A 266,415-nucleotide genomic window follows, 5' to 3' on the forward strand; every position below is an offset into this window, starting at 1 on the left:
AGAAAACACTTGCTTTGAATATTAGAGAATTTTATTCTAATGATAACATGCATTTCACTTACTAAAGATCATAAATATCACCAAAATGTGGCTTCCTCTCCCCTCCTACTGCTTCTAAACTTATATCTTCCAATTCGTCTCTCAGGCCAGTGGTTTTCATATAATTACACAGAATTAGCACCCAGGAGAAACTCCATACGAAGGAAGCCCATCCCTGCCCTGCTTACCCCTTCCTAGGCAGACTAAAAAGTCAAAGTCAACATGCAGGGCTCTCATCTCCTCATTTTATAAAGCACACACAAAAAAAATTTAAATCTTTGATGTCAGCCAAGTTGAGGGTAGAATTGTGGCTGCCTGAAGTTGGGGAGAAGAGTGGGGAACTGGGAAAAGGAGTGGGGAGCTGGGGAGAGGAGTGGGAGCTGGAGAGAGGAGTGGGGAACTGGGAAGAGGTTGGTGGCCAGAACTAGCAGTCTTGCAGCCAGAGAGGAGAGGAGAAGGAGGGCTTGTTTTCTGCTGCACAGAAGGGCAGTAGGGTTAGGTCAAGAAAGGAGGACAGTCTGATGTGACAGATGGGCCAATTGCGCAATATGTGCATGAATGGAAACATCACATTATATCTCTCTCTCTCAAGATATAGATATAAAATTTCCATTATAAAATTTACAATTATGAAGCAAAAGCAGAGGTATATAATTATAATATGCTTCCTTGAGTTAAGCAAGGAAAGAAAACAGAATTTGTGTTCATTGTATTTGCATAGGGAGTAGAAAAAAAATTGCACATAGTAGGCAAAGGTTTATATTAGTGAAGCACTAATGCAGCAACAATGTATCTTTTTATATGATTTTTCTTCTTCTGAGACAAAGTCTCACTATGTAGTCCCAGTTGGCATGGAACTTGCTGTGTAGACCAGGCTGGTCTCAGTCTCATAGAGATCTGTCTGTCTCTGCCTCCCTAGTTCAGGCCACCACACCCAGCTCTGAGCTTCCATTTTTAATGTTTAAATATTTAAACTCCCTTCAAATTAAAAAAAGGAAAGGGCATTGCTTTTGTTTCTGTGGTTTGGTGGTCCTGATGACAGTCCAGGCACTGAGGAAAACACACTGAAGCATGTTAACCCCTAGCTCTCAGCCATACCCTACCACCCAAACTCCCTGGAGACATCCAATGGCACCTGGATCCAATAGGACCCATTCAGTATGAGCCCACCCCACTCTGCCCACACCCCACAAGGCAGCTCCTCCATTTCTGACAGCCCCTTCCTTCCTACCCATTTCCCATCACCTCCTCACAATGCAACAACTTGAAATGCGTAGTCTGTCGGCCCCCCTATACCTTTCTATCATCCAAGATTTCCCCAAAATAAACAAGATTTGTCTCCCTGTGCTACACCAAACAAAAATTTTTTTTGTAGTTTTCTGCCTTCCCAGAAATTTCTGAGTGGAAGGAGGACACTCTGAAAACTGGATGTTGCTGAGTGACTGAAAAAACGCTTTTCGGTGCTAAACTACCTCTAAAACAACAAGAGGAACACAGGAGAAGGCTCGTTAGATTACTTAAATCTGTATATTAAAAAAAGATGTGTGTGTATGCTTTAGTAAGCAAACATATCAAAATTACAGTTGGGATAATGGGCTAAATGTGTTCATAGCAGATAAGAATCATTTGTTCCTGGCATGTACTGTGGATGCCAACAATGCCACAGGCTGCTTGCTCAGACCCTGGACAAACTCAGCCCTCACTCTTAAGTAAACATGCCTCCTGTTTATGCAACAGATTCAGCTAACGAGCTCTGCTCGACAATGACAGCTTTTAGCCGATCTCTGCGCCTAAATTACCAGTGAGTCCAAATATAGGTCACACAGTCTCTATAGATGCGGCAGAACTCCATCCCGTGGAGGTAGGCGACCTTCTTGGCTGGAAAAGAGAACAGCTTATTGCTGTCTCCCCATAAAATGGGTAGAATTCCATCAGTCAAGGTTTTCTGTCCTCTTTAAAACAAAGATAAATAAATAAATAAATAAATAAATAAATAAATAAATAAATACCAAAGTCCTTCCATGGGTGAGTGAGTGGTCTCTAAAGGGACGTTCAGCTTGTGTTTTAGAGAGAAGCCTGTGATTGTGAAGTGTGACTGTGTCCCCAAACTTTTCTATCGGTGCTCAAAGTGTTACCGATACACAGAGCTTTGGAAACTAACTTCTCTTCCAGAAGAGACCAGTAAAATAGTTAGTCTGATAACAGATCAAAAACCAAATAAACCCAGAACAGAATGACTTAATTATTTCATTCCCAAAAGACCATCCATTAGTTTAATCAGCTTTTAGCCAGTAAGAGCCATGCTTAGGAGATCAACCATTGGTTTGTTAATCCTCAAGTCCTGGGTCATCAATAGTCATCCACAAAAGGTTTTTTTCCCCTTTAATGTCATCAATTGGCTTAATTGGCTGCCAGGTATGAAATGTGGTTCTAATGAGAGAATTAATTTTTTGCAAGTTACAAATCCTTTGAAATTGGAATCCAGAAAATTATAGGTAGGAGTGGCTTCTTCCTTTCCTGATTACGCAGGCAGCATTGTCTTCTTTCTCCGGCTGGTTTCTCAGAAACTGAAGCCGTCCTTTCTGTATAATATAATTTCATTTTATGGGCTGTAAGTTCTCCTGGGCCACCCGCCTGAGCCCCTTGGATGTCAAGTGCACGGCCTTGCCTTTCCCCATTGAAACGTGAAACCAGCCATCCCTAAGACTCCATACTTAACTATTAACCATTAACAGCTACAACCACCGGGAATAAAAGTACTTGGCATAATGACCGTTTTCACAAAACTAATTCCCTCGGATAGGTGTGTCCTCATGGACCAATAAAACCTGCCTTGTCCTGTCTGCACGCAGCGTCACCTGCACAGAGCCGGCTGTTAATTGGGGATCCCGGTTGGGCGAAAGTGGGAGGCAGGAGGTTGCACATAATCACACTTTATCCCGAGTTTCCTCAGGCCTTTCATCTGAAGCTCTCAGAGCCCTTAACAAACACTAATTAATACTCACGACACCCCGGGAGGGAGGCACGTATCATTATCCCCATTTCACAGATGAGGAAATGCGAGGTTACGTTGGGTAAGCTGTGCCTATGCCAGCCTTGCAAGGGGCTGCCCTGGAAAGATAAAAGCAGTCCTCTCCTCCTTTTCAACCTCTACCCCCTTGCCCGGTGAAGACATCAATTAGAAACGAGAATACAATTAAACCATTTGATTGTAACAACAGGAATGTGGTCTTGTAATCTTCCACTTTCTTATAAAAATAACATGAATCAACCTCGTTTCTTAAACTCTAAAGTAAAAAAGAAGGTTTTGACCATGGAGGGGAAATTCACATTGAGTCTTTTGATGATGCAGTCAAAAACCATTTCATTTCATTCTTTTTTTAGGATGGTGACAGTGGTTCTTGCTAGAACCCTAAACTCTGCAGGCAGAGACCTACTATTTCCTAATGTGGTGCTGTGGATTTGGGGGCACATTGCTCGAGAAAGGTTAAACCAATGAGACCTACTAAGGTCAGAGTACACAACTGGCTTGCGAAAATGAATATGACAGGAACCACAACCACAGTAAGACTGTGTGTACCTGTGTGCACATGCGTGTGTGTGTGCGTGTGTATGAATGTATTACTAAGTGCTACTGACTTACTAGCATTGCCCCCCCCCCTTTAAAGTGTGTTCTGAGGATCCAACTGAGATCTTCAAGCTTGTAAAACATGCATTTTACCAACTGATCGGTCTCCCCAATCATGCTCCAATCAGAGGCCCATTCTCCAATCAGAGATCCATCTCCCAGCCATGCTCCAATCAGAGGTCCATCCCCCAGCCATGCTCCAAATAAGAGATCCATCCCCTCAGTCATGGTCCAATCAGAGATCCATCCCCAGCCATGCTCCAATCAGAGGTTAAGATTTAAGGAGAGTCGCAAACACAAGAAAATAAGTACTTGATGACACACAAATTCTTGCTGCAAACTGGAGCCTTAAGGTATCCATGAGTTCCTGATAGAAGCTGCATTCTCACTTACAGACAGAAGGACAGCTTTCTTCCATGAAAGCCAGGTGACTTCTAACAACCTGTGTGTTTAAACTCTGCTCAGAATGCTCAGGGTTGGAGAAAATATTGTTCAGTTTATGGAAGAGGTGGAAATCACTTTGTGAGGACCCGGATGTTGTTTTTGGGTTGCAGCTACGGCCGTGAGGCATGAACCACAGAGCTCAACAAACCCACGTAGGGATTTATTAGGAAAGGATGGAGGTAAAGGGAGGAAGGGAAGTGGGAGGAAATATGGTCCACCAATGGGAAGTGGGGAAAAGGACAAACAGGTGGACAGAGCTTACGCGTGGTTACAGAGCCATATGCAGCCACACAGCACATGACAGAGCAATGTACGGTGGCAGGGCCTCGGTGAGTATAATGCTGGAATCCTAACACAGGGCGCTAGGCACGCTAGCCTTACTACACAGGACACCAGCTTCACTTACCATCTGTGATAGATAAGGACAAAAAAAATGTTGAAACCACAAAACTAAGCATCCCCTATTCTGGGAAATATGAATGGTGGCTTCTTATTTGCCAGTTAGAGCTTTAATCTTGAATCGCTGTTTCTACTTTCTGCACAATCAATCCACTCGTGGACCAGTCCCTGCTTCCGGACAGAATCCTTGAACTCACCCTAAAATCTCTAAAGCCCCAATCCAAGGAGACTCTCCAGTCATGTTCTCACGGAGATATCCATGGATCCTCTCTGTCTCCTCTGTGGAGGTGTGACTGAGATATCCCCATAAGCCTCAGGCATTTGAATACTCGGTGTGCAGTCAGTGTCCCTGCTTAGTTAGATGTGGGAAGTATAGCCTTGCTGGAGAAGACATGTTACTGGGGCGGGGGGGGGGGGGGGGCGGGGGGGCGGGGCGGGGGCGGGGGTCTTTGAGGTTTCAAGAGCCATGAGCTGTTTCCAGTGTCCTCTCTGCTTCCTGTTTGGAGACGTGAGTTCTAAGTTGCTGCTCCAGATGGGACGATCTCTGCTTCACCAGCGTGGACTCATCCCTCTGGGACTGTAATCCAAATAAATCCCTTCTTCCGTAAACTGCCTTGGCCGTGCTGTGGTGTGGGAGGTCCTTCTGTCTATGTGTTTCTTTAATTGGTTAATGAATAAAGGACTGCTTTGGGCCTATAGCAGAGCAGGGCAGAGCAGAGCTAGGCAGGGAGGATTAGATTGCATGCTGGGAGAAAGAAGGGTGGAGTCAGGGAGACGCCATGGAACCACCACTGGAGACAGATGTGCTGAAACTTTGCTGGTAGGCCACAACCTCATGGTGATGCACAGATTAATGGAGATGGGTTAAATTAAGATGTAAGAGTTAGCCAGTAAGAAGTTAGAGCTAATGGGCCAAGCAGTGATTTAAATAATACGATTTCTGTGTGATTATTTCAGGTCTAAGCTAGCTGGGCATCTGGGACAAACAAGTGGGCCCTTCTCCTATAGTGGTGTTTCTCACAGCAGCAGAAAAGTAACTGAAGGATCTTCCTTCTTTCCATGCCATCTGCCAAGTTCATTTCCACCATGTCTTATTTCAATCATGGCATAACCTTGCATAATTAAAAAAAAAAAAAAAGCTTTACCAAACTTAGCACAAACTCTTTGGGTTGAAGGTGGCTACCCCATCCCCAGGATTAAGGAAACAGAAAGGGTTATAATCAGAACCAGGAACCACAAGGAAAAATTTCAGGCTCTAAATCTTTCATGCTTCACCATGAGGAGACCGTAGCTTCCTTGCTCAGCTCTATCTGAATATATTCATATGTATCTTCTGCACAAGTGGGCACATACACTCTGTAGGGCAGCCAGGTCCCATGTGTGCTCACCAGGAAAGCCTGTAACCAAAGAGGGCTGATTCTATTGCTAGGATAAAGACCATGACCAAAGGCAACCTAGGGAGGACAGGGTTTATTTAGCTTATAACTCTCAGGCCACACACTGAGGGAAATCAGCACAAGAACTCAAGGCAGGAACTGAAGAAGAGGCCATGAAGAGACAGCCAATGAGTCTCTGTCCCAGCTGCAGGATGACTTCAAGGAAGTAGATGATGGCTGGGTGATGCCAAGGAAAGCCTATAAACAGACAGGCAAGAACCTCTGAGTGTGGATGTTGTGCTGAGTGCATAGGCTGCCTTCTGCTCGGGAAGGAGACCTGGGGCAGAACCAAGGCATGTGGAACCTCGAGATCACGTACTTGGCCTGGATGAATGGAAAGGTCTGTGACATAATGGAGTAGGCTGGGTGCCAGCATGTGGGAATCTCCCGAGTTACCCAGAGCTCCCTATCACACCTCACTGGGTTCACAGACACTAGGCAATCGCAGTAGCAGAGAGGCTCGCCAGATACCTCTCTGACCTTCAGAATCTCTCCAGCTGGGGCTTTCAAGTAGCCCCAGGCCAGGTGTCTGATGGGAATAGCTTTGCTGCTCCTCAGCATGGCCCTGGGACTGCCCCAGGCTCCACGCCTGACAGCACAGCACCCGAGAGAGGCCAGACTGGGGATAAGTAGGAGGTCCTCCCAGAGCTGACACAGAACTGTGCTTTCTCCTCTGTCCTTAAAAGCAAAGTCAGAAAGCCCAAAGGATGAACAGGACAGGATAAGGCTTGACTAATTTACTTCTAGATGTCTTTAAAAACTAATGTTTTAAGCTTAAAAGTTTGTTCACTTAGTACTGAGACAAAGTCCCTAAGCCAATCACTCTCCCTTCTCCTCAAGCATCCAAGAACTGAGCCCTTGTCTTACAAAGGGTACAAGAGGAATATAAGTGCAATATATATGCTATTTTACATTTTGAAAAATATGTAACTTCTTAAATATATGAGAGAAACCACACACACACACACACACAAAAAGAGGAATATAAGTTGCTTAGAGGAACGCTCTTAGGGCCCAGGTCTCTGCTACATCATCTATCCCTTTGGGGTATGGGATATGGAGTTTCCCTCGGATCTGAAACCTTTGATTACTTGTGTGTGTGTGTGTGTGTGTGTGTGTGCATTCTTGTAGGCATGTTCACGTTTGTGGGTACACGTGGAGCTCTGAGGTTGGCATTGGGTGTCTCCCTTGGTTGATCTCAGCTTTACATACTGAGGTCTCGTACTTGAACTCTCTGCCTCAGCTGCTTTAGCCAGCCTGCTCGCTCCAGGGACTCACCTGACTCCATTTCTGTGTGCTATGGTGGCAGATAGGCTTCCATGCCCACCAGGTTTCTATTCCATGTGGACCGGGAGTCTGAACTCTGGTCCTCATGCTTGCGTATAAAGCACTGGAGCTGTTGAGCCAACTCCTCGGCCCGGATCATCATCTTTTAGAGCAAAAATACACCCTTTAAACTGCTTCATATTTCCTGATCTATCTCAGGAGAGAAGCCCTCCTTTGGGGGAGCTCCGCTATGCTACTTAAAACACAAAGCAAAAGGTCAGGGGACCTGATCTGAAGATATGGGGTTCAAGGAGCTGAAGCCAGATTTTTCCTGTGAGTTTCTTTTTGTGAACAAGTCATTCAACTTCAGTTTCGTGGCTGAGAACCAAAGTTAACCATTTTTACGTAGCAGAACCGTGTTCTCTGCCGTTGGGTGAAGGAGAAAGCAAAGGGTTCCGAGCCTCCTTGTGATCCAGTTCTTTCTGATTTTAAGTGTATTCATCTTTGTGTGTGCATAGCTGTTAAAAGCCACGGCATTGTCTTTCTATTGATGTCTAATTGACAAGGACAATCACGCAATCGTAAACGGTGAAAAGTCCCTGCCCTGTGAGGGCTGCAGATCGACAACACCCGTGGGATGTCTCTCCCTGTCCTTCCTCACTGTCAGGTATTGCTGTGACCCCAGCGTCTAGGAAAGTCCAGGTTTGAGGTAGATGGTTGAATAGTGAAGAATATGATTTGAGATGTATTTGATACTGGAAACAAAGGCTGACGTCAGAAGACATCACTCCAGAGAAAAAAAGTTGCTGGAGACCCAAGGCAAAAGAGCCTTGAGCAGAGGAACTGGTTGTTCTTGATTCTACCCTTTGAGAGCTCAAGAGGTGGAATGGTAACTTTCCTAATTTTGTTTCTGTTGCTATGATAAAAATATCTTGACAAAAAGTAACTCAAGGGAGAAGGGTTCATTTGAATTCCCAATTCTAGGCTACCATCCGCCACTGACGGAGGAAGTTGAGGCAGGAACTTGGAGCATCACGTTCACTGTTGAAAGTAGAGAAAGGATAAACACAGGGACCCTTGCTGGCCTACAGCCAGGTTTCTTGTCTCATACTATTCAAGAGCCCTGCCTAGAGAATGGCACTGCCCACAATGGGCTGGGTCTTCCGACATAAATTGATGTGTAATCAAAACAGTCCTCCCTAGACATGCTCAAGATCAGCCCGATCTAGGTAACTCCTCACTGAGACGTTCTTCCCAGGTGATTCTAAGTTAGGTCGGGTTGACCATTACAGCTCATTCACACAGCATCCCCTGCAGGAGGCTGGATGGGTGCCTAGCACAAGGAGCGTGAGCCTGGGGTTAATAGCAGGCAGCCAGAATATTGAGGAATTTAACAACAAATGAACCTGGTAAGACTGATGAACAATTCTGTGCAGGTTCTTGTACCTGCCACCGGTGTTACTGCTTACCTTTTAGACACTGGTATGATCTCGTGTGTGTGTGTATGTGTGTGACCGAATTACGATGTGTCTGTTAAATATGATCAGTTCATGTTTAACACCAGCATAACTCCTTCATACAGAAAATCTGTTTCCAAGTTCCTTTGATTGACCATTTACTTTCTCAACATTCCTGTGTCTCCCTCTATTTCCTTGTATTTTCTTCAGCTGTCCCCAATACCACCCCTCCTCCACTTTCATTCCCTCAATTAATAAATACTCTTTTCTCCCATTCCCTTTATCCAATGCTGAGGAGGTCGTTTTGCCTTTGTTGGCTCTTTCAGCCACAAAACATATGGCTTTGCTATGGTTGATTATAACTGACTAGCAATATTTATATAACATTTCATCTCCAGGGCTTTTTCAATTCTTTAAGACCTCTTTTGTGGGCATCTTTTTTCTCTTTTGCACGCATCATATTCAAGCCTCCATTTTTCACTTCAAGAATCTCTCCTATCATCTTTGCTTCCTCCTCGGCACTTTTTATTAGTTTTTCTTGATTTCCTGCCCTTCGCCTTTCCATGGTGTTCCAGCAACGGCTTTATCAGTTTCTCACGGGAGCGCACCCAGGATGACTCAGGTTTCCCATGCCCTGCTTGATCAGAAATCAACTTTAGGGATTCTATTGAACAGCTGAGCCAGGAACAGCAAGAGTGGGAATCTTCTCAGCCTGACACATCTAGACCTGAGCACAACTCAAGGTTCATTTAACGGCTTTGCTTGAGCCATTTGTGTTTTCCTCCAAATCTGATATTTTTAGGGATGTAAGTTGAAAATGAAAATTGGGTCAAACTTTTAAACAGAAAGCCCTGGAGTAAGTGCATCTATTATTGATCTGAGCATGCATCTAATGTCACAAAAATTTTGCAGTTTTACCCGTTTATGAAAAATAACAAAATGTGCAAACAAATGTTTTCATGACTCAAACTTTAAAACAAAGATATCATTACGCACTGCTATGAAGAGAATCAAAGTAGAGGTGGTGAGATGGCTCAGCAGGTAGAGGTGCCTGCTGCCGAGCTGGGGGTCTGAGTGTCAGCCTTATGATGGAGAGAGAGAGCTGACCCCAGCAAGTATGCTCTGCTCTCCCCACATGCACCATGGCACACGCGTGCACACACATACAATAACTAAAACTTAACCAAAAGGCATCTGAAGAGTAATAAAACTCCCTTCCACAGAGAGCAAATCCATGGAAACAAAACATAGAACCCACAGTTACTTTTCACTGTGCAAAAGCATTTGTGAGTCTTAGAGTGTGTCTGTGCTTAGCAAATAAACGCCGAAGGGATACTTCCTAACTTACCATTCTATTTGATTTGTAGTTGGGAGAATTTTTTTTGAAATATAAAAACATTCAGACACACAAAGCACTTTTTCAAAACCCTGATTTCTGTCTCCCTGTGTCGGAGAACAAGCTGAACACATGTATTTCTCTTAGGAAGCCAAGCCCCAAAGTGCTAGGATCAAAGCAATTGAATGAATGGTTTGAGAAGCAGACTAAGCATGTTCCATAGAGTTCATAGGTAATTGTATCATTTCAAAAGGTGAAGAAGCCGTGCAGAAAGCTGTCTGTGCAACTCTGAAGAATGTGCTCTTCTAGAATCTATGATTGAGTTTAAATTATAATGTAGCTGCTAAAAGGTGTGACTACCCATCGGTCAAGGCCCTTCTCAGGAGAGACAGATGGATTTGAATTTTGAACCTGGAAGGTATTTGCTAAATGGGCTCTTGGGGCAGGAGGGAATTTTAATGGCCAAGGACATTTGTGATTTCTTAGGAATGCCATTGTTATCTTGGTGAGACCCTCTTAAGGGAAGAAACTCTCATATTCTCCAAGCACAGCATAGAAGGCCTGGTTGCCAGAAGTGTCCGATGGCATCTTTTTTCCCAGGAGAAACCCAGGATCATGTTTCCTGTCTTAACAATATGTAAAATGGCTGTGGGAGAAGGATGAGCTGGGAAACATTCACCACAGGAAAGAGCCCTGGGGAAATAAATTGCTGTGAACTCACTCTTGGGGTTGTAGAGAGTAGATGGGAATTGATTGGCAAGGTATGGACCAGCTCCCTCACGACCTATGAGGGAGCCCGTGACGTTCTATGACTTCTGCACACAACTCTACTGAGCCATAAGAATGGCTCTAATTTACGTGTTGGTGGCGCATCAGGCCCAGATTAAGCATACTTGCTCTCACAACCACAGTGTAGCTATTTGTGTCAGATATTGCTTGAAAAGGGAAGTTGGCTGGGTTGTATTAACAGAATACACATATGTGTGTATTTGTGCACATAAACACGGGAATAGGTGATATGTGCTCCAGTGTTGGTATAACTCTATGCCTACTCAAGGCCTTAGACCCAGACCTACAAATAGTCAACATTTGCATAATTTTAGGGATGACAGAAACTGAACCCAAAATTTGTTCCATATTTTTCCTCATAAGGAGAGTTATAGAATAATTATTAAATTTTAATGCCCACAAACATATATATATATATGAAGTAGAAATGTGACTGATAAATGATATAATATATTCAGAATATTCAGTAAGAATAAGCACTATATAAGTGCTAAGTAGAAAATCTGGTATTTTAAATTAGTTTATAACCATATCAGGTATCTTATATTCCACACATAATGATGAGACAGAGAACTTGCACCAAAATGTCAAGCCAAACAGTTATTGTCTTTTATGCTTGGTAAAGCGGTGCCAATCTTTAAGATGCTGTGCTTCTCTAAGTCACAGTGTATCCACGAAGAAGAGGCCTGTTCCTGTTAGTGGCTACTCTTTGACTAGCTATTGCAAACCTTGATGTATTGAATCAGTGTTTGTTATCTCTCGGGTCTCTGTGTATTGCCTAACCTTAGACAGGCCAGTCCTCCGATGGCACTAGAGCCCTGGTCACTGCCTAACCTTAGACAGGTCAGTCCTCCGATGGCACTAGAGCCCTAGTCATTTGGAGACGCAACTGGACTTGAATATCCACAATACTTTGCTGGTGTGAATGGTAGTTGGCGGTATGGGTTGATTGGTTGCTCGTGGAGGATTCAACTCTGCTCACTTTCTTATTACCGGGCTTGGGCTTCTCAGACCAAAGTGGCTGGGAACATTCCGTGAAGACAAGTCTTGTAAAAGCATTTTACTGAACTCTGCTGGTAGTGTTTGCTTGTGTCCCATGAGTGAAAGTCAGTCCGAAGCACAAGCGGAGGGTCACGGGGGGGGGGGGGGGGGGGAATCAACACAAGCCCTGACTGCTGAAGCTGTGGTTAGGTGGGAGGTAACATCGGAATAATTCGCCCAGAGTCATAAGCCTTGTTCATATTCTGGTGTACCCAAGAGACCAGAAACTGAGGGAGCTTTGCCACCAATGCCATCATGTTTGTACTCGCAATGAAAGGGGCAGGCTTCAAACAATGGATAGCCACCACAGTGAGGATTTATATGGTACAGTGAAAAAGGGAATGGGGAAATAAGGACCCACGTAGAAGACAGACCATCACGCATCAAGCCCTCTGTCACCTACCTCTGTTACCTAAGAGTAAATTCAGCTACAAGTGACTTTAAAAGTGGATATTAATTTTCCTCCTGTAATAAGAGTATGAAGAGCGAATGATTTCTCGAATTGGTTTAGCAATGTGTTTGACAGTTAGCGTTTCCTACCTGCTCTTTAGAACGCTACCTTTGCTCCAGGACATATATCACATATGTGTTGACCAGTTTTATGTCAACTTGACACAAGGTATCTGAGAGGAGAGAGCCTCAGATGAGAAAAATCCATGCATAAGTTCAGGCTGTAGGCAAGCCTTTAGGGCATTTTCTTGATTAGATTGATGGGGGAGGGTCCAGCCCATTGTGGGTGGTGCTGTCCCTGGGCTGGTGATCCTGGGTTCTATAAGAAGGGAGACTGAGTGAGCCATGGGGAGCAGCATCCTCCATGGCCTCTGCATCAGCTCTGGCCTCAGGTTCCTGCCCTGTTTGAGTTCCTGCCCTGACTTACTCAGTGATGAACTGTGATATAGAAGGGTAAAACAAATAAACCTGTTCCTCCCTGAGTTGCTTTGGCTTCATCTTGGGTTTCATCACAGCAATGATAACCCTAAGACAATATATCTATAATTGATCATCGGAAGCATGAGGAGGAGCTAGCATCAGGCCATGAGAAAGTGAAGTTTTCCTGGAGATTTCCAGAGATCACTCATGTGTGTCACTCACATGTGCCTCGGGCCAGTCCTTGTTACATCAGCCACAAGGGGATCTAGAATGAACCCATCTAGAAAATAATTTGTTTTTAACATAATTTGAAGATCCTACAGATAAGAAAATTGGAGGATTTCCCCCCTTTTTCTAATATCAAATGGCTAGTCCTGAAAACATACATACACGTAACATACAGGCTGAGTTGTTTAATGTTTATATTCTGTAAAAGATGCTAAATGCAGGTAGGACTCAAGGTTTTAATGCAAGAAATAGTATATGCTTGTTCATTACACTCAAAAGTATATATCATGAAGAGAAGGTGGACAATATTAAAAACTAGGAAGGTCATATGTAGTCCTGGTTGACCTTGAACTTGCTAGGTAAACCACACTCGTGGAGATCCGCCTGCCTCTGCTTCCTCGGTGACGAGATTGAAAGCACATGTCATCTCGCCTGGCCCAAAGCAGCTCGCAAGTGAGTGAAGCAAAGGTTCTTGTCAGATGTGTGTCTCAAGAGTTTAGAGGTAACCACAGGAAATGAAAAGGGTGTGCACGCACGCGCGCGAGCGCACACACACACACACACACACACGCTACAAAAATTAACAGAAAAAGAGGACATAAATTGGGGAAAAAACAAGAGATAGGAGGCTTTGAGTGGAGGAAAGGGAAGGCAGAAATGCAATCTCAAAAATCAAAGTAATTTTCCATGAAGCACGCAGAGTGGTTTCTGTCACCCCGGAACTTTGTAAGAGTCCAGAAGATGGACACCCCCAAAGTACTGAGGACAACGCTTCTATAGTTTTGCTACAATGGGATCTAGAAATTTAGTAAGTTATTTTAAAGAAAAACCAAGTTCCAGCCAGCTGCTGTCATCAGATAAAAATCTCAGAAAGGGTTAGTCCCTGGCACCCAGCAATGCTAGCAAATGCTACCTGCTTCAGTAAAGATGACGTAAGAGTAGAGATGAATGTGTTATTATTGCTATAAAAGGCACGAGGCAAGTTCAGATGTGCCCACCCCCAACAGGCATTTAGAGAGCACTTCCTACATGGTAGACTCTTCTCTGCTCTAACCTAAGAAGCAAAGGGTCTACTGGATGATTCATAGAACCAGGAGAAATGTAGATGTTTATTTTGGATATGATGTTCAGAGAAAAAGATAAGCACCTTTGGAAGACATTCCTGATGAGTCAGAATCCAATTCACTGGCCTCCAGAACAAAACCGAGGCTCTGGAAACTCAGGGGCCAGGCTGCAAAGAGTCTCCACTGAAGTAAAAGAAATACATCACATGAATGTGGCCACTGAATCCATGTCTGAGGCTCAGTGCAGCAATAAAAGCATAGCTTTGTGACAGTAAGGGGCAGAAAACACTTGACCTGGGTGAAGAAATAGAGACAGAAGAGCATTGAAACAAGAAGGAACAGCCCTGGGGATGCCTGCCAGGGTCTGGATGTTTTATGGTTTTATTTGATTTAGTTTGACTTTTAGAGTCAGCAAGAGATTAAAGTTGACACAGAAAACCACACACACACACACACAAATTCCTCTGCCAGTGTGTCTCCTTGAGGAGGAGTGTCAACTTCTACATTAATAAAGGACACAGGTCACAGCTCAGCTCAGGCAGACTTACTAGATGGCTCAAGAGGCCTACGGAGAAAATCCTTAAGGAAAACCCCAATAAGAAACACTCCCCTCCCGAGAAAAGGGCACAATGAGGAAAAGAGGGGAAGATAGTGGTGTTGGTAGGGAGCGGGGTGGCAGACAGAATTAGTAAGATGTACTTTGTGCAGGGACAAAGGAGAACATGAAACACAAATGACAGTTTGGCATGACCAAAAAATAACAGTGAAAATAATAAATACAACATACACTTTCTGCAAAGGAGAATGTTATCTACGCATCGTTCATTGTAGAAAAGCTGTGGGGAGGACTGAATGAATGAATGAATGAATGAATCAGTGAAGACCTGATGCATGGGCACTGTCCAAAAATGAATGAGTGTCCCACCAATGTTAGCAGGGCAAGACTGGGAGAGCCTTCAATGTGCCCAGCATGCCATTGGCATTTCTGCAAATGGGTTAAGGGAAAACTTTCTCAATGGATTCATATACACACTGAACACATTAACTGAGAGCTGAAATAGTAACTTCCTGAAATCTGTGAAGGGAATGATGAGAAAGGGCTATGGATGAAGCCCAGTTAATAGGGTTTGCGTTAGAGTTCACCCCCAGCACCTCATAGACTTGACTCAGTGGTGCATGCTCATAGTCACAGCACTGGGAAGAAGGAAGCGGGGTTAGAACCACATGGTCATTCACTGCGTAACGAGTTAGAGGTCAAACTGGGGTGTATGAGACCCACATATATTGATGGGGGAGAGGAATGAATGAGAGGGCAAGACAGGGGAGGAAAGAGAAGGAGTAGGGAAGGGAGGGGAAGGGAGGAAAAGAGAAGGGAGGAAAGGGTATGAGAAGAAAGAGGAGTGGAGAGTTCACCCCCTGAATCAGCTGAAGCTCCAGTCTGCTCCATCCAGAAGATACAACCGTCACTGAAATGAGTCTCATTCCTGGAGTCCATTTCCTGTGAATTCTTGGCATTATCAATATAAAAATAAAAGGAAAGACAAAAATAGATCTGGATTGCTAAATAAAAGGAAGGATAAGAAAGTTTAATAGCTTTTTGAAATCATAAGATATAGTTTTAAAAAGGAGAGGCTTCAATATGAGTCATAGTTTAATGTAGATAGCACATTTTAAAAAAGCTAAAATCAGACAGCACCCCAGCTTTACTACAAGAAATAACTGCACTGTGCTGTTCACTGTACTTAAATGTATACATCATGAAGAGAAGGGAGACATTATTAAAACCTAGGATGGAAGAGAAGCAGACTTCAGATTCATAAATATTTTAGTGTATTTTTGAGACTGTATATATGCGGCCCTGGCTGGGTGGGAGCTCACAATATACACCAACTGACCTCAGACTCACGGAGATCAACCTGCCTCTGCCTCCTCACTGCTGGGATTAAAGGCGTACGCCACCTTACCTGGCTCAAATCAACCAGCAAGTGAGTAAATTAAAGGTTGCCTAGTCAGATATATATCTCAAGAGTCTAGAGGTAAGGACAGAAAAAGAAAGGGGGCAGGCAGAATCAGTAACATCTGCTGACAAAAATATATTTGAAAATATGGGTGTGTAAGATACTGCCTTTCAAATCCCATACCATTCATTTACTCTGTGTGTATGATCCTACATGTACAGATTTGTGCGTTTACACAAGTGTGAAGGTCAGAGAACAATCTTAGGTGATTGTCCTTAGAAAGCCATACACACGGCTTTGTGTGTGCGTGTGTGTGTCTGTGTGTGCGTGTGCGTGCGCGCATGTTGGAGGGTTGTGAGTGTTACAGTGTTGCCTCTGACTCTGATATGTGACATGTGCCCCTGAGTAGAGGCCCAAAGTGGATGTTGTGTGCCTTTCCTCGATTGCTTGCCACCTGCATGGTTGGAGACAAGGTCTCCCATTAAATCTGAAGCATGTCAGTTTGGCTGGCTGGTCAACAAGAGTCAGGGGTCTACATGTCTGCTTGAGTCGGTGCTGGAGTCATGGGAACATACCATCACATCTAATTTTTTCACGAGTTTAGGTCTCCAAATGTAGGTTCTCAGGAATCTAGGTAACCTCTTGGCCCACTTTACTTTGTGGGATAGGGTTTCCCATTGGCACTGTGGGCTTGCCGGTTGGGCCTGGCTGGCCAGTGAACCCCAGGATCCACCTGCACCACCTCTCAGCTCTGGAATCACAAGCCAACGCCGTCGCACCTAGGTTTTATATAAACTCGGGGATCAAACTCAGGTCCTCAGGCTCCTGTGACGAACTCTACTGAGGAACCATCTCCACAGCTGAGACATTTTATTCTTCCAGTTAATTATCCAATAATCGTACGCTTTTCTAAGAACGGCTGTACCAAGCCTATGCTAGGTATTAGAGTTTAAAAGGCAGAACATGGCTAATAATCTTGGACAATACGGACATGGCCTTGGGGGAGAAACAGAAACCCCCTTCCATACAAGAGTAGGGGGGAGCTCACATATGGAAGGTAACTTGTGTATGACATGAAGCTTGCAGCACGCTAAATACCTACATGATTGTTTCATGATAACAGCTGAAGCCAATCTCTAATGAGCTGGAAAATTGGCCGGAGACCCAGAAAATTATTCATTCCCACTATAATAGGTGTACAAAATTTTAATTTACGATCTAAGACTTATCAAAGAACTTCTAGTGATAAGAAAATGGAAGCAGTCAAGTCCTAAACAGCACACACGACCGGCCCAAGCCTGTAAAGAATGCTCAACTTTGCCAACAAAGGTGCTATTGTTGCTTATGAACGCAGCTGAAAATGTTAACAATTACAATAGCGTTATTTCCAAAGAAATAGAAAAGTGACCATTCCCAATGAAAGCTGTCCACGTGTAAATAAATCAGCATCATGCTTTGAAGGTAATTTAGCAATATGTAAAAATATCCCTATGAAAAATGCTGCCTTGTTTTAGCAATTCTCTCAATGATGTCTTCCAGTAATTCGCTTCTACATACTTTTAAAGATTATCTAACAGCTCTTTCAAAATATTTTTGATATGACATAAATTTTAATAGAGTATGGACAACAAAAGCCACAATTCACATACAGATATTTTATTTTACCCTTTTCCTTCTTTTTTTTTTTACCCTTTTCCTTCTTGATTAGCATTTATTAACTCTACAAACTGGCAGGTATGTGACATTCCATACATATATAATCTGAGTATACAATTCACTCATATCTTCTTCAGTCTCCCCCTATTATATTTGGCTTCCTCCCAAGCCATTCTTCTACTTTCATTCATTCTCTGTATTGTTTTCTTTAATTATAATTGAACATGTGTGCATACATATAAATATATAAATGCAACCAACTGATTCCATACAGTGTGTGTGTGTGTGTGTGTGTGTGTGTATATATATATATATATATATACACACATATATATATATTTACTGACTAGGTAGTCACTGGATAACCACTGCTCATATGGACATATGTGTCTGTGGACTGACTAAGTGGTTACTGGATAACCACTGCTCATATGGACATATGTGTCTGTGGACTAAGTAACTAGTAGATAACCACTTAGCTCATCCCTAGGGAAGATTGGCTCTCCAACTCTCAGCAGTCATGAATTTCCTGTAGTTCTTCATTTAGGTGCATGGCCTTGTGGGAGCTCCCCATCCACACTGGCCTGTCAACTGCTTTGTCGTGGTCAAGATCTTGCTTAGTCTACCAAATTATTGAAATTTTATGGGTGCAGCTTTCCAGTTGTAAATAGAAGACTTAATCTCCTGGCAGAGGTCCTGATCTTCTGGCTCTTAAATCCACTTCCTCTTCTGTGATGCTCCGTGAGCCTTAGATGCAGGAGTTGTGTTATAGATATTATCCACTGGGGCTGGGTAGCCCATTCTCAATTATTCTCTGCAGTTAGATCAGGTGTAGCTTCTGTGATGGTCTCCATTTGCTGCAAAAATAAGCCACTGAGAAACGAAAATGAAATCTACCTATGGGTAGAATGATAAGTGTTTTATTTGTGTATGTCTGTGTATGCCTGCACTCAGAGGACAACTCGTGGGAGCTGGTTCTCTCATCCACCGTGTTGATCCCAGGGGTCAGAGTTGGCAGCAAGAGATATCACCTGCTGAACATCTCCCCAGCTCAAGGACGGGATTCCATCAAAGAGCTCTGCATCCACCCTCCTGTGTCCAAACTGCTTATCTCCCATGAGGCAAACCGTCAACTTCTCCGGAGCACCTTCTCCAGAATGGCTAGGTCTGCCCATCAAATGTGAATATTAAATGTTTCCACATCTTAATAAGTGTATTTACATAAATCAATGACATCTCTGCATCAATATCGATTACCGATATTTGAGTGTACACATTCCCATCTTCCTGGAGAAGGAAGCATCAAGGCAGACTCCTAATTAAAACCCTCAGCAAAGCAAACACGGAAGTGCTGTGCAGCGTCGTAAATGTGTTCAGTCACAACTGCGTGGGTGGCGAAAGAAAGACAACTCCTATCCAGGTGTTTTGCATTCAAGCAGCAGTGAGGACATTATAATCCATACTTCACTAAAGACTTATGAATAGTAATGAGTTCACCACAGTGTGAGGCAGTTGTTGAACCTTGTCCAAAAAACATACCGTTTTCCTTCTTTCTTGATTTTTATTTCTTCTGCATGCCAGTGGCAGAGTAAGCAAGGTGGGGGCAGGAATAAATTATTTAAAAAAAATGAAAATTGTGTAGCAATTTTGTCACCTCCCGTGCTTAGTAAAGCTTTTAGCCTGTACTGTTCCCTGTGTGGAGCAAGCAAGTCAAATATTCCTGCAAACCGTGAGTGAAGCTTCAACGCAAAGCTTACAGCCATGAAAGACAAAACAAGGTCGCACAGATATGACTTTTTAAATGAAATGAACTATACTGAGAATAAACTTATGCAAAGGACTTAGATATATAAAATCCGTGAGACCCCAGTAGTTGTCGGTGGGTCCTGTTCAACTCAGATGTTCCCAAAATGTGCATAAGTCTGAGTGCGTTGCCTACATTGAGAGTGACATATTTAGTAAAAACAAAGCCCCGAGAAAAGTTTCTCTCATGGTACCTGAAGGCTGAGGAATGAAACCCCCAACCCAGATGCGTCTATAAGGTCTTGGTGTAGATGCTGGAGGAAGTCTGCAAACAGCGCTCCATGTTCTGCAGGAGCCAGCACTGGAGGACATCCTTCCGGACTTCTTATTACTTGTCATTGATGAGGCCTGGAGACAGAGTTCTTGACCTCCATCCCTCTGTGGCTGCAGCTGATAAGTGGACCGACATCAGCAGGTGTTTTACTCGCGCTGCTCAACACGGGCTTGCCTGTCATTCCTCACTGTGCTTCTACAGTGAGCGGTTCCCCTCGTCTGGAGACAGCTCTTGGTAGCAACACTACCGTGTGAAGGGTCTTTCCCTGCCAAGGCCACTATTTCCTTAGCATAAGGAGAGACGTTTATCTTGCTGATAATGGATAACTAATTATTTTTTAAAATGTATATTGTTACACAATTTTTTTTAAGAAAAGTGAGATGGACAATGGTCCTAAATGTCCCTTCTTCCCATTGACTCCTATTGGGCTCTTCCAATGTCATCACTGACACGGGTAACTTTTCTTCCGTGAATTGTTCTCTTGAATGGTTTCTATGTGTCATGTTATCTGAGGCTCTCTCTGGTCCCCTGGTGGATTTAGCCAGCCATCAGCTGCATAATTGTTAATTTTAACACTATAAAAGGTTCTGATGCAGAAGAGATATGGCATTGGTGGGAGAATTAATTGAAATGTATCTCTCAATCACACCACTCTCCTCTTGCTGGCTTCCCACATGCAAGAATTAGACCTGTCATTTAAGGTTTAAATAAATTTACATCTTTGCCACTCGTGAAGCTTTGAGTCTGATGATAAATGGGAAGGCTGATTGTTCCGAGTACCCATGTAGGTTTTTCAGGCTGAGAACAATACCACGGGCTCTACCGGTCATGGTCGGGGGAACATTCTCATAAGTAGAGGAACTGCATTCGGAGCTGACAAGAGATAGGGTAGGAAGGGGGGTTATGGGAAAGGAAAGAAGTGAGAGACAAAACACCAGAAAAACTGTGCTGAAATAAAATAAATGAATTGTTTATTACTAAAGTATCTTCAATCCTCCTCCTTCTCAGCCTTAATTGGGATTTTTTTTCCCAGATTTTGCAGCTGGAGAAATCAACATAAGATGCTGCAGGCTAGATGCTAAGAATATGAGCTCTCCTGAAGTGTGGACTCAAAGGCCTCTGGAACAATTATATTTTGCTACCTGAAATGAAAAGTGTGTTAGGTTTATATTTTAGGTCACTTCCAGTCTACAAATCTAAATGTTTTTGGTGACATCTAAAGACTTCAAGACTCTCTTCTCGGTCATAGGCCACCATCCCCGAGTACTTATGAGCAGTAAGGGTCAGTGAAAGCTTGGCTCATCAAGTTCATAGACAGAACTAAATGGATACTTCTAGCAGGGCCTGATGCACAAGCCTGGAATCCCAGTTCTCCAAGTTTCCTGGGTGGCTGAGGCAGAAGAATGTCAAGTTCAAGGCCTGCCTAAGCTACGGAGTGATTTCAAAGCCAGTCTGAATAACCTAGTGAGACTCTACCTCAAGATTGATATTATTTTTTTAGTCTGAAGCTTTAACTCGGTGGTAGAGCATTTCCTAACCATGCACAAAACCTTGGGTTCTGTCCCCAGCACTTCAGCTCAGTACAGAAAAATATTTCAAGTCACACTATCATCCCGGGTCACTCAATGCTCTCCACACCAGCAGCTGCTGAGCTATGAGATCCTTGTCCCCGACAAAGTCGAGAAGAGACATCATCACAAGAGTAAAACGCCCAGCAGAGGAGAAGCAGAAACCACCTTTTGTACTTTAACTCTGGTATGGGAGAATTGTCTGTATTCTGTCAATCATGTTATAAATAAATGCTGATTTGCCAGGCAGGAAATATAGGTGGGAAAACCAGACAGGAAGTAGAAATGATGTAATGAGAACAGGAGAATTCTGGGAAGGAGGAAGTTGATTCCTCCCACTCCTGCCCAGACTACCTGAGCAGCAGGATGTGATCTGCCCCCACTGAAAAAAGGTACTGAGCCACATGGCTAACATAGATCAGAAAAATGGGTTAATCAAGATGTGAGAGTTAGCCAGTGAGAGGATAGAGCTAATGGGCCAATCAGCTTATAATTTATGGAGACCTATGTGTGATTTGTGTGATTTTCTTTGGGACTAAATAGTTGTGGGGTACCGGGAGGGATAGAAAAACCACAAACAAGCAGCCAGCCCTCATGTTACATCACTCTCTGCTTTCGAGCAAGAAATGGCCAGAGACTTTCAAAGGCAGTGACTTCTGGGCACCTTTCCTGTAGCTAAGCATTCACACCTGCCCGCTTCCTCCCAGCTTAGTTCTCACTGGCGTACAAACCCATCCCATCGGACCGCAGTCTGGGCCTCCTAACTGCACGGAGAAACTTTCCCAGCACCCTCCCTTCCAGCTGGATCTACCCAGTTCATCCGGAAGTGGGTAGACTCTCGGAAGTGGGTAAGACTATTATTGTTCCTAGAATGACATTTTATCACTGAGCAACAGAACTAAATACTTCTCAGCAAACAAAAAGGGCATGCTCGATTTTTTTGTTTGTTTGTTTGTTCTTTTGGGTTTATTTTGTCTTGTTTTGCTTTGTTTGTTTATTTTATTTATTTATTTATTTTTTTTGCCACACAGCACATTCAAGGATTATGTACCCATAATTTCAGGGGACACAACAGGTCAGCTTTGTGAAGCCAATAGAAGTGATCTTTGCATAATCTTCTGTCACGGCTTGTGTTAAGACGTGGGGGTGTTGTCCATGTTGTCCTATAGGAAACTCAAAGATGGCCTGTCTTGGGTCAGGAGTGGGCAAGGTTGACTTATTTTTATTGGAAGAATATAATTCCTTGATCGTAGCAATCTGCCTTTAATTGCGCTTTCTTTTTAAAGTTGGGTGTAGGTAGGTGGCTCCACAGACAGAATTACAAGGCAACAATTGAATTTAGGTATTCAATTTTTCTTTTAAAATCCATACTGTGATGGTGTCTTATAAGTACAATAGGGAAGGAGTTATGTCCTAATCACTTTATAAGATGGGATCGGGAAAATGCATAAAAGACCAACCAGCAGTGTAAATACAACAATACAAAGAAAATCGACTGCAAAGCTCTAACTTAATCCTTCCACAACACAGGGGCATTGGAAACTGGCTCATGAATAGCTCCAGCACATAAAGATGGTCTTTATAAAAATGCCTTGCTTCGATTCAAACTGTGTGATTGCTATTTATAGTTCACACAAATTATTTAACTTCATATAAAGAAGAAATTGCAGATTATAAGTTTAAAAGAGACAATTTATAAATAATGATCTAGACATTTTAAAGCAGTGGAAGATCAAGTTCTTTGTGTCTATAAGAGTAAAAATTATTTGCATGAAAGTGCATGTGTGTGCGTGTGTCTGTCTGTCTGTCTGTCTCACAAAGAATAAAGGCACTTGAATATAATGTAGAATGCTAAAAAGGAGTCGCTTTTTGTCATTTTGCTCTGCTATTTGATGTGAATGGCAACAGTAAAGCACAGTCAAGGTTACATCTGTAAAGTGTGACCTAGGAAACGAAAGGACCTTGTCACTAATGGAGACACTATTTGAATTTCTTTATTTGGTTAACGCTGAGCTAATGAACGTAATGGGACTTGAAAACGGGAGACAGAGAGAAAAGGGAAAGCCTGCTGCGGCTTTAGGGGGGAAAGAAGCATTTTAATGAGACCCAGCATTTGAGAGTTATGAGCTTTTGTTGATGGTCTCCCGAGTCACTCTTGCTGACATGCACTGACCCTGTGATGGCCATTTTGTCCCCAACATCATCAGTCTTCGGTGACTTTCTCATTGTTTGCTCACCGGCTTCTCATTCTCCCTCTTTGCTTTCTCTTCAGCCCCACGTTCATCCATTTTCCATTGTTGTAACAGAATGCCCGAGACCAGGTCATCAATGAGGAAGGTTGTTTATTTTGACTCATAATCCTACAAGCTAAGATGTCCACACACAGGGCTCCTGCAAGGACCTCCTGCTGTCTCCACTCATGGTGGAAAGCCAAGGAGCAAGAGACTGTGTGAGGAAAAGTCACAACACAAGGGCAGCCGAACTTTATAACAACAACCTTGCACCCCACCCATGTGATCTTGCCAGGGTGAAAGACGGCCTTCCTGCCAGAAGGGCCTTCTCTCTCTGCCCCAATCCATCTTCCAATACACCTCATTGATGATCAGATTTCAGCATGAGCTTTGCCCCGACAAACCACACTCAAATCCTAGCAACCCCTGTTCTCTGGCTTCCCCTGTAACTGAATGACACAGAAAATGTTCTGATCCGTGAAAAACACTTCTCAAAAGTTACAAAAACCTGAGAAGAGCCATTTTGAGAAATCTGGATAATAGCTATTTGACAAAAGAAGGTATTTTTGAAACCAGCACTTGGGAGCCTGAGACAGGTGGATCAAGATTTCAGGGCCATCCTTGGCTGCAGAGCAAGTTTGAGTTCTGCCTAGCCTAGACTACATGAGGCCCTATCTCAAAAAGCCAAAATGAAGCAAGATTATTTGGGGTAGGGGGAACTCATCTTTGGGAGGACTGTCCAAATACTTTTCTTTTTAATAATTACCCTCTCTTCTCATTCTTGATCTGAGTCCATTGTGTCTTCCTGGACTGTATTACAGATGATAATCTCTTCAGTGTGTTCCCACCAGGCAGAGAATGATCAAATCCCATTCTCTTCCTACAAGAGTACCATTCGCCACAGGAGCACCAACCTCACGACCTCACCTAAATATGATGTCCCAGGGGCCGCCACCTCCAAACGCGGTCAGTTATGGCTTCAACATATGGATGTGAGGGACACAAAATACATTTCCTGACAGGTAGGGGTTATTATATCACTGCCATAGATGTTTCTGAGACCCAGTCAGAGCATGGAATGAATGGCTTTAACACGGCTATGCCTAAGGACGGGCTTCATCCTGGAACTCTTGTTGAGGGTAAAGGACGGGAAAGAGATGAGGCCAAAAGACCCTGACAGCTGCTGAGACAAACAAATATTTCTTTATTTTTATTTTCAAGTCAAGACACATACGGGTTATTTGCCTAAACTTTGAGGCATTTAACATTCAGAGAAGTGAAAACCATCTAGAAAATACAAGAAAGGTAATTGGTTCAGATGTCACAATTATCATAACAAAACGTATTACATATGGCAACAGGATTTTTTCATAATACTTTGCAGAGAAGCCAAAAGCTTTCGAACCACTCCCATGAGCAGCCAGATGTGCTGTGACATTCTGTAATCAAGCACAAATCCAGCTCTTCCCAGGAGGAGAGAGTGCAAAGTCCTCTGGGTCAGACACCGGCATCCCCAGGGCCATCTCATAGCATCCCTTCCAGCCCTCCAGCTCAGGGCTTTCCCGTGAGCCCTGTAAGAGTAAACTCCCCATACCCAAACCTCCCCATGTTGCATACTGACGGTTGGCACTGCACCCCCTTTCCTGGTGTTCTGTAGGTTGTACTACACATGCAGTTTCGGGGCGCTTCAGGCTGTTGCTGTCTACTTAAACTCAACCCCAGTCAGATAAGCGGAGCTGGAATAACATGGGAGGGTCCCTGCTCACCGTTCTTGGCTCAGTACTGAGCTGCTGCCTGGACCAACTCTGTGGTCTATCCCTAATACCTCTCTCTCTCTCTCTCTTTCTCTCTCTCTCTTTCTCTCTCTCTCTCTCTCTCTCTATATATATATATATATATATATATATATATATATATATATATATATATTCCATTATTCTAAATTCAGATTGGTAGTTACATAGTTTTTTTTTAATTGTTTTTATTGAGCTCTACATTTTTCTCCATTCCCCTCCCTTCTTCTCCCCTCCACATCTATCCTCTCCCATGGTCCCCATGCTCCCAACTTACTCAGGAGATCTTGTTTTTATCTACTTCCCATGTAGATTAGATCCATCTATGTCTCTCTTGGGGTCTTCTTTGTTGTCTAGGTTCTCTGGGATTGTGAATTGTAGGCTGATTTTTCTTGCTCTATCTCTAAAAGCCACTTATGAGTAAACACATATGATATTTGTCTTTCAGGGTCTGGGTTACCTCACTCAATATGATGTTTTCTAGATCCACCCATTTGCCGGCAAATTTCAAGATGTCATTATTTTTTTCTGATGTCTAGTACTCCATTGTGTATATGTACCACATTTTCCTTATCCATTCTTCAGTATAGGGGCTTTTAGGTTGTTTCCAGGTTCTGACTATGACAAATAGTGTTGCTATGAACATAGTTGAGCACATGTCCTTGTGGTATGATTTAGCACCCTTTGAATATATAGCCAAAAGTGGTATTGCTGGGTCTTGATGTATTGTTTTCTAATTTTCTGAGAAATCACCATACTGATATCCAAAGGGACTGGACTAGTTTGCACTCCACCAGCAATGGAGGAGAGTTCCCTTTACCCCACATCATCTCCAGCATAAGTTGTCTTCAGTGTTTTTGATCTTGGCCATTCCTACAGGTATAAGATGGAATTTCATAGTTGTTTTGATTTTCATTTCTCTGATGGCTAAGGATACTGAGCATTTCCTTAAGTGTCTTTTAGGAACTTCTGGAGGCATCACAATCCCTGAATTCAAACTCTGCTACAGAGCTACAGTACTGAAAACAACCTGTTATTGGCATAAAAACAGACAGGAGGACCAGTGGAATCAAATCGAAGACCCAGATATCAATCCACACACCTAGGAACACCTTACCCTCCAAACTCATTTCCCCATGTGAGGACCCTCCTCTCGAGTTCAGGCTCCTGCCATGTTTTCACCCCTTTTGACCCCATATTGTCTGCATTAGTGGCTTTCGTATGGCTAGCACCAAATGCCTGCTATAAATAACTTGGAGGAGGGAAGATTATTTTGTCTCATGGTTTCAGTGGGATTTCAGCAGATTGTGGTGGGGAAGACAGGGTAGATTAACCATGACCACAGCGGGAGCTGAGGGTCACTAGCAGCCCACACAAAGCAGGTCAGCACCAGGATTAGGTGTAACATTGAGAGGTCCACCTAGTGACCAGCTCCTCTCAGCCCTGCCCAGCCTCCTATACCACTACAGCTCTTCAACTGTAGTTGAAACTGCATTTGTTTCATGAGCACATGGGGAATTGTTCAGACTCAAATCGTAACATTTCCTATATTGGCTTGGGTCTGAGTCCCAGGGCATCCAGCTTGGACACATTCTATTCTGTCACTTCAAGCTAAGCTGTCAATCTTCTCGCAGATCACTTGGTGGTGATCCCTGCTACGCTGTTGGTTACAATAACCAATGCTCCTGTTCCTGTGGGGCTTGAGACACCCGTTGGCACAGCACAGCTCACTTCCAACACCACACTCTTTGCTCCGCAGGGTTCATGGGACACTATGCCAGATTCTGCCTTCTTCTCTGACTCAGCTCCTGCTGCAGAGTTCAGAAAGCACTGTTACTAATGCCATAGAGTTTGCCCAGTACCTTCAGGGATGGTGGCTTCTGAAGGCTGCCAGCGGTTTTTAGATTATTTTCCCTCAAAGGGATATTGCACGTTTATAGCATCCCAAGTTACCTTCTCTTAACGTTTTCCTGTAAGTGTCCAGAAAAAGGACATAGGTTCTCATCACATAATTCACTGAGTTGTAAACTAATAGTCACATTTATTTAATCAACATAGAACTAAAGGAGTGAAATTTTATCTGCTCCAGCTTCCTGGACACCCTCATGGAATCCTGCCAGTCAGTATCTGTTTTCTCCCCTCTTTTGACTTCTAACACCAGATGTTAGCATTGCAAATTTCTTACATACAAAATTAAATTGAAATGTTGTGGTTCTGAATCCGTGCCTGGCTCAATATTCTTGCTCAAGAATTCTGTAACATTCATCCAGACTTCTGCACATTCAGTGTAAATATTCAAAGTTTTTCGTTGCTATGTAGGATTCCAATTTTTTTAATATACCACAGCATATTTTTTTTTGCTCCATGATCATGGATACTTGAATAGTCTCTGTTTTAAGTTATTATAAAGGAAGCTGCTAAGAACACATGCAACTATTTCTATTAGTTTTGTGTGTGTGTGTGTGTCCCTTTTGGATTTCCTCCTTCATCACTGAAAGTGTTCTGTCCCCTAACTCACCATGCTCTGGACACTGCCTGGTTGGGGAATCTTTGTTCAGCATCTCTGGAGTCTTCTGAGCAGTACTCTTAGGATGCCCACAGCCAATTTACACAGAAACAGAAGGGTTTGTTTTTATTTTTCTTTTATCACAGTGAAAACAATATTGCAATTTTCTCAGAAGACTGAACACTATTTAAAAGAATTGCTTGAATTTGTGATTCAAGCAAACATCTAAAATGGATTCCACATCCCCAGAGGTCAGAAACACATCAAGAAACTTAGAATGATTTCAAGCAGAACCCAGATCTGTGTTCTGCGCTCTTCCAGAGGTCAGAAAAACATTAAGAAACTTAGAATGATTTCAAGCAGAACCCAGATCTGTGTTCTGCACTCTTCCAGGTTGTGGTCAGTGAATTTCTGTCCCTGTGTTAGCATCCAAAGCTCTGCTTTGTGCCAATTCTGCAATACAGGCTTAGGGATCATTCGCGTTTCTTCTGTACTTACCTGTGTTTTCTACTTCGTAAGCATCAAACACTCAAAGGATCCCTTGGCTTGGCCTATAGATTCCAGGACTTCATGCATGCTAGATGCAGCTACACCTCTGCCCTCGTTCTTACAAATCTTAAAGTAGCCAGTGCTATTCAGCATAGACTTGTGTTCACACGAAGTACATGTCAAGACGTAACACACACTTGTATTCACATGAAGTACATACATGTCAAGACATAACATACACTCATTCATCTCTTTGATTTTCCTTTCACTCATTTGTCTAATAAAAACAAAATCTCATTTTCATGAATCTTGAGTGAGCCAGTTACTAAAAGCATGGTACTGCACAGCCCCAGCCAGAGGATGAAGTCCAGTTGGAATGACAAAGTGTCTTAGTCGGTGTTCTATTGCTGAGAAGAGACACCATGACCACAGCAACTCTTATATAGGAAAGCATTTAACTGGGGCTTGCTTACTGATTCAGAGGTGTGGTCCACTATCACCATGGCTGGAAGCATGGCAGACACGGTGCTGGAGAAGGAGCTGAGAGTCCTACATGTGCATCAGCAGACTGCAGGAAGAGAGAGAGACACTGGGCTGAGCACATCCCTGAGGAGCCTCACTCAACCTAACAACTCAGTATTGCCACTGTGGCCAGTTAGAGGCTCTGTTAAGCTGTAGAAGGCAACCTCTTGGCTATTCTTTTTTCTCATGTTTGTATAAGAAGGACAGAATGCAACTATAGTCTCTTCTCTTTCTTAGAAACCTGTCCTCAAGAAAATGAAGCTGGTTTTTGAGTTTTATTGTTGTTGCTTGTTTGTTGTTGATTACTGATTTTAATATACATCAGAATTTATTAAAGGAAGTACATAATTGGAGGAGAATTTGAAAGACATTAAAAACCAAGGGCAGACAGCTCTGTCCTTACCTGTGAGGGCAGAAATCAGCCAAGAGATACTCAGTGCTTCTAGGCCTGGGTGGGCGTGCTGAGGACAGTCTTGGTCTGTGACCCTGATGCAGCTATGGGGGTCTGTGTTGCAGTCCATGGTTGACATGTGTGGACTCCCAGAATCCAAGCCACCACCTGTGACCATGTTGTTCAAGGGAGATATCCCCACAGGGGCCATGCCAATCTAAGAGTCCTCTGCTGCCACCAAGAACCATGGGGCCATGATGACCTAGGAAGTCTATGCTGCCACCCAGGGCCATGGTGACACTGGGGTCTAGACTGCTGCTGGGGGTCATGTCTGGGTCTATGTCCCTGCCACAGCCTCAGTCAGTGTTGATGCTCATGACTCCTGTTACCGCTGAAAGCAGTGAGGATAGGGCTACACAGAGTTGGTCCTATCCCTCACCAACGGCATCATTCTAGAGAGCAGGCCCTACCCTTGCCTGGGCAGCCCAGTAGAGCTGTTCCTGTCGGTGGGGCCTGTGAGGGAGAGATACACCCCTGGCCCCTCACCCCTTGCCACCTGCAACAGGTAAGAGATCTGGCCCTGTCCTCATGAATTGCAGCCATCGGGAAAGCTGGCTCTGTTTTCCCCTGTGCAGAACAGTAGAGCTGGACCAGGTGACGTGAGGGCAGGCGAGCCAGACCTGAGCAGGAGAACCAGCCCTGCTTCTGCTGCCTGCTGCATTGGATGAGCTAGCCAGGGCAGCACCGGAGAGCACGCCTGGGTGGTGGCAGTGAGGGAGAGCTGGTGGTTGATCAACTCAGCTATCACCCAGGCCCAGAACAGGGTTATGAGTTAACCCACCCCAACATCTACCTCATCTATAAACTGCTGAAGCCTTTGAAGGGGATGGATTGGCAGACCCAAAGCTGCAGGATCTCCACGGCACAAGGCAACAGCAGGGTCCCCAAGAGGAGTCCTGGTGAGGGCCCAGCATTGACTACGTAGCAGAAGCCAAAAGTTTTGAACCAGACCAATGATTCATTGCAACGAACACTTAGAAATAATCATGTATGGACTAATGGGTATACTATATGACTCACTGAGACACACACATACACAATACACACATACACACATGCATTTACACACACATACACACACAACCAAGGGAAGAGCTGCAGGGAGCAAAGGGTCCTGTGAAGTCTAAGGTAGCAAGAAAGGCCAAAGGAACATGGGTTCCAAACGCATTTCAGCTCCAGACCACTCTCCTGCATTCTTCCTATGATGCTAGGCCTGGGCCTCACTTCCCAGAGTCCTATGTTGTCTGGGATCCTTGTTATTCTCTGTCATCAGGAGCTTTCTGTTCCTCAGAGACTTTCTCCATATGGGTGGTGTCCTTCCTCCAGAGACGGTAGTAATAAGATGCCCTTTGAAAGCAAAGGTTAAGCCCATCCCAGTTCCAGAACTACAGAAATAATAATAATAATAATAATAATAATAATAATAATAATAATAATAATAATGTTTGCATTGTTTATGTTACACAGAATTTTTTGTTTTCTTATGACTGGAAGAAGGAACTAATGCAAGCATCAACTTTATTTCTTCAGAAACACTTCTCTGAAATGCTTGCCACCCCTCCAGACGTGGCGAGGAAACCCTGCTTCTCCTCTCATTTCATGACACTGCTACTGTCATAAAAACACAGACTATGTCTACTACCACCTGCTGTTCCTAACACAGCACTTCACACCTAGATAACCATGAGTAGATACTGAAGTATTGAAAGAATGCTTGTGTCAACTGGGTCATGTGGGACAGCAAGACTTCAGAGCTCAAAAGAGCTTCCTCGGAGATGACCAAATTCCTTCTTTCTATCTTACCAATAAAGAAGTTACTTTGTTCAAACCAAAAACCACAACACCTGCAATACTGATGTGTTTTCAACACAGCGGATAAAGAGAGGGAATGAGGAAATAGTAGCAGAGGTAGATATAAAACCTAGCTCTAATTTTGAAATATTAATCTTTATGAGTCGATGTAATTACACCGGCACTGATAAATTACACCAGCTCCAAGAAAATAATTACATCAACTAATAATTTGAGTTCCAATAGAATTTATAAATTATATGTCATCTTTTCATAGACAAATGTTCCTTCTTCAGTCAATTGTCAATGCACACAGTTGTGTTGATCTTAATATTTGAGCAATATTCTCTTACATGTAAAATGGACTATGTGTCCTCTGTGTGTTTTTCCTTGCATAGGAATTGTCTCCCCTGTTGTTATTTACTTAATCTTCTCCCCACTGGTGAGAACAGACTAATATTTCCTCCTTGGTGGTGAAGGATTTACATATACACACCATAGCTCTTTCTTAGACACAACCTCATAGTGGCTGAACGGTAACTACAACCTACTGCATAGGACTGGGGAGGCGGAGCCCAGAGCCTTGGTTTTTCTTACATTGATTTGGACCAATGGAGCTAATAAGACCACAATGGGAAGACAGTATGAGGGGCTTCTGGGTAAGGAGCTTCAGTGCCTGTGGATATGAAGAAAATCAAAGGATTCATTCATCCCATCTTCCAGTCAAGGGCTGCAGTGTTTCTCCAAGAGATACTGGCATGGCGTGTCCCCCTACCCTAGCTTCTTATATGAGACTAATCTCTGAGTAACTGCCACAAGGGATTGGGGACTCCTTCGCCATCAGCAGGACACACAGGATGGAGGTTCCACCCCAGGCCTAGAAAACTCAGAATACCAACGCCATGATTACCATTGGCCCAATTCCAGATTCCATACAGAGAGACATAGATGAGAACATCAGTAGCTACCGCAGATGCCTGGTACCCTGAAGAGGGAGAGCCCTGAGAAGTGGACCAGCCCCACCTACCGCTGCTGAGGCCTGGCCAAGGTGTGCTGCTCAGGGCAAAAGCAGGCCATAACAACAGAGGTCTCTGGACTGTTCCCTATGCTGACTTGATTTAGAACAGTGCTTGAGAAAGTCCAGGCCTGAGGGTGTCTCAGAACAATAGAGATGTTAGAGGTTAGCAATTAGGAGGAACAAGGAAGTTCCCAGAAAGCGAAGTCTAAATTGAAGAGTACTCAAAAATAACGATAACAGGAAGAAGGGGCAGCTAAGAAGAGCTCTGTTCAAACAAATCCACAAGACTGGCTTTAGACACTATCTCTGCAAAGGACAAACATCTATTTTATGATACCGTAGAACAATTTATGCCCCACGGTGTTGTTTAAACAGTGAAGCTATGTCTCTACAAACAGAAGAGCCTAGCAGTGTGTAAGTCAGTAGCAGCAGAGGTAGGCAGATTAACAGAGACATCAGGAAGACAGTCGGAGGACTCTATGAAAACCAGTGTTTTTCTAGAGTAGGTACACAATAACCCATGGAAGGGGACAGCAGAGATTTCATATTTCAAGAAAAAATGTACTTTATTAATATAATTAGCACACCATAATCATTTTAACTTCATATTTTAAACTGTTTTGCCATTTTCTCTCCTATGCTTGTTTTTGGTGGAGAGCTGGACCTCTGTTGATTGGAGTTGTATTTCTGTGTCCTGGGCTTGATGTGGTTCTTGCTACAGTAGACGACGTTCTCTCCTCTCAGTGACTCTGCAGGCTGAGCCCTCAAGTGTGTTCTGTTCACTAAGACCCACGAATAAAGCTGGAAGACATGCCCATCCTATTATGGATACAAATTATGGCACAAAAAAAAAATAAGAAACATGGAAACATGGACTATGACTCCTCAGACGATCACAACGCCCCGGTAAATCAAGTACAAAGCCATTCAGATGGCTGCTGTGCCAGACTTTAAACACCTAAGCCCAGCTACAGCGAGGACCCCTGAATTCCAGGGGTGCAGCAAGGGCTCCAGCTCAGAGTCCTGATGAGAAGCGCTGTGAATGGGATACACGATAAAAAAAACTGAGGTTTTTTTTTTTTTAAAAAAAAATGAGTGGAAAATAAAATTAATAAATCAAAATTTAAAAATAGAAAACATCAAAAATAGACTGGCTTAAGAAAAAGCTACATTTAAGCTTCAATAAAAAAATAAACAAGTGTGAGTATACAAGCGCTTTTCTGCGCACAAGTGCCGATGCTGTCAGATCAAATGCTTTTCAAGTAGCCCAGTATTTGCAAATATGAACATGTGGGAAATGGGACAGGTGAGACAATGCACCATTCCAATAGTCACCATAGGGGAAAGGGAGCAGATCTATCCGTAACAGACCAACAAGCCTTAAACCAAAGCCACTAGAAACATGGGTGTTACACTATTAATATTGCATCTACCAGGAAGACGTAACAATTAAAGTTACATGTGTAACTAGTCACAGAATCCAAAATAAATTATATAATAAGCAAATGTTGACAGAATTGAAGGAAAGAGAGAAAACTCAAAATTACTTGGAAAATTTAACATCCCACCTTAGTGAGTGTGTGTGTGTGAGTGTTGAGTGTGTGTGTAGCATGAAGTTATTATCTCATACATACTTGACAAGTACTCTGACACTGAGCTACGTTCCCAGCCATCCCCGCCCCCTTGAAATGACATGATTTTAAGATAGGGTCTTTCTCACTGTGTCGCACAGACTGGCCTTGTATTTGCAGCCCTCCTCGGTAGCTGGGATTATAAACCTGAACCACCACCTAGCTAACACCCCACCTTCAATGATGCTTAGAACTAGACCAACCACAGAATACAGCACATGAGCAGCACTGTAAACAGATAGAGCTAACAGACTCCTTCTTTGCCTGCAGAGAATTCCTCTTACAATATCAGAATTCACATTATCACAAGGGTCCACTCTGTAGGACAGTCCATGCGTTAGCTCACGAAACAAGGCACAATAAACATAAAAGGATACAAACTGTGCCAAGTGTGTTCTCAGACCATGACAAAGTGAAATTAGAAATCAATAACTAAAGCTATTGAAAACCTACAAAGAATTGTGCGCAGTTTGGTCAATACACTTCTGAATAAGAACTTGTGAATGAATTCGTGATAGTCTGAATGAGAATTATCTCCTGTGGTTTGATCCCCAGTGCTGCTACCATTTGAATAGGATTAGGCCGTGTGGCCTTGCTGGAAGAAGTATGTCACTGGGCCAGGCTCAAGGTATCAAAGCCTCCCACGATTCCCAGTTCAAGAACTCTGCTTCCTGTTCACAGTTTGAAACAGGAGCCTCCAGCTACCGCCCCTGCCACCTGAACCTCCGCCATCAGGGCTGGAACCCTCTGGAACCATAAACCCAAATAGACATCTTAGATGAGGACTAGTGTGAGTATTTTCCAGCTGTCCATCAGCTCATGGATTGGATAAACTGAGTGTCTACACAATGAGACAGCACTCATGGATTGGATAAACTGAGTGTCTACACGATGAGACAGTACTCATGGATTGGATAAACTGAGTGTCTACACAATGAGACAGCACTCATGGATTGGATAAACTGAGTGTCTACACAATGAGACAGCACTCATGATTGGATAAACTGAGTGTCTACACAATGAGACAGCAGTCATGGATTGGATAAACTGAGTGTCTACACAATGAGACAGCACTCATGGATTGGATAAACTGAGTGTCTACACAATGAGACAGCACTCATGATTGGACAAACTAAATTGAGTGTCTACACAATGAAACGGCACTCACCAATAAAACTGAATGAACCATTGATGCATGCTGCAACTCGGATGAACCTAGAAGCACTGTGCTCCACAAAGGAAGCCTCTCATCACACACCACCTATCGTAAGATCTGGTTCAGACGAAATGCCCAGAGCAGGCCAATCTACAGAGGCAGTAAGAGAATTGCTGGTTGTCTTGACTGAGTGGAGGGAGGACAACCTGGAAGCAATGGACGTAACCGTGAACAAGGACGGCGTTCCTTTGTGGAGTGGTCGGAATGTTCTGGTGGTGGCCACACGGTTGCGAGACTACAGCAGAAAAAAAACAAACCATTGAGTTATGCACCTTAGATGAGCGGATTGCATTGTGTATGTAAATTATCCTTTTCAAATATTGATTTTTATTTTTTTATAATATACCTGCACATGTACGAGAGTAGGTGTCCCTTAAAGCCAGGAGTATCAGACACTCATGGAGCAGAGTCATGGGCAGCTGTGAGGGGCCTGACAAGAGCACTAGGAACCAAATTCAGGTCCTCTGCAAGAGTAATGTGTGCTCTTAATCACCGAGCCCTCTCCCCAGATCGTGGAAATTATATACTGCTATAAGGAAGTTGTAAAAGCTAATCCTCCTCGTATAATGTGGCAGTTGACTTTGCTAGTTAGCTGAGCTCTGCAGCTAGGAGAAGAGAAGGGTGCTGAGTCCCTGAGTCAGTGTGGAAAGCAGAGTGAGCACACCTCGCATGTATCTTAAAACAAAAGCAGAAGTTCCAATTGCAGCCATCTGGATGGAAGGCAGCTTCTCCTTCCTACGCAGAAGCTCTGCCACCCATGCCCACTGCCCACATGAACCAGACACACCTGTCTCCACTCATGGTTTAGGAAGTTCATAGATGCTTTATCGGAAGTGGAAATTTCCATCATTCCCTTGCATTGCCTCCTTACAGCCTCACACCTTAGCGTAGGGCTATATCGGTACTGTCATCTTAACAAGAAGAGACCAAAATACCCAAGGCTGAATTGGCGGCTAGTATATAGAGAACACAGCACACTGGGTCTTCTGTGGGGTGCTCCGTCTATGGGGCTGCTCCAACCTGCCTTCTTAACACATACTGCTTATTCTCTCAGGCAGCATCCTCCTCAGTGTTTACAATTAAAAACATTAATTGCAATATGTGTTTTAATTGATGGGCTCTGTTGATTTCAGAAACCACAAAACCACTGATTCATCAGATTGAGTAGGAGTCCAGTCAGTAATGGAATGTATTAATCCGTCTCTGCAGACATTACTAATATTTTCCTTAAGTAACGTATGCTCAAAGGGGGATGAAAGCAGAAGCCCATGGCTATGGTGAAGGGAAGGGAACACCACCAAGCCAACTTCATCCAAGTGTATTGTATGGTAATCTGGAGGCGAAGCTCTGGATCCTGTAGCCGTGTCTGTTTCTGTTCCTTTTAAAAACACTATCATTATTAGATGTATAATTGGGCCCTGTGTAAGCACAGATCATTTTCTCAGTCCAAATGAATATAATTTATTCATGTACACTTCGAAATTAAGGGATTAAAAAGAATGGGAGGTGGAATCCTTAACTTCACCTCTATAATGAGGACTCCAGAATCTTCCCAGTTGCAGAGAAATATTATCTAGGAGGAAATGTATTTGATTCTGTGTGTTCATCTTTTTAATTAATGTTTGACCTATACAGGGATTTAAATTTTTAATTTTAATTTTACACATATAGTCTGCTTGTATTCCTGTGAACCACTGGTGTGCCTGGTGTCCTCCAAAGAGGGCCTAAGATCTCCTGGAACCAGAGTTACAGACAACTGTGAGCTGCCCTTTGGGTGCTGGGAACCACACCCAAGCTACTGCTCCTAACCACTGAGCCATCTTTCTAGTCCCTTATGTATGGATTAAAAAAAATACATGGTAAAACAATTTCCTTCAATCTGTAATCACTCAGCTGAAAGGTAACTTTATTGATCATAGAAGTGGTCTCGCCATTAGGAAACAACCATCCTTAAGACCCAGTAATACCACTTTTGGGTATATATCCAAAGAATGCTCAATCATGCCACAAGAACATGTGCTCAACTATGTTCATAGGAGCATTGTTTGTCATAGCCAGAAACTGGAAATAATGTAAATGCCCTTTGACCGAAGAATGGATAAGGAAAATGTGGTACATTTACACAATGGAGTACTACACAGCAGAAAAAAATAATGACATCTTGAATTTTGCAGGAAAATGGATGGAACTAGAAAATAATATTTTGAGTGAGGTAACCCAGACACAGAAAGACAATTATCACATATACTCACTCATAGGTGGTTTTTAAACATAAAGCAAAGAAAACCAGCCTGCAATTCACAATCCCAGAGAACCTAAACAACAATGAGGACACTAAGAGAGACTTACATAGATATAATCTACATAGGAAATAGAAAAAGACAAGATCTCCTGAGTAAATTGGGAGCATGGGGACCTTGGGTGAGGGTTGAAGGGGAGGGGAGAAGTAGGGAGGAAAGCAAAGAAAAATGTAGAGCCCAATAAAAATAAAAAAATAAATAAAAATAAATTTTAAAAGCAAATAAAAAAGAAAAGAAATGGTCTCATTCCAGTGGAAAATGAGTTTTCTACTTTTCAAAAATCTAGGAAAGGGAACTTGTCCCTGCATAGCTGGTGACTAAATCAAGGCTTAAGTACTTTAGAATTGGAAAGGAAAGGTAATTAACATGAAACAAAAAATAAATACTGCTAGAATGGTCCCCGCTCTCCCTCCACTACCCTGCAAACTGCCCGAGATTTCATAATGGGGAAGGGGTGGAGGTGAGCACTACAGGGGTTTCACAGTTCTTGGGTTATTATTATTATTGTTGTTAATATTGGATCGGAAGTCTTCTCTTATAGATTCTACAGTCTGTGCTTTATATCAGTAACTATAGTGACGATACTAATTGTTAAGATTAAATCTGGCTCTCCAGGGATAAACAGAATTAGGGAGTCTTTACCAAAACTCCACTTGTAAGCTGGTAGATTAGTTTGTTTAACTGATGCTAACCCTGGCTTCCTAGACAAAGGCTGAGCTAGCTGTCTGTTGCTGCCTCAGAAACCATCCCAAACACAGTGACTTGATAAAAACAAGCGGCTTCCTATGCCATGATTTTATCAACTGGGCTTAGCTGAACAGTTCTCCCATCTCAACGAATGACAAAAAAGTCATTTGGTGGAATCCTCTGATTTATGAACTGCTTTGAAGGCTCCAGGGCAGGATCAGTTTTAGGTCTGCCATGCCAAGTGGGATGGCCCAGTGGTCTGAACCAGCCAGCACTGCATGCTAGCATGTCTTATATACGCAGTCTCGAAGCCATTGCAAATTTCACACGGCAGCCTGGGGCTTCCAGAGAGCAGGGACTGCAAGCAGTAGGAGCTTCGTACGGCTACACTTAGAGACCCCAGAACAACACTGCCATGCCGTATTGGCCAAGCAAGTCATCAAGACCAACTCAGATTCTGAGGGTGAGCTAATTACTGGACTTCACTCTCATGAAGGGCTAACAAAGGACTTATTTCCACCTTCAGTCTCCCCCCAAAGCCCGTAGTCATTGAGGACACGTGCACACCTGGCAGAATATAAACAGTGACATTTCCTCTGTAGCATAAAATCAAAGGTGAGTCGGCTTGAGCGCTCGCCTGTCATTCCAACCTCGCGGAGCCAGAGACTAACTCTTTAAAGAAACTGTGGTGTGAAGGTTCCTAGGAGATGTCTGTGGTTCCCTTCCCCTCACAGAAAATCTGCCTGTCAGATTAGCACCCTGTGCCTAGAAGAGCTCACCCAAGTAGAGATCTGCCTCAGGGTTCCACACAGAGTCTCAGACACCCAGCCAACACCCCATATGTCTCCTTGGCTAAAAAGCAAGAATTATTTTTTAAAAAAGTTTGGGGCCATGTATGGTGGCACCATGCCATCTGTAATCCCAGTTCTTGGGAAGAAGAAGCATGGAACACATAATGAGATCCTGTCTCAGAAAGAAAACAACCAAAAAAGGCCCAGAGATGTACCTCTTGGTAGGGTGTTTGTGCAAAATCCCCAGCACTGTGTAAACAAGGTGGAGAAGCTGCGCACTTTCAGTCCTGACCCTTGGGAGTGGGGGGATAGAGGCGGGAAGAACTGAAGGGGGCAGATCATCCTCACCTACCTCAGTGTGAGAGCAACCCGGACTATGTGAGAGAAAAAAAAAAAGACTAAAAGAAAATCATTTCTCACAACTATGCTACTCACTTATATATAAATAAATCAGTACAATCTGAAGAGATGAAGAAAATACCTTCTTCAGAATGAAGGTGACCTAACAGGATTTGCAGGGAGGCTTGTCTTGATACCCCGGGAGATCTGAATTGTCACTGCCTCAGGTCCAAAGAATTTTAAAGGCAAAATTGCATCATTTACAATTAAAATATTCCAAGAATGATTTTTAAAGAACAGATCCAACAAGAGTATAGAATCCATTTTATAAAAATGCAAAAGCATGATTTAATCACATAGTTTTTCCTTTATAGCCAAGGAAACATTAAAAAGCACAGCCAAGCAACATTTAAATTTAAACTTAATAAATGTTGTTTTGTAACCTGTCTGCTCTCAGTAACAACTTAAAGTTACAGACTTAAGTGCCAAGAAGATGGTAAGGACACTTGTCTCTAAGCCTTGAGGGCCAAGTTCTCTCCTTGGCATTCGTATAGCGGTAAGAGAGAATCCATTCTCGCAAGTTGTCTTCTGACCTCCACCCACATGCTATGGCCTGCCTGCCAACACACACACACACATAAAAGAAATATAAAGAACTGTAAAAACAACCAAAAAAATCCTTTTAGTTAAGAAGCTGGATAACCACAAATTGATCATGGAGAGAGGACAGAGCAAACCATATTTGATACATCTTCATTTTTATTAATTAGAAGTGAAATAACCACAAGTTGATCACAGAGAAAGAGAAGGGTAAACCACATCTTATATGTCTTTCTGTATTCTTATTTTATGTTTACTTATCCGTGTATATGTGTGCCATCATGTGTGGGCATGTGCCCAGGGAGGCCAGAAGAGGGCACCAGATACCCCGGGACTGCCATTACAGGCTGTTGTGAGCTGCCATGTGGGTACTGAGAACCAAACTCAGGTCTTCCGCAACAGCAACAAATGCTCTTAACGTCACAGCCATTTCTCAGCCCCCTGATTGATATGTCTTGATAACAGAGGCTAGGCTATAGGATTTTTACACGGGGGGGTACATTAAGTCTTGTCTTTTCTAATTTTAGTCCAGACATCATGGGCATTAATTAATTAAGATTATCTTAGTAATACTGTATGTGAATCATGGTGTTAAGTCCTCATCCTGTTTTCTCTTCTTGCTGTGCATACATGGATATAGAGCATGTGGCTGATTCACTCACTGGCAACCATTTATTAAGCACTTATTTGATGCCAGGGGCCTTGCTTGGTGTTGAGGTTTAAAGATCAAAAAGATACAGTCCTTGTCTTTGGGGCATTTAAAGTTGAATGAGGAAACGCTGGGGGTTAACAGTTGTAACCAAGAGTGACTGGCACTCGTTTATAGTAGCTGAGCTAGGACATGAAGCAGTAAGCTTGGAGTCCTTAACTGAGCCTGTGTGAACCATGAAAAAAAAGGGGAGTTTCTTTAAAAAGCTACCTGAAGCTATTACTAGTGAATGCATCTGATAAAATTCTCTTGTCTAGGTGCTCCTAGCCTCCCAAGTCATTCCCATGTGCCCTTGTAGCCAAGAGGGGATTTCATTGATAAAACAACTGATACAACACATTATGAAAAAAGAAGTGTGACATAATGAGAGCCCCTTTTGTCTTCAATGAATAAACAAAGATGGATGTTAGCACGAACAGGGCTTTGTCTGGCAGCAATAGATGGATTAACTCTCAGACATGCACGCACAAACATCTGGCATGGCTTCCCGAGAGCACGGAAACCAGCACTACATGGCAGCCACTCCTGACAGCAGACCGGACCATGAGACTGGAGGCTGACAGTTATCAAGAGGACAGGTCAACTAGGAAGTTAGTGTGTGGAAATGTCTAACGCACAAACAGAGCATCCAAAGGGAGTGTAGCTCTCCAAATGCCTGGAGGCGAGAAGTCCACTGAGGTCATTAGTCAACTTTTCAGGCAGCTGGATTGACAATGTCAGGTCAAGCACTGTTTTTTTAATAATCAGAATTCCTGCTTGAGGTCCTCTCATGTTCATGTAGGAAAAATTAGAAGGAATTATGACTTTGCTTTTCCTGACTTTGTATTGCTTTTTTTTTTTTTTTTTTGATTTTTTGAGACAGGGTTTCTCCGTAGCTTTTGATTCCTTGATTCCTGTCCTGGAACTAGCTCATGTAGACCAGGCTGGCCTCGAACTCACAGAGATCCGCCTGTCTCTGCCTCCCGAGTGCTGGGATTAAAGGCGTGCGCCACCACCACCCGGCTGTATTGCTTTTTTAAAAAAAGGTTTTGCTTGGTTTTCAAGACAGAATTTCTCAGTGTATCACTGGATCTCCTGAAACTCACCCTGTAGACCAGGCTGCCTCCTGACTACAAAGAAAAGAAACAAATACTAAGCAAATTAGAAAAAAAAAAAAAACCAACTAAGTCAACAAGCATCCTTATGTAGGTACAGAGCATGAGGAGCAGTTGAAGGCTCTGACCTGTCCTCCAAACATGGAGGGCTGCAGTGAGGCAGGGTTCTTACTCTAGAGATAGAATCAGGTGTTGGTTGTCCAGCTGTCTAAACTGAGAAAAAGATAACTAAGAAAGATTGTGGGGACCTCTGTGTGTGCCTGTGGGTTTGGTGGCATGAGGCCAGAATATCTGAATTGTTCAAAGTACTAAGTTCTGAAAAAAATTAAGCAAAAAATCAAAACCTTGTGACTTCCTCCTGGAAGCTGCTCACAGGTCAGCACAGAGACAAAGATCTCTCCTCTGCTCAGGAATGAAGGGTGGACAGTACAGTGAGACACAAAAGGGAAATAAAGTCCACAGGGCCAGGAAGGAGGATGAAACTCTCAAGATTACAGATGTTTTTAATGTAGAGACACTACTTAAAGTGCTTTCAAACTGGATGGTGGCACATGCTAAGATAGAATGACCTCTGGTTCAAAGCCATCAGTTCAAAGCAAAACAGTAAGACCCTATCGCAAAACTAAGTAGGTAAATGAATATATGTTTAATTGCTGTCATAATTGCCATCTAAAAATCAACATAAAAATCAAATGATTTCTAACCATTGACAATAAGGAGAAAATTAAACCCCAAAAAGACATTATTTTTGAAGGCAGCATCTTAAAAAAATGCTCTTTATCTTAGCAAATAAATGTTTTAAAAATATTTAAAATATTTTAAAATATATGTAAATGCAGTAATAAAAACATTATTTTGTAAGCTAGTTTAAAAAATAAAATGGAGTTAAAAACTCTAAAAACCTACAAGTAATAGAGATGTAAGAATTTTACTCAAATACACACACAGATCTCACTGAAAGAAATACATTTTATTTCATTTCAGCAAAATTAATGAAGCGATACTAGGTTCATGGATTATAAGGTCAATATTATAAACATTCAATTCTCAATACACAGGTTTATAGCAACCTTAATTTTAAAGGCTATCAAAAATAGTTGGGGTTTTAAAAAATATCTGTAACCAGACATTCTGTTCTCAAATTTATGTATAAACACAAAGGCTGAGAGTATTCAAAATATTTTTGAATAACAATGACAGGATTTGCTATACCAGATAATGCAAAAACAGACAGCAGAACTAAATTATGAAGCAAAACAGAAAGCACAGATATCAGTGCTCATGGTCTTCAGGTGGGGCAAGGCAGCTCTAATGAAGAGCGTACAGGGCAGCTTTCTCTGTTGTTAGTTCTAAAGCCTGAGAATCAATGCAGAATAAGTGAACCTCACGGTATCTACAAATAACAATTTCAGAGGGATGCTGGTCATGAGAGAATAATTCCTACAAGACCAAACATCTGAATGAAACTGATTCATATCTATAATATACATATATACATATCAAACATATGTGTATGTATTATCACCCACATATAATGAACAAAGGATGGCAGTCATAGTTGTAAATAATATCCATTTGTATTTACACACACATATAAACACATGCATGTATGAACTAAACCAGTAAAAGACCCACTTAGAAATAAGCATGAAGTGAATTTCCCACTTCACAGATTTCACACTGGTACAAGTAGCAGGGAACACTATCGGGAATGCCTATACATGCCATCAACCAGAGAGTTGGCAGAAGTAGACAGCAGCATGTTTGCATGAGCATTACACGGCAGCCAAGATGAAGGAACAGGGAGTACTAATGTCCCCAAACCACACAGTTAGATGGAAGAAGTCAGAAGTTTCCTGGAGAAACCTTTCACAAGTTAAAAAGCTAAAACAATCGTTTTTAAGGATAATTTAGATTTTTTTAAATTTATTTATTATGTATACAATATTCTTTCTGCGTGTATGCCTGCAAGCCAGAAGAGGGCACCAGGCCTCATTATAGATGGTTGTGAGCCATCATGTGGTTGCTGGGAATTGAACTCAGGACCTTTGGAAGAGCAGGCAATGCTCTTAACCGCTGAGCCATCTCTCCAGCCCCCTAGATATTTTTTTAAAACTATACAAACATCAAACGTTTAGGCTGGGTTTGGGGGCTGGTGGGAAGTTTACTGCACACATTGTCTAGTTAGATTTAAGTTTATGGACAGGTTTATTTTGGGTAGTGGATTCATGCATATATATATATATATATATATACATATGTACATATGTACATATGTAGATATAGATGAACTAAATAATAAAAGCAGGCTGCTGATAGGTTGATTAATTATGAGAATGTGTCATAAATTGAGAACTGTTATTAAGCCCAATATGGTTCACAAAAGGAAACTGGAATGGTTGGTAGAGGGAGAGGGGCCTAAGATTAGATCCTTGGCTCTCAGAGGAAGGTGCTCAGTCACCCGGGTTACTCGGGGCTGGCAGTGGCTCCGTGTTTGCCTTGGGAGGTCCAGAGACTTAGAGCAGAGGACTACAGCTGACACACATGGGTGAGGAAAACTGGCCGTAGACCAGGGACTGTGGGGAGGATCCTCAGGGGAGCTGGGGGCCCTTGGAACACTTTACAAGAGAATTACCTGCATCCCCTCAGAGGGCCCTAACTGAGTCACAAAAAGGCTAAGAAACTAGGAAGACAGGAGAGACTGCCCACCTGCCCACTGGGACTCCCAGGCAGTGGAGGTTGATGTAACCAGAATAATGCAAATCCAGTCATTTGTCATTGGGCTACATCAGAGGACTTGCCTGCTCTCCAGCTCCATTTTCCAACCTGTAAATTAGAGATGTAACTCTTACTTTAGAGAGCTTTCCTAAAAACACAGAAAGATGATCCACACGAAAGGCCTGGCCCCTTAAGAACTCGGTCCTGGTAGCCAGGAAACTAGGCACAGCAGGGGCATCTGGGAGAACTTTTCCCAGGTTTGTTCTTTCTCTAATCAACGAAGGTGCTGATGATTCCTGCATGATCAACCCAGCCCCCCTCCCAAATTCAGTCTCCATTTGAGAACTCCAGAAAGTTGGGAGGATTCTTTATCACCACAGGGCAAATGAGAGGCTGTGGTGCATTTCTGGATTTGCTCAAGCATAACAACCACCACCACTACCACTCCTCACCCCCCCCCCAAAAAATGGCTTTAAAGCATTTATCTACAGAGAATTAAAGCTCTCTGCTACTTTTGCAGGGTCCTTGAGGCCTAAACTTGGGATTTTGTGCAATTGTCTTAAATTAGGTTAGAAGGGTTCTTTTTGTAGGGAAGGGCAAGAGGTTGAAGAGGCAGGAGGGACAGCTTTGGTGTTCCTTGCTTGGTCATTCAGGAAAGGTCTTTGGGCCATTGTCAGCTCTTGAACACTGTCAAGAAGAGAAAGGTGTTCCCAAACCTGATCAGCACAAGTAAGGTGAAAATCAAGGGGCCAGAACCTCAAGCAGACAAGCACTTCACAGCCACAGGAAGCAGCCACATTTGTAGCTGTTGATTTAGCCTGCTCTTTTAATTCGCTAGGGTCCCAACTGGACTCCATCACTACCCCCTTACGAGCTAAGTAGGAAAGCAGAGCTGGAAGAAAAGTCTACAAAATGCTGGCAGCCCTCATCATTTGACCACTTCCTTCCTAACAGGTCCGGCAGGCTGCTTGGTGCTTCCATTAAAGTAAGATTCCTTCACAGCAGCGTGTGCTGAAGAGTTGACCCTCAGAGCTCCATCACCACAGTTGCCGGCTCTCCGTGTCCAGGTGGGTCCCACCGAGAGGGGCGTGGTCTCTGTGCAGTGAGAATATCACCTTTGCTTCCCGAACCATGCAGTTAAAATACCATACCGAGGGGAGTAGAGAAAGAGGAAGAAGGATGGAGGGAGGGGAAAGGGAAGAGAGGAGGGAGAGGATGGTTGAAAAGATGGAAGAAAGTGTCTTGGTTCATATTGGAACGGAGGACTCCACTCATTTAGGAAGAAGGTAATGGAGCCGGCTGGTTTTCTGCTGCCAGGTACTTTTCTACTCCAATCAACCTCATTGCTGCCTCCTAGTGAAGGTTGTGGGGTTGGAAAGGAGACCAATTACAGAGGAGGCTATAGGGGAAAGAAGGAAGCTGAGTATCTGGGCTCCCACAAACTTCCCTGCAAGTGTGTCTCTGTCTCCTATCTGACACTGTAGCTCCAGGTGCTACTGCGTCCCTCAGGGAAACAGACCCTTTCCAGAGGCTGCATAGCAGGCACCCTAGACTCTGGATTCAAGGCCATCACACTCATGGGTCTCTGCAGCGTCTTTTTCCTTTGTAAGTTCCTCACACCGGCCACTCAGAGAGAACTGTACACACCACTCCACTGACAGGAACTCAGCATAGGAGCATATTAAAAGTGAGTGTAGATTTGGGTGTGTCTACATAACAGGGGTTAGCCAGCTTCAGGCCAGAGGTCTAAAGGCTGACAGATAACAGGGACCCACTTCATCTCACAATCACTGGGGTGCCCTTTTCTTGGATGTGAAGGTCTCAGGCCAAGAATACTGATCCTCAAAAAGTTTAGAGCAGATAAATCAAACTCCTCCCATTCTGCGATGTGCAAAGTTGTGTCTAGTGAACACACATTGTGCAACACACATAGTCGTGTTCTGTCTGTGCCTTCGCTTTCTAAAGAACTGTCTAACTTGGTTCATTCTCTTTAAAGGTATGATTGCAGTTTACACCAGGGCTACCTGAGGAAGTCTGATGTATTTGATATTGACAAAATATAGCATATATAAGCATAGCTTTTGGTCATATATACAATACAAACATTTCAATGCAATCATAATTTATTGAAATTTCAAAAACAAACATGACACACATAAAATCATTTAAAATACCAACATAAATTAATTTCTTCAACCTTCAATCATTTTATGTCAAAATAATTTTCACTATTAGATTCAACTTTATTCAGAATGATTAGTGAATAACTTTTCATACATTGTGTCTCCATACATATGCACTTTGTGTGTCAGTGTGTAATATTTTTGTCTCAAACCTATTATACAAGTTGGTAGGCTGAAAGCTCAGAGATGGTAATTTTGTAGTTTATCATCATGAAACAGTATATTTAATATCCTAGTCTATGTAATTACACCTGCTAGTGTCTTAACATTGCACCACCCAGAGTCTGTGAATGACAGTGTCTTCTAGAGTGTGTTAAAGAAGTATGATTCTAAAGTAATCAGTTCAATTGTTTTAGCAACAGAAGGGCAAAAACAATACGAAACAAGCATTTACAAACATGACAGCTAAGGAAAACAGAAACCACTTAGCCACTGCTGACTGGCATGTGTGTCATCCCAACCAACATTTTCAAAAGCAATCGCTATTCTTCAATTTAAATGAGCAACAAAGCAAGCCTAATTCTTAAATAAATAGACGCACAAAACCGTTCACTGCAACGCCGCAATTTCAATCAGTGCTTTAAGGGTCCGGTGTGTGAACAAATTGAACATACATTGCAAAAAGACATTTAAAATTTTTAACTGTTTATACAAATTTGTTACTTGCAAACAGCCAAAGTAAGAAGGCGAGCAAACAGCCTGAAGCATAAACTACCTGGGGGGGGGGGGAATCCCAGGGAGATGGGAGGGGGCGCAAACAAAACTATGCCTTTTGATTTTTCTTCAGAGCGTCAATTATAATTGCTCTAATTACCAAGCAAGAAAATGTGCGCCAACAGCATAAACGTAGTCCAGTGTGGAACATGGGTTTTTATTTGTTTAGACAAATGATTTATACTTCTGATTTGAGGCACCTTTCCCCCCTACGATGCGGTGGAGAAACTGTGATATTAAAGAGATGACCAGATTTAAAAAAAAAAAAAAATCCAAACAAGGCAGAAGACAATTGTGAAAGAGTTGGGTATTCGGACGAGGATTCAGACTCAGCCTAGGCTCGCTCCTTTGAAAGCTTGCCCAAAAACGCCCTGTCCATCCTAAGCTATTTTTCGCTCCACTACCTCGGACTGAGTGAATCACCAGGCAAGAAAATGCGGGAACCATCCGGCCCTCCAAGGAAAATGAGCACTTTCTTGCCTTTCGGAACAGTCTCAAGTATTTTCGAAGACGACTCCCCCCCCCCCTCGACCCCACCACACCTCAGGCTTAACCCTCTTCCACCGCAGTTCTCGCAGCTCCTCTCTTCGGGTGTACCACCTTTATCCTCCCGGAAAGAGGCTTTCCGGAGCCGCCAGCAGAGCCGCTGTAGCGCCGGGTCGAACAGGGGCAGCCGCCAGTGACACTAAGGGTTGCCAAGCGCCAAACAGTGCGCAGACTCCACGGCGCGCGGCGGACTCTCCACTCGCCTAAACCTGCCCTCAAAGTGAAAAAGAGTAGGAGGAGGAGTGTTGGGAGGGGGCGAAAGGCGGGAGGTGGGGGCGGAGGGGGGGGGGGATCTGTTAATTTCAGGTCGGGGAGGGGGAGAGCGGGAGGAGGCTCCGCTGGTCCCTCCTCCCTCCTGGAGTCCCCGGCTCCTCCTCCTCCGCACACCCAGGATATACACACTCACACACACTCACACACTGTCGCGGCTGGACATGCACACCCAGCGCCCGCTGCCAGAGCCTACACTCGCAGGTGGCGACACTCACCTGAGCTGCTACAGAGGGCTCCAGCCACCTTGGGAGCGGCGGAGCGACGGCCTGGGCCCAGAAGGGGCCCCGAGTCGGGGAAGCAGGAGCAGTCCCAGCGCAGACCTGCGACCCGAGGTGATGGCGCGTTTTCTTTAATCCCCCTCTTCCAGTACCTTGAGTCCCTGCACCCATCCAACCCACCACCCCGGGAGAAGCCGGGAGAGAGGGACTCCGGGTCACGGCACACACACGCAGGCGGGCGCACGCTTCGCGGCGCGCTCACCTAGAGGGGCGCGGCTGAGCCGGGCCGGAAACTTGCAAGAAGTTAGTTGCTAGTGTCTGCCTACGACAACCGGAGGCCGGAGGAGAAGCAGCCCGGGCCCGGCCCGCCGCGCTGCACGGCGCCGCCCTCCACGCCTGGAGTGCTCCTGGAGCCCGAGTCGGCGTGCGAGCCTGGAAGGGCTGGGAACCAGCGGAGCAAGCATGGCCCGGGGGACAGCCCGGCGGAGCGATTCGGAAAGCCCGGACGGTTTCTACTGAGACCCGGCGACTCAGGCTTGCTCAAAACCTCATCTCACCTCTTTCCTCACCTCTCCTGAGCGAAGCCGCGGAGAGAGACTCTCCAGAATCAGATGCCAGGGGACAGTGGCCACCCTCAGCAAAGCTATCAGATCAGGGGTTCCATCAGGGCGCCCTGACTCCACCGGACCGGCCGGTGGTGTGGTGGTGTGTTTGTGTTTCTACCCATCGCGGTGCTCTGTGTGCCCAGACCCTCCCCCTCCTCTTCCTCTTCGCGGGCCACCCCTCCCCCATTCCCATCTGCTTCTGTCAAATGAGAAAGTCACCGCGGAAAACCCAAACACTCCAGCGGCCGAGAGCCCCCTTTGGCACTTGGCAGCACGCGGCGGCGGGCTCCTCGGCTCAACTTGGTGGATCTTCCCTCACTCAACTTTAGGGGCTGCTTGGTATTTGAGACATTGGAGACATTGGAGAGGGCAGAGCCGTTCCAGGCAGTGGCCACCTGCAGGGAGTTGGCGAGCAAAGGCAACCGGACAGAAGGACAAAAAGGAAGCAGAGAGCAAAGTGCCACCGCGGAGTGGGGACACTGTCGAGAAGTTCCAGGGTCCCGGAAAGGATTTTTCCTAGAGTTCGGCCAGAGAGACCCCAGCGTCCCTGGACGCAGCTCCCCGGCCCTGGGCTGGTCCTCTAGCTCCCCTCTTCCCGAGCGGGAACGACACCCGGACGCACGGACGCCGGCTGAGCGGGTGCCCGCTTGCAATCAACATTGATTTCCTCCGGGCAGAGGCCGAGGGCCTGGGTGGCGGAGGCGGCGGGCTGCAGCCGCGGCACGGCGACAGCATGTCCAAGCCGGTGGACCACGTCAAGCGCCCCATGAACGCCTTCATGGTGTGGTCGCGGGCTCAGCGGCGTAAGATGGCCCAGGAGAACCCTAAGATGCACAACTCCGAGATCAGCAAGCGCCTGGGAGCAGAGTGGAAGCTGCTCACCGAGTCGGAGAAGAGGCCGTTCATCGACGAGGCGAAGCGCCTGCGAGCCATGCACATGAAAGAGCATCCCGACTACAAGTACCGGCCCCGGCGCAAGCCCAAGACGCTGCTCAAGAAGGACAAGTTCGCCTTCCCGGTGCCTTACGGCTTGGGCGGCGTGGCGGACGCCGAGCACCCGGCGCTCAAGGCGGGAGCCGGGCTGCACGCAGGCGCGGGCGGAGGCCTGGTCCCCGAGTCTCTGCTCGCCAACCCGGAGAAGGCGGCTGCCGCAGCCGCCGCCGCCGCCGCGCGCGTCTTCTTCCCGCAGTCGGCGGCCGCCGCCGCCGCCGCCGCTGCAGCCGCCGCCGCGGGCAGCCCCTACTCGCTGCTCGACCTGGGCTCCAAGATGGCAGAGATCTCCTCGTCGTCGTCCGGCCTGCCGTACGCATCGTCGCTCGGGTACCCGACCGCGGGCGCGGGCGCCTTCCACGGGGCGGCGGCGGCGGCTGCAGCGGCCGCGGCGGCCGCCGGGGGGCACACGCACTCGCACCCCAGCCCGGGCAACCCGGGCTATATGATCCCGTGCAACTGCAGCGCGTGGCCCAGCCCCGGGCTGCAGCCGCCGCTAGCCTACATCCTGCTGCCAGGCATGGGCAAGCCTCAGCTGGACCCCTACCCCGCGGCCTACGCCGCCGCGCTATGACCCCGCGGGGCCCACCCGCGAGGACCTGAGTGCGCACGTGTACATATGTATAGGTACGAGACTGGCGGCCTTCCGGTGCGCCCTCGGACGACCGGGGGCCCGGTTTGTATGTACATAGATGTATAGGTGTCGGGCAGAGGCGGAGATGCCAGCCAGCCGTGGCTTGAGTGGCCGAGCGCTCGAGGGCGCGCGAGAGAGTGTGCGTGTAGATTCTAGGATCCTTTCCCACCCGCACTTCTGCAGCCAGCTTTAAGAGCGCGGTTATGTGCGTCCGCCAGCTCGGTGTTTGCTTTGCACTTCGGAACCTGTTGCGTTTACCCGTAGAGGTGGGTGGGAGGAGAAACTTTAACGCAACGGTGGGCTTTCCCGTTTTGTTGTTTGGATTTTTTGCTTTTGTGCGTGTGTCTCATCGATCCTCCCTCCCGGTCCTCCTCGGTCTGTGTTGCATGCACCCGGTTCTGACGTTAGGTTTGAAAAATGTGGCAAAGGAGAGAGTTGATGACCTTTCCTTAGGTTCTTAGAGAAGGGTGGCTCCAGACAGACGTCCTCTGCCCGTCCTGTTTGAACCCTGCAGAACTCTGCAGACCCCACACCGGATCTGCTCCTGACCAGTGACCGGCTCGAATCTGGCCTTTGTATGGGAGATGATCACCGTTTCTTTTGTTTCATCCCGTATGCAAATAAAAGCGGGAGCCCTTTTTTCTTTTCTTTTTCTTTCTTCCCCAAGAAAAAGAAATGCGAAAAAAAAATCTGTGCGGGTGGAAGTTGTCAGTTGGATATTCTGCCCCTGGAAAATGTACTAGAAGTCTCCCTGAGTCCACTGGCTTGGACTTGTGACGCGGTTTACGAAAGTATGGAAAGCTCGCATGCTGGTTTCCCCTCATGGCTGAGTTCACCTCAAGACTGTAAATGTGTGTATGTCAGTGAAAACATTGAGTCTTGGAAAGTGTGTTATTCTCGTTGCCCTAAATTTGAGTCGGTTTTAGACTCAAAAACAGAAAGAAAAAAAACATGTTGAGCAAATGTCAAAGTTAACTTTTAAGAATTGCGGAACTATTTCAGAATCGCAATTTTATCTAAGATTAAATCAGACGTTTTTGTCTGGGTCGTAACTATATATTTATTATTTAGCAAAACTGGAAAAGAAAAACAGAAAGAAAGCACAGAATTGTTTTTAAAAATGCCTCATTGTCATCTAGCATTCCTCTGGCACGCGCTGTTTAATGTGTTTTTCGGAGTTCCCTTTCCGAATAGCTTATTTTCTAGACCGCCTGCAATTCACTTGCAAATTCTGATGAAATACATTTTAGAAAAAAAATCTCAAATTATAGCGTTTTCCTTTTGAAATGTATATATTTTGACTAATGTTTGTGAATGGAGTTGCTAACATGTATTTAGTTTCATTTTGGCTTTATGTAAGATAAAGTTTTAAAAGTTTAATTATTGGTTTTAACTTTTATGTGTAAATGGATTTCTTGTGCGATCTTCTAATTTAATATTAGATGTGTCTAAGCTATATCTGTAAATTAGAATCTTACTATCACTCTGTTCATTTTTTTTGAACAAAGAGTTTAAATAAAGCCTGAACCAGGGAAAAGAGAAAATCCTCTATTTCTTGTTGAGTTCCTAACAAGATTTTTATCTGAATTGCCCTGACGGTGCCCGGCCCAGGTGAAATGTAAGGTATCCTCCAAAGGCCGCCTTTGTTTCACTTTTGAATAGATTTACTAGGAAATCTAAATCAAGTCATTGTTATTCAGAGCCAAAAACCTGATTTATCACATTTTTAATCGTGAATAGGAAAGATTTTAAAAAGAAAAAACCCAAGTAGTTGCATTATCTTTCGGTGGTGGGGGCAGGCATTCATGAAACAGCAGAAGGGAGCCCTTTGAGAACGGCTAGACTGCTCCAGGTTTCCAGCCACGATTTCAGAGGGGAAAGTTGCCCGACCACTTTATCTTGTTTGCAGAGCAGCCCCGCCACTTAAATCAGTGTAATTTGTTCACATATCTTTAGGGTATTCCTTATTTGCACTTTAAGGATTTACTTGGAAGGGTAATCACTGCCAACAGAAATGTACAACTTTTGGCCTCCTTAGGGCTTTAGTCTGTCGTGCTAATAGCTTTCAAATAGAAGCGCGGTGTGGCAGATTCTAACCAGAGGGCTGGCTTTCCAGTGACAGGCAAGTCTCCACTCGAGACGAGTTTAAGTCCATACAGCGTTTTAGTTTTAGAAAGAAAATGAGAGGGCACTGGCAGATATTTCGAGGGCGGGCGGGCGGGCGGGTGGGGTGTCTGAAACTCAGGAAAATCGAAGTCCTGAGTTGGGAAGCCGCAGGATTCTGTATGTAGAAGTCTTAAACCTGTTTCCCCATTGACAGAAGTCAGCCCAAGCCGCACATCTTCATAAGTGCCCGAGTCTTTAAAGTCATTGTTTTCTCCCAACGGAATAATATTTTAAAAACCATGAAAAGTTTTGGAAATGTGAGAAATAGGCTCTGCTGGTTTGACCCTGATTCCGTAATTAAAACGATCCCTCTCCTGTTATTCCTCGGGCTCTTTGCAATATTATAAGTTAATTCATATGGTTCTGAGCGATTATGCAAAACTAATTTGGACTGTCCAGGGGTAATTATCCCTGACACGGTTAATTAAATCCTTTCAAAGCTTCGCCTTTCTCTTTTGTAGCAGCCCATCACTTCTCAACACGGAACTTCCTGCGGCTTGCTGGAAATCACCCCAGCCCTAAATCTTAGTTACCTCTCAGCCTAGCCTACCAGCTCGGGCCCCAGCCACAGAAGATACCCCGCCCCCTCGCGCCCCCTCCTCCCACCCTTTCCCAAAGTTCTGTATTTTCTGGGAGAAAGGCTTTCGAGCATAGATGAATGAGAGAAGTCTAGGAAGATGGGAAAGGGGAGGAAAGGCGGCACCGGGAAAAGGGCGGGTGGAGGGAGGAGAACCAGGGACGCATCCTCAGCCATCCCGCGGCAGTTGGCACTCTGTCGGCAGACTCCCGGGTCTCTTTATCAGGCATCTCCAGTGATCTTAACTAACAAGTTGGCGGGTTCTACATCCAGAGAGGGCCTATGGCCAAGTAGACTGCAGTATCCGGGGTGGGATGTCCTAAGGGTGGGCATGGAGTAGCAGGAGCAGCGCTCAGGCAGGAAGGTGTGGAGACTGTGCAGGCGCTGGGTACCAGAAAGTGAGCCACAGAAACCGCGCCGTGGCCAAGGGAAGAGAGCCGGTTTCTTTGCCTCTCCATCTCTACTTCTGTGCATTCTCGACTCTGCCCTTCCGCCACCTCGCTCTCTTCTCCTATCCCCACCTCGGTTCCGCCCTTCTGATTTTCAGTTTGTTTATTTGAAACACGACGTTTCTTTGGAGTCGCGGGTGCCTCAAAGCTTTACACAAACCTGGTCTGAGAAGGACCGAGCTTGTTGCTTTGGGCTTTGAGCAAACAGGTGGAAGTGATGTGTGTAAGCGAAAAGGCCTTGTGCTGGAGAGCTCTGCCGCCAGGGGGGTGACTCGGGGAAGCCGACAAGGAGGCTTCGGAGGTTTCTTCCTTGGACAGTCTCATCCCTCCCCAACCAGGACTAACCAGTGTCCATCTCCCTCTCTTGCTCAGGCTGCCCGGTGTCTTTGCAAGGGCGCCAAAGAAGCACAGACTTGGGGTGGAGAGGGACTTGCTCGCCAGCCAATCAGAGCGCAGCTAGTTTGGCGCTGCGGGCCGGGTCCTCCCTGTGTCGCGCCCGCCCGAAGTGGCAGCGGCTTTCTGGCCGCCGAGAGAGAGAGAGAGAGAGAGAGAGAGAGAGAGAGAGAGAGAGAGAGAGAGAGAGAGAGAGAGAGAGAGAGAGAGAGAGAATCCAAACTTTATTAATCTCTCCCCTGTTCTTTCTCCCTCAGTCCAGTGCATCTCAAAGGTCAACCTTCTTCTTTTAAAAGACTGATATTATTAATTCACTGACAATCCCCCCCCCTTTTTTCTTTTTTTCTCTCTTGCAGGGGGAAAAAGAAAATAGTGAAAAGAGCTCTTTTTTTTCTTTTCTTCTCCCCCCCCCCTTTTTTTTGTCCTTCAGTGGGAGCGTTTAGACAGTCGAGGAGGTTTTGTCCGGGAACAAAACGCGGGGTTGGGAGGTTTTGTGACAGTGTTGTTTGTTGAAGTGGAGCTAAGAAAAAGCGACGGCTTTCTCCTCATTGTGAAGAAACCAATCGCTGGTATTTGGAAAACTGTTAGCATTGTGCACTTCTTCTGTGTCCATTGTGAGGCGATTCTTTTCACAAGGTTTTTTTTTCAGCCGATCCAGCTGGCCGGAATGAATAGCGGCGCGATGTGTACCGGCTTTGTCCCTCCGGCCTTCAAGTAGCCCCCATTGAATAGACTAAGTTGACACTGCGTGACAGTGGAACAACATAATAAAAAATACATGAGCCCCTGAATAGGAGCAGGCGCATAAATAAATAAAATGGGTGACCAAAACTGGATAAACTGAATAACAAAACGGTGAAAGGGGAACAAAAAGATATTTAACACGCTAGATTAGCATTAGAATGCGATCTACAAGGCAGAACAATTGATGAATAGGTTTACCCGCCAAGAAAGAAATGGACTAAATGCCCTTTGAATGGATATGCTTTTTGCAAGGGCTTTGAATAGATATGCTTTTTGCTAGGGCTGAATGGGAAAAGGTAAGGATGAAGCTATGTAAATGAGTGGGGGAACTTTTTATATATATTCTTTAAACACACACACACACTGCGGGGGGGAAGAGTGCTGCCTCGGGGTGTTTACAGAAGCAATAATTGCCATGATTAGCATTGTCTGCAGCAGATAGAAATGGAACAGGTTGGAATAATATAGGGTAGCCGTAATTATTCTTCTAATTAATGGTCCTTTGCTAGTCGAAGAAAGGAAAAGGGAAAGGAGAAGTAAAAGTTATGTTTCCTCGGGTCTACCGGCTGGGCTGTGTGCCGCAGTGCGCCAGGCAAGCATTCCAGGGGGCCAATCCTGCGGCTCCACGGGGAGGGCCGCATTTCCCTTCTTTCTGTGTTCTGGAGTCAGCGTCTGGCACATGATAGGTGAGCTCCATGAATAGATAGTGTGAAATGAGTGAGTGAATGAACGAACGAGTATAATAAATTTGCCAGGTGTGGGGGGCGCAGCCCCCTCGTGGGATGGGAAGATCGCAGGTCAGCTTTCAGTTTTCCAGCTCTTACCCGTGAAGGTGCAGCCACCTTGATGAAGATTTTGCCCCCAGCTTACTAGGGCCACTGACAAAGACGACGGAGATAAATGCTAAAAGAAGGTGGAGGTGATGGAAGAAGAAGAAGAAAGTATTAAAAATACAGGAGCCGTCACACATCCCTGTTCTTATTTTTTCCCAGTCCTCACTGGATGGAGTTGGGAGAGCGGGGCTGGCTTGCTCTTCTAAGAAACCCTGCTCACACCTTTACAGACAAGCATTTAAAAAAAAAAAAAGGCCTTATTTGTGTATCCCCCCCCCACACACACACACACTTCTGGCTTTCTGGCTTCTAGCCACCTAGAGTGAACCGGAAGGAAGGACAGGACTCATCTTCGCTGAATTGCCAGTCAAGGCTGCACACCACCCTGCCATGGTATGGGCGCTCTTGGGTTTCCTGTCCTGGGAGCATCCACATGGGCCTTGCTACTAACTTAGGGTTTCTTTCCTGTGTTTCATTCCCAGGCTTGGCGGCTGCTGGGCTACCCTGCAGTCCAACTTTGCAGCCACTGCCTAGGCTGTCCTTGAGTTAATGAAACAAAGCAGACTATGGAGCAGCCAGCCGACGTGTCCTAGCAAAGGTCTCTGAATTGGACAGCTCATGGTCTCTGAACTGGGCAGCCAACTCCAGGCCTCCCTGACAACTGGCAGTGAAATTCACAATTAAGGCAAAAATGAGTGCCTCCTGTTCTAAAAAAAAAAAAAAAAGCACATCCCTCCCCAGCCATTTGGCCTAAGTGCCAGTGTGGTGGGAAGGCCTTGCTCATTTTTTTTTGTTTTTGTTTTTTTTTTTTGTTTTTTTTTTCGAGACAGGGTTTCTCTGTGGTTTTGGAGCCTGTCCTGGAACTAGCTCTTGTAGACCAGGCTGGTCTCGAACTCACAGAGATCCGCCTGCCTCTGCCTCCCAAGTGCTGGGATTAAAGGCGTGCGTGGAGCCTTCTAGCTTTTGACTCTCCTCAAAACATACAAATTCCTAGAAATGGGCAAATCTGAAAATCTTGGGGTGATCTATGCAAAAATACCTGTAGCTAAGAGAGTCTCTCCGACTAACTACTTCATAGGATTAGGGTAGTGGGTGCAGGGGAGGCAGGGAGCTGTCCGGCTGGGTTTTCCGGTTACCGTGGCTGCTGGGCCTTCAGGGGTATCCTGGAAAAGCAGGAAAGTGGCACCCAGTAGACAAGGGTCGGGTTACCGTGCTCTGGTAGGCTCCCTCCACGTTCGCCTTGCCTCCCCGCCCCCAACCCACTTCTGCTGTCCAGCCTTCCAGAGGACTCGAGAGAAAACTAAAATCCAAAAACGTCTGCGGCTGATTTCTATCCCCTCTGAGGTCCTGGTTTCACGCAGGGAGGGGTTATTTAGTGACTTTTTGACAAGCAAGTTTAGGTGCAAATTGCAAAGGCCTCGTTGCTCTTCTTGGACGTGTTTATCATCGTGTTAGCCAAAGGCTTGGAGACACACGGCCTAATACTCATTTCGAGCCTCTAGGTGAAGAACTCTAGTGAGAGCGACTAGTAACACCAGATTTTCTAAGCGAAATTGCAAGGTATTCTTCGGGCATGCCACCGGAAGAGATTCCTGAATGGTTAATTCCTCTTGCACTCACACTTCCTGAAGCAACTGCCTCCCCCCACCCCATTAGATTTCAGGGTCGCCCTAAGGTAATTAGCCATTTGCAGAAAGCCGAGATCCCGGAAGGAAAAAGCACTGTCTGCTGTAACAGAGACCAAGTGAAGCTTCCCATATCGATTGTCTCTGCCGGGGCCAACCTTTCATCAAGAGGGGAGCAGTGCCAAAAGTCTTAGAAAAAACGGCCCTCAAGACCTCCATCAGGGAGGAGCAAGCTTCCCACAGAGTCAACTCTCCCTGGGAGTATTTCACGGAATTCAGGGCCCCCCAGGGAGTCCAACTTGTCTTCCCCAAAATCCTCCTCAGGCAACCTGGAGAGTTCTGGGAGCCTTTATAGTCTTTTCTTTTTCCTTAGTGGGTAGCCCATCTCCAAAAGCTCGTTTATTCGGTCAACGCACACGAGCGCACCTACACACACACACACACAGAGAGAGAGAGAGAGACAGAGACAGAGACAGAGAGACAGAGAGACAGACTGAGATTTGGATTGGGTCCCAGCTTTTTTATTTTCTAGCTTGCAGGAGAGTGAACCCAACACGTGCAAGTCCACACCGAGTTTTCACCATGCTAGAGATCCACGCGGGCTACCCCAGAAGCCAAAGTTTTTGGGTGGGGCTGATACTACGCGCATAATACCCGAGAGTTGTGTGCCGAAATATTTCCTAGCTCTCTCAAGTTCAAATGAAGTTCTGTTGAGGCTTTTTTTTTTTAAAAAAAACCATCGACTTGGTGGTCTTACTTTGCTCCAAGTCGACGGACGCTAAAGGAGCTGTGTAGTAAGGAGTCCTGCAGAGTCTGGAAGTTTCTTCAGGACAGCATGGGCAAAAGAGAGGTATAGGGCGACACCAAAGAAACGAGGGACAGTCAGTCTAGAAAAGTCAAGGGACAGACAGACTGAGGACCAAAGGGGCGGAAGTGACACTAATTTGGGGTCAACCAAGGCGGGGTTGAGACCTTCCCTGACGGCCTCAGCAGGGCACTGACCTCCCTGCCAGGCTCCTTCTGCACAGCCGGAAAAGTTGAAACCCTGCTGGGGAGGGAGGTAGCTGGAAAGGAGTTGAGCTCGCTCCAGCGGGACCAGCAGCAGAAGAAAGGGTTCCCGAAGAGAAGAACGTCCTGAAGGCCCCACCCCAGGGATGGAATTACGTTAAAGTGAGGATTTGTGACCCGGACCGCCCTCTCTCATCCACTGAAGATTCGCATTCAAAACATTTGTTGTTGTTGTTTAGCAACCTGAAAGTTGTCTGATGGGTGCGGGGAGTGGGGGGCGGCTATTAAAACAAAGAGACAGAATTCTCTCATAGGACTACGGAAAGGACCTCGTCTTCAAGGAAAAGGTGAACTACCTCGGGTTAGACCCTTAGGACAATCCGGGAGCGCAGTCACAGCTCCCGCGACGAGCCCCCTCATGAGCCACCCCAACGTCAGAATGGGTGGTGAGACCTTTTCAGAAGCTGATTTTTTTTCCTGCGGTTTAAATAATAGGCAACCAGTCAGACCGACAGAAAGATCTTAGACTTGAGTGAGTAGTTCGAGCGGTTGATGAATGTACGAGAACCCGGCTGTTTAAGGGGCGTGAATAAACATGAGCGGCTGTACCCTCTTGCCTAACGTTGTCGGGGAGGAGGGACCGTGCCCAGTCGGGATTCCCGCGGTCCTGAGCCTCCACCGGAGCCTGAGCGAGTCTCTGTGCGCCCCACACGTGGCTCACACTCCTGTGCATTCTGAGTGGCACGGATCAGTTAAGTTCACATTGACTCCAGGATCTTTGGATACAGTTTTTTATTTTTCTCCGTTCCCAAAGTTTTGAGCTGATGTTACAAAGAAGAGCAGTTGCTGAGGAGTTCAATACATTGGTTTCTGGTGACTAGAGGGTCCCGAGCCACCCACCTGCCAAATGAGGTAAAGGAGCAGGCTGCGCTCCGGTAAGGCATTTGTTTCCCGATGTTTGTGGACCCACGGGTGACCGCGGAGGACAACCGTCCATCATTACACTTCCCAAATCTTGGTCTTCTCTCGTTGTGAATGGCCCTTGATGTATGTCCCCCTGGAATCACAGCACCTTGGCCTTTGGAACCTGTGAAAAGAGATAGAATAGGCCTTGACAGCTTCGCTAGTCTCTCTGCCCCCAACTTCAACATCTCTGGGTCTCTCCTGAACACACTTTTGATGACAGCCGGGATCGCACCCAGCACCTGCTCAGATCCGAGAATCAGAGAGGAAGCTACTGTGTAGCCTTGGACCAGGCCCTGCAGACCAAACAAGATCCCTACCTCAGCAGGTCTTTAGGACTTCAAACCTTTGCTTCAAGCTCCGGCAGCCCGAGTCTTCAGGACCTCAGGGTCAGGCAGTGCCCTGCAGTTGACAGAGCTTCCTGAGGAGCCTTGGGAAGCAGTTTGCACAAGGACCTCCTCAGCTCTAGCTGGGCCGGATGTGCATCCGAGCAGGGTACAAATACCCTCCAACCAGAGTTTGTCTGCGAAACACAAATCTAGAGCTAACATAACTCAACCCACTAGGTTTGTGCTCCTGCTGAAATTTGACATAACTGAGGTGGATAAATCTGGGGGCCTCCTTAGTCAAGGGGGAAATGTTTGTGTCTTCATTTGTTATTGTTTATTTTTTTTCTGCTTTAAACGATTAAAACTGCATCCCTTTTAGTCCAGGTGTTCAAAGTCATGGTTTCTGGCTTAATGTGAAGCCCCAGATGGTGTGAGGAGCTCAGAGCCTGCCTCTGCTCTTCCTCACTCCTTGTGAATTTCTGGCTTCCCTCTCTCAACATCCTTTCTTTCCTCTCCTCCATTCCTCTGCAATTCTTTCTTCAGTGCTGGAGACTGAGCCCAAGGCCTTGAGCATACCACGCAAGAACCCTACAACTGACCCACATACCCATCGTCTCTGACATTAGTTTTCATCCAGGCAAAAGAAACTGCTAATAACCCCTACAGAAGGCCTTGAATGGTTCAAGACGAAAGACTTGAGAGGGTAGAGACCTGTGCCCTACTGGATTTGGATCTTTCTGGACTGTACTGAAGGTTACAACAGAGGAACCAAGGAATACATGCCACAGCTCCCAAAACTACCCTCTAATATCCCAAAGGGAGCAAATAGCGCCAGCCACACAGCTACCCGCCTGCGAACCTTCCTGTACTCACACAATGCTGCCTTTCTCCTTAATAAGGATGAGACAGTTCCTACTGGAAGAAAAGGTCCCACTCCCTCCCTGGAGTGCAGCCTCTGGTTTCTCTTTCTACTGACCACACCTTTATATGAACCCCTTCCTTGTAACACAGAACCTTTCAGATTAAGTTATTCAAATAGTGGCCCTCCTCCTACTCCCCAGGTCCTTGTCCCTGGCTCTTGCTCCAAAGAAAGGCAGCTGCCATTTTGTGGGTGTTTCTGTGGAGAAACTCTGAGGGCAAGGGGCTTAAGTAGCTAGGCAAAGGCTAGTTCACAGACTAATTGGGAAGCAGTCTGCTCCCTGCCGAGAGTCCTGAGGTCACAGCAACCAGGCCTGACATCTTGATTGTGGAAAGACCCTGACTCACAGACACTCCACTACAAGGTAAGCCTGAAGAATCAGGAGATAGTCAATGGTTGTTTTAATATACTGAGCTTTAAAATGTATTACTATTATAATACAGAGGTATGCAAGACCATTTTCATGTAATGTACTTTGAATATATATTCTCTCCAACCCACTGCTCCCCAATAATTCCCATTGCTACACTTTCATACTTTCATATCACCAAGTCTCTCTGTGAAGTGTTGATGTGGGGTTCTTATTGAGCTTCTGTCTCACCCAGTCAGGATGGAAGTCATCAAGGAACAGATAGCTAGTGCTGATGGAGATGAGGACAAAGGAGATGCTTATACACTGTTGAAAATGGAAGCTAGTCAGGTTACAATCGAGTTTCTCAAATATTTAAAGATTGGGGCTGAAGAGAGAACTACGCAGTCAAGTCTGCTTAGTACCTTTAATACTCATGGCAAAAGAACTAATTTCAGTTTCTAGCACCCACACTGGCTGGATTTCAGTTTCAAATCTGATGTCCTCTTGGCATCCATAGTCATCCACACTCATGTGCACACAATCTCCTCTCTCTTTCCTTCTCTCTCTCTCTCTCTCTCTCTCTCTCTCTCCCTCCCTCCCTCCCTCCTATAACTATAATACCACTGAGATTAGATTAAGAGTTTTGTTTTGAAAAGAAAAAATGGGGAAATGTTGTGGGATAATGCTCTTGTACACTGTAAAAATTTGTCACTTGTATTAGTTTAATAAATTAGTAGCCAGGCAGGAAGTGTAAGTGGAGCATCCAGACTAAGAGAATTTGAGAGAGTCAGTCACCAGCAAGACACAGAGGAAGCAAGATGAGAATGCTTTCCTGAGAAAAGGTACCAAATCTCATGGCTAAACATAGACAAGAATTATGGGTTAATTTAAATTGCAAGAGCTAGTTAGCAATAGCCTGAGTAATAGGCTAAAAGGTTTATAATTAATATAAGCCTCTGTGTATTTCTTTGGAACTGAATGGCTGCAGGACTGGGCTGGACAGAAACTTCTATCTACAACAGCTGTTATCCAGGAGGTGATGCTTATAGACCCTATGATAAACTCAAGGACATGGCTCCAGGCAACTCTCCCTGCAGCAATTAAATATGTGTGTGTGTGTGTGTGTGTATTCCCTTAAAAACACACATGCACACACACACAACAAAGCAAATGAAACCTGTTGACAGAGGTTTCTGTCCCACCAGGTTCCATAGCCATTTAGTCCCAAATAAACACACAGAGGTCTACATTAATCATAAACCGATCAGCCTAGTAGATCAGGCTTTTCTTATTAATTAATTCTTACATTTAAACTAGCCCATTATTCTTGTCTATGTTAGCCATGTGGCTTGGTACCTTTTTTGACAAGGCAGTCACATCTTGCTTCCTCTGCAACTGGGTCATAACTGCAGACTGTGTCCTCTTCTCAGAATCCTCCTGCTCTCATTGCTCTACTTCCTGCCTGGCTACTGGCCAATCAACATTTTATTAAAAATAATACAAGTGATAGGATGAAAGACCATTGTCCTACAGCAAAAACCCAAGTACCTCACTCACTTCCTTCTCCAGCTTACCATTTCACTTCTAGGCTCTCCCTATAATAAATGTCTTCTCTACTATGAGATGTCTATATTGGCATCTGTAATTCTATGTTACCTCAGGTGTTTGTTAGAGCACCAAAAGTTCACCAACGCAGGAGACCTATGTTAACTTCTAACATTCCTCACCAGGGTTAGAGAAATGACTCAATGATTAACGACACTGCTCTTGTAAAGGACTCCTGGTTGGTTTCCAGCACCCACATAGTGACTTCCAACTGTCATTAATTCCAATTTTCAGGAAACCGGCCCATTCTTCTGGCCTAACAGGTACCAGGCATTCATGCAGTGCACTCACATCTATGCAGGCTTATAAGGAGTGGCTCTATGAGGAGGTGTGGCCTTGTCGAATTACGTCTGACCTTGTTGGAGTGAGTGTGTCACCATGGGGACTTTGAGGACTCCTATGCTCAAGCTATGACTAACGGAACCACAGGAAGTTCAATCCACTTCCTGCTGGCCTGAGGGTCAAGCTGTATTAACTCTCAGCTCCTTCTCCAGCACCAAGTCTGCCTGCATGCAGCCATGTCATACTGTGATAATAATGGACTGAACCTCTGAAACTGTAATCCAGGTCCAATTAAATGTTTCCTTTATACGAACTTCCCTGGCCACGGAGTCTCTTCACAGCAGTAGAAACCCTCAGACAGAAGTTGGGACCAGGACTGCAGTATTGCTGTGACAGACCTGACCATGCTTTTGTTTGGAGGAATGTGGACTTTGGGAGACTGGGTTAGGAAAGCAGTGGTGCTGTAAGCACTGATTAATGGGCCAGACCATTAGGAGCATGGAAGATGGTGGTGCTAAGAGTAATTAGAACTGTGGGGAGCTGGTTCAAGAGGTTTCAGAGTAGAATAATTTTAGTGTTGCCTAGGGATGGATCTGGAGATATTTTGGTGAAGAAAGAGGCTACTTTTTGCCCTTGTCTGAGAGTCTGCCTAAGACTAAAATGAAGAGTTTTGGATTAATTTTCTTGGCAGAGGAAATCTCAAAACAGCCTAGTATAGTCTTTGTCATGTGGTTATCAGTCTTGACTCTAATGAAGATTTATAATGAAAAGGAGCAAGCTGAGCAAGGAAAAATACAAAATGCAACCTTGAGGAGAAAAGAAGTACCAGGAAATGAAATGGAGCTACCTTCTGTGTTCAAGGAGATAAACAGATTAAGAAATGGAATAAAGGGAGCAGTGACCTCAAGGTAGGATCCCACCCATCTAAGTTTCCAATTTGTGCAAAGGAGCTAAAGAAAATATTAGAGTTGGCTGTGGTGGTGCAAGGCTCTCATCCCAGCACTCGGAAGGCAGAGGCTGATCTCTGTGTTTACAGCCAACCTGGTGTACAGAGCAAGTTCAAGGACAGCCAAGCTCAGGCAGTGAAAGGAACCATGGAAAACAGAAAGCTGGTGAAGATGAAACTGAACAAGAGGCTGTGATCCAGCACCATCAAGCAGCAGAACTTGGCAGCTTCGGCACATGGTTCTGGCTTTGGAGTCAAGCAGTAACCAAGGAGAGCTACCGAAGCCAAGCATGCGGCAGGGGTGTCCCTGAATGGAGAAGCCCAGAGAAGCCATTGTGTGAAACTTCGATTGCCTTGGAGACCCCAAGATGTTAGAGATCCAGAGTCATGGGACACCTGCCAGAGAAAACTGCTGCCAGGGGTGGATCCACTCCAAGAGAAAGATCCAAGTGTTACAGTCAATAAAGCTGAGAGAAGTTGGAGATCTGAAGAGTGCTTTGACATCAGATGTGGAGATGCAGACTTTGGAGTGGGCCCAGTTGGTTTGGGTCTTACATTGGTTCAATATTTCCTCATTATGCTCCTTTTCCTACATTTTGGAATAGTAATGTACATCCTGTGCCATAATATGTTATATGTGATCTGAATTTTTGATTTTGTTTTTATGGAGGATTACAGTTAAGAGATTGCATGAATCTCGGAAGAGACTTTGAACTTTGGACTTTTAGACATTGTTGAGACTATGGTAGACTATGGGGACTTTTGAAGCTGGGATAAATGTATTCGCATTTTGATATTGTTACAAGGTTCTGTGGGCCAGGGAGTGGAATGTGGCAGTTTGAATGTAATTGCCCCCATAAGCTCATAGGTAGTGGCACTATTAGGCGGTGTGACTTTTTTGGAGTATATATGTCCTTGTTGGAATGTGTGTCACTGTGGGGGCAGACTTTGAGGTCGCATATGTGCTCAAGCCATGCCCAGTGTGTCAGACGGCTTTCAATTGTCTATGGGTCAAAATGTACAATGCTCACCTCCTTCTCCAGCACCATTTCTGACTGCACACCACCATATCCCACCATGATGATAATGGACCAAACCTCTGAAACTGCAAGCCACCCAATTACATGTCTTCCCTTATAAAAGTTTCTCTTGGTGTCTATTCACAGCAATAAAAACCCCACCTAAGACATCATCCCAATAGATCTTAAAAGTACATTCCCAGTACTGTTCCTTTGTGTCCACATGTTACAGAAGGAAATGTAACTGAACATCCTGAATTAGCAGCATGTGTTTCGTGTCCCGTAATTGAAAAGACTCTTCATGGTTCAGCAGTTACACCTGAACCTGGGAAGGATCCGTGTGCTTGCTGCTCTATCTTTTCATCTCAGGGTTTTGGCTTTAAAAACTTCCCTTCCACTGTTGATGGAATGTTCTTTCTCGTCATATCCATGACTGCCACAAGACACCACACTGTATTTCGGAAGGATCTTACAGTTCCTAGCTATCTAAATGCATAACAAGAAATAGGAAGAAAAAGAGACAACCAATGAGAGACAGACCTAGCTTTCCATCTTTCCAGCCCTGTGTCTGCCCATTGCACAGGCATACGTACAGTCCTTGCCAGTCATCCTCACATATGTAAATTATTCTTCCAGGGAGTTCATCTGTGATTCTTCTATGTTTGTTTCCTCTATCCTGATGTCATATCTGCCTTCCAAAGATTTACTCAAGAGACTCTTTCTCCATACACTCACCACCCCAGATCTCCCATTCTGTGGACTTCGACGATATTTAGAATGTTTTCTTCCCCCTTCAAGCTCAGTCTGAAGTTGTCACCCAGATGCAGAGGAAGCAAGATGAGAATGCCTCACTGATAAAAGGTACCAAGCCACATGGCTGACACAGACAAGAATAATAGGTTAATGTATGATGTGAGAGTTAGTTAATAAGAAGCCTGAGCTAATAGAACAACCAGTTTATAATTAATGTAGGCCTCTGTGTATTTCTTTGGGACAAATGTCTACAGGACCAAGCAGTACAGAAACCTCTGTCAACAGACAAACCAAATTATCCAATTAAAAATGGGGTACAGATCTAAACAGAGAATTCTTGACAAAAGGACCTGAAATGACTGAGAAACACTTAAGGAGATATTCAACATCTTTATCCATCAAGAAAATGCAAGTGTAAACAATTCTGAGAGTTTACACTTCTCAGAATGGCTAAGACCAAAACCACAAGTGGTAGCTCATGCTAGAGAGGATGTAGAACAAGGAGAACACTCCTGCATTTGTTGGTGGGAGTGCAAGCTGGTATAGCCCCTTTGGATATTAGCATGGCGATTTCTCAGAAAATTAGGAAACAACCTACCAAGACAGACCTGGAAGAAGCTGAAACTAGCTGAGCTGCATGGAAGAGGTTTAGATCAGAGTCATCTGCAAAGTACACCCTCCAACCCGAGGAGCTGCCTGCAGGTTGTGCAGTGTGCTCCTGGTTCCCAGCTTTTGTGAGCTGTCACTCATGTTGGGGTGGGCTTTAGTGATGCAGCTGTCTGTTCTGCTCCTGTAAGTAACCACTCACCCATATTCCTCTAAGTAACCACAATAAATCTCATTGGTTTACCAAATTGGGCTTTGGTGGTATCCATACTATAGTCTGTCATGGGCTTCTTATCTAGGGCAAGTAGATGTGTGTGCAGGGTCTCTCCAGGAAAAGGGTTGCTACGCAATGGGTATCCATGGAGCCACATGCAGTATTGCAATGGGAAAGTGCTTTGTCAGCATTAGACAAACTGGAAAACAACTTGAGGTGGCCAGTCTACCTTCACCTGTCTATCACGCAAGGGCCCGCCTCTAACCCCTAACACATGTGCATGTTTTGGAAAGCACTGGTGTTGGAAAGTCCATGGTTCAGTGGTAGGAGTGGAGAGCCAGCCTCTGGGTGTCACTATGACACTGAGTATCCGTGTAACCTTGTGAGCAGTTAAACAACTTTCCCAAGTGTTGTAATAGGAGCGGAGGGCTAACTAAGTTCCTGGCACCCGGCCGCTCGCAGGGCTAGCTTTATACCCGAAATAATTACACGGAAACTGTATTCTTTTAAACACTGCCTGGCCCATTAGTTCCAGCCTTTTATTGGCTAGCTCTTACATATTTATCTAATCCATTTCTAATATTCTGTGTAGCACCACGAGCTGGCTTACCAGGAAAGATCTTAACCTGCGTCTGTCTGGAGTGTGAGAATCTTGGCGACTCACTGACTCGGCTTCTTTCTCCCAACATTCTGTTCTGTCTATTCCGTCCACCTAAGGGTTGGCCTATCAAATGGGCCAAGGCAGTTTCTTTATTAATTAACCAATGAAAGCCACAGATTAGAAAGATATCACTCCCACATCACCCAAGTTTCCATTTCCTGTGCTTTAAAACTAGGGCTAATGGTTGCAGCTCATGAGGATTGCATGGGATAAGATCACTGTGGACACTGGCAGGCTCTGCTCTGCATGGGTACATAATGCCTTTGGTTTCCTTCCTTCCTTTGCATGGGAGCCCAAATCCACCTCCTTGTGCTGGTGGCCCCATAATGCAAGCTCCGCTCCGCTCTGGGGAGCAGAGGAGAATGAAACGGCTCTCCCTTCCAAACAGCTTTCGGGAGGCAGTTATCTTGTTCTCCTTCAATCTGTTCTTTCTAAAGGTGAAAATGCTCCGTTCACTCAACCATCCCCTATGAAAACTGGATTCGGTTTCTAAATGTGCTCTGCTTTGACGGCGGAGCTTTCCAGCGGTGCTGTCGAGGAAGGACTGGGGGCAGAGCTCAAGTACAGGTCCTGATGTGCGCCTGCTGGTGTATGGTATGCCCACACAAAAGAGATTCATTTCAGTGATGAACACACAGAGCTGTGTATGCCCCTCTGCTCTGGGGTTCATATCTGATTTAACACCAGTGAGCCTTCTCAGGCCCCTGTGAGTTCTTAGGAAGCTGGACATCTACTTCAAAAATTTTGTTACTTTTGTTTGTCTAATTTTTATATCTATCTGTTTTACTTTTTTAGATATAACTCCTGCTTAAATTAACAATGTTGGCATGCAAATGAAAATTGATTGCTTTCACTTCCCCAGGTTCCCCTCTGTTGGGGGCTTTTAAACCCACCCCGTCTTCTGAGTTCTGTAGAAGGGCTGGGTTCAGGGAGGGGGAAGAACTCCGTGAGAACTGGATTGTGAGGAGGCTGGAGAGGTGCCTAAGGTCTTCATCTCTTCATCCTTCCTGTAGGATAAAACTGAAGCCAACAGGTGCTCAGAGATCATCACAAAGAGTGGACCGTGAAGTCACAGCAGAGAAAGAATGGACCCAGGACAACACATGCTTAGTGTAAACATGGTGGCTTTCAAACAACACTGCCTCTCGGGGTTGTTTGTAGATATCTGGAGACATATTTTGGTTATCTAGTGTTGTAGAATGACCAGGACAGCAAAGTTGCTTAGCATATGATAATACATGAGATGGTTCCCCATCTAAGGGAAGGAAGCAAAGAACAAAACCCCTGCTTGGTCCCCAAAGCCAATAGTGCGAGCCAGAAACCCCCCAGGTTAACAGGCTGCCAACGAAGACTTCCCCAGCTTTGGTTTTTGGCATATTTCACAATTGGCTACACCTAGTCAGTTAGATCTGCCCTTGAGGCTTTTGAGTAGGAAAACTTCAGATTCCCTGCTTCTCCTAAAAGGTTGTGCTGACTTCCCACCCGTGATCACAGGGAACTCCAGCCATATATAAAATATACATAAAATACATATTAAAAACATACATGAAGATATTTAGTATAAATGTACATACATCAGCAGAGACAGAGGAGACTTGTATGGAGTTGGTTCATGCTTTGTAGGGTGGTTAAGGTGGCACAGCCTGGCAGGTTGGAGGCTTGAGCAGCAACTGATGCCACAAGGTTGCTAAGGAACTGTATGCTTCTAAAGTGTGCAGATGACCAGAGGAGGCCCATCCATGACAAGGGTCTCTACTACATCTCTACCACTTAAGGTCAAATAAATGACAATGCCCACCACAACTACAAAACATCTTGGAATATCATTTGATTTATGTTTAGTCAAATAAGTGAGTATTATAGCCCAGTCAAGGTTTTTTGTTGGTTTCAGTTTGATGTTTCATTTTTATGTTTGTTTGTGTTTTTTAGACAGGGTCTCATGCATCCCAAGATGGCCTCAAACTCACTGTGTAGCTAAGGATGAACTTGACTCTGATCCTCCTGCCCTCATCTCCAGCTCCTGATGGAGTTAGTTACGGGCACATACATGGTGTGCCCACTTTCATTCCATGCTGAAGATTGAAGTCAGCATTTATGCATACCAGCAAGTCCTCAGGCAATGGAGTCACAGCCTCAATTCAGTCCAGTTTGTTGACACAATAAAGTAGCTATGACACTAACTCAAATACAGTCTATTCTCTAGTGTAAGCTCTTGAATGCCAAGAGCCCCCCAGTTTTTATTGTATTGAATATCCCCAAAGTGAATTGTCCATGTCGACAATGTCTACCTTAGGAAACAGCAGGTGAAGGAACAAGAATTGGCTCAGGACCCCAAGACCAAGTTCTCAGCACAAAGATGATTTATTTGCCCCAGGGGGACAGAGGGCAGGGATAAGGACAAAGATGGGGGAAGAGGAAGAAGGAGAAGGGAGCAAAGGAAAGGGGACAAAAGTATTTGTCCCAAAAAGACAAAGGACTGTCCCTGGATAAAGAGGAGACAGACATGGCCCATAGGAAAATGGCAGTTTATAAAGGCACAAGGGGACACCCTGGGTTAAGATGAGGTGTTTAATAGGGCATGTTAATTAGATTAAAGGGGGCTTTTGATTGCTGGACTTCAATACTTTGATAGCTGGACCTTGGTAGTCAGCTCAGGAAGAGGAAGTGGTCAAATAATGGACCAGACCTTGATGACTAGCTTTAGGAATATAATCTCATGATTTTTAGCAAGGCAGAGGGAATGGGAGAGAAGGGCAGGGCCAGCCAGAGCCATGCTTGCCCAGCCCAAGCTGGCCAGAGTCCCTTCAGCAAGCACCCAACTCCCACATGCTTCTGGGACAACTCAAAATCCTATTTATTTGACTCAGTACCGTGGACCCTTGCCCACCTCTCTCTTGTTACATGTCTGGATGTATTTAAATACTCTTTTGTGTCTCACATGTCCTCCTACAGGCTTGGTAATCAACTAGCTCACATACACGTGGCCTCAACATTCTCTCAGGAATAGATTGGTGCTGCCAGAAGCAATCGTGTCTCACATCAACAGAACCCTAAATTACTTAAATGCCATATTCTACAGTTCTTTGAAGTGGTTGAAGATTACCTATCTATAAGGAATACAATCTCTATGAATCTGAAGAACCCGATTAGTCTAACTATAAGTATGACAAGCATGAATGACTTATAATACTTAGTTTTTAAGTTATATAGGTATTAAGACTTCATATTAAAATATAAAACAGTCTTTAAACAACTGTGCAGCAAATGAGGACAATGACCTCAAAATGTAAACAATGTATAAAGTATCTTGATCAGGGGTAGAAATGTATAATATAATGATAAATATATCCTAAAATTGTATCAATATACAAAATGTTTTAAACAGAGGTAGAAACATGTATGCTTACAATATGACAAAATAACTTTGCATAGGTACACAAATATTGTAAACAAAAATAGGAGCATATTCAATATAACAAATATAATTTAAATTTGTATCAATATATATGAATCTATACCAATGTAAATTGTCTATAAATAATAGCTCAAAGTATTCACTCTATTACTCACTATTATTATTATTAGTGTGAGTAAACTCATAATAATCTACCTATTGTCCCATTCAATTTTCTTTTTCTTTTTAGCGAGATTCCTGAGCCTACAAAATCGCCACCCCAACCCCTAACCCTATGCCAGTTATTATCAACCCCTCATTGATGTCCCTAACCCTGAGGACAAGCTTTGTTGGAAGAGGGGCCTTGCTGGGCACCATTCTTAACTTCCATATTGTCTCCTTACCACATTGTCTTAGTAATAGGGTTTTATTGCTGTGAAGAGCCACCATGACCATTACAAGTTTTATGAAGGAAAGCATGTAATTGGGGTGGCTTACAGTTTCAGAGGTTTAGTCCATTATCATCATAGCAGGACATGGTGGCATGCAGTCTAACATGGTGCTGGCGAAGGAGCTGAGAGTCCTACATCTTGGTCCACAAGCAACAGAACTGAAACCACACTAGGCCTAGCTTGAGCATAGGCGACCTCAAAGCCCATCCCCCACAGTGACAGCCTTCTTCTAACAAGGCCACACTTCCTAATAGTGCCACTGCTTATGGGCCACACATTCAAACACATGAGTCTATGGGACCCATTCCTATTCAAACCACCATACACATCAACCAATTTTAATTCTTTTTCCTGCATTTATTATTGCCACATATATCTCAAGCTGTCTGTTGCTACTTAAACCACAGAGCTCTACAGGGCTAGAAATGTCTGATTCTCCTCTGTGTTTGGGGCACCCAGTAACTTTCTGCAAATATGGATGAACCCATCTCTGTTTCCAGGCTGGGGGAGTTGTGGCATTAGGGAGTGAACTTCCTGGTGGCAACCACACAACCCCAGGTATTAGCTGGGGTTTGACACTGGGAACGTAGCCTTCACAGTCTGTGATTTTAACCACTGTGATGTTCTTTCCCTGTCTACCTGCCAGGCACATACCAGCTTATAACTAAAGACCACAGGGCAAAAGAGTACAGGGCGTGGGAGACTCTTCAGTCTCAGCCCACAGGGAGAAAGTGTGAGCTGGTGAGGTCTTTTAACTACTACATGGTGGGATTCAGGTAGATTCCCAGGCTTGTTGGAAATCTGTGAACATCCTACCAGAACTTCAAGTTGAGTATAACCAGATCCTAAGCCTTACTGACACTCTTACTATGGACCCTGAAGTCACTATGGGCTTTGCTATGTCAGAGACAAAGCAAAAGAAAGTATGTCTCGTAGTGGCGGTGTAAAGCGGCTTCTAGATGCTGATAGGGTGGTCTTAGAGGCCACTAATTGGGCGTTTGTAGTTCCCTTTTCTGAGCCACCTACTCCGCGATTCAACCTTGTCCACCACAATTCTCTGAATAAGAACTGGTTTCCTGGTTCCTGAATCTGAAGCAGTTTTTTCAGGTGTAGCTGATGAAATTTGACAGCCAACTGTTCTGAGACTTTTACCCTTTCTTGATGTTAAACTGGCAGAGTGATGAGCTCACGGTTAATGTTCGGAGCCTCCACTGGGGACGTCCTCACCATTGTGCTCTCTTCAGCATCTGACTGGTGTTCCTCTCCTCCTTCCCTGAAACCTAATCAAGTAAATGTTCCATCAATTTTTAAATAAATCTTTATACATACAGATGTTTTATCTGCACGTACGTTTGTGTACCAAGAGTATGCCTGGTATCCACAGATGCAGGAAAAGGTTGTGGTGATATTTTGTTTGTAATCTAATGAATAAAGCTTGCCTGAAGATCAGGGTGCAGAGCTAAGTCACTCGTTAGCCATAGAGGTCAGGCAGTGATGACATACACCTTTAATTCCAGCACTCGGGAGACAGAAGCAGACAGATCTCTGTGAGTTCAAGGCTACTCTGAGCTACACGAGAAACACACACAGGTGATCCCAGCACTTGGGATTCCACGCAATTAATCCCAGCACTAGGAAAGTGGAGACAGGAGTGATATGGTTGGGTGGAGAGAGGAATATAAGGCAGGAGGAGACAGGAGCTCAGTGTAGTCTGAGGATTCAGTGTGAGAGGCAGTATCGCCCTTTGGTCTGAACATTGGTCGAGGTAAGAACTCTAGGGCTGACTGCTTTGCTCCTCTGATCTCACTTCCGCCCTCTAACATCTGACTTCAGGTTTTTATTTTTAAGAACAATTAGAATTTATGCTACAAAAGGTTGTTCAATTCCCTGGAACCTGAATGTGAGCCACCAAGTGGGTGCTGGGAATCGAACCCAAGTCCTTTGGAAGAACAGCAGGTGCTCTTAACCACTGAGCCATCCCTTCTGCCCCTGCTTCATGGATCCTAGACCCTGTGTTTCCTGTTCCGTGTGTGATAATAGCAGCAGAAACTTGAACGGTTTGGAGATCTTTGGTCCTGAAATTTTCCAAGCTTGTTGCTAGGCGAATCACTAATCACGCTGGTGACTAGTGATGGATTGGGAACCCTGCGGTTTGAAGGCATATTCTTCCCTTTCAGACATACTTGGTGAAATGATGCTCGTTCAACAGGGAGAAGAGAGTGTGTAAAGCCATATATCATGGCCACAGTCCAGCCCGCAATGTTTCCACTTCTGACACATAATAAAGGGCAACAGATTCATAACAGACAAATCCAGAATTTACTTCCACCCAAGAACAACTAGGAAAAGGTTAGTTTCGACCTTTGTTATTTTTTTTTCCCCTGAAGGAAACAAAGACCGAACTTCCGACTCAGGTTGCTGGGGATGGGCTGAGGCTGGATTCTTCACTGGGTGTTTTGTTTGTTTGTTTGTTTTTTTCTCTGTTATTTCAGTGCTTGTTCTGTGGCTGTGAGAGGACACATGTTGTGGCACACCTGTCAAAGGACAGCTTGTGGAAGTGGCTTTCTCCTGACACGGCAGCATCCTCAGGACAGAACCCAGATCGCTGGTTTTGGTGGCAGGCGCCTTTCCTCTCTGAGCTGCCTTCCAGCCCATGTTTTCTCCTACAGTACCCAGGAACAATGAGCTGTAACATGTGCAGGGAGATGTACCTTAATACCGAAACTGAACTTACCTTAATGCAGAGTAACTAAAACTTTAGGTACACCAGAAAAAGTTTTAACCAACTCAGTAAAAACGAAAATACATATTCCTGTGTATTTCCACCTATTTCTGAGACCAGAACACCTGTCAGTTATTTGCTCCTAAGGGCTTAAAATCAACGTTTGGGGTCATTGTGAAGAAGTCTGAGGGGATTTTTAGTTGGGTGGCAGATCCACAGAACAGTGCTCAGGATACATAGATATTATCAAAGATGTGACTTCAGGCTTGCCAGGACCTTCAGTGAAAAAGGAAGGGGCTCTCTGCTAATGTGATCCAGTCTGCCTGTGTTGTTGAAACTTCTTGATTATGTAATAAAAATTCTCCATCTTCTATAAAGCATAGTTTATGCCGGGATACTTGGTTAATGATAGCAATTTAGGGTACAGAACTGGGGAATAAGAATATCTGCTAAGCCGGCATGTGTGAGGAGAGGTTGTAGTGGGGGAAGAGATGCATAAGACCTCATCATACTCTTCCAGGTCCCTGCCCGTAGTGGGTTCAGCTGGAAGGAAGCCTGTTCCGCTACCTCGTCCGTCTACCAGAGATGGCTTGAGCGGCTGATGGTGTATCCTAAGTCAGTCTGTGCACTGTGAGGGCAGGTGAAGACTGGACCAGTGAGGTGAACATTAAGTGCCCACATCCTGATGACAGGCAGTCAAGGCGATTCTAACTTTTCTAAGTACAGATCTGCTCTTGACACCCTCACATTAAAAATACCACGGGACCTACTTAAATCACAGCTGAAACCCATACTTAAAATACCTATAAGGGGGCTGAAGAGATGGCTCAGAGGTAGAGGGAGGCTACTACTCTTGCAGAGGACCTGGGTTCGGTTCCTGGCACCCACATGATGGCTTACAGTAGTGTTAACTTCAGTTTCAGGATGTCTGATCATTTCCTCTGAGTTTGGCAGGCTCCTGTACAGACGGCTCACATTCACACATACACAAAAAATAAATTAACTAATTTTAGAAATTAAATATCTAGAAATTCCAAGCAGCTGTGAGTCTCATAGAAAGCCAAGTACTGTTCGGAGGCACGTGTGGGTGCTTTCTCCTCTTGATTTGGAGGTGAACTCTTTCCCAGTATTTCTTTCTCAAGGTTTAAGTGAAATTTCTCCTCTCTCTGATCTTTTTTTGGGCAATAGTTCACTTACCTGACTTGTTTGGGACCCTTGAATTCATAGCAAAAAACTCAACAGTGTTCACTGAGTCACATGAGAAAAGTCTCCAGTTGCTGAATGTCACACCCGAGGGTGAAGTCCACAGCTACTTTATTGGCACCCTGGTCACATTTTGATGCACAGTGTGCTACCTTTTAAAGCAAAGTGCCAGGAGGCATCTGTGTTGGTGGAATTCCAAGTGGCCACATGCCATCAGTCACGGGCATGCACGGAAAGACGTGGTGCTTCTTCAAGTTGGTCCCTTTTGCTAGAAGAATGCACTTCCCTGATAAATACAATCTGGAAGGCTCTCTTCTGGCTAATTTGCATGAGAGAATTAGGTAAAAGGCCTTTGAGGAGGAGGATTATGGGGGCTCTTGTACATTTCACCCTGAGTCGTGAGGCAGTTGCAGAGTCCCAGCAAGACCGCAGAGCCTCCGCCACATTCAACATGGAAATGACTCTGTAATTGAACAGTTCTGGGTGCCGTAAAGCTGAGCCTCCCAGAAGAAGGAAATTTAAACATTTGGGAATATTACTTGGGAAATTTGCCTTTAAAAATATCCATTTGAAATAGTTGGGTGACTTATCAAAAAGTCATTTTCTGGAAGTTTAAAATATTCAACAAATGACCTGGATTCCGTCTTCCTTGCTGTTGATATGTAGTAACACAACCCCAAATACACACACTCCGTGGTAACTGCTTAGTCACTGGGTGGCAGGTTTTTCTGAGGAAAGAAGTTGGGCTGACTGAGGTCGCTCCAAGCACCCATGTAGCTATGCTGGTTGCCCTGCAAGGCTCACAGGTCACCATGAAGCCACTGAGGTTCAGCTATGCCAACTCCCTATTCACCCTTTGCCCCCCTACGACCATCTCTCCTGGTTCCCCGCCCTCACTACTGCCCTGGCTTTCTTTTGTCAAGCACATCCCTGAGTCGCCATGACTGTCCTGGCATTCCCTCCCGCTATCTCTCTCTCTCCACCCTTCCTTTCTATTCCCACTGCCCCTAGACCCCTGCTGCTTCAAGCCTGGATAATTATAATAGCATCCTAGCTAATCTCTTACTTGTTTCCCCCTCCAATTCACTGCTGCCACAGTAATCTCCCTAAAACACCACTTAATCATGCCAAACCCTTAATTAAAAATCTTCATTATCTCTTCATTACCACTAGGATGAGGTCCAAGCGCCTTAGTTTCCTTCCACGCTCTGGCCTCAATCCACATTTCCAGCTCACAGCCCACTCTTTTCCGGTTTCCACAGACTACACCAAGGCCCATCCAGTCACACCCTTCATCCACCTGGAGCGGTTCCTCCGGGTCTGCTGAGATTTCTGTTTGGCCTTTGAGATTGCTGTCAAGTCCTTTTGCCTTTTGTATGACTTCCTTCCTGGATGACTGCGTCCTCAGAGATCCTTTACCATGTCATGAGTTATAGATTCGTTGTTGAAGTCTTTGTGTTTTCTGCCTTCACGGACCACATCATCAGAAGTCAGGAACCTGTTCTAGATCCCTCTTACACATCCCCCTACAAGAGACACGCCATGCTATCTTGCCATTCCCAATAAATAATAATTAGGATGTGATTTGGGCAAAAGGTACTTGGAGTTTGATGGCCAAAGGAAATGGTGGCCACAGCATCTCCACTATGGCCATTTTTATTTGAGATGATTACATGGGTGATTGAAGCAACATATTATATGCAAAGGAAATTGATTGAGTGTGGGTAGACGATCACTTAAACTTGGCCAGTTTCAAAGAGATGGAATTGAAGAAGATATGCTGTATTGCATGAGTTCTAATTGGTCTTAAAAAAAAAACAAACCCAGAGCCAGATATGGGGGCAAATGCTGAAAGATCTAAGAGGGGAAGGAGCAAGCCACAGCAACTCTTGCCTTGCTGACTCCTCAACCAAAAAGGGCCAACCTCCTGTCTCCTCCCACCTTATATTCCTCTCTCTGCCCAGCCATATCACTTTCTGCCTGTCTGTACAGACCTCTATTATTGACTAGTGGCTAGCTCTGCCCTTCATCTTCAGGCAAGGTTTATTTGTTAGAGCACAAACCAGACGTGGCCACAGTGCTGGGAAGGGTGGTCATTTGTAGGGTGGGCTGTTCCGCTTTCCTCCTCTAGGCACCGTGGAACACTGTGAGAAGATTTGAGGTGACAACACTCCTGTGTACGGCTGGGGATTGGCAGAAGGCTGGGGGACAGCAGGGACAGTGGGTTATGCCCCTGGGACCCTTTGAGTCTTCACAGGCTGGAAACTTTGCTGCCTTTGCACTTTGCGGACCACACCAGAGCAAAGGTCAGGACACCAGGCATAGGGAAATGTCAGGTGACTGGCTCCCAGACCCTATGTAGAACACAGGTACCATGAAACTTCGGTTGCTTAAAAACAACCGGCGTGTCTCCCTCATCTCTTCTAGCCAGCTATGCATTTCTTCTCAAAGGCCTTTCCGTTGTATCTCACCAACGTCCACCCTGCATCTCCAGGACCCCGCAGAAGCTTGCTTGTGTCCTCATGCCCAAGAAGCCCTGAGATAGAGGACTTCTGTCACACACCATGATGACCAGAGCTGTTTGAATGCAGAACACATAGTTTCTGTCTTTACCCACTTTCTGAGGGAAGAATCAAGAAAAAGAAGATTGTAAGAAAACATGAGGTGATTGAGAATGTTGGGTTTCCCCGAAACTTTTGTTCTAAGAACTTCTGGGGAACAGGAATCTGGACTGTGCCCTTTCTTGTGGTCTCTGGAAGCCAGAGGTGAAAGCCCTTCGCCGAATCGTCACCGCGATCCTGGATACCCACTGGAGGGTTCCCCATGTGATCCCTTTCCCTACTGGGCCCCATTCCCCAAAGAATCAGTGGACACCCTCCAATTTGCTTGTCCTATCTTTCCCAGAGAGTTTTCTGCAACAAACTTTTCGCTGTGTTTAACCACGGAAGAGGCATTTCAGTAAATGAGACCTGAGACCACATTGTTTGTACAAGAGGTCAACAGATTCTGCTTTTCAGAGGTCAGACTAATTTCCAGCAGATGAACTCACATCCCACATGAGTTGAGGTAGTCCCCAACTTATAGTGGTACAAACACTTACAAGTCATGAATTGTGAGCATAACACAATATTTTATTGTGGGACGTTGTCTGAATTAGTAAATATTCTGGAAGTGGGGCCTGTGGCATGCACTTTGACACGGATAACAGAAAACAAAGGGTGATGTATATAAAGTCACCCAGGCTGACTGGAGTGGTTCCTGTAAGGCAGAAGGAGTTAATGAAAGATCATTTCCCATTAGGCGTGAACACGGATTTTGTTTAAGCCATCATGGCATCCATGGCAACCAGAACACAAGGGGGTAATAGCGGGTGAACTAATATGCAAAAACCTGTGTTTGATATAAAATGTAGCTAATAAAAGTTATCCCATGTATATCTCCTTTATCTTGGTTGGATTTTCCCCCTTCTCGTTGCCTGTTGGAGTGCCTGACTTTTTGTTCTGGTTAAATGTCAAGAGAGAAAAGCTTAGGTTATCCTGCAGTCACTACATGGGGTGGGAGGAGTCGGATGGCCAAATCACTTTGGCCCCTTTACAAGGTGGTGGTCATTTCTATACCCAGAAGGGTAATAGAATCTTTCTAGGATGTTTAAAGCCTGTTTTGTTATGAAATGAACTTCAGGGTCTTCAGAGAAAAGTAAGAACACCTTCCAAATTATTCACGGGTGATGTGTAACGCGATTAATAAAAACCCAGAGACACTGGGGTTCAATCTGAGGGTCAGAAAAGCAAATCAGCCAGTCACTGGCTCTTACTTCTACCTCAGTCTGAAATGGCAATCCTGCCTCCAGGAATCTCAGAATGAGATGGAGAGCTGTCTCATCCCATCTCATATTCCTCTCTAGGGTTGGAATTAAAGGCTGCATCTTACCGCCCAGTTTCTATAGCAAACTAGTGTGGCTACTGGGATTAAATGTGTGTATCATCACTGCCTAGTCTGTAAGGCTGACCAGTGGGCTTGCTTTACTCCATGAACTTTAGTGTTGCAAATTAGGTTGGTAAGATAAATAACCAGGCCAGCTCAAGAATAACAATTATATGGGAGCCCTGCCGAGAGAGAAAGAGAGAGAGAGAGAGAGAGAGAGAGAGAGAGAGAGAGAGAGAGAGAGAGAGAGAGAGAGCGCACCTGGGTCCTTCCTTCCAGTTTTCTACCTGGGCTCCAGGTAGCCACACCTTAGTTAGATGTGATTGGTTGACAGAGCTTCCCCATCATTTTAGAGAGCTTTATTTATTAAAATACAAGTGAAGTATCATTACAATGAGGGATACTTTCCAATTTTCTCAGGCTTTGTCCTGCAAGTCAAAGCAGTCAGTGGTCCACGGGTCCCTTCTCCCGGGCACAAACCTTACATAATTCACCCCGCAGAGAAATACGAATGAAGCAAGGTTTTCTCTTTATTCACCAAGTTACATACAGCGAAGAGCAAAACCATGGCTAGAAGAGTCGTTCTTCAGAGAGAGGGAAATACTGAAGTTCTGCTCTCTGTGTGCTATTGGGGGTCTCCATGGTAACCACCCAAGGCTTGTTGATCTGCAGATGCCAGGCCTGGCTACTCACTGTGAGACCTCTAGGCACGTGAGCGCCACCTAGCGAGAGAAAAAAATCATCTTCAGAATTTTGCAAGAACCCAGCTTGGTTCACTTCCTATGGAAAAATAATTAACTTTCCACAGACATGTCTATAATCTTAACTATTTTAGCATAGAATCCTAATTTTGAAATCAAAACGCCAGAGCGAGTGAGAAGGTCCAACCACTGGGAAACTCAAAGATCTGACCAAGGCTTTGTGTTAGCTACAATTTGATTTAGATTCTTTTCACCCGTGCGTGTTTCCGAAAGTGCTGACGCTTGTGTTTAAATATAAAGAAAATCCTGAAAACTTTGAAAGAAAATAAAAGAGGCATGGAAGAAGGATTGGGAATGGAGTGGAAAGAGAGGGGGGAAAAAGCTTTTGTTATATGCCAGGCAGGGTTTGTTTTGAACTATGTGAATGCATTGCTAATAAAAATAAATTAAATTTAAAAAAAACAGATGTCAGCACATATTCATGTTGCAAGCAGCCATTGAATTTAACAAAAATAATAGCACAGTCACATTAAATTTATTTGCTAATCTGCAAAGAAAAACAATGCTTCCTCTCCATAAAATTAAAGATTTTTCTCCAAATTTTTCTTCCTTCCCTCCCTCCCTTCCTGTCACCCTCTCCCCCTTCCCCATATTTTTTATGTATTTCTTATATTTTACCTAGGTATACATCTCAGGTACTGATTTAAAAAAAAAAAAAAACACTTAAATCAACGGTGGTGAACTTCCTTGGACGGGCCATAGCAAGGAGTTTACCTAATTTGATCCTTTGGCATGCTCACTGGCACAGCAAACGTCTGTCACAAACTCCAAAGCATGCATTTTCCCGGTTTCCAGATGCCTCAGTGCCTAATGCCTCCCACTTCTGCAGCTCTGATTAGGAATTTGTGGGATCCGGGGTGGAAGAGTGGCTGCCAGGAGGACGACGGACAGTGTGAACCCAGAGTTGCCCAGCTGTGTGACATTTCCACCTATGACACAAAGCTGGTCCGGGACTGGCAGAAAACTGCAATGCCTTCCAGTACACCATAGAAGTTATAATAATTTGCTATGTGGTTATATTTTCATATATTTTCAGACTAGAAAACTATTACATAATCTTAAGGGTTTGGTTTTGCTTTGTATGTATTTTTGGCTACATTTTATTTCCATGCTTAACTAAGCAAGTGGATGCAGTTCTCAAACCGCTTTGGGACTGTGAACCAAATCTGCAGTAGCCGGCAGCCACACCACTTCCAGATTTGCAGGGCTCTGCGTCTGTGTGAGGCTGGAGACATGCTGAACTTGTGACTAATTTGAAACATACCATTAGGCTACAGACCTGTGGGTTTGAGAAGCTGGATCTTCCATGGCCTGTGGCCTGGACCTCACCAGCATGAGCTGGCGAAGTTAATGACAAGCAAAAAGACTTCTGTGCATATATATCAGCATACACACACAAGAAAAACTATAGAGGATGGCGGGAAATAGCTTCAGCAGCTGCAAGACAATTTTTTTTTTTTTTGAGACAGGGTCTCTTTACCCCTGGCTGTCCTGGTACTTACTACATAGATTAGGCTGGCCTTAAACTCACAGGGATCCACCTGCCTTTGCCTCTTATCCCTTTAAAGTGTTACACTGAATAAAAATTGACAGCTGAAAAGAGAGTGGAAATGAAGATTGTTAGAAGTCGTGAATGTGTATGAGTGTATCAGTGTGTTTGTGTGTGAGAGTGTGTCAGTGTGTTTGTGTGTGTGTCAGTGTGTTTGTGTGTGTATGAGTGTGTCAGTATGTTTGTGTGTGTGTGAGTGTGTCAGTGTTTGTATGGGTGTGTGAGCATGTATGAGTGTATGTGTGTGTGAGTGTGTGAATGTGTGTATGTGAGTGTGTTTGTGAGTGTGTGTATGAGTATATATGTGTGTGTGAGTGTGTGTGTATGAGTGCTCATTCTCCAATTAATAAACAGTGGTGTGGCTTGGTTTAATTGGAACATTTTAAACAAATGAATCAAAGAAGACATCTATTCAGAATTCTGCTGTAGAATAGAATCAGCGATCTGAAGGGCAGATTCGCTGTTAGAGGAGGCTACGGTTAAACCGGAATTCTTTGAACACCTTTATAGATAGAGCTATGTGCTGCCTGATCTAAAGAGACACAATGCAACTCCCAACAGATTCTGTGAAAATTCCATTAACTCCTCGATGGGTCTTTCCCTGTGAATCTATGGATTCATTATATGTCTAACCAAATACATTAGGTGGGAATAAAACATGGCATTTTCATAAGGCTTTGCCTGGTTCATTCATTCATCCATACGTCCAGTCAATGGTCAAACACATGCTGAATAGCTAATAAATGTCACGGGTTCCGTAGCATAATAGCAAACAAAAGCACGATGAGGCTTGGCTTCCTGGGGAAGGCCGGCTTGGATCAAATAAATACAGACACAAAAACACACTTCCAAATCCATCAATGTGATTGAGAAGACAGCAAACAATGGTATCGTCTGAAGACCAGTAGAATAACTTACCTTAGAGTGGGTCTTCGGAGTGCTTCCTTTGAGAAAGTGACATTTAAGCCACAGAGGTGCTCTGGTGTATATAAATAAAGTGGAGGATTCATTAACAACAAACGCCTTTTAGTAGAAGCTTACTAAATCTGGTCTATATTTCTACTAAGGCTTTGTAGCTTTAAAATCTCTTGAAACTTTTGTTTAACTAGGTATCCTGTGTTTTATCGTGTAATCCTAGGTGAGCATCTGAACCCCAAGTATCTGAGCTGACCATGGCCCAGTCACTTTGCAGGGGGTGGGATGCAGGGAGTGGATGGGATGGAGGGACGGCCGAGTGGGGTGGGAGGCCTAAGATTGGAGGGCTGGGAACCCAAGTCTCTGCAAGGCTTGGGATTAAATGTGTGCGCCACCACTCCCTGGCCTCTAGGGGCTTAGCTCTGCATTCTGATCTTCAGACAAGCTTTATTTATCAAAACACAAAATATCACTATCTGTGTAGGTACCCATAGCACTGTGTGTTTGGTCCAGTCATGTCAGCATGACAGCATTTCATAGCACTGCTCCCTATCTCCTGGCTCTTCTAAAAATTTCTTAAATTAATTTTACCTGCTATGAAACCTGCTGGCCTGTGTAGGTATGCCTCTTCTGTAATTTATCCGCTATTTATAAAGTTCCTGGTATGTCTCATATAAATCAGTTTCTTATACTTTCAAAATAAGGCCAGATAGAAATTTATTCCATGAACTAAAACCTCATTCATCGAGAGGATACTTAGTTAAAAATCAAACACAATAATAAGTTCTAGGGACTTTTTAAAAAAGATTTATTTTATTTTTAGTTATGTGATTAGATGTAGGAGCCGGCTCCTATAAAGTCACTAAGGGTTTGGATAGGAGATCCTCGAGGTCAAAGGAAATTCAGATAAAAGAAACAGAAGACAGGATAGAATCAGGAGGTCTGTCTGGTCATGCCAAATCAGCCAATCAGCCCAGAGTTTTAATACTGACCTTCCGTCCTCCCATTTATCTGTGTTTCTCTCTTAATCTAACATCTCCTCAGCTTCAGCGCCCCTTCCCAGAAAACCCCCAACTGAGTTCTGTCTGAGCAGGCTCGGACAGACAGATGCGTATCTGTGTGGGGTATAAGCAGATGATGCCCTTCCAAGGGCAGAAGAGGAATTTGGATTCCCTGGAGCTGAGGTTACAAGTGATTGTGAATACTTGGGACGGATGCTGAGAATCAAACTCAGGTTCTCTGGAAGAGCAGTATTTGATCTTAATCATTGAGCCACTCTCCAGGCCCCAGAGGGATAGCTATTAAGTAATAATTAAAGGGAAATTTAAATGATACTGGAAACTTAAAGAACCCCTAAGGAATGAGGCGGTGTCTCAGTGGCTAGGAGAGCTCACTGCTTTCCCAGAGGACTTGTGCTTGGCTCCCATCACCCGCCTTAGGTGGCTTAAACAACCCGTAGCTGCAGCTCCAGGGGAGCCAATGCCGTCCTCTGGTTTTCAAGGGCACTACACTCAAGTGCACCCTCCAACTTGCTCCACATGCACATAATTAAAAATGAAGGTAAAATCCTTTTTAAGAGAATAAAGAACCCCTGAAAAGCAGAGCTGGATTCATTAGAACAGGATTCCACAAATGTGGTTCTTTCTCACGTCATCAAGGCTGTGGTGCTCACATCCCATCACTTAGACAAAACTCCTGAATGGGAAAACTTAAAGGGGCAAAGTTTCTTCTTGGCCCTTAGTTTCAGGGGGTTGAGGGGCGTTATCCTATCACCATCGTGGTGAGGATCCCATGGCAGAGCACGAGTGCTCATAATGGTCGGCTGGGAAGTAAAACAGGAGAAGTGAGCAGGTGGGGTGGGAAGGACCATCTACCTCCTGAGGCACACCCTGACTAGACCTTACCTCCTAAAGTGTCTCCTAATTGCCCATTAAGCTGTAAATTGATAAATTAGTTTTTCATGGGATCAGCACAAGCTCCAGTTACCTTCCGGAGACGCATCTCTGAATATTGCTACATTAGAGACCAAGGCTAATGCACACACGAGTGTTTGTGAGAGTGGCCAGACATGAACCTCAACTAGCGACTAGGTCTAGAGGAGGCCTCTGACGTCAGAGCTGCCCTCAACCAGGAACAGCAACAACACGCAGGGAACTTACAGAAGGTAATCTGCATTCTCTCTTCCTTTGAAAGCATCGCTTCTCTTCTGTACAGAGGACTACAGATGAAGTAGCTTGAACCACAGGCACTGACCGTTTCTGGAGGCTGGAACTCTGAAAGGATGGTAGTTCCGTCAGAGGGCTGTGAGGAGGAATTCACTCCATGCACCTCACTCAGCCTCTGATGGACTTGAGGCACGCATTGCTGCTCCTTGGTGTTCAGACTCAGCTCCCCAATCCCGCTCCAAGGCATTCTCCTATGCTGCTCTACAGAGTTCCACAGCTTTTCTTTCCAAAACTTACATTATTTGTTTATTTTATTTTGTTTGGGGAACAAATGTGTCACAGCACGTGTGCTGAGACCAGAGGTCCACTTGTGGCAACCAGTCCTCCTTCACCATGCGGATCTCAGAGGTCGAACACGGGCTGTCAGGCCTGGTTGCAGGCGTCTCTACCCGCTGTGTCATTTTGCCAGTCTAGAACTTTGCTTCTTTATAAGGACACACTTCTATGGGATTAGGGTTAAACCCAGGGATTTCATCTTTAGTTGATCTACTGTAAGAACCCTCCTTTCAACCCAGGTCACGTGTACAAGTGAGTAAGAATCAAGATTTCCACATCCTCTGGGGAAGTAGTGTGGTAACACAACAGAACAAGGGTAGCCAAAGAATAAATTACCTCTGGGTTTTAAAAAAGGAGTTAACACTAAACTGGTGCGTCCTTCAAGCTTTATTTTGATTAGAAAAGAGTCTGTGTCTGACCCCAAAGCATCTTGATTTAGACAGTTCTTGGAAGACAAGTGTCACACTATGTATAAGTTGTGACACTAGATGCTACTCTTCAGGGACAGCCAGGTATTACGTCACTTTCCCAGATCTCTGGAAAAACCAATGACCAAACACCTGGAAAAGGTCAACTGTAAAGACTAAAAAAGTGTAGGGAAGGGAGCCCAGTGAGGAAATACTGGACCAAAGCAAGACCAAAGACCAGCTAGGCGAACTCCAGACTCTGCATCTCCATGTCAAATGTTAAATGCTCTTCAGAGCTCCACTCCTATCAGCTTCTTTCTCTTGGGCTGGTTCCACTTCCTGTTATCAGTTCTCCTTGGCACATATCCCATGACTGTCCAACATCTTGGGGTCTCCAAGGCAATCCAGGCTTCATCTTTACAACTTCACACAATGGCCTCTCTGAACCTCCATTCAGGGACACCCCCTGACACATGCCTCGTCTCAGCTGCTTTCCTTTGTCTCTGGAGCGAATTCCACAGCCCCTTTCTTCTGCCCTTAAAGCCACAACCACGTGGCCAAAGCTGCTGCATTCTACTGCTTCCTGGGACTGGAACATGACTCTCCCATTCAGTTACATCTTTGCCAGCTTTCTGCTATTGATGGTTACCTTTACTGCCTGGTTTGGCTGTCCTTGAACTTGCTCTGTGGAACAAATTGACCTTAAACTCAGAGATCTGCAGCCTCTGCCTTCCCAATGCTGGGATTAAAGCCTTGCACCCCCATATCCGACTCTAATTTTTTTCTTTAACTCCTTTCCACAAGTTGGAAACTTAGCAGTGTGGGATCTTGCCTTGAAGTCACCACTCCCTTTATCCCATTTCTTAATCTGTTTATCGCCTTAAACAGAGGACTTAGCTCATTCCATTTTCAGTGCTCTGTTTCTCCCCTGTACAAATCTTGCTCCTTTTTCATTATAAATCTATATAAGGGTCACTAGTAATAACCATATTACAGAGTAAAACCACTAGGCTCTTTTGAGATTTCCTCTACCAACAAAATTAATCAAAACTCTTCCCTTTAGTCTCAGGAAGACTCTTTGGACAAGAGCAAAAAACAGCCACTTTCTTCACCAAGATATCTCCAGATCATTCTATGGGCAACATACTAAAATTCTTCTCCTCTGAAACCTCTTGAGCCAGCCCCCCACAATTCACATCACCCTCAGCACCACTGTCTTCCATGCTCCTACTGGTATAACTCATCAAGCAGTGCTTAGAGCATTCCACTGCTTTCCTAACCCAGACCCCCAAAGTCCACATTCTTCCGAACAAAAGCATGGTCAGGCCTATCACAGCAATACTGCAGTCCCTGGCACCAACTTCTGTCTTAGGGCTTCTATTGCTGTGAAGAGACTCCACGGCCACCATAACTCTTAGAAATGAAAAGATTTAATTGAGATGACTTACTTTTTCAGAGGTGGTGCCCATTAACATCATGGTGGGATATGGCGGTGTGCCGGCAAATATAATGCTGGAGAAGCAGCCAAGTGTCCTGCATCTTGGCTTGCAGGCAACAGGAAGTTTAGACAAAAAGGGGAAATGTAGTGATATTTCTTTTGTATTTTAATGAATAAAGCTTGCCTGAAGATCAGAGAGTAAAACAGCCCCACTGGTCAGCTTACAGACCAGGTAAGCTGCGGCACCAAATCACACCCCAGCACAGGTGACAGCTTACAAAGCTGGGGACCTGAAACACCTGCACAGACTGCTGGCTCTCCACAGGTTATAGAGTGTCCTTCCAAGTGACTCCGGTCTAAGCCCTTCCAGGCAGCTTGGCTGGTCTCTGCGTTTTCTCGGACTCTTCACGGCTTTTCTCTTTTGAGATTCTTCTTTGCAGCTTGACTCTATTTTTCTGAGAGAGACCCTCAGCTTTTATTACGTCCTGTGGCCGGGAAGGAGCCTAGAGAATCTGGTCAGCTGCAGACGTTCCCTGCAGGAGTCAGTAGCAGTCATGACGCTCCCAGCATTCCCCTGGAGAAGCTGATTCTTCTTCCTTTGCTCTTAGCCAAAAGACTGATTTGGTTCTTTGGATAATTCTCTGTGATTAGATCCCCACTGAGCTGGAAGGTTGGGGTGAACAGTCTCCTGTCACTCAGGTGGACAAGAGCAGCTCCCCAGCTCTGAGAGTGCATTCTCACTGTTGTCTGGGCCTTTCCAGCGCACTGCCCGCTACAGGGCCTGGAGTGTGGAGTGTGCGGGTGCTCCTCCCTAGAGACGCACTATAAGGATGGGAAGGCATGCCGTGTGGGAGGAAGGGATTCGCTGCAGCTTCTTCGTTGTGTAGGTTTGTGATCAAATGCTGAGCATCGCTGTTACTGGGCACTGCTTCAGTTTGCAATGGGCCTTCGGGGTTCATAGAAAAAGAAGAAAAGAAGAGAGAAAGAACCACATGAGTATATAGAGGAGTTCATTGTGAATCCCTGCGAATGTCCGTCTCTAACACCATGTTCAGGATAAGGCAGGATGTGGTGTCTCCACTGTCACAAACGAGTGTCAGCTGTGAGTGTCTGCTTGTGCCTTAGCTTCTGCCATCACTCAGATCTCCACAGTGGTGAGGGTTATTGATTACAGACACACTACCGGGGTGTCTGGGCATCTGAATAACTGCACATAAAACATGTCTGGAGAAAGAATGTAGGACCCTCAACAGCAAGGATATAAGGAGCATGTTAACTCCTTACACAGGGCTCATGTAACTCCTTAGTGGAAGAGGAGGTTGTCGTTTTGTGTGTGTGTGTGTGTGTTTGGCACACATACACACAGGTGTGCTCTTACATACCAGCCCACGTGGTGGCCAGGAGTTGACATCTGTATATCTGTCTCCCTTAGTCACTTCTCTGTCTTATGTTTCAAAACAGGCTCTCCCACTGAACCTGGAGCTTGCTCTTTCAGCTAGGGTGTTTGACCAGTGGCCAGTGTGTGCTTGCACGGCAAACACCATGCACTGAGCCAGTCCCTTATAGCCAGCAGGTCTCTCCTGACAAAGACAAAGGGGGTACTTTGGCATGGAAAGTTAAAAGGGTTGTCACCTTGGCTGTGGCCCTGCTCTTATACACCTCATTTACCTCTCCTGGTACTGTTAGTAACCCAAAGACTCCCCTCCACAATAGAGACTTCAGATAGGGAGGGAGGAGAATGAGGAACTTATCAGACATCTGGTGATAGGCGACGTAGGCTTGGACTTAGACGGTGTAGGATCTCCGTTTTTACAACATCAAATGTTCATTTTGTGCCGTTTGATATGTGGCTTTCAAAGATGACCCTAATCTCAGGGGACGGGAGGTTCTGTCTGACACATGTGAATTTCACTAGACAGCCCGATTTTGCTTTTCCGTGAGGAATTAGAGCAGATATGCTAAAAGGTTGTACCTTTTTCAAAGCTGGTCCTTGCTGTAAGAAAGTGCGAAGCCGCAGCCAGCGATGGAAAGGGATGATAAGGCGTCTAGCCGGTGCCACTGCCTCCGTGGGTGGCTGCTCTTTTGACATATCTGAATTCAGACTGGGGAGTTGTTTGTAACAGTATTCTATACAAAATGTACCTGGTCAGAGGCGTGTAATACAACAAACGCCCTTATCAACGCTAGGATCTTTACAACGGCTTGGATGGCTTCTTAATTGTGGCTTAATATCGTTAATTATGGCGACTCTTCCCTATTTTTCAGGATGATGAATTAATAGTACAGATCATTAACATTGCTAAATTGGCATAATGATACAGCAGCTTTAACGTCCCAGGTATGTTAAGACCTGCTTTTGTAATTTGGCCATTTGGTTACTTGCCTGCCGCAGGAAACACAGGCATGGTGCTTGCCTCTTATGGCAGGGTGCATGTAACTACTGAACCATTTTCCTTAATCAACGATTGATACAGAAAATCCCAAATGGAAGACTTCTTCATCTTCAGACTCTATATGAAGCCAACATTTCCTCTCTAATATCCACTTCATCAGTAATACACGTTAGGAAGCCCCGGTTCTCGAGCCAGGTTTTATAATTAGAAAAGACTGTATTTTACATCTGCAAAATGCGCGTGCTTAGTGGGGAACAAATGAGAAATGCGATGTGTTCCATTTTGTTGCAATGGTTATACCATTTTAATCTCTTAAGTTCAATAGATATCCTCTAGCAGGCTGTACTTCTAGGATTTCATTTCTCCATCCTTAAGGCTGCAAATATCTGTCAAGCCGACATAATGAATTTAAAGTGCTAATGCCCAGAAGACCAGAGAAACATTGAAATATATCCTTGCTTGATTAAATTACCACCTCCAGCTACTTTACAACCTTATGTCCAAATAGATTTTCTTTCTACTTACCAAGGGCTGGGTCTGGAAGATGGGGAAGATCTAATTTTATGGTAAACACATGTGCATGTCTTTAGAGAAGAGGGTGTTATTTAAGCATCTTTTAAAAGCCCTTCTGCGGCAGGGGTTGCAATGTGATTATGGTCCTTTCAATTACGTGTAACCTGCAGGTTAACCTTAGGACTGAACAAGTAACTTTCAAGTGTATTCTTGGAATGAGATTTATGTTAAAAATCTAGAGGGCTGAGCGTCAAGGGTTCATGATAACAATGCTGGAAACGCGTTAACTTGCCTCATGAAAATAAAAAGACGACGATGTGCCCTAATCTTCATGTTAGAAGTTGTCTCTTTAGGAAATGCTCAGATTGACAGACCAACTCTAGGCAGCAAAGGAGCCTCGGAGATGTTCCTCATTCCTAATGGAGCTGACTGGTAGTCCAGCTAGTCTGCCTCAAAAGGGGAATCTTATTTCTACCTGTAAAAATACGGCAGCCAAGATAAACCCTAGAAATAAAAATGCTATGGATGCTAATGAAGAAAAATATTGGATTTTCCAGTCAACTCTTGCTTCTGGGATGTAAGTTCAAACCATGCTGGAAGATAATCTTTCTGTGTGCCTGTCCATGTAGACTTCCATGGCTTTAAGTCCGCAGCTGACCACAGTTATCGTGTTGCCTGGATCATATACCCCCCCACACACACACACACATTCAAGTGCATCATGACAAACTCCAGCACAGATTCCAGTAGTCACTGACATGATGTCCGACAGGAAGAGGGGCGTCACACGCAGTAGCTGCATGTTGGTAAACACTGAATGCAGCTCACCCTGCCCTGTCCAGGAAAACACGGTTCTGACCCTTGGGGTGGTTTCCTGAACCAGTCTGAACCCAGCTAGGAGTGAGAGAAAGGCTCTCTGGTTTTAAGGAGAAGGTTTGAGAGCTTTGAGGCCTCGGCATACAAGGCAAAGACAGTGAAGATCAGTGGTTAGACATCAGGGTGCTTCAGTGTCCAGGTGTGAAACTAAAGGCTACGATGGGTGTGCACTGAAATGACAAGTGTCAGCAGAGCTGGGAGCAGGGACAGGGGTAAGAGAGCAGATTTGTAGTGCTTTGAAATGAAACGTTCTAATCCCTCCAACAATCCTGTTGACTGTGAGCTATAGCAGTGACAGCCCCACACAGAAAAAAGATACATTGTGGGATAAACAGCTTCTCATAAGGCAAAACTGAATGGCCCGAGTAGATGAATAAGGACGCACAATGGAGAGAGAAAGAAAATGAGTCCGTGGTAGTGAAAGGAAAGGGAAAACTGAACAGAGGACAGAGAGGCAGGAGTGGGGGGAGATGTAAATGAGGGAGACAAAAAAGCCAAAAGACGAGAAAAGAAAGAGAGAACAAGAGGGGAAAGAAGTAATATTCTCCTTGATAAAAATGCACAAAAGCGAAGATGAACTTTGTTCTCTTTCTCTTTCTGCTCTCCTCTCTTTTTCTGCTTTTTGCCTCGCAGCACGCCAGCCTAAGCTGAGAGCTGTAATGTCATTAAATTGCAAATGCTTTTTCATTTCCGACACACACTGTTTACTTATCTGGCAAAAACATATGTTGGAAGGAATCCGTTAAATTCTGCCCATTGCCTTGGGTAAAAGTGCAATGGAAACGGACCCACCGAGCGTCCTTTCTTCTTCTTCAGCACTCTCCTTATCTACAAGACGGCGCCGCAGAAAACTGGCTAGTTCAATGAAAAATGAAGATACAGCGGGAGATTAGGGAAGAACACTGAGCACAAAATTCCTGGAGAGAGGGTCACTCCATTGCAAATGATTTCACTCCTCTAGATCTACATAAATTACTATTTTTAAGGCATCTCCAAAGTCTGTATATTTTTCTCACTCTGTCAAACATTTAATTTCACGCCCCGCGTTCTGAATATGCTAAAATGCATATCTCCGATGCACCTTTAAGCCAGAAAAACGAATGCAAAATTGAAGATAAAATGATGTGATTTGCACTACAAGCCTATTACTTGAGGTATTTACATATAGTTTACCTCTGCAGTTCTGAGGATGATTTATTAAAAAAAAATCTGGATTAAGCTCATATAAATATGTATAAATCTTTGTTTAGAAAATAGATTTTTGCAGCTGTTGTGTTTAAAAAAAAGTTCTTTAAGATTCTGTGAAGAATTTTCCTTTTAGCATGCTTTAAGAGGGGAAAAAGGGGGACAGAATTTGACATTCTGCTTGGTGGGGAGGGGGAAAGCCTATTCCACTATCCGTAGTTACAAAGATCCTCTTTATTGCCCTTCTTTCCCAGAACCACTGGCCCCGCCTTATTCTTCTATTATACTTATTTAATTTTCTTTTTTCTTTCTTTTCCCATCCTTTTTATTTATTTATTTATTTGCTTGGACCCAAATAAGAGTGTCCTGGGTTATGAAGCACAAATTAAATATAGATGTCTAATGGCTGAAACAATTGTGAGGCTCTTGGATGTCCACCCAGTTCCTTCTCTTCTCTGTTCCAGATACATTACCTCCCCCCCCCCCCCGCATCCTCCAAGGAGCCTCTCTAAAGCTACCAGGTCCAGGATTTGAAACTGATTATGAACACAGCCCAAGCAAGATCGCTTATCTGTTGGAGAAACCGCTCTAAAAACTACTGGCATTTTGTCTAAGCAACCCTCTCACACACACACACACACTTCATAGCCACCCCGTTTTAAATCTAATTTGCCTCTTTGTCAACAACAACAGAAAAGGTTCTTCCTTTCTGTCTCCTAAATCCCATGTGATCTCCATCCCTTTGTGATCATCGGGGCAGAGCCACCCTTGGCTGATTTCTTGTTGGGTTTTGAGTCGGTCGAGGAGAATTTAAATAGCTACGCGGGCAAACTCAAGATGGAATAACCAGTGTATTCTGTAAATACGCCATGAGCTACACAGTCAGGGCAGGGCCTGGCTTCTGGGTTGCACCTGCTTGGAAGCTGCTAGAAGCAGGTAGTGGAAGCTGCCTTTACTTCAAAGTGCCCATTAATCCTTTTGCAATTAAAACAAGAAAGGGGTGTTTACAGGCATTTGGTGGCTTTGGGTGAGACAGGAGTTAGCATGAAAAAGGCTGAATTCTCAGTCCAGGTGTCCTTAAAGTTGACTAATGACTATTTTAAAATTGTCAAACTGCAGTCATTTTTAAAAGTCAACAGTCACTCTTCCAGCCCAGCACGGTGTAACCATCCCCCTAGTGGTCTGACTCCCTGTCGCCCTGGCTTGTGGGTGTTCCTTTCTGAAACTGCAAGGTTAGCTGACAGATTCTTTGCAGCAGATAAAATCAAAATCCAACCATTCAGCACTGAGCTGGGTTTTCAGGGGATCCCCCTTCCCCACTCCGGGGGCAGGAGCCATTGCTGAGGAGGGACGGACTGGAGCCTGCCTGCCAGACAGCTTTGCATCTGCGGGTGTTTCTCAAGACTGACAAAAAACTGGGGTTTCCAGCAGGCCTTGGAAGTCACAAACAGAGGTGCGGTGGGGAGGGGAGGGGGTGCCCCATCTTTTCAGTATTTCTGGTAGTGGATTTGGGTTTCTAAAGGGAAAAGTCCATTGTTGTAATGGTCTCGCCTTTCAGGAAGGTCTGGCCCAAACTGGATTATTTCGGTCTTCTCAGATAGAATTACCTTTAAATGATTGAAAAACTCTCTGTGTTTCTCAAGTGTGACCACTAAGAAAATGTCTGCTCATCGGTGCCATTCCAGTGTGTAATCCTTTCTTTGTCACACAGAGTGAGAAGTGCCATTTTTGCTTGGGACTTAGAGGTGAGCAGAACTAGCCAACAGGCTTGCATCCTTCCAGGCTCAGGCCTCACTCTGGGTAGGTGCTGTCCTTCCAGGCTCAGGCCTCACTCTGGGTAGGTGCTAAGGGACGAGTGGCCTCCCACAGTTCTCTTCCGGAATACTAAGACATGGAGCTTAGTGCCACCATGGAGATGCTGCCCACTGTTGCCTTTTGATAGCCCAGATGGGAACAGTATCAAGATTCTTGTATTAGTAGGCTGTGCACCAAATGTGTGTGTGCAAAGAAAGAAAACAGCCGCGTGAAACAGCACTAAAGCCCTAAACTGTGATCCAAGGAGAAGTTACGTCAGGACGCAAAAGTGAAATAAGGAATACACAAAATGCATCCGTGGACAGTATTTGGCACTTCAGCCTAGAAATCATGCGGATTTTTCCAGTCTATTTTTACTCCCCAATATCTATACTCTAATGTCAATTGGACGTGGCTGCATTTTCTTCCTTTTGTATTCTCCAGGATCCATCCAGGTCTACAAAAATCAATTAATTTTGCTAGGAATATCTTTTGGATCCCTTGTGCCTCCATCCACTGATTTATTAGTTTATCTTAAATTGAGTGTCAGGAATCGTTACCTAGCCACACGATAGTTCCTCTCAGCAGCCTTCCCTATGCCCCTGAGGCTTTAACCTGAAAGCTAACTTAGCTTGTAGGTCCCGTGCAAGGACTGGTCTATCCCCAGGAACCACATAGTGAGGCGGTCATTTGCCTCCTCTGGATGAGCTTTCCTTTCTCACCATGGCGAATGAGGCACACCTGCTCCTTTTGAAGGAAGCTTACGTGGGGCATGCACAGGGACCTCCTGGAGCAGCGGGGATGCCTTGGTGTTCATGGGTCTTCAGCCTCCAGACCTGTGGACAAAGGCCCATTCTTAGCTCCTCGCTCCTAACCTGGTATTTTTCAAGGGGGGGTATTCCTACACACACACACGCGCACACACACACACACACACACATATGGTTTTGATCCTGAAAACTGGGACGTATTCCAGCCTTCCCTTTTGGTTATTTCACTTGTATGTGGACATCTTAGTTCAGAATTTTCCTAGGACACCATACACACACACACACAAACTCTCTATGAACTGTACATGGCACTAGAATGTGTGATTCATTTTAGGACCTTGAGGGGTTTTCCCAACTGTGACTGTGTTATCTTTTCAGTAGATAATACAACAAACCAGTCAAATTAGGGACCACTTCTTAATGATGTTCTTTAACAACGACAAGTACCAGAGTTGAGAGTGTGGGCTTAATATTCGTAACATGCCGAATGAAAACACTATTTTCTTCTGAGGAAGTTTTCAAAGTTCTTGCTTATTTCTCTGTCATATAGTAAAGATAATCAGAGGCTAACACTGAAACTTTCTATGTATCATTGGGATAATTCATATACAGATTGAAGCAAGCATTCATGGGACACGCGTTCTTTTCTTCATCTTGGCATGGGTGAATAGCAGAAACTTCTTAAGTTAGTCAGAAATGGAAGTTGGGACAGCGAGTTTCACTAGCTTATGTGGGTGAAAAGCCGTGGAGATTTAGCTGCACCTGACACAGCTGAGTCCAGAAACAGGTCCCTTCCTCCTCTTGGTGTCCTTCCTTTTGTGTTGTGTCTCATGTGGGTTAACTTGGGTCCATGCAGCTGCCATGCAGTTCCCACAGAACCCCCAAGCTATCTCAGTGTGAGGCTCTGGCATAGCCTTCGCCACACCCGACCAACTGGTACCCAGATAGAACCAGGGCAGAGACGCCACACAATGTGGGGGCAGGGAGCAGGCAGCTGCATGGATTGAAGAAGCGATACAAGGTATGTTCAAGAGAGGCCAAGATGATGTTGCCAGAAGCGAGGCACTGGGTAGGCCCCAACAACCACACTTACCTCCCTGTCCTCACCATGTTTAATCTACTGGGGGAGGAAGACGCCCACACACACACACACACACACACACACACATGTACCAGCAAGCTAGGTGGACAGCATCACAGGACAAGCATCACCCGCTGACATGTGTGAGCAGAAGTGACAGCCCCACAGGGCACTGAGAACAAGGGAGAAGATGCAACAGTCTCTGCTGCGAGGCCTTTGTCCTTTCTCTATGGAAAGATATGAAGTGTCATTTCAAAGGAACAAAAGTCTCTCTGAACTACCAGTTACGGTGTGATTCAGTAGAACCACTGTAGGAAAAAATTGGAATCACTTGGCTCAAGCGGAGTACACACATTGTCTGGGACCAGCAGCACCCCCCACCTCCAATGTACACCTTTGAAAACTGCTTTTAGGTGTCCATGAGAAAGTCCAGCATTCATTGACCAAAGACCCATTAAACAACTCCTAGTCTACTGACACAGTGGCAAAAAAATAAATCCCACAGACATAGGGCTGTCCAGAATTACATCAGGAGCTGTGCGTGGAACTCATTCTGGATTTGTAAAAGGCCAGCGGGTCATTCCATGAAGGTAAACAACTTGACTTAGAGATGCATGAACTAGACATAAACTTGGATGCTCTGTGGCTGTCCTTCATCGTGCTTGTGCATTATGCACATGCCTACCGAGTGAACTGCGGAAGCACAGATACACAGGCACACACACGTGCAGTAAAGGTAAAGGATGAAGCCGTGTAGAGAGTCTGTGGTACTCCCAGACACAGACAAGAACCGAACAGCTTCTCCACACCCACTCTGTGTGCTTACCCTCGTTGTCTTTGAAGTGCACATCTGCCTCAGACCATATATGTCAGAGTCAAACGTACGTTCCGTCATGAGCCTTGTTCAACTCTCAGCTGTGTTCAGAGAATATTAGTCAAATGTCATGTGGGAAAAAAATGAGCCATTCAAGTCAAGTTCAGGAATCCCTTCCTGAGACAGGGCGGGCAACTCAACCCCAACTGTACCCTTCTCGCAGTTCTCACCTCTGTTGTGCGCACTTTTAGACGGGCAGACCGGTTCCCGCCATACATTGTACCACACACACAGTAACTACAAAGACCGGCTTGTCACACGCTGGCAGGGGAAAATGGTGCAGATAAAAGCACGCACTTCCACACACAGCGCAAACGTGGACGCCAGTGGGCGGGTACAGAGGAAAGCGAAGTGAGACGTATCTGGGAAGCAGCTGCTGTACCTTTGAGCTAATCACACCTCAAAGCGCAACATTGTTGTTTTTTAAATAACAGAGGCAATAAAATCCTATTATGGATTAATCTCCTGCCAAATTTTGTTTTTTAATCAAATCTATTCTGAGCCAAAGAAAATACGAAAATGCAAATGAAGGGCCTGATCCTCAAGATCTTGAGAACATGTAAGGGCTGATAGACTTCAAAGACTGCTTTCCCTCACAACTGAAGCTCATCCAGCAACACAGCAGAACACACTTGTTTGTAAACCTTTGAATTTTACATCCCATGTAAAGTTTGGGCCTTTAAGAAGGAAGGATTTTTAAATCCTTAAAGTTGATGTTTAATAAGTAAATACTGATCTAATTTAATAACCCGTGTGTATTATATTCTGAGATTGGGAGAGAGAGCTCAGTTGTTTTTCCATAGCAAAGTGAGGGGAACTAACTGCCAACAGCAAAACGGTGCTGGGGTACATATCCCAGGCCTCTTCAGATGCATATCCCCCCTGAACACAAGGGCAGACGGTTCAGAAAAGGGTTGTTTGTGCTGTACCCCCCTCGCCACCCCCCACCCCATGTGTTCTGCAGCTGGTCTGCGGTAGTCACAGGTAGACCCAAACGAGCTCTGGAGAGTATTTTTATCTCTCCAGGTGTGAAACTGCTCTTCAGACAGGCTGCTAATGAAGCCATCCACCACATTGTTCAGTGTTGTTCTTGCAGCTGAAGGAAACTCCGGGAGGCCGCAGGCAGTGCCTACACTCAGCTAGCAACTGTTTTCAACTTTGTGGAGCAACTCCGCAGCCGGAACACAGGCTCTCTCTGTAAAAAACGCCAACCCACAGGCTGTCAAAGCAAGTTGCGATACTGCCCATGGACGTCAACTGTGTTGTAGCAGACATCACACCGACCTCCATTTACTGTATGAGGTCATGGTCTGGAGAGTTACATAATAATGTGTCATTATGAAGGTACTTCTCAGAGCCCAAAACCCAAGAAAGGATGTGTTAGTTTCCTGAATCCAGGGAGCCCAGAAAGTAAAATAAAGACATATGACTGATAAAAGCAAGCAAAAATAAAAGTGGTATTAACACACTTTCCCCAGGGAACTTATCTTACCAAAGAGAAGCAAATATATAATGGGAACTGGTTAATATTATTTCAAAGCGTTTTTGTTTACACATAACACAAGAACGCACATAAGAGTAAACACAACATGGGAATCTGTGTTGGGCCTGCAGCTAGGAGGAATTTCTGCTTTAGGATCCGGCTTATATTCAAACGGGCAGGCTTGGTAAACAGAGAGACGCGCCTCTGTTTCTTGCAGACTTGGGACTGGACCCGGGCCTCGCACATGCTAGGCAAGAACCCTGCGTTAGGTCCTCAGCCAAGGAAAATGATTCTTCAGTATCTGTAATGACGTGGGATGTGTCCCAAGGCTCACACGTGCTCGGGAGAAAGTCACCAAACACAGTGCCCTTCTCGGGTGACACAGTGCCCCACATGGCCCTCGGGTTGATGATGCTATGCTATGTGGCAAAGATGGGTTTTGCACAGGTAGAGTCCTTGAGTTGACCTTGGTTGACCTTGAGTTAATCAAAAGGGTGAGGAACCTGAGTAGGCCTAATAGAAATAGGTGAAGTGTTTAAAGAAGACCCAAAGATCACAGATGCCCCTGCAGGCTCTGAAGTATTGCACTGTGTTCTGCGAGAGCCTTTGGGAGGGTCCCATGGCAAGGTCTGAAGACAGAGCAGCCTGTGGCTGATGGCCAGAGACTCAGCAAGAACTTAGTGTCCTTAGTCTTAGGACTGCGAGGAACTCAGTGCCACCAGCAACTGAGCATACCAGGGGACGTCTCCGTTGAGAACCAGCTCCACTGAGAACTGCAGTGTGGATTTGGACTCTGAACCCACGTACCCTGCAACAGAGACGTTCTAGTTCTTTTAGCCACTGCCATTTGAAACAACAACAGAAAGAAATAAGCTTCCAGCTTGTCGCTCCTAACTAAACCAAAATCTTGGGAGTTCTTTGTCATCTTTGCCCACTCCTGGTCCGTTACACCGCCAGGGTGCACTGGCATACCTTCTGAGCTGCTTCTGGCATGGACTTAACCTCAGCAACTAAAAGCTGAATCTGAGGCTGGCCATTTCAGTACAAAGCTTTCCCATCCCCTTCCTCCCAAAGCATTTGTGGGTAAAACCGTTCCTTAATCTGACGTTCAACACGCTATGGTCGTCCGCTCTTCGGCTTGCCAGCCAGTGTTTGGAGCCGCCAACTCCAGCCCTTCTCTGGCCTTGCGGAAGATTTGCCCCACCCCAGCCTACCCAGACCTGTGCGGTGCTCAGGCCACGCCCACGTGCTTTTCCAGAATGTCAGTCCTTCCAGGGTGGGCCTCGTCCACTTCCCCGCCTACTCGTCATCATTTTGATAGTTTTACTTCCCTATAAGCCCCGCCTGCGTACCTGAAGCCTGCCGTCACTCTGCCGCCTTCCCGGCAGCTTTGGGCAGAGCTCCTTTGACATTTATCTAAACGTTATTTGACTCCATGCTTCTCTTTCACCGTTTCCTTTCTCTCTGCTTCTAATCTCCACCTCTGCAGTGGAGGAGGACAGAGCAGAAACTCACCGCGACAACTGGATGTTGTCTGAAGCTCTGCGAGCCTAGCGTTGCGCCATGTGCTATGTCAACTTTAAAAGGTACAGTAAGATCAAGCATCACTGTCAAGAGCCCTTTCTGGTGCTTCAGCGGGCACAAGGCTATTGTGACTAACCTTCAGCAGACAAGAGCATGTCCAGTCACTAAACTCTTTCTAAAAGTCTAGCATAAATCATTCTTCTTATTGTTCTACACAGTTCTGCCACTGGTGCAACATGGGATGCCCCCCCCCCCCGTGCCTGTCCCCTTTCACATTTCTGCTTTTAAGAAATAGACTTGGGCTTTTTCCCTTAATCCCTGTGCCCTGCCTTTTAAATTTAGAATGCAATCAACTTTCGACTTCATGTTGTTTCAGTTTATTTTCTTCTGCCTGCCTCACTCTATCCTTAGTCCTTTCAAACCATCGCCACTCAGTGGGACCTCGGACTTCTACAGTGGTTGAGCCCCCGCTATCCTAGCAGCCGGGAGAGCACCTTCCAGCTTCTCTCTGCCTTGTGAAATCCACACAGCCGCATTCCACTGCAGTCTGATGTTTCTGTTCTGCAGCTCCCTTGCTTACATCGGACAACTTCATTTGCTAGCTGCTTTCAAATCTGCAGCTACAACAGCCTTTCAATAGTCTCCACTATCGTCTTAGCAGAGTGCATAGGTTATAAATATACAATTCAATGGATTTTGATACGTGTATAGATCCGCGTGACCACAGTGTTGGTTTCTATTACCCAATAAATGCTGTTTCTAGCACACCAGAGAGCTCCCATGTGTTTCTGTCTAATCCGATCTCACTGCCCACGTTCCTTTTGTTATGGCTTAGCTTTACTGGTTCTAAAGCTTCACGTGACCACAGAATGTTCCTTCACTTGAGAATAGAAGCTTCCTGCGCCACACGATCTTGTGACATGACTGCGTTGCTGCTCACCCACTCCTCTTTAATGTTGGTATTATTTTTATGTCACTACAATTTGCTTATTCCTTCTCCTCTGTGTGGACACTTGGTTTGTTCCCAGGTTTTGACTATTGGGAATAAATCAACTATGAACATTTGCTCCAGCAAATGTTTCTGTGGATGTCTGTTTTCTTCCCATAGCAGTTCTATAAGGACATAGGAGTAGAATTGCTAGGTCTAAGAGCAGTGCATACTCAATTCTTTTATAAGAAAGTGCCAATAACTTTCCTAAACTGTCTGACTTTCTACGTTCCAAACAGCAACCTATGGGATTTTTGGTTAATTTATACTTTTGCCATTTGAAAACTCCCATCTCTCGGTTTCTTTAATAAAAAGTTTAAAATAATTTTTATTTATTTGAAAATTTCATAATGTATACAAATATTTTCATCCTCCTGTGTCCGATTTCCCTCTCCAGCTCCCCCCTTCCTCAGCTTCGTGTCCTTCCAGTGTCTCGTTTTCTTGTTTTCCGTGAAGTGCCCGTTCAAGATTTTTGACCTCTTCTGCAAATTGCGCTGTGAGTTTTTTCCTAATTTATGTGTCCAACTTATTTATCCAGCCCAGTTAAGATTCTTCCGTGCATGCAATGTCCGCTGCCCGCGTGAGGCTTCCTGTGTGTCTCTGTCGTAACTTTTTCTCTGAGGAGCTTTGCAGCCTTAACACTTGTGTCCCATGCCTATTACTCCTCTCCTATGAACTTTGTGACTGTGGGGTGAGCTCGGGGTCACAGTTTGTTACTTTCCCCTTTGCCCCGTCATCCAATGAATGGCGTTTGCTGCAGGAAACTTTCCCCCATTTAATCCTCTTCGCAGTTTTGCTGTAAAGCAACTGATGACGTGAGCAGCAGTCAGTCTTAGCTCTGCGCTCTGCCCCATTTGTCTCGCACAGAACAATGGAATCTTCATTACTATATTTTAAGTTTAACTATAATTTAGTCTTTCATGGTTTTGAAAATGCAAAGAAAACTTTTGAGTTTTACAATTTCATTTAAAACTTTTTTTTTGTGTGTGTGTGGAGAGAACTGTATAGCAAGAGAGTGCCATACCAAAGCTATGTACAGTGTCTGGGGGAGCATTTTCTACCTCTCACTAATATCATGCCTTGTTGAACCCAACGTCAACAACCTTTGAGGGACATGAGGTTCATGTTTGCAGAGGGATAAGCAATGCAGGCTAATGAGACTTGCTTAGTGTCTTAGAGTTTCTGTTGCCGCAACAAAACACCGTGACCGAAAAGCAATTTGAAGAAGAAATGCAGTTTATTTGGCTTACACTTCAGCATTGCTGTTCATCACCAAAGGAAGTCAAGACAGGAACTCAAACAGGGCAGGAACCCAGAAGCAGGAGCTGATGCAGAGGCCATGGAGGGTGCTGCTAGAACCCAGGACCACCAGCTCAGCTCGACCAGGGAAGGTCCAGGCCATGGTAGGTAGTGTCCTCCCCTATTGGTCACTAATTGAGAAAATGCTTTACAGCTGGATCTCATGGAGGCATTTCCTCTGAGGCTCCTTCCTCTCTGATGACTCTAGCTTGTGTCAAATTGATTAATTCTTAATCAGCTAGATTAAGAATAAAATGGAGCAGGGTTGTGGTGGTGCATGCCTTTAATCCCAGCACTCGGGAGACAGAGGCAAGCAGTTCTCTGTGAGATCGAGGCCAGCTTGGTCTACAAAATGAATTCTAGGACAAGCCAGTTCAAGATTTTTGACAGAGAAACCCTGTCTTGAAAATAAAAACAAAACAAAACAAACAAAAATCACAAGTATAAGACGGATAGGTATACAACTTAAATATATAGCAAAGTGTAAAGTGAGAATTTCCCTCTGAATACTCTGAGGAAAGCCTATTTAAATGGATGAATGACACTTTAGTTGCTGATAAAGAGGATGTATGCCAAACTCAGCAATACAGAGACAAGAAATACACCTGCCTGTCCTTCCTTCTCCACACCAGTGAAGCCTAGCGGTACCAGGCAGGATTCCCGCCAAGCCGCGGCTGCCCTCCTGCTCCAAAGGCCCACTAGTGTTCTAGGAAACTGTCGTGTCTGAGACTAGCTGTCTTCCAGGCAGCACCCATGTTTCACCTGAAGTTTGTTCCACTGGAGATAAGGGGATGGAATGAAGCAACGAATAAGGTTCACAACGAGGCGTGAGATGCCCTCCCGAGTCCACCACTTAGCCATGCGGCAGCCGGTAAACTGCTTCGAGTATTTGAATTGATTTCCTTTTGAAGATGAGAGAATTATGTTAGATGACGTGTTTAACCACTTCCCTGAATTCTGTAAATGAGGAGGATGTCGCTGCTCTTTCTTTTTTAATTTCCCCACAATAAACATAAAACAAATATGTACAAATAAGCACACAGTTAAATTTAGTACACTTATTACAATGACGTCATCCTCAGCACCTCTGACCCTGAATGACAGGAATATAAACAAGTAGAGAGGTATTTTAGACAGACTGGGTTGCCAGCAAACTATTTACCTCTGGCACCTTGAGACCTTATCAGCAGAAGGCAACTGTTTCAGATAATCTTTAAGACTCTGTTTCCAACCTGAGATCCGACTAAGTTAGATTGCTTGTCTGCTCCGATACAGACACAAACGTTAACACGAAATGTCCCCTTCCCCTCCCTGCATGCTCTGGGGAGGTTCCAGGCCTAAGTCACCCATGTAGTCGAAGCCTTTGGCAGAGGAACTGTCACCTGTTGCAAGACGTTGCGCTGGCTTTGGCGGGAGCACACCACTGCACAGATTCCCAGGGTCCCTTGCCTCCAGGACTTCTCAAGCTGGTTCAGTAGAACAGCCTCAGTCCCATGGACCAAATAAGTCTCTGAGCAAATTAGCACACCTAGTCCTTCCCTCTAATCTGTTCTAACATTCAGAACTTCATTCTTGGCATGATGTAGAGCAAGCTAGTGTTCAAATTTTCATCCCTGGATATACCGGAAAAGCCGTAGTCTGTGTTCATAAGAAAAGGACCCAGGGTTCACTGATTCCGAGATGCATCTATCTTTCCAAAGTTTAAAATCTCTGTAATTGGATGCCTGTATTGCCCAGGGTGTTTGGGAAGTCAACGGTGAGTTTATACCCATCCCCCATGCATGCTATCGCTACTGTTTTCACGTTGGTATGTTTGCAAGGTGAACCGGACCAATTTGAGGAAAGGTTAGACTCTTCCGGACTCTTCCTGACTCCACAGAGCGGTCCTTCCCTCTGGTTTTACAACCACCTGTAAAATTCTAAGAACTACAGAGGTCATAAACTACCCCAGAGATTCTCAATTATTCTAGACACGATTTTGTTCTTCGTGTAACCCTAACCCATTTGGATAAGAACTACTGTTTCATGTCAGAATAAATTACAATTAGACTGAGAATTGATTGAAAAAGAAATAAAATAAAACCCGAAATCAAGAAACTCGTGAGAGAAAACACACATAGAGCTACATCCTGGGGGACTGAAGAACATGGAAGCCATGTTTACATGTGACAGTACGAGACCCGTGTGTGTCACACCGCTTGTGTCTCTGCTTCATGTCCAAAACTGAGCAGCCAATTACAAAGTAGGGCATATGCTTCCCATATGTGTCATAGGCGAAAATTCATTTAAAAATTATACAGGAAGAGCTAATAGAAAAGGCCAACTACAGGGAAATCACCCAGGATGGAAATTTAAAGCATTTCCTTTCAAATCTTTAAATGACGTGGCATCATACTCCCTATGGGCTCACTGCCACCAGGAACTCAGGGGTATCCAGCACTGTTTACACCTGCGCCCTGACTCGAACCAGATATATGAAAACTAAAACCCAAATTCTCGAAGAGGAGAGTCACAGTGACACGTGGTGGTCCCTAAGATCAGAGGCAAAAGAATGCGGTACCACCTCGTTATCACCAAGCCTGGCTCCACCAGGTTTTACCTGCAATAAAGGAAGGCTTTTCCAACTGCTCCCAGGCTTCACCCTGATTGGAATGCACTCATTATTTCTTGATTACTCCCCTACATAAAGCAAACCATTTCTCACTTTGGTTTGCACAACCCTTGTTCAATATTCATATTTTATCTCTACAGATTGTAATAAATCACTTCAAACACTATAACCTACTTAGGAATGGATTTTGTAGGCAAAAAGGCACACCTTTAGTGGTGTGATTGCAGGCAACAGATTCGGTGATTCTTCTGAAGCGCTCAAAGGAGGTGGCCAGCAGGAGAGGCCGTCAGCGGCTGAGTGACTCAACCCCATTCAGCGTGAGCTTCCTGGTGGCAGGGCGTATCCATAGGAACCCTGTGAAATGTTTTGTTTTCATCATTTGGCTCCTTTCTCATTCTTCCTAGAGCCAATGCTTTCAAGACAATGCAGTTTAGACACGTCGCAGCTGTTGGAACTCAGGGAAAGCTTGAGCCGCTGGTGGAGCCCTGGGAGGGAAGGGGGGGCTCACTGGAAAATGGAGGGATCTGAGAGTTGGCTTCAGAAGGCTGAAGCGCGGGTAGAGGAAGGTCGCCTTGGTGAAGAGAATTCACATTTAGAAAGTAACAAAATCCAGACGGAGGTCATGAGCTGCAATATTTGCTGTACACTTAAACCTTGAATTCTTTTGCCCTGGAACGCTGTGCATCGCAATTTTCAGGTTAATTTCACGATTCCATTGTATAATCCACACTTCTGAGCAACAGTCAAAGACAGAATTTGCACCTGCAGGAAGGGATTGTAAACTTGAAAAGAGTAAATTTTCACAACCATTGAATGTCACATATTTTATCATAGCCACGAAACCTGGAGCCTTTTCAGAATAAAGTTGATCACAGTGCAGAGACTCGATTGAGAATGTGAACGACAGCAATGTGTGCTGTACCCACAAAGAAGATATTTTCCAGGTTTAGAAGACTAAAAGCTTTATTCCCCCTGCCTGCCCCTGAGGGGGACATTTTACAAACACTGGCTTCTGAGTAAGTCTTAAAAGCTAATCTTTTAAAAGATCTACGGAGCTCTCAGGCTAGGCTAGAGATGTAAAAGCTTGTTTTGTGTGGGCGTTAGTTGGAATTCAGTCGTGTGTGAGTTAGACAGAATCTTGAACACCGTCCAGTCACACCTACCTTTTGTCTTAATCACATATGTATGATCATTTAAAACAAACATTTCATCTCGGGCCATTTAAATATCATCTCCATGAATGGTAGATTAGTAATAACTTTGGGTTCACCAAGAATTCCGCACACCCTTTAGGCCTATACATAGGAGCACGGAGCCAGATAGTCACAACTCTGTCCACACTTGCCACGACGGTCCTGGGAGTTAGTGACATTAGGACCCACCTCTTGGATCTGACGGTACTTCTCTCTGTTCCGTGAGACCCTTCCTCAGTGGTGGAGAGATTACCAAGGAAAGTCGAGGAAAAACTAGCAGAACTGGGTTTTGAAACCAGGTCTGCCTGCAACGAAGTCCATGCTCCTTCTAGTGTATCTTAACATCTTAATTATGGAGGATTTCAGCTTCTTTTATTCCTAAACAGCCATATGCTGAGGTATTTAGTGTCAATAAATACAAAATATTAAGCGATACAGGAGGCAAAAACTTAACTTTAAACATTTTATTCCTGTGTGTCTGTGTGAACAACTGGCCCAGCTGATGGCCCTGTTTGGGGAGGTGTGGGCAGTGCGGCCTTCCTGGGGAATTAGGGCACTGCTGGAAAGGCTGGAGCTGAAAGCCTTGCCTACTTGCAGTGTGCTTTCTGCTTGGCGGCTATGGCTGAGGCATGACTTGGCTTCCTGATCCTGCCCCCATGCCTGCTGTTCAGTGTTGTGCCACCCCGTCACGACAGACTCCTCCTGCTGGAACTATAACCCAAATAAAATCCTCTCCATCGCCTTGGAAAGGTTTATCAGGGCAACAGAAAAGAAACAAAAACAGTCACACACATAGAACAAAAGATATAAGTCTATCACTATATTCTTGGCTGTTGGGAGATGACAGCATTCAACATTCCTTTATCTCAAAATTAAATTTTAAGATAAATTTTGTAGTAGAAAACTACTACATAAGTACATACTGGCTACAATGGGAATACAGAGCCCACCTGTCAGCACCAGAAGTACATCGCTGTTATTTCTTTCCAGTCACGGTTAACCCACTTCTCTGTGCTGGCAGCCACCACCTTCCCTTCACCCTATGGCTGTGTTGGAGAGAATGTCACTTACATGGGACCCCACAGCACAGAGTTTGACCCCTCCACCCTACAGCTGTGTTGGTGAGAATGCCTCTTACACGGAACCCCACAGCATGGAGTTTGACCCCTCCACCCTATGGCTGTGTTAGTGGGAATGCTACTTACATGGGACCCCACAACACAGAGTTTGACAATCACTTTCTTGAAAGCAGCAGAGGCCTTTGAGACCTGTTGATGTTTCTTGAGGAGTAGTATTCCTTGGCCTAGATATAGTAGGCTTTATCAGTCTTGTTCTAGAATGTTGAGCATGGGCAGACTGTTTTAAGTACTATGCACTGTTTTTGGTGTGAATGGAACTTTCCTTTGTCCGAGTTGGTGCCCAGTAATCATACTGCTCAGTCACGTGGTCATTTGACTTTGCAAGAAACTCCAACACTGTTCTCCAAAGGATTGCACCATCTTCCACTGCTGTCCGAGCTTGGGAGAATCCCGGTTGCTCCATACCCTTTCCAGGTCCTGGTAATCTCAGTGTTCTCATCTAGGTCACTCTAAGAAGTGCAGGGGTATTTCACCACGGTTTGAATTTGCATTTCCCTAACAGCTAATTACGCGAACATCTTTGCATGTGCTGATTTGCCGTCTTCTATTTTCTTTGGTGAAATGCTTGCTCAAGCTTTTGGCTCATTTTTAAACTGGGCTGACTTTTCGCTCTAGGGTTTAGGAGTCCTTTATGAAACTCTCCTTGCAGAGTCTTTGTATGGTTTACAATGCTGACTCCTGGATTACGGCTTTTAATCATTCTATCAGTGCTGTCTTCTGCACATCATAAGTTTTTATTTTTACAAAGCTAATCATCAGTTTTTTTTTTTTTTTTTAGATTGTGCATTTGGTGTCTGAGGACAAGCCATAAAGATCTCATTTATATGCTCTGAAAGTCTCGTGTTCTACATTTAGGTGCCGACTCTTTGTCTTTTGGTCTAAGGTGAGACTGGGCTGAGGCGCGCTTCCATGTGGCCCGTGTATCCAATGACTCTGACCAGGTACATTGAAAGAACATTTCTCTCTGCACCTTATCTGTCTCTTCTATTTTTCTGGAATATTGCAATGGTTTGACTAGGAATGGCACCCAAAGACTCATGAGTTTGAATGTTTGGCTCATAGAGAGTTGCACTATTAGGCAATGTAGCCTTGTTTGTGGTGGGCTTTGAGGTCTGATATGCTCAAGCTATGCCCAGTGTGGCACGCAGTCTCTTTCTGCTGGCTGTGGATCAGAAATGTAGAACTCTCAGTTCCTTCTCCAGCACCACGCCTGCCTGCACACTGTCATGCGCACTACTATAACAGTAATGACTAAACATCTGAAACTGTAAACCAGCCTCCATTAAGTTTTCCTTTGTAAGAGTTGCCTTGGTCCTGCCTGCTAATACTCCTTAAAGTCTGCAAAATAACTTCAACCACACCTCCTCCCCTGCCTTCACACTCTGGTCCACAAATCCACTGCTTTACCAGAGCCAGGCTGGTTCTGGGGACCCAAGGTAAGACTCCGCCTGCCACCTGTTAACACTCCTCAACGCCCTCCCAACAGCCCCTGACTGCACCTGCCCCCCCCCCCAAACCTAACCCCCACTCCATACTGCAGTCCACAACTTTGACAGATGACTTCTGCTTTCCCTGAGGCGGATCGGTTCTGGGGACCTAAGGTAAGAAGCTGCCCACTGACAGCTCACAGTCCCTAAAGCTAGCCTAGCAGCCTCCGATTTTACACCCTCCCCAGCCCACAACTCTGGCAGAAAACTTCTGCTTTACTCGAGGCCCGGCCTTACTAGAAACCCCAGAGACCAAGCAAGCACTCAGACCCCGAGAGGTCACACAGGTACTTGTGGTGATATTTTGTTTATGACCTAACAAATAAAGCTTGCTTGACCATCAGAAGATAAGAGTGCAAAGCTAGCCACACCTGTCAGCCACACAGGAGCTAGAAAACATTATTTTGGGTGAGGTAACTCAGACACAGAAAGACAATTATCACATGTCTTAGAGGTTGTGACACACATAATGAAGACAGAGGTCTTTTTATGAGGCTTTGAGATATTCTTAAAAACATCTGCCTCTGTATTTATTCAGGGACAAGATAATCAAATCAAAGTACACTTAGCAAGGTCAGTAAGAGTTAGTGGGCTAGAGGAGCTGGCCATAGATCAGACTTCAAGTCATTTCCCACTATACACTCAGGCAATTATGTGGCATAGACAGCAACAAAGCTATATTAGCTGAAGTTACCTCTGCCCTACACAGGAACTGATATTGATGAACAAAGAATGGCATGGAAAGATGATAAAAAATGAGGTGTGAGGACCTCCCTTTTTTAGAAAAGCTAGTTCATGCAAAGCCAATGTGGTGTCTTACGACCAAGGAACAAAAGAATGCCAGGATTAGACATATGAATAAATTCTATAAAGATGTAAAATGTGAACATTGTGTTGTGCCAGAATTTGAACAATAACTGCAGCAGCATTGCCATGAGGATTTTTTTGGGCACTGTGACCATTAGGAGTTAATAATACACTGCTCAGGACGTGGCATTTTGCCCAGGATGGCTTGGAGATTTTCTTTCTGTTTAGCATCCTTGAAGCCACAAGAGCTACAGCCTGAGAACAGGCTGTCATATGCCTCTAGATTCTTAAAAACTGGGCTATGGGTTTGATAAGTAAAAATAATTATAAAAGATAACTCTGTTTATCGATCATGACTAAAGTCAAGAGAAATGGCTGTAAAGATAACTGGGCTCTGTCACGTTTATCAGGACGACTACGCTCATGATCCCAGATGTGCAAGAGAAAAGGCTAAACACATGTCTGGAAACAAGACTGTGTGATCTATACCTTGGAACAATAAGACTCTATCCCTGCGGAGTGAACTCTGCACGAATAAAGGAGAACTCCCACTGCTTGCTTCCTGTCACCACTGTGGCCTGACTCACTTCTCCCCTTGCCCACTCCCTACCTCCTCACTGGAACCTTCATCTGGCAGGGTTGGCCCCTGGCAGACAACAAAGAAATAAATCAAGAAATTAAAGACTTCCTAGAATTCAGTGAAAATGTATGTACAACTCACCCAAACTTATGGGACACAATGAAAGCAGTGCTAAAAGGAAAGTTCAAAGCATTGTCTTCATAAAGAAATTATAGAGGTCTCATGCTAGCGACCTAACAGCACACCTAAAAGCTCTAGAACAAAAAGACATACCTAAACGGAGTAGAAGGCAGGGACTAACCAAACTGAGGGCTGAAACCAATAAAATAGAAGCAAAGAGAATACAAGGAATCAATGAAACAAAGAGTAGGTTCTTTGAGGAAATCAACAAGATAGACAAATCCCTATCCAAACTAACTAAAAGGCAGAGAGAGAATATCCAAATTAACAAAATCAGAAATGAAAAGGGGGATATAACAACAAGCACCAAGAAAATCCAAATAATTACTGGTCATACTTCAAAAACCTGTATTCCACAAAACTGGAAAATGTACAAGAAGTGAACAATTTTCTCGATAAATACCACTTACCAAAGTTGAATCAAGATCAAATAAACAATTTCAATAGACCTATAACCCTTAAGGAAAGAGAAGCAGTTATTAAAAGTCTCTAAAAAAAAAAAAAAAACAAAAAAAACAAAAACAAAACCTCAGTGCCATAAGGTTTTAGCATGGAATTCAACCAGACCTTCAAAGAAGAGCTAATACCAATCTTTCTCAAATTATTTCTCAAAATAGAAACAGTAGGAATAATATTGCCAAATTCATTTTATGAGGCCACAGTTACCCTGATACCCAAACCACACAAAGACTCAACAAAAAAAAAGAGAATTACAGACCAATTTCCTTCATGAACATAGATGCAAAATAATAAAATATTTGCAAACTGTATCTAACAACAGATCAGAAAAATCATCCACCATGACCAATTTGGCTTCATCCCAGAGATGCAGGGATGGTTCAACATATAAAAATCTGTCAATGTAATCCACTGTAAAAACAACCTGAAAGAAAAAGACCCACATGATCATATGTCATTAGGTGCTGAAAGAAGCTTTGACAAAATCCAACACCCCTACATGATAAAAGTCGTGGAGAGATTAAGATACAAGGAACATACCTAAACATAACAACGGCAATATATAGCAAGCCAATACCCAATATCAAATTAAATGGAGAGAATCTTAAAGCAATTCTATGAAAATCAGGTACATAACACTGTATCACTCTCTCTCTCTATCTCTCCCTATCTACTGTCCACTCTCTCCCTATCTACTCAATATAATATTTAAAGATTTAGTGAGAGCAATAAGGCAACTAAAGAAGATAAGGGTATACAAATTGGAAAGGAAGAAGTCAAAGCATCCTTATTTGCAGTTGATATGAGAGTATACAGAAGCAACCCTAAAATTCTACAGCTGATAAACTATCTTTCAGCAAAGTAACTGGTACAAAATTAACTTAAAAAATCTGTACCCCTTCTATATACAAACAATAAATGGGCTGAGAAAGAAATTAGGGAAATTAGAGATATAAAATCCTTCACAATATCCACAAACAATATAAAATATCTTGGTGTTACTCTAACCAAGAAAGTATAGCGAGAACTTCAAGGCGAAGGAAGGAAGGAAGGAAGGAAGGAAGGAAGGAAGGAAGGAAGGAAGGAAGGAAGGAAGGAAGGAAAAAGTTTCAGTGGCCATGGTGTTTCTTTACAGCAATGAGGCTCAAACTAAGACAGAAGTTGGTACCAGGAGTGTGGTATTGCTATGATCAGCCTGAACATGCTTTTGTTTGGAGGAATGTGGACTTTGGGACTTTAGGTTAGGAAGCATTGCTTAATGGGCCATACTAGTAGGTACATGGAAGACAGTAGTGCTAAGGGTGATTTGAAGTGTGGGGGATTGGCTTAAGAAGTTTCAGAGGAGAGTCATGACCCAGCTGCAGAGGAAGCAGATGTGACTGCCTTGCTGAAAAAGGTACCAAGCCACATGGCTAACATAAACAAGAATTATGGGCTAATATAAGTTATAAGAGCTAATAAGAAGCCTGAGCTACTAGGCCAATTAGTTTATATTTAATGTAAAAACAAAGAAGTTTCAGAGGAAAAAAAAATTAGTATGTTCCCTAAAGATTGTTCTTGTGATAGTTTGGTGAAGAATGTGGATACTTTTTGCCTTTTCTTGTAGAGCCTGCCCTAGGCTAAAATGAATTGGATTAATTCTGTTGACAGATGAATTCCCAAAGTAGCCTAGTATAGACACTGCCATGTGATTATTAGTATTCACTCTTACACAGTTTTAAAATGAAAGGGAGCAAGCTGAGCAAGAAAAAAATACAAGATGTAGAACAATTTGAGAAGAAAAGGGGCACCAGGAAGTGGGATGGAACTAAGTTCTGTGTTCAAGGAGATAAACAGATTAAGAAATGGAATAAAGGGAGCGGTAACCTCAGGGCAAGATCCCATTCAGCTAAGCTTCCAACTTAGGAAAAGGAATGAAAGAACAATTTCGAGCCAGGTGTGGTGGCGCACACCTTTAATCCTAGCACTCTGGAGACAGAGGCAAGTGGATCTCTAAATTTAAGGCCAGCCTGGTCTACAGAGCAAGTTCCAAGACAGCCAAGCCTAAGTAGTGAAGGAAGCCACTGAAAACAGAAAGCTGGTGAAGATGTAATTGAACGAGGGAGCCATGGTCCAGCCCCAATATGCAGCAGAACTTGGCAGCTTCAGCACATTGTTCTGGCTTTTAGGACAGAAGAAAGGGGTTATGGAATCTCCCTTGTGACTAAGGAAAGCAAGTGAAACCAGGTAGGTATGTGTCAAGGGTGTCCCTGAATGTCCCTATAGAGGTCGTTGCTTGAAGCTGTCAACGTGAAACCTGGATTGCCTTGGCAAACCCAAGATGTTGGAGATGCCAGAGCCATAGGATACTTGCTGAGGAGAGCTGCTAACAGGGAGTGGAACCACCCAAGTGAAAGAAGTGTGTTGCAATTAGCAAACCTGAAAGGTGTTGGAGATCTGAAGAGCACTTTGACATCAGACATGGAAATGAAGAGTTTGGAGTTTTCCCAGCTGGTTTTGGTCTTGCTTTGGTCTAGTATTTCCTCTTTTGGAATGATGATGTATATCCTGTGCCATTATATGTTGGAAGTAATGATCTGTTTTTAAAAAATATTTATTTATTTATTATGTATACAATACATACATACATCTGTGTGTATGCCTGCAGGTCAGAAGAGGGCACCAGACCTCATTACAGATGGTTGTGAGCCACCATGTGGTTGCTGGGAATTGAACTCAGGCCCTCTGGAAGAGCAGCCAGAGCTCTTAACCTCTGAGCCATCTCTTCAGCCCCCATCATGGTTTTTTTTTATTTTTTAAATTGATTTCATAGGGGATTACAGTTAAGACACTGCACAAATATCAGAAGAGATTTTGAACTTTTAAACAAGTTTGAGACTGTTACAGATTATGGGTACTTTTGAGCTTAGACTGAATTCATTTTCTGCATTATGTTATGGTTACAAGCTATGGGACTCGGTGGTTTGAATAGGAATGGTCCCCATTGACTCATGTGTTTGAATGCTTGGTTCATAGGGAGTGGCACTATTAGGAGGTGTGGCCTTGTTGGAAGAAGTGTGCCACTGTGGTGGTGGGACTTAAGGTCTGATATGCTCAAGCTATGCCCCATGTGGCACACAGTCTCTCCTGCTTGGTAGACCAAGATGTAGAATTCTCAGTTCCTTCTCCAGCATCATGTTTGCCTCCACATTGCCATGCTTCCTACCATGACAATAATGACCTAACCCTTTGAAACTGTCAGCCAGCTCCAATTAAATGTTTTCTTTTATAAGAGTTGTCGTGGTCATGGTGTCTACACACAGCAGAAAAACTGAAACATAGATAAACATATTACTTAGAATTGCTATTTCTTCTTAGATACTTGATATAATTTATAGTAAAATCATTTAGGCCAGATTCCTATTTCATTAGTATTTTAATCAGGATTCATTTTCTTAACTAGTTATAGAACTTCTTGAGGTATTTATTCACTCTTCAGTGCGTCTTGGTCATGTGCAATGTTAGAAGAGGCAATTCATCATGAACCTGGTAAGTCCTCACTAATGCAAACCTACTTGGTATTAGTGTTTACATTCATAGATAGAGACTTTGTCCTTTTCTATTATAAAAGAATACTCTAACTTGTAAAATTTATGAGGAAAAAAGTTTACCTTGTGGTTCTAGAGTCTAGAAAGACAAGTGCATGGTGATGACACCTAGCAGGGGTCTTTGTGTTGCATAAAAGCATGGCAGGGTTTGGGAGGACAATGATCAAAACAAAAAACAAAACAAAAAACCAGAATGGATGGATTAACTTTTATCATCAACCAATCTATAGAGATCATATAAATGGATTGATGTCCATTTAGGTAGCTTCTGCTAATCATCTCATTAGGCCTCACTCAACACTACTGCACTGGAGATCAAACATCTAGCAAATTTGTAGGACTTGAAGTCACAGCAACCTTTCCATTGATAAAACAGGCAAGCCCTCAAGCCCTTCGTATTCCCTTTTTGAATTAATTACTGCTGCGTCAGTGTGGCCACACCTGTGGAGGTGAACAGAGAGCTGTTCTCTCCTTCCACATTGTTGAGACAGGGTCTCCCTTGTTCCTGCTGATGGAAGGTGTACTCTAGGCTGGCTGGGACTGAACTCCTGGGCAATTGTGCCTGCCTCCCATTTGCTTTAGGAGTCCTGGAATTACAGATGTGAATCACTACATCCAACTTTTCGAGAGCTCTGAAGACCGAACTCAGGTTGGCAGCCCTGCATGACAAGCACTTTGGACCAATATTGCTCGACATATATGATGCAGGACAATTATGTATTCTGTCAATTATGTTTTAAGTAAACACTGATTGACCAGTAGCCAGGCAGGAAGTATAGGTGGGACAACCAGACAGGAAGTAGAGGTGGGGCAATGAGAACAGTATTCTGGAAAGAGGAAGCTCTTTTCCCAGTCCTGTCCAGACACCAAAGAAGGAAGATGTGATTGCCCAGCTCAAAAAGGTACCAAGCCATGTGGCTAACATAGACAAGAATTATGGGCTAATATAAGTTATAAGAGTTAATAAGAAGCCTGAGCTAATGGGCCAATCGGTTTATAATTTATGGAGACCTCTTGTGATTCTCTTTTGGGATTTACCAGCTGTGAGAACTGGGCAGGACAGAAACCCCAACAAGCAGGCCCACATGTTACGCATATAGTTTATAGCACACCAGCTGTTTCACCTTAATTGTCATGATTTATCTCAGTTATACATTTCCTTTGCTCTTCAGTTTTTCTCTCTTCTGCAGTGTGGTAGTTTTTGTTCTTATTACTGGTGTTTTGTATTTTCCCTTTTATTTCCCCTCTGACAATCTTGATATAGGTTTGTAAAGTTTATCACTCATTTTAAAGAACCAGGTTTTGGACTCAGTAGTGAACTATAACTATCTCCAGTTTTACCCATTTTCTAGTATGTGACATAACTTCACTCTGTTTATGGACGAGGATTATTTTGTATATATGACCTGTTTACCCATTCCTGTTATTCAGCATGTAGTTCAGCTCTGTAACTTAGCTGTTGGGAGCATCACTACTCAAGTTAAATGGATGTTCAACTATGTCTGTGATGTGCTCATTTGAAGTCACTCAGGTGCACACAAATCACATGGTAGGTCTACTTATAGCTTTTTGATGGGCCTACATGTAGATTCACATGGTGGTAGAATAATTTACATTCCCATATTGGGGCATAGGAGTTGTCTTTGGTCTACATCCTCACCAGTACTTTTCTTATTTTAAGATTTAAAATGATGTGTATGTGTGTGAGTATGTACAGGGGCCCAAGGAGGTGAGAAGCATTGAGTTTTCCTGGGGATGAAGTTACAGGCAGCTGCGAGCCATCTCTGTAGCCTGCTGTTTCCTTAGTGACCACATTCTGAGAAAGGGAAGATGAAATCTCAAAATATTTTAACGGTTTTATTTCTGGTGACTAAGAGTATTGAACACTTTAAAAAATATTTATTGGCAATTTATATTTCTTCTTTTGAGAACTCTACAGCTCTTTACTCTGTGTTATGATTTTTTGTTTAATATGAGTTCTTTATATATATTGGATTTTAATCAACCACATGTAGGGTGCCTCTTCACTCAACTAACAATTTCCTTCTGCTGTGCAGCAGCTTAGTGTTCATGAAGTATGTGTCTTAGACACGCTTTCTATTGCTGTGAAGAGACACCATGAACATGCCAATTCTTATAAAGGAAAAAATTTAATTGGGGTGGCTTACAGTTCCAGGATTTTAACCAATACCATCATGGAGGGAAACATGGTGGCAGACAAGCAGACATGGTGTTGGAGCTGAATCCTACACCCTAACAGGCAGGCAGCAGGAAGTGAACTGAATCCCTGAGCGTGGCTTGGGTATATGTGAGATCCCAAAGCTGGCCTCCACAGTGACACTTCCTCCAGCAAAGCCACACTTCCTAGTAATGCCATTTCCTTTGGGTATCTGGAGGTTGTTACACCCAAACACCCACAGCATCATCTGTCAGTTATCGGCGTTGTCTCCCGAGTGACTGGAATCTTACTGAGAAGTGTTCTTCCTTCCTTCGCTCCAGTAGCTTCAGCTTAGGTTACCAGGAAGGGCTTCAATCCTGTCGTGATGGTTTTGGTTTTTGTTTGGTTTTTGGTACAGGGTGTGAAACAGGGATCCAGTTATATCACTTCATGTGTGGATATCTAGTTTTCCACCACCACTTGTTGAAGACAATATCTTTTCTTTAATGTGTATTTTTTTTTTTTTGCATCTCATGAAAAGTGTGGCTGTGTGAGCTTATATTTAGGCTAATACCTCTGCTCTGTTAGTAGCATGCTGTTCTTGCTACTATGACTTGGCAGTATAACGTAAAACTGGGCTTGGTGATCCTTCCAGTATTACTCTTTGCTCAGGGTTTCTGCAGTTATCGGGGTCTTTTAAACTTCCATGAGATTTTTAGATAAAAAAAAATGCACAAAGAAAGGCATTGGAATTCTGATAAGAATTGAACTGAATATGCTGATTTTATGCTTTTATCAGAATGTTGTTCTGGGAATATTTGTCCTCACATTATTAATTCTTCTAAGCCATGGGTCTCTGGGAGGTCTATCTCCTAACGTCTTTGTTTCCTTTCCCGAGTTTTAAGTTTCATTATAAAGGTCTTTGAATTCATTGGTTAAGTTTATTTCAAGTTATCTTTATCTTGCTTTGTTGCTGAAACTATAGAGCAAGGGCTCTCTCTCTCTCTCTCTCTCTCTCTCTCTCTCTCTCTCTGTGAGCACACATGCGTGTGTGTGTGTGTGATCTTTAAGGTCTCTTGTGTTTTAGATATCATCTGCCAAAAAGAATAATTTGATTTTTTCCTTTCATATTTGTATCCTTTTCTAGCTCCTTCTCATTCCTTATTGCACTGGTCAAAATGTCAGTATACTGACACAGCTGTGAAGACGATGACCAGATGTGGAAGGAGGAGGGCACTTAGAGATGGCCGCAGGGTGCAAACTGTGGGTATCCACACTGGTTTGCCAACTTCACAGCAAAGCCCGTCAGGTTGGTCTTGGTCCACGAATCCAAGCTGGGTTTAAAGGTGGTAAACCTCTTTTCATAAAGTCCGCAGCTGCTTGGCTGTTTGTAACAATCCTATCATCTCAAATCGAAACCTAAATCCTCTGAGATTTGCGATCAGAGCTAGGTGTGAGCATGTGTCACAAACAGCTGCATTCTTCCAAGGGAAACATGGCAAAGGGATCATGTTCTGCTCACACACAGGGTCGGTCTCACCAGTATTGACCTTGGACTTGTGTATATTTTCGTCAGATATAGCTTCCTTCATTCGAGATCAAGCCCCGGACGAGCTCCCCCATCTGCTGTAAACTGGTTCAGGCATGAAAGTGGTCTATATGTTCATAGCTACTGAGGTTCATTTCCGATTTGAGCACAATCGCAGGCCAACTGTGAAAACACCAGCCACGCCTAACGACAAATGTTCATTCAGCCTAATGAAAAACTGCACACTGGGGGCTGGAAAGATGGCTCAGCAGCTACAAGGGCTTGCTGCTCTCAGGGGACTGGGATCCTGACACCCACAGCTCGAGGCCCTCCAATGCCTGTAACTCCAACTCAGGGGATGAGGCTCCCTCTTCCGGCCTCCATAGGTACCCACACACACATGCACAAACAGATTCAAATTAAAAACATAAAACCTAATAAACATGCTCAATAAATCATGAAAGTAAAATAAAAAAGTAAATAAATAAAAAGGTCTGGTGGGCTCCAAAGAAACATTTATTTATTCCTACTTAGTTAAATGGGTCCTGGTTTACTCATACTGAAGTTAAAACATCTGATGACAGTCAGCGTTTACATTATTATACATGTCAATAAATCCAACATTTCCTATTTTCTCAAAGAAAGAAAACAGTGTTTCTCAACAGGATGGGGTCCAAGGCTACTTTCAAAGGAAAAAACCCATAACTTATAAGGCATTATCTGTCTGACAGGAGAAAACAAGGTAGGGCAGGGATGGTTCATCCTGCTATGATTTAGAGTGGTTAAGAAAACAAAGCCAGCCGGGAGGTGGTGGCACAGGCAGCATTGGGAGACAGAGGCAGAGGCAGGCAGAGCTCTGAGTTTGAGGTCAGCCTGGTCTACAGAGTGAGTTCCAGGACAGCCGGGGCTACACAGAGAAACCCAATCTCAAAAAACAAAACAACAACAAGAAAACAAAAAAACAAGAAAGAAAGGAAAGAAGAAAGGAAGAAACAAAGAAAGGAGTGAAAGAAAGAAGGAAGAAAGGAAAAAAAAACAGGCACCATTATGACATAAGAAACTTTTGTCTTTGCGTCTGTTAGGCAATCGATAGTTCCACACATTCATTAACAACTATTTTTCTTGACTTAGTAACAGCTCTTAACAGTAAAATATAAATTATCAGCAACTGGATATATTAAAAACAAACAAAAACCCTATTAAAAGCTTTGCAAATGCAGGCACGTTGGTCCATGTCCTGTGTGCGGTCAACCTGCTGGCCCAGCTCTGAGAACCTTACACTTCTGTATTACCCTGCAGCTCATGTGCTGCAGGAGGCCAGAGTGCTGCTAGAAAGGCTCGCTAGTCACGGGCTGGACTCTACTACTTTGCAGATTTGCTAGCTGCAAATATATTTTACCATTCAAATGAAGCAAAATATTTTCATTTTCAAAGACACCATATGCAAGGGAAAAATAAAGACAAAAAACACAGATACTTTTAAATTATGCTACGTTACCTGGAGTCTTTCATTAAAATCTCAATTACCACACTATTGCACCATTTCCTGCTTAAAAACATGGTAAGCAGATAAAATATTTAAAGATAGCCAGAGGTAAACAAAAGGTCAATTAACTTGACAAATACTAACCGAGCAACTGTCAATCAGTAACTACTAATCAGGATTCTTATTTTAGAGAGAGGACTGACAACCACAGCAGAGGACAGACAGACAACCACAGCAGAGGACTGACAACCGCAGCAGAGGACTGACAACCACAGCAGAGGACTGACAACCGCAGCAGAGGACTGACAACCACAGCAGAGGACTGACAACCACAGCAGAGGTCAGACAACCACAGCAGAGGACTGACAACCACAGCAGAGGACAGACAACCACAGCAGAGGACTGACAACCACAGCAGAGGACAGACAACCACAGCAGAGGTCAGACAACCACAGCAGAGGACTGACAACCACAGCAGAGGACAGACAACCACAGCAGAGGACTGACAACCGCAGCAGAGGACTGACAACCACAGCAGAGGACTGACAACCACAGCAGAGGACTGACAACCACAGCAGAGGACTGACAACCGCAGCAGAGGACTGACAACCACAGCAGAGGACAGACAGACAACCACAGCAGAGGACTGACAACCACAGCAGAGGACTGACAACCACAGCAGAGGACAGACAGACAACCACAGCAGAGGACTGACAACCACAGCAGAGGACTGACAACCGCAGCAGAGGACTGACAACCACAGCAGAGGACTGACAACCACAGCAGAGGACTGACAACCACACAGCAGAGGACTGACAACCACACAGCAGAGGACTGACAACCACACAGCAGAGGACTGACAACCACAGCAGAGGACAGACAACCACAGCAGAGGTCAGACAGACAACCACAGCAGAGGACTGACAACCACAGCAGTTCTTTAACTGGGCACTTTTTAGAAAACTACAGACAATCTGGGGACAACACACACACACACACACACAGCTTTGTTACAAAGGATTCAAGATGGCACTGCTTACAACCCACTGCCAACATGGATTATAACAAATCCAGTGAGCATTTTGTTTTTCAATTATTCACCGAAAATATAATCCTGATTAAGTATCCTTGGGCAGGAATTCATGGGTAGTTGATTACTGAAACCAATATTTTTGTGAAATACCTCTGTTAATTTAATCTGTGTATACAGCTTAATTATAATTGAGGATTTAATATAAGAGAAATGAATTACCTCAGGATTAAAATTTTAGAGCTATATAATATACTACTTTTTCCTTCTTTCTTTTTAAACACAAAAAACTGCTTGTTCCTTTACCCAAGTGCTCAGATTTAAAACCTCTGTTCGTACAGCCAATGTAATGTACCTAAGATTTTCCAAAATCCTTTCCTACCAAGAAAAAGCCTGAACTAGGACCAACAACACAAGCAAAAATTGCAGAATAGCTCTACCCATGAATAAACAGAAGCTGATTCACTTAACTGTTAACACACTTTCTATTTATTTTCTGGAGTATTCACTTCCAATTCCTTTACATTGAAATACGAAATGCATGTTCTTTAAAGCATAAAAAGTAGTTTTAAAACCAGCGTCTCACTCTGACGTCATACCTGGAGTAGTTGGCTGTGCACAAGCGTGATCGTGTGAGTGAACACTGTTTGAGACCATCAGACCTGAGTGTGAGCACCCGACCACACGCCATTCAAGTCCTCTCTTTCACGCTGATCTCCTGGGCAAAAGGGCTGCAGTTGCCTCGGAACAAGATCCTCTCTCCAGAGTTTATTGTCTGAGTACAGAACATGTGTTACCTCTGAGTTTGGCACTGCTGGAATGCAGCTGTGTAAGTAACATGCTCTGCTATCTCCGTTCTGTCTCTCATGGCAAAGGCATGAAGGGACATCACCGCATCTGGAGCCTTATTGCACTTGTCCACGTCACTTCTTGTTCTCACAAGAATCAAGTATCAGAAATGAGGGCGACTTTTGTGTCCAGATGAAATGGTCAGTGGTAATGTTACTGAGGAGAGTGAGGAAACCTCCCAGTACAGACTGTGCGACAGGAAGAGTCTATAGAGAGTAACCATGGAGACAGACTGGCAAAGGATAACACCTATTGTAACAACCTGAAAAAAGAAAAGGAACAGGAATGTTTCACTATGTGCAGGAAGAGAAAAGTTACATTTAACTTACCATGCGTCCTCCTCTGCATTCTCTACCCAGTCCAGCATCCTTCACCTTCACCACAGGTGCATCTCATGAAGCACCTCCCACAGAAAGCAGGCCACCTTCAGGCCTGGGACTGCTCAAGGGTAAAGTTCTCTGACCTTTAGTTTACTACAGTAGATGGAGAAGTCCCTTGTCTCCCCAGGGTGCACATGCTACAAAACTCAGGACTCGGCCATTTTAGTAACAGCGGCATGGCATCCTCCTGCCTCAGCGACAGCTCTGCTGCCCTAGGGCGCGCTACTCACATCTGTAAACACCAGGCAGGGCTCCTGCTGCAATGCTGACGAGGGCAGGCAGGCCCTCTGCTCTGTAGTCTGTCACAGCAATGACATTTTCTGTCTATATTGGCTGTTGGCAGTACACAGTGAACAATCTTAATCATCTCTTTTTTAAAAAAGATGCATTACATGTCCTCCTAATGTAATTTATAAAACACGATTCTGAAATAGGCTAACACCCATGACAGCTACTTCTATCTAGGCTGGGTGTGGTAGCTTGTGCTTTTAATCCCAACACCCAGAAAGCAGAAACAGCAGGATCAATTCCAGCCTGAGGCCCAGGGCTATATATTCTGATCCTGTTTCAAAAGCAAACAAGACCAACAAAAACACGATTTCTACCATTTTGCTTATGAACTAACTTTTAAGTTATTTTTTAATGTTTATTAACTTCTCACTTATGTACTCACCAGTTTTAATATTTTCTTTTGAGTTTAAAGAACTCAAGAAACTTCTGAATGGCACACTAGGCACCTCCTGCTTTAACACGTTCTAAAGAAAGATCTGAAAACATTTTCATGGTGACTGGTACTTACCTTATCTCTTTGGTAGTCATTAAAAATGACAGCAATGCAGGCAAGCACTGGCTGGCATAAGAACCACAGGATACAGCCCTAGAAGAAATCGACAAACCAGTAAGATCTGTTGTCTTTACTTGAAATGCATCAGATTAAAAACAAAACCAACACACATGTCATGGTAGAATACATGCAGTCTTCTCAGGGTTAGGGAACCCCACAGCAGGAGCACTGCAGCTGGAGGGTAGCCTGGACTACAGACTGAGATCAGGAATCAAAAATCAAAAAACAGTTATTAATATTTAGAACCTAGAGTGGAGAGATGGCTCAGCAAATGCTTAACTGTTCAGTTAAGAGCACTTGCTGTTCTTGCAGAGGACCCAGGGTTAGTCCCCAGCACCCACACAGCAGCTCACAACTGTCTGTAACTCTAGTTCCGGGGATCTGATATCTGATGTGATATATATACACATACACTCACACACACACACACACAAACAAGGGCAAAACACACATATTCAAAAAATAAAAATAAAATCTTAACACTCTCTCGCACGTAGGTCCTGACTGGCCTCAATTGAACTTCAGAGTAAACTTGAGATAAAATGTAGAAATAAATGCATTTTGCTATAACAGTAATACTCCTTTCTCTGACCAAATTGGTAACTTTTAGAGTACTTACAACATTACATTTATAATGTTACATACATATAATATACACTACCAATGCTGTGCTATAGGCAGCAATGTCACTGAAAAAGTGAGGCACAAATGTATAATATTTCTGCAAAAAGCCATGAAGCCATGAAGTCATATTCACATGTCCACATTCAAATGAATTCCATAACAATACCCATGACGATTCCCAGCGATTGCTCTGATTGACAGAATGGTACCACAGAGGAGAGTCAACAGGGTGAGTGAAAACAGGAAATTCTACATTATGTTTTCCAAATATTGTTCTCTAGTTTCTCATGAACTGTCACAATGTATCTCTTTTTCAAAATTAAATCTGAAACAAGTTCATAATGCTCGAGGCACTTTGAAGATTGAGGCACAAGAAAGACAGTGCTTAGTACATTACTTCTCTTAGGAAAGAGAGGGAAAGACATGTAAATTCTCTGGCAGGGAAATGATGTGGGAGGTCCTTCTGTCTGTGTGTTGTTTTTATTGGTTAATGAATAAAGAAACTGCTTTGGACCTATAGCAAGGCAGAATTTAGGTAGGCGGGGAAAGCTAGGGTGAATGCTGGGAGAAAGGGGTGGAGTCAGAGAGACAGATGCTGGTCAGAAATTTAGCTGGTAAGCCACAGCCACGTGGCAATACACAAATTAATAGAAATAGGTTAAATTAATATGTAAGAGTTAGTCAATAAGAACTAGAGCTAATACGCCAAACAGTGATTTATTCAATAGTTTCTGTGTGATTATTTCGGTTCTGAGCAGCTGAACAAACAGGCAGCCTCCTCCAACAAAGAAACGTAGGGCCAGTGGTATGGCTTCTAGGAGAAAGCGATGAGACCTAAGAAGAGACAGCTCACTCTGTGCTACTCGAAAGCATCTTGATTAGATGGGCACAGAACGAATCCAGTCTGCTCTCTGGTTCTCAGGCACACAGATGCAGAGTATGGACACAGGAGGATGGGATGGGATGGGACAGCCACACAGTAAGCGCGGCAGCCTCCGGGCTGCATCCTCCTGTACGGAAGGACAGCTCCTCACAGCTTGTTACAGAACACTGGAGCTCCAAGAGGGGTGCCTCAGACAGGGAACAGCTGCTAGAAACATGTTTTTCAGTTCCCACAGATGAGAAGAAAACTCACTATTGAAAAGGAAAAACCAAGATGTAGGCCAATGGGTCGTTCAAAGATTACATGGAAAATACTGTTCCGGGTTCTGTAAAACAGGATCGTATCCAGGTCATGCATGCGTGAAGATTAGTTGAGCAACAGAAGGCTTAGAGCAGTGCTCTGGACAGAGACAGCAGAGGGACTGGACACTCGGAAGCCCTGCCTGCCCCGTGCATACTTTGGCGAATGTGATGTAGAACTCTCTCTTGAGCGTGCTCCTCTCCATGGTGATGATCTGGTAGAGTCCACAGCCCAGTGACAGTGCCAGGCAAACCCTTAAGATGATGAGCAGGACCCCCGCCAAGCTGTGGTGGGAATGTGAGCTATGGTGACCAGTGTCTTCAAACTGCTCCCAAAGTAGCAAAACACTCTGTGGATAACAACAACAGTTAAAGAAATATATACATACACCTATCCACAACAAAACATGTTCTCAAGTCTTGTGAGCATCCTATATATGTGAGAAAAACCTTCCTGGGGGATGCAAGGTTTGTCGGTCACAAAGGCTGTCAACTACTAGTGCAGTCCTTTCCTGCTCTCAGGATCCTTGGGGTTTCCAGCGAGTGACACGTCAGCTACTATCGCCATCACGAGTCAAACCCATCATCTCTAAACAGAGATGGACAAGGGAAAGAATGGGAACTTCCTTCTAAACCCACCTCCTTCTACCCCAGTTCTCCTATCTCAAGGCTAACTTGCCTGTTTTTTTCAGAATCTTGATGTGTATCGCTGGCTGTTCCAAAACTCATGATGAAGACCAAGCTGGTCTCAAACTTCCAGCAATCTCATGTCTCTGCTTCCTGAGATTTGGCAATATGGGCATGCCTCGCCATGTTTAAGACCACTTTCAGATAGCTCACAACCTTTCTAACAGAACATGCCAAGTCCAAATTGTCAAACGCCACTCTTTCTGGCAACTTCCCTACGTAAAGGAAGATATTTTTGTTTATTTACTAGATTTTATTTTACCATTATTATATATGTGAAGGTGCGTGCCTGTACCACACCATGTGTGTGGGTTGTTCTATTGCTGTGCGGGTACTGGGGACTGGGCGCAGGTTGTTGCTGTCAGCCTGCACGCACGTCTGTTCCATCTGGTGCTAGCCCGGGCACTGTCACACACCCCACTCTCCTGCTGACCTTCCCTGTCATCTTGTTACTGGGACACAGCTTTCTTTCTGCTGTTCCGTTTATTGCTACCCATGCTCCTCTGTCCCAACTAAACACCAAGCACTTAAATTACTGTAATCTTTTTTACCATCAAATACTTTTTGGGCTTCCTATGGAAGTTCAGCTTTCAAAATGAGACATTAGTCACTTCCAAACACCTTTGGTAAAATAAAGTCAGTATTAAATCCAATTCTTGGGCAGGGCATGATGGCTCATTCAGTCAATCCCAGCACTAGGGAGGTGCAGGCGATCCCTGTGAATTTTAGACCAGCCTGGTCTACATAAGGAGGCCCAGCTCTAAACACAGATCCAGTTCCCTGGCCGTAAGGGCTCGTGGGCAGCCTCCTCTCCCATCTGTGCACAGCTGCTCCAGTTTAACTTACTCCAGTGTAACTTATTTTGTTCTAGCAACAGCATGTTTAACTATGACCGAAGCCTGCCATTTTCAATTGGTACGTTATTTTCCTTGTATCATATTAATGCAGTCTTTTGTCTTACTCCTACTTTTTGAGGTCAGGGTATTTTAAACAGTTGGAAATTAAACATGGGCGAATTTTCAATACTCACGGAAATTCCCTCCTGATACTATCCTATATATTTCTCCGTTTTACTATTTTCATTCGTGTCTTCGTATTCTTTACTATATTTCTAAATTGCACATGCAGACGTGTGTGAGCACACGCACATGCACACACACACAGACACACATTCATGTACCCTCCCACATGCTTATGTACCTCCCACACTTCCCCCACGAACATGCATGCATGTGCAGACACATGTGCATGCACACACGCATACAGATACACACATACAGATACACGCATACTTTTATTCTTCTTCTTCCCTTACCCTATTCTCTCTTTACACCAAACTATATCGATCTATTTTCTTAAACTACACTTCTAAACTTGACTTTTACAACAAAGAAGTATGATTATAAAACCACCATTTCCTGTCAGTTCGTTTTCCATATTTGAATTCTGTGTTTACATATTCAAGTGCTAACATGTCTTCAGTCTATTAATAACACACATATGCGCTTATGTACTGATAGATTGCTAGATATGCACTTTTGTACTGATAGACTGCTGTTCACACACGTATGCACTTCTGTACTGATAGACTGCTGGTCACACACGTATGCACTTCTGTACTGGTAGACTGCTGGTGTCACTGGCACTGTTGGCTGTTGCTGCAGACCACAGTCATGTCTAAAACAGGCTCCAGTTCTTTCAGTGTCCCAGTCCAGGGCAATGGCAACCTTAATTATCAGTCAGCTACTTGTCTGTGACAATGGATTGAAATTACAAAGACATGATGATTTAAAACCTGGCTTTTAAGAGAGTTGTGATTTGAGAAATGAGAATGTACATGATTTTTTACAAGTTTGTTTATTTGTATTTCATTTTTTTTGTTTGTTTGTTTGTTTGCCTGCAGAGGTCAGAAAAAGGTGTCTGAGCCTCTGAAAGCGGCTGTGAACCACCATGTGGATGCTGGAAATTGTCCCTGGGTCCTCTGGAAGAGCAGCCACCCTACTCTTAACTGCTGAGCTACCTCTCCAGCACCAAGAAATGTGAGAAGATTTTTTTTAATATTTAAGAAAACAGACAAAGTAAGAAACGTATTTTTAGTAAGCCAGTCCCTGCTGTGCATGCACACTAGCACCCAGGAGATCTGTGAGGGCATTTCATCATTTTGTGAGCATTTCTTAAATTCCCTGTTTCTGTCCTGCAGCAAGACATCCATGGTCAGGTGTGGTTTCTGCAGGCCAGTTCTCACCTGGGTTATGACAATGAACACGGCGATGCCTGTGGACGCAGGGGTAGAGTCCCACTGGAGCGGCCTGCTTTGAGACTTCTTCATCCTGACTATGGTCCACCCCATGCACAGGCTCAGAAGCAGGTACAGCATCTGGATTTGGGAGGCAATGTCAAAAACTGGAGAAAAATGAAAACCAAAATCAATGAAGTTTCAAATTCACAGAATCTGGCACATTTTATATTGAGATGAGAATTCCCCTTTTCAAACCACAAAAACTAGAAAATTCAGTAAGAGATATTAATGTATAATAGTTCTAACACACTCAATATTTGGCATAAAATTTGTAATTAGTTATAAAAGCAGGGAAGTACTACCATTTTTTTAAAAAAAGTATATACATGGCTATATTTTGCCTATATTCGTCTAACCTTAAAGCTAGTCTTTTCTTCTCTTTAAAGCTTTTATTGCTATGTACAATTCTGACAAAAGAGACAAAATTGAAATGTAATTTCTACAATGTAGATGATATTAGCATCCTTTCTGAGGTGCTAACGGCGTTTGATGGATAAACTATAAGATGGGAGTATTTTGAAAACTGTAAAGAACAGAATACGATTCCATAGCTGCAGCATCCCTCACGTCAGAGTCCTATAGACAGATGCAGAGCTTCACGAACTAGTGCCGTGTGCCCCCAGGTGGCCAGCTCTTGTACTGCAGGGGAAGCGCCTGCTTTAAAAGGAATTCAACAAATCGCCTGCACATAGATGCACACCACACAGAAACAAACAAAATCTATAAATGCTTCCGGTTCTACACACACTTATCTTATAAATTAATAGCTGCTTGCTTACAATGAAAACTATGACTTTTTATCACCGTGTATCTGAATGGCTTGTGATCACAATGGAGCATACCGCCCACCCCTACACAGCCAACACAACCGCCATGCTCTGGGAAAGAGACTTCCTGTAGAGACACAGAAGCAGCTGGGGTATAATGTTTATGTTTTTGAGCTACACATCAAAAGTTTATCAACAATACACATTCGATGCATCTTGACAGCTTTCCTCCTGCTCTGCCATCCACACTGAAACAATCGTTTTACAGGCACTGCTGTGACACACTGTCTTCTGGACATGGCACAGTCTTTCTTGTCTTCCTGAGCTCCTGGCAGCTCTGGTTACTTACAGGAGACCGGCACAAGACTGGGCCCGCTAACCTGAGGGTGATAAGAGGCCCAGAGCGCCCCCATATTCCTGGTGAAGCACAGTTAACGGCTGTTATGAGTCGGGGGTTCCTCAGGGTACAGCTGCTTGCAAGCTGTGCATGCTACCACAGCTTACCCGAACCAGTTCACTGGCTTGCCAACCCAGACTTGGGTGTAATTGTTTGGGTCTGTTCTTGGTGTTCTCTGCAGAGAACAGATGTTTGTGTCCCCAGGAAAGGTTTACGTAAGTATGCGCATACATGTATGGTAGTGAACGCTACTAATGAGTTGTCGCTACACTTGAAGGACACACCCTGGTCAGGTCAATCACATCACAAATGTTTAAGTGTGACGTCAGTGGATTTCATTAACCATTTCACAAGCACAGTCAGTTAACCAGACAAAGTTGACTGAAGGAATTCTTATATAAGCTCCAAAGTAGCAAAAACAAACACCTGGACAATCCTTTTCACTTTCCAGCTTATGTCATACACCAGGTTACAAAGATCAATAAAATACCATAACTGGATAGAAAAACCTATGCTCATAGTTGCTGAAAATAACTACCTGTTTTATATACAAATAGATGTATTTATAAAGCATTTATAAGTATATACTTGTACAATGTAAATGTATACATATTTATATCTTTATCACACAAGAGCTCTGCTCTCCTGAATTGAACCAGGGAACTAGCCAACTCTTTTGCTGGAAGAATTGCCAACACCTAGCCACATCAATTCAATACTACTCCGACAAGCACTGCACAGAGCATGCTGACGCACACTGAATCCTAGGATGTGGAAGACAGGGCCAGGACTCTGAGTCTGAGGGCAGGTAGGCTACTTTGTAAGCTCAAAGACATTCACAAAGTGAACCCCACTGTCAAATACCTAGGGACAGAGTTTAGCGATAGAATGCTTGCTTCACAGGCAAAAAGTCTTAGAATTACCAGAACTGAAGGGGAAAGGAAAAGTTGGGTACCCAGTGATTTCACATCCAGAAGACTTGGACTAATATTCACTGAGCCTCAGTTTCGGCAAGAGGCTTCTGCTAAGGTCTGTGTTGTGCGCTTTGTCTTTTCAGGTGTCAGTTTCCTCGACTGCCTAAATTATCTCTACAGTTTTGTCCTGCCATAGGACCATGACTCCATTAAATATCCAAATACGCTCAAAAGAACAGCAAGGGAGAGGCCAAGGTGTAAACAGTGTTCAGAAAGGACAACACCTCGTGTTCCTGTTGAAGGGGAACTGTACCCATGATTTCACAAGGTAGCAAAGCTCCTGAAGTTTCTAAATCAAAATAGGTGATGAGATCAGAAGAAAAGGAAGAGTCAATTCTAACATGCTTCCATATTCAAAACCTGTTGCTTAGCAAAGCATTAATTTCTCAGTATAAATGACGGTGCATGACTTGATTTCTCTTAGAAGTACTCTTTAAAATGTCATGAATAAAAAACCTTTACAATTTCCTAAAATTGTTAAGCTTCTCTTATAAATAAAAGGAGAAAGATGTGAAGCCAGCTCAATTATAGGTGTGTACCATGACCTTGCATCAGGAACAGTAAGTTTGTCAAGGAGAAAACAGAATCACCTATGGGATTGGAAAACTTGGGTCTGAAACTGGGCTCTTCAGCTCGCTAGTGGAGTGACCTCCACGTGCTCATTGTGCATCTAAGCAATGCACATCTACTTTTCACCGAGGATAAACTGAGGAAGTATTTGCGAATAACAGACGTGAAGAGTTAAGCTAGACACATGACTTACTAGTAAGATCAAAGATCTGAGAGCTAAATCTACAGTCCTGTTCTAGTTCAGCTGAGTTCTGACTAACCGCAAGTAGAAAAAATACACACAGCAAAAATAATTATTCCACCACCACCACCACCACCACCACCACCACCACCACCTTACAGTGCTGGAGATCAGACCCAGGGCCTCCTTCAATGCTGGACAAGTACTCTACTACTTAGCTACCCCACTAGCTGAAAGTAAAGCTTTTTTGTTCTCTCTCTCTAGAAGAAAAGAAGATGGCAAGTTTATCTTCGAAAATGTACTCAGGATTCTCACCTTCTGCCAAACTTCCCATTAGAGGCAGCCCGATTCCATCTTTGGAGTACCTGAGGAATTGAAGAGGAGAGCGTTGAGAGCATTAATATAAATTACAGATGTGAAAAAATGTTCATAATCAAAGCAAGCATAATGCCTGGACTAATTGGGATTGATTAGCTGCAATGATGAAGACAGCAGTTACCTGGAGAAGTGGATGTAATTAGCTAAGGCTGAAGCCGCCTGTAACAGCAGTGCGGTTGTCAGGACCTTGAGGATCACGTGCATGGGCCCTCCTTTCTTAATAGCCTGCCACAGTGACTGAGCATAAACGCAAGCCGTCACGAAGTATGCCAGGACGAGGAGGAAAAAGAACTCATGCAACCCTGTGAAGAGAAGAGAGGGAGCTGCTTCAGGAACACAGGGCAGCACTAGACAGCTTTTACATCCTGTCAAGTGACCTCTAGTGCTTGTCTTGAAACCGTAGTCAAAGCACTCACTTCTGTAAGGAAGAAAGACGGAAAGACCAAGCTTTAACTATAAGAAGACAACGTAAAACAAGCTGATTAAAGTCAATCTGTGGAACAGCAGTCGCTCACGATGACGACTCACTGAAAACCCGAACTCTGTTTCATCTGACAATGCCAGTGTTACTTCAGTGCTCACCCAGATACAGTTTATAAGCTCAAAGTGTGTGTCTTTTCTGAGAACTTCAAAACATTTGCTGTCTCCAGTAGCTTAACACACCTTGACTATGCTTTTCCAAGTGTGGTCCCTAATCCATCAAAATCAACACAGAACTTGTGTTGCAAATTCTTGGGTCCCAATTCTGATCTACCACCCGAAACTGAGGATGAAGCCAGGCAGCCTGGTTTGCAAAACCCTACAGTGACTCTGATAATAACCATGTGAAGCACAGTCACTTGGGAATGTTCGGTTATTACCTTCAATTTTCATTGGGGCAAAGCTTTAAGACATCTATGTCCAGAGCCCTCTTCTCTGGCACTTCCTGTAGCTACTGCCGAGGAGGAAACCCCACAATCAGATCCTGAAGCAGAGCTACAACAACAAACAAATGGCCACCATTCATGTGAGACCCTCACCCTTATTCTCAAAGGGACGAGAATTTCCTAGCAAAATGTTTTAAAATTAGAAACACAGACTAGCAGCACTTTCCTTCCCCTCCTCCAGCCGGGGAGATCCCTAGCACAAGGTCACTTAGCCCAGCCAGCCAGCCACCTGGTGAGAAAGAAAACAAGGAGAAAGCTGACTTAGCAGGATGGGGGGGGGGCAAAAGTCCTTGCACCTGTGCCAAACAGCTTCAAAAAGCCTCTTTGTAGTTACACCTTTAAAAGCTTACCCCACAGAGGAGATACAATTCCTCTCTCTACCTCACTGCAACGAGGTGTTGGAGACAGGGGTTCCGAACTAGTTCATATTATGCTAATTAAACATTGCTTATTACAATCTGGGCCTCTCTGGTGGTCTCTCTCTGGGGGTTGTAATCTGGGCACAACAATTCCAAGTGGGAAATTAGAAGACTGGGAATTTTGTGGTTTTAAATTTAAGGGATTCATTTACAGTCTTCTTTTTCAATCCAAGGGGGACTGGTCCCTAGAATTCCTCAGACATTAAAACCCATGGATCCTCAAGTCCCTTAAATAAAATGCATGGTATTTATGTATAAAAACCAATGCATACCCTGCTATACTTTAAATCACCTCTGGATTATCGTGTGACGTAAGCACTAGATGAAGAGGCATCATGTCACGTTGTTCAGGGGACACTGGAGAGAAGAAAGCTGGCGTGTTTTCAGAACAGACCAATTCTCACATGATACTGCTTATCTGTGGCTGACTGCACGCGTGGACATGGAATCTGCTGACACGGAGGGCAGCTGCGCTGAGTTAAACTACAGTGCTCCCTAACAGCACGGCTTTCCCATTCCACCGAATCGAGTGTGCAATACTGGCAGCACACAGAGAGTTGTTCTCTGCTGAGTCTGTTCCCATTCCAATAAGAAGCCTGAGATTGCACTAGATTCCCACTTAGGTTAAAAACCAAATAATGAGGGGAAAAAAAGTACTTTTATTATTTTTTTAAAAAAAATTTAGAAAGCAAACCAGGAGACACATCCCAGTAAAACCAGCAAACAAACAGCTTAAACTCCATCACTGTGGGGCCGTCAGCAGGGAACCAGAGGAGCAAGAAGTTCTTCTGCCACTGGGTGTCTCTCCTGCTCTACACGGATGATAGTCGCTCGGTGCTGAGAAGACTGCAGAAGAATCATCAACTGCTAGACGTGGGACAGTTTTAAAAACTATTTGAACGCTCCGTTCATAGAAAGAGATTGCACTTTAGAACAATGGTTCCGTAATCCTTAGATTACTAGAGCACTGGAAAAAGGCAGAAAATACAGTCACACCAACACAATAAAAGCTGTGGGCCAATAAAATTCCTTACACTAGCCCAGGTATTGATCTTAGTTTTTAGTTTTTCCTTCTTTGCGTTAAAGAATTGCACAAAGTGTACAAAGCACCCACTGAGTTTTCTTCAGCTGTAGCCCTTTGTGAAGCGCCATCCCAGGCTCAGGAGCCGCTGCCCTCGGCAGCAGATCCAGCATGACAAGAAAACCGGGACCATTTACTGAGAAATCAAAATAAGGACAAAGGCACTTTATTCCATGGTAAATATAGCTCCCAGAAAAGGATAAGCTTATAAAGAACAAAGAAAAACATCCGATTGGATGAATATATTAAACTAACTAAACTAAGACACTGACTCTTGTTAACTAAATCTTCACTAAGTGAGTCTCACCTTGTCGCCCACACACCCTTTAAGGACTACTCCAGGCCAGCAGATCAGCTCTAAGACTGTCTTCTCTGCAGCTACCAATTTACTTCTGTTTTGCCTCTAGCAGTCACAAGAAAGCAATTTGTGTTGTTCACCCTGGAATTAAAATCTAATTTTAAAACAGGTGGGTAACTAAGTCTTAAAAGTCAGTACACACTAAAGAAAACTCACACGAGCACACAGCAGATGGTGAACACTTAGAAGGAAACGTGCAGATTATAAAGCAAGTCGTAAAGAAGCCTTCAAGAGAGTGAGCAGGGAGACCGGATAGATGGCATCCAGCAGACTTAGCTTCATGTGAGCAACTGGAGAGCAAAAGAGGTAAGAGAAGGAGCAGTAGGGACTCCATCCTGCCCAGCCTGCTTCCTGCCTCCGAGCCCAGCAATTCCACCAAGCGTCTCAAAACCAACCAAGATTCCAAAACTATCTGACGATTTCCAACATGCAAACTGTTGGTGCCGACACAGGGAAGATGTGTGAACCTGGTCAGACCAAAGACTTACAAAGGCGCGCTCTCTCTCTCTTTTCCTTCCTTCCCTCCATTTTTTTTTTTTTTTTTTTAAGGTTTTTTGAGACAGGGTTTCTTCTGTATCCATGGCTGCCCTGGAACTAGCTCGGTAGACCAGGCTGGTCTTAAACTCAGAGATCCGCCTGTCTCTGCCTTCTGAGTCCTGGGATTAAAGATGTGCACCACCACCTGACCTTTTTCTTAAAATACCTAGTATCTTTACTAGCTAGCTACATCACATTTTACTAGAGTTAAGTGGTGGTCCACTTATCTTTAGAACATGTAGGGGAAAAGGGAAAACAGAAAGGCATAAATATGTCTGCTGAAATCTAGAAAATATTGCAAAGACTATGTTATTTCAATTAAAAACTACCTGTCTGCTTTAGGCAACATGCTCTCAAGAGTCTAGGTACTTCAAACAAGAGCAGAAAATATAGTTTATTATCTTTTAACTTTTTATATTTGTTTAGAGAATTCCATGAATAATATGTTTATATCATTTCCGCTCCCTTCCTCCTCTAACTCCTCCCACCTGCCCCTCTCAAACTGATGATTAACCTTTTAAAGAAGTGATTTCAGTATTTCTACCTGAAAAGTCTTATATTCCTACTTACTAGTTTATTAAGTGACATCAGATCTGCCTCCATTGGTTTTGTAAAATTAGATTTACTGCAAATCAGGGATTAATCAAAGTCTAGAATGCATTAGCTGGACCGAAAGAAAAGAAGCAGGCTATAAAATTAAGAGAGAATACCACACAGTATTAATTCTGTGTCGTTTATAGTAGGTTCCTTACCTTCAACCTTTCAGCTAGTAGGGTCAATTCTCAAGAAAAAACAGAAAATCAAATTTTCTTCCACAGAGGATATAATTAGACAAATGAACAGGTTTCTCAAAGAACTGGAGACTGTTCCCTGGAAACAAATTCTATCCCAAGTCTACACAAGAGGAAGGACCCTCGGGAGCTCTGCCGTGAAGCTGACACACCTTCCACAGGATGTGGGACACAGCTCTCTGCAACAGTGGTTCGCACATGAGAAACAACTTCAGAGCTCTGATTCAACGCCTGGCCCACCACCCAAAACAAGTCTGAGTCATGGGAGAAGTGAATTTATTTTTTATTTTATTTTTTTGGTTTGTTAGAAACTGGGTCTTACTATATAGCTCTGGTTGCCCAGGAACTCACTCTGTAGGCCAGGTGTGCCTTGAACTTACAGAGATCTGCCTGCCTTTGCCTCTCAATATTTTACTGTTTGAACACGTAAACTAACAACAAACAGGCTTCTCTAGGTGTATACATCTTCTCCAGATGTATAGCGATGGGTTAAGAAGCACCAGCTTTAACTTCAATATAGATCTCCTCACAAGAGCTTTTATGCATTTTAGTCAATAAAATAATAAACCGTTCAGAAAATAAGCCAACCACAGACTGGTTTTCAATAATTTAAGTTGTCAAAAGAATCCAAGGCACCTCTGGGCTCTTCCGACTGTTAAATAAACAGTCCTTGCTGGCTGGCTCTGCACAGATCTCATAACTGATCACATACTGTTAGGGCATGACCTGGGTAACTTTCCCATTTTAGAATAAGCTTTTGGATACTCAATCAGTCACGAAGCCAGACAAAGGGGGCCAGCAAACCTAGGACTGGCAAATGGATTAGAGTTATTTGTGTAAATTCTAAAGAAAAGCTAGCAGTAACCCTGGGTGCCAGAAAACCACCAAAGGTGTGGGCAAGTTCAGGGAAAGTTGGGGCAAGAATGACTCACTGGCATTTAGAGGCCCAGCACAGCAAATAAGATTACTTTTATGCTGTGGGGTTGAAGTTCAGATGCCAAATTAGGGACAAGAAAAGAAAAGAAAAACCACAACTGAACTAGAAGCCAGGACGAGGAAAACAAGGTCTATCAGGTTTCAGAGAGCTGCAGGTCTGGTATCAGCAGATAGGCAGCAGGGAGAGGGGCCTGTGGCCTCGCAGGGTGTTACTTCCTCATAAGCCCTGAGCAGTCCTAAAATAACTGTCAGGGAAATAACGGAGGCTTGGTTCCCCAAACCACATGAGGGCCATTAGTCCAGACACCTGCCCAATGCTATCCATGGACTTGGGTGTCACTGATGCCATCTTACAGTACTGAGAACAGCCACTGGCATTGGGGCAAGGATTAGACACGACAGTCTGACTTCCAGTCACGTCTATAGCCTACGGTGTCATCAGCCAAAAGGCCTGAGGTAATCTGTACTCAAACTTTCTGAATGGCTGTTATTCCTTTACGGAGTGGGGTTTTCAGTTAGCGCCCCACTGTCACTCTAACACTTGACTGTTCTTCCTCTCACACTCCATGTGACCCCCATCACACACTGTTTTCCTGATATTGGCAAAGTTATACTCAATCATGTCTAATGTGGCCTTACTCTTGTTCAACTGCTTTACAGCAAACAAGGTCCAACAGCAGTTTCTTTATTGACTCGTGAAGGAGTGAACCCTAAACCTTTTCCTTCATGGACGGATTACATAGATGCTCACTCCAGCATGTGAACTGACAAATCTGTCATGTAAGAGCACATTTATCATGTTCACGCTAAGAGCACATTTACCATGTTCATGCCAATCATCTCTATGTGGCCAGAATCTCACTTCAGTAGGATAAGGCACAGTGATCTAAACTCTTAATGAAGACTTGTGGTATTGAATAAATCTGATTCCAGAAAACACCACAGACTTGACCATTATAATGTAAGAACCCAGAGAAGCAAGGTCTGAGCCTGTTCAAACCTAATGGAAGGGAGATTTCTACAAAGTAGTTTAGTTTATACCTCAGTGTGGATTGTTGAGTTCATTAACATTTCTTATAAAAACAATGCCAAACCTAAAAATGAAATTTAAAATGTATAAAGGAAACTAGAAATGATGCAATTCTATTATCTGTATATACAACTACCTGTTAATATTTTATAACATGTTTTCTTTTTTTTTTTTTTTTTTTTTGGTTTTTTCGAGACAGGGTTTCTCTGTGGCTTTGGAGCCTGTCCTGGAACTAGCTCTTGTAGACCAGGCTGGTCTCGAACTCACAGAGATCCGCCTGCCTCTGCCTCCCAAGTGCTGGGATTAAAGGCGTGAGCCACCACCGCCTGGCCACTTGTTTTATTTTCTGTCTTTAAAATACTAAAGTCAAGCTATATAAAATTCAGCACTCTGCTTTTTAAACTTCGGCTGCTTTTCGTTTTTAATACTCCACGACAGTAAAATGAAGACACGCGTGCACAAACCTCTCGTGTATTTAGGGTATATTTATAAAATGAAGACACACGTGCACAACCTCTCGTGTATTTTGGGTATATTTGTAAAATGAAGATATGCGTGCACAACCTCTCGTGTATTTAGGGTATATTTGTAAAATGAAGACACGCGTGCACAAACCTCTCGTGTATTTAGGGTATATTTGTAAAATGAAGACACGCGTGCACAAACCTCTAGTGTATTTAGGGTATATTTGTAAAATGAAGACACACGTGAACAACCTCTCGTGTATTTAGGGTATATTTGTAAAATGAAGATACGCGTGCACAAACCTCTCGTGTATTTTGGGTATATTTGTAAAATGAAGATATGCGTGCACAACCTCTCGTGTATTTAGGGTATATTTGTAAAATGAAGACACGCGTGCACAAACCTCTCGTGTATTTAGGGTATATTTGTAAAATGAAGATACGCGTGCACAACCTCTCGTGTATTTAGGATATATTTGTAAAATGAAGATACGCGTGCACAACCTCTCGTGTATTTAGGATATATTTGTAAAATGAAGACACACGTGCACAACCTCTTGTGTATTTAGGATGGATTTGTAAAATGAAGACACGCGTGCACAAACCTCTTCGTGTATTTAGGATATTCAAACACACATCTTACCAGATTCTCTAGCGCTGAAATGATCAAATGGATTTCCTTCGGCATCCGGGTTTAGTAACACCATTTCAAACGGGATATCCTCCACCTGGGGACTCTCCACGTCATCTCTGCAGGTATACTTGTCTGCATAAAACACATGCCACGTCTGGGGAGCCGGAAGCTGGGACACCGTCAGGTTATGTTCTGTCTGGTTCATGGTCACTTAGAGAGAAAGAAAATAGTACCTTTCAAAGCAATGCTTTCAATGTTTTAGTAATAGAATTAATTTGAGTTTAAAATCTGTTTTTTGCCTCAAAAATTCAAGCCCTGGTGTAATATTAGAATAAAGTATACGGACTATAAAGCAGACTAAAATGATCAATTTAAGCAATGAAATCACTATGAAATTATCAATAACATACCACAAAAGAGAAATAGTTTCACTGAAACTGAATTTTTAATAAATACTTACAAAGTTGTCAGTGGGTTAGTAACATTTAAGAGTCATATTATCCGGTGAAATACAAACCAAACAATCCTTTTAACCACGTCGTCACAGCAGCCGCAGCCGCAGCCACAGCTGTGGAAGCAACTCCCTTAGTTTAAATGTAAAATGGAAGCTTTACCTAGGGAAAAGCCTCATGTCCAAAAAACGATCCTGCTAACAAGGTTTCTTCTAGTTGGTCTTTCTCTTCACAAGGTGTTAGTAGTGAAAGAGACACAGAAACACTGGGCCAGAGGTGCGCACCGGAGTCAGACACAGCAGGACAAACCCGCGAACGCTGGGCACAGAGGTCTGCACCAGAACCTGGCCTCGGTGTTGAGCAGGACAGTTCTATGCCAACTTCATACAGACTAGTTATCTCAAAGGAGGGAACCTCAGTTGAGAAAATACCTCCGTAAGATCTGTAAGAAAGTTTCCTAATTAGTGATTGGTGGGGGAGGGCCCAGCCTCTGGTGTGTGGTGCAATCCTTGGGTTGGTGGTCCAGAGTTCCGTAAGAAAGCAGGCTGAGGAAGCCATGAGGAGCAGTCCAGGAAGCTGCACTCCTCCATGGTCTCTGCATCAGCTCCACACTCCAGGCTCCAGCCCTGTCTGAGCTCCTGACCTGACTTTCCTCAGAGATGAACTGTGATGTGGAAACATCAGCACTAAGACAAACTGAGACAAGTACGCCACCTGAATTCTTGTGTGTACAAAATAAAGGTAAGACCCACAGTAAATAACGGATGCGAAGACCAACTTCTGTGAACCTTCTAGAACGGTATTTGTCACGTATGTAGGACTAACTACATGCCAACCCTGCCAGGCCCACTCCAGCTTTGGTGAGACCTGTCTCCTCAGCTAAGAGGAAATTGACAGCTGGGAACCTGAATCCTTCTCAGCTACACACACACACACACACACACACACACACACACACATTAATTCCAGTGTTTGGGAGGCAGAGATAGGTGGAGCTCTAAGCTCGAGGCCAGCCTAGTCTACAGAGTGAGTTGCAGGAAACCCTGTCTTGAGAGAATCTTGAAAAATCGTGGCTAAGAGTTTGGTCTGTGTTAACTACTCAAAGGCGCTTAGTAAGACTTTATCATGACATCAACACATGGCTCAAATGAGGTTGCTCAAATATGGGCTTGTCTTTACAAAACAGGGGTTGCCATCTTAGCATCTAGACTGTATCACGATGACATGACACAGAACTGTGACGCTGTAGTCCCACTGTGAGACGGCTTCTTTTTTAAATTGTACAGACTCACATAAATGGAGACACTGCACTGCTTCCAAAAGGGACACTGGGTTTGGTTTCTGTCTCACTGTCTTCTGGTAGCAAGTCTCTTGGCAATGCTGTTATTGTGTCTGAGACAAAAGACTACCACATAGCAGGCGTGTTCCATGAGAGTGTAATTAGTATCTCACATATTAACAAATGTGAATCACTGAAGAAGTGTTGAACGGCTGGCTAACTGTCCAATCACTATAAAAAAAAAAAAAAAAAAACGAATACCGCTAACCAGAATGCATAGTGAAACACCAATACCTAAAATGGTTTCTACAGAATACCAAACACACAAAAGGGATCATGTGTGTGAGCTATATAAGACAGCAAGTTATTCTCTATGTAATATTATATTATTCTGACAACAAACTATTTGGCATATGTTAGTTTTTAAGAGAAACTAAATTATACTAATTTTTAGTGTCTTTAAATGTCTTGTGTGCTTGCTTTTAAATAAAATGGACAGTAGTTTCTAGTATATAAAAATGCCTGGACTGGGGCTGGAGAGATGGCTCAGAGGTTAAGAGAACTGACCGCTGTTCCGGAGGTCCTGAGTTCAATTCCCTGCAACCACATGATGGCTCACACCCATCTATAATGAGATCTGGTGCCCAGAACCCTATATACATAATAAATAAATTAAAAAAAAATGCCTGGACTGGAGGCATAGCTTAGTGGCAGTTCACTTAACCTTGCACCAATACCCAATAGCTATACAACACACACACACACACACACACACGAGGAAAGTCTTTTACGCTGGGGATGGAGCGATACCTCAGTGGTTAAGAACACTGCTGCTCCTGCAGAGGCCCGGGGCTCAGTTCCCAGCATCCACCACACAGTGCTCACAGCCACCCTGAGCTCAGTTCCAATACCTGGAACTATTAGCAGCACTCAGCACAGAGAGTTCAGATGGATCTCATTTTCAGTGTGGACCAGAAGTAAGGCTTTACATAAGGGCAGGGCAAAAATAACAAGCTTATTACGGTTGTTATTCTGTAAAAATCACATTACTGCTCTGCAAATGTACTCGTTCCATGGATTATTACGTACGTGGCCCTATCACAGTGTCATGAAATAATGGATGTGCTTTTCTCACTAAGGCTCCTCAGAGCAATACATTGTAAATATGACCATTAGTAATTTAAAAGATTAAACAGATTTTAAGACTAGGATTTTGTTGAAAAGAAAAATGATGAAATTACTAAAACATACACACACACATACACCAGCTGGTTTGTCAACTCAACACAAGTCAGAATCATCTTGAAAAAGGGAGCAAGTCTAGGTTCAGAAATTACCTCCAACAGATAGGCCTGTGTGCAAGTCTGTGGGTACTTTCTTAAGTGATGGCTGAGGGGAGAGGGCCCAGCCCCCGTGGGTGGTGCGCTCCATGAGCAGGTGGTGGGTAGCATCACATAAGAAAGCAAACTGACACTGGGGGAGGGGGTGGCACAGGCCTTTAATCCCAGCACTGGGGAGGCAGAGACAGGAGGATTCTGTGACTTCAAGGCCAGCCTGGTCTACAAGAGCTAGTTCCAGGACAGCTAGGACTGTTACACAGAGAAACCCTGTCCCGAAAAATAATATATATAAATAAAGAAAAAAAGAAAGAGAGAAAGCAAGCAAACTGAGGAAACCACGGGGAGCCAGCCAGCAAGCAGCACTCCTCCAGGGTCTAGCTTCAGCTGCTGCCCTGCTTCAAGTCTGCCATGCCTTCTCCTGAAGATTGACTGTTATCTGTAAGCTGAAGTAAACCCTTTCCTCCCCAAGGAATGGCTGGTCACAGAGCTAATTACAACAGAGAAGCAAATTAGGACACAACATTTTATACAAAATACATAGGTTAAAAAAATACATAAAACTATGTAATACATATGAGCATATATTCTTTAGTACTTTATTTTAGGCCTCCAAACTTAACAGAACCATATCCATTTCCTCTAAAACTGCTATTTTCTGTTATCTTTCTTTTAACTGGTGTGTGTATGGAATGTGTTTGGTGAACTCACATGCCAGAAGATTCCCTGACACGAAACTTGCGGGGTGACATGGGCTCCCAGATGTGGGTGCTGGGACTGAGCTCAGGCCCTCTGCAAAAACAGCAAGTGCTCTTAACCACTGAGCCGTCTCTCCAGCCCCTCCTGCTAGCTTTCATTTCATAATCCCCAAAATATTCCTGTCTTAGAGAACAGGGAGGGAAATTAGGTGCACGACGACAGCAAAGAGAGCAGATTCCACAGGACTCCAGTGCTGCATCCACCTCCACGCTACAAGAATTCCAAGCCAGGAGGTGGGGGTGCACGCCTTTAATTCCAGCAGAAGCAGGTAGATCTCTGAGTTTGAGGCCAGCCTGCTCTACAGAGTGAGTTCAAGGACAGCTAGGGCTGCACAGAGAAACCCTGATCAAAGACTCCCCAAAAGGTAGTAATTGCAGCTGTAGCACTTCAGAGTGGGCAGGTGATGTGGGACGTCCATCTGTACATGTGTTGCTTTTATTGGTGGATGAATAAAGCTATTTCAGCTAATGGGTTAGCAGAGTAAAGCTAGGTGGGAAATCCAAACAGAGATATATAGAGAGTAGGCAGAGCTGGAGAGATGCCATGCAGCTGTCCAAGAAGCAAGATGTGAGGTAACAGGCCAGAAGCCTCATGGTAAATATAAACTATATGATGGAGGAAGATCATTGGTTAAAAAATAAAGAAACTGCTTGGCCCTTCATAGGTTAGAACATAGGTGGGTGGAGTAAACAGAACAGAATGCTGGGAGGAAGAGGAAGTGAGCTCAGATGCCATGCCGCTGCTCCCCAGGGCAGATGCCATGCCGCTGCTCTCCAGGGCAGATGCGATGAAGCAAGCCGCCAGGTCAGACATGCTGAATCTTTCCTGGTAAGACTGGTGCTACACAGATTATTAGAGATGGGTTGATCAGGATATGAGAATTAGTCAGTAAGGGCTAGAGCTAATGGGCCAAGCAGTGTTTAAAAGAATACAGTTTGTGTGTTGTTATTTTGGGGCATGAGCTAGCCAGGCGACCAGGAGCTAGGGCGGCAGGAACACAGCCCGCAGCTCCCACAACAACTATAGAAAGGGGTTGATTTGTAGTTGGAGCTAGCCAGTAAAAGGTCTAAGATGTTGGCCAAACAATTGTAATTGGTACTGAGTGGCTGTGACCCTGTGGGTGGAGAGAAGCCAGTCCAGAGACCAGACAGAGGAAGTCTCCATTTACAGGAGGGCCTAAGCACAGTCCACTCTGCTTGCTTTATGCACAGGTTTCCCCAGGTCACTCGTAGTGATTTCCAGTTGTGGGTTTGCACTCTGGCGATGTAGGAAATGGTGCTTCCGTAAATGGATGTAAGACATGGCACAGTATGGACCATGTGGTGTAAGAAAACCAAGTGACAGTTCTAAAACCCAAGGCTTTAAACAACTGACAAGTTTACAGTGAAACAAGGACAAGTTTCTGTAGCGCCAGATGAAACACCAACTGGCAAACTACCCCTCTTGGTAGTCAAGCATGAGGTGCTGGGCCTGCTCCTCTCCCACCAGCCAAACTCAAGGCTCTGAACCTGCTCCTCTCCCGCTAGACAAGCTCGAGGCTCTGAATCTGCTCCTCTCCCACCAGCCAAGCTCGAGGCTCTGAACCTGCTCCTCTCCCGCTAGCCAGGCTCAAGGCTCTGAACCTGTTCCTCTCCTGCTAGCCAAGCTCGAGGCTCTGAACCTGCTCCTCTCCCGCTAGCCAAACTCAAGGCTCTGAATCTGCTCCTCTCCCACCAGCCAAGCTCGAAGCTCTGAACCTGCTCCTCTCCCGCTAGCCAGGCACGAGGCTGTGGGGCTGCTCCTCTCCAGGCACTTCTAACACACACATTTCACTAAGCACCAGGTCTCACAAGCTGTCATTGTAAACAATAGTCACGGCACTTACTGTAACTGAAATCTCATGGGATGCTGTTTTAGGTTTATTAATTTTAATTACGTATGTGTGGGTTTCTGGAAATGAGAGCGCTGTCTGTGGAGATCAGGAGAGTGAAGTGGAGGAGGAGACAGACATGGCTGCTTCCAGAAACAAGGAGCACTGAAGAGTAGAATGGGAAGTTGGGTGGGGAGCTCGGTTTGAACGTCAGAGGGAATAGAGCAAAGGAGGAGGGCTTCTAGACACATGAAATGCAGAGATGAGCATATGCGGCAGAAAGGAAGGCTGACAGGGATTAACACAGATCTCCAGGTAATCAGAATCTCAGGGCTGACGTAAATGACTGTCAGATCTCCTCAGCACACCTCTGATGTCAGCTAACGACCTAGGAAACAATCATCCCCAGTGGACAACAGTGACCAGGGAACCATTGTCTTCCCTGCTCTCGCTGCTCAGGTGTCCAGACAGCTGAGAGGATATTTAGAACAGGACCATTCTACCTGCCTAGCCAGAAGAAACCCGCACAGCTCAGCGAGAGGAGGATGCTTATAGATACAGGAGACAAAGGGGACAGGATGGCTGCTCTTTTGCTCATGGACGCCACAGTGGTTTGGATAAGAACGGCCCTCCGAGACTCATACACTTGAACACTTGGTCCCCAGCTGAAGGAATTGTTTGGGAAGGATTAGGAGTCTTTGAGGTCTTAGAAGATTTGTGCCATTCCAGTACGTTCTGCCTGCAGCTTGTGGATCAAGAGGTGAGTGCTGGCTGCTACTACTGCTCCCTGCTGCCTGCCTGCCTGCCATCAGGGTTCCTAACCCTCTCAAGCCATAAACCATAAACTCTTTCATATGTTACGCTGGTCAGAGTGTCTCATCACAGCAATGGAAAAGAAACTAAAACAGATTCTTTAACCATGCCTTCCACAACCAGCTAATTTCAGGGCTATACTGGGTAGAATAGCACATGTACTTCACTCCTAAACTACAAAAGCCCCCCTCTGTCTCCCAACAGCCAGCATCCTAATCATGAGACACTGTGGACTCCGGCAGAAACGGCTGAGAGGGATGAGAGAGCAGCCCCCGGGCAAACCCTACGGTTCCTAGTGATGTGGTACAATACACACCGCTGGTCCACCGTACAACTTCGTCTCTCTCGCACGCTGTCAAACACGGACTAAGCTGTATAAAATGGCACACTCGGTGTTCAGTGCAGCGCTGGCAGGTGACAGCTGTTCAATGTCATCTGCTGCATACTACAACCAGGTAAAAATGTGTCTGAATATTAGCATCAACTACATAAACCGCAGAGCATAAGTGAAAACTCCTTCATAAATTATTTGGACATTTAAAAACTTTCTGAATGCTAAAAGGAGAAAAAAAGCATTCTATCCTTTCAACAAAGACATGGTTAACTTTTGAAAAACACAGCTGAAAACATAATAACCAAAATATCATCAGTTATTTGTATGTCGTTACAAATTTATAGACATCTTAGTAAAGACAGACATGCACTACCTGTACTACACGACCACAGGAAAGGGGAGAAAATACATCTAAAGGCCAAAGACAAAGGCCCAGTACTCACCTGTCACCTGGGCCCGGGTGAGCCTCTCACTACAGCTGTACCCAGGGCTGCTCTCCTGCAGCTTGAGCCACTCCTGGCCTTGGAACAGGTAGAGTTTAGCTTCTTTCCCAACGGCCGCCGCTATGTTGTTGATTCTGACACACAGAAGAGCATGGTCACCTTGGCATGAAAACAAAAATTATCAACTACTTCAGTATTTTTGCATCCATGTTCGTGAGTGAGAGTGCTCTGTGATTCTCTTTCCTGGTTGAGTCTCTGTGTGGTTTCGGTATCAGGGTAACTGTAGCCTTATAAAAAGATTTTGGCAATGTTCCTTCTGTTTCTATTATGTGTAACACTTTGAGGAGTATAGGTATTAGCTCTTCTTGAAATATCGAAAGTAGTTGCCTGTAGGGGGATGGGAGGTTGGTAAAGAGGTGAAGCCGTGGACGTCTCAACATTGTACAGTTTCCTATTCTTAAGTTCTTTGGTCACAACTCAATAACTCAATTGGTTAAACCTTTTCAGTACGTTAAAACGTGTACATGAATTAAAGGCGTGCGCCACCACCGCTCGGGAGGCAGAGACAGGCGGATCTCTGTGAGTTCGAGACCAGCCTGGTCTACAAGAGCTAGTTCCAGGACAGACTCCAAAACCACAGAGAAACCCTGTCTCAAAAAACCAAAAAAAAAAAAAAAAAAAAAAAAAAACGTGTACATGAAGAATAAGCCTCTTCCGTGAATGAGTACACGGCATCAAGTTTTACCAAGTGACTCGTGAGTTCCCCTAGCACTTTAAATGGTAGTAGTTCTGTCTCGGCATAAGCTACAGTTCTGTCTCAGCACAGCTTTACCCAGTTACACTGCAACCGACCAAAACGTGGCAAGAACTATGCATAAGAGAATCATATATGTATAATATGTAGGAGAGACCAGCCGTGCACAGGTTATCCCTTCCCCCATCTCTCAGGAGACCCCTGCAACAGCATGTTACACTATCCTGGGAACCCTTCCCCAATGACACCCGGGGTGCTGGATAACCTAGGTTTCATGTTTCCCTCCATGTTCACAAGGTAATGACGATCAGGGTTATGGGTATCTCTGTGGGGCATGAGCTCCCACAGTTCCTTGATGACCAGCACTGGCAGTTCTCAGAGGACTGCCACCAGCAGGTAAGGGACTTAGACTATGACAGAAACACAGCAAAGCTGCTTATTCAGGGGTCTCTTCTTCCTTCATCCAGGAAGGAAAATCAGATTGTGCAAAACTGGTATTTTTTTTAAGTCAGATATTATAAAATCTTCAATTTTTGTGTTTTTAAAGCATCCTTTTACACCATTAGTTCTGCACATTTCCAGGACTTGACAATCCTTCCCAAGCCAATGTAGCTTCTCCTTTCTATCCCATTATCTTTTTCTGAGACTCCCTAAGCTGGTACACTGACAGCCACAGCTGCAACTCGATCAAATAAGCCGAAGAGCCGACCTTCATAAAGGAAATTACTCACTTCAAATGCAGTAGTGTCAAATTCAAAGTGCCAAGAGACACTAAAACTAAGAGAGCAAATAAATTGGAGCAAAACTAATAGGACGAATCGCAAATTCATCAAATAAAAGCGTTATTGCTTTTCCTGGGGGATATCAGGAAGTAAGAATAAAATGCAGCCCTTTCAGACAGGCCAGAGTGTATCAATCACGAAACTTTCTCGACACTTAAACGCATTTCCACCAACTGAACTCTAGGCACATGGTAAATCTATTGCACGGTAGCACGGTAACCAAACAGATCCCAAATCCGTTCCAAGTACGTTTCCTGCAACCGGTGTTACAAACAACCGGAAAGCTCAGGTCCTGGGCTGACATTCACTCGCCACCACAGGGCCCAAATGTACACAGTGAGGCCAAGTGCGGAGCAGGGGGGCCAGCTCTGGGAAGATGCATCGGGACGGTCCCGTTTGCACCGGGGAGCGTCGGGGAAATAGAAACCGCTCTCAGGTGCATTGGGCTTGCGGCCTGGTGAAGGCGCCTGGCCGCGGCGATCCAGGGGAGGCCGGGACGACGTGGCGGGAGGGAGGCGCCGCGGCCGCCGCCTACCGACCCCGGGCCTGCGGGAGACCGCGCGCCTCCAGCCCACGGCCCGCCCCGGACCTACCGTGGAACTCGAAATGGCCGATGCTCTGGCCCTGGGCGTCCCGGGCCGCGGCGCTGCTGAAGCTGCCCCGCAGGGTCTTGGCCTGGCCGCCCTGCAGCCACCAGCAGCTGCACGTAAGGGCTAGCGCCAGCAGCCGCAAGCCGCCCATGCCCGCAGCCCGCTCGCTCGCGCGCCTGGCAACCGCCTGGGGCCTGCAACCCACGTCGGCGGCGGAGAGCGGGGCGGGGCGAGGGGGCGGGAGTCCGAGAGTGACAGCCAATGAGGCACGGGATCGCCGCCACGAGCCGGAGACGATAGCCAATCGTCGGCCGTGGTGGGCGGGACGTGCTGGTCGACCGGTCCCTGCGCTCCCCGGCCGTGCCGCTACTTCGCGCCCGTTTTAAGTGGAGTGCTCTGGGATGCTGTTTGGGGGACACTGCAAACGAGCACCCTAGCAGCTCTTGCGCGCCAGGCCACTGCGCATTTGAGCGCTTGTCATCGACGTCTGAGGCTTTCCCAGGAAAGAACGCACTGTTGCTGCCGGGAAAACGCGCTCGAAGTTAGAAATGTTCTTTTGCTTTTCCTCTCCCGCGCCTAAACCCACTTTAATGCTGCAAGCACACGTCACAGGTCCAAACTGAAAAGACTAATTTCTCTTGCCACTAAGCCGATTTTTCCTTCCATGATTTCTGGGTTCCATCCTGATGGAACTATACCATCACCCACCAGGCCGGACAGCTGAGAATTAAAGATCACGTTCATTGCCGGGCGGTGGTGGCGCACGCCTTTAATCCCAGCACTCGGGAGGCAGAGGCAGGCGGATCTCTGTGAGTTCGAGACCAGCCTGGTCTACAAGAGCTAGTTCCAGGACAGGCTCCAAAACCACAGAGAAACCCTGTCTCGAAAAACCAAAAAAAAAAAAAAAAAAAAAAAAAAAAAAAAAAAAAAAAAAAAAAAAAAAAGATCACATTCATTACATGCCTTTCTTCAGGGGATGGTATGAAGCCGCAGCCACTATACTATCCAGCCGGCAGTTAATTGGCTTGTGGCAACTGACCTCATTCCCATGTTAATTCTTAGCCACACTCCACCTCTGACTTTAAAGTTATAGAATGCTAGAAGCAGAACAAAACCAAACCACCCTTCCCAGCAGCATCGCTTTTAGTCCACAACCTTCGCTCTTTAGAATATGGGTTCAAATGCTTCAAATGTCCCTCTCTCAGTTAAGGCCCATCCTTACCGCCATCCGGTCCACAAACACTCTGAGCCTCTGTGTTGATGAGGTTTGCAAATTCCTTTGGCTGTTACTTCTTAGTTGACAGCTCCTCCTTAGCTTCGCTTTGTTTCTTTATCCCCAACATACCTGAAGAAGACTTTCTCACAACGAGTCTGAGTTGGGTTTCTTGGAAACAGAATAACTCACTCCCAGGCGGGCAGTGGTGGTGCACACCCTTAATCCCAGCATTCCGAGGCAGAGGCAGGCGGATTTCTGTGAGTTCAAGGCCAGTTTGGTCTACAAGAGCTAGTTCCAGGACAGGGTCCAAAGCTACAGAGAAACCCTCTCTCGAACCCTCCCCCCCCCCCAAAAAAAAAGAATACCTCACTCCCCTGTCAGGTCACTTACTACACTAAATGACTTCTGGGTCTTCTGAATTTCTCACTCTATTGTAAAGTTGCAGAAGGTCAGTGAGTATCTTAATGAAAGCAAAAGTAGGGACCAAAAATTATTTTATGAATAAGTGTGTGCAAATTATTTTCATTCAACAAGATATTTTTATAGCATGCTCACAACATACCTCACCATTTAGATAACTCTCTTATCAGCATTTCCAGCACTCCTGGCTTCCCCTGGGGAATAAGGATATTAATATTTTGAGACTTTTTTTTTTTTTTTTTTTTTTGGTTTTTCGAGACAGGGTTTCTCTGTAGCTTTGGTGCCTGTCCCGGAACTAGCTCTTGTAGACCAGGCTGGCCTCGAACTCCCAGAGATCCGCCTGCCTCTGCCTCCTGAGTGCTGGGATTAAAGGCATGCGCCACCACCGCCCAGATATCCTAGTTCTTTTAAATATGAGTAATTTTCATACACCTTAGAAAAACGTCCATAGTCAAGGGTACAGAGCAACATTTTAAGTTCTGACTTCATAATTCCTTGCCAATACCCAACTCCAAAAGGTAGCCTTTGTTAATATTCTCAGGTGGATCTTTTCAGATAAGCCTCTACAAATACACGTGCTATTAAAGTAAATTTGCCTAAAGACTGGTCCCCAGTATTTTGAATTCCTGCCAAGGAACTGCAACTTAGCTTAGTAACTTCAGCTAGTCAACAGGCTCCCAACTGATCAATTATGGCTGTACATAGAAGATGAACTGTTATCAGGTTTCCCTTTGAGAAGGTGCAATTAGATCTATAACCTGTTAAGTCTTTCCTAAATATTACTTTTTTTAAAAAAAGAGAGATTTATTTTCTTGTGTATGGGAATTTTGCTTGCATGATGTTTATGTACCGTAAGGGTACAGTGCCCATGGAGGCCAAAACAGGGCTTCTAATACCCTGGAGCCAGGAATACAACCTAGCTCCTCTGGAAGGTCAGTGCTTGCTCTCAGCCCCTGAACCACAACCCCCACCCTTTTCTATACATATTGACTGCCGACATTGATGGTGGTGCTTTCTGAAACTTTCTTCCTGAATGTTGCTTTGGTTTTTTTTCATAGATTTCTAAAATAAAACTCTAGTAAATTTAGCTTGTCTAAACTTGTAATGGAATTATAATATGCCAAGAATGGGGGGGGTTGGTCCTTAAAGAAAAGCAGAACACCAACTTTGACCACTGTCAGATGTTTCCTTTCATCTCACGTTTTCATTCTTGATCAGTAATACTGCTCTTACACCAAAGACACACTTTTGATGCCTGCATTCATTTGAAAAAATACAGCTGCCAGCCATTCCCAATTGGGAGAGCCTCCAAATTCATGAAGAGCAAGCTGACTATATTAGAACAGTTCTAATATACCAGGGGCAATGAACAATTAAATCATGAACCTACTTGCTGATGAATGTTTGTTCTGATAGACCTGGTCCCAGAGAAGTGAAAACCCTTATCTCCACAGAGCAGAGACAGTGAGCAATTACAACATCACGGGTGTATGTTTATGAACGCCAAGAAAGAATGCTAAAATTAAGTGGTTCCGCGCGGTTAGGATATCTGTTGCTGTTTAAATTGAGTCAAGGAAAGACTCCAACAGGTTGGCCCTCAAACTGAGAACTGAAGGAGTAGGTAAACACTAGCAGACATTCGACGAAGGGCATCTAGGCCAGGGCAGAAGCAGCGTGGTGATAGAGTGGAGCGAGGAAGACCAGGATGGGGCAGAGTCGGCAAACGAGAGAAGACAGTAAGCTCCAATAGGGGTATCTACGAAACATCTCCATCGTGATTGCAAAAGCCTTTACAGTGCGTGATCATATTAACAACAGTAAAACGTAATTTTGCAGAGCAACTTCCCATTTCCAGACTGCGCCCATTCCCGAGGTGTCGCTGCTCGGCTGGGGGATGGTCTACGGACACAGCTGAAGAATGAAGTCACCCATCCTTAATAACGTCTAAGTATCTACAGAAGTAACCCACACTCGGTACAGTTGCCTAGGACAAGTTCAGGACCATAGCTCCCCAGTGACCTCACTTGGATTAGGTTAGCCAAGGCAGAGAGTCTGCGCCTGAGCAGTCGCTGCCGGCCCCGCCCCTCGGGCAGCGGTCTGGGAGAACCCGGAAGCGGCTGAGGATTTCCCTTCAACGTGTCCGGCGGGGGCGGGGCTGTGTCGCGAAAACGTCGTGACGGACGGCGCTTCCCTCTGGTCTCCGGCTTCCGCGCTTTACGGCGCTGGTGCTGCTGAGCGGAAAGATGTCGGCTCCTGGCCGGGAGGAGCCGTCTGGTCCTCCCGGCAGCTACGCAAAGCGGGTCCTGGTGACCGGCGGCGCTGGTTTCATGTAGGTAACGGTGCTGGCGGCTCAATTTCTCCCCAGCCGAGGCGGGGAGGCTCCTCATACACGGTCAGGACCGTCCTCCCAGTTTCCCTCACTTTGGGGTCGACGAGAACGAGGTTGCTTTGAAACTGCGACTGTGTCGGGGGTGCTGTGGTGGTGTGCCTCCTCCTACCTGCCCGAGGCGTTTGCTACTGTCACTTTTTGAGGTGCACGCGTTGAGTTTTTTGCATTTCCTTCAGTCTCTCTCTGCCAAGCCTCCCAGCAGCGCGTCTCGACACCATGCGGCGATCGTGATGGGACTCGGTCTTTTTTCCTTTCAGAACACGTTTGCAAAACCTCTGCGCAGCTTGTGCGAGGCTCACTCATACCCACATTCCATGAGCGCGCCCGTTTTCTTGGTGTCAAAGGTTGCCCATAACTTGACTTCTCACCACGTTAGGCCTGATCTAGCAGTCTTTTGCTTAGAACACAGCTACCGTGCCTCCCCTGGTTGAGCCCCCCCCCCGCGTTTCCTTTAGATGCATTACAAGCGTTGCTTAAAGTCGTTGCTTTTAAAGCCGTGAGATGCCGCTGCCTTATAGTTTTATCGTTGTGGTTTCTGTGCGGCTTGTGATAAAGTCCGAAATCTCTATCAGTTCTAGAAGACTCGAGTGCTCAAGCCCCGCTTACCAACCGAATCTCTTGCTTTGCTGTGTTTGTCACAAGCCTCTCAGGGCTCTTGGAGCACAGTAGGCTAGTGCCCCTTCCTGCCTTGAGACATGTACACGTCTTTCTTTGCTTAGGCTGTTTGCACTATCCAGTTCAGGTGTTAATTTACCCACATAGCAACTTAGGAGCCCTTACGGGACCACCCTAGGTAACTGACCCACTTAACATGGCCTGAAATTTCGTTATTTATGTTTACTTGTTTATGGCCTGTCCCCATTCTAGACTATAAACTCTATGAGAGCAGGCTGGTGTTCATGAAGTGCCTGCAGAAAGGCCCTGTCCATGTTGTGAGGGTCTTCGGTAGTAATTGAGTAGATGGGTAATAAACAGGAACCTGTTCTCCCCTCATGGAACACAGTGTCCCCTGTGTGAGGATACAGAGATTCCTGTTTACTGCATTGACAAGCTGTGGCCCTTTCAAATTCAGCAGTCCCTTTGCTGAGGGTACCGGGAAGTCACGGTTCACTTAATGAGTATGGGTGTGGGAAAGTGCTGGTACTTGCCTGGAAGGACTGGTCCACAAGAATGTCCTAGAAAGCAAGAGACAAGGCCACCAAGTATCAGCATCATCTACACAGATAGTTAGTGCTTGCAATTACACCAAGAACCCGGAGTATAAGTGTGATGTCATCTCTTGGTATTTTCCTGCTGCTCCACAGCTCAGGGAAACTTGAGGAATCGTGGGGGATTAGTGTTTGTCACTCACAAAGTCCTTCTGTCCTTGTAGTGCGTCCCACGTGATTGTCTCCTTAGTAGAAGATTACCCCAACTATCTCATCATAAATCTAGACAAGGTAAGTTTATAAAAAGTGAGCTTCATGTACAAGATTTGACCTCCTTTCTAGAAAACTAGAGAGTACTAGCATTAGAACATAGTAAAACGAGTTGCAGTGACAGCTGCCTGTCATCCGAGTACTAGGGACGTAAGCGCAGCAGCATTAGAACGTCAGGGTCCTCCTTGAACTGTATAGCAGGTTCAAAGCCAGCCCAAGAACACGCGAGATCCTGACTACAAACAGTGACATTAGTTTAGTCTTGGACAGTCTTGTGGTCATAGTTGAAGTCTCACTGAAGAGTATGGTTTTTTTAGTTTAATCAAAAGATACAGATGGTTGTAATTTCATAAAATGCAATAGTAAAATGTACAGGCAAAGAACAGTTGTTAACTGTTGGCATATTTTTTTCTGTCTTAAAGTCATAAACAGGTGAACAGAATTCTCTTTCGTATTGTTTATTTATTTGGAAGCAAGGGCATGTTTGAGCTGCAGCTTGTGCATAGAGAGACAGAAAGACCACTTGTGGGCGTCATTTCTTTCCTTCGCTCTGTAGCTCCCAGGATCAGGATGGTGGCAAGTGCCTTTACCCACTGAGCCATCTGTCCTGCTCTAAGGGTAGAGCTCAGGTTGCCCTCAAACCTCGATTCTCCCACATCTGCCTCTTTAACAAATCCTCCTGGTGTCCAATGCCACAACCAGCAGAAGCAGGCGGATCTCTGTGGGCTCAAGGCCAGCCTTCTCTACATAAGGAACTCCAGGACAGCCAAGGGTACATAGTAAGACCTTGCCTCAAAATACCTAAATAAAAGTTAAAAAAGAGATAAATTATGGGTATGTTTACGCAAGTGCAGCTGCCCTCAAAGGCCAGAGGTGTTGGATCTGGACCTCTAGAACTGGAGTTACAGACAGCTGTGAATCACCAGATGTGGGTGGTGGGAACCAATCTCAGCTCTTAACCTTGGAGCTGTCTCCTGAGCCCCAACGAGTTCTTAAATAGATAAGCACTGATTTGTCATGCTAGAAGAAGAGGTGTAATGAATTAAATATATATAAAGCAGGTTTTTCTTTTTTTAATCTTCAGTTGCTCGTTTCCTGTGAAGAACTAAACGTTTTTAGTGTTTAGCCATCGGTGCTGAAGAGGAACTTGATCAGGAACACTGTCTTTCTTTTTTTTTTTTTTTATTTTTTTTAAAATTTATTTATTATATATACACTTTCCAGGATACAGTGCCAGATCTCATTACAGATGGTTGTGAGCCACCATGTGGTTGCTGGGAATTGAACTCAGGACCTCTGGAAGAGCAGCTGGTGCTCTTAACCTCTGAGCCATCTCTCCAGCCCAGGAACACTGTCTTAAAGAGATTCGTAACAGCGTTTCTCTTGGAGTTGTTCTTTTGAAAATAGCAATGGCCTAGGTTTACCTTTAGGATGTGGGAAACTGTGTAGACCAGGGAAGCGTTGTTGGAAGGTGATTCTTGTATCAGTGTTAGCATTAGTTAGTGTGATCTTCAAACTGTATTGACTTGTCATCGAAAGAGCTGACCTTGCTTTGTGTGTCTCCCCTATATTCTCCCATTGAAGCTGGATTACTGTGCAAGCTTGAAGAATCTTGAACCTGTTTCTAACAAGCAAAACTACAAATTTATACAGGTATGGAAGCTCTGATGACGTTGCCTCTTGAGTCATGCAGAAATCATAATCTTTGTATGTTAAAGATCAGAGAGTTCCCAGAACAGTACATGGTGTAGAGAGTTCTACTTGTAGATTGAGGTCACATAAAAAGCTGCATTTGAGTTTTAGTACCTTGGCAAATCTATGAATAGTTCACAAAATACATGAATTAAAAATATATACCAGTTGCCAGATAGTGGTGGCCCACACCTTTAATCCCAGCACGCAGGCGGCAGAGGCAGGTGGATCTCCGTGAGTTCAAGTCCAGCCTGGTCTACAGAGCGAGTTCCAAGACAGCCAGGACTGTCACACAGAGAAATCTTGTCTTAAAAAAATATACATACAAGCATCAGAGCACTATAATCTTAGTTAGTGGTGATTAAACACACTGCCTGTATTATTCCAGTAGTTAGACCTGTTTTAAATTGTTTTAAATATATGTTTGTATAGCTCTCAGAAAGGCTTATTTTTCTTAATGCTAAAAAAATTTTCTTGCAATCTTAGCTTTACAAGTATGTGATAAAAGTCAGCACAGTATTTAACAAGTTGGTATTCAGCAAAATTATTGCTTGAACATATTTGCAAAAATATTTTGAATTAAGTGCATGTGTTGTAAGATGCTGAAGAACTGCACGGTAGAGTACTTGCCTGGCTGTTTGAGTGACGTTTTCTGTTGGACTCAGGCTGGTTGCTGTGAATGCGGGTGCTCGGGGACCCTCACCCGTCCGTGTTTGTCTTTCCTGCAGGGTGACATTTGCGACTCACACTTTGTGAAGCTGCTGTTCGAGGTGGAGAAGATAGACATAGTGCTACATTTCGCTGCACAGACACATGTAGGTAAGCACTGTTCTATGCTATGGCTTTGACCGGCCTCTTCTCCCTAGTCAGTAAATCCCAAGTCCAGTAAAGGGATGAGTATGCAGGGACGTAGCAAAGTCTTTGAAAAAGGATAGACTCACTGGGCCGAAGCAGCCCCTTGTCCCTGGGGGAGTCAGGACTTAGTTCCTGAGAATCCATTCAGCTCCCCCTGCCTGTTTAGTGGCACTCACGTTATTGGTTGAGTTACATCCTCAGACCTGACAATTGGGGCTTTAGAGAAAGCCCCTAGAGAGGTGACGTTTTAAATCGTGTGTGCTGAAGTAGAATATGAAAACTGGCTTTAAAAACTTTTGAGCTGAACCAAACTCAGACTAACGGTTATTTCCAGAAGGAAGAAGAAGATGAGCGTCGGTGTTGTTTTATGTCCTTGAGTGGTGGAGCTCCAGTTAGTGTTATCCACACCATCTCATGCATCTGCGATGCTGTTTAATAATTCAGCAAACCTTTCCCCTGGGACATACGGCAAGAATTGAAAGTACAATTAAATAAGTAATAGTACGTGACCTCTCGTGTGGTTCTCACGGTGCCTGGAAGCAACATTGCCGCTGGCAGTAGCTGCTGCTGCTCCTGCTTCCTGCAGCCACAAACCTGTGCTTCCCTCTGCCCTTCTCTATGGTTTTGATGACTAATATTTAGCCCTAGATGTTATATTTTTGTTTGGGCCACTTTTAAATCTTCTACTATGTGTGTCCTTGTGCACATACTCACACATGTGTACACAAACATAGATTTGTAAAACATTTTTGTCAGTTTCTTTCCACATGTGAAATACTAGGGAACGGGTATGGTACAGTGTGTTACTGTGCTGCCTCAGTTTCCAGCGTAAGAAAGGCCGGTGGCTCCGCTTTGGCTCTAGGGAGTGGGTGTGGGTACAGTGTGTTCACTGTCTATGCTGTCTCTAGGGAGCGGTGTGGGTACAGTGTGTTACTGTGCTGCCTCAGTTTCCAGCTAAGAAAGGCCGGCGGCTCCGCTTTGACTCCTGCTTGACATTGGCTCACTTTCATTCTGCGCAGTTTTAAGCAGAAGTGCTGTGAACTTGGCCATGTACCATGTCTTGTAAGGATCCCTCCTGTCTGATGTCTGTAAGGTCATGAGATTGGCTTTCTTCAGCAGCGAGGCTGTGGCAAGCAGTTTTGCCAAGAAGTCATGCTGATTTGCAATTTTCAGATTCAGCGCTGTGTGGTGGACAGACTCATTTATGTGGAGGTCTAAGTTTATTTTTCCAAGTTTCAGTGAGATCAGATGGTTTTTTTAAATGCTTTTTGATAATTTAAAATCACTGTTGAAATCACTTGCCCATTTTAAAAAAAGAGTCTATTACATTTTTCATATTGAAATACCTTAATGAGAGACTCTTTGATAAGAAAAATGAGAAGTAGTGATCTCTTCTGTGTTCCTGGCTAGCTGAACCTTTATCTGAGACGGAGCCTCTTATTGAAGCCAGAAGCCCACTGTCGAGGCTCGGCTGGGAAGCCAGCGAGCTCCGGGGATTTCCGGTGTCCACTCCACAGTTCGGGATCACACACATGCACAGCCTGGGGGCTGAGGTCTGAACTCAGGTCCTCTTGCTTGAGCAGCAGCAGCCATACCTGCTGAGCCATCACCCCAGTTCTGAAGTCATCTTTCTTCCCTGGTGAAGTCGAGATCCTTTTAGCTGGCTTGGAACGTCTTTCCTATAGTTCATTTCCAGCACTTCTTGGCTGCCATGACTTAGCTTGTGCATGCTGGGTAAGCACTTAATCATTGAGCTTATTATCCTCAACTTAGATTTTACTTCTTCTGAAAAGTCTGTCTGGTCGTCCCTGGTATCTGCCCACTTGCTCTCTTTTAAAGACTCAGCTGCAGAGTTGTTTTTGTTTTCTTTTCCCACTGCTAGTTTGGAAAGGACATAGTCCGTCTGTAGTCACCTGATGTAATGAAATAAGCTTTCAGAGTGCAGAGTCCAGAGACCTTTGTCCTCTTCCCAGATCATGCATGCTAGCTTTGTTCTTAGCTAAGCTTTAGGTCTATTGTGTTTCATTTTTTTCAGTTCTGGTAAACATCAGTCTTACTGTTTTCTGTAGCACAATTTTGGGTGGTCAACATTTGTGTATATTTGAGTTTTAGCAATGATGATTTTCTCACTGTCTTTCTTCCATTCATTTGTTAAATCAAAATTTAAGAGTGGCTTCTCCATGTCAGCTCTTAGGACACCTTGGGGTTCAGCTGATGGTGGCAGTCAGTGTAGCTGCTTTATTTTTTCTGCCTGTGCACTGACGTGGTTCTTCTGTTTCTGTAAGGAGTCGTTAAGGAGTCATTACGAATTCATGGATTTAACACGGCTTTTCTTCCTTGCTGGTTTTGGTCAGTTGTGGTGTTGTGGTGTAGTGCTCACGCCTACTGTCAGCTACTGGAAGCAGCCCGGGGTTGCTTCTCCAGTCCTCTTTGGTATAACCTCATTGCCCTTGACATTGTCTTCAAGGTTTCCCAGCATGCTCTGCTTCTCCATGGCCTCCATGGCTTTTCCTCTGTGCTCATGCCCTTGCGTCAGTTTTGGGTCCAGATTTTATTCTTGTAAGGACACACATCTGGATTTTATTCTTGTAAGGGCACACATCTGGATGCGTGTTCACCTACAGGGTTCATTTTGACTGAGTCACTCTGGAAACCTGCCTCCAGACATCACGTTCTGAGGCCCTTTGGGAGGAGGAGTTGCAGCTCATAGGTGTGGGTCAAGGGCTAAACACAAGCCAGTCTAGCTGCCCATCCCCTGGTTCCTTCCGCTGGGTTTGAATAGCCTGTGGGTTGTGAACTCTTCAGGAGTGAAACACCCCTTTCCCAGTGGTCACATAGCTGATATCCTGCATATCAGGTACTTTATGATTCATAACATTAGCAGAATTTCAGTAGCAATGGAGATGATTTTATGGCGGGGGTCAGCACAACATGAGGACCTGCAGTAAAGGGCCGCATGGTAGCAGGGCCGAGAACAGAGTTGGAGGCTCATTCCTACTGGGCAGAAGTGTGATCCTGTGATCCTCCATCTGCTTAGGCTCAGCTACAAAATACCTTTTCTTATTTTTTAAATATTTTATTGTAAGTGTGTGCTCCCAAGTGTAAACATGTGTACCAGGGCCTCCCTTTTCCTCATGGTCTCTTGGCAAGGACAGACAGAGGTGCATGCAGGGCTTTGTGCGGCCTTGAGTATGACAGAAATAGCCTTCTGGAAGTTGAGTTCAGTGAGACAGATCGCAGGGTGAGGGTAATGTGTAGGATGGGGATCGCAGCTGGGCATCACCTAATTTGCAGTCACTTAAGATGAGTGAGGCACTCAGGCTCAGGGACAGCTTCCAAATAAGGTCGTGCATCCGAGCCTAGAGACACTTCAGACAGGGTAGGGAGGCAATCCTGTGCAGAGGGAGTCCTCCATATCCGCTGAGCTCAGAGAGCTACCTGTGAATTACAACCTCAAGCAGCAGGGTCTTCCAGCACTGTGCCACATGTGTGCAGGAGCCTGTGGAGGTCAGAGCAGGCATCCGGTCCCCTAGATCTGCTGTCTTGATGGTTTTCAGCCATCATGTGGGTGCTGGGAATCACACCTGAGTTCTCTGCAGGAGCAAGTGCTCTTTACCACTGGGCCCTCTTGTCAATTTCTTTAATTTTATTTTTTACTAGTCTGATAAAGTTTTAAATTTGAGTTTTCTTCATTATAAGTGAAGTTGAGCCGCATAAGCTTAAGGGCCATTTATTTGTTTAAACCTTGTGTGTCTTTTATGTATTTTACTGTAAGGCTATTCTTGTTTTTATAAATTATTTGTAGATTGTTGATATGGACTGTTTATCTCCAGCAAGTTCAAGTATTTCTTCCCACCTTGTCCTGTGTTTTTTGTTTGTTTGTTTCTAGTTTAAGGTGTTTGGTTTTGTTTTCAGCTTCTTCCCCACTCCCATACTGGTCGCACTGGGGACTAGCATCACACTTACTAGGCAAGCGCTCTTCCACCAGTGTATAAGCCCAGCGGCCCATGTGCCCTGTGTTAGTGCTCCACAGTGGACGTGTAATAAGGGTGTTCGAGGGTCCCAGGTTATGACTCTGTGTTGATAGAGTGTAGGGAAGGAGCTGGTTACTGAGGGGCATAATTCTGGTGGTTGTCTATCTTGATTAGGTAGGTAAGGTCAGATAATCATTTCTCCTAATTTGCATGGCCCTTCCCATCATGCATCTGATTTTAATCATAGGTGTGCCCAATTAAGCATGTGTGTCTTAGGGTTTCTATTGCTGTGAAGAGACACCGTGACCATGGCAACTCTTATCAATGAAAAACATTTAATTGGAGTGGCTTGTTTATAGTTTCAGGGGTTCAGTCCATTATCATCACGATGGGGAGCATCATGGGAATGGTGTGAAGGCAGATATGATGTTGGAGGAGGAGCTGAGAGTCCTACATCTTGCAGGCAACAGGAAGTCAACTGAGACACGGGGCAGCATCCTGAGCATAGGAAACCTCAAAGTCTGCCCCACAGTGACACACTTCTCTAACAAGGCATGCCCACTCCAACAAAGCCACACTTCCTAATAGTGCCACTCCCTATGAGATTATGGGGGCTAATTACCAAACTACCACAGTGGGTATAGGATAGTAAGTAGGTAGTACCCTAGCAGTTCTCTGTACATGGGCCCCAAACCAGGGATGTCTCTGAGTAGAAACTCTCTGTACTTGGTTATTCTTAGGGGTAGAGAAGCTTGTATTGTGGTTCAGAGAGGCGTGTACACGTAATCAGAAGCCGTGTAGCCCAGGGCAGGTAGAGTTTGAGGTTGCCAGGTGCCAAGTGCTGTCTGTGTTAAAGGATGAGTGGGGCACATGGACCAAAATTAAATAAGGTCCTAGGCAGCTTATCTGTTCTTTATGTTTACCTGTCTTTCCAGCACTTGAGAGGGAGAGACAGGAAGATTAGAAGTTGAAGATTAGGTCACTGAGATGGCTCAATGTATTAAAGGCTCTTCCCGTTGAAGCCTGATACCCGGAATTTGATACCAGATCCCACATGGTGGAAGGAGAGAATGGCTCCACACCCAGGGTGTGGCACACACGTGCTCACCCCCATATACACCCACTCACACATAGAAATTAATTAAAATAAAAGTTCAGTGTCGTGCTCAGCTACATACTAAGTTTGAGGTCATTGTGAACTACATGAAACCGAATATGGCCGGGCGGTGGTGGCGCACGCCTTTAATCCCAGCACTCGGGAGGCAGAGGCAGGCAGATCTCTGTGAGTTCGAGACCATCCTGGTCTACAGAGCAAGTTCCAGGACAGGCTCCAAAACCACAGAGAAACCCTGTCTCGAAAAACTAAAAAAAAAAAAAGAAACCGAATATGGATCAACCTGTGTTGTGTTCTTTCTTAAGCCTACTTCACATGCGCTGAGTAATGGGAAGTGAGCACTCAAAACCTGAGTCAGTTGTTTTGGTGAACGGAATCATTGTAGCTTTTCTCTCTTCCTTTTTAGATCTTTCGTTTGTCCGTGCCTTCGAGTTTACATATGTCAATGTTTATGGCACTCATGTCTTGGTAAGTGCTGCTTATGAAGCCAGAGTGGAGAAATTTATTTACGTCAGCACAGATGAAGTATATGGAGGCAGTCTCGATCAGGTAAGCTTAGAAAGTAGATTCTACTTACACACACACACACACACACACACACACACACACGCTCTACTGTACCCAGTATAGAAGGCTGTCTTGTTAAAGTTCACTGGTCTTTTCCTGCGCTCTAATTACATGCTTTGTGTCACCCTCCAAAGTGATACTTGCTTCTCCTTTGTTCCTATCAAGGGGAACACGTCACGTGAGGGACGGTTAGCATTGGTACATGTTTACTCAGGGTTGGAGTGTTGTGCAGCCCAGCAGCAGGTCTCATGTGTAGTCTGGGCAGAAAACATGTTAGAATGTCAATGACAAGTGCAGCCAAATTGTTGTTGAAACTGGAATCTGTTCCTTTGTTGTTGTTGTTTTTCTTTTTTTTTTTTTTTTTTTTTTTTTTTTTTTTTTTTTTTTGGACTTTTTCGAGACAGGGTTTCTCCGTAGCTTTTGGTTCCTGTGCTGGAACTAGCTCTTGTAGACCAGGCTGGCCTCGAACTCCCAGAGATCCGCCTGCCTCTGCCTCCCGAGTGCTGGGATTAAAGGCGTGCGCCACCACCACCCGGCCTGTTGTTGATGTTTTGAAGACAGGGTCTCACTGTGTAGCTCAGGCTGGCCTGTAGTTGCATGTTGCTCAGTTTGATCTTAGCCTCACGGTCTTCCTGCCTCTGTCTCCTGAATGCTGGAATTACAGAGATATGCCACCACACCTGGCTGTGTTCATACGAAATCATTCCTAATTCTTGTACTTTTTAAACAAAAAGATAGGACCATTCTTCAGTCCATAGTTTCTTTCCCCCAGTCCTTCTTTTAAATACATGCTCTGTTGGGGCCCAGTAACAGGCCACGGTCAGTCTCAGTGTGGATGGGAAGTGAGTAACAGGCCATGGTCAGTCTCAGAGTTGATGGGCAGTGAGTAACAGGCCACGGTCAATCTCGGTGTGGATGGGCAGTGAGTAACAGTGAGACAAGATTTCAATTCCTGTTTTCATTCCTCCACCTCCCAAGTGCTGGGATTACAGATGTATACCACCAGAACAAAAACAAAAATGTTTCTTAGATGTAGTGATTGATGTTTCATATTAGTAGTGTGATTGGTTTTCAATTGTGTTTTGTTGTGTGCGCATGTATATTAATGTGCACTCAGGGTGTGTGCTGCGATTGAATCCAGGTCCTCTGGATTCAACACAGACTGCTATTAAGCCACACACTTAGATCTTGTAATACGTTTTCTATTTAGAGAGAGTGTGTAATTCAAAAGTGTCCTTTTCAAACTAGGAGTTTGATGAGTCATCGCCCAAACAACCTACAAACCCTTACGCTTCATCTAAAGCCGCAGCTGAGTGCTTTGTGCAGTCTTACTGGGAACGATACAAGGTAAAAACTGATTTCTGAAGCCGTTTAATATTTATGTATTGTATGTGTGAGTGAATGTATGTTGTGTGTTCTTTCTGTAATATGTGCGTCGTGGCCGGAGGGCAGCTGTGGAAGCACTTTCTTCCTTTCTCTGTGTGGATTCATTGAGCTGGGTCATCAGACTTGATAGGAAATACTTACCATCTCACCAGGCCTGAGTTCTGAAGCTCTTCTAAGTCAGCTTTGGCATAGAAGACCTAGCTTAAAACCTTAGGTGGTAAGGGCTAATAAGTATTGAACTCTTACAACAAAGGCTCGACCTCTCGCTCACCTGAACCGTCGCAGGTCTAGCGAGATGCTCCAGGAAGTCCTACAAGGTGGAGGCTGACAGAGTCCTTTTTCAGCAGTTGCTTATCTCTGTGTGATCAGCAGTCTTGGTCCTGCATGAGGTAGACCTAGGGGCCTAATGTGGTGGCTCTAACAGTGTCATTCTGGATTTGAATCAGAGCAAGTGTTAGCAGCTCCAGTGTCTGACAGCGTCATTCTGGGGTTCAGTCAGAACAAGTGTTAGCAGCTACAGTGTCTGACAGCGTCATTCTGGAGTTGAATCAGAACAAATGTTATCAGCTCCAGTGTCTGACAGTGTCGTTCTGGAGTTGAATCAGAACAAATGTTATCAGCTCCAGTGTCTGACAGCGTCATTCTGGAGTTCAATCAGAACAAGTGTTATCAGCTCCAGTACCATCTATTTGGCTTCTCACTGGCTGTTACTGGTTATTAGGGGCTAAGTCAGAAAGGCAAGCCAAGAAATTCTTTGGTGTTCTCTTGCTTTTTGTGGTGGTCCTTTTTACTTGTACGGGTTGATTCAGTGGAGAGAGTCTACCATCTTACCACCGAATTAAATGGAGACTGCTGGAAGTCGTCTTGGCAATTAGCATGTGGGAGGCCTCAGTGTTTAGCCTGACTCTGTGCTTCCTCTGTACCCCTCTTCCCATTGTCTCCACAAGAGAAGGAGCCTGCTCTTCCTACTGGTCCTCTGCTTTTGACTGACCCCACACTCTCCTGTCTTTTTTTAAAATATGATTTTACTATGTGGCCCTGGGTGGCCTGGAATTTACCATGTAGACCATGCTGGTCTCAAACTCAAAAGGATCCACCTGCCTCTTCCTCTTGACTTCTGGTATTAAAGCATGCATCACAAGGCCTGGGTTTAAAAAAAAAAAAAAAAGACACAGAAAACCCAGGGGCTCACTAAATAGCTCAGCTGGTCTTGAACTAGAAATCCTCCTGTGTTAGCCTAATGAATGTCAGGATGACAGGCTCTTCACTGAGTGCAGACCGTGTGTCCGATAGGCACCAGTGTTCCTACGCTGTTTATCTTTAAGCTGACCCTGGTGGTTGGAATCTTCCCTTACATCAGTTCCGGTTGTTCACTCTAGTTTCCGGTTGTCATCACCAGAAGCAGTAACGTCTATGGACCACATCAGTATCCAGAGAAGGTGGGCTTTATCTTCATGTTCTTAGTGGCCCTTAGTGATTGCAATGTTACTTAAAACAATCTCCAGCAGTTATTTGTCTGAAGTAATTCATGTTGTAATTGTGCGTAATTTCGTGCTCTCTGGATGTCGCGGGAGAGCTCGTCAGACTCAGGGTTCGGCTTTCACTCTATCAACCTGACACATTCCAGCTGGCAAGCCTGTGGGCCTCGAACCCTGGTCTTCTGGTGGGGGATGTAAAGGAAATACAGCGTTTTTAGAGTGTGCGTGGACAGTATTGCCCCTTCAGTTCTGCAGCACCGTACAGCGCTCCCAGCACTGCCCAAGGGGGCTGCAGTTGTGTCAGGGTGTACAACAGTCAAAGGAAATTAGGCAAAGATAGAGAAAGCTTAAACTCACATGTAAGCATAAGTGATGCATGGCACCTGCCCTTATATAAGAAATCTCCAAAGAGGCAGCGTGTGCTGCCTGCAAACTGTCCACAGCAGCTTCCTCTGAATGCCCACTACGCCTGTGTGTTCATCCTCAGGCTCTTAGGAGATCACAAACTACCTTAGAGTGCTCTTAGTTGCCAAATGCCATGAATTTAGATTAAAAGAATTAGAATGTATTCATCCATCCACATGTATCTTAGTAATCATTTTTAATATATGAGTTTAAATTCATATTAATGTCATTTTCAAAGTCTGAAATGGCATTTAAATATTCTTCTAGGTTATTCCAAAATTTATATCTTTGCTGCAACACGACAGGAAATGGTACGTTGCTTTTCACTTTTGCATTCCTGTGCTCTCTGCCATGCTGGTAGTATTCAGTAACAATCTCTGAAAGCCATAAAATCTTACGAAGGCCATGGACTGTAACATTCGGCCAACTAAGGAACACTTTCTCCATTTAATGTGATAGTTTTTTAATAACTAAACTGCATCTCCATAATTTACTAAGGTAAATTCTGAAATTACCTGCCATGGATCTTGGAGTTGCAAAATAAAATTTTGACATCTATATATAATTTTATATTTCCAAATGGTTAATGCAGAAATGGAGATCTTGCTTTTCCTTTTTCCATTATTTTTCCATTCTGGGGCTGGAAGTAGGCCTTGCCCGCCCGTTCCAGGCACACACTCTGATGGCAGGCTGTAGCCCCAGTTCCTCTCCAGCCTGTGATTTCAGGATTGTTGCTTCTTTAACTTTTTGAAACTGCTCAGGCTGGCCTTGAACTTGGAATCCTCTAGTCTCAGTTTCCCAAGTGACCAGAGTTATAGTCCTGTATAGTCCTACCCAACTTAGGAATTTCTTCAAAATGAATTTATGGTCTAAAATTAACAAATGTTTCTTAGGGAGCCATATTTTCCATTTTTTAATTAAGAATCCTCAAAAAGGTTTTATGAAATGAGGAGGAAAATCCAAGGGAACTAATATTTTCAGTCCTCTGGGGCCTCTGGAAATTGTCTTCAGGAGTCACTGTCACCGCTTGCGCCTGGTTTGGGAGCTTCTTTCTGCACCGCGTAATTCTGACATTTGATCCACTTAGCTGTATTCATGGATCGGGGCTTCAGAGAAGAAACTTCCTTTACGCTGCAGACGTCGTGGAAGCCTTTCTCACTGTCCTCAGGAAGGGAGAGCCGGGTGAAATCTACAACATTGGGACCAACTTTGAGATGTCCGTTGTCCAGCTTGCGAAAGAGCTGATACAGCTGGTATGTATGTGCGTGTCCTCTCTAAGGGGATCTGTGAAGTTGTCACCAAACTAAGGACAGTAATGAAGCATGGGTTACTTTCCTGCTGCTGCGATGAGACACCATGACCACAAGCAAGTTAGGGAAAAGAGTTAATTTTGGCTTAGTGTTCCTGAGGGCTAGTGTCCATAACGGTGCTGGTGGGGGCAAGCGACAAGGCCTGGAGGCCAGAGCAGGAGCTGGTTAGATCCTTTCCATCCGTCCACACAGAGGAAGTGGGGTGGGTTGTGAAACCTCACCATCCACTCCCAGTGATACACAGTGGAGGCTCCACCTCCTGAAGTTTCTGTAACATCCCCAAGCAGTGGCACCCGTGGGAAGCAAGGATTGAAATACACAAGCCAACAGAGAAAATTTCTCACGTAGACTACCGCTCAGTCAATAGTTTGCCATTTCCTTAACTTAAAAGTGAAGAGCTGACAAGATAAACTCCTGCTAGCATACACCCTCTACCTGTTTGACCGCAGGCTTGAGGGCGTTTCCTTCCGTGCTCTGGATGGTGTGTAGGTTGTGAGGACAGAAAGTGCGCACATTGTCCCTCCTCCTCCCTTCCCGCTGTGAGGTGGCTGTCTTCCTTGCCAGCTTCTATCAGCTATCAGATACAATTTGTTGTTCTGTGGTCTCATTCCATAACATGGCTCAGGAACTTGCTTCGTTTTGACAGATCAAAGAGACCAGTTCGGAGTCAGAAACGGAAAGCTGGGTGGACTATGTTCATGACAGGTGAGTGACAAGTTGGAGAGACAGGACGCTTCAGGTGCTTAGAAAACTACAAGCTGTGTGAGCTCACCGGGATTGAAGAGGCTGCTTGTTGATCCCCCACCCCGTAGCTTAAACCCGAAGTAACCACACAGAAACTGTATTAATTAAACCACTGCGTGAACCATTAGTTCTAGCTTCTTATGGGCTAGCTCTTATATTAATTTAACCCATTTCTATTAATCTGTGTATCGCCACATGGCTGTGGCTTACCGGGTAAAGTTCCCAGCATCTGTCTCCAGTGGCTCCGTGGCTTCTCTCTAACTTCGCCTTCCTCCCCCCATGCTATAGACAAGCCAGTTTCTTTATTCCTTAACCAATTAAAGCAACACATAGACAGAAGGACCCCCCACATCAGTTCAACTCGTGGATTTTCTGACAAACTTTTCTTCCTGGTTATAAGTGTTAGAAAGATAAAGGATAGCACTGTTGTTAGCCACAGGCTTAAAGAAAGCTGTTGGCTCTTTGCCAGTATATGGTTTTTCTCATTGTGAAGTTGGGACAGTATTTTCTTTAAAAAGTGTTAATTATATTGTAGACAATGCATCTTGTCCCAGGGTTGGCACTCAAGAGCCCTCACTTGTACCTGTGTGAGTTGATGATTATTTAGTCATTTATCAAACATTTGTAAATTTTCTTCTATATGTCAGGTATTTCATTTGTACCTGAAGTTGTGGCAGAAATAAATAAGTTATTGAAAGGCTAGGCTATAGAGAATGTGAGGCATTGGTAATTGTGGGTTTTGTATATTTTATAAAATTTTTCCACAATAAACTTGTCCCTGGCGTGATTTTGTTCTAATGTGAATTATAATAAATATGTGTGAGTGTGCATTCTGTGTCTTAGCCAGATGTGCAGATGTGTGGGTGTGCATTCTGTGTCTTAGCCAGATGTGCAGATGTGTGGGTGTGCATTCTGTGTCTTAGCCAGATGTGCAGATGTGTGGGTGTGCATTCTGTGTCTTAGCCAGATGTGCAGATGTGTGGGTGTGCATTCTGTGTCTTAGCCAGATGTGCAGATGTGTGTTCACAATAAGGATGTGTGGGTGTGCATTCTCTGTCTTAGCCAGATGTGTGGGTGTACATTCTGTGTCTTAGCCAGATGTGCAGATGTGTGTTCACAATAAGGATGTGGATGTGCATTCTGTGTCTTAGATGTGCAAACGTGTGTTCACAATAAAGATGTGTGGGTGTGCATTCTGTGTCTTAGATGTGCAAATGTGTGTTCACAATGTCATCTTAAATCTTTGCTTTCCAAGACCGCACAATGACATGCGATATCCAATGAAGTCTGAAAAAATCCACAGCTTAGGATGGAAGCCCAAAGTGCCCTGGGAAGAAGGAATAAAGAAAACAGGTGCGTAATCGGTTGACCATCTGGGGGGCAGTGCAGACCAGCGGAAGGAAAGGCCGTTCATCTCAGAACACTAGGGTTGGCAGAGCTCAGTGAGAGACCGACTGCGCCCCAGCTCTTCAATCAGTTTCTAACGGGTTCTTAGCTGTTTCTCGAGTCTCTGGAGTTGAATGGACTTAGCTGCTCATTGCTCTCCTGGATCCTGGGTGCTCAGTTCTCGTTTCCTCTGTTCTGTCCACACTCACCTGCTAGTGTAGATTTCCTCTTCTGGCCTGCAGACTGGTCCACGTGGAGATCAGTGGGGTCTTGGAAGAAAATTTCTGTAAATTCACATGTACAGAAAAACATTAAAATCAGAAACACTGTGTGTGTCTGTGTGTGTGTGTCAGTCACATGCCTTTAATCTTAACATTCAGGAGGTGGAGGCAGGAGGATCTCTTAGTTTGAAGCCAGCCTGTTTACATAACAAGTTTTAAACTAGCTACATAGTGAAACCCTGTCTCAAAAGACAGAACAAAACAACAACAAAAAACTACTTGGAGGGGCTGGAGAGGTGGCTCAGTGGTTAAGAGCACTGACTGCTCTTCCAGAGGTCCTGAGGTCAATTCCCAGCAACCACATGGTGGCTCACAGCCGTCTATAGTGAGACCTGACACCCCCTTCTGGCTTGCGGGCACACATGGAAGGAATGCTGTACACATAATAAATAAATAAATATTTAGAAAAAAAAACTACTTGGAATTATATTCATAGGAAAGGATATACTCAAATGCACAAAAAGAGGTCTTGATTCAAAACGTTAAATGCAAAATACTTTGTTCAAATATTAAAAACCCAAAACAAAGATAGCTTCCATTTTTTTTTAACTAGACTTAGGCTTCTTAATGCAAAGCCTTGAGCAAGTAGTGCGCACTGTAAACCCACCTCCCCTGGTGTCCATACCATAAACCGACCTCCCCAGTAGTGCACACCGTAAACCGACTTTCCCTGTTCATAGGAAGACCCATCATCTCATTTTTCCTGATCCTGGCTCTCCGTGTTTAGATAAGTGTTCATTTTCCTGTAGCGTAGCTTTAAAGGCAGTATAGTGACTGCTCACCTGAGACGGCTGAAGTCCAGATGTTGCCAGCATCCTGCACTGTTAGTGCTGCAGGAACTGCCTTTGCCGTGGACAGAAGGCAACAGCCAGTTTCCTGTTTTCAGGGGGCGAGGCCCGCTGGCTGGCTTGAAGGTGAGGCTCTGCTGACATAGCAGGGACTTGGGAAACACTTGTTAGTGCCTATTGTTTATTTTCTCATTGTCTTGATTTTCCTGCCAGTTGAGTGGTACCGAGAGAATTTCCACAACTGGAAGGACGCAGAAAAGGCCTTGGAGCCCTTTCCAGTTCAGCCGCCATTCATGTAACAGCCAGTCGGAGAAAAGGACATTTCCTACCTCACCAGTGACATGACATCATGTGCCCAATGATGTGCCACCTCTCCTTCCCGGATGGGATTCTGTGCCGAGTCCTCACAAGTCCAGTACTGGTCCAGGATTCCGTGTGGAGATTTCCTCGGCACAGACGCAGTGGACTTGGGCAGGACGAGGCCCCTGGTTCTGAGAAGAGGCAGGTGCTGGCACAGCCCCCCCCCCCCCCCCCCCCCGGCTTCCCCAGCACCTGAGTCTCGGGTCTTACGTCCTGACTAATCTTTCAGGCCTGATAGTGTAAAATTGGAACAAAAATGAAGCATATTGAGCACTTTTTAACTTTGGATAATTTTGTAAAATTCAGTTAGATGTTTTTTAAAAAGGTAAGGTAAAATTTCTCACCTTTTTTAAATCAGTTGTTGATTTATATATGACCTGTACCAGAAATTTTATCATGTATCTACTGTTTACAGTGGTTTTATTTATAAAATATCAATATATTTTAATATATTAAATGCAGATTGTGGCTTTCTTAGTATGTATTTTGTTGTAATGTTTTTTAAATAATCATGCAATTAGGAAGTATTAATACATGTTGGAGGTACCCTCCCCCTGTGCCAGGAGATAGCTGTGCATGCCCTTTCCCTATCCGCAGAGAAAGAGGAGCTTGGGTCCCAAGGGAGCAGTTCAGTGCAGATGAGGGACTTAGCGGTGGACAGACGGTGGTGCTGGCTGAGGCTCTGGAGGCAGGAAGGCAGCCTCACGGTCAGAGCATCCACCGTCTCATCGGGGCCAGCTCGGTACCAAGCAACAGGTCTGCTTGAATAGTGCCATGCTGGGAGCCCAGCGTTTGTGGCTGGTGCCTAGAGACTGGCTGTGCACCGTAGGTTAACTACACGGGCCGTGAGGATCTGTGTTGTGGGTCCCAGGGTCTAATTTATGCCTGTGACATAATAAATACCCAGGGTGCTCATACTGGGATCACTGGTGACCAAGGCTGGGCAAAGTTCAAAGCAAGTCATTTTGTCTCCTGGGCTCAGCTTCTCCCACAGTGCTTGCTTCCTCTTGAACATTCACAGTGCTGTACAGGTCCCTCCCCTCCCATGAAGCCACGGCAGCTTTCTGCCCATAACCTGGGTGTGTCATTCCAAGGCAGGACACTAGTAGATGTAAATGCCAACCAAAGCACACTGTTTAAGTCACTGTCCTTTGATTAACTGATTAACCTTCGTATGTGTTTAATGACATTTTATTAATTTGGTGAGGGCTTGTATGCCATGGTGCATGTGTGGAGGTCCGAGGACAGCTGGGAATCGACTCTTTCTTGTCATGTGGGTCCTGGGACTGAACTCAGGACAGATTGGAGACAAGTGCCTGAGCCATCTCATCCTCCCCTCCCCTGCTTTGTAGGCTTGGTTTTTGTTGTTGCTGTTTTCTCTGTGGGATGGCCCTCGCTGTCCTTGAACTCTGCTCTGTAGACCAGGCTGGTTTATCTTTTTCATATCAAGGAATTCATATGTTTATGGGTTTGCTCTTCTGCTAGGCCTGTAGCCCCTGGAAACACAATCATCTCTGAATTCCTGGATTTGTATGTCTTATCTTTTTCTAAAAAATAACTCCTGCCTTCAAAGAGACAACTTTTGCCAGCCCTTAAATCCAGTTAATAATACACACGGATTGTCTAAAACTGTTGAGTTTGCTGTCAATCTGCTGTGCACGCAGCCTGTTTAACCTGCCCCTACGAGAACAGTGTGACCAGAGGTTCTGTCCTTGTTCTTCCATGGGATCGGCTTTTAGATCTAAGCTAAGTTCATAGCTTTACCCCTGACCCATGTATCCTTCCATGTCTCTGACCCAGCAGAGTGTTCGTATGTGTGTTGTGGTAATCGTTTGCTGAAAGTGGCCTACAGGTTGAAAACAACCTGGAAAAACAAATATCCCATGGAAACAACATGTGGATAAGGTTAATCACATCTGCGTGTTTTTCTGAGTGCTCTCCTGGGTTCAGTAAAATGACCTCTTCCTTTGTGAAACTCAAAGATATCTGTAGGAAATTTCCTCATTCCTTCCCCCTGGCACATGTCCTCTGCTGCTCAGTAAACACAAGGGAAAGCCCTTTGTTACAGACAGGCAACAGAGGCAGACAGATGAGACACAGACAGGCCACAGACCACAAACTAGACAGAAGACACAGGGAGAGATGTGGAGAATTCAAACTGGGCTGCACCAGCATCTTCAGCGTTTCTGTCTGGAGGGCCTTAAAGGGGCACGTTCTTTGTCTTTGGCAGTCTGTCTGTTTCTCTGGCCTCTCTTCCTTCTCAGGAGCACATGACCCTCTAAACCTCATTCCAGGAGGAGCCCCCTGCTGTGTGTCCCCCCCCCCCCACCAGCTCCTCTTCCTTGAATGTCACACTTTGTAACTTTCTTTGATGACTGGAGGTGGGGGGGTGGGTGTTGTTGGTTGGAAAGACTCCTTTGGAGCTTCCGTCAGGAGACCCCCTACTTTCCTACCTGTGAGTAGCTTTTCCTTCATCCTTCTTGGTGTTCATCATCAGTAATTCCGTATTGCTTTCGGTACTGCTAATCATGTACATTAGTACTTTTTTCACAGCTACATAAGTACCTGACAGAAGCAACTTCCAGAAGAATGTGGTGGCTTGAATGAGCTGTGTCCCCCAGAGGTTCATGAACTTGAACGCTTGCTTTTATTTGGTGGCTCTGTTTAGCCCAGGCTAACACAGACCTCGTTTCTCCTCCACTGCATCCTAGCCCATGCTAACACAGACCCCCCTTCTCCTCCACTGCATCCTAGCCCAGGCTAACACAGACCTCCTTTCTTCTCCACTGCATCCTGACCCAGGCTAACACAGACACCCCCTTCTCCTCCACTGCATCCTAGCCCAGGCTAACACAGACCTCCTTTCTCCACTGCATCCTAGCCCAGGTTAACACAGACCCCCCCTTCTTCTCCACTGTATCGTAGCCCATGCTAACACAGACCCCCTCTTCTCCTCCACTGCATCCTAGCCCACGCTAACACAGACCCCCCTTCTCCTCCACTGCATCCTAGCCCAGGCTAACACAGACCTCTCTTCTCCACTGCATCCTAGCCCACGTTAACACAGACCCCCCTTCTCCTCCACTGCATCCTAGCCCAGGCTAACACAGACCTCTCTTCTCCACTGCATCCTAGCCCATACTAACACAGACCTCCTCCCTCCTCTCTTAGCATTACACCCACGAGGTCATTTTTTCTGCGTCAGTCAGAAAGCAGCCACTTTAGCTTTTCTTTCCTGCTTAATAAAGGGTGTCTGAAAACAGATGTCTGGGTGTGGTTTGTGCCTGATCCGGGTCAAGGCAGGAGCCCCTGCTGAGCTGCGGGGGAGGGGGCAGCATTGGTGCAGTCAGGAAGATGGAGGCTGGCACAGAGCTCCCTTTCCCTTTCTGTCCATACTCCGGCCTGTGCAACGGTATCACCCACTATAGGGTGGCTCTTCCTGGATCCATTAAACCTTGCTTGAGACATCTTCACACACACAATTTCTTTATTGAATCTGGAAATTTCACATTACCCCAATTCTGCTCACCTCCCAGTCCCTCCATGCCCTTCCCTACCCCTCTAGGGCCCCCCATGAATATTTTTAAAAAAATCAAAATGAGACAAGCAAACAACATACTAATTTTAAATCTTACCAAATTTACAGTTGAGATTACAACTTCCTTATTCTAATTGACACACTTAACGGTTTACAGTGGGGCGAATACTGTTTTATCAGCGTGACATCTCATTTCTAAGTTCAGAAATGCTAGTCTAGTTCTGAATGCTGGGACACCCTCCCTACTCAATATCTGCTAACATTATGTGCTTTCCCTGACTCCCATTTGCTGGCTGTTGACATGGAGGGCAAACATTACTGTCTTCCTGTCCAGAGTTATGAAAATTAACCCCTGAAGTTGGGGACAAGGGCTAATACAACTTTAGGCTGAAAGAGATGTGGAATATCCAGCAAATTAGGTTGAATAAACCTTCAAGAAGTATCTGTTTCCAGAAAAATAACATTGCATGTTAATTAATGGCCCTGGGAATAATTTTGCCTTTCACAGACACACACACACACACACAGAGAGAGAGAACTGAATAACCATAGTTCAAAATACGAAGCAAATTTACCTTGTCAAAAATAAAATCTTCCAGAAGAAAATGCCCATTTTGACTATTTGCATACTACCTACCAAAGGTAGGATCTAAGCTTTTAATGCTTATAAAATGTGCATTTCCTTAAATTAATCTGTTTCAGGTGTTCCTGTTGTCTGCATCACATTCCAAATATGCATTCAACCTCTGATTTGCTCTGCAAATATTTCATATAGCTGAAATTAAATCAGGTTCGAATTCTCAGGAGTTGTGATTGTGGTTGCTGAAGCCAAGGCACTAATCAAATGCCCTCAGCTGCTACAATAGTCTAATCACCACACTCCGACTTTCCTTCATAATTGTGAAGGTCAAAACAGAAAGCTTGATTCAGAAAGGAAATTGAAAGTTAAGAATAAAAGGGAATGAAGATATTTTTATCCCCATGCTGTGTCATGATAGATCATTGAGTTGACCTTGTAAAGTTAAAGATTTTGCTGGGTGTTACACTGGAGTTGACTATAAGATCTGGAAATTCTGTGTTTGTTTCTAATTTTTGAAGGAGCATAATTTCATTTAATTGTGTTATTTTTTAGTAAAGATGATGTTATGGAATATCCTTTTACACTATGTAAAGATATGCCACTGTGATTGGTCTAATAAAAAGCTAAATGGCCAATAGTCAGGCAGGATTTTCAGGGCAGAAAGAACCCTGGGAAGAAGAATTGCCAGCCAGTCACAGAGGAAACATGACATGTAAGGGATGAGGTCACAAGCCATGAGTCACATGGTAGCAGATGAATAATAGAAATGTGTTCTTTTATGTTATAAGAGCTGCTTTAAAAACAAGCCTAAGCCAGTCAAATGTTCATGAGTAATAAGAAGTCTCTGTGTCTTTTGTTTGGGAGCTATCTGGAGAGACAGAGAAAGACTCGCTACAAATGACGCCCAGCATGGGGGCTCGGATATTCACATAAGGCCTGAGAAGTCAAAAAAAAAAAGGCAGCTCCGTACTCCTGCAATCTCTGTGCTGGCTATGGCAGAGAGGTGTGTCTCCAGACCACCGCCTCTCAGCTGCCTGTCAGTTTAAGATTTTGCTCATGCAGATAGAAAGAGTTACAGATATGCAGTAAAGCAGGTTCCGATGGAAAAGGCCTCTAAACAGGTTACAGTGTGTTTAACAATGTTGGGGGGGGGGACAAGAAAAAAAAGGGTATAGACAGTCATTAAAAATTAGTTTTAAAATGATAAAGTCTTTAAAAAGTGTAGTAGGAGGCTGTTTGTTTGTTTCCCATCTGCCCGGACTCCCGAAATAACCACACAGAAACTATAATAATTAAATCACTGCTTTGCCCATTAGCTCGAGCTTCTTATTGGCTAACTCGTGCATATTAATTCAATCCATCTCCATTAGTCTGTGCATCACCACGAGGTCATGGCCCACCAACAAAGTTTCAGCGTGTCTGTCTCCAGTGGCAGCTCCATGGCTTCTCCCTGCATTCAGTTTAAATGTCCCCGCCTACCCAGGATCTGCCCTGCTATAGGTCCAAAGCTATTTCTTTATTCATCAATGGTAATCACAGCATACAGAGGGAAATCCCACATCAGAAGAGTATTAATGAAACAAAAAAGAAGAATCCACGAAGAGATGGGGGCACACCCAGGGAAGTGCTGGGTGTTATATTGGCTTTAACTTTTTTTTTTTTTTTTTTTTTTTTTTTTTTTTTGGTTTTTCGAGACAGGGTTTCTCTGTGGTTTTGGAGCCTGTCCTGGAACTAGCTCTTGTAGACCAGGCTGGTCTCGAACTCACAGAGATCCGCCTGCCTCTGCCTCCCAAGTGCTGGGATTAAAGGAGTGCGCCACCACCGCCCGGCATGGCTTTAACTTTTTTGATTGTTAATGAGCAAATAACGACTGCTGAGAGACACGGATTATAAAAACTACTAAATTAAACCAACCTATATATATATATATATATATATATATATATATATATATATATATATATATATTTAAAATGTCTTAACTTCAAAATGTAAGTAAAAAATACATTGGGGAAAAAGTTATGCTTTTGTTTTCCACAGAAAATAAAAGACTATGTATTCATTCAAGATTGATAGTGACCAGATTTGATTCAGGGAGAACCCCTAAAAATCCTAGCTATAGACATAAAGAAATGAAACTAGAAAAACTATAAGAAAGGTGACATATATTTCACCTACCCAAACAAACAAAAAATCATCTTTGGCTGGCTTGTGTGCAGCGCACAGCCCATAGCTGTGTTAATGCAGATATGTATGTTACCTTTAAAAGTTCATGTGTTTTCAGATCAAAGGAACCAGATATCAATGAAAATGGGGTGGTCCAGGTGATCCAGCCTCTCAGAGTGCCTCTGTTGCCGTTTCCTCAGAGCTCTGCATCCAGAACAGCTTCAGTTCTGCTGGCTGAGATGGTCCAGCCTCACAGACCATTCTAGGCAGGACTTGACCATTATCCTAATTTTCTTAGAGTTCCCCAAAGATGCCAGTACCCCCAGACAACAGGAAGCAATCTAGGGAACACAACACCCACATTCTCAAGAGACAGGAGAATTTTTTAATTATTTAATAGATTATGGGATGTTTTCCATTGTTTGGGGGCTGTTGGTTACAAATTGTTATTGGTCATGGTCAGAAGAAAACTGAGCAAAGGAGATTAAATTCAGGGATCTCTTTCTGAAGAGGAAAATTGGGGGTACAGCATAAAATGGAATAAAAGGGTGGATTGTTGAGTCTACTTTTTAACAACCACTAGTCTCAAATATTTTACATTAGTATAGATTTTGGTAGATTGATACAAATTTAAAGCAGTTGCTCTGTATATGTGTTTCTACTCCTGTTTAAGATATTTTTGTATATCGACACAAATTTAAAGTTATTTTTGTTATATTGTATAAATGTTTCTATTCTTGTTTAAGGTATTTTTCTATATTTATACAAATTTAAGGTTATTTTTGTTAGAACATACTGTACATATGTTTCTACTTTTGTTTAAGCTATTGTACCTATATAACTTATTTAATAATGTAATGTAGGCCGAGCAGAGGTGGCACACACCTCTAATCCCAGCACTCAGGAGGCAGACCTCTGAGTTCAGGCCAGTCTGTTCTATATAAAGAGGTCCTGTGCCAGCCAACATGGGCTACACAGAGAGATTTTATCTCAGAGAGAGAGAGAGTCAAAAAATGACATTTTCACTGTCAGTCACATGGCTAAGGGTAGATAAAAAATATGGGTTAATTTAAAATGTAAGAGTTAGCTAGTTACAAGCCTGAGCTATAGACTAAGCATTTACAATTAATATTAAGTTTCTGAGTGGTTATTTGGGAGCGATTTCTGGCACAGTAAAACTCTGCCTGTATTTTAACACAGGGACCCTTAGGCAGCACTCCAGACTCAAGCTATGCCACTGGGCGGCCCTGTACATGTCATTTTACCATGTCAGGAGGCCCATCAAGTCATATCATCAGACTTCCAGTCAGATCAAAGTATGATTCCTAGTAGGCTATTTTCTAAGCCCGTATTTTTAAATCTTTTTAAAATTTTTGTATACTAAGTATGCATAATGATGGGTTTCATTATGGCGTTATAGTATTTCAATTATAGTCACAAATGTACTCACCTTGTTACCCTTTCTTGTTCTCCTCTAACTTCTGCTAATACCTCTCCCCTTCCAAACTTCTTCCCCCTACTTCCAGAGAGAGAGAGAGAGAGAGAGAGAGAGAGAGAGAGAGAGAGAGAGAGAGGCCGAGATCCAGAAAGACCTTTCGAGCTTCGTTATAGCAGTGTGGGTGAGCCAAGACTTGTTTACAGGCTCTGTATCACAAAAGAAATGTCTCTCCTGCTTGTTCATTTCCGGGCCACCCAGACCCGAAAGAACCACACAGGAACTGTATTAATTAAATCTCTGTTTGGCCAATAGCTTAAGCGTCTTTCTAGCTAGCTCTTATATCTTAAAATTAATTCATTTCTGTTCATCTGTGCATCACCACGAGGCTTGTGGTTAACCAGTAAAGTTCCCTGGTGTCTATCTCTTTCGACAGTGGCTACATGGCATCTCTCTGACTCCACCTACTCTCTCTATTTATATCTCTTTCAGTCTGGCTATATTTTATTAAGCCATTGGCCCAAAGCAGTTCCTTTATTAATCAATGGCAATAAAACCTATTCATAGCACACAGAGGGGAATCCCACATCATCCTTGTCTCATTGGTCATTAGTCCCACCTGAAGATTTAGGGAACAGTGGGGGCCATGACAGAACGAGATATTTTTACAAAAAAAAAATTATGTATGTGGATGTTTTTTTGTGTGTGTGTGTCTCTGTGTGTGTGTCCATCCCACTAAACCCTATTGAGTTTAATTGGGTTGCTTGCATGAGCATAGATACAGGATCATTTACTGAAGCTTGGGCAATTGCATTTCCCCGGTGGCTACATTCCTGGGCTGTGTATCTTAAGGTAAAGAACACTGTAGTCCTTTTGAGGCAAACAAGCAAGTATCAATCATTCTCAAAGCAAGATGCTGCTTTTCTGGTCACTTCCATAGATAGTCCTTGCAATAAGGGCAAATAAGGGCAAATGTGCGTTCTGATTCAGTCTGATTCACAGAAGAAAGCCACAAGCAGTTAGGATAAGATGTACTTTAGAGTGCCCAAGCTTAGAACGGTCAAGTTCTGGAACCTAAGTTTTCTGGCCTTTAGGGCATTCTGTAAAACCTGCAAAGGGGAGTTTTGTCTTGTGGGCTGGGTGGGGGGGATTGGATTAGAACACACAAGCAGCTTGGTAGGTTGTTCTTGAGTATAACTTGCTTCACTGTTTCCAGCCTGGTAAGTATACCCAGAGGGTTTATATTGATGTGAGTAATTGAACAAAAACAAAAGACAATAAGGTCTTCATCGACCCGTGGTTTAATGGCTTTAAATAAATTAACTTCTTTTGGATCAATTCAACACACTGTTGATATTTGCAATCTATTAACTTTCTAACATTCCTCCCCTCAGCTATAGCTTTAACATATAACTTTGGAGAAATCATTTTGCATTCACCAAGTGAAGGTATTACTCTCGACACATAGAAGACTTCAAAACCCATAGACAGACAAGAAAATATCTAAAAACAAGCTTGTGGCCTAGTCCTGAATTCTGGCTTTCAAATTATACTCTTTCAACAACTTTTAATTAAAATAAGGTTGTTAAAAGAAAGTGAAAGTGGCTGGATGTGGTGGCGTGTGTGTGTGTGTGTGTGTGTGTGTGTGTCCTCAACATGTGAGAAGTTGTGGCTTGGGGGTGGTGTAATGACAACCTGAGCTGCCTCCAAGTTCAAGGCCAGCTTGAGCTAACTTCTCAAGGTCTGCTAAGAAAGACATTCATTAACAGAAACCCAGTGAACTTAGATTCCCAGTCCCAACCTGGGATAAAATTAATTTCTCTTTTGTAAGCCACACAATCTCTGTTTTGTTGTGGCTGTTCAAGCAGACAGACACAACTAATACAGCAAAGTTCATATGTACCGTGTTTCTTCTGGGCCTTAGCTTTTGGACATAAAAAATTGATGTGGGATTCCCTTCTGTATGCTGTCAATACCACTGGTTAATAAAGAAGCTGCTTTGGGCCTATTGCAGCATAGGGTAGGACAAGGCGTGAGTTCCAAGCAGATAGAGAAGGAGAGAGTAGGCAAAGTCAAAGAGATGCTATGTCGCCACCACGGGAGACAGATGCCAGAAGGGACCTTACCAGTAGGCCACAATCAACATGGAGATACATGAATTAATAGAAATGGGTTGATTTAAGATGTAAGATCTCAACTTCTTTATCACCTGACCCTCCACGTTTGCTATGGTGGCTCTTCTGGTCTTTCTGATGAACCAATGTTTTCTCTCAAACTCAGCAACAATTCATCCCTGTGAAAATCTCCCTGTTTTCACAGCTTCTTTCTCCAGGGCTTGATATGAGGAAGATAGCAGAGCTCAGTCCTTGACACAAGATTCAGAATCCGGAATGTGACTTTTTAAAATATTTTTTTTAATTTATTTTAATTAATTTATTTCTTTGTAAAAACTATCTTTTCTCATTTTACATGCCAAATCCAGTTCCCACTCCCTCCCCCTCCTCCAGCCCCCCCCCACTGTTCCCCCACCTCCCCACTGTCCCCCCACCCCCCCACTGCTCAGAGATGCTAAGGTTTCTTATGCGGAGTCAACAAAGTCTAGCACTTTGCTTTGAGGCCGACCATATCTAGGCGGAACAAGGAATTCCTCCAGAGACTTTTTACGAGGGGAGGCTGGCCACCCAGAGTGCCCGGGAGAAACTCTAAGGGTCCTGAGTGACGTACTTCCTCCAAGTAACGCTGCACCTTCTAACCCTCCCTAAACGGTAACTGGGAACTAAGTGTTCAAATGTTCTAGACTATAGGGGACATTTCTCATTCAAACTACCACCGCATCTCCCCAAGTCTTGGGGACCACCATGGAGTAAGGGGTGGAAAGCCATAGACTGAGTTGCTACACAATTTAGTCGGGGCACACAGGAGTCACTGGAAACAACAGAGGCAGCTTGCGAAGAGTCTGCTGGAGTGTTTTAAGGAGAACAGGGAAGGTAGCTGGACCTGTCTTTTCTCCCCCCTCCGCCCCTTACATTCTAAGCAGCCCGATCTCATCTCCAGATCCTTTCTTTTCCGTTTCTCCCCTCCTTATCCACCGACCTCTTAATTCTGGAACTTTCTAGATTTGGTTGCTCTCTGTTTATTGTTTTTACAGTCAGGGGGCTCAGAGACTCGTTTGTAGAATGCAGACTTCGGGGACGCAATGAAGGCTACAAACACTTCCTTACTTATCTTTTTTTCTTTCACATTTTAATCCATCCGTCAATCCAAACTGATTGCGCTGCTCCTGGGTAAATGAAAAGGCCTCGTAAGTGGGCGGTCAGCGAAAGTCAATTGCCTTGAGATCAGTACTATGTAATTGGAGAGAAAAAGAAAGCAGACGGAATTTCAGTAAGATTCCTGGCACGGCCGAACGCACGTAGTGGGAGCTTCCGAAGCCTGCGTGACTCTCGCAGGAACATCGACCCATCTTTCACGAACTGCCCAGGCGTTTGCTAAGCAGATTCCACAAGAGTTTGGAACCGAGGTGTAGCAGGACGCGGGTCGCAGGGACTCTGCAAGCGCCGTACCTGGGGCTGGCCAAAGTCTGACCTCCGGGGACCCCACTCTGAGAGCCCGCAGATCTGAAACACTGCCGCACGGTGCAAACGTGAAACGCGTTTGCTCAGGGCACCCCCCCTCACACACACACACCCAATCCTGGATGGCGGGAATCCGCATCCCCGCTTGTCCCTGTGCTCGGGCTGAGCACCGAGCTGGTGTCTGGGAGGGTTCTGCTTCTCTTCTTGGCTGGGAAAAGCGAGACCGGAGAATCGTTACTGGGACAGACCAAAGAAAAAAAAAATGCGGAATTGGAGTTAATTATTGACGGAACACGGGCGGGTCGACTAGACGTGAAGTACTCAGAGATAGCATACCCGAGGAGGAGCAGACGTGGCGCCGAAATAGCTCAGTTGGGAGAGCGTTAGACTGAAGATCTAAAGGTCCCTGGTTCGATCCCGGGTTTCGGCAGGCGGTATTTAATTTTAGCCTGACGAGGGTCACATATTCCTAATATCCCTCCACCCAAGGACTTTTCACAAACCCGTCTCAAACTCGCAGATGTGTGGTCGACCACCCGCGGGGTAGAATCCCAGCAGGCCACTTTTATCGGAGGCGCTGTTGCGCATGCGCGACGCGCCCGTGTTGAGGTGGGGGCGCCTCTGCTGCTCTGAACTGAGAAGGTGGTCCAGGGCCGCGTAAATCTCATGCCTGCCCAGGGCCTGCGAAAGACGTGTCCAAACATTCATTTGAGGTCAGAACTATGATTTAAAAAAAAAAAAAGCTATCATAGTCTTTAACACACAGTAAAACGAGATGAGCATTGAATATTTAATTGGGGCCATTCGTGAATGAGTATGTACATGTTTCATGCCCTTTTTATTAGCCTAGGATCATACTTTCACCTTTTCTATGGATCATGCTACAATATTATCATATCTCAACTTGTTTGATGTTTAAAACTTGACCAGAAATACAACTGCTTGGATTTGTCTCGTCGATATGCATCTCCCACCGTCACCCTTCATACATGTTGAGATAGTGGATTGCCCTGCTGATGAGTGCCTCGCTAGGGGGTCTCTAAGGAGTGATGCAGACAACTGGGGGTCGCCATGTGGAACAAGGGGTGACATCAGACTGCCAAATGAGAGGTAGGGTCCTGGCAAATTGTACCATGCATTCCAGTGTTATCGTGACTAGCCTAAAGCATGGTTGGTAGGCCCAGATATATTATCCACAGCACAGTGAGCAAAACCATCCCTGACAGACAACAGGTTCAAAGCACCGAGAATAACGGAAGTCACCAGTTATAGGGTCCTCTCTGGTTTCCAGGCATGCAGCTAGACATTGCTTTTACATAATGCCCTTTGGCGTGTCAGCAGTCCTTCAGAGTTGAAAATAAGGTGACTATAAATGAATAAACGATGTTATTACATGTTACATTGCAATTAACGTTATTATTATTATTAACATCGTTATTGCATGTTACAGATGCCAGTCTTGCTCTTGAGACAAGCCAGCGTGAGGCACCAGCCTGAGGCAACACATAAAGCAGTGCTTCCACTACACCCACCACGGATCTATGTAGAGAATATTATTAATTTAAATTCCTTCTTGAGAATTTCATACATAAATGCCGTATTTACATAGTTTTCACTTTCCCTCTCTCCCCTCCATAGAGAATTTTTAAAAATATTGTTTTATTATTGAGGCATTTGGTATAGGCATACAATACATTTATCCCCTGTGGTGGTTTCAATGAGAATGAAGACCATAGGCTCATATATTTGAATGCTTAGTCATCAGGGAGTGGATTGAGAAGGATTAGATTGGCTAGCAGGTATGGTCTAGTTGAAGTAAGTGCGGCCATGTTGGAGGAAGTGTGCAACTGGGGTGGGTTATTTCTCTCTCTTTCTCTCTCTCTCTCTTTCTCTCTCTCTCTCTGTCTCTCTCTGTCTCTCTCTCCTTCTCTCTCCTGCTGTGGGTTATCTCTGTCTCTCTCTCTCTCTCTCTCTCTATCTCTCTCTCTCTCTCTCTCTCTCTCTCTCTGTCTGTGGATCCAGGCGTAGCTCTCTCCTGTTTCAGGGCCATGCTTGCTGCCTTGCTTCCTGCCATGTGCCATGAGGATAATGAACTGACTCTCGGAAACTGTGAGCAATACAACATTGTTGTTTTATTTAGTCCAACCTGTGCTGTCGATATATGTGTGATGAGGCCATCCCCTGGAGCTGGGTTCACCTACCAGAGACCACACTCATAGAGACAATAGCCTCTCCTGTCCCTAGCATCCAGAGACTGCTGATAGCTCCTCAGCTAGGGATGGCAGCTCATAAACCCATCCCCTCCTCCATTCAGGTATGTTGGATGACTTGATCATGAGCCGGGCAGCTACAGGTGCTGGGGCATTGTGAGTTCATTGGTCCAATCACCTTCAGAACAGCTCCCCAACTTCTGGTTCTTGCAATCTTCCCACACCTTCTTCCACAATGTTTCCGGAGTCTTGTGAGAATGGGGTGTTTTGCTTGGCTGTGATGAATCCTATGAGCTATAAGAAAGACCACTCTGGGAAGACATACGTGGGTACAATAGTGCTGGGGTAACCAACTGTTTTCTGATTGAATCTATGACTGCATCAGAGGGGGAACCACATGCCTAGTGATAGAGAATTGTGATGGAACGCCCATGGAGGGGAGCCTCGCAGGCCTCTGGAGAGAACCTACTGCTATTACTTTGCTAAATGAATATAGTGTCCAACTACCTTCTAAATCACATCTCTGTAACTGTAGATTGGTGTAGCTCTCAGTCCCCAGCAGGGAAGCTTCTTTGCTTCTTTGGGTACCGGATGGAGGTTAATGTAGAAACACATGTATGGTCAGAGCACAGAGAATAAAGTATCTGTGGCATGTTCACCCAAAAATGGGCATCCTTATGACATAGAAGATTTTATTCAAGTTTGACCAACTCAGCTCTCTTAGCTAGGGTTCTATCTCTGTGAAGAGACACCATGACTATAAGCATCCCTTATAAAAGGAAACATTTAATTGGGGCTGGCTTACAGTTTCAGAGGTTCAGTCCATTGTCATCATGACGGGAAACATGGCAATACACAGGCAGACAGACATCATGCTGGAGAAGGAGCTGAGAGTTCTACATCCAGATCCACAGGCAATGGGAAGTGAACGCTCGGCCATACTGGGTGTAGTCTGAGCATATGAGACCTCAAAGCCTGCTCCCACAGTGACACATTTCTTCCAACAAAGTCACACCTAACTCGGCAAGGCCATACCTCCTAATAGTGCCACTCCTTCTGGGCGAGGCATTCAAACACGTGAGACTGTAGGGGTCATAGTTATTCAAATCACCACACCAGCCTAAAGAGGTTATTCAGGTCAAAGAAGAGGAGATTCATTTTAAAGTGTCACAGTGAATGGGTACAAAGTAGATGACCTATTTTTGATAGAAAATGTGTCTAAAATTGGATAGAAAATTATGATTGAGTAGATTTGATTATATTGAACAGGATTGCTATCTCTTAGCACTTTTTAAACATTTAAGTGTGATCTCTTTGTGGTTTCTCGTGCTGATGGTTCTGGAAGGGCAGGGCTGGGGTAGCAGGATGTGTGAGACTGAGAGGGTGGAGATAATGTTGGCTTGCTGGAATGACACTTGTCATGCACTGGGTCTTAATGCTAAGTGCCACCATGTACTGCTGTACTGATCTGATAAAACACTGACCAAATATAATGTGGAGAGGAATGTGCTTATTTGACTCACAAGTTACAGTCCATCACCAAGGGAAACCAATGCATGAAGTTAAGGCAAGAATCTAGAGGTAGGAATTGAAGCAAAGACCATGAAGAAACACTGGCTACCTGTTTGTTGACCTGCCAAGGAATGGCACTGCCCACAGTGGGTTGGGCCTTCCCACATTAATCAGCAATGAAGACAAAGCCCCTGTGGACATATCTGTAGACCAGGGTGATAAAGACAATCCCTCAGCAGAGATTCCCTCTTCCCCGGCGACTCTAGTTTGTGTCAAGATAATAAAAATTAACCAATAGCCACCCAGCATTGCAGCTAGAGGTGACCAGAGGTGACTAGGCCTGCACTGGTGCTCCTGTAAGATTCCATGGCTTAGGGACATTGCAGAAAACTTTGTGTCCTCTCAGGTGTTTGCACAATGAAGAAATCATCCTCCATTTCTCAGAATCTGTCTCTGACATTAAGTCACACATAACAGAACATCTAGAAGCAAAGCCAACATCTTTTACTGCCAGCTGCCATTAAGATGAGTTAGTGTGCAGTGTGGGCATCACAATTATACTCCAGTAGTGCACAAAAACCAAACACATGTACACACACACACACACACACACACCATGACCCACCTTTTTGGGGGTGACTACTGCCGGGCTCCTTGCTGCAGTGCGTTCAAACGTTCCAGGGGAGGGAGGGAGGGACATAGATTAGAGGATTAGAAAAGTTAGGTGGAAGGAACAGAGATGAGAAAGAATCACGAAACATAGACATAGTACCGAGAGGGCAACTCAGTCTCTCCTGCATCTGAGTTCTGAGTACTTTGTTTGCCTTTTTAAATTTTCCTTACACTTTCATACCCCTGTACCAAAGGTGGGGAAGAAGGCAAAAGACTGTTTTAACATGATACAAAGGACAACTAGAACACTTACTTGCTTCAATACTTTGAGACATCAAGCCATTAATTCTTGAGAAAAGCATTCTGTTGTTTAGGCAGTGAACCCACCCTAGGCCAAGTATCCTGAAGGCAGCCTCTCCCTAGGTCAAACCTGCTCATTCAAAAGAAGGAGCAGAAGTATGCTAGAATTCTCTGACCTTTGGTCAGGGTGGAGTGGATCTACCTGTCTGGGCCATCTTAGTGTTTAAAACACCAAGTACCCACACCCTAGGTCAGGGTGTGGAGCCACAGTTGTCAACAACTTTGAGCCAGCCTGACTAAAGGGTACCAAGGCAGGAGAAATTAGGCTGCTTCCACATAGCCAGGAGCAGGGACACTGCTCAAGGGATAAAGCTAACAGTGTACCTGTGTGGCCTCCCTCTCATCCTGCACAGTTAGAATCAGTGACCACAGCCAGCTCCCCGACACTGCTTCTGGGCTTTGGATGTATAACCTTACTGGAAGGTGCTACAGACCGCCCCGATTCCCCATGCCACGTTAACCACAGTGTCTCTTGAGAATTCTTTGCTGTGGTTGTCACTTATATCACTTTCTTTCTTGTTGATGAACGCATGACCCATAAAAGCCACTTAAGGGAGGGCGTATTTACGTGACTCACGGTTTGAGGGTACAGTCCATCACGGAGGGCAGGTGTTTGCAGTAGGTGCTTGAGGAAGCTGACCATATAACGTCTATAGGCAGGAAGCAGGGTGACAGGTACTGGCTGTCATCTTTGTATTTAGTCCAGGGTCCCAGCCAATAGAGTGGTACCACCCACCCTTGCTGGGGACCTTCTCAGCCTCAACTAGGGCCATTTAATAAGTCACGCCCAGAAACTAACCTAATCTAGAAATTCCCTGAGGTGTGTACAGACCTGCATCCCTAGGTGACTGTAAGTCCTGAAAAGTGGGCATTTAATACAATCCATTACACTGACTGTGCCCTGGCTGGCTTCTGGTTTGCAATTGAAACTCTTTCTTGGAAGGAACAATCTAGAAGTAAATAACACTATTTGTGTGTTTTATTGGGGGAGATAATTATTATCTCATTTTATTGAATTTAAATCCTCAGATCAATTCCAGAACTCTTTTTACCTTTCCTCTTCCTCTCTTAAGGTATTACCCAGGTTTTGTCTACAGATCTGCAGACTCTGGGGTTAGGTAGGAAGACTAGTAAGGTATTAGTTATTTTTTCCTCATCATTGTGGCAAAATTCCTGGATAAAGCAACCTAAGGAAGGAAGCATTTGCTTTGGCTCCTGGTTTGCCATGGGGGAAGGCACGGAGGCAGGAGCACGAAAGATCAGCCCCTTTAAGCACTCCAGTGGGTCATAGAAGAAATAGATATTGGGGTGGGCCTATTCACAGTCCGTAGTCATGCATAGCATGTCCTAGTCAGGAAGGACAGATGAATGACTCCAGCCTGCGGAGTGCTGCCACCTGCTGCCATGGTGGGTCTTTTCACCTGGTTAAACCTCCCTGGAAACACTGTCCCAGATACTCCAGAGCTGTGTTTCCCAGATGATTCTAAATATAGTCAGGATGACAGTAAAGATTAGGCATAGCAATTCTTGAGAAATTACTTTGATGTGGGCCTGGGAGATAATATAAAATGATAAGAGGGTGATGCACTCAATATGCCTTCTGCAGCTGTGATAATGTACAAGGTTTCTTTTTAAGAAATAATGCAGAGTAGATAAACCTATAGAGATGGAAGTAGTGACAGATGCTATTGGACCTTTTTCTTTTGGCAATATGGAACAGATTGTGTTGACGGTTGCAATGCTTTGAATATACTAAAACAATTGACTTGCAGTTTGAATGGCTGGTGTGTGTGTCTATGTGTGCGCACGCGCGAGCGTGTGCAAGCATCATATCTCAAAAGAGCCATTGCAGCTCTTTAGCCTGCCCTTCCATACCAGCAATTGGAATTCCTAAATGATTTTCAACACGAAATAGCTTTTCTCTTGAACCTGTTAAGGAATGTGCATTCTTATGTTGACAAAATAGCAGGTATCTTAGTCCATGGTGCTACTCTACCTGAATACTTATGACAATTGATAATGAGCACTTATTGGCTCACAGTTCTGAATGCTGGGGTTCAAGGTCAATGAGCCAGTGGCTGGTGAGGAAGAGCCAGACAGCAAAAGCCTGACCATGTGCCCTTGAGCCCTTCATTCAATAGTAATCCATATATGAGGGAGGAGCCTCATGACCTAAACACTTGCTTAGGTCCCACCTCCCAGTATTGCTGTACTGGGGATTGATCCCAGCACGTGCTTAGGAGGTGAAACCTTAAATCATAGTATCAGCTGATCTTATCAGGCGCTCATGATGTACCAGATGCTGAGCCTACTCCTGCTTCGTCTTCTCAACACAGGATCTTACAAAGGCTTTATACAGAAGAAACTCCAGGAGGCTCAGTATCTTCCCCTTTTTCACAGCCAGCGAATTGCCCCTCCTTGGGTGAGGGTGAAACCAGACAGACAGACTTCATCCTGATATCATCTCAGAAGGACTGACAGCCTGTCCTGAAAAGCCTTCGCCTTCTAAGGGATGGCCTTGATTCTGCCCTGTGAGTCTTCAGCTAAGTTTAAGTGGACATGGCTAATTCTCGTTAAATATTTATCATGTAATTTTCTCTGAAGAATTAAAAAAAAAAATAGGATCTGTCTTTCTGGGAGAATGATTACGGGAGAAAGGCAGAACGTTCCTGCCACCAACTCCGTCTGGCTCTGCAGCCAGCGTCAGTTTTGCTTTGGAGAGTATACTGGGAAGATGTGGCTTTCTTACCCTTCTCTTTCTCCCCCACATTTCCAGAAAAGGAACACTTTCATGCAGTCCAAAGCCTAACGTGCCTGCTTCAGAAAGAAAAGAAAGCCGAGCTAGGTGATTTATTCTACAGACTCATTAAGCCTTTTTATTAGATGCCAGGGGCCCAATGTTTGCGATATACCTTGTCAGGGCACAAAAAGCAGAAGAAATGTGTGGTTCGCGACACACTAGCCATGGCTGACCCCTTTGATGCAGGAGCTGATGCTGTTTCCCGCCCTATGGCGGGCCTTGCCACCAGAATAGATTAATTTTGTCATTACCCTTTCTCAATTTCTGCCTTTGACCAGAAAAAAGAGGTTAATTGTGTGCCATTTCTCAGGAGGATGAGGTATCAGCCTTTTAATTCTTGATAGTTTATGAATTGTGGGCAGCTAATTAAAACTTATAGATTAGAGGAGCTGTTTTGGCCAAGAGGCCATTTGCAGGCCTGTGAAATGAACAGAACAAAGGGTCGTCTGCTCTTTTCATTCCCCCAGTTTAAATGGAACTTCGCGCTGAAAGAGCCCTGAGTTGCTTTGCATAGAGAGTATTCATTGTATTGATTCTAATTATAATCTTGCAGCAAATGGCGCAATATCTGAAGGCTGTTGAGGGGTTAACATGGAGATTATTGGGAATGTTAAATAGGAAGATTTGTGTGCTAAGGCTCCTCTGGACCCTTTCTGACCTCTGTGAGACATCATAAAGTCAGATAGGGACTGCTTACAGATTCTGTTAGACGTCCTTCATTGTGTCTCAGAGCTCGCTATGTGTTTAGATTTTTTTCTCTCAGTGCTAACTGTTCATCTTTTGTCAGTGGGGTTTTTCTAGGTTCTTCTACAATGTGGTTGTCTTTCAGGCAATTGCATTTCCCTGGGCATATAAAGCAAGGTGACCATTAGACCCAGCCATGCCTTTGCAAAATCTAGGAAAGAGACATCTTTCAGCCCATGCTGTGCTCATAGATTTGAAGATAGTAAAGTTGAGCAGAGTTAGACTTCAGCTCCTAGCTAACCCCAGGCAATGCAAAGCCCACATAACAGTGGCCATGACTCACAGAACAATTTCCATTTTAAGTTGCTTAGATATTCATCTCACTATATTGTGTGTTGATGCGGAATGTCCTTCTATATATGTGTTGCTTTTATTGGCAAATGAATAAAATTGCTTTGGCCTATGGAAGTGCAGAATATGGCCACACTGGAAGAGATATATATAGAGAGAGTAGGCAGAGTCAGAGAGACGCCATGTAGTTACCGAAAGAGAAAGAACACCAGAACATCAGAACCTTACCAGTAGGTCACATCCTTGTGGTAATATATAGATTAATAGAAATGAGTTAATTTAAGATAAAAGAGCTAGTTAGAAAGATGCCTAAGTCTCTGGTCAAACAGTGTTATAATTAATATAATTTCTGTGTGATTATTTGGGTCTGGGTGTCTGGGAACTGAACAAGCAGTCTCCGCTACTCTCTCTATCTCTATCTCTATCTCTATCTCTATCTCTATCTCTATCTCTATCTCTATCTCTCTGTGTGTGTGTGTGTGTGAATGTGGGCATGCCCATGCCATGGCAGGCATGTGGAGATAGTTCTCTCCTTCTACCATATGTACTCTGGGAATTATCCTCAGGTTATCAGACGTAGTGGCAAGCACATTTTGTAACTGGACATTCCTCTCCCACTTGCCAGTTTCTAAATAACCATTCAGAGGTTTATACTAATTATAAACACTCGACCAATAGCTCAGACTTATTACTAGCTAACTCTTAGAATTTAAGTTAACCCATATTTCCATTTATGCTTTGTCACATGGCTAATGGCTTCTTACTTCATTTATTTTTTATTTTTTTTCTTATTTCATTTTTATATGACCTTCTTGCTGGCAGCTGACTGGCATCTCCTGACTTCACCCTTCTCTTTCCCATCATTGTTAGTTTGGTTGCCTGCCTATACTTCCTGCCTGGCTATTGGCCAATCAGCACTTTATTAAATTAATTCTAGTGACAATTCTTGATAGGGTACAAGAGCATGATCCCACAACACACTGTTGCTCACCAATCCATCTCATCAGCTCTACTTTATTTTGTTTTAAAAGTGATTTTAATTTTACGTGTCTGTGTTTTGCCTATATGTATGTATGTGTGCCTTGTGAGTATAGTAAGAATGGAGACCAGAAAAAGGCACTGAATCCTCTGGAACTGGAGCTACAGACAATTGTGAGCTATTATGTGAGTGCTAAAAACCAAACCTGTGTCCTCTCCAAGAGCACTGAGGGCTTGTAACCAATGGGCCTTCTCTCCAGTCCCTCCACTTTACTTTTCTAGGCAAGGTCTATTGCTGCTGAGCCTGGACTTCACTGACTCAGTAAGGCTGACTGGCCAGTGAGCTCTGTATCTACCTATATCTACTTCCCTGACATGGAGATTACAGTGAGGGCGCGTGCCCTTGTGCTTTGGGCACTCCTAAACTTGGGTCCTCATGACTGGGAGGCAAGTACTGGATTAAGCAAGCCGTCTCACCATCTCTACATCAAACTCTTGATGTCTTCTGAGATGACATGAGGTTGAATGAGATAAGTCTAATGCTCAAAGACAAACTTCTTGGGGGTAAAACCAGGACTTGCAAGGTCCTACTTTTTATCTTCTATCTCCAATGAACTGAGAGCCTATCAAGCTCGGGCACTGTCCGAGATGCAGAAGCTGTTACTAGGACCAAGGTAGACAGGTAGGCTGCATACTCTAGTGGAATTATACAATCCGGGTCTGCTGAGGTGGCTCAACAGCAAAAGACACTGGCTGCCAAACCTGGTAATCCAAGTTCACCCACAAGGTGGGATGCGAGAACTCTTACAAGTGTCCTCTGACCTTGCCGTGACCCACAAACCACCCATCCCCAAAGTGACATAAATGTAAAACAGTGAAAAAACCATCACAGTGTAGTGGGATGAAATATATTAAGCCAATAGCTGCAAAGAGTAATTAATCATTGCACCTAGGTACAGGTGACAAAGGTAAATTATTATGGAATCTAGGAGAATATAATGACTGGATATGTCTAGACAAGGAGATCATGAACGATTTCCTGAGATGACCCTGGTGAAGAAGAAATGACCAAGAGAGAAAGAATGTTTCATTTCAGGGGAGTAGCATGGACAGAGACTTCCCGGTGAGAAACCTCTGTGTATTCTAAGAACTGGAATAAAACCACAGCGTAGAAAGAAGCCTGTGGGGACTGAGGGGGGCGTGGATTCAGATGAGGCTGCAGAGAGGGCAAGAGGCCAAATCACTTTGGCCTGGAGTCCACACTCGGGATTTGAGACTTTATTTCTCTGGTAACTGAACCTATTCAGATATTTAGTTTTACGTAGACATTTAAAGCAAACCTGTATTTTAAATATTAAATCTGCCTGTGGAAAATGAACTGACTGAAGGAAATGGAGAATGGATTTAAAACCAGTGAAGAGGCCATGGCCCCATTCAGGTGACTAAGGACAGAAGATTGAACCTGGGATTTTAAGATGACAAAGTCACCAGAGATTGGTGATGAATTTTCTAAAGGAAAGAGTAGAAAAGTGTCACAAACCAATATGGACAGCAGGATATAGAATTTGTACCATATCCTGAACTCTGGTACAAAGAGGGTTGTCTTGAGGGAGAGATCATGGAATTCTTTTGTTTTGTTTTGTTTGTTTTTGGAGACTGGGTCTTTCTTTGTAAACCTGGGTGTCCTGGAACTCGCTCTGTAGACCAGGCTCACCTTCCCTTGGGCTTTGTTTTTGTTTTGTTTTTTTGAGATGGGGTTTCTCTTTAACTTTTTGAAGCCTGTCCTGGAACTCACTCTGTAGACCAAGGTGGCCTCGAACTCACAGAGATCTGCCTGTCTGTGCTTCCTGAGTGCCGGGATTAAAGGCGTGCGCCTCCACCACCTGGATATTCATTTCCAAATTGAGCTGGCAGTTAGATACATACTATTGGCGCGTGGCTCAGGGCAGTGGGAAAGATCCATTTGAAGTTCCCTGTAACCAATATTTTACATAATCATGGCATAACCACCAAAACCTGGAGTTAAGATTGACACAATGATACAGCTCATGCAGGCATCTTGTTTGTGTTCCACCAGCTTTTCTTTTAGTATCTCCAGATTGCACTGAGTTGCTAGAGCTCTGGATTTCCTCTTGTCTTTTATTGTTTCCTATGACTCTGCTACCATCGAAGGAGACCCACCATTTCAGTCCTCTACTATACAGGTAAACGATGCTCCAGGAGCACTTGACAGGACAATTGTAGTAAAATCCACAATGTGTCTGTCTGGTACTTTTTCACAAATGAATGGATATTGAATATTTTGGTCCAAAGACATAATGTGGCATTGTGTTCTCAGTGAATGGTATCATGTCATATGTGATGATGCGACATTAAATTCTTTTATTGGTTATATTAAATTTAATCACCTGTTTAAGGTGGTGTTTGATAGCCCACGCCCACTTTTAAAAGCTAACTTTCCCCTCTCAATGGGCGAGAGTCTTCTAGGAAGATAATTTTGACACTGAGCAGTTCTAACTTCCATTGTCGTGCAATGGTGATCACTGCGGAATTCGTTCAGTTGTTTCTGTGTTTATTAATTAAGTTCTGCAGCCCCTTCTTCCATGCTTATCTATAATTTCTTAATGTCAGTTCAGGCTGCTGAGTATTTATCTTATTGCCTTGTTTCTAACCCATTACTATCACTATTTTATTGTTCATATTGTTTCAGAGTTGGCCATGAGGGTTCCCTTCCGGTCGTTCCTGCGTCCCTTTCAGTTGTCTCGTGAATTTCTTTCCTTATAGTCTGAAACCACACTATTTCTATCCGGCTCCCCCTAATTTCAAGACAATCAATCTTGAAACCAACTATTTCTTCAACTACTGTGATTTGTTTTAACAGGATGCAGGCAATTCCATCTGTGTTGTGTGACATTTTTTTTTGTGCTCTAACAAACAAAGCTTGTTTGGAGTCAGAGGGTGGAGCCAGCTGCTAGTTAACCATAGAGGTCTGGAGGACTGTACAGAGAGACAGGAAGTGATGAGGCCGGGGCAGAGAGCGGATCTGGGTCCGTTTTGTGCAGCACTTGTTTTTATCAGTGTAGAGCCTCCTGCAAGTGCAGAATGCATGCACACTGGGTTTATTGCAAAATGGGTCAAATGGGAAGTTATGTCTCCTTCCCACAGATCGGTATTTTGAAGCAAAAGTAATTCAGTTGCTCATCCAAATCTCTCATTAAGTTGTAGACGTGCATGTAACTCATGGACCAAGTGAAGCATCAGGCTATAACGACAAAATCAGCCCTCGAGGCCCAGGAGGGTGTACCGAAGACTGAGGTAGGGACGTGAGTGGTACAGAATTAGAAGGAGTTGGTCTTTAGCAGAGCCTCAAAATTACAACAAAATTACATGGGAAAAACTACTTACCAGAAGCCACACAGCCCATTCCTAACCATTAATTCCTCTGGAAACAAAACAGAAACAAAACACCTCACCCCACCAGGAAAGAAAAGGGCTTAGACAGAGACAGCAAAACCATGTGAGGACAGATGCCCACCATTTAGTAAACAATTTGGATACAGGAGGCAAAAGAATCTAATCTCAGGCCTCCATGATGCAGCAGTAGAGAACAGATTAAAAGACATCAGACAGAGGAGTCCAGCAGGGGGCTAAAACATGGGGAGGATTTTCCCGTTCGGAGGCCTTTGAGAAAGGAGCAGGCAGCTTGCTGACAGCCAGAAGAAAGACACGCGTTTTCTCTGCGTCAATCTTAGCAACAACTCTAACCCGTTGATTGTCAGTGGCTTGCCCAGAGTCAAGCTATCGTTTCCTTTTCAGAAGTGAAGCCAGGCACTGCCATCCTGCCAAAGAGTTTACACCCTGACCCTGAACCATCAGGGTTCAAAGATCCTCATGTCCAGGTCCCTTCCTCGGACATGTATTCAGTCCTTGGGCGATGTGGTGCTAAGAGCTGTCAACAAAAGGAATGCCCACAGAAGGTCTTTTTAAATTCACTCCTGCCTCATCCGTGAAGAGAAGGTGCAAAAACAGCTCTCTAGAAGAGAACTCTTCTTTGAGATCACTTAGCTCTGTGATACACATGGCTTCTCTTCACAGAGATTCTTATTTTGTTCCTTAAACATTTTTAAAATTTGGAGATATCAGAACTTGCCAAACTAAGCTTCCAGAAGAAAATATAACCAAGAGCCCAAGGAAATCCATGTTTGAACGTTGGTAAGTTTCACTGGGGTTTAGACATCCATTACAGGAATCTTAATTTTTTATTGTTCTTATTGACAAGAGCTAGTTTCAGTCTTCCCTGTGTGGTGTCCTCCTGGATTCTGCTGCTCAGTGCCCCGCAGATGTCCCTTTTGTAATGTCTTGGAGTTGCAATCATACCTGTGCTTCGAGAGTCCTTTGTCTTCTTTCTGCAGTGTGAGGTCACCTCCATCCATCTCTCAGCGATCAATCCTTTTGAATTCTTTCCTAAGTCCTGTCTCTGCTATGTGTTTATCACATTTAGATGTGTACAGAAATCTTTGTGTGTGTGTTTGTATAGCTTTTCTTTCTGTTTCATTTCCCAAAGAGCCTGAAACTGCTTATACAACATACAAATTCACAAAATGATAAAATAAGAATCTCAGACTAGGTTTTGCCTGAGTCCGTTGGGCATTGTGAAGGCTAAGGGTTTAGAACGGTCATCTCTGGCCAAGGCAAAGGAAGAAACGCCATGAGGAGATTCACAAGGCTGTAAGGTTCAGGACAAGCTGGTACCTATAAGGAAGCACAGCTTTTCTGGGTACAAGGCTGGCAGAGAAATGAGAAGTGTTTTAGATGATCTTATAAATATCAATGTCACGTGATACTTCATCATAACAGACTTTTGTGGAGGCTGACATTGGAACACCAAGGGTGATTTAGTTTGTGCTGAGCTGGAGCGACTGATCTCTTATTCTCAGGCTCGATCCTCCTGCTTCTGCCTCCTTGTACCGGAGCTTGGAGCAATGCCAAGTCTCTAAACCCTGGTTCCCACTGTCTGTCCATACTGTATTCATCCTGATGCAGGCCAGGAACACGGGTTGTGCTCCGCTGACTGCTCTATGAGTAGGGTGTGGAGAGATGTTTGATCTCACCAGAAGTGCGTTAGGAAGCATTGACAGGGAAGGAGGAAAGAGAGGAATCGAAGATTCCAGGACCGTGGTGGGATCTGATCCTGGTTCCTGAGGAGAGCAGATGCGATGGGACAGCATAATTTTGCTTTGATGGCGTCTAAATCTTGGGCAGTACTGGTGTGGGTGAAAGTTGGGTCTGAGGTTCACAGTTCTGACCAGGGCCAGGGAAGTGATTCTGGGCTGACAGATTACAGGGGCTGCAATGAAAAGGAGACGGGACAGTCTGAGACAGAAAATGATGAAGATTCTGCCATCTACAGAGCATCACCACTGCACAGAACTCAAACTAAAGTCCCCAGGCTTCCAGTGCTGGCCTGGAGTAGACATTCGTGGACAGAAAGATGGCATAATAGGGTCCAGAAAGTCTTTAGGCCTTTCCAACTCTTAGGCATGATGAATCTAGTATACTCAAGTTTCTTTCTGTATAAGTGGTGTCCTGGGTTGACTTATCACCCTCCAAAAGACGCGAATCTCAGACCCTGCAAATGTGATCCAGTTTGAAAAAGACTTTTTGTGGGTATAATCATCTCAAGCTGGGAGCATCCTGGACTATCCCAGTTGGCTCGTTATCCCGCGACTGGTGTCCTTGGAAGTGATAGACTCAGGGCAGGTGCAGAAATGAAGAAGGAAAATGCTTGCTGACCATGTCAGGAGTTGCAGGACAGTACACTCAAATCAGAGGCAAACACAAGGACTGTCAGCAGCTACCAGCAGCTGGAAGGGGCAGGGTAACCACAGGATTGCAGATTGCCGACACGTGCTATCCTTGCCTGGGTTTCAGACCCTGGGTCCCCAGAACTGCGAGAGAACAAATGTCTCTTGTGGACGCTCCCTAGTTTGTGGAAATCGACTCCAATGGCGTAAAAAAGGTATATATACATACACACCTGGTCTCCGCTGACGCCACTGCAAGCCTCCACCTGGGGTTCGAGTTTATTCTCTCATTCTCTTGCCAACGCTGGCTGTGCAGCAGAACCAGGAGGAGTCTCGGCAATGCCGACGTGAGCCTGGGAAGATGATCAGTCAGGAGCGTGCCTGCTGTGTTAGCCTGGTGACGCGAGTTCAGATCCCCGGCATCCACAGAAGAAAGCAGGAATGGCGGCGCAGCCCTGCAGTCCCAGTGCTGGGGGCACAAAGAGGCAGATCCCTGAAACCTCCTCATCAGCTGCTCTACCAAATTGTTTACTGGGGACTCCGTCTCAAACAGCAAGTGGGAAGACGCTTTGTGTTCATCTTTGGTCTCCGCTTGTACGTACAAACATGTACACATGCATGCCTGCCAAAGCATGTGTACTGTGAGAGCACACACCTGCATGCAGACATGTGTACACACACACACGCATATGCACACACGCACACAGACACCCCTGATGCCCCATGATAGTATCAAGAGTCTGACTCAAGGTCAAGAACCCAGAGGTACAAACTGCCGTTGAGTTAGTCACAGCTTAGTACCACAGGGTAGAACAGAATGCATGCAGAGAGAAACCTGTGTTTCTTTTCTTCTCCTTCTCCTCCTTCTGACAGTGTCTCTCTACATAGCTATGGCCGTCCTTACACTCACAGGCAGACAAGGGTGGCCTTGAACTCACACAGACCCACCTGCCTCTACATTCTGAATGCTGGGCTTAAACTCATGGGCCACTATGCAGGCAATTCTTAATTCCTTAGAAATTTAATACTAGGTGCTTCGTGTCCTTGTAGAAGACATTCTTAGACTTCAGTGGGAGCCATTTCAAGTCAGCAGTTTGTTTAAATCTCCCAGCACCAAGACAGTCCTGTTTCCACCATGACGGAGCAAACACTCTGACAAATGGCCACCATGGCCCATCTGCATGCTCACAGGCTCCCCCCAGAAGAAGCATGCAGGATCATTGCTTCCTAGACTTAAGCCTGATTATGCCAAACTTTAATGCAATCAAAAGATTTCCTTGCAAACCTCACTCCGACTTGTCCCATTGCCGTCCCTATAGCAAGATGGCCATTGTGAATCGGGTTCCGTGCTCTCCCATGCAAATCAAAACCAGCCTGCTGCATGAGAAGAGAAGGCAAGAGAAGAGGAGGTTATTATCTGGAGGCAAGAGGATTCCTAATTGCACAACAAAGCAGTTCCTTGTACACTGCCTTAGATAAACGCTTCTTTATTCCAGGGACTGCATGATCTCCTGTGGGCCTCTCTCCCACGTCACTAGGCAGTCATGAGGGGAGCCGCACTCAGTCGTTGTGCAGGTCCGTAAGGGGCCTTTGACGGAATGCTCACTGCATCTATTGACACACTGGCATTCTGAGGTCACAAGCTTGGCTGGGGCACATGAGCCCAATAAAGAGGCTGGCTTTGCCCTCCTGACACAAAGCCAGACACTTTATCAGCTTCATTGTGTACCTAGGGTCATGTGCTAACAAAGAGGATTTCTCTAGTTATAATCCTCCTAATGATGGCTTCTCCCAGCCTCTCCCCCAACCCCACTGGGCCCCGTGGCTTGGCGAGGCAGAGAGAATAAAGGCAGCACGGTGCTTGGCTTTTGAACTGAGTTCAAGGCAATTAAAGTCAAGGGCTGAGGGGAGAAAAAGGGGGCTTAGGAACAGCAGCATAATAATCAGTATGGCTGGAGCACTCTGTAAATTAACTCAATTAGACAGGGCCTGATTTAACGGGGAAGGCTGGCGAGAAGCGCTCCCCTCATTAAATCTGATGGTGGAGGAGCTTCTGCTGAAATTAAATTTGCGTTAGCTGTCTGAGTCACACAAATGTGCACAGGCGTGTACCCATGTGCACACGTGCAGGTTCTGTGATTTAGGTGGGAATTTTGAGAGGGAGAGGAAAGGGCTGGAACTGAAAAACAAACAGGAAAAGAGAAAAGGAAAGGGAAGGAAATTTGAGTGAGCGAACGTAAGAGGAAAAGTCAGGCAGAACAGAGGCGGGAAGCCTGCTCAGGTCTCCCAATTACGAAGGCATGGGCCTTGTGCAATGGGGGCTTCTGCTGGCTTGCCTGGGGTGTGGAATTCCGCTCAGAGTTCAGGCTCAGTTTCCCCGGGTCTGCATGACCTTGGAAGGGGTGCTGAGCAAAGAGTGCTGCCCACCCCTGGGCCCCGAGCTGGCCAACATCTGTGGATCTCTGGAAGGCCGTGGACAGTGCACAGAGGTGCAGACAGACACCAGGCCCTGGAGTGGCCCTTACATCCTCCGGAACCAGGATGACCGTGAACAATGGCCGAGAAAATTCTTCAACCGGACATGCAAGTGTGCAGGTGAGGCCCTTGGGTAGATGCTGCTTCCCTCGGAATCTGACCTCGGTGGAGAATCCTCACGGAAAGTGAGCCCTCCTGAGGCAGAGATGAGACTGGTGTTTCGGGGGCAAGTCTATTCAATAAGGCTGATGGACTGGGCGCATCTTCCACTCTGTGTACATGTACTTAGGAAAACTAAATCGACACTCTGTGGGCCAAACCTGGATTTCTGAACACGTGCCAACATACCTTTGGCTTGTCTGTTGAGAGGGGAGGCTGTAGAGATGGGGAGCCTGCTTTTGAAACAAGAACAAGTCCTTTCAAGATGGTTCGGGGCCTCTCCTGCAATGGGTTCACACTTGCTGGGGCGTTGGGTGCGGCTTGGCAGCCAGCGGTAGGAGGAGGCAGGTGCTGCCGAGTCCTGGCCTCAGCGTTTCTCATGATTTGAAGAGACCACTAACTGTCTGCCTGTCCTGTTCAAGCCAGGACTGGACTGTAACTTGGCCAAAGTTGGGGAGATGGGCAAAGCATTTTCCTCAGTGAGTGAAGTGTTGTGAGGGTTCAGCAGCTTCCGACCGTTGTCTGAGCTCCACCCGAGCTGCTATCAGACCTGCTCACTGTCCTTCCCGTGCAATCCTGTCTCCCCCAATACCTGCTTGTTTGAAATCTGCATTTTCTCTGCCTTTCCGGGCTTCTTTACTCTTCCTCTATCCCACTCCTTCTGGTTTCCAGAAACCATTGTGATGAGCATTCATTGTCTGGGAGGGCGACCAGCCCCTCCATCACAGCCCCCGGACATTGTCCCTCAGTGGCCAACTGCATGCCGCCCTCCCTTCTGGTGTGTTTCTGCCTTCTCATGTGCTGCTGAAACACAGGGTCCAGCTGTGTCAGGGTCTGAAATGCTATCAGAGAGGGAAGGTGCGAGACCTCAGAAAGTTCTGCCCTGATAATTTCATCATGATGCATTTGCCATCATGTTAGAAGCCCCGAGAGACTGGACCTAGGACCGTGCTTATGCCAGGCAAGGGCTCTAACAGTAACTGTGTCCCCAGTCCTTGGAATTGTTTTACACTACATGAGTCAAAGGGTTTTTCAGGTCCTGGTTTTGCTCTGCATATCAATGGTGACTAAAGTAGTGGTTGCATATTGAATATGTGTTATCTGTTTTTGAGCCATTAAAGCATTTGTTTTCATAGACATTGCTTTGTAGGTTTTCAGTCCCGTGGGAGGAGGGACCCTGGATTCCACACTGGTGGTATTTGAAACCACACTAACACGGGTAACCTTGGCTCCAAACCTTCAGAGCCTCTATGGCAATGATTTCAATGTCAATAGATGGCAAAGTTCTCTGCGGTAGAGGGGCAGAATGCTCTAGTTGGTCAGATAAAACAGTTAGCTCATCCTATCCCACCCGCGTGGCTTCCACTCAGATAGCACAAGCACACTTGCTTTTAGGAAGTGGAAGTGAAAATGGCCGGGCATAGCAGAATAGAAGGCAGGCTTGTTGCATCCTTTGTTGAGGAAGTGTTTGATTATTGATCGGGAAGAGTCAGAGGGACACCCTTCACATGGAAAGACATCCCATTTCCAGAGGCCAATTCCTAGAAGCAGGGCTTCCTCACGGCGCTGAGTCTCCAAGTCCCCACACTGGTCAGCCATGACCACCCTCGAGGGCCCTTCCTCTGCCTGTGTTCGCCTCCTTCCCATGGCTTATTTGCCCGCAGCTCACTCAGGACCACAGCTCCTTCTTTGCTGCATGCACACATATGTTAAGACGGCTTAAGAGCTGCTGCTCATAATGTTTAGTTTGGTAAATTATTCCCTTTATCCAGCTTTAGGAAGTGTAGTTGCTGGGGGCAGAAGAGATGGCCCAGTGGTTAAGAGCACGGGATGCTCCACTAGAGGTCCTGAGTTCCAGTCTCACACCCACATGGCTCACAGCCATCGATAACTCATTCCATGGGATCTGATGCCCTCTTCTGGTGTGCAGGTGTACAACCAGACAAACACCCAGATGCATACATAAAGACTAAAAAAGCACAATTGTTACAGAAAATTCTACACACAATCTATATGTGCAATTTAATAAGCATAGCCTCACTTTCCTGTTCCTCTTACATTAATTAAGGTAATGAACACTCCCACCACCTCCAAGAAGTTCCCTTGCCTTTCTTGACTTGGTGGCTTTGCAGGGAGACTTAGCATGTGTTTTAGCCTGGCAGCGCATTCTTATGTGTACAATATCTCATATCGAACCATGCTGAACATAGAGTGGCTATCCAAAAACTTAGTCACCGTGTGCTACTCTGTCTCTGTGCTCCTTCCCCGCTGTGTTTCCTCCTCCGCCCTGGTCCCTGCTAACCCACCACCTCCCATCCCTTCTGTTTGCTGCCCACTTCAGATGCCTCTGTTAGGAGGAGCCAGGCATTATTGGACAGTGGGGGATTTGTTTCACTGAACACAGTGTCTTTCAGGTCGGTCCACAGGTTGTAAGAGGAAGGTGATGAACCCACTGCCTCTTCCTTCTCCTTTTCTCAACTAAACCTTTCCTTTTGAAATTCCGGAACTTGAACCCAGCGGGGGCTTACCCATACTAAGCAGACATTCTCCCACTGAGCTCCATGCTCTACATGCTCAGTCCCCCTCAGCTCCACTTTTCTTGGCTGGATGATCCATTTCCCGGAGTCTTGAGACACAGGACTAAATCTTAGAGACTTGCAATGGAAACCCGCTTTGTGTCGTAGTTTTCACCATTCTGTGACATGTCAAAGTTTCAAAGACAAACACATGGCCGTTCTTTTTTCCTCCTTAAAGAGTGAGCGATTTACCTTCATTGGGTCATGTTCTCATAGCTTTCGGGTACTCTGTGGAATTTGTGTCTGACTTTTAGCCTCCCAAAGGCCCCTGGCTCTGGGAGCCCTCAAAATATTTTGCAAACAGTGAACCTGGGACTCTTCTGGGCACTCTGAAGTTTCTAAGGCAGAAATGGAAATTACCATCTGGCCACCAGAGTGCTGGTGACCTTTGCTCTTGCTGATTCGTTGAGAAAATCGTGATTCCAAGCCTTCTACTATAGGCTCCATAAAGGAAAACTTAAAAAAAAAAAAAAACTAAACTAGAATAAGCAAATTCTGTGCCCCAATTCTCTATAGAGAATTTCTCTAGTCTCCATTGTGATAAATCATTTTTCTATTCTCTATTGGGATAAACTGGGGAAAAAGTACTGAATGCAATTGTCAGGAATTAGTCGTAAAGCCGGGAGGCTCCGGCGTTGGCCACCGCATTCGGGGGCTCACCTGACAGTTAGCATTTATGAGCAGACGCCAGTTGCAGCTGTACCTTTGGGCTTTTGAAATCCTTGGGCACCACATAGTTTGGGAGCAGTTGGCTGGGAATGTCTTGTTTGTACAAGTGACTAAGTGCCTCATTTTCCAATCTCTGAAATGGGGATAATGATGAAACCACACTTGTAAAGCCTTTTTGAGCTCTGCAGATGAAAGAAACTCTGTGAGTATAAAGTATTGTTATTAAAATAATAGAATCTCTAATTAAAAGGAGTAGGCTATTTAGACTTCCTTGTAAACTCACTAATCGGTGGTCGTTAAGCTTAGTTAGTCTAATAGCGTTTTGAGTTTGGGCCGCGCAGTGCATGTAGGGACATGTGGTGTGGAGCTGTTTTCTCTCTCCTCATCCTAGTTTTAAGTTAGGGGAGAATTTTGACTCTTGAAACTGAATTTTTGCTCAAGAACACACTCAGTGTGAGATAGAGCCCTCCTCTCTCCTTCCCTGTTTTTTGACGACAGCAGCAACAACAAAATGTAGGTTTTTTTAATATGTCCCTCTTGCACTTCTTACCACTGACCCATGAAGGAGAGGAGTAACTTGTATTGGTCCAGTGCAAGATACAACCAGAAAATACAAAAAAAAAAAAAAATACGCAGTATGTGTGCCAAGCTGACATGTTACATTTTCTAGTTGTTAGAATCTTTTGACAAATTCTACAGACCAGGTAGGTCTGCAAGCTAGAAATAGAAGGGACCCAATGTACATGTAGAAAAGGAATTTTCTGACTGAGTAAGCTTCTGGATTATACACAAGTAGCAAGTACATTCCGGTGAGTGGTTAAGTCCGTGTGTGTGTGTGTGTGTGTGTGTGACTCGCTTCCATTTCAATTTTGTGTTCCTCTCAGCTGTGAAGCAGTACTGTCTTCTTTCTAAGCCAGGAATGCTGATCTTGTCTTTTGTCAGATCCTAAACCTCAGGTTCTTTCTATTTTTACTTCTCCTACAGTTACAGTGGTGTTGGTGCCCACATTCCTCATTTCCTCTACTCTACAATGGTGTCTTGTTTATGTTTGTATTCCCCAATGCCTAAAAAATGCCCCTTCTCCAGTTTCCAGTGTTCTCTCATCACTCACGTAAATGACATTTATTTAGAGCTGTGTTGATCTCGTGTGCAGAAAAGGGCAATGGATGTAATGTTCAAGGATACACAATAGGGACAAGTGAAGTAGCCATCGCGGTGCCATTGGAAGACTGAACAGTGGCGTGGAGCTTGTGCCCTGGACACTGTTCCCTGTGTCCTATAGCAACACACCTATTTTCACAGGAACTCTGTGGAGCAGAACCCTTATTTTGATATGGCAAGCTCAGAGAGGTTCAGAACTTTGTTGATCTTCTGTTATGACTTTATTGATTTGTTTTTATGAAAGAGAGTGTTTGATTTAAGATAACATAATGCCGACTATCAGCCTTTCAGATTTTGCTCCTAGTGACTACCACTTGGGTTTCTGGGACTATAGGTCTTTCATTAAGGTGCAGTAAACATGACGGGCGAGACAGTGCCTTCAGACAATCCAACTTACTGCCTTCCATTTCCCTCCTGTCTCCCCCCTAAAAGACTTCATTATTTTTACAAGTATTTATTTATTTATTTATTTATTTATTTATTTATTTATTTATTTATTTATTTATATTTCGTGTCTATGAGCATTTGCTTGCATGTATATATGTGTACCAGGTGTGTACATGCCTGGTGCCCGGAAGATGGCAGAAGCCAGAAGAGGACATCAGATCACTTGGAACAGGAGTTGCTGACAGCTGTGAACCACCAAGTACAGGCCTGGAATTCACCCTGGGTCCTCTGAACCAGCTCTCCAGCTCTCCCTGTGTGCTTGTAACTCCAGCACTGGAGGTGGAGACAGATGACTTCCTGGAGCCTGTTGGCCAGACAGACAGCCTAGCTGAATTGGTGAGCCCTAGGCTTAGTGAGAGAGTGTTTCACAGAAGCAGTGAGAGTAATAGAAGACACTTGATGATGACCTCTGACATGCACACATGTACACAATCTCACATAGACATGGGATACAACAACAACAACAACACACACACACACCGAGAGTAAAAGGCACATGTATCTTTTGCCTTTGTACATCCCCCTGTCCACTGCTGTTGGCCTCCTGCTCCGCACTGGTCTTGTTTCTCTCCCACTGAAGCCATCCCATAGATGACTATGTACTTTCGGACTTTTAAAAACAGCTGCAAGTTTGACGGAGTGCTCAACTGAGTAGTAAGCATTCATCAGAGATAAAATTTGTTCAATCACTTATCCCTGTAAAAGTTACCCCAGTGGGTGGCATGTCTTTTCTTGTTCTCTCTTTTTGTCCTGATGATGCTGGGGTAGAAATCAAGAGTTCCACCACTAAGCCAGGTCTCCTTGATGATTAAAAATAAATACTTGAATAAAGGGGAGTGGAAGTGGCTGAATGCAGCTCGGGTCCTTCCGTCTGCTGGGACCCAGGCTGGGGGTGCAGGTCAGTGTTTTGCATGTGTGAAGCTCTGGGTTTCGCACCTCCTCAGCCAGTTCTGGCAGAACATGGTATAGAGAGAATCCATCACGACAGTAAACGATGGGCGAGTAGCTCATGCAGGGAGGGATTTAGGAAGAAGGTAAGAGAAAGTGTTCCAGGCATGGGAAGGAACAGGTAATAATTGCGGGGGCGTGAGGTAGAGACTGCGGCTGAGCAGGGACTTGGTCGTTGGCATTACAGCTCGGAATCATTTTAATGTTCTTGAGATAAGTGCCTTTATCTTCTTGTGGGAATAATAGCTGAACTTTCCCTCCCTAAGGAATGAGGCACTGATTACGCCCAAAGGAAACCAACAGGTATAAGAGGCAAAGGCAGGCAAAGAACTTGGACTTGGCCACCAGTCCTCAGGGACGCCGTAGAACTTGCTCAATAGTTCTTGTTCCCTGCGTGTGGAAAAGCACAGGTGTTTGGTTGCAGACAGCAAATTCTAAACGATTTGCACTTCTTGACATCATGGTCTGTAATTCACTTTTATGATCTGCCAGGCACCATTGATTTTTGCCTTAATACAGTCTCCTTGGTGAAATAAACCAGGATTTTTAGAGTTAGATACTATCCAAATGCTGAAGTCAGCTTCTTTGCTATTATAATTATTTAGAGATAGGATTTCTCAGTGCAAACCTGGCTGTCTTGTCCTAGAACTCACTGGTAGACCAGGCTGGCCTTGAACTCACAGAGATCAACCTGCCTCTGTCTCCTGTTGGAACTGTTAAGCCAGTGGATCAGTCTGTGTTGGTACAGTGGTCTGGGGTGTTGGACAACAGAACTTAAGTGAGGTCATGCCAGGTTGGGGCGTGGTGAGGACGTCAGAAGAGAGAGCTCTGGGACACAAGGGCAGGAGAGTCCCTTTGCTATGGTTGCTACAACAAGCCTTTGCAAACCGTGAGGCAGAAGGAGCAGAATTCATTTTCTACTTCTTCTGGAGGTGGAGGCCCGAGAGCAAGGTGTGAACCAGGCTGTTGTCTGATTCTCAGATCCCTTGGTCCAGATGAGCTCCGTGTGTTCTCATGCGGTCCTCCCTCTGTGTGTACAGAGATAGCATTCATACTGGGTGAGGGCATGATGCTCCAGTGTCCTCATTTGGCTTAACTGCCGTCTTGAAAATCTGATTTCCAAAACTAGACACATGCTGAGATCCTGTGAACAAGATCTTTCTCCTCCTGTTTTACTTTAACAATGAAAAATGATTGTCATATAGTAATATAGTCATAGAGGCTGTAAGGCCAAGAATAAGGCAGCAGCATCGTCCTGGGTTCTCAGGGCCCCTGTCCTGTGCTTTCTCTGAGTGGCGGCATGGTCTTCCTTCACGCGGCAGGGCCCTTCTTGGCTCCTCCTAACATCTCGTCTCTTCCGTTCTACCCAGAATTCCAACTGAGAACTTTCTTCCAAACTTTCTTCCAAAGTGAATAACCTCACCCCCACTCCCCACTGTTCCCTTCTTACGAACCAGGAAACTTCGCTGGTTATAACTGTGGAGACTGCAAGTTTGGCTGGACTGGACCCAACTGTGAGGAGAGGAAGCCACGAGTCCTCCGGCAGAATATCCATTCCCTGACTCCCCAGGAGAGGGAGCAGTTCCTGACCGCCTTAGACCTAGCGAAGAAAACTGTCCATCCAGACTACGTGATCACCACACAGCACTGGCTGGGACTGCTGGGACCCAACCGGACCCAGCCACAGGTCGCCAACTGCAGCGTGTACGACTTTTTTGTCTGGCTCCATTACTACTCTGTTCGAGACACGTTATTAGGTGGGTTTTCCCCATAGGTTTAACCTCCGTTATTAGAGGCTTGTGTCTGGGTTGGGCATGGGGTGGAAGTCATTCGATACAAGTTAATTAACGGGAAGCAACCTCAAGAGAGGTTACTCTTTGGACTGGCAGAATCACCAAACACCGCCTGTAGTTCAAATGGGGCCGTTTCTTCCTGTTCCGCAGACACTGCAAGCCCCTCCTCGCTTATATTACTGGTTCAAAGCCTAATCCTTGCTCTCTGTGAAACTTAATCCTCAAAGGCGCGAGCTGGTAAAGTGGAGGCAAATTTCTTTTGATTCCAGAAAAGAAAAAAAGAAATCAACTTTGACTTAAAAGCCGGTCTTGGCCTTTTCTTCAAATGAGAGAATTAACTGAACGCATGCCAGGAGCGCAGCGTTTCGTTGTTCAGAACTGCGGTCTCTGGGCTACAAGCGTGGGGCTCCTGAAACCCACACGCCTTTAGGCTTTCCGCTGGAAGTTACTCGGGGTTGCTTCCTAGTAGGAACATTGGCTTCTGCCGAGCCCAGCTCTCTCCTTCCATCTTGATGTGGGTTGCATGGCTCAGGCTCAGGCTCACTCTGCAATTGTCTTTACTTTCTCGCTGGCCATCAGCATGGTTTTCACCTCACCGCTTTCTGAAGCATCCAACAGAGGCATACTCATTCACAAGGCTAAGCAAGAAGAACTCGACATTGCTATTCCAATATGCTCGGAGGCTCCTCGGAGTCCACACAGTTGTCCTTGGACACCCACGCATGCGTGCACTATCTACCGTACACGTGTTCCTCCGCCTCCACAACAGTAACACGTGTGAAATATCGAGGACTCCCCTGCCCCGGAACCTAAACTTTGGGGGTCCAGTGGGGCACAGGAGGTTGACGGTCACGCACGTCACTAATCAAACAGCCGCAGCTTCATCCCCTGTGACCAACTGACTCGGGAGAAGCCATTGGTTTGTTTCTGGAGAGTTCAAATCCCTTCTAGATTCTTCTCACAACTTTTCAGAGTAGTCTGTACACTTGGTATCTCTGCTGCTGTTCCTCCTTCTTGGTCCCCTACCCCCCGGGGTGAGGGTGGACGCAATCCCCGAGCGCACTTGGGCTGATGCAGTTCTCCCTTGGCGTCTCACTCTTTCTTGCTCGTTACTGGTTCCCGTCCTTTGCTGTCCCTCTCATAATTCTGTGTAGAATTTATTTATTAAAAAGGCTCCGTGGCCAACAGCAGCAGCAGGAGCCCTGTTTTTAGTGAGAGCGTTGTTAAAGCCTGCCTTGCAGCTGAGCATCCGTCTTCCTTCATCGACAGGTGACGGGGCTCCTCTGGCTATGAGCCTTTATCGCTTTCCCGTCATTACTCTGAGGAATTTTTGCTTTATGAGAGGGTAGCCTCTCAGAAGGAAAGGAAAACTGTGGCTTCTGGTTCTGTCTAGGGACTCAATTTATATTCATGTCCGCTCAGCTCTCTGAAGTTATTACAGGTGCTTTGAAAGAACTAAAGAGCTGAGGCTTCTGCGCTCCATCAGAAGCTGCTGTGGAAGGCAGAAGAAGGATGGAGCAGGCACCAAGAAGGGCGTTAAATTGCCCACAGCGCCTCACTAAAATTGGCAGTTCCAGTGGCCAGCTAAATTGGTTCCAGCATAGTCTTCTGGTCTCAGTGACCACGCTTGTCAGCTGCTGGTTCGCACTGACTGATGGGTGAGGCAGAATTTGTGAAGGTTCCTTTTAGTTGTACAAAGGCTGCATTAACATGGTCGCCGATGCTTCATTATTAAGTAATCTCTGTGTTATAAATTTATGCAAGTCAGAAAATATCTTTAAAATACATTTCATTTAGGTCTTAATGATCCACACTTTTAGACAGCATTACTGTGGAAAAATTGAACTATGTAACAGGACACTGACTACTGAAAATGGCTTGAGTTTCTGGGTTCTCTGCTAAAAAAATCAAACTTTGGAGAAATGGAAGCAACTCCTTTGTGCAATGCAGATTGCCTTCGAAAGTTTTTTTTATCATTCTTCTTACTGTTGCCTTTTTAATAGACAAATAGTTTTTAAATTAAGGCACTGTGGACTTCTTGGACACAGACACACTCCTGATAAGGTTTAACATCTCAAATATTCTGTTCTCTGATGTCTGTTTCCCAACTGTGTTAGGACCAGGACGCCCCTACAAGGCCATAGATTTCTCACACCAAGGACCTGCGTTCGTCACCTGGCACAGATACCATTTGTTGTGGTTGGAAAGAGACCTCCAGGTTGGTGAAAACCGTGCACGCACCATCTATACAGTGTTTGCCTTTGAGGAATATGCGATGTTTGATACACTTATTTCAGTGGTAACTAGTCGAGGAAAGTAATACGCTCAGCGTTTCAGATGTCTTTCCTTTCTGTGTGTGTTGAGCATCTAAGTGCGCTCTCTTGACAATTTAACTATGTGTGAAGATGTTGTGAATTTTCCCTCCTGTTGTAATTAGAGTTCTAGACTGTTTCATCCTCCCAGTTCTCCCTACTTTTTATGTATTTGATATTGTTTCTCTTTCAGACGTTACATGTGCATAAGATTATACAGCATTTTCCTATTTTCTTTTTTAAATCTGGTTTGTTTTGCTTAGCGTAATGTCCTCAAGGTTTGTCTGTTTTGTTGCAAATGGTGGAATCTTTTGCGTTAAATCAGAACAGTTGCCTTGTGCTTACTACACATACACACAAATGCATATGAGACATTATGCATTCATGTGGACATATACAAACATGTTTTTGTATACTGACTTTTAAAAAACCCATTTGATTGGTATTTCTGGTTTTGCTATAAAATTGGCCAAGAAACATGCGAGCCATTGCCTTACGCACCCCTGCGTCGTATCTGGCACGTACACAGAGTGACGGGACCCACCATTGCCTTACGCACCTCTGCGTCGTATCTGGCACATACACGGAGTGACGGGACCCACCATTGCCTTACCCACCTCTGCGTCGTATCTGGCACATACACAGAGTGACGGGACCCACCATTGCCTTACGCACCCCTGCGTCGTATCTGGCACATACACAGAGTGACGGGACCCACCATTGCCTTACGCACCCCTGCGTCGTATCTGGCACATACACAGAGTGACGGGACCTACCTTTGCTTTCAGAGACTCATCGGCAATGAGTCCTTTGCTTTGCCCTACTGGAACTTTGCAACCGGGAAGACAGAGTGTGATGTTTGCACAGACGAGCTGTTCGGAGCAGCAAGACAAGATGATCCAACGCTGATCAGTCAGAACTCAAGATTCTCCACCTGGGAGATTGTGTGTGACAGGTAACACGACGGAGCTCTGGAGACTGCTTTCCCTCAGTTCTGGGTGACAGGACTGTGCTTCTCTGTCTTTTTCTCTCTCTGATATGTGGAGCTTTGCTTACATGGTCCTTAAAGCAGCTCCCCTCTCCCCCGGGGAGGTATGAGCTTAAACATTCAAACTTCTCAAATTAAAAATGTGCGGAAATCATACAAACGGGTTGAGTGTGCTTGGGCATCGTTTGGAGACCAGGGGCGTGGTGGGTTTACACTCAGGAGCAGTTCCGGCCTTCAGCCAGCAGTTGCCGAGCATCAAGCACACCGTTGGGAACAGAAGGATGAATAAGATCCAGCCCTTCTGCATTTACAGAGATCAGTTTTTGGCAAGTGGATTGCCAAGCAGTCCGAGAAGTTCTATAATAGGTGTGTGTGTTTGTGTGTGTGTGTGTGTAAAGCCAAGAAGAGAGTCAGGACAAGTCCATAGGTGTGTGGAGCTGATGGTTCTGAGACAGAAGGAGGAACATCTAGACCCTGGCTACATATGGGGGAGATGAGGAGGGTATGGGTGGATGGTAGGCTCTAGGTGAAGGGGCACCATATGTGACTCTGTAGAAGCTTCTGGAAAAGCTAGCTCACAGGTTCCCAAGGAGTTGTGTGGCATAGAAGCACAGACCTTGGGATGTGGGAGACTCAAAAACAACATCTCTTAATCCTTCAAAGCTACAGGAACAAATAGGGGGCCCAAAGTCCTGGAAGAATTCTTTCTTCAACATGTCCTTTCCAGGTGCAGCTCCGTAACCTGCCTGTCCTTTGGGGATCTGTTCCAAGATTCCCATGGACCCCGACACTGCAGGTAGTACCAAACCCTATGCACTCTGATTTTTCCTACTTATGATCAAATTTAATTTATGAATTAGGTACAGTGAGAGATCAACAATAAAAGCCAATCATAAGGCAGCACAGTCACAAAGTGTTGTGAGGTAATACCGATGTGAACAGTCACAAAGTGTTGTGAGGTAGGACCGATGTGAACAGTCACAAAGTGTTGTGAGGTAAGACCGATGTGAACAGTCACAAAGTGTTGTGAGGTAGGACCGATGTGAACAGTCACAAAGTGTTGTGAGGTAAGACCGATGTGAACAGTCTCGCTTCTTCTTTCCAAATACTTTCTCAGCTCACTGTAGAATATTTTACACCAGAGTTGGCTGCAGGTAACTACCCATGAAAAACAAATTTGTGGGTAAGGGATAACTGTGCTTCAGAAAAAGATTCCCCAACAGGCTCCTCTGCCTTCCTTCATTTATTTCTTCTCTCCCACATGCCCATGTTTTGACTTGCACTGCTCTGCCTCCCTACCCCCATGATTCAGTTACTTCTCGGGCAGTCAAGGTTCCTGCCCAGCCCTGCCGCAGGAGTCTGTCTGCTGTATTCTTCACATCCTGAAGCTCTCGGGTCAGACCTCAGCTGGTAGGATGTCCCAGTTACCTTTGCACAGCTTCATTAAGTCCCATGGAAGACCGTTTCCCAGCACACCTTTGTCTATTCCTAAGTGATGTGGTAAGAAGTTTCTGTGATCATATGAGATTAGAGAATACTCACCTCAAAATGTGCGTGTTTTTAAAGGCTACTTGGACCATCTTCCAGCCTCTGTAAGTGGACATAGTATTCCTCATTGAGGGGAGCCTAAGCATGCCTGGATCTGGAACTCATTTCCCAGACCATGTCCCTGGAACGCACTTTGGAAGTGATGCCTTGGGGCCTTTTGTGAGCTGGTGTTAGGTCCTCCATCTTTGCACATCTCTTCTCACTTGCCAGTTTTTTCCCCCTCACTCTTTGAAGCCCATGCAGGAATGTCTTTAAAATCCACCTCTACCCATGAACCCTGGTGGTGAGACTCCAGGCTGCCGCAGCAGTCCTTGTGAGCCCCCTCTCTCACCCTCACGTTTACCGCCTAAGTACTGAGATCCAACTGCATTCACTCTGTTCCCTATGTGGCTTTTAGTTTTCACTTTAAAAGACGTTTGTTTCATGGCCTGCAGAGGTGACATCGTGGTAAAGGGACTTGACGAAAAGTCATGAAAACTGGAGTTCCGATCCCAACACCCACATGACAAGCCAGGCATCCCAGGCAGGTCCGTCACCCCAGATTCATGGAGGTCAGACTTAAGAGGCCTGGTGGTACTTGCTGGCTTCTTGCCAAGGAAATATAACCCCCAGGTTTGTGTACCCCTACACACATGTGTGCACAGAATCACATAAATAAGTATATGAACTACAAATTATTATTTATACATTATGATTTATTTATAAACATATATACCTATTATTTTAAAGTTATAATTATTTAATAATTGTTACAACTATTTTAATTATATAAATTATGGGGTATAATATTGATAACTTTGTATGTGTGGGTGTGTGTATGTGTATGCATGTATGTATTTAATGTAGGACAATCAAATCAAGGTTCTTGGGACCTTTATCACTTTAAATATTAAAAAAATGTTTTAGTACTTTGTAGTAAGAGACTGGCCAATCGTTCCTAGCCACCCAGACCCAAAATAATCACACAGAAACTGTATTAATCACTGCTTGACCTATTAGCTCTAGCTTCTTACTGGCTAGCTCTTACATCTTAAGTTAACACATTTTTGTTATTTTATATTTTACCATGAAGCTCATGGTTTACTAGCAAGGTTCTGGTGCATCTGTTTTTTATGGCAGCTACATGGCATCTCACTGACTCAACCTTCTTTCTCCCAGTGTTAGGTTTATTTTTCCTGCCTAGCTATATTCTGCACTATCACAGGCCAAAGCAGCTTCTTTATTAATTAGCCAATAAAAGCCACACATATACAGAAGGACTTCCCATATCAGTACTGCATTTTATCTTTATAATTTTATCTGTTTTTCTGGCTTCCTGTTTGTCTCCAGTTGGCCTAAATGCTTCCCCCAGCTCTACACATATATCCCTCCCAAACTGGCTTGGTTCAGGGTAATAGAGGCTGCGATATTACCCCTTTAACTCTTTCAGACTCAATTAGTATCACAGTTGCCACCATTTGGCTTGTAAACACTGGACAGAATGGAAATTATTATCACATTGACTCCTGTATTCATGTTTTGGGCATTTGCACTTTTGAAGTGTTTCTGTCCATGATGACTTCGGAATGGTCATAGTTTCGTGCCTGTTTCTGACTGTGTAAAGTAACTAATGACTGTGCCCCTCTCTGAGTTGCTTGGAAGAAATATTCATGATGTCACCCACAAAGTTAAGGTATGTTGTTTTCAATTCTGTACATCTTAGCTTGGATGACTACAACCGCCGGGTCACACTGTGTAATGGAACCTATGAAGGTTTGTTAAGAAGAAACCAAGTAGGAAGAAATAGTGAGAAACTGCCAACTTTAAAGAATGTGCAAGATTGCTTGTCTCTCCAGGAGTTTGACAATCCACCTTTCTTCCAGAACTCTACTTTCAGCTTCAGGTGGGCACTCACCTCTTCTACAATACCTGAGAGCAGTGGTTCTCAACCTTCCCAATGCTGCAACCTCATGCATGGTACAGTGCCTCATGGTACAGTGACCCCCCCATAATTTATTGCTACTTCGTAACTGTAATTTTGCTGTGGTTATGAATTGGGATGTAAATTTTTTGTAGACAGAGGTTTGCCAGCAGGGTCACAGCCCAGAGGCTGAGAGTCATTAGACTCTCAAGTTTGTAGTTGTATGGGACCAAAAAGGAACCCAGGGTATTGGCAGACATCTACAAATCCAAATACTGGAGAAAGGCTTAAAAGTGTGGAATAAGGAGGGGTTCATGATGAGAAACACACTCTTACCAAGACTGTGGTTTCATTAGTTTCTAAGTGCCTTCCTAATTTCTGTTTCCATATAGGAATTGCCTCAAGATCAAGGCACCTCATTAACTGCCACACTTTGGCAGTGTTCATACTGTTTATTACTCCTTTCTTACTTATTTTCTTAAATGTTGTCACTAGAAGCTCATCAGTCACAGGTCCTGGTACTGGGTCTGACTCTCAGAGGAGTTTTTCAGATTTACTCAAAGTGTCGTGTGGCATGATAACCTCGAACTCAAACTTAGAGACCAACTATCAGTTTTATCACAGCCCAAAACCCGAGAGTTAGGAGTACGTATGCAAATAAGGTTCTAACACACACGCAGTCCCCCAGGAAGGGAGCGTGGCCTTCTCCATGCTAAATTTGTTCTCATTCTCTAGAACTCACCACATCCCACATAAATTGCATAACTTACATGGGTCTAGTGGCAGGGCAGACCAAACGTAATTCCAGGAATTTTACTGACTGCTGCAGGGAGGGCTCTGGAGCTGGTACTAGAAGTGGACGTGGCCCTGAGATTTATTTCAAAAGTAGGCAAAGAACTGGCCATGGTGGCACATGCCTTTAATCCCAGTACAGGCAGGCAGAGACAGATGAATCTCTATGAGTCTGAGGCCAGCTTGGTCTACTTAGTGACTTGCAGGCCAGCCAAAGACACATAATGAGACCCTGTCTGAAATAAACTAAGAAAAAAGTAGGTCAAGGGTAATATTTAAGAGAGCTTGAAAAAGAAGCATACATTCATCTTTTCCTTAAGACAAAAATGTTCTTAAGTCAGGCAGCAGTCTCTTTAGAGTTGAACTGAGAGTGGCCCTTAAAATGTGGTTCTTGGGTCACAATCATGGCTTCTTTGAAGTTGGTAAGGAACATACATTGTTAGGACCCCACCTATCCTCACTGATCTCTTCAGTGATTCCAAAGTCATCTTACTTTTGAATATCACCATGTCAGTGTGCAGATGTTTAGATTTCCTGAAGATATAGATGAAAAAGAGAGAAGAAGAAGGGAAATGCTGGGGTATGTTTAGAAGCATAAGTGTCTTCCAGCTAAGCCAACAGTCTCTTTCACCAAGAAATATGAATATAAGATCCTATCTGTGTTGATTCAGTTTATTCATTTATTGAACACAGCCCATGTGTTGAACAGGATAAGAAGCCCTGGCATGCCGGGCGGTGGTGGGGCACGCCTTTAATCCCAGCACTAGGGAGGCAGAGGCAGGCGGATCTCTGTGAGTTCGAGACCAGCCTGGTCTACAAGAGCTAGTTCCAGGACAGGCTCCAAAACCACAGAGAAACCCTGTCTTGAAAAAAAAAAAAAAAAAAAAAAAAAAAAAGGAAGCCCTGGCAATAAAAATCCGAAGGCAGCATTGATTGAGTTTCTTCCCCTTCTCGAAGATCCTTACAAAAGGATAAAGGAAAGAAGCCTCAGCTAGTCAGCTGCAGAGCCTCTCCCCTCCTTATCTAGAGTTAGACTCGAAGATGGCAAGATAGCACAGAGACCTGTGCCAGTCTTTACTGAAGTCACTGACGCTTTGGTTTCTCTCAGGAATGCTCTGGAAGGTTTTGATAAAGCAGACGGCACCCTGGACTCTCAAGTCATGAGCCTTCATAATCTGGTCCACTCCTTTCTGAATGGAACGAATGCTTCGCCGCACTCAGCCGCCAATGACCCTGTGTTTGTGGTACGTTCAGAGACTCAGACCAGGTGAAACTCCTCCGCAATCTGTCGGCCTCATTGGGTTCCCAGTGAAGGTCTGGTGTACACATACACTGATCTTAGTCCGCAGGGGAAGTGTGGCTGGACAGCATGTGGAGCCCCTCCTCAGAAGCCCATCCTGTAGGGATGGTTGGCTTTAGATGAGCTTAACTAGGAGTTTACGGTCTAGAAGGTAGTGTACAATTAGCAGAGTTCTGTCAATCATAGAACAAAAATGTATACCATAAATTAGCACACCTGTAAATCATGTTTTACCGGCAAATGTGTGGTGTTGAAAGTGTTAACTGCACACAAAGGCCGTTAGTTTGTTGCCTATAGACAACAAAGGCGTGGCTAGACAGAAGAAGGGGGACAAGGAAGGCTGGCTTGATGAGAACGGGAAATGCTTCAATCATGGTGGTAATATGAAACCCAGATTTTGAATCAGGTACTGTTTGACTTCATCCTTCTATGGGAAGAGAAGACAGCCATTAGAAAGCGGTAGCACTGGCTACTCAGGGTCCTTATGGCTCCTTAACATCCCACGTGCAATGATTCACTTTGAGAAATCTGATTTCAGTCTCACTTTCAAACAGGGATTTTGGCAATGCTTGGCAATGGGTTATCACCTTCAAAACCCCAAGCTATATAAATTCTTTTTTTTTTCTTTTTTTTTTTTTTGGTTTTTTGAGACAGGGTTTCTCTGTGGTTTTGGAGTCTGTCCTGGAACTAGCTCTTGTAGACCAGGCTGGTCTCGAACTCACAGAGATCCGCCTGTCTCTGCCTCCCGAGTGCTGGGGTTAAAGGCGTGCGCCACCACCGCCTGGCTACATAAATTCTTAAAGAGAAGTTTCTCCAGGAGTTCTCTGGAGACAGGCAGGGCCACGGGATGCAGCTGCACATCACAATGTGTTTCCCCAAGAGGTGGTCCTCTGTGAGCACAGCTACAATGCAGGCCTACCATGGTCTGGAGGAGAGAAAAGATGAATATGGTCATATCAATTTTATTATAGTATGCAATTGTTTTATATCATCCTATTAGTTTGTTAATCTCTTACTATTCCCAGGTGATATTCATCATAGGTATGCATGTAGAGGAAATACATGCTACATATGAGGTTGTTATTACCTAACAAATATCTCAGTTCAGGCATCCACTGAGGGCTTGGAACATATGGCATCTGTTCACTTCTGCCCCAGATGAACACATTGGGTTATCACGTCTTACAGGGAAAGAATGGAGAGAGGTGGGAGAGTCTTGGCCAGAGGACATTAGAGAAGACTGGTTAGCTTTGGGTCTGTGCCAGATGGTTTGTAGAAACAAGCATGGGATTTTCACTCTGGGTCGATCCTATCAGGAAGAAAGGGTGATTCTATCTTTGGGGACTCAAAGCACTTAACCGTAGGGAAGGCAGACTAGACACTGTTTATTGGTCAATCAATTGCAGTCATTTGTGGCAGACAGCAAAGAGGACCCTGGATATTTTGTCTGTGCTCAGACATGCCTATAGGTTATATTGGTTTGGTCCGGATCCATTACAGTCGCAGGGGACCCAGTCTGATGCTGGCGTTCCATGGAACAGCTCTGTCTGACAGCGCACATCCAGGCCTAGCTGACACAACCAGGCCAGTTCCTGTGTTGAGGTTGCTTTTTCTTTTTCCAGCGCCATTCATTAAAGTCAGCTGGGAAGATTTACAGAACAGCAGCACTGGTTTTCAAGAGCTGACCTCCAGCAAGGCATCTACTTTGGAGGCCCTCAACTCACACGAAAAGCTCGCCGGCTTTCCTCAGAGCCGTGTGTCTTAGGTAGATGATTTAGGATCCTTCATAAAAGGAAACGTGCTTTCACTTTTGGGTAGTATTTTGGATTTAGATTCTTCCAGAAGTTTTTCATTCTTCTGGTGAATTTTATTAATGTATCTTAGCTTGCTCAGATTTTTATAGAAACACCCGACTGACTTGTTAGTTTAACTAGCTCCCCTGTTCTGGTCAGGGGATCAGTCAGATTAAGGTCCAAATGCTGGCACAGTTAGCATCAGGTGAAGCTTTTGTGTTAGTTTTTCTCTTCTCTGTGACCAGTACACCTGACGAGAAGCAGCAGGAAGGGAGAAAGTGGCTTAGAACGCAAGGTGATCAAGGTGGAAAAGCAAGGCAGGAAGGATGAGAAGCTGCCAGTCACCCTGCATCAACATAGGAAGCAGAGCAAGCAGGAAGTGGGGCCGACTTATAAAACCTCAAAGTCCTGCCCTGGCGAGCCGCTTCCTGTAGCCAGCTTCCACCCTCTAAATGTCCATCATATCTTCCTGAACAGTGCCACTAGGTGTAAACGAGGCGTCCCAACACAAGAATCTGTACGGGACATTTCATGTTCAAGTCACGACAGTTGTCCTCCTGGACCTCCTGGCTGTAACCTTGATGGTGGAAAGAGAGGGGTCTCGTGTGCTATTTCTTAGCAGGACACAAATCCTGTCACATCAGGGCCTCACCCTGAAGACCTCAACAAACCCTAGTTACCTCCTCTTAGGTCACATGTCCAAATGCAGGCTCGTCAATGAGAGTGATCCTCAACACATGAACTTGAGTGAACTTGTCAGTTCACAGCTTCAGCACTTTAGAGAAGTTTGTCTTCACAGACTGCTGGGAGGCCACGTGACGCCAGGAAGAAGGACCCTGGATTCTAAGTCAGCTTGACTTCATTTAGCTCCAACTTGTTCAATCAGGAGAGTATTACTGAACAACACGGGGGCTCTGTTTCCCGTCTGCAGGTCACATGTCTTATTCTCTGAGTGGGATAAGCACCATGCTTATTAATTATTAAGGTAACTTTACCTCGGGATAACGTGATGATGCTCTACACACTCCAGAGAGAATCTGAATGTTATCATTAAAATAACACTGGTTTTTGTAGTAGTCTGTGGGCGAGGATTAGAGAACTACACCTAGGGTTTGAATTCCTAAACCTTAATTGACATTCCTTATCTTCTCATCTAGTGCAGACAGTCCTGCCCTGAGGCAGCTGCTATAGAGTCCCTGGGACTTCAAAGGTGACTCACTGTCCTTTACTGGACCTGCGGTGCAAAGGAGAGGGTGCCAGTGAAAGCATAGTTTCCAATGATGTCAGCTTGCCCAGGAGTGTGAAGGGTGCAGTCCCCGGGAGTCAATATATTACTGGGGATTCTGGGTGGATTCTACGGGGGTGGCCAAAACGAGTTTTAGTAAATACTGATGTCTAAGGTGATGGGTTAATTATTCCTGCTAGAAATTGCTTCTCCTGTCAAGTATGTATAGCAATAAAGCGTGATGGGGTTCTCAGGAGTGGGGCCTGTTGGCCCCTGTCTCTGACCAGGTGGGAACTAATCTGTGAAGTATTTATGCCATTTCCATCATTCTGGTGGTGGATTGAAAGAAAATGGCCTCCAAAGGAAGTGGCACTATTAGGAGGTGTGGCCTTGTTGCAGTGGGTATGGCATTGTTGGAGGAAGTGTGTCACTGAGGGGGTGGGCTTTTCAGTCTCATATATGCTCTAGATACGACTTAGTGTCTCAGTTCACTTCCTGTTGCCTGCAAGATGCAGAACTCTCAGCTACCTCTCCAGCGTCATGTCTGCCTGCATGTGGCCATGTCCCACCAGGATGTTAAAGGACTGAAGCTCTGTAACTGTGAGCCACCACCTCAGTTAAATGCTTTCCTTTATAGGAGTTGCTGTGGTCATGGTGTCTCTTCATGGCTGTAGAAATCCTAGCTAAGACATTGCTTGTCATCTCTTGCTCCATGTTTCAGATCATGTCCTTGGCTACCACTTCAGCCACCAGCTCATGCCCAGGTTTCCAGAATCTATCTGTCATCTCTTCATTGATTCTAGGTCTCTAGCAAAGGTTTTATTAAAGTGTGCACCTTCAACCATAAACTTGAGCACACAAGCCCTGTTCATTAGGAAAATGTCATAATTTCTTTTGTCAGTATTTCAAACGATTTTCAGGAGAATTGTGTAGTTCTTTAACAGATTGAGAGTGAGATCACAAACCTCTCCCTGCTCCTAAAGGAAATAATAGTAAGATGCTAGTAAACCAGTTTTTTTTAGAACTCCTGTCTTCATGAGGAAGCTCATGAACCTCATTAAAGCCTACAGGCACAGGGCAGATTTTTCTATAAAATGGCCAGATAGCAAAATTCTGGTGTTTCTGTGCCTGAGAGACACTGTTGCACTTACTCAATTCCTCAACTCCCTTCTCTCTCCCCTACACCTCTTCTGTTGCTTTCTCTCCATCCCTGCTTCCCTCCCTTGCTTTTCTTTATTTATTTGTACTTGGTCCTGGGAACTGAACCCGGCTTCTAGGGTGTGCTCAGTAGATGCAGAGCTGTATCCCCAGCACTTTCATGGAAGCCTGAAAGACGCCATAGATAATGTGCAAACTACCGAGTGCAGTGTCCCAATAAAAGGCGACATGGAGAAATAGGCAGGAGGACCACACTTGCCTCATTTCACTGAATGCTATGAGCTCATAGTTTTTTCATGTTGCTGGCCCTTAAAACAAGGGAATTACATTCTTCGTTTGAAGTCAGATTATAGGGCATTCTCCCTGTCCCCAATCTTTCCCTATACCTTTCATGTTTTCTGTTTGGTAATGAAGTCTCACTATGTCACCCGTGGTGGCCTTGAACTCATAATCCTTCTGTCTTAGCTTGTGGAATATTTCCTTTAGACATATTCTTCTCCTGTCCTAGCTGAGAGCCCACACGTTAGCTCTATTGATGAAACACACTACAGCTCAAATGCAGTTCAAGGGGACTAGACATCAGGTTGCCTTGCTCTTTATTACTTTTGATGCCTTTCATATTGAAAATTTAGGGGAGGAGTAATAATATATTATTGTATACATATGGAAAATAAAATGAAACAGAAAGCCGGAGCCTTCGTTAGGTGGAGGGAATAACATTTTGGCACTGGTATCAGACCCATGCGTACTTAAGGCTGTTTACAAAGAGGTTCTGCTGAAGTCAATTTGGCTTTAAATGATTTTGCATATTGAGATTTAGGTTTAAACTATTTTAGTTGACAGAGTTATAGCTTCAGGAATTTTAGATTCGTGAGGCAATTTATGGAACTATGCTGCATACTATTTTTATTAAGATTATTCTCATGAAATCTCTACAAGCAAGAAAACTGTGCAGTTGTGTGGGGTCACAATAAGAAGGAAGAGAAGGCAGAGCATTTAGATGGAGGAAAAACTCTGAAGCAATGTCTGAAATTCTAATAATTCTTGTGAGTTACAGCAAACCCATGTATTTATCATGGAAGATGAGGTTAGGCCACCGGAAAGCTAATCACTGCTCTCTTCTGTATCAGATTCTGATATAATTCAGAAAATATGAAAAATTCAGTACACTGTAACGTTAAATAGTTAACTATTGAGAAAGAAGCTGTACTAGACCCTCAGGATGCTCTTTTGGGAACGCTCTTTAAATAGGGCATGCAGCTGGTCTCTGTGCCTAGCTTATTCTACCTCACACCATGTATTCCAGACCACCTGTGTTTTCACTGAAGGCCACAAACCACCCATAAGAACTGAGCAGAAGCTAGGCATGGTACTACATGCCTGTAATCTCAACACTCAGGAGGTAGAGGCGGGAGAATTGACAATTCTAGGCTATCATTGGCTGCAGAGTAATTTTAGAGCTAACCTGGCCTACATGAGACTCTAAGTTAAATAAAAAAGGTAACGGAACAGTCTTTCATTGTATATACACACCACTTTTCCATGTAATTTAAAGTTATATTTCAAGACACAGTTTATGTGGCTTGGGGGGATGGGATCTTCCATGTAGGCATAAACCCTACTACCTGTGTTATGTTTCCTGGCCCTTGCGTCACCTTTTCAAGGTCAAGTCTTCTGTGGTGCATGGAGATTGACTCCCCATCTTGGCTCCTGTGACTAGCACAGTGAGAGACAGAAGGCGTCCTTTGATATACTATGCCCTTTAAATGTAAACCCTGGGTGGAGTTTGGGAGCATGGGAGCTCTCATTCTCATTTTCAAGGCCCTTCTCTGTTGTTTTCCATCATGGCCTTACTAAGTCCACACCAACAGTGTGGAAGTGTTCACCTTTCTCCACAGCTTCATCAGGACTCTTACCTTCGTCTTCTTGGTAGAAGTCCTCTAGCTATAAAGAGGCGACTTCTCTTTGTGGCTTCAGCGTTATCTTTTTACAAGCTACATGTGATGAGTTCTTCAAGTTGGTTGGGAAGTCCATGAGTTAGCTAGGTGGTAATAGCTAACTCAAGTGTTTGTTTTCCACCAAATCTACTATAATTCTAAATGCACCGAGACTCCAAAGCCAGTCTTATCACCACCCCTCCCCATCTAGTTTTTGTCATTTGACGTAAGGTACCATCATCTGAGAGGAAGGAATCTCAACTGGAAGAAAATGCCTCGATCAGATAGAGCCGTGGGCATTTTCTTGATTGGTGATTGAGGTAGGCTGGTTCAGCTCATTATAGGTGGTGCTACCCTCAGGCAGGGAGTCCTGGATGTATAGGAAAACAAACTGAGGAGTCAAGAGAAGCAAGCCAGTGAGCAGCACTTCTCCGTGTCTCTGTTTTAGTTCTTTCCCTGAGTTCCTGTCTTCTTTCATGACGGGCTGCAACTGTGAACTGAAACAAACCACTTCTCCTCAGGTTACTTTTAGTCACGGTCTGTAGTGCACTGATAGAAACCTGAGTTGTTAGGATAATGTGGTTGTGTGTGCACGTGTACACACATGTATGCATGTACAGACCACAGATTACTATAAAGTATCTCAATTAGTCTCCGCTTATTTTTTGAGACATTGTCTCACTAAATCTGGAACTCAGTGGCTTAGATAAACAGACTGGCTAGGGGACCCTGCATACAATACAATATATCTCTTTCTAAATTCCCACTATAGGTGTGTACACAATAGCTCCCGCCTTTTCATGTGGGTTCTGAGGATTTGAACTCAGGTCCTCATGCTTGTGTGGCAAGTCCTTTTACCCACTGAGACATCTCCCCAGCCTGAAAAAAGGCTTTAAAATTCTCATAATTCCATTTTCAGTTTTTACATTTAGATGTTTTAAATTCACATGTATATGCGTGTGTGTGCTTATTCCCTTTTGCACCATGTGCATGCAGTGCCCATGGAGACCAGAAGAGGGCATTGAAAACCTGGAGTAGTTACAGCCTGTGAACTTTATGTGGGAGCTGGGAACTGAACTCAGGTCTTCTGCAAGAGTAGCCAGCACTCTTAACCCTGAACTGTCTCTCTGATGATGGAAGTTACAAAATAATCCCAAGCTAGTTCACAATTACATATAATAAAGGGTTATTTATTTAGGGGTAGACTCACAGATCACAGTTCTAGATCAAATCCTCTGCACAAATGAAGAACAGGAACCAAATCTAGCAGCCGGAAGTGAGAGCTGGAACAAGAGAGTGAATGCATGCTTTACAGCTGCATTTATAGTATAAGAGATCATGCCTAAGTGGGCTAGTATCTTAAAGGCTATTTGCTGAAGGAGCTTTCAAAACATCTCTCTAGCCTCAATTTCAATTTTTATACTTACTTTCTTTCATGTTTCAAGTTGTATATAGTAGTATTATAATTTTATAAATTATATAAAATTATATGCAATATATTTCTACTTAGCTATTTTAATTATAAAGCTGTTCCATAGTTTTTTAACTTTTTAGTTTCATTTAGTGCTGGGGATTTTAGCCAGGGCTTCAAGCATGCTACCCATATGCTTTGCTCCTGGACTGTACCTCCCACTCTCCCTAAAATTATGAATCTTGAAATGAATAAAGTACATAAGAGGTAAAAATATCTAAAATTAAATCTCAATATCATTGCTATCTTTCAGGCATTTTGTTACTATTTTTTACCCTACATATATTTTATAGACACAGAAGCAAATAGTTACATATTTAATTAAATGGAAATGTACAATAGACTTTTCTACCCTCTCCTCCCTGCCTTTCCTCTCCCCTCCCTGTCCATTCTCTTTTCCTTCCCTTCTGTGCCAGCACACACCCTTTCATAAACGGTGCTCTCTTTCCCTTGTCTTCTGGTTGGTTGGTGATCTGCTGCACAGACTGATCATCAGACTTTAACCAGTCTCTCCTAGGTGGGCACTGCTTTAGTCCACTGCGTGTGGTAGTTGCAGAAAGCCTGGAGCTGGGTAAATTGTACAAGGCAGATTTATTTAGCTCATGTTCTGGAGGTCTGAGAAGGTACTGGGATCTCCTGGACTTAAGGGGCTCATGTAGAGCCAACGCACGGCAAAGATAGACAGCAAGAACAGGTTCCTCAAGAGAGAAAGCCAAGAGCTGAGGAAGCCACCTTTAATAATAGTTCACTCTAGTAGCTGAACTCTGGTCCTCTCAGGCAGCTCCGGCACTCACTGACTACCAGGAAGAGAGTATTAGCCAATCAGGAAGCAGGTCCCTCATGACTTACTCACTTAAAATTCCCACAACCCCCTTACAGCTTTACATTGGGAATTGAAAGTCAATGTGAATTTTGATGGGGACAAAGCACACTGAGGTCACACACAGCAGGCATTTATTAGTTTCTAATGCTTTGCATTGCAAATAATATCATGATAAATAATAGAGCAGGTAAGGTGAGCAGACAGGATGGAGTCCCTGGACGGAAGGGTGGGTAAGCGTTTGCCAGTGTGGGAGAGCCGCCCTCACCCACCCCTGGCTCCTCCTTTTGTCATTCTGTTCTTTGCTCCTATGCCGTCTTTCCTTCTCCTCTTTGCTAATTTGGCAGGTGAAGAAATTTTCACTTGAATGTCTCTTATAAGTGAACTTCAGCATCTTTTCTATGCATTTAACAGTCTTGCCTACCTTGTTTTTATATGATCTGTATGCTCATTTCATTGTGACTGATGTATAATGTTTTTAAATCCCAAATATCCAATAGAATCAGAATTAGTGAGAGGGATTTGTTCTCTAAGTGACAACATTCTTTGTGTTGATATTTTTATGGAAATCTAGCAACATGTTCATGTAATTTTAAAATTTTATTTTATGTATTTATTTTTAGTTTATGCAAATCTGTTGTGGTCACTGATACCACATCTAGCCTGGCCCTTACACATTCAGTGACTTCTTCTTAGGGTCAGGCACAGGTTGGTAGACTGTGTGTCTGCCAGATGTGGGGTCCTGGGCTCAGTCCTCCAAATCCCCCATTTTACTTTCTGTTATTAAGAAGCTGTTTTTTTTTTGTTTTTTTTTGTTTTTTTTTTTTTTTTTTTTTTTTTTGGTGTTTGGTTTTTGGTTTTTCGAAACAGGGTTTCTCTGTGGGTTTTGGAGCCTGTCCTGGAACTAGCTCTTGTAGACCAGGCTGATCTCGAACTCACAGAGATCTGCCTGCCTCTGCCTCCCAAGTGCTGGGATTAAAGGCGTGCGCCACCACCACCCGGCTTAAGAAGCTGTTTTATTATCAAGCATTTATTCAATGACAGCTCCTATTCTAGAGGTGTGAATACAGACATAGTATTTTAACTTCACACAGCTCTCTGGGCTAAACCACACTCCTTGTTTGCAAGACCTAGACCACAAGATTCAGAGACGCTGAGGAGTATGCAAGTAGGAAGTGCCTGAGCAGAGTTTCCTCCCACTCACATTTCCTCTGTTATTCTTCCAACGATTTTGCCTTTGTCAGTCGAGACGATTCTTCACTTGATCCCATCACAACTGCTTTCATTATAGCTGAGCTAATTTAGTGATGTTAGGTCATGCTAGGCAGAGCGAATGCTAATTGGCGAAGAGCATTCCTCAATAATTTTTCACAGCTTTGAAAAGATGGGGCCATTGGTTTTACTATATTTATGTTCCATAAATGCAGTGTCAACTTATTTAATACGCAGCTTTCATGTAACAGACATTCAGTCACTGGCTCCGAAGTAGCATCATGTCTGAGTAGGAGCTGAAGTGCCGGGGAGGATGACTGACCACTGCTGGCAGAAGTCTCCATGGGTTCATCTGGGAGTGCTACTTTGGCAGATGTTAAAGGCCTTTTCAACCCTAGGCTTTGTGAGCACAAACACAAACAGTTGAGAACTAAGTCGGTACCAAGAACTGAATTAAATGCACTTCCTTATCGATCAGATAAAGTATGACTCTAGTGGCAAACCGTGAAGACCTAGGATGGTCTAGCATCAGCTTCAGTTCTCAACGCAGAGGGCTTTGATGATTCTGCAACAAAACATGGCCTGGGGGCAGCTCTGGGCAGACTCCACATTAACACCTCCAGAGTTCCCTCTCTTCAGGGATGCATGCTGACTGGCCACCCCTTTGAACGTCGATACACTGATAGCAGAACCCGGTTGCACTCAGCCTTTGTATGTGCTCAGAAATTTCAAAACCATAAACACTTTTCCCCTCAAGGAATTAACAACTGAATTCCAGTGTTCACCATAGCTCCCTTTACGCTCGCGCTGTTTGGCCTTGTACGTCATGCATGGTATATACAATTTAGTCATAGCCGTATATGCATACATGGATTTTTATGTAGAACGATTATGTACATTTAATTTAATGATGATTTCTCTCTTTTACTTTTCATGTATACATGTGAGTACTTGCATGTATGTCTGTACACCATGTGCAAATTTGATGTTCTTGGAGGTCAAGAGATGGTGTCTGATCTATGGAGTTGGAGTTATAGACACTCGTGGGCTGCTTTGTGGATGCTGGGTAGTGAACCAAGGTCCTCTGTTAAGAGCTACACATGCTCTCAACCACTGAGCCATCTCTCCAGTCTTGTCTCTTCACAAATTTAAGCAGGAGAATGTGTTATTTTCCTTTTAAAACTTCTGTGAAATGACGGAGAAAAATCTCTCTCTTTGTGTGTGTGTGTGTGTGTGTGTTCATGCATGTGGAGGCCACAGGTTGATACTGGATGTCTTCCTCAGTCACTTTACACCTTAACAAGTTATCTGTTTTGTGTGTCCACCAGCACATGTCCTGTAGTTTGTGATAGTCAGATGACAACTTGCTGAAGACAGATCTCTCCTCCCACCATGGGAGTCACGGGTTGGAATTTCCACTTCGAGTCTTCGCACCCACCCTCCAAATGCTCTAAAGCTCTGTTAACTACACTTGCATATTACTCCTCTCTGGAGACTGTAACAGAAACACCAGAGGCCCGCCTCAACCAACCAGCAAGGACTTTTCCTAGCTCTGGAAGCTAGGACGCTCAAGATCAAAGGATCTGAGTGTGGCGAGGGCTTGCTTCTTGGTTTGTAGAAGGCTGCTTGTGCCGGTTGTGTCTTCACGTGGCTGAAAGCGAGAAAGGGTTCCCTGGGGTCTCCTCTTCATCAGCACTCCACCCTATGGCCTGCCATCGTGCCAAGACCTACAGCCCCCATCCATCATGGTCAGTCACAGGGACTCAGCTCATGAGCTAGGCGATGGCACCTGCATTCAGTCTGTACAGAGTCGTTTCTTGTCCCTCACTGAAATGTGTTCCCTGGGGGCACAGTTCAGCCACACCTGTAGAAGCCTGGGTGCTATTTAACCATTTCATGCATATTTTATATCGCTTATCTAGGGAAATAGGGAAAAACAGCCTCCTTACTACATAATGCTTTGAATCCTTGGGAGAACAAGGCAAAAATAAAAGAAAAACACCACAAAATAACAAATTTGATTAAATATGATTTATGTATTTGTTTTACCTTGTCATGTAGCTCTGACTGGCCTGGAACTCACTATGTAGAACAGGCTGGCCCAGAACTCACAGAGATCTCTCCAGGGCAGGGACTAAAGGCATGAGCCACCACAACTAGCCTTAACAGCTTTGAAAACGAAGTGTCCTTAGGAATTCTTTCACTGTATCAGGTTGGCTCAACTTTTTGTTTATTTATGCCTTTCAACTTAAGTTTTTTTGAAATTAATTTTTTTCATTTTACATACAAGCCCTAGTTCCCCTTCCAACCCCTTTCCTCCCCTCCCCATCCACCTCCCTCCATCCACTCCTTAGAGGGGGTAAGGGCTCTCTCGGGAAGTCAACAAAATCAGGCATATCAAGTTGAGGCAGGACTAAGCCCTCCCCGCTGTATCAAAGCTGAGCAATCACCTTATGTTTTTTGGGGGTGGGTTTTGAGACAGTTGGAGCTCACTCCATAGCCCAGGTTGGCCTTGAACTCAGAACCACCTGCCTCTGCCTCCGGAGTGCTGGAATTAAAGGTGTGCGGCACCACTGCCTGATTTCACCTGAAGTTTTTTGTTTTTTTGTTTTTTTTATTTTTCGAGACAGGGTTTCTCTGTGGTTTTGGAACCTGTACTGGAACTAGCTCTGTAGACCAGGCTGGTCTCGAACTCACAGAGATTCGCCTGCCTCTGCCTCCCTAGTGCTGGGATTAAAGGCGTGCGCCACCACCGCCCGGCTTTTTGAAGTTTTATTTAGAGCACAACACCCATGTGTCGCCATTCCCAGCCACCCTTGGGACTTCTGACCAATCAAGCTGAACTCAGCCCTGAGTTCTGAGTCTAGATCCTCCAACACTAACATGTTTCCACCATGAGAGCATCTCTGATTCCAAAGGTTGTCTTCCTGGGGGTTAGCAAAGCTATAGTACACTGGTCCTCAATAAAGCACGCATCCTTCTGCAGCTGGGCTCAGCTGTTTGTAGCTTCTTGTCTCCAGGTGCAGAAAGTCTTCTCATTTCTCTACTATGGCGAGAATCTGGATTTATAGCCCTCTGAGTGCAGGCCCTTCGGCAGTAGCCTTTTCCTTATACACATTCTTGTATGGTATTTTCTTGCCGGTGAGAAGAATGTGTGTTGATTGATTGCTTTCTCCTGCAAGGGTTACACTAAAAAGTTTCTTTGCCATGTGCTCACATTTTCTGTCACTGTGCTTCTGAGATGAGAGTTAGTACACCCCCCACACACCCACTCCTTGTACCTCTCCTTACTTTGCTTAAACAGAGCAGAAAAGAACTGTGCAAAATTTTGCCTCATTATTTCTTAAATGTTAAATTTTTAATATCAAAATACAGTTATGTTCCTAGGTAGTGGATAAAGGTCCAATAATAATGTGTGTTTACTTGACCTTTGCTCCTCATAGATGACCCTGAAATAACATTTGGCTATTACAGCAGTAATACCCAACAAGTTCATTTTCAACTTGTGTCTAACAAAGATTTAATTAATGTCCCAAGGAAAACCTAAGGTTGCTTGCTGAGGAACGATGTCCACAGCTTTAGCAAAAGCACTCATTGTATGGGCTACACTTAGTCTCTTTGGAGCCTTGGATAAGTTATTACTCACCGCATATTAACCATACTCTTTGCATCTTTCCAGAACACACTGCTCCCCCTCTTTTACTGCATTCTGTAAATTGGGCACTCTGTATGCGGTTCCTACTAGGGCATTTATTGTATGCTTTACGGCCCTTATGAGACCTATTGTCTTTCATCATTTTCCTCCTTTCTTTTATCTCTGCCTGTTATAAATTGCTTTGGAGTTTTGTCTGATTTTTTTTAATTATATGCTCTGCACTGGGAGGATTTCTACAAGTTATTAGCCTCTTGCAGCATGAACCCTGCATCTTCCTTGTGTCTCGAGGGTCTCTTGTCTTTTTCCTAATGACAGTGTTATCTCTGACTTGGATTTAGTGGCCATAACAGTTTATAACTGGCTTAGGAGCTCCTAAGTCAAGATCTGTGCTTCCTCCTTGTCAAACCTTAAAAACTCATTTCTATTGTACTTAGTCCTGAGAGTTAGAGCAATGATGGAAATAGTTTATTGTGTGGGAAAAGAAATATGTGGTTTAAGAACTCTGGCTTTGTCTTTAAAGGGATGAGGATGGGCTGTCGAGATGGCTCGGCAGCTAGACTAGACGGCTCTTTCAGAAGACCTAAGTTAACACCCATGTTGGGTGGTCCATCCTTGTCTTGTAGCTCTCGCTCCAGTAGCTCCTGTGTCTCTGTAGGCACCTAGCACACAGTCATACCTCCTGGCCCTCAGGTACAGAGGTGTACAGTGAATTCTAACTAAGGTAAAGATTTTATTGTGAAATGAACTCTGGCTTTAGAGTTAGACTTCCTGGGTCCCAACTCTTACCTCATCATGCCATCTGTGTGCTTTGGGACAAAACTCTCAGTGCCTCTGTGCTTTATACTCTGGTTAGATTGTGTCTCCCCTCACTGGTGTACTGAAGCCCTAGTCTCTAGCCACTTGGTAAATGACGGTTTGGATATCATGAGCTCAGACAAGGTCGTGTTAGAAGATTGTAGGTCCCTGATCCCATTATACAAGGGACCTTAGCTTACTTCCCTCTCTTATAACAGAATTCCAGACTGCATGAATTGTAAACAATAAAATTTCATTTTGTGTATGGTTGTGTATGATTCTGAAGGCTGGAAAGTCCAAGAGTGTGGCACAGGCGTCTGGTGTGGGTCTCCATGCTGGATCTAAGCATGGTGGCAGTGGCGGAAAGGCAGTGTGTGGATAGGTGTCTGACGAAGGAGGGAAGAGCAGGCAGAAATCATTCTTTTTGTGAGGAAATGGCTCTCGGAGCAGCCTCTCCACAGTCAGCAGAGAAACCCGTCTGTGGGGTCAGAGCCCTTGTGATGGTTTACCTTCGGGAGTAATTCGTCTGTGGGGTCAGAGCCCTTGTGACGGTTTACCTTCGGGAGTAATCCGTCTGCGGGGTCAGAGCCCTTGTGACGGTTTACCTTCAGTGGCAACAGAATTCCAGCATGGCTTTCAGAGAGACATGCAAGTGGTGGTAATTGATGTCTCTACAGACAGAAGGAGTCTGGACATGACCAGCACGCATATTGTGGAGATGAAGCCACGATAAAGATCACGGGAGGGAACTCCTGGGGGTTTGTGGTGTTTAAGGACCCCAGGCTGTGGTCCTTCCTTACAGTACTTTGAGCGTTGCATGAAAATAACATCCATTAACTCAGGCAGTTTTGAGGTTTATGTAAAGTTCTTAGGTAGTATTTGACATGGAACAAGCGCTAACAGTACCAATTAGTGTATTTGTTAAGTGCTAATTATGTACCATATGCCCTCCTAAATGCTTGTCTTTTTATTAGCTAAATCTACAAAGATGTGTTGCCGGAGGAAGAGTAGCCTGCATATTGTGATAAAATACGAATTCCTCCCTTCTTCTCCCATCAGCCATTGTTCCATGTTGTGGGAGCTGCGGACTGTGTTCCTGCCGCCCCAGCTCCTGGTCGCCTGGCTAGCTTATGCCCCAAAATAACGACACACAAACTGTATTCTTTTTTTTTAATATTTATTTATTCATTTATTTATTTATTTGTTTATTTATTTATTTATTTATTATGTATACAATATTCTGTCTGTGTGTATGTCTGCAGGCCAGAAGGGGGCACCAGACCTCTTACAGATGGTTGTGAGCCACCATGTGGTTGCTGGGAATTGAACTCAGAACCTTTGGAAGAGCAGGCAATGCTCTTAACCACTGAGCCATCTCTCCAGCCCCCAAACTGTATTCTTTTAAACACTGCTTGGCCCATTAGCTCTAGCCCTTACTGGCTAATTCTCATATCCCGATCAACCCATCTCTAATAATCTGTGTAGCACTAGTCTTACCGGGAAAGATTCAGCATGTCTGACCTGGCGGCTGGCTGCATTGCGTCTGGCTCTGAGAGGAGCTGCCCTGCATCTGCTCACTTCCTCTTCCTCCCAGCATTCTGTTCTGTTTTCTCCACCCACCTATGTTCTAACCTATGAGGGCCAAGCAGTTTCTTTATTATTTAACCAATGGCCTTCCTCCGTCAGTCCCATGTTAAACTAGTGCGAGTACCGACGCCGTAGATGATGTGACAGCCACCATTGCTAACAGCTCCCACAGGACAGAAGCTATCATAGTTGCTGTGTATTATTCCCGTCTCCCCACTGCCACATGCCATGCAGGGTGTGCCACAGGTGTCCACTACTGATGTCTTCCGTGCTCTCAGTGGCCATCGCTCCTGAGCCATGTCCTCCTCAACTTAAGCCTCCTTCTCAGTTACCCACACTAGGGTTCAAAAAACAGTTTTCTCTCTGCGTGTTGGTGTAAGGGTAAGTCTGTCCTGGGCTGTTTAGACCTTCTCCCTCTCCTCTGGTTATCTACTGCTGTGTTAGAGATGACCTGACACTTAGGAGCTTCCATGACCCTTTAATTTCTCATGATTTCTTATGCGTTTGGACAGTGGCTTTACTGAGCCAGTGTGTGTCAGGATCTCACTGCATTGGTCTGACTAGCTCTTTGTTCTCTTTGGCTTCTCCATGTGGTGTCTCTGCATGACTGAGTTGGGCTTCTTCCACAAATGGCTGCCTCTCCAGTGAGGTAGAGCTTGGGTATGGTGTCTGTGAGTTGACCACTCTAGGACATAGGAAGAGCAGATGTTAGCCATGATCACCCTCAACTTGCCGTTCAGGCAAGAGAGAGGAAGTCTCACAGCTAGGTGTGGAGTCTCAGCTGAACTCTTGCTTTTACACCCTGTTAAAAAAGATCAGGGCTGCGCATATGGGGATTGCTCAGGTGATGTCTTGAAATGTATAACGATTGCAGTGTTTGAAAAGCAGTTTACAGCTTCATTGAGAAAATAAAAAGAAGCATTTTGTGCATTCAAGCAGTTTTGGACTTTTTATTGCTGTGCAATACGAAGAATTCAAGGGAAAGGTTTATAAATTGAGGAGGTGAAGGGTGAGCAAAGTCTGAAAATCCACTTTCAATGTTTCTATTTCTCTTTTATTGCTCATTTATTTTACAGTCATGGTAAATGCTACCTCTTCTGTTCTGCTAAACTCAAACGGGTGAATCTTGAGTAAATACGTATTTATCATATTTGCCTGTCTCCTGAGAGAAATAATTAGCACAATGTGCTGACGAGCTCAGATGTTTCCAAACCAGTGTGACATCTGTAACATGAACTCTCATTGTCCACTCGATAAAGGGCTTCCCCGTGTCCTTTGAGGAGATGTGTCCACGCCATTGCAAAGTGCTTAAGAAAGCATCAGTCTGCGTGTCACCAGGGCTATGCTGGGTACGGCTTCTCCCATGCCGAGAACTGCATTCCATTGTCCGAGAGGGCTTGAGTTGGGTTAGCCAATCAGCACTGTGTTCAATTGTCTTGCAGGTCCTCCATTCCTTTACAGATGCCATCTTTGATGAGTGGTTGAAGAGAAACAACCCTCCCACAGACACCTGGCCTCAGGAGCTGGCACCCATTGGTCACAATCGGATGTATAACATGGTTCCCTTCTTCCCGCCAGTGACTAATGAGGAACTCTTCTTAACCGCAGACCAACTTGGCTACAATTATGCCATTGATCTGGCAGGTAAGGAATACAGCTTCTAAGTGGGTGACTCACTCAACTTCTAAGGCAGCTTTCTTTCTCTCTCTCTTTCTTTGTAATGGCAAGCAAGACTGTTAATTGAAGCATTCAGGCTGAGTTAAGTTTATTGGCTATTTTTGAGAATACCTTGAATTTAACAAGATAAGTCATTAAGCTACCAATTAGACATCATACAGGGGCTAGATGCAGATCATTTGGGAAAACTGTAAGTTGTTAAGAGACCCTGTTCTACAGAGCTGCTGTCTTACTCTTCTGCCTGATCTGACAGTTTTATCTGCACTCATCAGATCCATGAATCTGCGCCGTGACTGTTGAGATGCGCAGCTGATGAAGTCCAAGCGACTTTCGCTTACCTGTGGGCAGGCAGGAGCCGGTGCTCTCATCTGCAGGCAGAGTTGTGATTACTGAGACAAACTTGAGATCTTCCCAAGATTCAAAGACCAGAAAATAGCAAAACCTCAGCTGTTGTGGAAAGTAATAGAACATGGCATGTGAAAAGATTATTATTGGTCACGCAAAGCGGTCACGAAAAGTCACTGCGTAGTTTGAAGGCCAACTGTTGCTTATTTGATTGATATGGAGAAATTACTTTGCATCTGCACCAGGTATTCTTAATCAGCCTTGGTGACACCGATGTGCAGGGACAGGTGTACCCAGGATGGCTCTGAGCTTCATAGAAGACCGGGATATGCAGAGGTTATGTTCCAAACCCATGCTTTCTTTGTCTAGCTTTTAAACTGTAGCTACTTCAAAAACTGATTTCAACTGATTGAAAATAGGGAAGGATATCTTTTCTAGAACAGGAAGGAAGACTCAAAGAAGCCAATGGCCGTGAGCGCTTAGATGACACTCTCCACCAAGAGCGGGAAGTCCTGGAGATGAAACAAAGCAAAGGGCTTGGCCTCTGAGGAATGGCACACTGTGAGGAGAAATGGGAGACAGGGCGAGTTTGGGAGCTCGTGCAGCTTTATGCTTTCACAGCTGACCGTTCCCCTGCAGGGGTTTCTCACAGTTCTTGTTTCTTTTGAGTTCTTTCATTTAGTAGCTAAGGAAGCTTTAGGCTGTGGCATCTGCTGCATGGCTAACACTTCTGTCTCAAAATGACCCTGTATCTTTGGGCGGGTTGTGAGGAGGGATAATCTCATCCCTCTCTAACCCAAGACAGAAAGCAGTGAGGGACTTGGGAAAGACTTTCCCTACAGAATGGATGGAAACCTGGACTTGAGAGGACTGGGAGCCGCCAAGTAGCTGAGCAGGTGTTTTAGATGGAAGAAGGAGAGGATGGGCAGGGAGGGGCACAGGTGACTTTAATTGAAGTCTAGAAGAGGAAAGGTTGGTTTCACTCAGATGACATCTCAGAGTGCAGCATGTGGGCAGGCTGGATGCTTTCAACTAGAGCTATAAGATGTGTCTGATGCCATCTACCCCCTCCCTGCCAACTTTATTGTCTTTTCTTCCCACAGTGCAGGGAGGGGCTTTCTCTGAAGTCCCTATTCACCTAAAACCCGGTGCTACAGAGGATCAACAGAACAGACTAGATTTGATGATGCATTCAGAGTCCAGGGAGCTTGTCCCAGGGACACCATCAATTTCCCCTGAAAGCCCACTGAGTCTTTCCCTACAATCACCCCAGTTCCCATTGGATGGTTCTCAGAGGTTGACACTATGTGGAGCTCCCATGAACTTACGCAGCCGTGGCTTTTGAGGCCCTTTCTCCTGCTAATAAGCTTATTGTTGGTCTGTTTCTTTTATGGGCACAAGCAATCTTAACTTCAAAGAGCAGAAACGAAAGTCCTTTTGCTCCCACACCTTGCTGTACTGGAAGGGCCTAGGCAGAGAGTCACTGGGTCTTATGGAAGACTAACAATCACCCTAGGTTTATTAGAACATCTCAGTTTTCTAAAACAAGAAATCATTTATAGACAATGGTGATGACAGTCACATACAAATGTGAAGGCATTTTAATACCACCAAACTACATTTTTAAAAGCCACGATGGTAAAAATCTATAATATATGCATGCTACCACAATCCAAAAATAATTTTAAAAAGGCAAACAGGATTTGGATAGTAAGAGACAGTCATTTTTGGTGTCTCCTTAAAGAAAGGATAGTATAAAAATCTGCGGTTTGTTGGTTTGTTTTTAAGACAGGGTCTTCTCATGTGGCTCTGGCAGGCTTGGATCTTGCTATGTAAATAGCAGTTCAGGCTGTCTTCAGACTCACAGAGATCCGCCTGCCTCTGTCCCCCAAGTGCTGGGATTAAAAGCGTGTGCCAACATGCCTGGCAAAACTTCCTGTTTTAAGAAGCTGTATACAGAATACAGCTCATACACAGTCACCCACACAAGATCAAGTCAGTCTACAGTTTACCACTGAGGTGGGTAGCCTCATGAGCCATTATCCACAGCTGAGGCACTGCTCACAAGGGGATGGCTTCTTGGAGAGAGAGAGAGAGAGAGAGAGAGAGAGAGAGAGATAGAGAGAGAGAGAGAGAGAGAGAGGAGAGGAGAGTCAGTTTTCTTTAAGAGCGGGAACACTGATAGGTCCAGCATGCTCCATCCGATGACCCTGTGCTCAGGAATATGAACAGAACAAATTGGCCTCCCTGGGTTATCACAAAAAAGGACATGAAGTTGGAGGTGGGTGGGTAAATAGAGGCTGGATCTGAAAAGAGTTGAGAGAAAGTGTGGAAGGTATAGCCAAAGACAGTGCATGTAAATCTAGAATAATTAATAAAAATACTATATTATGAAAGGGAAAAAAGAAAAAAAAACAGTTAGAACCAGCATCAAATGAGTGATTGTGCATCCTACCAGGAAAGCACAATGAAATTCCACTTGGGGAGACAGAGCCAAGACAGGCCATAGCCCTTGGCGTGACTGGAGAAGGATGAGATGGAATGTGTCCTGGAAGTGAGGGTCAGGTGTGGGAAGAGATGACTTGGAGGGGACCTGCAGCAGTTGCTAAGCTGTAAGGACATGACACGTAGCCATAAATATGTTTAAAAACCGCCTTGACTCCATGGGAGACTCCACGCTATGGCTGTGAGTGGAAGGTTAGGGCTGCCGTGTGAGAGGCTCAGATTTTATTCACATGACTGAAGTAGATACGGTTGCTTCTGCTGGTGAGTGTTTCTGTCAGGAGAGTCCACTGCATTTCTGACATGCATTTATCATCCATTGCAAGGGTAGAGAGAGACAGTAGCAGAATTTCCTACTGAGGGCTGTTTGTTTAACAGTCCCCCAAAGACCATCTTGGCTCTTATGTCTTCTAATGAGTTTCTAGCTTACTAAAGCTGTTCTGTATTTCCTTAGAGGTTTTGTTCTGCACCTAAACATTTACTGGAACAGATTTACAAAATCTAATAAGCCTTATTTAAATAATGAAATAACATTTCCAGCTTCCCTGAAAAAACAGTTGTGGGTGTGATAAACCACAAGAAACCAGAAGATAAAATTCTGGCAAGGGTCGTTTTGCTTTGCAAAGAAACGCACTGGCCCAAAGCAAGCAGCATTTCCTCCACGAGCGGTGTTTGACTGACAGAACCGTAATCACAGGATCTTCTTCTCTGTTTCCATTTCAGCGGAAAAAGCTCCAGTTTGGACCACCACCCTCTCGGTGGTCACAGCAACGCTAGGAGCTTTCGTCGGTCTCTTGGGGCTGCTGGCTTTCCTTCAATACAGAAGGCTTCGCAAAGGATATGCACCCTTAATGGAGACACATCTAAGCAGCAAGAGATACACGGAGGATGCCTAGGGTATTCTTGTCTTACCCTAGGAAAGAGGCTGGCCAAGCCATAGTCCTGGCATAGGCAGTAACTAAATATATCTTTACTGATTTTGCTTTCGCTAAAAGTCTCCAGCATGCTTTCTTTGGGAGTGATGATGACCCCACATGTGATCCTTGAAGTGATGGTGACCACCCTGCCCCTGACAGAGATGCTTACATATAGTTGCTGCTTTGCTTATTTCATATTAGCAGTGATGCTTGGGCCTATCACATCACCAAAGCGTGATCGGGTCAGTTATTTGTGACCTTGATTAAAAATCCTTATATTGATTAAGCCTCTTCCTGTCTGAAAGCACTGCCACTACCACCTCCACCACCATCACCACGACCACCACATCATCACCACCTGTTGTGAGGAGGCCGCTTGTTGGTTTCCAACCTCCCCGGCTAGCTTAGACCAAAATAATCACACAAAAACCATATTAATTAAATCACTGCTTGGCCCATTAGCTCTAGCTTATTATTGGCTAACTCTTACATATGAATTTAACCCTTTTTTTTTTTTATTAAACTGTGTATCGCCACATGGCTGTGGCTTACTGGCTAAAGTTCAGGTGTCTGTCTCCGGTGGGGCTACATGGCGTCTCCCTGACTCTGTCCTTCTTTTCCCCAGCATTTTGTTTAGTTTTCCGTGCCTAGCTAAGTTTTGTCCTGCTATAGGTCTAAAGCAGTTTCTTTATTCATTAATGGTAATCACAGCACACAGAGGGAAATCCCACATCAACCACCACCATTATCATCATCACCACCACCACCACCATCACCACTACCACTACCAACCAAAACAGTATAAACACTGAGTAGATTCCTTTAAACTTGCAGATAAGTGTGTTTTGAAATCAGGATGAGATCAGTCAAAATATCTTTGCAAGTAGTAGTGTTTGTGGGGAGTATGCTTGTCAGCATTTCACTATTATATTGAAACACATGAAGCAAGCTAACTTTATAAAGAAAAGAAGTTTTTGTTTTTTTTTTAATCACTGTTTTATAGGTGTCAAGGACAAGGTGCTGAATTTGGTGATTTTGTTGTTGAAATAATCCTAAGGTTGTATAGAACATTACATGAATCACATGGCAAGAATTAAGTGTCTGTGTTTATTTTGTGTGGTCCTTTTTACAGAACGCACCAGAATTTGGTCAGGGCTTCACTCTGGCGGTCTTATTGAATGCTAATTACTTGCCCACCTTTAAATCAATAGTTTAAATTTTGCCTTCTTTAATTCTTCATAATGGGGGTTAGGTGTTAATCCATGAAGCTAGGGTGGGGGCTGCAGGGATCACACTCAGGTGATGTCCAGACTTTGGGAGGGAAGGGAGGGAGTTAGAGCAAACTCACAGGGTATCTGTGAGATATACCACCATCTGGGGAGGTGTGGAACATACTCAGACCACATCCTCTTAATTCCACCAACTGAGAATAAGACCTACTACCACAGTTTAAAGTCCAATTTGAAGCAAGTTTTAATTGAATACTGGCCAGGTAGATGAACTCTGTTCAGCTCCATCTCTGGTTTCCCAGAAAAATGGCCGGCCCCAAATCAAGTTTTGCATTGGGTTGAGTATTTCCAATCAGGGGCAAACATACATCCTGATGTACCTTCCACCTAGATCCAATCAGGGACAAGTATACATCCTGCAGTAATTCCTGCCTGTGAATTCCTCCCCTCCCCCACTTGCGATCAAGCACAACTGGTGCAGATGGGTAAAACAAACTTGTTTAGGGAACTGAAAATGCGTGAGGTGTTATCTCTTATAAACAATAGCCTCCAGCATTTCAGGAGCCATCTGTCCTTGAGCAAGAGGCTAGCAGCTCGGAGGCATTTTTGTTTCACCCATCTCTGTGCCATAGCAATTAAAATGTAACTTTGGCTCTCACATTCCCCCCTTGAGTTGTATCCAGAGTCAAAACCTTGACTCTGTGACGGATATGTGTTTAGAATCATCAGTTTAATGGTACCCAGACAGGAATTATCATTTAGTTAAGGCAGCAACGATGCAAAAGCCAACAGCAATTAGAAGAAGCAGAGGGTCAAAGGCCCTTTGGTAGCTGCCATCAGAATTACTAGATAGAAGGAACCTGGAAATGAAAATGGGGACCAGCTATTTACTTCATCCCAGGTCCTCTTTTTAGCACAGCCACATTATCTCAAATAATTCCTAAGTGGTTTATATTATAGCAACAATTTTCTCTGAAAACTATACAATAACCTCTGTTTTACATAGAGCAGGTTCAGTACCCTATCCTATTGTAGAACTATTTCAGCTAAAGAATCTACCTCTTAGCTGGGCGGTGGTGGTACATGCCTTTAAACCCAGCACTCAGGAGGCAGAGGCAGGCAGATCTCTGTGAGTTCGAGGCCAGCCTGGTCTACAAGAGCTAGTTCTAGGGCAGGCTCTAAAGCCACAGAGAAACCCAGTCTCAAAAAACAAACAAACAAAAAAATAATCTACCTGTTGATAGATCTGGGTGTACTTGGTTTTAACAGGTACCTGTCCTGAGCCAATAGGCACAATAGTCCGTTTTTTGTTCCCTATGCCAGGGAATTTGCTTTTGATCTAGCATTCCAGTCTGTTGGAGTGTAAGGGGCAGCATGCTCTCTTCTGTAGCTACTTCCTGCTGAAAGCAGGATATTGTTGTCAGGACTCAGGAATGCGGGAATACTGGTCAAAGACAAGGAGGGAATTCAGGCAGTGGGACGTTCATCAGATGCACCTGGTTCACTGACCCAGCTGAAGAGACAAGGGGGGTTCACTTTGGCTGGACTGGTCCGCATCACTGTTCAGTAAGTCCAGGGCTCGCAGTCATTTGGAACAGGTTGTAGTCAGCAGTTAATGCTTGGATATGTCTGTCAGTCAAGTGGAAGTCTACTGAGACAGATATAGACTAGGGACAGAAGTTAAGATTTAGGAACTTAAGAAAACCCTTACATTTGGACCTTTCAGGCCCATTGTTCTAGTAATTGGGAAAGTAGAGGAGTCCCAAGACCAGGAGAAAGAGGAGAGAGAGAGACAGAGACAGAGAGATTGAAAGAGATATTGAGAGAGAGACAGAGAGATTGAGAGAGAGATAGAGAGAGAGATTGAGAGATTGAGAGAGAGATTGAGAGAGAGAGATAGATAGAGAGAGAGGAGAGAGAGAGAGAGAGAGAGAGAGAGAGAGAGAGAGAGAGAGAGAGAGAGAGAGACTCATCCCCAGGAATAGGTAAGTGGGTAAGTTTAGGTGGCTGTACTAATCTGGAGTCCTTTTGACCTGTGAAAGGTGAATCTAAGTCTTATGACTTTCTAGATTCTCTAACACTTACATGATTTTTTTAATATAAAAAAATTTAGATATATTTGTATTACCAGTTTGTAATGAAATCTCCTTTGTAGAAAGAGCAAGTAACTGGGCTCTGTACAACAGCTGGAGCAGACTTACACCTTGGAGTCTTAGCAAAAAGCAATAGATTTAGGTTAAAAAGCGTGAACAATTTTTTCTCTGTCCAGAGAGCTAGATATAGATTGGACACAGATCTCTTTGACCTGATGAGAAGCACCTTTAAATCTGCACTCAGCAGACAACCAAAAGACTTCAAACCTGGAGCTTCTGACTGAACAGCAAGCAGTCAGTTCTCTATCTCACCCGAACTCTATTGGTCAAAGTTAAAGCTTTGAACTTTTGAAATCTTAGTATAACAATAACAGAATGGGAAAGAAATCAGAAACATTTTCCATTTTCACATACTTTAAATCACTTACTTATACATTTACAACTTGTATTTATATCTTAAATCACTTTCTGAGTGATTTAACTTACTTAAGCTTTTACATCCTCAGACCTTTATATAGCTTAGATCCTCAGAACTTACACAGACTCTCATATCCTCAGACCTTTATGTACCTTAGAACATTTTCTTAGACCCTCAAAACTTGCACAAACTTTAATACTTTTTCCATATAATCATTGACCAGAGATACAAGCAGTTATTACTGAGAATAATGACTACAAACCATGTTCCTTTGGTGGAAAGTTAGACCTGAGACCTGCTTATCTTTTAATATGAAGCCTGTTAGCAATGCAAACCTGTCCTTTTCTCACCAGGAGACCTAGTAGCTTTAGAGAAGGTAAGACTTGGTTTTTACGTATGAAGTAAGCTAACAAGCTGGCTGCAGTCTTGGGGGAAATAACCCGGTTGTCTGCTGCAGCTAAGGTGACAAAGCTACAGTGACCCTAGCCATCAAGACCACCAGAAACCCGAGAAGGATAAATTACAGCAGAAAACATAACAAATGGCCTGTGTATCAATACACATGACAGAGACTAGTACATTACCTAGTTGATCATCCCAGGCTCCTGTGGGCTCCATGGCATTGGGGGCAGAGGTACCAGGACAGCATCAGTCTTTGGCCATCAGGCCCAGAGGTGAGAGGCTTTCCTGTGAAGGAGACACATGAGGGTGGTGGTTGACCTTACTTTGTCTAGGCAAAGTGGGTCAAGTCTCCAGTGTTCTGCTTGTACACAGTTTGGGACAGGTCCTGGCAGCAGACGTGGCACTGGGCAGTCTTGCAGAGTGATTAGTGTTACCACAATCTAGGTGGAGTCATCATGGTGCTCCATCATCTTCTTTGGAGGTCTTGGGGTCACTGCTAGGAGCTGGGAGTCTCTGTCATGGTAAGCTTTTCCATGAAACATTTTAAATGCCATATTAACCAGATCTCTGACAAGTTTGAAGACTATTATCTCTTAAGTATATCTGAGCTAAACACACCTAGGCTTAACCTTGAAAACACATGAAACTAAATAAAACTTTTTTCTGTAATTAATCATACGAATACTTATATGCCTACACGTATAGTTCTGAATACATTAATTAATCTGACCATTTATAAGATGACTGGCCATTAGCATGTGTTTCTATTATCATTAGCAGTTTGCAATAGTTATTAGCTTTCATAAGGCTGGGACTTGCTGGGTTAGGACTTGTGAACAGGGACTGGGGAGCCTAGAGTCTCGCATCGACCTTGAGAAGTTAATAAGCAGCACAGTTGTCTGTTAATTGAAGACCACAGATTCCTTTTGCCAGAGATAAGGAGCACGACTCCCTTTTTAGCTTTTGCAGAAATTTTCTTCAAGCCCTGAGGGAATGGGGGCTTTTGTCTAAATGGCTGACCTTGGAAAAAGGACTTTATGGCTTTATCTCTGTTAAGTTGGAGTGTTAAAAACAACAATTTCTCAACTGAAGCTCCTTTTAGTATCAAAATAAACAAGATTTAGGTATAGGGTACAACCATAACCTGCATGTTGCAAAACCATGCTCCAATAGTACAAACAAACAGTTCAAAGCTCAATATCTGGGATTTATTCACAATCCTTTTTTTTTTTTTTTTTTTTTTGAGAGCTTGGATCAACTCTTTGACCCCATCCTTGGCAGCAAATACACAGCCTGCCTTCTAGATCCCAACTGCACCATTTCATTGTGACTGGTGCTTCAGGTGACTATCACATGGCAGCGGCATTTCCAAAACTACTAAGGTCCCCCATTGCAACTGGTCTCTCTTTAGAAATGCTAGCCATGCCACGCAGTGGCAAGCCTCAGCTGTTCTCTATGATCCCTTAAAACTAATACCACCTAGGTGACTCTTAAACAAGCATTGTTATTAAATCCTAGCTTTCATAAACCTTGTTTTCAGGACAGTACAGGAATTATCATATAAAAATCCATCCTAATCCAAAGTATCTTTAAGACCTGTTGTTGCCTCCTTGGTAGGCCCAGTCCATGTAGTCACCTTTAATCAAGATGGCGGTAAAGTCACATGACATTTGCCTCTCTAATACTAGCAAATAGGGCTGCCAACCACATAACTGCCTAAAGGTGGTGATGAAGTCATGTGACATCCACTCTCTAACCCTAACAAAGACGGCATCTAGCCATGTGGCTGCCTAAGATGGCAGAAAGCCAGTTGTTGCTAATATCCCAAAAAATTCCTTTAAGATTACCTATGAAAAGATTTTTAACTATCAACTCCCAGTGATACCACTTTTGAGCTAACTTTTTTCATAGGTTTCACAGATTTTTTTTTTAAGTACAACTGTATCCATTTTTACTACATCACAGTCACAAAACACCTTTCAAGGAACAAGACCGTTTTGTACCTGACACATTTGTATCCATGTCTTTTGAAAAACTTTGTTTCTACAGCCTATCCCTAGAATTACATCTTTTCCTTCTTAATTGTTCTTTAAAGAATAGCCTGTCCTCGTGGTGCCAGCTATAACATTCATGCCTGAATTCTCATCATTCCTAGAGAAAATATTGATTAATTTCATATATTGACAGTAAATTTACTAATATCAAGTTATTTGTTTTTTTTCTCATTTTTTAAATTCTTTTTTAATTAAAATTTCCAACTGCTCCCCATTTCCCATTTCCCTCCCCCTCCTCCCACATATTGCCCCCTCCCCCCGCTCCCCTCCCCCTATCCCCACTCCTCTTCTCCTCCCCCCAGTCCAATCCCCCTCCCTCTCGATACTGAAGAGCAGTCCAAATTCCCTGCCCTACAGGAAGACCAAGGTCCTCCCACTTCTATCTAGGTCCAGGAAGGTGAGCATCCAAACAGGCTAAGCTCCCACAAAGCCAGTTCATGACGGTCTGAGCTCTTAAGGTCCAAATGAGGAGCAGAAGGAGGGAGAACATGAGCAAGGAAATCAGGACCACGAGGCGTGCACCCACCCACTGTGACAGTGGAACTGATCTATTGGGAGCTCTCCAAGGTCAGCTGGACTGGGACTGAATAAGCATGGGTTGAAACTGGACTCTCTGAGCATGGCGGACAATGAAGGCTGATGAGAAGCCAAGGTTTCACAGATTTTTAACTATACCTAATAAAATAACTTGTAAACCCCAAGGTACAGAATGTTCACATAAACCAGGTCTAATTTTTGTTGGCTATTCTGCTTTGTTCTCCTTTCCTCATCACAATGTCAGGGCTCTTATGACATATGATATTGATAGAACTTTTAAATATTCCTGGGTCTAGAGAAGACAGAGCCGTAACACAACTCTAGAGCTAGCTTTCAAATAAAATAGAATAGTATCTAACAACCTTAATGGTATCGACACCAAAAAGACATCTGAACCCTTGCTAACCTGAATCCAGTGATCAGAGAGTTCAGAGATAAAGCTGAGCCCAGTTAGAAAGGCAGTCATGTGGTAACTGATGGCTGACACACAGAGACAACAAAAGTACCTGACCCATTTCTGTCTCATCTCCATACTTGCAGCAAAACTTATGGATACTCCATAAATCACAGATAAGACTTTCCAACAAAACAGGTAGACATGACTTTTGTGAAAAGCCTACAGACAAAATTTTCCAACAGTACAAACAGAGCTTTACATGGGAAACAAATAAAACTTTGCATCCAGAAACAGGTAGGCAGGTGATATCTTGCTATATTGTATGCCCTGCATGGAAGAATATTACAATCCCATCAAACCTCCTCCACATCCCAGATAGGGATCCCACAAAACAGAACCAGATTGACTCATCAGGAGGCCTCTGTAGATGCTTGCTGCATTTCTTGACATGGAAGTTCACTCTGATAGTCCACGAACTTAAAGCAATTATGGAGCCTTGCAACATCTGAAGGCAAGTGCCTCCTGAAGTGTACCCTCAGCATCAGAGTTCCAGAGTAAAGGTTCAGCTTTAGAATTTTGGTGGGTAGTTTGAATCTTGCTGGGGCATCTAGAAAATGTTAATACCACAACTGAGAATGAGACCACTTCCACAGTTTAAAGTCAAATTTGAAGCAAGTTTTAATTAAATACTGGTCAGGTGTATGGGCTCTGGCCAGTTCCATGTCTGGTTGCCCAGAAAAATGGTCTCCAGGAAAGTTCTGCAATGGCTTAAGTTAATGCCCATCAGGTCCAATCAGGGGCAAGCACACATCTTGATGTATTTCCTGCCTGTGAACCTCCAGCCCACATGCAATCAAGCACATCTGGTGCAGATGGATCAAACAAACTTGTTTAGGGGAATGAAAGATGTGTGGCTGTTATCTCTCATAAACAGTAGCCTCCAGCATTCCAGGAACTCTCTGTCTTTGGGCAAGAGTGCTGTGGGGCAATGGTCTTGTACCTTGTCACTTACATTATATTGTTTTAATAAAACGCTGATAGGCCAGTAGCCAGGCAGGAAGTATAAGTGGGACAACCAGGCAGGAAGTAGAGGTGGGGTGATGAGAACAGGAGAATTCTGGGAAGAGAAACGAGTAAATCTGCCATCATCACAGAGGAAGCCAGACACAGAGGAAACAAGATAAGAATTCCTCACTGATAAAAGGTGCCAAACCACGTTGGCTAATATAGACAAGAATAATGGACTAATTTAAGATGTAAGAATTAGTTAATAAGAAACTTGAGCTAATAGGCCAACCAGTTTATAATTAAAATAGACCTCTGTGTGTTTCTTTGGGACTGATTGGCTGTGGGACGGGGTGGGACAGAAACCTCTGTCATTACAAGAGGCTTGCAGATCAGAGGGTTTTTTTTTTTTTTTTTTTTTTGATTTTTGGATCTCTAGGGCATAGAAATTAAAACGTAAAATGTAACTTTGGTTCTCACAGTCCAACTTGAGGGTGGTGGGACACACACACACAGAGAGAATACATATCTTGGAGATGGGTGTAGAATTACACCAGACCATGTCCTAGCCACAGTAGGGAATTATCACTCACCCACTCTCCAAGATCCCTGGAGCTGAAAACTGGCCTAGGTGCCCTTGTCCTCACCTGCCTTGGCCTTTGTTTTACAGCACGTTTTTTTCTCCTCCAGCCCTGATGATTAAGAAAGGTCTTTATTTTCCAACTAGGATAAAGAATGAATAAATGAAGCTTGAATTCAGTCTTCTTTAATGAATTGAACCTTACAAAATTTAGTTTAAAATTTCCATTCTTGATGGTGGGCCTTCTATAAGATTCAATCGCTGCATAAATAGTGATTCTATCGGACAAACAGCGGATGAGGGAATAATTCTAGTTTCCTCATTCATTAGTATACAATCTAGTCCTGATGGTGAATATGGAATTGGGCTTTTGCAGAGAAGGTTGACTGGAAGCAATGGGTCATGAGACTGTTCAATAAGAGCCCATCACCTTGAGGTCTCATTTTTACTGTTGCTTAGCCCAGTCCTTTATTAGGTACTCACACATGAAAAATTCCTTATAGTTCATTGGATTACCTGCAAGATTGACTTTAGATTTATCAATTCAGTGCTGTACAGAAAATGACTGAAGAATGCTCGTCAATGAAGCCTTGTCCTTCTTTTATGGAATGATGAGAAGGTTCTGCCGGAAGCTGTTGGGTCAGTGAGGCTGGAGTATGAGAGGCAGAAACAAGAGAGACCCTGCCTCCAAAACGAGGTGGAAGGGGAGAACTGGATCACAGTTATCCTCTAGTCTATGCACAAGTAAATAAGAATAAATAAATATAAGTAAATCTTAAAAAGAGTGCGAGCCAGACATCATGAAGCTCATGACGAGAATCCCCATACCTGGGAGGTTGAAACAGGACGGCTCTGAATTCCAGGGCAGGCCGAGTACAGTCACGTCACAAAGGAAAAACAAAATAAAATTTACAGTAAAATGAATCTGTTTAATATTTGACATATATGCATCAGGAATGAGGATGCAGTCAGGGACCCCTCTGTGGGCTCGTCTTCTCCCTCTCTGTTGCACTGCAGTCCCAGGGGCCCCTCTGAGGGCTTGTCTTCCCCCGTCTGTGTTGCACTGCAATCCCAGGGGCCCCTCTGAGGGCTTGTCTCCTGCCCCCTCCACTGCAGTCCTAGGGGCCCCTCTGAGGGCTCGTCTTCCCCCGTCTGTGTTGCACTGCAATCCCAGGGGCCCCTCTGAGGGCTCGTCTTCCCCCGTCTGTGTTGCACTGCAATCCCAGGGGCCCCTCTGAGGGCTCGTCTTCCCCCGTCTGTGTTGCACTGCAATCCCAGGGGCCCCTCTGTGGGCTCGTCTTCCCCTTTCTCTGTTGTAATTGGTATGTGGACATAGAGAATGGGTGTTAGGCAGTCTCCGGAACCGCCTTGAGTGAGGGCTGTGAGGTAAACAGGTGCACACTTTACCAAGAACAGTGCCATTCTCTTGGAGGGACGGCGCAAAGGGACGATGCCCAGCTGGGATGGGATTTGTCCAAGTCACGTAAAATTAGAGGAGCATTCCCTGGTAAAGTCAGCAGAATCATCCCAGGGATCCCAACTTCCTTTGTGGAGTGAAGGTCACAGTCACCCGTCCACATCTGGATTTTGCCGTTCACACTGCTGGTGGGGCCCAAACAATGCTCATTCACGTGGTCAGGGCTGTCGGCTCTACATTTCCAGATCCTACTTTTGAAATGAAAGAAAAATACTAAAATGAAGATAAAATTGTGCCTGGTGGATACACTCTGGAAAAGTTATGTATAAATCAATTATATAATAAAAGTACCATGGGAAATCAGGTTTTTAAAGGTGAGTGTTTATACATAATTCTATAATGTAAATAACCACCACTATCTTACTTTTCAGGCACATCAGAATTTTCATATATCACATTATCTTAAAGTTTTATTAAAGCAAGTTGTACGATAGGTAGAGATAAATAGAAATCACTCTTACTTAGCTTCTTTTATCCAGAGCAAGTGGAACTTTTAAAAATAAATATTATGCTTTATGTTTTCTTAAAAGAAATAATTTTCTATTTTTTTACTTCACATAAAAGGAATACATACTCCTGACCTCATAATAAATCAGTTGGTAAAGCTTTTTAACAACCATAAAAGTAGGATAAATTTACATGGTGAAGAGTCGGTGTTTACTTATATTGAATATTATGCAAATAAACTCAGAAAATGTCACTGAGCGTTTCAGGGCTATTCTTCTCAATGATGGGGCAATTCAACTTTAAAGAAAAGGGACAAATCACTGTACACGCTTACACACTCAGTATAAGGGAAGGCGTGTGTATCTGAAGGACAGTTTCCATAGGATGCGTTCATGATGTTGCCATCCCAAAGTGAAATCGGGTCCAGCAGCAAACTTCTTTCTGTGAATTCAGTTCTCACACAGGTCTCAAATCCTTGGCCCTTGATGTGTCTTGCTTGGGATTTCATAGTTGAACATAATACTTTAAATGAACAATCTGAGTCGTATCTGTATCATCTTATATTGACAAACAAGTAGAAAGCTTTTAAAGGGGACAATAAGAATAAATGTTTTCCAGTTTATTGTTTTGCTTTGGGGGGGCATTGATTGATTTTTAAGTTGTGTGCTCAACACAAATATATTGAAATGTGTATACATATCACATACATAATAGTTACTTCTAAAAATCTGCCCTTAGATGGACGGTTGATTTCGTGGGTGAGTTTTTCAGATTCTGGATCTCGGAGGTACAGGTGGAAAGGGAGATCCCAGCCTCTCCCACGCGAAGGGAGTGTGTCTTGCCATGTCTTCACAGTTCCACTCTGGGGTGGGGTGGCTCCTTCATCCCTGCCCTCAGACATGAGACACTGCTGGAGTTACCTTGCTAATTCTGCAGGCCAAACTCCGAGGTCGAGGATGCCAAGAAGCCTCCAAGAAGAGTTTCAGAAGAGAGGTAGAGACAGCGGGGTGAGGGGGTGGGGGAGGGCTATTCAGTCCTTGTCTGGACTTGGTGAGAGGTCAGGTGGTAAACCCTTTAGTACCACTCTGTTGTCTTTGTAGGTAAGTATCTTTCCTTACTCAGGAAATGCACGTTGTTAATTGGGATATGCGCATAAAAGAGCCTCTGCGTCGTGGGTGACAATTATTGTCCTCAACACAATGGGAGAAAACCGAGTTTCAAGCCTTCCCATTTCTAGGGAGCTTTGCTCATCCTGACTTCCCTGTAAATATTTTCTGGGTGAATGAGTGGATGCATCAACCTCAAACTTTTCATTCAGAGCCTCTGGGGTGTGTTTTAATACGGGTTAGATCGGACAGGACACCCCTGCCATGAAGTTTCACAGCGCCCCCTTCAGGCTGCGAATGATGCCTGCATGAGGTGCAGTCCTGACGCCAGTGGACACTTTGGCTTCACTTGGTTTCTAGGTGAGCTTTCCTAATCTCAGCAATTCTTGATCCCTCTGCCGACAGAGACTAAGCAGAAAATTAAGATGTCGACTTACCTCTTCTAAGACTTCACACTCATTACTGCAGAGCCTTCCGGTGTCTGTTGTCTAAGCCTTGCTCCAGCGGAGGGGACTAGAGGGTGAGCTGCTCACTCAGACACACTGCCGCTGTGTTCACGCTGTCAATCTGAGCAGCAGCACCCCATAAAGATAACTAGGATCTCTGAATAATTGGGGAGGACCACTTCCATGACTCCAAGGCCTCTGGGTACCACGGATCCATGGATGCTCAAATCCCTTTTATAAAAAGGTCTAGCCTTGGCAAATAGTGAACACGCATCCTCATGCCTGTCCTGCCGTCTTTAAATGACTCTTAGCCCAGGGTTCATGCTGGCAAATAAATATTGCATGGCATTCTTTAAGTAATAACGACAACCAGGGAAAGGGTTTGTCTACATTCACCACAGAACTTTTTTTCCCTTGTGAAATTTCCATCTCATTGGCTGAATTTTCTGAGGAGTAACCCACAAGAGGGCTGACAATGCTTTGACTTTGGCTGTAATGGCAGTTGGAATAGAAAATAACTCCAGTAAACTTAATCACGCTTTGGCAGGTCATTAAATCTTGAAAATAACACTCAGGAAAATTGGGAGCCAGAGAGGATGTCAAGGTTTCCTAAAACAAAACAAACTAAAAGGTAAAAACTCCCCAATCCAGAGGGTGTATTTTGTGCTAGTTTATGAGCTATAGTTATGTGAGAGGCCAATTGCCGTTTGTGGTTTCTTTCTTTCTTTTTTTTTTTTTTTTTTGCCACAGCAATGCAAGTCTGACCTTCGGGATGCGATGTAAACAGTGTCATGTAGGAAGAAGGTTTGAGCTTGGCTTAGAATATCTACCTCACTGCCAAAGTCGCCCACCCCTTGACTCATTTACTGCGCTTGCGGTTGACTGTGAATTAGCCCTTAACTGCAATGACCATTCATCCATCACTAGCCAGATGGAATTACGTTTACAACAAAGCAAAACCTGCCCTCTTGTGTTGGATTTGAAAATTGCACAGCATCGCTACACTTCTGGCCCCTTTCTCTGGGAGTGGGTATGTGTGAAATACCAGAAGATTCTCTATGAATTCAGAAACTGGAATGGATGAAGCACACAGTTTTACAAAGGAGAAGGTTTACTCTCAGAACTTCATTTTTTTTCAAAGATTCATTTATTTTGATGAATATAGGCGTCTTGTCTGTCTGTGAATGGCAGACATTCCGGTTGCCTGAAAGGGCCAGAAGGCAGCTTCAGATGCCCTGGGGCGAGGGTTGCAGATGGTTGTGAATCACCATGCGGGTGCTGGTCATTCAACTCAGGTCCTCTGGAAGTGCTCTTAACCAATGAGTCATTCCTCATCCCAGAACTTCATTTTTCTAAAACAATTTTATTAATTTTAGAAGAATTTAATGCAATATTTTATAGCCAGAACTTCATTTTCATCTCTTTTTACTTCGTAGTAAACAATCAAAGTTTGGGGATATAATTCAGGCTGCTGGAAAATTCTTTCCCTCCTCGAAAATCTGTACCAGATACAATTTAGTTACTATTATTTATAGATGTGTTTTCAATCCGGAGACTGGAAAAATGTTTTTTTTAATTTTAAAGATTGATTTATTTATATTTTACACTTACAGATGTTTTGCCCATATGTATGCATTGTGTACCATATGCGTGCAGTGCCCACGCGAGCCAGACAGGGTGTTCAGTTTCCTGGAACTGGAGTTACAGTTGCCAGCCCCACGCAGGTGCTGGAACCTGAGAGCTGGTTCTCTGGTCCTCTGGGAGATCAGCAAGCATGCTGAGCCACTGAACCCCCTCTCCAGCCTCAGAAAATTATTTCTCTATTAAACATCGACATCTGTTACCCAGAAGAGGAGCCAAGAAGGGCAGTGATTATCCCTCCTCCTCTCCCCCAAGTCCATCTTCAGGGTTACAAGTGGTGTCACGTGAGTTTTCAGAACCTTGCCCTGTCTCTTCCTGGGAATAACCTCAGGCCCCACCCAGCCTTTCTCTCCCTTCTCTCCGAATGATACTCCTGGGGAAATTCTAATCTCTTGGGAGCTCCTGTTTCAGCAGCTATGGAAAGGGAGGGGCACAAGTGTCTGTGTAGAAGGTCTCCATTCTTGCCGGCACAGTTACAGTGTGTTTTCGGAGCTGTTTACAGGGGCCAATGGCCAGTACAGAAAACAGCAATGCAATGGTATTGTCGCCTGTGCCCTTAGTGACTGTGGTGGTTCCTGCCCCTTCCTCCTCCTCACCTAACTCTGGGCCTTTCTCCTAGTTCAAAACCTTGCATTTAAGCTGCATGTTTGCTTTCTCGTTCCGTCACTGTGCAGTCCGAGGCCTGTAACTTTTGTGCGCTCCACATCATTGCCTTTCTTTCTGCACATGTCCCTCCTCAATGGCTCCTTCTGAGTGAGATATGGGCTTCTTTGTGCTTTAGTATTTTCACTTGAGATATTCCCAGCCCTTTGATCCCGTGCTGACTGCGATGTTTGCTGTCAGCTACCATGAGAGAGGAGCTGGTGCAGTTGGGTACCTCTCTGTCTGCTGGGCTCTTGACAGCATTATCAGGCCTCTCCTACAACCAAAGGGCTCTTACAACCCAGGAACATGCAAATTTGTTCCTTTTCTGAGAAGCTGTCACAGCTGGCATTTCCCAGCTTAGCTGCAAAGAGGCAGGCGTGATAAAAGTCATTCCTCGGCAAGGGATGTAAAGCCATTGTTTTCAACGCAGTCTCTCAGAATACCTGAGCACCAGCGCCATCACCTTCCAGCTAGATGGCTGCCTTGAACTTCTCTTTTCGCTTTGCAGGAGCAATAATGGGATTGTGTCCTCCTCCCAGAGCGGTCTGCTCATTCCGGTTGTTACCGTCAGAAAGTAAACATCTGTTGTCGCTGAGGCTGTTGGGTATGTCCCCAGCCTGGGAGCCCTAGTCACTGGTGTTTCTCTTTCAGCAAACACCCTTCCCCACCATCCCACTTACTACCTTTCTCTCAACACTAAAACTAAATGCCCTTGGAAGATACCAATGAAAGAGGTTAATCCTGTCCAACCCATCTAAACCAACACTGAGTGATCTGATATTAATTATTTCCTCTATATGAAAGACCAAGACAAGGGTTCTGGGTTCCTAAGAAGTGGTTATTTGTACTGAATCCTGTCTCGCATTTGTGCCCAGTAATTAGTGCTGGATGCTGACAGCGGGCAGCTGTCTGTCACGCTCATTGACTCTACACTGTTTAAGGGTTCCAGGAGGTGCTCCAGGTCTGTCATTAGGTGGGCACATTGTTCCAGAAGGATGGAGACCCTGACTACTTTAACTTCTGGGGAAGTGAAACATGTTGAGATTTTTCTTTCATTTTTTAAAAAAGAACTTTGGTGGTAAAATAATGATAACAGAAAATTTGACATTTGAATCATTTTAAGAGTACAATTTAGTGGAATTAACTACAGCTACACTGTTCCATAGCTCTTGCCACCTCCTGGATCCGGAGGGTTTTCATCATCCCTCACAGGAACTCTTTCTTTCAGTTGGAGGATGGTACCCAGTGCCCCGGGCATGCTCTGCTACCCGGCTATGTTCGCCTGGTTCCTAACTGCATCTTTGCGTTCGTTCATTTCCGGGAATGGTACCCAAGGCCACAGACGTGCTGCTAAAGTGCTCTGCTATTCATGTATGTCTCAGCCTCCAAACAGGGGCACTATACCTGCCACACGCTCACTGCACTCTGGCTTCTCCAGCAGCAGGCAGCCTTGGAAAAGGATTGAGGAAGCCCCTCCCCTTCTGCCTGGAGCCCCAAGATCTCCGAGATTGCATAAGAATCTACTAATCTCCTAAGAACCTGCTTATCTCAAACCAGGTCCTCTGTTCTGTGCCCTTGGCCACAGAGTTCCAGCTGTGGACCTTGAAACAGAAGGCTGAGGTGGAGGGGGGTTTTCCCTGAGGCTTCTGGGAAAGATCATTGAAGCCTCGGTCTCAGCTCCAGTGGTGGGGTGTAGAGATGGTCTGAGAGTCATTGTTCTCTGCCCCTGATGTAACCAGGGGGAAGGGAGAGTGGGTAGTTTCTCCTGTCTTCAATTTGCTTTTTCCTTTCTAAAATTCAAGTCAGTGTGAGTGGAGCTGTTTCCACAGTATAAGATTCTAACTAATAAACACACTCACCGAAGAACAGAGGAAGCAGAGGTGTTGGCCTGGTTGCTTCTTTATTTCCAGACACTGTAATCCCTGCCTTGAACTAAACACAAAGGTTTTGTTGTTGTTGTTTCTAAGATATGAAGAAAACTAAAGTCATATGTGAACACAATGTGAAGGATTTTCCCGGAGAGAGGCACAGGAGTGTGTGGTGTTCATTCTGTGGCCTCTGGAGGAATTAAACTCTAGCTAAGACACTCACTGTGTCATGGTTTTAAAACCATGTATTCCTAACTGCTGAGGCTTTTCATTTCTTTTCCTACAAAAGGATAGTAATAGAATACTGTATTAGATTAGCTGTAAACAATGACAAAGCAAGATAGATATCTATATCTGTCTACCAATCTATCTATCTATCTATCTATCTATCTATCTATCTATCTATCTATCATCTATCTATCTATCTATCTATCTATCTATCTATCTATCTATCTATCTACCTGACCCCTTTCCACTTCATGTGGGAAAATCCTTGCTGTCTGCTTGCCCACATATTTCCTCCTGTAAAGGCACCTGTCAGTTTAGACTTAGACCAGCAAATGCCCTCATTTTTACTGAATCACACATTGTAGAAGCCCTGTCTCCAGATGTTTTGCATTCTGACATACTTCAACATGTGAATTTCTGGGTCTAAAATCCAGCCTGTGACATCCTGAAACAGAGAAAGGACTCAGTAAGTGCCGGTTTTATTTGTCAGATCTCTCTGGAGTGCCTGGTGTGTGAAACTAATTTCGAAGTTTAAATTTTACTAATTAAGATGGGAAATACTGGCCCTGGGAATGCATATGGAAAGAGATCAGAAAGCAAAAGAGGGGGTTACAGAGATGGTCCCATGGTTAAGAATGTTTTTGTTTGCAGAGGATGGCAGTTCAGTTCCTGGTACCCACATCAGGTGTCCCACAACCACCTGTAACTCCACAAAGAACCTTCTGGTCGTCCTGGCAGAAGGCTTACATACATACTTATAAATAAAAATTAAACAAATAGACCTTAAAATAAATAAATAAATAAAATGAAAGAAAAGCCCAATAAGACTTCTCTGCAAGTCTTTCTGTTCACCCAGATAGGAGCTGGGTGACTTGCTGGCACTCAAGTGCCTATTGAGCTCTGATGGTTTCAGGTGGTGCCAAGATCTCCTCACTGCTGTGGAAGACGGCAGAGAGAGGAGTAGGCAGCTGGGGAAGCTCAGTCCCAAAGGGCACCGTGGCCTTTTGTTTACTGGACAGCGATGGAGAGGGTGTACAATGTTCAGTGGGATGTCTGTTTCATCACTGGTTTCATTTGCTTTTCCAGTACAGCCAGAGAAGCACAGTTTCTGGTTCCTTCTCTTAGATGAGGATCTCTGATGATGTGTTCAGGGAGTGCCTTGGGTAATCAGAGCCTGGTTTTTCTTAGTTTGCCTTTGTTTTGCTGTGGACTGAGAGAGAAGCAGTAAGGGAGGGAGAGAGAGAGAGAGAGAGAGAGAGAGAGAGAGAGAGAGAGAGAGAGAGAGAGAGAGAGAGAGAGAGAGAGGTGATGGGAAGATTCTCATTCTGCTTAGTCATAGACCCAAAGGAGATTTAGTATAATTTAAACCTTCCAGAGGCCACTTATTTATCTTTGCATGTTTTTTCTTTTTCTGCTGCCTCTTACACATTTTCACATTTTCTTGTGGCACGACATATTCTCCTGGAAATGGTGATTAGGCTTTTGTGTGTGATAACGGTAGGAGTTGGAGACCTTGAGCACCAGTACGCAAATGCACGAAGGAGAGGACAATCTTGGCTATCACTTCACAGGATACCATTTGTCTTAGTTTTGGGGATGCTTCTCTCACTGTGTTATAACATACAAATTAGGCTTTGCTCTCTGGCCCAAGGGATTGTTGGGTGGTACGATTTCCAGGGAGATGTTAAAAAAAAATGTCTACCCACCCTAGATAGATAACCAACACCAGACAAAAGCCAAGATGCCACTGGAGTCCAACTTGGTGAAGTTTTGTTAGGGTTACTTATAGGACTATGGATGAAGGGTTACATATGGGAACAGAAATGAGTCAAAGATAGCAGTGTTACCAAAAGCCTCCCAAGCTTGGCTAACACTTGTGAGAGCTGGAACTGTAGTGCACTGTCTGACATGTCGGAGACTGTCTCTTAGCCTCCAGAGGCAACTCAGCTGATCTCTGCTTTTTCTTGAAGCCTTGACTGTTCTCTCTTCCAGGAAGGCTGGCCTGTCTGGGACTTTTTTTTTTAAATAGCATTTCTTACTGCTTGTATACTCTTGGAGAAGGAGCTAGCTACTAAAATCTTCAGTTTCAGGGACTTCTGAAGCCAGCGTGTTGTCTGCTTCCTGAGTTGAAGAGCTTGAGGAGCTCTCCACGCCTAAGAATATCACATTGTTCAACTCTCTTTGTTATTTTTCCTTACATTCCAACTACCATTTCCTCTCCTTCTGGTCCCTTCCCCCGCACCTCGCCCTGCCCTCCCCTATATGTTCCTCCTCGTTTTTTCTCCAGAAAAGTGCAGGCCTTCTATGGATATCAGCTAATCATGGCTTATCAAGTTACAGTAAAACTAGGCACCTCCCCATGTGTTAAGGCTGGACAAGGCAACCCAGTAAGAGGAAAAGGATCCAAAAAGCAGGCAAAGAGTCAGAGACAGTGTAGCTCAATGCCTGCTCTACATGCTATGGTACGGTTTGCAAGTCGGGCAAAGGGCTGGAGATTGAAACACACACACACACACACACACACACACACACACACACACACACACACAGAGCCAAGAATGCTCTCTTTCTTGTGTTCCAGGGCAGCTTATGTAGGGTCTCTTATAAAATGTCCATGCCCTAACTCTCAGCTGCAAGCCCACCAGAAACTACTCCCTGGACATCAGAAACACCTAAGGGTTTTGTGCTCAGAACAGCTGCAAGCACAGGAAAACAGGCAGGCGGGTGTGTGTGTGTGTGTGTGTGGGGGGGGTTACAGGAAATTCAGGGTCTGGGGATCCATAGTTCCCCAACAAGACAGCCCATGCCCCCACTGTTAGGAGTCCCACCAGAAGCCCAAGCTACGCAACTGTCTCCTATAGGCAGAGGGCCTAGGTCAGTCCCATGCAGACTCTCTGGCTGTCTCTTTAGCCTCTGTGAGCATAGGTTAGTTGATCCTATGTGTTTTCTTGTGATATCCTTGACCCCTCTGGCCCCTACAATCCTTCCTCCTCATCTTCCACAGGATTCTCTGAGCTGCGCCTAGTGTTTGGTTATGGGTCTCTGCAGCTATTTCCTTCAGTTGCTGAGTGAAACATCTCTATAGGAGAAAAACTAAAAGCATAGCAGAATCTCATCCCATCTTAATGAACTTCTCCATCCCTTGCCCCTGGATTTTATCTAGAAGGAAACTGCAACACAACAGGGCCCCATGGTCTCCAACGCCAGCTGTGACTAGAAGCATATACCATCATGCCTGCATGGCTGGCTTCCTTAAAAATTGAGTTCTGGGGGTCACATTCAGGTCTTCATGCTAACACAGAAACCACTGTATTGACTGGGCCATTGCATTGACACTCACACGCTGTCTTACAATTTGTAGCCTTGAACCATTTGAGTAGACCTCCGCTCCTGTGTCCATCACCTGACAATAACCCATCAAATTATGAAACCATCAGTTGAATCAATCTATGGATGAGGTAAGAGACCTCATGTCACTTACCAAATATCTTCTCTGAACATTGCTGCTTTGGGGACCAAGTCTTTGACAAATGAGCTTTGGTAAACATTTCAGATCCAAACGATAGCATCCCTTGATATTTAAGAGAGAAAATAATAAAAAATGAAGCAAAAACAAATAAGCAGACAAAATGAAAGATAAATAATCATGCTAAGTTTCACACTTAGTACATTTCGGACAAATATAGACATCAAGTAGGGGTAGATTCAGTGCTGATGGAACAGAAGCAGAATAATTATTGTGGTAGATTGGGGTGTATAGGGAGTGCCACTCTTAGGAGGTGTGCCTTTGTTGGAGTAGCTGTGGCCTTACTGGAGGGAGTGTGTCACTGTGGGGCAGACTTTGAGGTTTCCTATGCTCAGGATACAGCCCTGCGTCTCAATTGACTTCCTGTTGCCCGCAGGATACCAGACTCAGCTGCTACCGTAGCTCCACATCTGCCTGCTCACCATCACACTCCTCGTCATGACGATAAAGGACCGGACCTGTGAAACTGTGAGAACTTCCGATTAAACGTTTTCCTTGTAAGAGTTGCCATGGTCATGATGTTTTTCAGAGCAGTAAAAACCCTAACTAGGACAACTGTAGAAGAAACAATAGAAAGCACATTCTGGGATCCTGAGAATATGTCATCAGAAATGATGCCAAAGTGATGTGGTGACATTAAGAGTTTTAGTTTTCTGAAGCTCCGAGAAATACCTATCTGTTGTGCTTTTATCTTCATCTTATTTGGATAGTTACTATAATTGGAATTATAGTCAATCACTCTTGCATACCTGGTATTTTACTAAGGCTAATTATTATTATTGCTATTGTCATTGTTCTGTGTATTGTATGTATGTAGGTGTGATAGACCGTACACATGTGAAAACCATAGGTTGCTAATATTGCCATTTTCTAGCCCTCTTCACTGTGGTTCTTGAGATGGCTCTCACTGAACCTAGAGCGCACCTTCTGGCTATACTAGTGGGCCAGCAAATCTCAGGGTCTGCCTGTCTCCATTGTCCTGGTACCTTGTGGCCCACCCTGGATGTGGGTGCTGGAGTACTGAACCAGCTTGCCTGGCACGCAGTATAACTACTGAGCTATCTTCATAGCCCTTGGATGAGGCTAATTTTAACCTGTGACCCCAATCTGAACTTTCTGCTACAAAAGATCGGAATAGTGTATGTTGGACGGTTGAAACTGAGCAGAGCGAACATACCCTACAGACATCACTCATGCACCGGAGGAAAGTTGAGAACACTCAAGCAGGTGTGGGCTGTTCCCATCATCAGTCATCAGCAATACCAAGCGAACACTGGGGAGTCAGGCTCCTGACCCCAATTAAAAAGCCTATTTTCAAAAGCAGTCTGCAGCCATGAGGTCTAAATACGACATCGCCCCTTTTCCAGTTAATGAATAGATGACCCGTTTGCTATATTAGCAGGACACCTGGAATTTCTTTCTTAACTTTCGCCTTGAATTAGCCAAAACCACCTGGGGTTTATTTGCTCTCCAGTGTGACTTCCACTTCTAGAATAAAACCACTAGCAAGTTGTGAGTCTGCTCTTGCTGTTTCTCCTCATCCTGCGAAGGTATGGATATTGAGAAATGGCTGTAAATAGTTCCACAGGCTGCATGGCTTCACTCTGTCCTGGAAAGACCCAGGCACAGTTGTCTACCTCTGCCTTTTGAGATGGCGGATGGTGAGCAAAGATGTACGCTGTTTGAAGATGAAGCACTCAGAACAATGCCTAGAATATACAAGGCACTTAGCAAATATTAAATAAGTCATCAATCTCAGCTTTGACTATAGGCCTCGTCCTGATTGACAGGTCAGTGTTCCGGTTAGGGGTATTTACAGCTGATGATTTCTCGCCACAGCAGTCTGTATCAGGCCCTCCGGTACTGTGCAGGACCCCAGCAACCCACATGACGCCCTCCGGTACTGTGCGGGACCCCAGCAGCCTGCATCACACCCTCTGCACAGGCCAGAGGAGGAGTAGAAGCTTGGTTTCTTTATGTCCTGTGGCCAAAGACGCGGTGTTGTCAACAACAGTCTTGCGATCAAGTTCTGGCGGGTAAGCAAGACGGAAACAAATGCTTTCTGGAACCCGTATAGAATCAGGGTTTCGTGAGGCTGCAGTCAAGGTCTCAGTGAGAGGTGGGGTCTTACTAGAGTCAGGGCAGGGAGCTCACAGGGTCATTGGCAGTAGTGGGCTTCTCTGCCCTGTCAGCCCCAGGGCTGCAGGTCCTGCCTGTGTTCTCTGGTTACAGCCCCTGTTCCTCCCTACCTGACCTTTAGCAGCACCACCACAAGTCAGCAGTGAAGAGAAACTTGAGTGACAGGCACGGCTATCTTCTGTAAAATAATTTCAGGTATGTGATGTGCTTTTTTGGGCTTTCACAGATTTCAACTGGTTAGAAGCAAATTATGGGTTCTGCCACCCCTTGAATGGAGAGGGCACGGCAGACCAGAGGGACCACTTGAGAGTCTCTCCTCCGCCATCAGCTCTGATAAGCTGCAGCCCGGTGTAAGAAGAAGATACATGCAATGGTTTTAGAGTAAATGGTGGTTTGAATGAGAAATGTGCCCCCGGAACACTCATGTATTTGAACACTTGGTCCCCAACTGGTGGCGCTATCTGGGAAGGACAGAAAAGCTTTGAGAGGTGGAGCCCTGCTGGAGGGCTTGCAAGGGGGCGTGGTGTCTGAGGGCTTACAGTCTTACCTCACTTTCTGTTCTTTCTCTCAGCTTTTGTGTGGGAACGGAAACAGGAGCCACCACGCTTTCCTTGCCTGTCATCATGCCTCCTCCCCGTCCTGATGTACTGTCACTTCGGAACCATGAGCCCAATAAACCCTTTCTCCATTCAGTTGCTGTGTCAAGGCCACACGGCCTGCGATTACTAACCATTTCCGGCCCCTGGCTGCTGCCTCCTCCTTTTATCGCCCTCAGAACCTTCTACTGATGCTTCGGTCCCTCCAGGCTGCTCTCCCCTGAGGATCTGTATTCAGAGTTTCTGGCCATTTCTTCCTCTCCTTTTTCTGAAGTTTCAACTCTCGGCCTCACCTTGAGGGTTCAGAGAGCAGCACTTGCCAGCCTCGCTCATTCCCAAGGCTACCCCTGCTGCTGCTGCTGCTGCGGCCCGCATGGGCTCTTTTCCTTCCTTTTCTTGTTCTGTTTGCTTCCTCTTCTAGCTTTGAACATCTTCCCACTGATACCCTGGAGATTTTCTTTTTTCTTCCAGACATTCTCCGTGGGCGCCATTGATTTTGAAAATCCTGCTGAAGCTCATCTCTTTGTAAAGATGTGTATTTCATACAGCCGAGCTTCCCTGCGTGCCTTTGCACTCAAATTCAGAACTTAGCTAGTAACAGATAAGTGTGTGCATATATATACGCTCATGTACCGGTGATGCTGGAGACTGAACCCAGGGTCTCAGGCCTGAGGTGGATCCTCCGCCTCTCATCTATACCTCAGTTCTCAGTGTGCTTTTCAGTGATTTTCTCCAGTTTGCTCAGTTAAATGCAAGTTAAGGTCCAGAGTTTCTTTTTCGATAACTGACAAATACCAAGGCTGAATGATGCCACCACTATTCAAGGTCTCATTGTCACCTAGGAAGAGGACACTTACTTTGAAAACGTCCTTACTTAGATGAGCGAGTGTTTTCTATACTAGAAGCCACTTATGAATTCCAGGTGGACAGCTCCGCGAGGACTGGGTGTCAGGGTCAGTTTCACAGATGTGCAACCTGTGTGGTCACGCTGTGGTTCACATAGGGTTAATGTCCTCCAGGAGCCCTCGGGTTATCCATACAGTTGGAAGTTGGAGGGACCTTTAGGAGGTAGGGCTTACTGGAAGGTCTGTGGGTGATTTCGTACATGCCTTCCACGGAGGCTGCGGGAGTAGAGCTGCACGGTCTCCCACAATGCTTTGGTTCAAGCTGTACGCACTTACATAACATGGATGCTCGCGTTCCTGCTCTCTGACACCTCCATCAGAGGCCTGGTTTGTAGAGATGAACCTCTGGTGAGCCAAATAGACCCTTGCCCTTAGATGTATTTCCTGTAATACTATGAAGCTGACTAGTATAACTCCAGGTGTCCCATGCTCAGAAGGGACTTGCATTGCCGCTCTGTCATCACCATCTTAAGATTCTTGGTAATTCTTTCTTTAAATTTGCATTTTAATACAAAGTCTGATGGGACGATGTAATCCCTGAACAGAGGAGAACTCCAGAATATGCATGTCTATTGCTCCTTGTGTGACGTTAGCAGCGCCCCATGAGATCTGGAGTCCTACCGAGCATATTCCTCCCGCAAAGAGAAGGTAGAGCAGCCAGCGCCTCCAGGCCATGCTTCCCTTTGATTGAGGAGTTGCATGCACCTTGGGAAGATAGCAGCAATGTTATAACACAACAAATCGCCAGGCAAGCGACTGCGTCTCCTCTTACTCACACCGTTTCCCCATTAGTCCGGAACTTCCTCTCAAAATGATGGCCTAGCAGCAAAGAGCAAAGGGCACACCTGTGGCTCCTCTTCCTTTCAGTTTGTCCTTTCTCACCCGAAGCTGAAGGTAGGGAAGAAATCAAAGCTGCTAGCCTGTCTTGTGCAGCGCTACACGGCTCTGCAAGAACAGGATACAGATGCGTGGACAAGCTGTGGAATCCAGGCTGTACAAGTTTCAGTGATCCTCTCATAAATTCTATGCTGCTATGTTTTCATGTGAAGCTGGCAGGACGCAGCAGAAACATGATAATTAAATTCCTCCCAGTATTGTATTTGCTCACACACTTCCTTAATTAGCACATTGAGAGAGAGAGTATAGAAAAATGGTGAAAAGTTTCATCATAGCTGTGTAAATACATATATATTATATACAGCACCTGTCCAGGAGCTCTGTAACACTCCTGTCTGAAGGATATTTTCTCTGTAGGACATGCTACAGATTTCTTTGCATTTAGGGACAAAGGACAGTGATTCAGAATTATGCTGTGAGCAGTTTGCTGGCTCATGGGACAGCAACATTGCTGGTGAGAAGTATGAAAAAATGAGCCAAAGATTACAAAACGGACAGGAGAAAGGACACCCGTTCAATGGGAGCATTGAGAACTGCTGTGTAAAACTCAGTGGAGGCAAGACCATCAGGAGAGTCGGGTCTTTGATGCTCCACCTCGTGCAAGCCTGTGGGTGGCGGAAGGTACCGCATCTCCCAAATACATTCCAATGCATAGGTGAATTTCATGTATGAAATCTGTGAAAACTGACTATGATGTATACCAAGAAGAAACAAAACAAACAAACAATCGTCACTTAATTTTAGTACTTAATGCTTTGTTTCCGACTACCGAAGTTTGGTCTGAAAATTAATAACCATCTGCGAACAGATGGCACAAGACACGCTTATTCCATAGACTCCAATGAGGAGTCTATGAAAGAGGAAAACCCCCTTTATTCTGCTGAGTTCAGTCACCAAGACTTGCAAAGTAAACTGATAAAAGACAAGTTTGAAAAGGCGAAGAGGAGAGTACAATCACACACGTAAGTGCCCACTAGGGAGAATTTGCACACTCTCCTAGAGAGCCAGGAAGCAGGGTGGGGGGGTCTGTGAGTGAAGGAAGAGGCTTGGGCTCTTAGGGAAATTGTGAGAAGGTGATTGGCATGTAAGATAACAAAAGCTTGTTGTTCCTAAGGTTGCACAGATAAGAGTGTTTCTCAGAAGGCAGAGCAGACAACTTTACAAACGGAAACACATTTATAATGGAAACGCGGATGACAGATTTTCATTAGAAACAGGGAGGCGGGAGAGTCCCAGTCTTAAGGGACAGTGGGGATGGTGCATTCTGAGCTCCTGCAGGTGAAACCAACGCTCAAACAGAGGAGCAAAGGTTAATGCTGCTGTCTGAAGCATGAAGTCAACTACACGACAGTCAGTCCAGACTGTTATCACATCCTCTGATATGTTGATAACCGCTAAGGCATGAATACAGTTTCCACAAGATTGGGGATCATACAACAATGCAAAAGACAGTTCTAGAATTTGTTGACTCCAAATTTGAATAAACACGGTAGGAAAAACTGAGTCCAGGTTGCCGCTCGATTGGCACAGTTCAGCTGAGAGGCTTATCTGCTTAGATTCTAGCTCTTGTCCTTGCTGATGTATAGCCTAAAAATTAGGTTTAGAGGCTGGAGGTGTACACCCCACACCCAGACTTTATTGTCTTTCAATTAGGATTTCAAGTGACAGACTTCCTATGTCCTATTTACATTATTTTTGTTGACTCCTCCTTGCTGTCCTCCATCCATCCCCCTTCTTCCCCTATCCAGTACCCTCCCACTCCCAGCACACCCCTTTCCACTGCAGACCTGTGTACCCATTCCCCCACCATGGTTCCCTTTCTAGTTTTATGACCTCTGCTTACATTCACCCCGACAGAACAACACACACACGGACTAGAGGCTGTGATCTTAGAGATCACTTGATAAGCCAACTGGTTCCATCCGAAGGGACATCAGGTGTCTTAGGACTTAGGGGTGCTTAATTTATCTTCATCTTTCTGACTTTTCCCTGGCGATGATGTCAAACCCCCCTTATATATCTCTTACTATTAAGAAATGTCCCAGTATTTTCTTCCTGTTACTTTTGAGCAGATTAGGAGGCAAAAGACATTTAACAGATGCTAAGAATTTAAGGATTAGGAGAATGCCTCTTTTAGAGATTCTGGGTGTTTCCTGGCAGCGTCAGCGGGAGTTGAAGAGAATTTAATAAGTGATAACTTAGTGAAAGCCAAGAAGCTTTGAAAATGAACCTTGGCTCCAAAGAGTTATTGCAGATTGAAGTGTATTCTTATCCTTTATGATCATATCAGTCAATGTAGGCTAGCAGGACCAAAACATTCTTGTCTTATATTTGGTAATAGAAAGTACCTGTTCATTAAGACATCTGGACCAGCAGGAAGACAGACATGACCTGCTTCCCCTCCAAAGAAAGACATTGTGTTATCAACCTTGTAGGTGAAAAGTCGGGGATAAAACAACCCAAATTTTGGATAGGGTAATTACTGTCACCATCTGGTAGCATGTTCTTTGTGTGAACTCAACCTCTCCTGAGTCTTAAGTGCTCGCAGGGTGTCTCACTAAAAAGCAATCTAATAAAAGATTACTTTTAAAATGCTACCTTGAAAGCATTTTAAGACCGCCTTTGTCTGAGAACACAACATTGCATCTGGTGAGACTGCCGTCCTTGTGAAGCAAATCTTCTAATAGTATTTATTAAGTACTTTGGGAAGGTGCCTAGCCGCTGATGTGAGCTGGTGCTAATAGATAGGCATTAGGCAGCTGTCTTCAATATTTGTGGGAAAGGCCTGTTCAGCAAGAAACACATCATTGATTAAAGCAAACACAAAACACTACAGCTCAGTCTCATTCCAGTCTCTCTGGGTGAGAACTGTGCTATTACAATCTAGCAACTTGGTGAACTCTGAACACTGTCTCTACAATTTGGCTAACACATGCAACATAGCAGCCCAAAGCATCCCTATAGGGAGCGATGACATTTACTTTAACAAGCTTGGTTTAGGAGATTGCCACACTGGGCTAATGAAGTCTCAGGGGGGCGGTGGAAGGAAAGCATCCTTGTAGCCCTGGAGGGTACGGGGCATGTTAGGCACCTTCTCGTCCCTGTCACTGAACATCAGGTGGCTCTTTTCTCTCTCTGTTCCCTGCCAGTTCCTCCCAGTTCAACAGCCCTAGAATGCTGGTCAGGAACAGCCTAGCAGTCAGAGAAGGCGTTGCTGCTGACAGTCCACGGGGTGTGGTCCGTGGGAATAATAAGCAGGGAACATGTGATGAGAGAGTTATAATTCAACCAAGAGGTTGGGTGAGCTCATTCACAGCCAACACAAAGCCACGGTGGCGTTTCTAGACCTTAACCTGGGATGGAGCCTTGCTAGTCAGTGGGGTACCCTGTGGGTTTCACAGAGCATGGGGAATAGAGGTTAAAACCCTATTTTTCGAGATAGGGTTTCTCTGTAGCTTTGGAGTCTGTCCTGGAACTAGCTCTTGTAGACCAGGCTGGCCTCAAACTCACAGAAATCCGCCTGTCTCTGCCTCCCGAGTGCTGGGATTAAAGGCGAGCGCCACTGCTGCCGGGCTCCATAGATATTTATGTACACACATATGTGTCTCTGGGTGCCTCCTCCCAGAGGACAATAGCCTCCTTAGGACCCAGGACGTGGACTGGAAACATATTTTTTCACCTTCTGGGCATGTTAAAGCACACGTGTGAAAGACATGGCTGCTGTAGTTTCTTATCTGCCTCATCCGCAGTGGAACCAACAAGGAGACAGACCGCTGTTTCCAAAGTAGACTTCCTCCTCCCTTTGTGCTTTCCCCCAGGAGGCTGAGAGAATGCTCTGTTTCCACTCAGAGAACGCCCCTCCCTGGGGAACATGTCTACTCCCAGCTCCACTGATTTTATCGTCTTTTGGGTGCCAATTTTTCACTACTTGGGACTTGGGTAAGAAATTCAGTTTATCTGTATCTTAGCTTCCTCATCTAATTAGAACAATGATAGCTATCCTTTTTGTTGCTGTTGTTGTTTTTACAATGTTCTGTTTTTACATTTATTTATTGAAACATGTTCTTACTATGTAGCCCTGGATAGCCTGGAACTTACTATCTAGACCACGTGTACTGGTCAGAGCTATCTAGAGGAACAGGATTTATAGAATGAATACATAGATACACCACACACACATACACACACACACACACACACACACGATTTATTGGAATGGATTACAAGCTATGATCCACATACTCCAACAATGGCTGTCTACCACTGGCAGTTCAAGAATCCAGTAGTTGTTCTGTTCATGTGGCTGGATGTCTCATCTGATTGTAGGCTCACAGGCCAGTGAATGAATAGACTTGCCAGTGAGGGTGAACGGTCAGAGAGAAGAGCTTCCTTTCCCCATGTTCTATCGGCTGCCAGCAGAAGGTGTAACCCAGATTAAAGGTGGATCTTACCACCTCAGAAGATCTGGATTAAAGGTGGATCTCATCTCAGAAGATCTGGACTAGGAGTGGGTCTTCCCACTTCAAATGATTTAATTAAGAAGAAAAAAATCCCTTATGGGCGTGCTGAACTGCTTCGGTTTTAGTTAATTCCAGATGCAGTCAGGTTCACAACCAAGAACAACCACCACACTGTGGCTTCAAACTCACAGAGATCCTCCTGTCTCTGCCTCGTGAATGCTGGGATTGGAAACATGCATCCTTGTACCCAGTGAGTGTTCTGTTTTTAGAACAAGATGAACTAATTCATATATGGGAAACACTATGCACAGGTCCAGGCATTGTTATTACAGTGTTGCTTACACTATTTTTCAGCCTATGTTACTGTTTTCTCTTTGATGAGAGAGAATGTGTTGGGATGAATTATATATCTTCCTAAACTAACTTCGGAGTGCAGGGCTCTGAATAATTAAATGTATTTGAGGAGAATTTCCATCTCGCATCTTATCTAATGCTGCAAACTCTAGAAGAAATCCCCATCTCTATTCTGTAGGCCATGCAAATGTGCACATTTGTGTCCAACTAATCCTTCAAGGAAAAGTCTCCAGGACCAGGTGATCTTGCAGGAGGATGCCGGGAGCGCTCTGTGGAGGGCTGAATGATTTAAGCAAATGGTTATTTTATATGCTGGGTATCAGCAGGTGACACTCTTTATATCACACTTTGCTCTCGCATGGAGCTCATCCTTCCAGATGATAAGTGGAACACCACAAGGCTTTTATTATTCCAACGCCGGCATCAGATGGAAAACGCTGCCAGTAGCATTTTAGAATTGATAACCGAATGGACGCAGTTCTAAAATGCCCTTCTCTGAGTCGGAGTGGACTCACTGCTGGAAAACTCCATGCCTGTTCTTTCCTTGCATTTTTTTTCTACTTCTTTGAGAGGGGAAGGAGGCAAGTTGGGGGGGGGGTCACAGTAATGCCTAGGGAATGACTGGTACAATCTAATGCAAATCTCATGTATCATGTGTGCTATGTTAGGACACAGAGGAATTCTGGTTTATATGGCTAAGCCAGAAACACCGGTCAAACCTATATATGACTTTCAAGAAGAAAGGAAGAACATGCTTATAGTTGGTCTGGTCTTGCTAAGACTGGCAAATAAGAAACAGGGGCGCTCGAATTCTATCTCTCGACAGTAGCGAATGGATCACAGCACAACTGTGCGAAAGCTCTAGTCGCTGGGTGTTTCATTTACTGACACCCCCCCCCCAAATGCTGAGGTGCAGAAAGACCGTTCTCCTGAGGTCCTGTGCCAAGTGCCGTCCACATTAGGATGAAAGCAGGCTCATGGTTAGTGCCAAGCACTGTGTACTTGACGATGCCAGAGTTGGTATTGGATTCTTGATTCTAATCCCAGATTTTTTTTTTCCAATGCAACAAGTGGGTAGGATGCTTGTAAGCTCAGGAGTTGGTGTTGACTGAGGTTACCTTGTCTGTTTCAGCTGGGAAAATACCTGGAAAAACCATGAGGGGTTATATGCACGTGAGTATAACTTGATCTTGCAAATGGGCATTATTAAACCTTCAGTGAACTTATAATTTATCACATAAGCAATAAGACATTATGGAGAGTGAAAGAGATGCTGTCAATCATTATACTGGACAGAAGCAGGGGATTATCTTGAAAAGTCTGGGACACATTGGTTTCCGACCTGTACTTTGTGACTAGATATGAAGATTCACTCATGTGATGTTTTTCACTGTTGATTTACCTCGCTGCGTGTATCTTCCTTGGCAAGATGAAGCTCACGATGGAGGGATGGTTTCTACTCCATCTCCTTTGACCTCCTCCCATGCTGCCCCAAGTCAAGCCTTCTCTGCTCCTAAGACACGGGAGGAGAGCAGCCACATCCTTGTCCCGGAAGAAGTAAGACTTCAGGTGTGGGAAAGCTACTGCCATTGTTTTCTAGAAAAAGCCAGTTTTGTTTACCTAGCTTTCCTGGTTCAAGTTCTCTGCCCAAATACAGATTGCTTGGTATATAGATTTCCTTTACACAAATAAAAAGGCTTCCTTCTTAAAATCAAACACGTGTAAAATGCCAGGTGTATCTGTGACTCTATGAAGACAGTTTCAAAGTGCTAATTTACACGAACTGGTTTAAACAAACAAATAAACATTAAAATTATCCCTTCATTATTTTCAAGCTTTTCATAATGTTTTCATTGCATACTATAATCTGGGGCATCTCACTTTTCACACACAGGAGCAGGGTACCAGAATCCACAATGGAACACACAGTATATGATTCAGAACTGGGGACGAATGGAAACCCTGGCGTCTCTCTGCCAGTATCAGCTTCAGAACTGGTGACTAGGATCCTGTTGCTGAACTACTGTGTCATGTCCACACATTAGAAGAGGCTGATAGGAACCAGAATAACTCAAAATCCAGGTTTTAGGGTTTGAGTAGCCTGAGGGGGCGGGGAGAGAAGTAGGGATGAAGGTGGCCAACCAAAGCCAGGAGAGAAGATGAAGGCTTCACCATGCAGGTTCTTTGTTCTGTATGGCCAAGGCAGGAAAGTCTGCCTAAGTCAGGGACATGTGACGTTGATCATGATAGGAAGAGGAATGTGACATTTCCCTTTTGTATGAGCTGCTTCTTACATATAAGGCGTGCTGTATCAAGAAAGAGAATAATCTCGTTCTTTAGACAGACCTTTTTTTTAACTTGACAGTCACATTTCCAGATGTCTAAAGAGAAAAGTTCAGGACAGACATGGCCACCAGCACCAGGACTTAAATGGACAAGGGTCCAGCATCATAGTCCTTTCCCGGATGCTGCTACAGTGGTCAGCAAAGGTGCCATGCTCGTTCCTGCCTGTGCTGCCTGGCTGCTCAGTTGTTTAAGCCTCTATGTGGAGTCAGGTTGACCATTGCACCAGGTAAATAAACTGCAAGGAAGACCGATGAAAGGCAGAGGCCCTGGATCTACAAGACACTGTTCAGAATTTGCTTTTCTTCTGAATGTGATATGTAGGACAAACT

The 266,415-nt window shown here is 44.5% G+C and overlaps 4 protein-coding genes and 1 non-coding gene across 7 annotated transcripts; 4 read left to right on the plus strand and 1 right to left on the minus strand.

Annotated features, from left to right (window-relative positions):
- Positions 1-49,409: 49,409 nt before the first annotated feature.
- Positions 49,410-51,771, plus strand: Sox21 (SRY-box transcription factor 21). Its single transcript, XM_057786416.1, has one exon. The coding sequence runs from the start codon at positions 49,415-49,417 to the stop codon at positions 50,243-50,245; it is 831 nt and encodes a 276-aa protein (XP_057642399.1). The 5' UTR covers positions 49,410-49,414; the 3' UTR covers positions 50,246-51,771.
- Positions 51,772-86,894: 35,123 nt separating this feature from the next.
- On the minus strand, positions 86,895-145,940 carry Gpr180 (G protein-coupled receptor 180). Of its 3 annotated transcripts, none has more exons than XR_009058121.1 (10): positions 145,744-145,940; positions 143,615-143,773; positions 136,358-136,558; positions 129,294-129,474; positions 129,110-129,159; positions 125,852-126,009; positions 123,078-123,269; positions 121,069-121,146; positions 119,640-120,151; positions 86,895-86,961 (listed from the first exon to the last, which is right to left on the minus strand). XR_009058121.1 is itself a non-coding variant. In XM_057786178.1 (9 exons), the coding sequence occupies exons 1-9, from the start codon at positions 145,889-145,891 to the stop codon at positions 119,993-119,995; spliced, it is 1,326 nt and encodes a 441-aa protein (XP_057642161.1). In that variant the 5' UTR covers positions 145,892-145,940; the 3' UTR covers positions 118,873-119,992. The 3 variants fall into 3 exon arrangements, 1 of the variants encoding a protein (XP_057642161.1); XR_009058120.1 differs by lacking the exon at positions 86,895-86,961 and adding an exon at positions 103,942-104,168; XM_057786178.1 differs by lacking the exon at positions 86,895-86,961 and having other exon boundaries at positions 118,873-120,151.
- A 3,662-nt stretch (positions 145,941-149,602) lies between these two features.
- Positions 149,603-167,936, plus strand: Tgds (TDP-glucose 4,6-dehydratase). The gene is made up of 12 exons (XM_057786857.1): positions 149,603-149,705; positions 151,138-151,204; positions 152,768-152,836; positions 153,604-153,694; positions 159,225-159,367; positions 160,634-160,732; positions 162,151-162,210; positions 162,922-162,965; positions 163,742-163,907; positions 164,611-164,669; positions 165,964-166,061; positions 167,377-167,936. Exons 1-12 carry the CDS (start codon positions 149,620-149,622, stop codon positions 167,460-167,462), a joined length of 1,068 nt encoding a protein of 355 aa, XP_057642840.1. The 5' UTR covers positions 149,603-149,619; the 3' UTR covers positions 167,463-167,936.
- Positions 167,937-179,174: 11,238 nt separating this feature from the next.
- On the plus strand, positions 179,175-179,247 carry Trnaf-gaa (transfer RNA phenylalanine (anticodon GAA)). Its single transcript has one exon. It is a non-coding gene; the product is annotated as a tRNA-Phe (tRNA).
- A 17,181-nt stretch (positions 179,248-196,428) lies between these two features.
- Positions 196,429-234,269, plus strand: Dct (dopachrome tautomerase). Its single transcript, XM_057786703.1, has 8 exons — positions 196,429-196,723; positions 204,021-204,320; positions 206,474-206,574; positions 207,457-207,623; positions 210,907-211,086; positions 213,005-213,140; positions 230,292-230,493; positions 234,097-234,269. The coding sequence occupies exons 1-8, from the start codon at positions 196,429-196,431 to the stop codon at positions 234,267-234,269; spliced, it is 1,554 nt and encodes a 517-aa protein (XP_057642686.1).
- Positions 234,270-266,415: the final 32,146 nt, after the last annotated feature.

The sequence above is a fragment of the Chionomys nivalis genome, chromosome 12 (assembly GCF_950005125.1).
Source record: "Chionomys nivalis chromosome 12, mChiNiv1.1, whole genome shotgun sequence".
NCBI lineage: Eukaryota > Metazoa > Chordata > Mammalia > Rodentia > Cricetidae > Chionomys > Chionomys nivalis.

Excerpts from the sequence above, each read along its gene's own strand:
- Gpr180 (XM_057786178.1), bottom strand. The coding sequence starts at position 145,891 with ATGGGCGGCTTGCGGCTGCTGGCGCTAGCCCTTACGTGCAGCTGCTGG. Across the intron at positions 143,774-145,743 it reads CGGCCATTTCGAGTTCCACG|GTGACCATGCTCTTCTGTGT; the intron begins GTAGGTCCGGGG and ends TTTCATGCCAAG. Across the intron at positions 129,160-129,293 it reads AATTACATCCACTTCTCCAG|GTACTCCAAAGATGGAATCG; the intron begins GTAACTGCTGTC and ends TCAATTCCTCAG.
- Tgds (XM_057786857.1), top strand. The coding sequence starts at position 149,620 with ATGTCGGCTCCTGGCCGGGAGGAGCCGTCTGGTCCTCCCGGCAGCTAC. Across the intron at positions 159,368-160,633 it reads ATGGAGGCAGTCTCGATCAG|GAGTTTGATGAGTCATCGCC; the intron begins GTAAGCTTAGAA and ends TTTTCAAACTAG. Across the intron at positions 166,062-167,376 it reads AGAAGGAATAAAGAAAACAG|TTGAGTGGTACCGAGAGAAT; the intron begins GTGCGTAATCGG and ends TTTTCCTGCCAG.
- Sox21 (XM_057786416.1), top strand. The coding sequence starts at position 49,415 with ATGTCCAAGCCGGTGGACCACGTCAAGCGCCCCATGAACGCCTTCATG.
- Dct (XM_057786703.1), top strand. The coding sequence starts at position 196,429 with ATGGGCCTTGTGCAATGGGGGCTTCTGCTGGCTTGCCTGGGGTGTGGA. Across the intron at positions 211,087-213,004 it reads AACTCTACTTTCAGCTTCAG|GAATGCTCTGGAAGGTTTTG; the intron begins GTGGGCACTCAC and ends GGTTTCTCTCAG. Across the intron at positions 230,494-234,096 it reads TTATGCCATTGATCTGGCAG|CGGAAAAAGCTCCAGTTTGG; the intron begins GTAAGGAATACA and ends TTTCCATTTCAG.